At 44.5% G+C, this 254,041-nt stretch overlaps 2 protein-coding genes across 5 annotated transcripts; one reads left to right on the top strand and one right to left on the bottom strand.

Annotated features, from left to right (window-relative positions):
* Nucleotides 1-17,616: 17,616 nt before the first annotated feature.
* Nucleotides 17,617-120,294, top strand: slco5a1 (solute carrier organic anion transporter family member 5A1). 2 transcript variants are annotated; one of them, XM_084179041.1, is made up of 10 exons: nt 17,617-17,694; nt 18,184-19,908; nt 86,874-87,006; nt 87,177-87,385; nt 93,331-93,495; nt 101,098-101,296; nt 106,192-106,351; nt 113,090-113,331; nt 114,228-114,292; nt 115,877-120,294. In XM_084179041.1, exons 2-10 carry the CDS (start codon nt 18,906-18,908, stop codon nt 116,350-116,352), a joined length of 2,652 nt encoding a protein of 883 aa, XP_084035167.1. In that variant the 5' UTR covers nt 17,617-17,694; nt 18,184-18,905; the 3' UTR covers nt 116,353-120,294. The 2 variants fall into 2 exon arrangements, with proteins under 2 accessions (XP_084035167.1, XP_084035168.1); XM_084179042.1 differs by lacking the exons at nt 17,617-17,694; nt 18,184-19,908 and adding an exon at nt 86,148-86,780.
* Nucleotides 120,295-121,956: 1,662 nt separating this feature from the next.
* Nucleotides 121,957-190,966, bottom strand: sulf1 (sulfatase 1; the record flags this gene model as incomplete). Of its 3 annotated transcripts, XM_084179012.1 has the most annotated exons (19): nt 190,746-190,966; nt 164,344-164,559; nt 163,213-163,452; nt 162,018-162,169; nt 157,896-158,065; nt 154,017-154,167; nt 152,845-153,020; nt 151,745-151,873; nt 150,903-150,959; nt 148,823-148,958; nt 140,010-140,244; nt 139,029-139,275; nt 138,261-138,357; nt 137,808-137,902; nt 136,172-136,344; nt 135,550-135,692; nt 135,228-135,354; nt 131,182-131,215; nt 125,407-125,526 (listed from the first exon to the last, which is right to left on the bottom strand). In XM_084179012.1, exons 2-19 carry the CDS (start codon nt 164,519-164,521, stop codon nt 125,493-125,495), a joined length of 2,574 nt encoding a protein of 857 aa, XP_084035138.1. In that variant the 5' UTR covers nt 164,522-164,559; nt 190,746-190,966. The 3 variants fall into 3 exon arrangements, with proteins under 3 accessions (XP_084035137.1, XP_084035138.1, XP_084035139.1); XM_084179011.1 differs by lacking the exon at nt 131,182-131,215 and having other exon boundaries at nt 121,957-125,526; XM_084179013.1 differs by lacking the exons at nt 125,407-125,526; nt 131,182-131,215; nt 135,228-135,354; ... (5 more) ...; nt 140,010-140,244; nt 148,823-148,958 and having other exon boundaries at nt 150,899-150,959.
* Nucleotides 190,967-254,041: the final 63,075 nt, after the last annotated feature.

The following is a 254,041-nucleotide window of genomic DNA, read 5'->3' as shown; positions in this document are numbered from 1 at the left end:
AATCATATGACATAATGACAATAATAACTTAGGCATGTCATAATAGCCTACTAGAATTGCAACTGAAAACACAACCTCTCTTAAATAAGTGACAGTGTGGGGTCTTGGCTTGGGTCCATCCTCTGGGTAAGAAAAATAACTGCACACAAATACAAGCCTCATCCTCAGTTAGCCTACTTTTTGCCTACCTGGCCTGTACTAATCAATGGGTTACAGTGCCATGTACTGGTATTCAGGAGAAGTGCAATTTAAAAGTATTAGATGTGCCTTTTAGTTCATACCACTAGGGGGAGATATCCTCCTTTATAGTGAAAACCACCACATTTATCAATGAAGCAACCCATAAGGAGAAGGGTGAATTTACTCCTAGAGTGAATCTCATTTTTATTAATTTGATTCCTCACGTCCTATCTCCTCCCCTCCTTCTCAACCATATTGGAGGAGAAGGTCCAAAGTTTTGAGAAGAGGGCGAGGAGAGGATTAAATAAATCGAGGAAGGATGAATTGAGAGAGATCCAAGGAGTACGGTGAACATGCCCCTAGGTCAGTTTGGTATTTTCTCCCCTCATTGTAAAGATTTGGGGAGGCTAAACTGATCCTAGATCAGTGCCTGTGGGTAGCAGAGACACCTTCATGTTCTCTCATTTGCACATCATAATATAGTGTGCATTCCAAATAGCACCCTATTCTCTATGGATTCAGGACTTTTGACCAGGGCCCATAAGGTGCCATTTGGGACGCATAATAGAATATGTAGATGATATACATTTTTGGTGTATAAGCAGGACTAGACCACAGGAGGTTGGTCGCACCTTAATTGGGGAGGATGGGCTCGTGCTGATGGCTGGAGCGGAATCTGTGGAATGGTATCAAATACATCAAAAACATGGTTTGATGCCATTCCTTTTGCTCCGTTCCAGCCATTATTATGAGCCGTTCTCCCCTCAGCAGCCTCCACTGGACTAGACATAATCTGTGGGGAATTTTGTTTAATCAATAACGTCACAGTTAGTCTGTCTGTATATCTAATCAATAAGTAATACAACTGCAACTGTTTATGTTTTATAGCAATGTTTGGTTTGATTTCTGACCATATTTGTGTTGTAAATCCTGTGTGTGTACGTATATGATGTGTACATGTACAGTGAGGGAAAAAGGTATTTGATCCCCTGCTGATTTTGTATGTTTGCCCACTGACAAAGACATGATCAGTCTATAATTTTAATGGTAGGTTTATTTGAACAGTGAGAGACAGAATAACAACAACAAAATCCAGAAAAACGCATGTCAAAAATGTTATAAATTGATTTGCATTTTAATGAGGGAAATAAGTATTTGACCCCTCTGCAAAACATGACTTAGTACTTGGTGGCAAAACCCTTGTTGGCAATCACAGAGGTCAGACGTTTCTTGTAGTTGGCCACCAGGTTTGCACACATCTCAGGAGGGATTTTGTTCCACTCCTCTTTGCAGATCTTCTCCAAGTCATTAAGGTTTCGAGGCTGACGTTTGGCAACTCTAACCTTCAGCTCCCTCCACAGATTTCCTATGGGATTAAGGTCTGGAGACTGGCTAGGCCACTCCAGGACCTTAATGTGCTTCTTCTTGAGCCACTCCTTTGTTGCCTTGGCCGTGTGTTTTGGGTCATTGTCATGCTGGAATACCCATCCACGACCCATACATGCCCCGTCCATCGTCCTTTTGCAGAAAAAGTGTGTTTCCACCTCCATGTTTGACGGTGGGGATGGTGTTCTTGGGGTCATAGGCAACATTCCTCCTCCTCTAAACATGGCGAGTGGAGTTGATGCCAAAAAGCTTGATTTTGGTCTCATCTGACCACAACACTTTCACCCAGTTCTCCTCTGAATCATTCAGATGTTCATTGGCAAACTTCAGACGGCCCTGTATATGTGCTTTCTTGAGCAGGGGGACCTTGAGGGTGCTGCAGGATTTCAGTCCTTCACGGCGTAGTGTGTTGCCAATTGTTTTCTTGGTGACTATGGTCCCATCATTGACAAGATCCTCCCATGTAGTTCTGGGCTGATTCCTCACCGTTCTCATGATCATTGCATCTCCACGAGGTGAGATCTTGCATGGAGCCCCAGGCTGAGGGAGATTGACAGTACTTTTGTGTTTCTTCCATTTGCGAATAATCGCACCAACTGTTGTCACCTTCTCACCAAGCTGCTTGGAGATGGTCTTGTAGCCTATTCCAGCCTTGTGTAGGTCTACAATCTTGTCCCTGACATCCTTGGAGAGCTCTTTGGTCTTGGCCATGGTGGAGAGTTTGGAATCTGATTGATTGATTGCTTCTGTGGACAGGTGTCTTTTATACAGGTAACAAACTGAGATTAGGAGCACTCCCTTTAAGAGTGTGCTCCTAATCTCAGCTCATTACCTGTATAAAAGACACCTGGGAGCCAGAAATCTTTCTGATTGAGAGGGGGTCAAATACTTATTTCCCTCATTAAAATGCAAATCAATTTATAACATTTTTTGACATGCGTTTTTCTGGATTTTTTTGTTGTTATTCTGTCTCTCACTGTTTAAATAAACCTACCATTAAAATTATAGACTGATCATTTCTTTGTCAGTGGGAAAACGTACAAAATCAGCAGGGGATCAAATACTTTTTTCCCTCACTGTACGTGTGTTTGTGTGAGTGCGTGTGTGTGTGTTTGTTTGCGTGTGTGCGTGCGTGCGTGCGTGCGTGTGTGTATGTGTGCATGTGATTGTGAAGGTCAGCCACAGCTTTAGTCTCTGCTGGCATGGGACAGCTGCTATACAGAGTGCTTAACCAATGGCAACACCAGAGATCACAAAGATGCCAAATTCCTGGGCTGTGATTGCCAACATCTAGTGATTACAACCAAAGCCCCTGGCGGCCATCTTTAGGGGCCAGCAGAGCCCTGTTCACAATAACAGTAGAACTTATTTAAGGGAGGTTGGAGATGTGTCCCAAATGGCACCCTATTTTCTTTATAGTGCACTACTTTTTAACCAGAGCCCTATGGGAATAGTGTCCCTTCTAGCCTTGCTAGAAGGACATACCTAAGCCATCCTTATTAGTGTCATTATGTGATAAATATGTGTGGAATGTAGAATATAAAACTATTTAGTTTCAGTAATACAGAGAGGTTGGAATAGTCTGTGTAAACTGAGATAGCCTGCGGGGAACAGAATAGAGACTTAAAGCCCATCAAGGACAACAATTTCTCATTAGTAGTTTTATATACTGTAAATAGTTTTGAAGTCATGCTGTTTTATTGGATACAAAAAACTCTACAAAGCAAATATTAACAATCAAGACAAACATATAGACTATTATAGTAGAGTTAAAGGGAATAATGTATTCTCAAATGTTAGAAACCATATTAATCGTCTACACACACTCATTAGTGTTGCAACAACCTCAGACAACATTTTCCCGCGAAGCACCATTCCCATTCAAACTACAGGAGAACCCCCCCCCCCCCACAACGATCTCTAACTGTGTTTTTAATACACAATTAAATCAAACACAGACTACAATTGCTTCACGAGAACCTGGTAAAATTATGTTTTTAATGTGGTTAGCCACTGGAGGGCTCAATGAACTGTCAAAGCTACTAAGCGGTTTTGGAGCTAACAAGTGCTCTCAAATCGTATCCGGATGTCGACAGCAGATGAGAGTTATATTCATAATATTGCCAACTTAGCTAGCTAACATAGATTTGGAGAAAATATGTTATATTAACTGGCTAGCTAGCTACCATTAGCAGCGTTTTCAATGGTGGCCAGTGAGATCTAGCTAACCAGCTAGCAAACAATGGAACAAATGTATAATTTCGGATTTGAAAAATACTTCAACAGGCGTTGCCTTTTAGGAATCACAGCTACAAGTACCCCTGGTGCACGGTTAAATTATTAAGTCATTTAAACAATGTATTTTTTGAAGATTTTTTTTTCTCCGAATGCTCTCATTGGTTTTCATGCGTTTCAAACTAGAGCTTGTCCGAGGCTGGTCAGACCATACACTATGCCACTGATGTTGTCCTACATCATATTTCCAGGTACTGGCTCCTAATCTTTTGAATTGGCTTGACGATTATGTCATCAAATCTCCGAAAATGCGGTGATTTAAGATATATAGACAGTTACGTTTATTCGTGCTTTTGGATGAATTTACTTCTGCCAGATTCTTTTTATTATGTTTGTGCGCTGAAGGCCATTGTGCTACATTTTTGCCCATTGAAGACCATTCAAAACATCTGCAAAAGTAAAAAGAACTACAAGGCTACTTCCTGGAAAATGCTGCATCTCTTTCATAGCATATAGCAATGACAGTTGCTATCCAATGTAGCGCTGCAATAAGTTGGCCCAAATCCTGGGGCGTGGCTTAGCGAAGGGTCAATTGAAGATGGCTCATGCTACATAGGTCCACACCAGAAGTAGAGTTTTCTACGAAAATCACAGAAATTGGGTACGCACCAATCTTTCCCCATTGAAAGCAGTTCAACCAAGCCTGAATTCAAGCAATAAACCCAAATTATAGCTCCCGTCCAAACGTCGTGAATGATATATATATTAATGTCACAGTCACCAGTCAACTCCATTAGATCGCTACACCCGCAATAACATCTGCTAAATATGTGTATGCGACCAATAAAATGTGATTTGATACATTGGTCTTTAGAGTATTTTGTAATTGTAACAAGATAGTATCTTTGCCCATCTCTGAAGTTCAGCACATTCCACTCCTTGTACTCCATGTCAGACAAGGAGTACAAGGAGTGGAATGTAGCAGAACAGAGACTCGCAACCAGGCTAGCGCACCACTAGTATATACAAGAGAGATTCTTTTTTATTCCTCCATATTAACACAGAAATCATAATAAATAGTTTTTTTTGTCTGTAACTAGTTGCTTGACAAAGTCAAAAAATTTCAGAAGGTTACAAAAAAATGATTACATTTTTTACCCCTTGGGGTCAAAATTGTCCCCTGTTAGCGCTCTTAGGGTTAAAGGGTTTTTTATGAAAGTGGACGATATTTGGATGAAACCAGATCAAAGTATGATGACCAAAGTATGAAAATAACTGTTGCTTCTACATCGATAAAGTTTGATCATTAAGTTACTGGTCCCCTCCCCCATGTCAAACACTTGGATTCATTAAAGGGGACAGGGTGACATCACCCTACCTCTCATTTTAATAAACCAATGGTGACATAATATTCTCTTACCTAATTTAAATAAGTACCATCTTGTAACCAGAAGGCGGGTTTGCAGAGGGGCGTGGTTTATATAGTTAAATAGCTACTCTACTGGTGGCAAAATTTGACTGTAGTGTTTCAGCAAATATAATTAAAAGTTTACACTATTCATCTATGGCAAAGATACTTATATATTTCCCCTTTCATCTGTGTCTGGTGTTAGCTAGTTACTGGCTAGCTAGGTCCCATGAAGACCCATGGGGCGGCGCACAATTGGCCCAGCGTCGTCCAGGGTAGGGGAGGGATTGGCCGGCAGGGATATAGCTCAGTTGGTAGAGCATGGCGTTTGCAACGCCAGGGTTGTGGGTTCGATTCACACAGGGGGCCAGTATGAAAAATGAAAAATAATGTATGCACTCACTAACTGTAAGTCGCTCTGGATAAGAGCGTCTGCTAAATGACTAAAATGTAAATGTCTTCAGCCAGCATGTAACAAAAGAGGGGGAAGGGTCATTCAGAACTACGACGCAGTTGTCAAGTCAACACATCCGTCAGGGCTGCGGTGACCCACATCACAACAGATATGCCAAATGGGAGATGTATATATATATATTTAAAAAATTTGACATCATTGATGTAATTTCAATGTTTAAGTTGCTTTGTGTATGACCAAATTTGTTGAGATGATTTTACTGCAACACCGCTTACTGCATCCAAGTTGCTTGACAGGCATTTCAAAGAGCTGTCAGTCAAGGCGAGCTCATGAATATAAGATCGCTGCCCACTCCGCCGGTCTTTTCAAACTTCCTGGTAGTTAGCCATGAGAGAAAATGTACTTTTTCTAAAATGTTGAGCATTTCTTTCCAAAACAAATATTATGGGTGATATTTTAGTCACTCAAAATGTTATTTTGCACGGGAATAAGAATGACTGTTCGGGACCTTTAAGAGAATGAAAGAGATTTCACAAGGCGACCTTGTGCTAAATTGAATGGGTACCAATGGCAGATTAGGATGGATTTTTACATCTGTACCCCAGTGCGACCCACGACCGCAGTGAAATGTCACTGTGAGGGAGTACAAGTTCTTCCATAGGATCTTCCACAAACGTTTCCATAGACGTTTGTAATTCATAGAGTTTCCATGCAATACTTTTCTCATTGCCTTCCCAGTTAATAAAACCTAACAGGCTGTTGGGATCTTTACAGACGTTGTATTGGTATTCTGACCCTTGGTGCATATAAGATATCTAGACACTTCTCAGCTTACTCACTTCTGTCTTTAGGTTGTGATGTGCCTCTTTCACAGGTTTGAATGTGTGTCCTCTGTGGTCTCTCCCCTCCATACAGACCAGCTTACCGTCTGTCTCATAGAACAGCCTCATTGCTTCTCCGTGCTCAGGACAATAATCTTTTCTCTCGTCTGTAGTCTTTTGTGCTTTGGTATTCTCTTTTCTGCTCTTCTCCAGTTTCAACTGGTCCGCCATGTTCCTAGTCAGGCACAGTAGCCAGTCTGTTGATCTGGAAGTTTCTGTCTGTGACCGGAGCTCTACACTCAGGGCAGTGTTAGAGGAGTCCAGCATCTGGGATCTCTTGAAGGCATCTCTTGCAGAAGATGTGCTGGCAGCTGAGAGATCTCAGTACAGATGGGGCAGAAGGTGGTCTGACAGGGCAGAGGAAGACGTAGCCATGCTGACTATGTCGGGTTCACTGTTCACAGAAAGAGCGTGAGAGAGAGAAAGAGAAAGAAGTGTGTGCTTTAAATACACTGTCAACTTAATGTGACCAATCTTTGTCACATCCATTGACCTGATGGTGTGACAGGAAGGTCATCTTGCTGTCAACCAAGAGGTATTTTGTACAAGTTTAGCTATCATCAGAAAGCTTCTATTCCTGGCATCTTGCTGCCTTTAAGTTACTATAAAATGTAGTGATGGGGAAACGAAGCTTCCTTAAGCATTGATGCTTTCCAACTATTTGTGTAGAAAATAGGTTCATTACTCGAGGCTTTGATCAACACAGTGTACACTAGTGGCACCTGCTGTTTAAAATAATTAAGAGCAGCCAAATTATTATAGATGACGTTCCACACACTGTAGCGCGTGCGTAGCCTTTTTGTCTTCTACCAAAACCAATACCAAACCAATCAGGTGGTTAAGTCCCAAATGGCACCCTATTTCCTATATAGTGCATTACTTATGACCAGGGCCCATCGGGTGCACTATATAGCAGATAGGGTGCAATTTGGGATGCAAACCTAGATACACATACAACCCATAAAGACCTCCTTAGAGGAAAGCAGGAGTTAGTATATTCAGAGCAGTTTTATAGAGTACCACAAGGTTTCTGTGGAATTTACTGAGTCTAAATGTCATGCAGAGATAGAGAGAGCAACAAGGTTGTTAATGAAACAGAATAGCAAAAACAAGCAGAGAATGTTCCATGTCAATGAGTAAAAAAATATGTGACAGAGGCAAAACAAGCATGTCTGGTTTGCATTCATTAGCTAATCAGTGGGGAATGGCTCTCTCTTGAGCTCTCTTCAGTCCTTTGATGTACTGTAGTCTTATTGTGGTATCATTCTGTTCCTAACAGACCGACCTGGGGCTCTATTTTAACATACCCAACGCAGGCGGTAACGCTATAGGATCAGGAGTGTGTCACAAATATTTGTCACTATCACAATTATCGCCGCATTTGCTGGCGTTGGCGCAAAAGGGCTGGGTTTTGATGAATAAACAAGTTGTGGTTGTGTCTAGGCTTGGGCCCTCACTGGCCAATCAGAACGTGCTCCATGGCGAAATAAGTGGTTGCTTCAACCCTTTAATGACAGTCTTGACTACTTCGCGATTGCATTGGGCAGACAAAAAAAAGCCTTCAGAGGAGGGGAGGCTATGCTTGGTTTTTAATCAAATTAAACAAAATAGGATAAAACATTAGTTTTTTATGTTTCTAAGTACAAAGTATACAGGCACCAAAAGCACATTGGGCTACTCGTTCCATGCGCATACGGGCAGTGTGTGTCACGGCTAGATAGATTTCCGCTGTCAAAATGCATGCCATAACCAACTGCTTTACCTCTAAAACCAGCTTTTGGGCGGTCTTAAATATCTCCATCAGTGCTGCCTGATATTAGGACTTTGGATCATGTTTTTAAGGACACACCTCAAATATATCCACCCCGACCATCTGAGCCAGCTGATAAGACAGGTAAATTGCCGAACCTGGCGTTTGGACTGGAAAATGCCAGTGAGACAGTTTTTACAGCGCCTTGCAAAAGTATTCACCCCCCTTGGCGTGCATTACAACCAGTAATTTAAATTGATTTTTATTTGGATTTCATGTAATGGACATACACAAAATTGTCCAAAATGGTGAAGTGAAATGAAAAAAATTACTTGTTTCAAAAAATTCTAAAAAAATAATAACGGAAAAGTGGTGCTTGCATATGTTTTCACCCCCTTTGCTATGAGGCCCCTAAATAAGATCGGTGCAACCAATTACCTTCAGACGTCACATAATTAGTTAAATAAAGTCCACCTGTGTGCAATCTAAGTGTTACATGATCTCAGTATATATACACCTGTTCTGAAAGGCCCCAGAGTCTGCAACACCACTAAGCAAGGGGCACCACCAAGCAAGCGACACCATGAAGACCAAGGAGCTCTCCAAACAGGTCAGGGATGGGTTATAAAACATCCCACGGAGCACCATTAAATCCATTATAAAAAAATTGAAAGAATATGGCACTACAACAAACCTGCCAAGAGAGGACCGCCCACCAAAACTCACGGACCAGGCAAGGAGGGCATTAATCAGAGAGGCAACAAATAGACCAAAGATAACTCCCTGTAGCTCAGTTGGTAGAGCATGGTGCTTGCAATGCCAGGGTTGTGGGTTTGATTCCCACGGGGGGCCAGTATGAAAGAATAAATAAAAATGTATACACTCACTAACTGTAAGTCGCTCTGGATAAGAGCGTCTGCTAAATGACTAAAAATGTAAATGTAATAACCCTGAAGGAGCTGCAAAGCTCCACAGCGGAGATTAGAGTATCTGTCCATAGGACCACTTTAAGCCGTACACACCACAGAGCTGGGCTTTACAGAAGAGTGGCCAGAAAAAAGCCATTGCTTAAAGAAAAAAATAAGCAAACACATTTGGTGTTCGCCAGGCATGTGGGAGACTCCTTAAACATGCTCTGGTCAGATGAGACTAAAATTGAGCTATTTGGCCATCAAGGAAAACTTTATGTCTGGCGCAAACCCTAAACCTCTCATCACCCTGAGAACACCATCCCCACAGTGAAGCATGGTGGCGGCGCATCATGTTTTGGGGATGTTTTTCATCGGCAGGGACTGGGAAACTGGTCAGAATTGAAGGAATGAGGGCGCTAAATACAGGGAAATTCTTGAGGGAAACTTGTTTCAGTCTTTCAGAGGTTTGAGACTGGGATGGAGGTTCACCTTCCAGCAGGACAATGACCCTAAGCATACTGCTAAAGCAACACTTGAGTGGTTTAAGGGGAAATATTTAAATGTCTTCAAATGGCCTAGTCAAAGCCCAGACCTCAATCCAATTGAGAATCTGTGGTTGACTTAAAGATAGCTGTACACAGGCAGAACCCATCCAACTTGAAGGAGCTGGAGCAGTTTTGCCTTGAAGAATGGGCAAAAGTCCCAGTGACTAGATGTGCCAAGGTTATAGAGACATACCCCAAGAGACTTGCAGCTGTAATTGCTGCAAAGGGTGGCTCTACAAAGTATTGACTTTTGTGGTGTGAATAGTTATTTTGTCTTATTTCTTGTTTGTTTCACAATAAAAAAAGATTTATCATCTTTACAAGTGTTGTGTAAATCAAATGATACAACCCCCCCCAAAAAATCCATGTTAATTCCAGGTTGTAAGGCAACAAAATAGGAAAAATGCCAAGGGGGGTGAATACTTTCGCAAGCCACTGTACATGACGAAATTGCAAACTAACATGTGTTTGACACAAGCGCCGCCTTAATGCCAGCCGAAAATAGAGCCCCTGGCTCCAAGATATCTACTTCTTTAGATTTCAGTGAAACTAAGGTTCAACAAGAATTTCTGAATGTTTTCTTCAATAGACAATACCCAGTCAAATGTAATATCATGGCATAGAAGTACTGGGGTGAATCAGCTGTCTCTTTCTCTTTCTCACACACACATACAGGGCACATACACACATAAGTACACAGCAAATTCTCCAGCGTTAAATCAACACTGAGAATGTTACATTTAACACTGGTCCATTGTCTATAGGGGTCCAAACTTTTCAGTGTTAAATTAACACACTGCTTAGTGTAAAACCTTATTTGCCTATTTACCAGAGTGCCTTTCAAGTTAATTGTAGAGTTACCACCCATGACTGTATTTGTTAATAACAGACACGTGAGATCCTAAGTGAATATGTTATCATTAAATAAAATCCTTTAACACAATATGTATTCCATGAGGCCTTATTTTGAGAGCCTAGTTTTAGCTAGTGATGTTACGTTTGATACCGGAGCTCCTCCAAGGCATGCATTCAAATCGCTAAGCAGTGTACTTCGAAGCATGATGCCGATGCCTGTATCACTTTATCAAAAGCACGTGATCAATAACATCTGAAGCTTTGTTTCGTTGAAGAACCACCTGATTATTTTGGTATTGGTTTAGTAGAAGACAAAAAGGCTATGCTGCGCACGCGCTATGGAGTGTGGAACGTTATCTATAATAATTTGGCTGCTCTAAAATCTTTTGACCTGCAGGTGCCACTAGTGTACACTGTGTTGATCAAAGCCTTGAATAATGAACCAATTTTCGACACAACTGGCTGGAAAACCTCAATGCACGAAACTTTGTTTCCCCATCACCAGTTTTACCCTGATACAGTGGCCTGAAACACATGGTTTACAGGCCACATCAGGCATACAAGTCACATTATGCTGGTTTGCAACATAATAATAAACAAATAATTCCTATTGATTCCAGCCATAGTGGGGATATCTAACATTCAGAAGTTTTACTCACCCGCAACCTGCATTCAGAATGACTGTCGGGTTGAGAAGACAAAGATTGGAGACTACCTAAACCATCAAAACTGGAACAACCATTTCAGTAATAGGTGCAATATGTGAAAGTAGCAGATTTGATTTGTTTTGAACAATGCATGTTGAATAATGAATTAATCAATTAAAGTACATACAAAAACACATATTGAAACAAACAATTTAAAATATCAACCTGCAATAGAACATGCTGCAAAATATGATAATGATTTGTGTGGTTTTGGTTTAACACTGGTTATTAACACCAACACTGGGGTTATTTTACACCAATCAGTGTTAATTTAAAACTTACAGAGTTAGTTTAACACCTGAATGAACACAAAAAATGTTACACTAAAAAATCAACACTAGGTAACGCTGGCCAATTTGCTGTGCATACGCCGGCACATGTACGCTCACACACACATGGTTTACATGGTTTACAACACAAGTATGGCCATAGAAATCTAGCATTATTTTTCAAACTATCATTCACCTGGTAATAAATTAAAGCCAAAGTCACTAGGGCCTTACAGGAATCTAGACCATATCTGTCTGAACGGAAGGGTTTTGACATCATCAATGGATTGGGACATCCAGAGTGTATAAGCCCAGAGTCCGTAACAGTGGGTGAACTGCTGGCCTGTGTGTGTGGGATTGGTAAAACCAATGAAACTCAGAGGAGAGGACCGAGCCCTCTGTTTTTAGGTTGGCAATACTGTACATTCAGAGTACAGTATAATACCTTCTCCTACACAAAGATACGTTTTCATTTAAGTTCCACTTCATTGTCAATTGCCTGAGATTGCACCTCGATTTGTAAAATATGGCATTTGATTTCAAGACTAAAAACACTTTGTGTATCTTGCTTTTAGCTGAATGACTCAATGTTATTGTATTGGATAAGAGAACCATCTTTAAGTCATGAGATTTTTACTGAGGTCTTTAAAAAAGCATAACTTTGGCTCCTCTACTATTAGTGTGAACAGGGCTCTGTTGGCCCCTAAAGATGGCCGCCAGGGGCTTTGGTTGCAATCACTAGATGTTGCCAATCACATCCCAGGAATTTGGCATCTTTGTGATCTCTGACATTGCCATTGGTTAAGCACTCTGTATAGCAGCTGTCCCATGCCAGCAGAGACTAAAGCTGTGGCTGACCTTCACACAAGCACGCGCACACAAATGCACACATTCACACACACTCACACTAAATCATTTCTCTAATAGCAACCTTAGTCTTTCCCTAAAAACAACCTTACTTACATTTCCTAGTTCCCTCCCCTCTATCCCTATTTCTAAAGCCTTGAGGTTTCATCTCCTCTGCTCCCTCTCTGTCAGCGTGTATTGATTAGCAGGCTCTGGGCTGAGACAGAGATAGAAGACATTTGTTCAATGATAACAGAGCCTTGTCCCAAATGGCACCATATTCCCTAACGTTACTGTATATAGGGTGCCATTTGGGATGCAACCATAGGCGTTCCATGATGGTGTGTGTATGTGTTTTCCATGGAGGAGGCCTGCCTGTCTGTCGATGGGCGATGATGGTCCTTATTGATCCTCTTATTGATTTTTGGGAGCCAATCAGTGTTCAGGAAGGCCGCCTGAATGGGTCCTAGCATGTGTCCCAAAAGGCACCCTATTACCTATATAGTACACTACTTTTCACCAGAGCGCTATGGTCAAAAGTAGTGCACTATATAGGGAATATGGTGCCATTTGGGGTGCAGTCCTATTGAGGAGCTAGTCCAGTGTGTAGCCTGATTCCACCAGGCTACATTTCTGCTGGGTAGACTAGAGGACCATCTCTATCTCCAATGTTGTCATTATTTGCTTTGCATTGTGTGTAACAATTTGCATTGTCTAATTTCCATATGAGTTTAGATAGCATCCATCCATCCCCCAACCGGCAGGGCTGGTTAATCATTAGCCAACTGGGAGTGAGGGACCACAGGAAGGAGGAGAGGAGAAGGGAGGAGGAGGAGAGAGGAGACAGAGACGGCTATGCTGGTTAACCATTGGCCAACCATGACTGGGAGCGAGGGACCACAGGAAGGAGGAGAGGAGAAGGGAGGACGAGGAGAGAGGAGACAGAGACGGCTATGCTGGTTAACCATTGGCCAACCATGACTGGGAGCGAGGGACCACAGGAAGGAGGAGAGGAGAAGGGAGGAGGAGGAGAGAGGAGACAGAGACGGCTATGCTGGTTAACCATTGGCCAACCATGACTGGGAGCGAGGGACCACAGGAAGGAGGAGAGGAGAAGGGAGGAGGAGGAGAGAGGAGACAGAGACGGCTATGCTGGTTAACCATTAGCCAACCATAACTGGGAGCGAGGGACCACAGGAAGGAGGAGAGGAGAAGGGAGGAGGAGGAGAGAGGAGACAGAGACGGCTATGCTGGTTAACCATTGGCCAACCATGACTGGGAGCGAGGGACCACAGGAAGGAGGAGAGGAGAAGGGAGGAGGAGGAGAGAGGAGGAGGAGACGGCTATGCTGGTTAACCATTAGCCAACCATGACTGGGACGAGGGACCACAGGAAGGAGGAGAGGAGGAGGAGGAGAGAGGAGGAGGAGACGGCTATGCTGGTTAACCATTAGCCAACCATGACTGGGAGCGAGGGAACACAGGAAGGAGGAGAGGAGAAAGAGGGATGGAGGAGAGGGAAGAGAAGGAAAGGAGAGAGGAGGAGACAGATCACCTACACCACGATGTCCCAGGAAATCAATTAATAATATTATGGAAAGTCATCCATCCCTCCGATACAGCCATGACTGGCAAGTTCAGAGAAGCATAGAACAAGATGCTTTGACTGTGACTGTGTTGATCTAAATATGTGTAGCCACTTATTGATAAGGGGAATCTCCAGCAGATATTTTTCTTTGTCTCTGTCTGTAGCATAGCACATGTGGTCAGCGAGATTCACTGTAGTAGCATAATTTATCGCCTTATATACAGGCTAGCATACGAATGGATTAATATAGACCTATGTATTCGTTTCTAATTTAAACATATCTCTTTCTTCACGGTTTCCATCTTGCACAATTCACTCATCTAAACTGGCATCTCCACTGGCCTCTCTCTCTTCCCTACTCTCTCTCTTCCCTCCTCAACTCAACTCGCCGTGTTTGGAGGAGGAGGAATGCTGCCTATGACCCCAAGAACACATCCCCCCAGGACAACTTCCCCGCATCAAAGGGACGATGGACGGGGCCATGTACCGTCAAATCTTGGGTGAGAACCTCCTTCCCTCAGACAGGGCATTGAAAATGGGTTGTGGATGGGTATTCCAGCATGACAATGACCCAAAACATGGCCAAGGCAACAAAGGAGTGGCTCAAGAAGAGCACATTAAGGTCCTGGAGTGGCCTAGCCAGTCTCCAGACCTTAATCCCATAAAAAATCTGTGGAGGGAGCTGAAGGTTCGAGTTGCCAAACGTCAGGCTCGAAACCTTAATGACTTGGAGAAGATCTGCAAAGAGGAGTGGGACAAAGTCCCTCCTGAGATGTGTGCAATACCTGGTGGCCAACTACAAGAAACGTCTGACCTCTGTGATTGCCAACAAGGGTTTTGCCACCAAGTACTAAGTAATGTTTTGCAGAGGGGTCAAATACTTATTCCCCTCATTAAAATGCAAATCAATTTATAACATTTTTGACATGCGTTTTTCTGGATTTTTGTGTTGTTATTCTGTCTCTCACTGTTCAAATAAACCTACCATTAAAATTATAGACTGATCATGTCTTTGTCAGTGGGCAAACGTACAAAATCAGCAGGGGATCAAATACTTGATTCCCTCACTGTAGAAGTAGATGTAACATAGTGAATGTAAATCCTCCTCTCCTGTGGATGTCCATCATCCATTTCGTATGATACGTTAAGAATTGCAATTCGTACAATATGTTACGAATTTGCAATTTGTATGATATGTTACGAATTCCAATTTGTTGTGGCTAACGTTACCTATGTGGCTAGGTGGCTAACGTTAGCTAGCCTAGGGGTTAGGGTTAGGGGTTAAGGTTAGGGCTAAGGTTAGGTGTTAGAGTTAATGTTAGGAGTTAGGGTTAGGAGTTAAGGTTAGGGGAAAGGTAAGCTAACAAGCTAAGTAGTTGCAAAGTAGCTCAAAAGTAGTAGTAAGGAGTTGCAAAGTTCCTAATGAGCTGAAATGCTAAAGATTTCAGTGATGTGATTCGAACACACAACCTTCAGGTAGCTAGATGTTCTTGCCACAGGGGCACGTGCCCCCTCAGATTTGTCCTGTTAAAAAAATATATATATATTGTTGTTGTTGTTGTTTCTCTGTAATACTACTAGACACCTAGCAATTTTATGAAGTTGGCTTTAGCTAGCCCAGATAGGTTCCCAATCACCCAACCTCATAACTAGCTACCGAGAAGCCATTTCAGACTATCAATCAAGTTAGAGTAGCTAGCTTGTCTAACTACAGGTAACTGGCAAAATAATGGAAACATAAAGTGTCTTAATAGGACGTGCCAGAACAGCTTCAATGCACCTTGGCATAGATTCTACAAGTGTCTGGAACTATATTGGAGGGATGCGATACAATTCTTCCATGAGAAATTCCATAATTTGTTTTGTTGATGGTGGTGGAAAACGTTGTGTTAGGCCACGCTCCAGATTCTCCCATAAGTGTTCGATTTGGTTGAGATCTGGTGACTGATACCGCCATGGCATATGGCTTACATCGTTTTCATGCTTATCAAACCATTCAGTGACCACTTGTGCCTTCTGGATGGGGGCATTGTCATCCTATGCAGGCATAGCCATGGTAGCCAAAATAATGGCCTGCCCAGCATTTTATACATGACCCTCAGCATGATTGGATGTTAATTGCTTAATTAACTCAGGAACAATGTTTGGAAGCATCTGCTTTCAATATACTTTGTATCCCTCATTTATAATAATAATAATAATATGCCATTTAGCAGACGCTTTTATCCAAAGCGACTTACAGTCATGCGTGCATACATTTTTGTGTATGGGTGGTCCCGGGGATCTAACCCACTACCTTGGCGTTACAAGCGCCGTGCTCTACCAGCTGAGCTACAGAGGACCACCCCCCAGCCATTTACTCATGTTTCCATTATTTTGTCAGTTACCTGTATCTTAGCTGGCATTCCTGCTGGCAAGGTTGGTAGACTTTAGAAAAGCAAGCAATAACTAAGTGTACTGAATAAGACCCACATTACTTTAAATATTTTACCTAGATTTTAGCAGAGATGCAGAGAAGCATATTTAGTTTCTTTAAAAACAGAACAACCAGTCAGGAGGATACAGACAGCTCAAGAGGTATGCTTGGATATGCAGAAAAAATTAAGCATACTGATTATAGCTCTAGATTGCAGGAAAAACCTGTTTCAGGTGTTTGAAAAATGCAAAATTCTAAAATTTCCAGACTGGGGGACTTACCCCTCTCTTGACCACCCCCCAGCCATCCTCACTTACTTTGTGCCCCCTCAGATGATTGGAGTGCATGACACCCCTGCTTATAGTAGGTGTACTGTAATATGACATACATCATTTTACTGGCCACTGAGCTGCCTTTAAGATACTGTCAAATTCATGGCAACCCCTTTACAGGGTTGTTTACAGTGTACCCCTGCTCTAGGTTATTTGAAGGTGGGGGCTAATAGCTATATTAATGCTTTATTTACAGTTTATTCACATAGCTCCAAAGTGTTTACATATGTAGGCTAATTAATAAAAAAGCCAATAGGATATTGAAAATAAAACATAGGCTACTTAAATACGTTTTCCCTTATAGAGAACATATGCTAGAAAAACATCCTTGATTTACATGGAGAAAACTACAGCAGCAAACAACAAAGCCAATGCTTTCAAATTAATTCACATACATTGAGTTCACAAAAGGCATACTTTCAATTCAAATGCCATGCAGCTTCTGGATAAATGGCCGCAGTGAGTGTTTCAGTGTTTCTTTCAAGAATAGAGGCGATTGTCCAAAAAGCCAATTCTTTCCCGCAGTCAATCCCCGGTGGGGTCAACGAGGGTCCCAGCTGTCGATTGTAAAGCAGTGTTCTGAATGAGCTGAGCGGCTGACGAATCATTTTGGAACTTGGAGTGTCACTATCCACATCATCGATTACATTTATAGCGAAAAATATATACAGCATCTCTTCTGACGCTCCGTGTGTCGTTTTCACGACAGTCAGAGTAGGCTAGAGCAGACAATCACCAGAGCAGACAATCACCAGTTGTTTCTCATGTTTGGAGAGAGTGTAAGAGAAATTAAGGGAGAGCATGGCGATGGAAGGACTACAAATCCCGTTCGCTTGCGTGAAAAATAATTCGCCCCTCACAGTAGCCTATTCCCCCACACCATCCACAATCTCATTCACTGAGTGGCAGCGTCGGAGACAACAGCCTACTTCCGTCTCTCAGTCCTGCGCGAGGATCTGAGCCTCAATACGGTAAACAATGGCAGCCTACGGTCGCTTTTCTCTTTACATTGTCTGGAAGTTTGGTGTCAACATAATAATTAGGTTCAAGAACGGTTACAGTTGTCTGTTGGAATAGTTGCTTGATACATGTAGCCTATGTTTTCATTTCCAAAGTCGTGACTGTCTGAAAGGGTAACCAGTGATGTTTTTCATTGTTCTCCGAATTCATCGTTTGACAGAACGGGAGATTTGCTATGACAAGTTTTCCTTTCGACTCCAAATTATGTTGATTTGTTTTGTAAGAAATTACTGTTTGTTGTTGACCGTTATTCATCGAATATGTAGCCTATATCGTATGGCTTGTTTCTAAAATGACACAATGTTGCCAGTAGGATATAGGAAAAACGAACCACGATGGAAATGTAACACATGTAACAACCTTGTTATACATGTAGAATAGCCTATTTGTCAGGGGAATGCTTTTGTGGTAACATTGTCTCCCCTGTCATTTCTCTGTAGGATTCTGCTCAGCTGTTTGAGACAGAAACAAGATTCCCTACGAGGACTTCATGCGGTGACAACTAAACAAAGAGCTATCAAATCACCACTGACCACAACCCGAAAAACAGGACCGATAAAAAAACTATACAAAGGACCTATTATCGTCTCTAAATCCAAACATCTCAGATAGTTTACATAGTTCCCTTAGTGTTTTGCTTGCGCGTTACGTGTCAACATAATTACTTCATAGAATGTCAACATAATTACTTCATAGAAATAACGGTCGGTCTGGCTCGCTGGAATCACACAGTTGAAAGAGGTAATGTTTTTCTATCCAACCCAGATAGCGCTGTCTGTATTGGTTAGTTGTTTGTAAGATATTTTTTATTTTAGCCCAAATGAGGAGCATGCATAGTCTGTTTGTAATAAAAGTGAAGCAGCATTGCTCTGCTAAGTGCAAACAGCAATGCAGCTGAATCATGTCCATAGCTAGAGAGTCCCACCACCACCAACACATGTCTACTGTCAGGGCAGTGTACTTTCTACTGCTGTCTGCCCTGCAGTAGTAGTAGTCTCACTAATACTGTGTGCTCATGTGGCTCTAGCTAGCCACTCTTGAGACACTGGCCCCCAGGAAGAGTAGTTGCTGCCCGAGCAACAGCTAATGAGGATCCTAATAAGCTAAACTGAGATATAGTGACACTGAAGCCTTCGTTATCTTCAGCAGCCCAACAAACACAATGACATCATCGGACAACGACGAGACGGGCTCCAACCTATCAGAGTCCCTGGAGGTCCGTGAGGTCCTACAGTTCCAGAACCAGTATCAGCACATGACACATGACACAGGAAGCTGCTTCAAGTCCAAGAGCCTCCCCATCCTGAATGGGCCCTGTCTGTCAGGCTGTGATGAGCCTCTGCTGGGGGAACCACGTCTGGTCCATACCATCCAAACCTCCATGGCCACAGCAGCCACCGACCACCACAGCAGCCAGCTCCAGCCCCAAACCCCCACTGACCCTGACTCTAGCCGGGCCGAGTCCCCCTCCTCTCGGACAGACTTCGAGCTCCAGTCCCCCTCGGCCTCCAGCCTGGTGGGGCTGAGCAGCTTCATGGCCACTGGGCCAAGGGATAAGAAACTAGGCTTCTCTTTAACCCGCTTCCTCCGTATCCCCGCCAGGAAGTATGTGCGAGCCATCCTGGCTGACTCGCGCTGCTTCCTGTTCTGCATGTGCTACCTGACATTCATCCAGTCTCTGATGGTGTCGGGCTACCTGAGTAGCGTCATCACCACCATCGAGAAGCGCTACAGCCTCCGCAGCTCCGAGTCCGGCCTTCTTGTCAGCTGCTTTGACATCGGCTCTCTCTTCGTGGTCGTCTTCATCTCCTACTTTGGGGGCAGGGGTCAGAGGCCGCGTTGGCTGGCGGTAGGAGGGGTGTTCATAGCTGTAGGGGCGGCTCTGTTCTCCTTGCCACACTTCATCTCACCTCCCTACCAGATCCAGGAGCTCAACTCGTCCACGGGCCACGAGGGTCTGTGCCAGAGCGGGAACGGCAGTGGGCGGGATGCCTTGGACGTGGCGTCGTGCCCCCGAGACCAGGAGGGTAACGAACACAACCTGTACGTGGCGCTGTTTATCTGTGCCCAGATCCTGGTGGGTATGGGGTCGACGCCAATCTATACCCTGGGACCCACCTACCTGGACGACAACGTCAAGAAGGAGAATGCCTCCCTCTACCTCGGTAAGACACCTTTGATTAATCGTTATATATCTGTTATCACAATCTCATTTCTACCAAGCTGAGGTAAGAAAGGTTTTACTGGCCCCCTTTGTTGAGTATACTGGGCTACTGACTGTTTCAAGTGTTATCAAACATTTGTAGCTTGTTCATACAATCCAGTATATATATATATATATATACAGTGGGGAGAACAAGTATTTGATACACTGCCGATTTTGCAGGTTTTCCTACTTACAAAGCATGTAGAGGTCTGTAATTTTTATCATAGGTACACTTCAACTGTGAGAGATGGAATCTAAAACAAAAATCCAGAAAATCACATTGTATGATTTTTAAGTAATTCATTTGCATTTTATTGCATGACATAAGTATTTGATCACCTACCAACCAGTAAGAATTCCAGCTCTCACAGACCTGTTAGTTTTTCTTTAAGAAGCCCTCCTGTTCTCCACTCATTACCTGTATTAACTGCACCTGTTTGAACTCGTTACCTGTATAAAAGACACCTGTCCACACACTCAATAAAACAGACTCCAACCTCTCCACAATGGCCAAGACCAGAGAGCTGTGTAAGGACATCAGGGATAAAATTGTAGACCTGCACAAGGCTGGGATGGGCTACAGGACAATAGGCAAGCAGCTTGGTGAGAAGGCAACAACTGTTGATGCAATTATTAGAAAATGGAAGAAGTTCAAGATGACGGTCAATCACCCTCGGTCTGGGGCTCCATGCAAGAGCTCACCTCGTGGGGCATCAATGATCATGATGAAGGTGAGGGATCATCCCAGAACTACACGGCAGGACCTGGTCAATGACCTGAAGAGAGCAGGGACCACAGTCTCAAAGAAAACCATTAGTAACACACTACGCCGTCATGGATTAAAATCCTGCAGCGCACGCAAGGTCCCCCTGCTCAAGCCAGCGCATGTCCAGGCCCGTCTGAAGTTTGCCAATGACCATCTGGATGATCCAGAGGAGGAATGGGAGAAGGTCATGTGGTCTGATGAGACAAAAATAGAGCTTTTTGGTCTAAACTCCTCTCGCCGTGTTTGGAGGAAGAAGAAGGATGAGTACAACCCCAAGAACACCATCCCAACCGTGAAGCATGGAGATGGAAACATCATTCTTTGGGGATTCTTTTCTGAAAAGGGGACCGGACGACTGCACCGTATTGAGGGGAGGATGGATGGGGCCATGCCTCGCCTGGTTCACCAACTACTTCTCAGATAGAGTTCAGTGTGTCAAATCGGAGGGCCTGTTGTCTGGACCTATGGCAGTCTCAATGGGGGTGCCACAGGGTTCAATTCTTGGGCTGACACTTTTCTCCGTGTATATCAATGATGTCGCTCTTGCTGCTGGTGACTCTCAGATCCACCTCTACGCAGACGACACCATTTTGTATACATCTGGCCCTTCATTGGACACTGTGTTAACAAACCTCCAAACGAGCTTCAATGCCATACAACAATCCTTCAGTAGCCTTCAACTGCTCTTAAACACTAGTAAAACTAAATGCATGCTTTTCAATCGAACGCTGCTAGCACCCGCCCACCCGACTAGAATCACTACTCTCGACGGGTCTGACCTAGAGTATGTGGACAACTACAAATATCTAGGTGTCTGGTTAGACTGTAAACTCAACTTCCAGACTCACATAAAGAATCTCCAATCCAAAGTTAAATCTAGAATCGGCTTCCTATTTCGCAACAAAGCCTCCTTCACTCATGCTGCCAAACATGCCCTCGTAAAACTGACTATCCTACCGATCCTTGACTTCGGCGATGTCATTTACAAAATAGCCTCCAACACTCTACTCAGCAAATTGGATGTAGTCTATCACAGTGCCATCCGTTTTGTCTCCAAAGCCCCATACACTACCCACCACTGTGACCTGTACGCTCTTGTTGGCTGGTCCTCACTACATGTCCGTCGTCAAACCCACTGGCTCCAGGCCATCTATAAATCACTGCTAGGCAAATCCCCGCCTTATCTTAGCTCATTGGTCACCATAGAAGCACCCACCCGTAGTCTGCGCTCCAGCAGGTATATCTCACTGGTCATTCCCAAAGCCAACACCTCCTTTGGCCGCCATTCCTTCCAGTTCTCTGCTGCCAATGACTGGAACGAATTGCAAAAATCTCTGAAGCTGGAGACTCTTATCTCCCTCAATAACTTTAAGCATCAGTTGTCAGAGCACCTTACCGATCACTGCACCTGTACACAGCCCATCTGAAATTAGCCCACCCAACTACCTCATCCCTATATTGTTATCTATTTTGCTCTTTTGCACCCCAGTATCCCCAGTATCTCTATTTGCACATAATCTCTTGCACATCTAGCATTCCAGTGTTAATACTATTGTAATTATTCTGCACTATAGCCTATTTATTGCCTTACCTCCATAACTTGCTACATTTGCACACACTGTATATATATTTTCTGTTGTATTTCTGACTTTATGTTTTTTTACCCCATATGTAACTCTGTGTTGTTTTTATTGCACTACTTTGCTTTATCTTGGCCAGGTCGCAGTTGTAAATGAGAACCTGTTCTCAACTGGCTTACCTGGTTAAATAAAGGTGAAATAAAATAAAAATAAATCGCGAGATTTTGGCCAACAACCTCCTTCCCTCAGTAAGAGCATTGAAGATGGGTCGTGGCTGGGTCTTCCAGCATGACAACGACCCGAAACACACAGCCAGGGCAACTAAGGAGTGGCTCCGTAAGAAGCATCTCAAGGTCCTGGAGTGGCCTAGCCAGTCTCCAGACCTGAACCCAATAGAAAATCTTTGGAGGGAGCTGAAAGTCCGTATTGCCCAGCGACAGCCCCGAAACCTGAAGGATCTGGAGAAGGTCTGTATGGAGGAGTGGGCCAAAATCCCTGCTGCAGTGTGTGCAAACCTGGTCAAGACCTACAGGAAACGTATGATCTCTGTAATTGCAAACAAAGGTTTCTGTACCAAATATTAAGTTCTGCTTTTCTGATGTATCAAATACTTATGTCATGCAATAAAATGCAAATGAATTACTTAAAAATCATACAATGTGATTTTCTGGATTTTTGTTTTAGATTCCGTCTCTCACAGTTGAAGTGTACCTATGATAAAAATTACAGACCTCTACATGCTTTGTAAGTAGGAAAACCTGAAAAATCAGCAGTGTATCAAATACTTGTTCTCCCCACTGTATATACAGTACCAGTCAAAAGTTTGGACATACCTACTCATTCCAGGGTTTTTCTTTATTTTTTAAAATGTTTTACATTGTATAATAATAGTGAAGACATCAAAACTATGAAATAGCACATATGGAATCATGTAGCTCAGTTGTTAGAGCATGGCGCTTGCAACGCCAGGGTTGTGGGTTCGTTTCCCATGGTGGGCCAGTATGAAAATGTATGCACTCACTAACTGTAAGTCGATCTGGATAAGAGCGTCTGCTAAATAACTAAAATGTAAATGTAGTAAGTGTTAAACAAATCAAAATATATTTTATATTTGAGATTCTTCAAATAGTGACACTTTGCCTTAATGACAGCTTTGCACACTCTTAACACTATAACACCTCCTCCTCCATGCTTTACGGTGGGAAATACACATGCGGAGATCATCTGTTCACCCATATCGCGTCTCACAAAGACACAACTGTTGGAACCAAAAATCTCAAATTTGGACTCCAGACCAAAGGACAAATTCCCACCGGTCTAATGTCCATTGCTTGTGTTTCTTGGCCCAAGCAGGTCTCTTCTTTTTTTTGGTGTCTTTTAGTAGTGTTTCTTTGCAGCAATTTGACCATGATGGCGTGATTCACGCAGTCCCCTCTGAACAGTTGATGTTGAGATGTGTCTGTTACTTGAACTCTGTGAAGCATTTATTTGGGCTGCAATTTGTGAGGCTGGTAACTCTAATTAACTTATCCTCTGCAGCAGAGGTGGTTAATGGTGGTTTTTGCGACTGCACTTGAAGAAACTTTCAAAGTTCTTGAAATGTTCCATATTGACTGACCTTCATGTCTTAAAGTAATGATGGACTGTCATTTCTCTTGGCTTATTTGAGCTGTTCTTACATTTTACATTTTACATTTTAGTCATTTAGCAGACGCTCTTATCCAGAGCGACTTACAGGAGCAATTAGGGTTAAGTGCCTTGCTCAAGGGCACATTAACGTCATTTAGCAGACGCTCTTAGCCAGAGCGACTCACAAATTGGTGCGTTCACCCTATAGCCAGTGGGATAACCACTTTACAATTTGGGGGGGGGGGGGGGGGTTGGGGGTAGAAGGATTACTTTATCCTATCCCAGGTATTCCTTAAAGAGGTGGGGTTTCAAATGTCTCCGGAAGGTGGTGAGTGACTCCGCTGTCCTGGCGTCGTGAGGGAGCTTGTTCCACCATTGGGGTGCCAGAGCAGCGAACAGTTTTGACTGGGCTGAGCGGGAACTATGCTTCCGCAGAGGAAGGGGAGCCAGCAGGTTGCCATAATATGAACTTGGTCTTTTACCAAATAGGGCTATCTTCTGTATACCCCCCTACCTTGTCACAACACAACTGATTGGCTCAAACGCATTAAGAAGGAAATCAATTCCACAAATTCACTTTTGTTAATTAACACCTGTTAATTGAAATGCATTCCAGGTGACTACCTCATGAAGCTGGTTGAGGGAATGTCAAGAGTGTTCAAAGCTGTCATCATGGCAAAGGGTGGCTATTTGAAGAATCTCAAATATGAAGTATATTTTGATTTGTTTAACACTTTTTTAGTTACTACATGATTCCATATTTGTTTTTTCATAGTTTTGATGTCTTCACTATTATTCTACAATGTAGAAAATAGTAAAAATAAAGGCAAAACCCTGGAATGAGTAGGTGTGTCCAACCTTTGACTGGGCCTGATATATATAGATAGATATATAGATATATAATCTAACTGGAAAGTGGAATTTCCTCACCCATGAGGTTCATGTCATTTTCCAGTAAGTTCTCATAGTGCTCTCATACATTCTCAATAGTTCTCATCAGAGTTGGGGTCAATTCCAATTTAATTCGAAATTCTTGAATTCACACATGAAGTGGAGAATGTATGTTTACATTAACATTGACATTTGAGTCATTTAGCAGACACTCTTATCTAGAGGGACTTAGTGCATTCATCTTAAGAATGCTACGTTGGGAGAACCATATCACAGTCATAATAAGTACATTTCTCCTCAATAAAGTAGCTATCAGAAAAGTCAGAGCTAGTAAGGTGGGAAAAGAAAGTCAAGTGCAAGTGTTAGTTCACAAAAGGCTTTTTTTGGGGCGGTGGGGTGGGTCGGGCTGCAGAGGAATTATTTAAGGATGAATTAAAAAAATCGAATTTCAACAATCTTCAAGTTATGGAATTGGAATTGAATTGGAATTCAACTGTTTTAATTGGAATTGTAAAACAATGTAATATTTTGAATTGAATTAGAATTCAATATTTTTACATTTCCCAGTTAATGGAATTAATGCACTTAGTATCAACAATGGACTGGAGGATTTGTTTTAAATCATTTCAACTTGTATTTCTATATTTCCAGTATAACTAGAACAGTGACATAGTCAGCCTGAAAGCCTGAGGGAATTGAATTTGAATTGAATTTACAGGGAGAGGGAATTTAATTATAATTGAATTTGTGGAATTAACCCCAACCCTGGTTCTCATACGTTCTCCAATGCGTTCTGTTAAGTATGGAGCTAACCTTGCAGATAGCATTACTGGGTGATCTGAAAAGTCATAGTCAATCGATCAATAATATAATAATACTTTTAGCAAAAATGTTTATTTTTAATTCACAATCTGTAGAAGCAATGAGAATAGAAAGGTTCAAAACTTTTGTAAAACATCACAGTACGGTTGAAATATATAGGGCAAATAGAAATCCTATATGGATGGTGTTAAGAGATAGATGGGAGGTATTGAATAGATGGGCGGGGTTGAAAAGTAATAAAGGGGAGTATATATATAAAAAACATGGGGGATTGGAAGTGATGCAGACAATTACATTGATGGAAGATACAATCTATCTGCAATATTAAGCTGATCCATCCCCCCCCTAAAAAATTAAAATTAAAATTAAAATAATAATAATAATAAAAAATAAAGTATGGAGGTCGGGTGAGGAACAGGGACAGGAACGGACATCCCTCTCAGAGCTCTGGGGATGCACAATTAGTTGTCGCTAACTTAATTTGCCTCAATTAGCTTTGCTGATTGGGTTCCATTTTAAATGTGGCTAGACCAGCACATGTAGAGGTCATGGTGAGGGATGGTCTTCCATATCTCTTTTCCATATCTCTACTCTACTAGTCTATCCCCCTGTAGAACCCAGGTTCCTACAATGTCTCCTTATGACTAGAGCCTTTCCTCTGTAGTTCACCTCACATCTTCATGGCACTCTAACAAAGTCAGCAGCCTGTACTCTGTGTCAATTATGAGCAGACTAATGATTTGATAAATAATGTAAACACAGAGTGGTGGGTTGGACTCTTAAGGGCAGGGTCTATAGGGCAGTCTGCCCATACCCCCCAGCTGGGTAATTGGGGCAAAAGGACACCCCTCAGTCTGGGTCAACACCCGCCCCCTGCAGCTGCTTAATGTCCCAACACTGGCTTAGAGACAGAGTGTTACGTCAGTGTTTCCCTTAAATGCATATATGCTGCCACTGCATTTAAAATGCCTGAATTTAAAATTGATTAAATTGAGATTTTGTGTCACTGATCTACACACAATATCCCATAATGTTAACATTTTACATTTACATTTTAGTCATTTAGCAGACGCTCTTATCCAGAGCGACTTACAGTTAGTGAATACATATTTTTTTAATACTGGCCCCCCGTGGGAATCGAACCCACAACCCTGGCGTTGCAAACGCCATGCTCTATCAACTGAGCTACATCCCTGCCGGCCATTCCCTCCCCTACCCTGGACGACGCTGGGCCAATTGTGCGCCGTCCATGAGTCTCCCGGTCGCGGCCGGCTGCGACAGAGCCTGGATTCGAACCAGGATCTCTAGTGGCACAGTTAGCACTACAAAGCAGTGCCTTAGACCACTGCGCCACTCAGGAGGTTAAAGTGGAATTATGTTTTTAGAAATGTTTACAAATTAAAAATGAAAAGCTGAAATGTCAATAAGTATTCAACCCCTATGTTATGGCAAGCCTAAATAAGTTCAGGAGTAAAAATGTGCTTAACAAGACACATACAGTGGGGGAAAAAAGTATTTAGTCAGCCACCAATTGTGCAAGTTCTCCCACTTAAAAAGATGAGAGAGGCCTGTAATTTTCATCATAGGTACACGTCAACTATGACAGACAAATTGAGATTTCTTTTCCTGAAAATCACATTGTAGGATTTTTTATGAATTTATTTGCAAATTATGGTGGAAAATAAGTATTTGGTCACCTACAAACAAGCAAGATTTCTGGCTCTCACTGACCTGTAACTTCTTCTTTAAGAGGCTCCTCTGTCCTCCACTCGTTACCTGTATTAATGGCACCTGTTTGAACTTGTTATCAGTATAAAATACACCTGTCCACAACCTCAAACAGTCACACTCCAAACTCCACTATGGCCAAGACCAAAGAGCTGTCAAAGGACACCAGAAACAAAATTGTAGACCTGCACCAGGCTGGGAAGACTGAATCTGCAATAGGTAAGCAGCTTGGTTTGAAGAAATCAACTGTGGGAGCAATTATTAGGAAATGGAAGACATACAAGACCACTGATAATCTCCCTCGATCTGGGGCTCCACGCAAGATCTCACCCCGTGGGGTCAAAATGATCACAAGAACGGTGAGCATAAATCCCAGAACCACACAGGGGGACCTAGTGAATGACCTGCAGAGAGCTGGGACCAAAGTAACAAAGCCTACCATCAGTAACACACTACGCCGCCAGGGACTCAAATCCTGCAGTGCCAGACGTGTCCCCCTGCTTAAGCCAGTACATGTCCAGGCCCGTCTGAAGTTTGCTAGAGTGCATTTGGATGATCCAGAAGAGGATTGGGAGAATGTCATATGGTCAGATGAAACCAAAATATAACTTTTTGGTAAAAACTCAACTTGGCGTGTTTGGAGGACAAAGAATGCTGAGTTGCATCCAAAGAACACCATACCTACTGTGAAGCATGGGGGTGGAAACATCATGCTTTGGGGCTGTTTTTCTGCAAAGGGACCAGGACGACTGATCCGTGTAAAGGAAAGAATGAATGGGGCCATGTATCGTGAGATTTTGAGTGAAAACCTCAGCAAGGGCATTGAAGATTAAAGGTGGCTGGGTCTTTCAGCATGACAATGATCCCAAACACACCGCCCGGGCAACGAAGGAATGGCTTTGTAAGAAGCATTTCAAGGTCCTGGAGTGGCCTAGCCAGTCTCCAGATCTCAACCCCATAGAAAATCTTTGGAGGGAGTTGAAAGTCTGTGTTGCCCAGCGACAGCCCCAAAACATCACTGCTCTAGAGGAGATCTGTATGGAGGAATGGGCCAAAATACCAGCAACAGTGTGTGAAAACCTTGTGAAGACTTACAGAAAATGTTTGACCTGTGTCATTGCCAACAAAGGGTATATAACAAAGTATTGAGAAACATTTGTTATTGACCAAATACTTATTTTCCACCATAATTTGCAAATAAATTCATTCACTTGCACAATTGGTGGCTGACTAAATTCTTTTTTCCCCCACTGTAATAAGTTGCCTGGACTCACTCTGTGTGCAATAATAGTGTTTAACATGATTTTTGAATGACTACCTCATCTCTGTACTCCACACATACAATTTGAAACGCAGATTCAACCACAAAGACCAGGGAGGTTTTCCAATGCCTCACAAAGAAGGGCACCTATTGATAGACTGCTAAAAAAAAAAAGCAGACATTGAATATTCCTTTGAGCATGGTGGTTATTAATTACATTTTGGATGGTGTATCAATACTCCCAGTCACTACAAAGATACAGGCGTCCTTCATAACTCAGTTGCCGGAGAGGAAGGAACGCGCTCAGGGATTTCACCATAAGGCCAGTGGTGACTTTAAAACAGCTACAGAGTTTAATGGCAGTGATAGAAGGAAACTGAGGATGGATCAACAATATTGTAGTTTCTCCACAATACTAACCTAAATGACAGAGTGAAAAGTAAGCCTGTACATAATACAAATATTCCAAAACATGCAACCTGTTTGCAATAAGGCACTAAAGTAAAACTGCAAGAATTTGGCAAGGAAATTAACTTTATGTCATGAATACAAAGCGTTATGTTTGGGGCAAATCCAACGCAATACATCACTGAGTACCACTCTTCATATTTTCAAGCATGGTGGTGGCTGCATAATGTTATGGGTATGCATGTCATCGGCAAGGACTAGGGAGTTTTTTAGGATAAAAATAAACGGAATAGAGCTAAGCACGGGCTAAATTCTAGAGAAAAACCTGGTTCAGTCTGCTTTCCAACAGACACTGGGAGACAAATTCACTTTTCAGCAGGACAATAACCTAAAACACAAGGCCAAATATACACAGGAGTTGCTTACCAAGACGACATTGAATGTTCCTGAGTGGCCTAGTTGCAGTTTTGACTTAAATCGGCTTGAAAATCTATGGCAAGACATGAAAATAGGTGTCTAGCAATAATCAACAACCAATTTGACAGAGCTTGGAGAATAATATGCAAATATTGTACAATCCACGTGTGCAAGCTCTTAGAGACTTACCCAGAAAGACTCAAAGCTGTAATCACTGTCAAAGGTGATTATAACATGTATTGACTCAGGGGTGTGAATACTTATGTAAATGATATATATCTATACTTCATTTTCAAACATTTGCAAACATTTCTAAAAACATGTTTTCGCTTTGTCATTATGGGAATTGTGTGTAGATGGGTGAAAAAAACACAAATATTTGATCTGTTTTGAATTCAAGCTGTAACAACAAAATGTGACATAAGTCGAGGGGTATGAATACTTTCTGAAGGCACTGTATGCGCTACTAAGCCTGCATGCATGTGTCCTTGTTTGTGTGTATGTGTTTTTGTAAGAGAGAGAGAGAGAGACAGAGAGAGAGAGCGAGAGAGAGAGAGATGGATAGAGAGCTGAAGGTTGAGAAGAAGAAGATGGCTGACAAGGCCCCTCACATCATTACCTACCCTATGGAGCATGCTTAGTAGAGTCCACCTACACTACACACACACTGCTCTGCTGCCCGCAGGACCAATAATTGACCGTCCCTTACGCCACAAGGCTCCAGCATGGCTATTGAGCCAGGAGCCAGAGAGACACACTGCACTGTGAGAAAAATAAGCCTCTGATATTGGCTTTCTTTAACCCTGGCTTTAACAGGATGCCTGGGTGCAAACACATCACCCCTGTAAGGCTGACTAGAGGCAGCATTCATAGAGATAGTGGCCCAAATCGCACCATATTCCCTATATTGCACTACTTTTGACCAGAGCCCTATAGGAATAGGGTTCAATTTGGGATATAGCCAGAGGCACCAGTCACTAGGCTAGCGTTCTGTGACTTTGTTCAGTCCGTCGCTCAACGTTGATGATAATCTGTTTCATTTCAACAGTAGTGTTGTTGGTGATTACAGGGACTTGGGACTTGTCTGTGCATGTAAACTTACTGGGAATATGAGATGAGCAGATAAAAAAATCCCTTGGCTCTTCTAAGGTATGTGTGTGAGTGAGTGTGTGCGTCAGTGAGTGAGTGAGGGTGTGTTGACTTCTAAGATAGGTCCATTGATTTTGTTATAATATGTTAGTCACTCAGATATCAGAAGCCAAAATGTGTAGAGCTGGAAATTAGCTTTAAAACTGCTACATATTGGACTGCGGCCAACAGGAGGGCCTCTACAATTTCCAGTCGTTGACCACACCAATGACCACAGCCACATGCTCACCACCTAAGCCCCATTTTGACCCAGAAAATACCCTGATACAGTTATTTTTTCCTATTGGATTGTCTTTGTCTTTAAATTGTTTGTGTGTCTCTGTGTGTGTGTATCTTTCTTCATCTGTGAAAGTGTGTGTGCGAGCAAAGGCATTCCTCAAAAGTGGCCCCTCATACCCGTAAAGTTTTGACCTTATCACTATGGAAACGACAGAGGCATGGGGGTGACTTTTACCTCTTCTCTTCCTCTCTCTCTCCTCACACTCCCACTCTTCTGTCCCTGGATGTGTCCCAAATGGCTCTTTGTTCCCCATGGGCTCTGGTCAAAAGTAGTGCACTATAAAGGGAATAGGGTGCCATTTGGGACAGAACAAGACTCTCTTCACAGTCCCCCCTCCTCTCTCCCACTCGCCTTTTAAAACAATAAGTGTACTCGCATTTATCTACCCCTATCTATCCATCTACTGTAGTTCAGATTGCACTACTCTTCTCTTTCCAGGATTCTCTGGTTAGGAGTGTTGTTGATGATGGCTTTCGATCTGTCTCTGGGCTGGTCTCCCTTTTACCCACAAATCAATAGGTCCAAGGTCAAACGCACACAACACAGAAACCCCTCCTCCATCACTGAGAATGACGTTTAGAAACAGCAATATCGCCACTCGCCGTCATCTATCATCATCTACCTCTGATTGGGAGGACACAAAGGACCCATAGATTTAACTGTCACATACTCAAGCACACACACACACACTCCTGCAATCAATAAGGACGTTTTCCATACAGAAAGGGATGGTTCAGTCCCTCCATGCACTCCAAGCCCCACTCAGTGATACCAGAGCAGTGAAGTAGTCCTCTAAAAATCAGCTCTTAAGATGTATAAGCTAATAATAATTTTAGAGTGCTCTTCTTGACAATTGATGGCCTGATAAATCCTACCCCCGCAAACCTATGTGAACTTTCCTCTAAATGTGATGAGATAAGATAACAAACATTAGGCTGGGTTATCAGTCAAGCAAGACCTGATGAGAAGTTTGATGATATGGGCCCTAGCCTACCACGCAAAGGCACTATGGATTTATTTTCCCTGGTTGACACAGACATGCTCAGGAAAGTAATATTACAACTTAAGCATTCTACCTGCCTTCTCAATCCTATCCCCACCACCTTCTTCAAAACTGTTTTTAATTGCATATCTGAAGAAGTGCAAGCTATTGTTAATCACTCCCTATCCACAGGCACTTTCCCCACTGCACTAAAAACTGCTATGGTGAAACCCCTTCTGAAGAAAAGTAATCTAGATTCTTCAGCTTTTAGCAATTTTCAGCCAATCTCCAACCTTCCATTATTAAGCAAGATTCTGGAGAAATTGGTGTTCAAAAAGCAAAATGATTTTCTAACTGCCAACTGTAAATTCCAATCTGGTTTTCGGGCCCACCACAGCACAGAGACAGCCTTAGTTAAAGTGGTAAATTATCGTAGAGCAAACACAGATGCCAAACGGCTCTCTGTCCTTGTACTCTTGGATTTAAGTGCTACATTCAACACTGTTGACCATGATGTCCTTCTGGACAGACTGGAGAGGTGGGTTGGCCTCTCCGGTCCAGTTCCAAATTGGTTTAGGACCTATTTAACCGGTCAATAGTTTTTTGTCACCCTTGGTGAACATAACTCATAGAAAATACATATTACATGTGGCGTTCCACAAGGTTTGATTTTAGGTCCGGTACTGTTCAGTTGATATATGTTACCCCTTGGCAGCATTATCAGAAAGCACAGCATTAATTTTCACTGTTCCGCGGACAATTCACAACTTTACATTTCTGTGTCACCAGAGGATTTTAGCTCCACAAATAAATTATTAGACTGTATTAGTGATTTAAATACTTGGATGGCTCACAACTTCCTCCAGCTAAATCAAGACAAGACTGAGGTACACTACATGACCAAAAGTATGTGGACACCTGCTTATCGAACATCTCATTCCAAAATCATGGGAATTAAAATGGAGTTGGTCCCCCCTTTTCTGCTATAATAGCCTCCACTCTTTTGGGAAGGCTTTCCACTAGATGTTGGAACATTGCTGCGGGGACTTGATTCCATTCAGCGACAAAGAGTATTAGTGAGGTTGGGCACTGATGTTGGGCGATTAGGCCTGGCTCGCAGTCGCGTTCCAATTCATCCCAAAGGTGTTCGATGGGGTTGAGCTCAAGGCTATGTGCAGGCAAGTCAAGTTCTTCCACACCGATCTCGACAAACCATTTCTGTATGGACCTCGCTTTGTGCACTGGGGCATTGTCATGCTGAAATAGGAAGGGCATTCCCCAAACTGTTGCCACAAAGTTGGAAGCACAGAATCATCTAGAATGTAATTGTATGCTGTAGCGTTAAGATTTCCCTTCACTGGAACTAAGGGGCCTAGCCCGAACCATGAAAAACAGCCCCAGACCATTATTCCTCCTCCACCACCAAACTTTACAGTTGGCACTATGCATTTGGACAAGTAGCGTACTCCTGGCATCTGCCAAAACCCAGATTTGTCCGTCGGACTGACAGATGGTGAAGCATGATTCATCACTCCAGAGAATGCGTTTCCACTGCACATTCAATGTCTGAAATGTGCTGTATAAAGAAAGCTTGATTTGATTTGATTTGATTTGACGCCTGCATTGACTGCTGTCAGCTGAAAAGACTGGTTTGATTGGATTGCTGTGTGTGTTTGTGTGTGTGTGTGTGTCTATACCAACGTCTTTGCTTAGCAAGTTGGATAACAGTGCATTCTAACTTGTATAGGATCTCAGTATCTTTAGCTTTGAGCATAAACTGTACTGCTACTGTAGCAAGCAGAGCTCCAGTGTGTGTGTCCGGTGTGTGTGTGTTTGTGGGGGTCCAATGTGTATTATTGGATGTTTTCATTGTTAATGTTATAATAGATGCTCCCTCAGATTCAAGGTCGACTGATATAACCTCCACTTTACCAACAAGCCCTGTACACAACTGGTTATTTACGAGAGAGAGAGAGAGAGAGAGAGAGAGAGAGAGAGAAGGTATTCTTCAGCACAGAAAGATACAAATGGAACTGTACCACACACACACACAGACTGCTCTGCTCTCTGCTCTCCTCTGATACATTTAGAAAGAGAAGAGCTGCTCAGAGTCTTAGTCCCCTCTTGCTCTCTCTCCCTGTGTGAGTGTGAGTGCAAGCGTGTGTGTGGAGGGAGTGTGATTTGTGTGTGATGTGTGTACTTTTACAACCCCACATGTACCTTATGTGTTTGCTCATGAAGTTTGTTGTGTTCTGAGAGTAAGGACAGAAGGTTTAGCACATCTCTTCTTCTGCTGTTCCGTCACTCAGGGGATATCTGTAGTGGTCTCAGTCTATGCCCCTCTCTCTCTCTCACTATTACTCTCTCTGTCTCTCTCTGTCTCTCTCGCTCTTTCTGCTCACTTAGTCAATTTACTTAGATTGTATGTCCTGTCCTGATTAGAAACAACCAAAGGTAGTGTACACACACACACACACACACACACACACACACACACACACACTGGATCCCTGCTCTGTCCCTCTGGTCTGGTAGATCACGTTTCGAGCGCAGACAGGGCACACATTTGCCCTTCTCACAGACATATCCCTGTCGTGCTCTGTCATAGTCCTTCTCTCTCTCTGCCTCTCTCTCTCTCTCTCTCGCACCACTGGGTCCTGTTTCAGTGGGTTACTCAGCAGTAGACTATTTTTATAACCTTGCTGCCACAAGGCTACTACTGTCCATGACTCCTCTATAACTTCTCCATTGAGTAGGCTTTACTACTGACTGTTCCTACTATACTGAGTAGGCTTTACTACTGACTGTTCCTACTATACTGAGTAGGCTTTACTACTGACTGTTCCTACTATACTGAGTAGGCTTTACTACTGACTGTTCCTACTATACTGAGTAAGCTTACTACTGACTGTTCCTACTATACTGAGTAGGCTTTACTACTGACTGTTCCTACTATACTGAGTAGGCTTTACTACTGACTGTTCCTACTATACTGAGTAGGCTTTACTACTGACTGTTCCTACTATACTGAGTAGGCTTTACTACTGACTGTTCCTACTATACTGAGTAGGCTTTACTACTGACTGTTCCTACTATACTGAGTAGGCTTTACTACTGACTGTTCCTACTATACTGAGTAGGCTTTACTACTGACTGTTCCTACTATACTGAGTAGGCTTTACTACTGACTGTTCCTACTATACTGAGTAGGCTTTACTACTGACTGTTCCTACTATACTGAGTAGGCTTTACTACTGACTGTTCCTACTATACTGAGTAGGCTTTACTACTGACTGTTCCTACTATACTGAGTAGGCTTTACTACTGACTGTTCCTACTATACTGAGTAAGCTTACTACTGACTGTTCCTACTATACTGAGTAGGCTTTACTACTGACTGTTCCTACTATACTGAGTAGGCTTTACTACTGACTGTTCCTACTATACTGAGTAGGCTTTACTACTGACTTCCTACTATACTGAATAGGCTTTACTACTGACTGTTCCTACTATACTGAGTAGGCTTTACTACTGACTGTTCCTACTATACTGAGTAAGCTTACTACTGACTGTTCCTACTATACTGAGTAGGCTTTACTACTGACTGTTCCTACTATACTGAGTAGGCTTTACTACTGACTGTTCCTACTATACTGAGTAGGCTTTACTACTGACTGTTCCTACTATACTGAGTAGGCTTTACTACTGACTTCCTACTATACTGAGTAGGCTTTACTACTGACTGTTCCTACTATACTGAGTAGGCTTTACTACTGACTGTTCCTACTATACTGAGTAGGCTTTACTACTGACTGTTCCTACTATACTGAGTAAGCTTACTACTGACTGTTCCTACTATACTGAGTAGGCTTTACTACTGACTGTTCCTACTATACTGAGTAGGCTTTACTACTGACTGTTCCTACTATACTGAGTAGGCTTTACTACTGACTGTTCCTACTATACTGAGTAGGCTTTACTACTGACTGTTCCTACTATACTGAGTAGGCTTTACTACTGACTGTTCCTACTATACTGAGTAGGCTTTACTACTGACTGTTCCTACTATACTGAGTAGGCTTTACTACTGACTGTTCCTACTATACTGAGTAAGCTTACTACAGACTATCACTACTATACTGAGTAGGCTTTACTACTGACTGTTCCTACTATACTGAGTAAGCTTACTACTGACTATCACTACTATACTGAGTAAGCTTACTACTGTCACTACACGTACTACTCCCCTACTATTTACTACACACAAAAAATCTGGGTTCCTCAAGGGTTCTTTGGGACGGGTGATGGTTCTATGTGGAATCATACTGACCCAAAGTACCATTTGAGCCCTTCAATGGTTCTATGCAGTTCAAAAAATGGTTATTTCCTTTTAGTGATAATTCAAATGTAGTGGTGGCGGTTCATTCTAATATTTTGGGGCGTGGTTTGCTCACAGCTCTTTGTGCAACTGTGAGTGAGAGTGTCATTCCAATTTATCTGTTGTGTTATGCGATTATATGTTAAATATGACTATGGCCACTGAAGGTCTCTTGTGAAAGACTCAATTATGGCCTTGTGCCACCTTCATCCAGCAAATGCCAGCTCAGACCCCACCCCTTTCCCTCCCCCAACACAAAGAGACGGTCAACCACCCCACCAGACCAATCATGACTGACTGACTGGCTAACAAATTGATGTAATGAATTTTGGAATAACCAAATAAATTGACCTTGTCAATTGAGAATGGTTGATTAATCAGTAGTTCTCAGTTCTCTCCTCAGTGACCCCCAGTCGTTCCAGAGCAAGCACACCTGTTTCAACTTGTTAATAAACACAATAATAAAACCTATGGAATTTTAACAATATAGTATGGCTATTAAATCAGAATAAAAAATCCTGTATGGTTCTACAAATAACCTTTTCGGTTCTATATGTAACACTTTTTTAAGGTGCTATAAAGCCTTTTTTTATGGTTCTTTATAGAACCTTAGGAAAGGGTTCTTTATTGCACCATACAGGTTCTATTTAGAACCTTATGACCATATTTCTTTATAGAACCTTCAAAAAAAGGTTCCATATAGCACCAAAAAGGGTTCCACTATGGTTACAATAACTATTTGTTTTTAGTGTGTACTACTCTTTTCCAACTAATTAGTAAATGTACTGCTCCCATTCTAACCAATAAGGAAACGAATGACTTTCCCAAAGGATCTGTATTAAGCCAGTGTAATAGCTTCCCATTGCCAACTGATAGGCTATGTGGAACTATTGCCTATGCTGTTTACACCTATCTGAGTGCCTAAGGGGTAGTGGCTTGGGTTAGTGGCCTAGATAGTAGTGGCTAGGGGTCAAGTACGAAGTATGCATTCCAGAGCCCAGACAATGTTTTGAAAACAATACCATGGGCCAGGAGGAAATGTCAGGACAGATTTGTGTGGGAAAGTTAATTGGGCACGCAGACAAGCCTTTGTTTTTAGCTGTGTAGACAACCATGCAGACAAGCCTTTGTTTTGAGCCGTGTAGACAACTATGCAGACAAGCCTTTGTCTGAGCCGTGTTAGAGAATGAATGTGATGTTGTTTCTTGTTTGTGCTTGCTCTTTACCTGCATTTGTAATGTCACTCCTGGAATACTCTTTCATCTTTGGCTCACAACAAAAAGTAATGATCATATTCCTTGAATGTTGACAAAAAGTAATGATCAATGTTCCTGGAATGTTGACAAAAATAATGATCATGTTCCTGGATTGTTGACGAAAAGTAATAATCATGTTCATGGAGTGTTGACAGAAATGTATGATCATGTTCCTGGAATGTTGACAAAAAGTAATGATCATGTTCCTGGAATGTTGACAGAAAGTAATGATCATGTTCCTGGAATGTTGACAAAAAGTAATGATCATGTTCCTGGAGTAATACATTTTATTTTACCTTGTTGAAATAGGCTCGCCATTTCAAGTTATGGTGATCATTTTCAAAAAGATTGGTGGGCTGTGGTCAAAAGTAGTTCACTATAAAAGGAATAGGGATGCAGTCAAAATATGATTCACAACCCTTCTTTTCCAGACAGTAATCTGTAATGGGCTCCCGAGTGGCGCAGCGGTCTAAGGCACTGCATCTCAGTGCTTGAGGCGTCACTACAGACCCCCTGGTTTGATTCCAGGCTGTATCACAACCGGCTGTGATTGGGAGTCCCATAGGGCGGTGCCCAGTGTCGTCTGGGTTTGGCCGGTGTAGGCCGTCATTGTAAATAAGAATTTGTTCTTAACTGACTTGCCTAGTTAAATAAAGGTTTTAAAAAAATGGGGAACCTGTATGTTGATGCTAATATGACTTGATGGCTGAGTGCAGCATAGCAGACCTGCCTGTGCCAATCCACTTAATGAGACCTGGACCCTCCTGTAACCCCCCCGCCCCCACACACAGCACATGGTTAATTAGACTTTCTTCACTAATTACGATAATCTACACAGGGATTACATGAACATTGTTTTGGGATAATTCACCAGTTAAACATCTTCAGATTTAATTGAAGTGCCGGGTGGATAACTTAAAGGGAAATTTCACCTGTGCTCTATTTTACTATATATGTCCATTAATATGTTATTAACATGTCATATCTGTCCTAACATTTGTGAATATCCTCACTACATGCAAATACAAGCATTTTTGCATCTCACCGGTAGAAATGGGCCCGCTACATTTCTTGGTTGTAAGCAAACCACAATATCTAGAAGATTTCGAAACGGAACTGAAGTTTCAACTGATGGGGTTGCCATGTCGTTAATCGTTGAAAAATGATGCTATTCCATCGATTTTACCCTTCAAGAGGAAGGTATCCGATCAGCCAACATCAGCTCAGCAGAAAATAAGTCAAGCTGAGGTAACGTAGCTAACGTTACCTAGCTAGCAAACTACATTTGTTTATCTAAACTAAAATCTAGCTAGCTAGCTTTCATAATATCCTGGCTAGACATTCCAAAGCATATCAATATCAATGTAATTAGCCAGCTGCTATCTGGCAATGTGATTTGTAAGTTTGCAAGCTAATGTTAGCTTCTTAGGTTACGTTAGCTAGCTAGATAACTAACTACTGCAGAGGCTATAATCTGATCCCATCAACATCAAGCTCAGCACCAGGAACTAGTGTAAGTCACCTTCTAAAATAGTACTAAAATATACTAAATCTTTCCATGATGAGCAAATAAATGTACTGGAGCTAGGCATAAACATGGTCCGTGTCTTGTTGTCATAGTTGGTGTGTTTACAAGTAGGCTACAACTTCTACTGTAGTTCTCTGTATTATGGAGGCTTAGTTGATTGTTCATGCAAGGCTTGAAGTCTAAATTGGAGAAAAGGAGGTATTAGTAAGGAGGGGATGTGTGAAGGTTAGTATGGATGATCTATTGACATGAGGGGGGTGGGTGGATATATTACCTTGTTTGAGTGTGTATTGATGGGGACAAAGTAGTCAAATATTGGCTAATCACAGACTACTGTGTGTCCTACAGACTAATCCTGCTGCTGATGATGACGATGACCATCACAGCAGTTTTAGTAGTACAAAGCCTGTAGACCTATTGGATGAAAGCTTTCAGCCTGGAATAAGCTCAAGCTGAACAGAATCTGACTGTGAAACAAGCCAGGACAACCAAACGTATTTATGAAAGCACAATACCCTCTTGAGAAAACAAAATCACCAATAAACTAAACTGTCTACAAGACAAGTGCTCCTCAAACTTTTCACACCCTTGCAGTCAGTTCTTTGGCTTGGGGGAGAGGGGCTGTTAGTACACTCTTCTAGCCTATTCACTCTACTGGTCCCGTGTAGCTCAGTTGGTAGAGCATGGTGCTTGCAACGCCAGGGTTGTGGGTTTGATTCCCACGGGGGGCCAGCATGAAGAAAAAAATATGTATGCACTAACTGTACATTTCTCTGGATAAGAGTGTCTGCTAAATGTAAAAAATGTAATTGTTGGCAGTGCTTGTCTGCACAACTGTAGGTGCTTATACACAACTAGACTGTCGTCAAGCCCCCCTAAAATGTTTCTTATCTTTGCTAACAGCCCATCTCAAACCATACCAGTTTACAGATGAACATGGTTTATTGTATGGTAACACATCCTCATGATCAGTCTTCATGTTTTACACATCCTCATGATCAGTCTTCATGTCTTTCCATGAGACTTTACAGTACATACAAATATTCTGCAAGAGTTCAAAGCAGTGGGTGGTGAAGAACATTGCCACAGCGCCAAAGCCTGCTGAACCAGCTGCCATTACCTAACACAAGAAGAGGTTCACTAGCTGAAGAACATTCTGGAACCTGCCTGGAACATTAAACCAACACAACATCCATATTCAGTTAGACTGATGTTATAGTATATTATAGAATGCCTTGTATGCTCACAACTGCTTTGTGGTATAGATATTGCTAGCTGTTGTACATACTTTATGTATATAATGGTGTTTTAAATCATATTTTTTACAAGTGCACTGACAAGTGACTAAATTATTCCAGCTGCATTTGTTGGCAAGTAAACATGTTTCAATAAAACAGTAGATTAGTCTGTCAATATAGCAAATAAATAGACATGTCTTGTATTCAAGACAAAGTTTATTTGCTCTGGAGACCGAGGTAAGTTTAAACAGCAGTATGCAGGAACAGTTATGGCAATGTATGACATATATATACAGTAGAAGAAAAATATACTACTAACGCGTATAATAAATACTACAGTTCTACGAAGGGAATACTTGCATATGGTGTGTTTGAGTGGTACAGTGAGGTGTTCGAAGTCACTTTATACAAGGGGAGATTATTGTTATGGGATCTTTCACATCTCTTGAGAGTCATCAACTTCTTTGTATCCAAGTGCTATTGTCTGTTAGAGAAAGACAGAAACACTATTAGACATTCATTGTGTACTATCTGTATTCCTACTGTAGCAGCATGGTGTAGAACAGGGGTGCCCAACCAGTCGATCGCAATCTACTGATCGTTCACGGAGTGCTTGCCAGTCGATTGTGAGATTACATTTACATTTTAGTCATTTAGCAGACGCTCTTATCCAGAGCGACTTACAGTTAGTGAGTGCATACATTAATGTTTATTTTTTTTTCATACTGGCCCCACATGGGAATCGAACCCATAACCCTGGCATTGCAAACACCATGCTCTACCAACTGAGCTACATCCCTGCCGGCCATTCCCTCCCCTACCCTGGACAACTGTGCGCCGCCCCATGGGTCTCCCGGTCGCGTCCGGCTACGACAGAGCCTGGATACGAACCAGGATCTCTAGTGGCACAGCTAGCACTGTGATGCAGTGCCTTAGACCACTGCGCCACTCGGGAGGTTATGATTATGATGATTATACATCTACAAAAATTCAGCCACACAAATCAATGCCTATAATCTCTTTCTGTTTTAACGTTCGACAGTCCTCCATTCACAGCAATGTCTGAAAAGTCACGTGATTTACATAAAATATGACCAGTCCCTGCCCACTTATTGACGTATGCCTAGTTAACGTGGTCAGATGCCGAAAACAGAAAACGCCCGCCAACTCCAAGTCGAGGTCACGGTGATTGTCACGATCGTCTAGTAGCGAAGTAGACCAAGGCGCAGCGTGTGAAATAAACATGACTTTATTTAATAAAGTATCTAACAAACAAACAAACAAACAAACAAAACACGACTCGTGAAGTCCAAACGGTTACACTGACCTTAAAGGAACAAAAACCCACAACACCCACAGGAAAACATACAGATTAAATATGGCTCCCAATCAGAGATAACGAGCCGACAGCTGACACTCGTTACCTCCGATTGGGAGTCATTGACCAAACATAGAAATAAACCCAACAGAAATACAAACATAGAAAATGAACACATAGAATGCACACACCCTGGCTCAACATAATGAGTCCCAGAGCCAGGGTGTGACAGTGATACCAGGCAGGTAGCTAGCTAGCTAACTTTGTAGCCAGATTTGTTCTTAAGTTGTTCTTAAGTTGTGTGGTCGACAGCAGCAATAATGAGTGAAGGGAAGGATACAAAAAAAACAGAAAACGTATCATTTCCACAAGGAATGGGAGGAGGATTATTTTTTCATCATGTCAAACTCAAAATGTGTGTGCCTCATCTGCCATAATAGCATCACTATCCCAAAGAATGGTAACATAGAATGACATTTTAAAACCACACACAAAACCCAGGAAAGAGATTTTCCAGCAAAGACTGAATTACGAAGAAGAAAGGTACAAGAACTAGAAAATCAACTGGCAGCGCAGCAATCAATTTTCACAAGGCCTGTGACCAAAGGGAAGGCGGCAACCATAGCATCTTATCGTGTGAGTCATGTTCTTGCTAAGCATAAAAAGTCATTCAAAGATGGGGAGATGATCAAGGAAGCATTTATTGAGGCTGCAGACTCGCTGTTTGGGGATTTTAAGAATAAAACTGAGATGAAGGAAGAGTTCTGGGAGCTGCTGCTAGAGGGGAAGTATCCCAATATAAGAAGATGTGCTCTCAACTTATCAGCCCTTTTTGGATCAATCTACCTCTGTGAGTCTGCATTTTCTCACATTAAGATAATAAAGTCCAAGTACAGATCTACTATGACTGATGACCACCTTGTGGCCTGCATGAGACTTGCAACAAGCTGCTACAGCCCTGACTATGAAAAACTACTTGCCTCCACCCAATGCCAAAAGTCACACTAAGGTAGGAAATGAAATTAGTTGCACTTATTTGTGGACATTATATTTGGGTATCAAATAGGTATCATAGCGGCAGGTCCATACTCAGTGGTGTGTTGCGTTTCATACATTTTGTTGGTTGGTTTAGATTTAGAGACTGATAGGTCTCATCAGGCTGGCAAATGAAAAAGTAGATCTCACGTCAAAGAAGGTTAGGCACACCTGGTGTAGATTATGAGACAATCCTAGCTAGCTTCAACACAAAGGTATAGTAACTCCAAGACTAATATGAGTCATGAAGCCAAAGTCATTCCTTTACTCTCTGCCATCATCATACATGTTTTTATCCAGTTAGCTAACTAGCTATAATGTTAGACTACTGTACATTTTAGGTATTGCAAACATAGATAGCTAAACTTGGCTAGCTTGGCTTGTTTTGGTACTAGCAAGCCCTGTTATGGCTGAATCAATCACCAAATTTGTCACGCCCTGGCTCTGGGACTCTGTTATGTTGAGCCAGGGTGGGTTGTTTCTATGTGTTTTGTGTGCTAGGTTGTTTATCTAGTTCATTTGTTTCTATGTTGGCCGGTGTGGTTCTCAATCAGAGGCAACGTGAATCAGCTGTTGCTTGTTGTCTCTGATTGGGAACCATACTTAGGTAGCCTGTTTTGCCACAGTGTTTGTGGGATCTTGTTCCGTGTATGGTTTGTGTCTGTAAACCAAGGACTTCACGTATCGTTTTGTTCGTGTGGTTCTCTAATAATTAAAGTATGTTCACTCATCACGCTGCGCATTGGTCCGTTGTGTATGACGATCGTGACAGAAGATCCCACCATAACTGGACCAAACAGCGTGTCCAGGAGCCAACGCCAGAGAGGGCTCTAAAGGATATCAACCTCGACTGGGTCAAGCAGCGTGAGGAAGAGAGAGGCTGGACTTGGGAGCAGAGGAGCGAGAGTCTGGCGAGAGCCATGGAGGCCTGGCCCACGGGGAGGAGAGACGGCCAGAAATTTTTTAGGGGGGGGCTCACGCCGTGGACGACAGGGCAGCAGGAGGCCGGGATAGAGTGGTTCAGCGGGTTGGCAAAGGAGGCTGCCAGGTTACGGGAGTCACTGGTCACCAGGGGGAAGGAGAATGTAGAGGCACGGCGAGAGGTACTGGGGTGTGTTGCCAGTCCGGTCCGGCCCGTTCCTGATCCAAGCGTAGGGCCAGTGGTGTGTGTCCCCAGTACGGTCCGGCTTGTTCCTGTCCCTCGCACCGAGCCTGTGGTGCGCGTCGTCAGCCCGGTCCGTCCCTGCTCCCCGCACCAAGCCTGTGGTGCGCGTCGTCAGTCCGGCACAGCCCGTGCCTGTTCCACCGGTGCCTGGTCAGGTACCGGTCAGCTGCTCCACATCGGAGCCTGAGCGATCCGCTCCACCGATGTCCAGTCCAGATCCAGCCAGCAGGGCCAGACCGGACCAGGGGCGCTATGGGGGGTTTGTTGGAGGGTGGGGGTCAAGCCCGGAGCCGGAACCGCCTCCGAGGAGGAATGCCCACCCGGCCCTCCCCTGTTCGGTTTATGTTTGGCGCGGTCGCAGTCCGCGCCTTTGGGGGGGGGGTACTGTCACGCCCTGGCTCTGGGACTCTGTTATGTTGAGCCAGGGTGGGTTGTTTCTATGTGTTTTGTGTGCTAGGTTGTTTATCTAGTTCATTTGTTTCTATGTTGGCCGGTGTAGTTCTCAATCAGAGGCAACGTGAATCAGCTGTTGCTTGTTGTCTCTGATTGGGAACCATACTTAGGTAGCCTGTTTTGCCACAGTGTTTGTGGGATCTTGTTCCGTGTATGGTTTGTGTCTGTAAACCAAGGACTTCACGTATCGTTTTGTTTGTGTGGTTCTCTAATAATTGAAGTATGTTCACTCATCACGCTGCGCATTGGTCCACTTCCTCCAGCGATCGTGACAAAATTGTACTATACTGAACAACACTGCCTAGTGTAAAAGGAGATGTTATATTGCTAGCTAGCTACCGACAGCAGAACAACTTACTCATTTGTAATTTGCCCCCCTGAGTCCTGGACCAGCTGGTCTAGGCTGCCGCCACTGCTTGCTGGTCTTGCAATTCTTTTTCTCGCTGTCTTAACTCTTCAGTGTATTCGGCTCAAATAATAGGGCTATATGTTCCTAAACTCAGCCAAAAAAGAAACGTCCCTTTTTCAGGACCCTGTCTTTCAAAGATAATTCCTAAAAATCCAAATAACTTCACAGATCTTCATTGTAAAGGGTTTAAACACTGTTTCCCATCCTTGTTCAATGAACCATAAACAATTAATGAACATGCACCTGTGGAACAGTCGTTAAGACAGTAACAGCTTACAGACGGTAGGCAATTAAGGTCACAGTTATGAAAACTTAGGACACTAAACAGGCCTTTCTACTGACTCTGAAAAACACTAAAAGAAAGATGCCCAGGGTCCCTGCTCATCTGCGTGAACGTGCCTTAGGCATGCTGCAACGAGGCATGAGGACTGCAGATGTGGCCAGGGCAATAAATTGCAATGTCCGTACTACAGGGAGACAGGACGGACAGCTGATCATTCTTGCAGTGGCAGACCACGTGTAACAACACCTGCACAGGATCGGTACATCCGAACATCACACCTGCGGGACAGGTACAGGATGGCAACAACATCTGCCTGAGTTACACCAGGAACGCACAATCCCTCCATCAGTGCTCAGACTGTCCGCAATAGGCTGAGAGAGGCTGGACTGAGGGCTTGTAGGCCTGTTGTAAGGCAGCAACGTCGCCTATGGGCACAAACCCACCGTCACTGGACCAGACAGGACTGGCAAAAAGTGTTCTTCACTGGTGGAGGTGGAAGGTCCGTCATGGTCTGGGGCGGTGTGTCACAGCATCATCGGACTGAGCTTGTTGCCACTGCAGGCAAGCTCAACGCTGTGTGTTACAGGGAAGACATCCTCCTCCCTCATATGGTACCCTTCCTGCAGGCTCATCCTGACATGACCCTCCAGCATGACAATGCCACCAGCCATACTGCTTGTTCTGTGCGTGATTTCCTGCAAGACAGGAAATCAATCCCAATGAGCACGTCTGGGACCTGTTAGATCAGAGGGTGAGGGCTAGGGCCATTCCCCCCAGAAATGTCAGGGAACTTACAGGTGCCTTGGTGGAAGAGTGGGGTAACATCTCACAGCAAGTACTGGCAAATCTGGAGCAGTCCATGAGGAGGAGATACACTGCAGTACTTAATGCAGCTGTTGGCCACACCAGATACTGACTGTTACTTTTGATTTTGACCCCCCACCTTTGTTCAGGGACACATTATTCCATTTCTGTTAGTCACATGTCTGTGGAACTTGTTTAGTTTATGTCTCAGATGTTGATTCTTGTTATGTTCATACAAATATTTACACATGTTAAGTTTGCTGAAAATAAACGCAGTTGACAGGGAGAGGACGTTTCTTTTTTTGCTGAGTTTATGTAAAATAACATTAATCTACACACAATACCCCATAATGACAAAGCAAAAACAGGTTTTTATAAATTTTAGCAAATGTATAAAAAATTATAAACTGAAATATCACATTTACATAAGTATTCAGACCCTTTACTCAGTACTTTGTTAAAGCACCTTTGGCAGCAATTACAACCTTGAGGCTTCTTGAGTATGACGCTACAAGCTTGGCACACCTGCATTTGGGGAGTTTCTCACATTCTTTTCTGCAGATCCTCTTAAGCTCTGTCAGGTTGGATGGGGAGCATCGCTGCACAGCTATTTCTAGGTCTCTCCAGAGATGTTCGATCGGGTTCAAGTCCTGGCTCTGGCTGGGCCACTCAATGCCATTCAGAGACTAGTCCCAAAGCCACTCATGCGTTGTCTTGGCTGTGTGCTTAGGTTGTTGTCCTGTTGGAAGGTGAACCTTTGCCCCAGTCTGAGGTCCTGAGCGCTCTGGAGCAGGTTTTCATCAAGGATCTCTCTGTACTTTGCTCTGTTCATCTTTCCCTCGATCCTGACTAGTCTCCCAGTCCCTGCCGCTGAAAAACATCCCCACAGCATGATTCTGCCACCACCATGCTTCATTGTAGGGATGGTGCCAGGTTTCTTCCAGACGTGACGCTTGGCATTCAGGCCAAAGAGTTCAATCTTGGTTTCATTAGACCAGAGAATCTTGTTTCTCATGGTCTGAGAGTCTGGGCTGTCATGTGCCTTTTACTGAGGAGTGGCTTCCGTCTGGCCACGCTACCATAAAGGCCTGATTGGTGGAGTGCTGCAGAGAGGAGGTTCTCCCATCTCCACAGTGGAACTCTAGAGCTCTGTCAGAGTGACCATCGGGTTCTTGGTCACCTCCCTGACCAAGGCCCTCCCCCGATTGCTCAGTTTGGCTGGGCGGCCAGCTTTAGGAAGAGTCTTGGTGGTTCCAAACTTCTTCCATTTAAGAATGATGGAGGCCACTGTGTTCTTGGGGACCTTCAATGCTGTAGAAATATTTTGGTACCCTTCCCCAGATCTGTGCCTCGATACAATCCTGTCTCTGCGCTCAAGGAACAATTCCTTCCACATCATGGCTTGGTTTTTGCTCTGACATGAACTGTCAACTGTGGTACCTTAAATAGACAGGTGTGTTTCTTTCCGAATCATGTCCAATCAATTGAATTTACCACAGGTAGACTCCAATCAAGTTGTAGAAACATCTCAGGGATGATAAATGGAAACAGGATGCACCTGAGCTCAATTTCGAGTCTCATAGCAAAGGGTCTGAGTACTTATGTAAATAAGGTATTTCTGTTTTTTATTTTGAGTACATTTGTAAAAGATTCTAAAAACCTGTTTTCGCTTTGTTATTATGGGGTATTGTGTGTAGATTAAAGAGGAAAAATAATAATTTAATAAATGTTAGAATAAGGCTGTAACGTAACAAAATGTGGAAAAAGCCAAGGGGTCTGAATGCTTTCCGAATGCACTGTATAGTGTATAATTATGTCTGAAACACCATCTCATCACTCATAATTATCTAGGGAGATCCTTTAATTTATAGGAATGAATATTTTACACAATTTGACATTTTGGAGAGGTTTTTGACACCTGAAAGACGTCTGGGCCTTGTTATGGATAAAAGCACATGCAGTCAGATTGGCATAAGATATCTGCTCCATTTTCAAGGCACATGTTTACAAGATGTTGGGGAATCACTGGAGGGGAATATTGACCAGCTGAGCATCTTTGAGAAGTCACCTCAGTGTACAGCTCAACAAACAAACTAGGCCTTTTGTTATATTTCAGTCTTCTGTGATGTATATAAAGTGTAATATTGGGATGCAAATTGAAACTTCAATACATTTTAACTGTATGTCTGACATGGTACAGGTGTCTTCTTCAATTTAAGCCCATAATCATGTGTGTGAGGTGAACACTTTTGTCTCAAAGTAGATTTGTTTAAGACTACCAGGAAACGCTCTGTGTGGACCCCTGTTTAAACCCACCTTGGCAAAATGAACCAGAAAATCTATAGTTATTTCTGGTTGTTCATCAAAGTTAGCTGGCTAACTCATTGATCCTGCTTTGTAATATACCCCTCAGAGCCCATAGGTTGAAAAGTAGTACAATAGGGTGCCATTTGGGAGGCAGACATGCACATCCCCAATCTGTTTTGTGTAATTCAACTGTGATTTCTGTATGGTACAGAACACTGTCCCCTCTATCCCTATCTGACAGTTACACCAGTCTGCCAGGGAGGGACTAGCCTGGGCAGCAGGTAGCCTAGCGGTTAAAGTGTTGAGCCAGGAACCGAAAGGTCGCTGTTTTGAATACCTGAGATGAAAAATCTGTCGATGTTCCCTTTGAGCAAGGCACTTAACCCTAATTTGCTCCTGGTGTGCTGTACTACTATGGCTGACCCTGTAAAACAACACAGTTCACTGCACCTATCTGCTGTATGTGACAATACAACATATTTTTTCCTTTCTTTTTTTTTGCCTGGTCCCACATTGTCTGAGTCGGAGTTGGCAAGAAAGCGCAAACCGATCTGGGACTTGGCTAAGGAGTGAGGCCTACACTTTGTAACTAACCAACTATCTCCTCACTCTGAGAGTTAGAACAGCTAGCCAGGGAGTGAGTGAAGCCTACAGACCTCTCCTTCCACTACAGTATATAGGACTACTATATACCCAACCAGCCCTCCCTCTCTCTCTATGATGTGTACCCAACCAGCCCTCTCTCTCTCTCTTTATGATGTGTGTGTGTGTGTGTGTGTGTGTGTGTGTGTGTGTGTGTGTGTGTGTGTGTGTGTGTGTGTGTGTTATGGCATGTTATACAATGGGTGGGTCTAATCCTGGATGCTGATTGGTTAAAACAGCATTCCAGACAGTGTTTATTCCACAAGTTACCACTGGCTAAATCTATGACGTTAAAATGTGTATTTACTCTGTTCCATCTGACTGCACAATCCACTGTCTCATCAGCTCAGCCAGACAATTTATATACTAGATCTACACTGTAAAAAGCATCTAGACATTATCTCACATTTCTTTTAGACTAGCATTTGGTTTTCAACAGCAGATATTTTTGTAATAACCTTGCTGTCTGTCTCTCAGACATTTGCAACATTGTTTCAATATTGAAATTCGATCTCCAGCTGTCTTATGGTAATGAAAGTGTCGGGAGTTAGGACAAGACAGACAGACAGGCTGGTTGGTTGGCAGCTTTTATCAGCCAGTCGAAATCATGCATTTCTATGGATATATATACAAAGAAATGTCAATAGAAAAACATGAAATGCAGCTAATTTGCTGTCATTCCAGCTTCAGTTTGAAGTGATTGTGTTTGCAGTGTAGTTGGCTATATCTTCTGAACAGTGGCCTGGTGAGAGAGCAAATGTTCTATGCCAGGCAAAATCGCACATCATTAGCTCGTTGTTATGCATGTATCCCAAGAAAATAACCAAGACATCAGCTTAAACAAACACAAATGCAGCTACTTTGCTGTTATTCTGGCTGCACTGTTTGACATGACTGTGTTAGCCATAGTTGGCTAGCTAGCAAGCAAGGGATAAGAATGTTGCCAGCCATCATGGCAACGGAACATTTAGAACAAAAATACTTAACGACTGGGTCACGTCTCTGGCAACCGAACCGATAGAACGAATGACCAGCCGGCTTGAGTAGCAACCCTAGATTTGTGTCGGGACTATATCTCATGGAAGGATGAAATAGTATGAATAAATTAATCAAAATAATGTTTTTAATGAACATATGTCAATCATTATTTGAATATGTTGGTAACCCGAATATTGTTAATGCTGCATTTACCACAATTAAGCTGCCTATAGTTAAGTGAAAATGCCCTCGAAGCCGGTGTTTGGCAGATATATTGGCACGGTTTGCCGGCCCTCGACTTTGTCACCCGTGCCAATATATCCTCCAAACACCGGCTTCTCAGGCATTATCACTTAACTATAGGCATCTTTATGGTGGTAAATGCAGCATTAACAATAACAGTCCCTTTGGCTAATGATCTAGTTTGTGAGAGAGCACAGTAGAGTACAATGAATCATGTTGACTGGGGGGAAGAATAAGCTTAATTAGCTGAAATCACTCATTCGAAATGTTTCTCATTCACTCTTTCCATGCACCTCTCTCTCTCTCTCTCTCTCTTTCTTTCTTTTGGTCTTTTGTGTTTATGGTTTATGGTCGAAGCACCCTGAGAGTAGGGGGAAAACAGCTGTTGAGGAAAACTGGCAGATGGCTTGTACCGTGTGTGTGTGTGTGTGTGTGCATGCGTGCATTCGTGCGTGGCAGAGGGCTCATAACTCGAACGCGTGTGAGAGAGGGGGGTAGGTCCTCACTGTGAGGTGTGTGTGTAGGGTTAGTAAAGCTTGCATTTGCCTCCAAGCCTGCAGTGGTATTTGTGCATCAGTGCCTCTGTGGATACTGCAGAGAGACCTGTGTGTAAGACCTATTGACTGAACAGTGGCTGTGGATATACGCATACACACACACAGCCCTGTTTTAGCCTGCAGGTAAAATACAACAGGGAGAAGAGACAACATAGCTATCTGCAGATTTTCCTAAATAACAAAATATGTAGTAAGACCACATTTTGCATCATGTTTTCAGCAGCAGAGTTGTTGAACCACAGGCTGGGTCCCAAATGGCACACGATTCCCTAAGTAAAGTAAACTACTTTGGCCTCTGGTCAGTAGAGTGGCACTCAGGGCCAGATTGATGTGCCATGTCTGTCTGTCTGTCTGTCTGTGTGTGTGTGTGTGTGTGTGTGTGTGTGTGTGTGTGTGTGTGTGTGTGTGTGTGTGTGTTTTGTGTGTGTGTGTGTGAGAGAGTGGCACTAGGGGCCAGATTGCTTTGCCATGTCAGTCAAAAGTAGGTGGAGAGGCTGCAGGTGCTAGCGTGAGAATGACAAAGCACACTGATGGAGAATGTTAAGCCCCTGTGTACCAATGCCCATCACACATGCATGCACGCTGCACACACACATGCACACGCAGGCACTCACGCACGCACACACACACACACTCTTCACGGTGGAGAGGAGAATTTGATGGTTCACGGTGGTGAAGGCAGCGGATAGATCTAGGAGGATGAGAACAGAGGAGAAAGAGTAAGCTTTGGCAAAGTGGAGAGCCTCCGTGACACAGAGGAGAGCGGTCTCGGTTGAGTGACCCGTCTTGAAGCCTGACTGGTTAGGGTCAAGAAGTTCTGAGAGAGAGATAACAAGAGAGTTGGTCAGAGACCTTTCTTTTGGAAAGAAAAGAAAGAAGAACTACTGGTCTATAGTTTTTGACGTCAGAGGGGTCGAGTGTTGGTTTCTTGAGGAGGGGATTGACTCTGGCCATTTTGACGTCAGAGGGGATGTGGTCAGGGATGAGTTGATGAGGGAAGTGAGGAATGGGAGAAGGTCTCCAGAGATGTTCTGGATAAGGGAGGAGGGATGGTTGTCAGGCGGCCGGACATCACTAGTCGCAGGATTTCATCAGAAGAGAGAGGGGAGAAAGAGGTCAAAGCGTAGGGTAGTTCAATGTGAGTGGGACCAGCAGACTCAATAGGCTGAGTGAATGAGGGGCGGATGTCGTCAACCTCCTTGTCAATGTGGTTGACAAAGTCGTCCACATAGAGGGAGGAGGTGGAGGATTAAGGGGGGAGGAGAAGGTGGAAAAGAGTTTCCCAGGATATGAGGCAGATGCTTGAAATGTAGTGCTAGAAAGTGGCTTAAGGAGCGTATACAGACGAAGAGAAGGTAGAGAGGAGGGCGTGAAATATGATATGTCCTTCTCATTCACACTACGGAAACACTGAGGAAAAATCCCTGAGTCACTGTTCTGTAATGTAGAGTTGCAAAATTCCCAGGTTTTCCAGAAATCCAGACTGGACGATTCCCAGAATCAGGAGGGAATAAGCAGGGAATTCAGAATCCTCCAACCAGGATTTCCTTCTCAATGTCTTTATCGGTCTTTCCCATCAAGTCTCAACTGTCCTTCCATATAGATGCAGACATTATAATCTCTTAATCACTCAGTGTGCATCCCAAATGGCACCCTATTCCCTATGGGGTCTGGTCAAAAGAAGTGTACTATATAGGGAATGGGGTGCCATTTGGGACACAGACTCAGCTGTAATCAGTTGTGGTAGGGCGGGCTGAGATGAACTACTACTACCTCTTACTGAAGCCCTGTCTCATTTCATCCCTGCTTCCTTCCTTCCTCCCTTCCTCCTCCCTCCATCCCTCTGTTTGTAGTATGAACCTAGGCGACCCAAAGAGAGAGGGAAAGGGGGAGGAACTCCACGAGGATAGGGGGATTAGGGAATTATGGGGAGAGAAAGTATGTACCGCCGTCGGCATGGCAGCCCCTGAGAAAGAGAGAGAGACAGAAAGAGAGGGAGAGAGAGAGAGATACGGAGAGAGCGAGAGACAGATGAAGAGAGAGAGATGGGGAGAGAGAGATGGAGAGAGACGGAGTGATTTACTTATTGAGTGAGAGGGAGGGATAGAGAGAGAGCAAGGCAGTACAAAGGGATTAACACATTTCTCCAAGTCTGTGCTTTTTAATGTCATTCCAGCACTGAGCCAGTTAGGGAGTGCCGCCGTGCTTAGATCCCACATCACGTTGAGAGAGAGACAGAGAGAGAGACCTGACTGTCTGAGTCTGTGAGGAAAACGACCCTCAAGGCATGCTGGGAAGATCACAGGAGCTCCACATTCTCTTTCTCTTTCTCTTTCTCTTTCTCTTTCTCTTTCTCTCTCTCTCTTTCTCTCTCTCTCTCTTTCTCTCTCTCTCTCTCTCTGTCTCTGTCTCTGTCTATGTCTCTCTCTCTCTCTCTCTGTCTCTGTCTCTGTCTCTGTCTCTGTCTCTCTCTCTCTCTCTCTCTCTCTCTCTCTCTCTCTCTCTCTCTCTCTCTCTCTCTCTCTCTCTCTCTCTCTCTCTCTCTCTCTCTCTCTCTCTCTCTCTCTCTCTCTCTCAACCCCTCAAACTGGAGTCCCGTTGGGCTCCTGAAAACACTGGATTTAAACTCTGAGTTACGCTGCAATGGTTTCAGATGGGCTGAGGTTACCTGAAGCACAGTGAATGAATGGTCTGTCAGCTGCACCAGAGGGTGTCTAGTCAACAGAGATTATGTGTTCCAAAAGGCTCCCTAGTCGCTATATAGTGCACTACTTTTGACCAGGGCCCATTGCAAATGAGCGCGATACACAGGATTCGTACGGTCACACATTTTTTAATGGTGTTTTCCAGGCCTGGAAAAGTTTTGGAAAATGATTACATCCGAAAAGTTTTGGAAAAGTCATGGAGATTAATGTAATTTCTGTTAATGTAATTTATTTAGTTAATATTTTAACAATCAACCATTAAAAATCAACATATCAGCCAGGCTCGGAGTGACACTTTAGCGCATCTGTGTTTGCGTGCATCACCTGCAGGTGTGCGACGAGTGGGCCGTTGCTCATGGAGAGAGAGGCGGACAATGCAGCAGGTAAGCCTATAAAATATGATAGAGAATAGACTAACTAGGTAGGTAGACAATTCAAAACATATATTGTACCCTCTAGTTAACTGTTAAGCTATAAATGTTTTCGTCATGTCATCAATGTCCCCAAAAACTTTCCACCGACACTCGCGAATAAGGCCATAAAAAGTTGATTTACTTTTTTGAATGAATCATATGATTAATTTCAACAATTCTTTTTGATGAAACGAACGATTCACTTTGCCATTGTATTAGTTGGGATTCGGTGCAATCGCGTTGAATCGGTTCGATCATGTTGAATCGAATCGTGAATCAAAATAATAATTTGTGAACCGTGAACATTAATTTTGGATTATGTGGATTCAAAACTTGTTTTCTAGATACTTCCAGTTGATTTGGGCATCCAATGTATGTAGCATTGTAACTCAATAGATGCTAATCAGCCTGCAAAGTAAAAACTTCTAAGGTAGCTAAATATGACTGAAGAAAATGTGTGGGCTTGCTTCAACTGAATAAAAAGATTTCTAGCCTACCATAGCCATCTGATCTTTAATATATTGAATGAGCAAATTATTTCAAAAAGGCATAAAACATATTTGGTTGTAAGGTTGCAATGTTTTACATCAAGGGTGGTCAACCATCCTCCAGGAGAGCTAATGGGTGTGCAGGCTTTTATTCCAGTCCCCCTCTAACAAACCTCATTTTAGAAATGAGCTGCTCAACCGACCTTGATAAACTGGTTCTAACATCTTTGAGCAAGGCTGCACACCCAGTAGCTGTCTAGACTGAGGGTGGACCACATGTGTTTTATACAGTTGCCTAACAGGTATTCTACTTTGTGGGAGGTTAAGTGCCTTGCTCAACGACAGGAGATGGTACATGGAATCAGAGAGCAGCCTCCCAATGTCAATACCACACTACGCTTACTTTTTTATATGTACTGTACATAGAGATGCCGCCAATTGTTGATAATTGAAATCTGGTTGAAAGTAATGGAGAAGTCAAAATGTGTATAAACCCTGGATACAAGACGTTGCACTCACAAAAAAATATGTGTGCATGTGCAAGGATGCGCTTGACGCTGCTGCAATGTGATAGCTGCGGGACCAAAACAGCAGAGAAGTTTCGCCTTGCAGTCTTAGAAGTTATGAAAATCAGCCCGATATTGCTGTTTACTTGGTGCATTGCTGAATCTACCCTCAAAGCACAGATGTCAACAGCAGGTGTCAGAGCTATGGAATTTCCAATGGAGTCTGTTTGTGCCTGGAGATTTTTAGCCCATTCAGCTGAATAGGCTACCTCAACCCCTTTGGTGATGAATTCCAGTTGGCAGCAGAGCAGAGATTTGTGTTCCTCAGGCTGTCACGCTGTGGTCCAGATTCTCCTAGGCCAGCAGGCCAGCATCACAATCAGCACAAATAGCCGCTGGTGTGAGTGGTGGGATCCAGCACACACACATAGACACACACACATAGACACACACACATAGACACACACATAGACACACACATAGACACACACACACACACACACACATAGACACACAGGCAACATATCTTAGCAGAAAGCTGTTGTATTGAGGAGTCTTAGGGGGCTTTCACACCAAATTGGTTTGGAGCTTTTTTTTCCAAATTCTGGTGCGTTTACCCCGTTAGTTCAGTTAGTTTGCACTGCTGTGAACAATCTACCCGCACTCGGGAGCACACTAAACAACGCACCGTGGCTCGCTCAAAAAGGGTGGTCTCGGTCCGATTCAATTTGTACCGTGGTGTGGTTCGCTGCAGGTGAGAATGCAGTCCGGACCAAACACAGGAAAAGAACCAGAGTCGCACAGTATTATTGGTTGTTTGACTGCGAGCATTTGATTAAATACACGCAGTACCATAACCTGATATCGCTGAAACATTATGTGAGTATAGCAGTGCATTTATTTAGGTTATTGAATATAGCCTATTGACGTCGCAGTTTCCTCCCTGGTGTTGTTGAAAGACCAAAGCGAAAGTAATATGAAGATTGGGACACACAAGTGATGCTTCATGATAATCATAGAGGATTTAACGAGAGCATTTTTCTCCAATAAACAAATGACTTGCTTGAACACATGGTTTTGTTTAGAATTTTTTTGTCAGTTTGACATTTGGCAATGTGAAACCAACCGTACCAAATTAAAAAATATACAATGTAAGAAATAATCAAACTCTGATTCAAACTATAGCTCAAAAATATGTGTGGAAACGCCCTCAGAGGCCTTCCTTTTACCATATTTTACATTTTAGCAGACGCTCTTATCCAGAGCGACTTACAGTTAGTGAGTGCATACATTTTCATACTGGCCCCCCGTGGGAATTGAACCCACAACCCTGGCGTTGCAAGCGCCATGCTCTACCAACTGAGCTCCACGGGACTGTACCAATAACTGTTTCTGCTCCTTTAGCGTGGTCCATTAATGAGGTAGTCTGTCAGTCTGTAAACATACCAGTTGAACAAACCGCTTAGCTAGGCTATTTCTTCTGAGTAATTAGTGCTTGTATTACTGTACATATGACTGCTAACTGTGTGTCTGTGTGCTCCATTCATAAACAGTTGTAATGTTTCTCTCTTGTTTTGTTGCAGTAAATTAAGTATTCAATCTTATCTTCTCCGGCTGAATCATATATTTATTTCTCATACATACGTTTCCCTAAACATAAGAAATCTTTAACACGCTGGAATCACTTCCTTACTAGCAGTCCTGTCTCCTGTCTCCACTGAACATTCTGTACGGACTTTGTCAGCTTTTCTAAATATTTGATTTAGTGTCCCCCCCGTACTTCTCACGGACCCCCACTACGTATGCCACACGTGCACACACAAACACACGCACTAAAAGTAAGACATCAAAAATTGAAGATACGACTACTCGCTTTTTCTGTTTCCTTCAAAAATGGGATTTGTATAGGATTGGAGGCTGTTGTCACGCAATCACCAAGTCTTATGGACTACTGCTACTTTGAACAAGGCACTGACTGACCACCCCAGCTATTCAGAGGTACCCGCCTTTGGCCAAACCAAAGTGGTTTACTATGACCAGTATTACAACTTCAAAGTGGTCACATTATACATTACAGCCACAAGGTTCCAAGGAACTAGATTATAGCCAAAGTGACTTGGTGCTGTGTATAGTGGAGCTAATACCCTCACTGGTGTCATTGGCCTAGACTTACAACTTCAAAGTGGTCAGATCATATGGGGATTAGGTGTCTGGCTGTGCCTTGTGACTTTTTATGACTCTACTTTAGGAGCTTATAGGGGGGGTGACGTCAGGGGGGGAGACAGGAAGCATGTTTATATCAGTGGTTGGCTATATAGCTTTGTTGTTGTTGTTGATCATATGTCAGACTATCACAGTAGCTAGTCTGACCCTCTGAGCCTAGTATCAAACCTACTTGGTATATTATATCAAGCTCAAGGTTGTTTCCTCAGTATCTGATATCATCAGAAGCACAATGTCTGACCTCCACAGTAGCTAGTCTGACCCTCTCCAGCATGTCCATCCCTTATTACCTGTCATTTCCCATTTGGTGTGAGTCTGTCTGAGAGATACATGGTTGTTTTTGCCGTCTTGCAGATGGTTGCAGAATGCCTCAGTTACATGTATGAGAGGTGACAGTTACTCAGTGTCAGGCTGTACCATAAGGGTTTCTGATGTTCCCGAGACAGAAGTATCACATGATGCTTGGTACTACCTTGGTGCTAAGCACGCAAAATCACTGGCCTGTACAGCTTGTATTGTACATTACCACTACCCTCCCTAGAGACCCACTACTAGCTCTGTATCACACAGATCCAGGCCAGTATATAAACACACACAGTTCACCTTGTGTTACTGTACTGATCTGCTGAGACTAGAGCCACTGAGCTGTATCTGGGTGCTGCAGCCAAACCACTGTACTGGACTGAAGCCAACAGAGATGTAAAGCTCAATCTGATTCCAGACTACAGCATTTAATCAGCTCAACTGTTGCTGTGGGATTATTTAAGATACTCACCCTCTATCTCATCACAAGTGTGTGTGTATATGTATGTACAGTTGAAGTCGGAAGTTTACATACACTTAGGTTGGAGTCATTAAAACTCGTTTTTCAACATCTCCACAAATTTCTTGTTAACAAACTATAGTTTTGGCAAGTCGGTTACTATAGTTTTGGCAAGTCGGTTAGGTCGTCTACTTTGTGCATGACACGAGTAATTTTTCCAACAATTGTTTACAGACAGATTATTTCACTTACAATTCACTGTATCACAATTCCAGTGGGTCAGAAGTTTACATACAGTAAGTTGACTGTGCCTTTAAACAGCTTGGAAAATTCCAGAAAATGATGTCATGGCTTTAGAAGCTTCTGATAGGCTAATTTACATCATTTGAGTCAATTGGAGGTGTACCTGTGGATGTATTTCAAGGCCTACCTTCAAACTCAGTGCCTCTTTGCTTGACATCATGGGAAAATCAAAAGAAATCAGCCAAAACCTCAGAAAAATATGTGTAGACCTCCACATGTCTGGTTCATCCTTGGGAGCAATTTCCAAATGCCTGAAGTTACCACGTTCATCTGTATAAACAATAGTACGCAAGTATAAACACCATGGGACCACGCAGCTGTCATACTGCTCAGGAAGGAGATGCATTCTGTCTCCTAGAGATGAATGTACTTTGGTGCGAAAAGTGCAAATCAATCCCAGAACAACAGCAAAGGACCTTGTGAAGATGCTGGAGGAAACAGGTACAAAAGTATCTATATCCACAGTAAAACGAGTCCTATATCGACATAACCTGAAAGGCCGCTTAGCAAGGAAGAAGCCACTGCTCCAAAACCGCCATAAAAAAGCCTGACTACGGTTTGCAACTGCACATGGGGACAAAGATCATACTTTTTGGAGAAATGTCCTCTGGTCTGATGAAACAAAAATAGAATTGTTTGGCCATAATGACCATCGTTATGTTTGGAGGAAAAAGGGGGAGCTTGCAAGCCGAAGAACACCATCCCAACCATGAAGCACGGGGGTGGCAGCATCATGCTGTGTGGGTGCCTTGCTGCAGGAGTGACTGGTGCACTTCACAATCTAGATGGAAGGACAATTATGTGGATATATTGAAGCAACATCTCAAGACATCAGTCAGGAAGTTAAAGCTTGGTCGCAAATGGGTCTTCCAAATGGACAATGACCCCAAGCATACTGCCAAAGTTGTGGCAAAATGGCTTAAGGACAACAAAGTCAAGGTATTGGAGAGGCCATCGCAAAGCCCTGACCTCAATCCTATAGACAATTTGTGGGCAGAACTGAAAAAGTGTGTGCGAGCAAGGAGGCCTACAAACCTGACTCAGTTACACCAGCTCTGTCAGAAGGAATGGGACAAAATTCACCCAACTTATTGTAGGTAGCTTGTGGAAGGCTACCCGAAACGTTTGACCCAAGTTAAACAATTTGAAGGCAATGCTACCAAATACTAATTGAGTGTATGTAAACTTCTGACCCACTGGGAATGTGATGGAATAAATAAAAGCTGAAATAAATCATTCTCTCTACTATTATTCTGACATTTCACATTCTTAAAATAAAGTGGTGATCCTAACTGACCTAAGACAGGGAATTTTTCCTAGGATTAAATGTCAGGTATTGTGAAAAACTGAGTTTAAATGTCTTTGGCTAAGGTGTATGTAAACTTCCGACTTCAACTGTATGTATGTGTGTATGTACTAAGGCCATTATGGTACCTGTGTGTGTGTGTGTGTGTGTGTGTGTGTGTGTGTGTGTGTGTGTGTGTGTGTGTACCAAGGCCATTATGGTACCAGTGTGTATGTGTGTACTGTGTATCCAAGCGTGTGTGTTCTAGGGTAGGAGGTAGGGTATTCATGAGATGACAGAGTGTAATCACATGCATTTGTGTCCCATACTGGGAATGATTTGATGTTCCACAGCGTTCTGCACTGTAATATGTTTTGATACACTATACAGTACATAGAATCTAATTCAGTACAGTGTGTGCGTGTGTTTATTTTTATCCCATAATATAAGCTCTAACTGTCAGAGTGTCCGTATGGAATACTGGTTTTATCCAGTGTGTATTTGTGTGTGTGTGGGTTTATGCGTGCACATGTGTATTTGTGTCTGTGTATGTTTATATTTATATTCAATAAGGCTGGTTTCCTGGCTTTATCAGGCCTGACCCCCCATGCCCCTATGCCCTCTGGGTAACGCAGTAAGGTTAGGACTAGTAAGAAGACCCTGCTGTGTCAGCAGGTTGCCATGACAATGCTGTCATTCTCATCCCCCTTTCTTTCTTTTCCCTCCTCTTGTTTCTCTTTCTCTCCACGCCACAAGGCCACATGGGTGAATTGATCCCTCCCTCTCTCTCTGTCGCTCTCTCTCTCTATCTTCTGTCTCTCTATCCCTCTCCCCCGCATTGTCTCCCTAACATTTTTCTCTCTATCGCTCCCTCTCTCACGCGTTGAGTCTCTCTCTCTCTCTCTCTCTCTCTCTCTCTCTCTCTCTCTCTCTCTCTCTCTCTCTCTTTCTCTTTCTATGGAGAAAAGCTGCATAGATCATCTATCAGATCACAGCTCCTTCGATCAGTGTTTTTTTTGTTGGTCCCATTGGTTTCTGACTTTAATTTGTAAACCACAGTCGATGTTTCTACTCTATCATGAATATACAGTAAAAGAGAATACTGTCGGAAATACTGCATACATTAAACCTATGATACATGGTGTGTGAATAACACTGTAGAGACTGAAGACTCTGCGAGGTCACACAAGGTCATTGTGTGTTCCAGTGTTTGGGCCAGGTACAGGCTTGTTTGGAGAAGTACATTGTTTGTGAGGTAGCAGCCACATGATTCCAACTGAAACACTGGAGAGAGATTATAGAGTTCTGGTCATAATTCACCCTGCGCTACCTCTGCCTTGCGGGAGAGAGACTCGCAGGGAGGAGAGAAAAATTACCTGAGAATCCGGCATGGTACTCGGTACACACACTTGTACTGCTCTCACACACGCACACACAACACACACACACACACACACACACACACACACACACACACACACACACACACACACACACACACACACACACTGAATAATGCTTTGGTGTTGTTCATCAGTGTATAAAGGTGTAACGGGTGATTTAGACAATTACAGTTTTTTCTGATTGGTTAAGCACATTTTTTGTAACTATTGGCTATTTTTGCAAAACTCTACACACAAATAAGAAAACCTTTCACCCAATTATCAAAACATTGTAGTTCTCTTGCAAAAGCGAACACAGCTAGATTAACTCTTCACACCTTCTTAAAAATTGTGTTTTCGTATCAAACAGTAAACACAAGCCATCATCTACTAAGCACACAATGTGCCAACTACACACTGATGGTATGAATACAAAACACATCTGGCTTTTGCTTTCTCTGTGTACAGATGTCAATTTGAGGTCATACTTTTGTTATAGTGTCATGTAAACATACAAGGATCCAAACTTCAAGTATTGGTGTTTATTCACACTCATCAAAACCAAGACAAAGTCAGAACACAAAATAGTAATTTCACAAAAAAAAGAAAAACAATCAGCCTACATCATGTCGTCTTTCTGGGTCCGGCCACAAAATTTCGTCCACATCGCATGCGATATCCTCCAGTCCAAGGCACCGGGGAAAATATCTCCTTGAATGCCGTATCCAGGCCTGACATGATGCCTGGTCAATATCTCCACATGCCTCCTCCATTGCCTGTAAAAGGGCTACCTGTTGATGAGGATGACGGTCGTACACTTTCCAGCGCCAGGCAGAGAAGAACTCCTCGATGGGATTTACAGTTTTTTCTGATTGGTTAAGCACATTTTTTGTAACTATTGGCTATTTTTGCAAAACTCTACACACAAATAAGAAAACCTTTCACCCAATTATCAAAACATTGTAGTTCTCTTGCAAAAGCGAACACAGCTAGATTAACTCTTCACACCTTCTTAAAAATTGTGTTTTCATATCAAACAGTAAACACAAGCCATCATCTACTAAGCACACAATGTGCCAACTACACACTGATGGTATGAATACAAAACACATCTGGCTTTTGCTTTCTCTGTGTACAGATGTCAATTTGAGGTCATACTTTTGTCATAGTGTCATGTAAACATACAAGGATCCAAACTTCAAGTATTGGTGTTTATTCACACTCATCAAAACCAAGACAAAGTCAGAACACAAAATAGTAATTTCACAAAAAAAAGAAAAACAATCAGCCTACATCATGTCGTCTTTCTGGGTCCGGCCACAAAATTTCGTCCACATCGCATGCGATATCCTCCAGTCCAAGGCACCGGGGAAAATATCTCCTTGAATGCCGTATCCAGGCCTGACATGATGCCTGGTCAATATCTCCACATGCCTCCTCCATTGCCTGTAAAAGGGCTACCTGTTGATGAGGATGACGGTCGTACACTTTCCAGCGCCAGGCAGAGAAGAACTCCTCGATGGGATTTAAGAATGGAGAGTATGGAGGGAGGTTGAGTGCCATGAAGAATGGGTGGTCTGTAAACCAGTTGCGGACCAAAGCAGCCCTATGGAAACTAACATTGTCCCATATGATGACATATCGGGTATGATCTGGTCTCTGAACAGTGAGCATGTCATGTAAGGTGTCCAGGAATGCAATAATGTGTGCAGTGTTGTATGGGCCTAAGGTTGCATGATGGTGAACAACACCATTTTGGCTTATAGCTGCACACATGGTTATGTTACCACCACGTTGTCCTGGGACATTGATGATGGCACGGTGTCCAATAATGTTCCTGCCACGTCTCCTGGTTTTACTGAGGTTAAAACCGGCCTCATCTACAAAAAGTAGCTCATGTCCCATGGCATCTGCTTCTAGTTCCATCACTCTCTGGACAAGACAAAACAAATGCAACACATCAGGCCCATGCACAGCACTACAGTATGCACTTCCAAATTCAGAAACAATGACACTATAGCTTACCTGCACATAGTCATATCGCAGTTGCTTTACACGTTCTGTGTTTCTCTCGAAAGGAACTCTGTAAATTTGCTTCATTCTTATTCTGTGGCGCGCAAGTACACGACTTAGTGCAGAAATACTTACACTGTGTATATTTTGAAAGATGGTGTCATTATCAATTATGCGCTGCTGTATTTCGCGCAGTCTTATTGCATTATTGGCAATCACCATGTTCACTATATGGGTCTCTTGCTCTGGAGTGAACATTCTTCCTCTGCCCCCAACATCTGGACGTCTAGCAATTCTGTAAAGTAACAATTTCAGTATTTTTGCATGTATGGTACTGTTGTGTTTCTCATTAGAGTATGGCAGTGCTACAAAGTAGTTACCGATTCTCATTTCGAAATGTCCTAATGATGCTTGCCACAGTGTAGCGGCTCAAATTAGGCTGAACCCGTTGGCCAGCTTCCCTCAGGGTCATCCCATGGTTGATGACATGGTCCACTATTGTAGCTCTGATGTCATCAGTTATTCTATTTCTTACTCTTCTTACCCTTCCTCTTTCCCCTCCTCGTCCTCTTCTTGCTCCTCCTTGTCCTCTTCCTCTAACCCTCTCGCTTCTTCAACTCCACGTCCTCTCCCTCGGCCTCCTCGGCCTCCTCTGATTCTCACTCTTCTCCCTCTTACTGCTCCTTCCATTGTATTCCACACAGACAGCTTACCTGTGGCTTATTTATAGTGCTTAGGCTGATTGCAAAGTGAACTAATTATCTACAACAGTTTTCACATGTGCAAGTGTGCCAGACAGTTGGCAAAATAGTGTTAATGAAAGCCATACATGTGTATAATTTTGCTAGGAGTGTGTTGGAAATTTGGTAATTGAGTGTAAGCAGTGAGTTGTGTTTAAAGTTCTGCAAAAATAGTTTTGTGCAGTGAATTGTGCCTACAGTTTTGCAAAGTGTGTGTTACAAAATTGTAAACTGAGTGCAAAGCAGTGTTTGTGCTTTTAGTTTTGCGAACTCAGTGAGTGGTTTTGCTATACGTATTAATAGTTTTAGAAATTGTGCTACAAGAATCACGATTAGCGCTTAAGCATTCAGAAAAAACTGTAAATAATTATCCTACGATGTGAAATTATGGCTTTGTTCGACCTTTTAATCTCTGATAACCTGGCCAGGCATTAAAATTGCTCTGTTTTTATTTTGTAATTAAATCAATTAGTCTGACTTAATTGTTTTAAGTAATTGGGGAGCTGGCTCATTAGGTGTGAGATGCTCACTCATCATTTCTTTGTTCCTCTTCTGCCCCTTCCCTCCCTTCCTCCTCTCCTCTGCTCACTCCTTCGCTCCTTTAGAGAGGCTGTGCTGGGGAGGAGAGGAGAGGAAGAAGTTAGCGAGAAAGAGAGAGGGGAAGAGGTTAGATGGATAGGCAGAGGGAGAGAGAGTGGAAGAGGTTAGATGGATAGGCAGAGGGAGAGAGAGGGGAAGAGGTTAGATGGATAGGCAGAGGGAGAGAGTGGAAGAGGTTATATGGATAGGCAGAGGGAGAGAGGGGAAGAGGTTAGATGGATAGGCAGAGGGAGAGAGAGGGGAAGAGGTTAGATGGATAGGCAGAGGGAGAGAGAGTGGAAGAGGTTAGATGGCGAGGAAGAGGTTAGATGAAGAGAGAGGGAGAGAGAGAGTTGCAAGCTTCACCACTCAGGCGTTGACCAAACGGTCTGTAAAAGCTTCCTTTCCGTTTGTCCTGTCTGTGAAGGTTAGAGAGAGGAGAGAGATACTGAGGAGCTAGCTTTATCACTCAGTTACATCTCTCTCTCTCTCTCTCTCTCTCTCTCTCTCTCTCTCTCTCTGTATCTCTCTCTGTCTCTCTCTCTCTCTCCCTCCCTCTCTCTCTCTCTCTCTCTCTCTCTCTGTATCTCTCTCTCTCTCTCTCTCTGTATCTCTCTCTGTCTCTCTCTCCCTCTCTCTCTCTCTCTCTCTCTCTCTCTCTCTCTCTCTCTCTCTCTCTCTCTCTCTGTATCTCTCTCTCCCTCCCCCCCCTCTCTCTCTCTCTCTCTCTCTGTATCTCTCTCTCCCTCTCTCTCTCTCTCTCTCTCTCTCTCTCTTTCACCCCCCCTCTCTCTACCTACTCTCTCTCTCTCTCTCTCTCTCTCTCTCTCTCTCTCTCTCTCTCTCTCTCTCTCTCTATTCTCTCTCTCTCTACTATCTCACTCTCTCTCTGTCTCTCTCTCTCTCTGTATCTCTCTCTGTCTCTCTCTGTCTCTCTCTGTCTCTCTCTCTGTCTCTCTCTCCCTCTCTCTCTCTCTCTCTCTCTCTCTCTGTATCTCTCTCTCTCTCTCTCTCTCTCTCTCTGTCTCTCTCTCTCTCTCTCTCTCTCTCTCTCTCTCTCTCGCTCTGTCTCTCTCTCCCGCTCTCTCTCTCTCGCTCTGTCTCTCTCTCTCTCTCTCGCTCTCTCTCTCTCGCTCTGTCTCTCTCTCTCTCTCTCTCTCTCTCTCTCTCTCTCTCTCTCTCTCTCTCTCTCTCTCTATTCTCTCTCTCTCTACTATCTCACTCTCTCTGTCTCTCTCTCTCTCTCTCTCTCTGTATCTCTCTCTGTCTCTCTCTCTCTCTCTCTCTCCCTCTCTCTCTCTCGCTCTCTCCCTCTCTCGCTCTCTACTCTCTCTCTCTATTCTCTCTCTCTCTGTCTCTCTCTCTCTCCCTCTCTCTCTACTCTCTCTCTCTATTCTCTCTCTCTCTCTCTCTACTATCGCTCTCTCTCTATTCTCTCTCTACTATCTCTCTCTCTCTACTCTCTCTCTCTCTCTACTCTCTCGCTCTCTCTCTACTCTCTCTCTCTACTCTCTCTCGTGCTTTCACTTTCTCTCTCCATCTACTCTCTTTCCCGTTCTCTCTCTTTCTCTTTCTCCCTCTGTATAGTCTTCTTTCCCTTCCGTTGTCTTCTTTCCCTTTCTTTCGCTCTACTCTATCTGTCTCTCCCTCTCTATTTGTCCATCCCTCTCTCTCTTTCTCCCTTTCTGGATACAATAAATCTGTTCTTCCTCCTCCACCTCCTCTCCCTGGTATCACTGAGTTAGTCAGCAGACATGACAGTTTCATATCCATCACAAACATAGAAATTGAAAAGGTAGATTGGGGTCAACGATGTCAGCGTCAAATTGAACAACCTCCTCTTCCCCCCCCTCCTCCTCCCTTTCTCCTTCTCCACCTCCTCTTTCCCCTCCTGTCTATCGTGTGTGTATGTGCGTCGATGCGTATGTGAGGAGGGGGATTGTTTTACCTTGGCTGACGTTGAGAAGACCGACAGACGTCCGTTCTGAAAATGTAACTTCTCTGTGTGTTCACATGTTCGTTCCTTGATTCTGGTATCAATTCAGAATCATTGGCAGAATCTTTGGTACAGAAAGACCATGCCATAATAACTCATTAATAATTGATGGGATTTATATCAAGTGCTTTTTCAGATGCTCAAAGTGCATACAAAGGGGAATCTCACCTCATCCACCACCAATGTGTAGCACCCACTTGGGTATAACATGGTGAAAATAATTCAATGTTCACTTAGAGAGTGAGGGGTTAGTTGACATGGCAAAACCAATCATCATTGAGAGCCTGTAATGTATTACTGTAATTTATTACCGCCACAGTATATGCACACTATATAATTCCCTGCCCTTCACATGCTACCGGAGAAGGTCCATTGCGTAATTGAGTAAATGGAGCCTTTGGTGTTTAAGTGTGTGTGTGTGTGTGTTCCTCATCGGCATGTATCCCTCACTCCCCAGTGACGTGTGTTTGTGTGTATGTGATGCCGCGGCGGGATGTTCCATCGCCAGCATATTCTTCACCCCGACGACAACCCTGCCCACCCTTCATCGTGGAAACGTGACCCGGCAACAGCCCTGGTGGGCTGCCAAACAGCGGGGCAGTGCAGTGATGGGTGCTGGGCACGGTTTAGCGGAACACTGTCAAGCGGAACACTGTTAATATGAAGGATGGGGTTAGCATGACTTGAAGTTATACAATGCTAGGGGAGACATGATGTATGACATATCAGCTGTTGTAGGACACACACACACGGTGCGCACACGCATAATGAATGCACACACACGTTTGTTTTATTATCCTTGTGGGGATCAAACAATTGATTCCCATTCAAAATCCTATTTTCCCTTACCCTGAGAGAGAGAGAGAGAGAGAGAGAGAGAGAGAGAGAGAGAGAGAGAGAGAGAATTAATGGACAGTGTGTTGTATGAGAAGCGACAGAGAGGGTCAGCAGAGTAATGGTGTATGTGATTGAAGTCATTCATCATGAGCTCACTGCTCACCTTGACTTTACTGTTACTGGGAGATACAGTGCAGTTACATATAATGCAGTGCTTAGACTTGGTCTGGATAAACACCATATGGCGCTAATGAAAACAAGCATCAGGTGCTTTGTGCGCTTAACACTAGAACCGCTAAAGCAGTCATTGTGACTGCTCATGATTTTTCTTTGTTGTATTACTCTGCCATTTTTAAAGTCATGCCCCCCTCCGTCCTTGACTTTTCCTAAATAAGTCTATAAAACACACTGCCGTTGTTAGAATCTTAATATCACAAACAGAACTGGAGTTATAACCAGTTATAACCGGTTTTCCCCCGTTGCCCCTCCTTCTCCCGACAGTGGAATGTGCCTTAACCAAGTTGATAATTACCCTGATAATTTCCTTGAAACTGAACCTAAACTATACCGAAACTAATTTCATACATATAACAACAGATGAAATAAATGAAGTAAAGTATGTTGAGGAGAGAGGGGGAGAATGGGGGAGAATGGGTGAGTTGATGAGCGAGGGGAGGCAAATGTTGCATAATTATGTAATCACCAATTGTGAATGAAGAACAGGGCGGGCCATTCTATTGTATTGGTATATTCTTATTATAATCTCAAAATGGTATGTACCCTATATCAGTCCACCAAATCCAAGCAGTCTACTCTGCCTACTTGGAGTACACAGTGAAAGTGTGTGTAATTTACAATGGCAAGAAGACCAAGATGAATGGATGCACATGATGCGTTAGCGCTGCTACAAGTTCTGAATGAAAACGACTCAAATGGTGGGGAAGAAATTAATCATGACATCTCTGATGATTATTCTTCTGATTGTAAGCCTCAGACTGAATAACCTACACCTCCGAGGCCTAAGCGCAAAAAAGCCAGAATGGTGTGCACTGAGCAGGTGCCAGTGCCACTACCAAATAAAACAGTGAGACAGGAAAGAGGAAGGGATGCCACCGTTTAGATAGAACATGCTGGTGACAATGCTACGGGCCAATTATCAGCATAAAATGTCATCACTCATTCCACAGTACTCCATGTTCTTCTTGACTAATACCCTATGGTCCCGTGTAGCTCAGCTGGAAGAGCATGGTGTTTGCAATGCCAGGGTTGTGGGTTTGATTCCCACGGGGGGCCAGTATGAAAAAAAAAAAAAGTATGCACTCACTAACTGTAAGTTGCTCTGGATAAGAGTGTCTGCTAAATGACTAAAATGTAAATGTACCCTAATGCTCTTTATGTCTTGTGGCACATGATGTAGTTTCTAGTGCCCTACCCAAATGATAACCTATTCCCTTTTGATTAGGGCTCTGGTCAAAAGCAGTGCACTATGATGAGTAGGGCGCCTTTTAGAGATTCAGATTAAGAACGAAATGTTACTTCCGCTTTTAACCCAACAGTGAACCTTCTACACCCCCACTCCCAAAAAATTTAATAAAAGGGTGGTTGTCCCACTGGCTATCCTAAGTTGAATGCACCAATTTGTAAGTCGCTCTGCTAAATGACTTAAATGTAAATGTAAATGTAAACAAAAGTGAAATAAACAATATAAAATGAACAGTAATCATTACACTCACAAAAGTTCCAAAGCAATAGAGACATTTCAAATGTCAAATTACGGCTATATTCAGTGTTTAGGGCCAAATAGCATTCTAGTTTGCTTTGTTTTTTTGTTAATTCTTTCCAATGTGTCAAGTAATTCTCGTTTTGTTTTCTCATGATTTGGTTGGGTCTAATTGTGTTGTTGGCCTGGGGCTCTGCGGGGTCTGTTTGTGTTTGTGAACAGAGCCCCAGGACCAGCTTGCTTAGGGGACTCTTCTCCAAGTTCATCTCTCTGTAGGTGATTGCTATGTTATGGAAGGTTTGGGAATCGCTTCCTTTTAAGTGGTTGTAGAATTTAACGGGTCTTTTCTGGATTTTGATCATTAGCAGGTGTTGGCCTATTGGCTCTGCATGCATTATTTGGTGTTTTACGTTGTACACTGACAATATTTTTGCAGAATTCTCAATTTGGTGTTTGTCCTATTTTGTGAATTCTTGGTTTGTGAGCAGACCCCAGACCTCACAACCATAAAGGCAATGGGTTCTATAACTGATTCAAATATTTTTTGCCAGATCCTAATTGCTATGTTATGTTCCTTTTGATGGCATAGAAGGCCCTTCTTGCCTTGTCTCTCAGATCGTTCACAGCTTTGTGGAAGTTACCTGTGGCGCTAATGTTTAGGCCTAGGTATGTATCGTTTTTTGTGTGCTCTAGGGCAACGGTGTCGAGATTGAATTTGTATTTGTGGTCCTGCCAACTGGACCTTTTTTGGAACACCATTATTTTTATCCTACTGAGATTTACTGTCTGTGCCCAGGTCTGACAGAATCTGTGCAGAAGATCTACATTCTGTTGTAGGCCCTCCTTGGTTGGGGACAGATGCACCAGATCATCAGCAAACAGTAGACATTTGAGTTCAGATTCTAGTAGGGTGAGGCCGGGTGCTGTAGATTGTTCTAATGGCCTCGCCAATTCGTTGATAAATATGTTGAAGACGGTGGGGCTCAAGCTCCATCCCTGTCTCACCCCACGGCCCTGTGGAAAGAAATGTGTGTTTTTTTAGCCAAAGTTAACTGCACATTTGTTTGTACACATGGATTTTATAATGTTGGATGTTTTTCCCCCAACACCGCTTTCCATCAATTTGTATAGCAGACCCTCATGCCAAATTGAGTCGAAAGCTTTTTTGAAATTAAGAAAGCATGAGAAGACTTTGCCTTTATTTTGGTTTGTTTGTTTGTCTATTAGGGTGTGCAGGGTGAATACATGGTCTGTCCTACGGTCATTTGATAAAAAGACAATTTGATATTTGCTCAGTACATTGTTTTCACTGAGGAAATGTACGAGTCTGCTGTTAATGATAATGCAGAGGATTTTCCCAAGGTTGCTGTTGACGCATATCCCACAGTAGTTATTGGGGTCAAATTTGTCTCCACTTGTGTGGATTGGGGTGATCAGTCCTTGGTTCCAAATATTGAGGAAGATGCCAGAGCTGAGGATGATGTTAAAGAGTTTAGGTTTTCTACTGCCAGGGCTTCCGGTTGAGCGATGTAGAAGGAAGTCGCACGAGGTCTCTCCTCCGACAACTTTTTGTAAATAAACCTCCATTACCACACTGGCCGAAGTTGAGGCCGGGCTGTCAGGCCACAGCGACCAACTCACTACGCTGGAAACCAGGCTTGACGATGTGGCCGCCACCAACAAGTTGCTGCAGCTACAAGTGAAGATTTTATTTCACGTTCAAAACGCAAAAAAATATCTGCATGATTGGACTGCCAGAGGATTCTGAGACAGGATCTCCAATCCAGTTCACGGTGGAGCTGTTCAAGGAGGTTTTGGGCGATGAGGCTTTTCCCAATCTTCCTGAACTCGATAGAGCCCACCGCAGCCTTGCACCGAAACCTCGCCCAGGCGGCCGACCGCGTCCCATCATAGTGCGGTTCCATCGATACAAAGAAAAGGAGCTCGTCCTTCGGTGTGCAAGGGAACAAGGCGACATCACTTTCCAAGGCCACAAGATCAAGTTCTACCAGGATTTCAGTTCTAGCCTGGCGAAGAAACGGGCCACATTCAACGACATCAAGTCCACTCTGTATAAGAAGGGAATCCTCTTTGGGCTGATTTATCTTGCCCGTCTCTGTGTCACCTTCAATGGCGAGGTCAATTTTTTCGAAACTCCTGAAGAAGCTGAGTTCTTCTACCGACAGCGCATACATTGAATGCCTGGATTGGGATGATTTCTCACCTGCCTGCATTATGTGAGTAACGTTAGTCCTAGTGATCGTGTGGACACTAGGCTATATACAGTGGGGAGAACAAGTATTTGATACACTGCCGATTTTGCAGGTTTTCCTACTTACAAAGCATGTAGAGGTCTGTAATTTTTATCATAGGTACACTTCAACTGTGAGAGACGGAATCTAAAATCCAGAAAATCACATTGTATGATTTTTAAGTAATTAATTTGCATTTTATTGCATGACATAAGTATTTGATACATCAGAAAAACAGAACTTAATATTTGGTACAGAAACCTTTGTTTGCAATTACAGAGATCATACGTTTCCTGTAGGTCTTGACCAGGTTTGCACACACTGCAGCAGGGATTTTGGCCCACTCCTCCATACAGACCTTCTCCAGATCCTTCAGGTTTCGGGGCTGTCGCTGGGCAATACGGACTTTCAGCTCCCTCCAAAGATTTTCTATTGGGTTCAGGTCTGGAGACTGGCTAGGCCACTCCAGGACCTTGAGATGCTTCTTACGGAGCCACTCCTTAGTTGCCCTGGCTGTGTGTGTCGGGTCGTTGTCATGCTGGAAGACCCAGCCAAGACCCATCTTCAATGCTCTTACTGAAGAAAGGAGGTTGTTGGCCAAGATCTCGTGATACATGGCCCCATCCATCCTCCCCTCAATACGGTGCAGTCGTCCTGTCCCCTTTGCAGAAAAGCATCCCCAAAGAATGATGTTTCCACCTCCATGCTTCACGGTTGGGGTGGTGTTCTTGGGGTTGTACTCATCCTTCTTCTTCCTCCAAACACGGCGAGTGGAGTTTAGACCAAAAAGCTCAATTTTTGTCTCATCAGACCACATGACCTTCTCCCATTCCTCCTCTGGATCATCCAGATGGTCATTGGCAAACTTCAGACGGGCCTGGACATGCGCTGGCTTGAGCAGGGGGACCTTGCGTGCGCTGCAGGATTTTAATCCATGACGGCAAAGTGTGTTACTAAGGGTTTGCTTTGAGACTGTGGTCCCAGCTCTCTTCAGGTCATTGACCAGGTCCTGCCGTGTAGTTCTGGCCTGATCCCTCAACTTCCTCATGATCATTGATGCCCCATGAGGTGAGATCTTGCATGGAGCCCCAGAGGGTGATTGAACGTCACCTTGAACTTCTTCAATTTTCTAATAATTGCGCCAACAGTTGTTGCCTTCTCACCAAGCTGCTTGCCTATTGTCCTGTAGCCCATCCCAGCCTTGTGCAGGTCTACAATTTTATCCCTGATGTCCTTACACAGCTCTCTGGTCTTGGCCATTGTGAAGAGGTTGGAGTCTGTTTGATTGAGTGTGTGGACAGGTGTCTTTTATACAGGTAACGAGTTCAAACAGGTGCAGTTAATACAGGTAATGAGTGGAGAACAGGAGAGCTTCTTAAAGAAAATCTAACAGGTCTGTGAGAGCCGGAATTCTGACTGGTTGGTAGGTGATCAAATACTTATGTCATGCAATAAAATGCAAATTAATTACTTAAAAATCATACAATGTGATATTCTGGATTTTTGTTTTAGATTCCGTCTCTCACAGTTGAAGTGTACCTATGATAAAAATTACAGACCTCTACATGCTTTGTAAGTAGGAAAACCTGCAAAATCGGCAGTGTATCAAATACTTGTTCTCCCCACTGTACATCTATGGCTGTCTATCGATTAGTTTCTTGTGAAATAATCCTATGCTAAAGCTTGCTGGCTACAGTAGGTATGTTTGAGGCAGCACATAACTAGTTTGTGTTGTTGACAATGGCATACTATGCTGTCTCACTGCTCTTTGTAAACGTTCATTTGATCTTGTTTAGGATCTTAATCAAAGACATTCGCTGTTAAAAGTGCAGCATTTTGATATATTTATTTTTACTAAGGCTTTGAAGTTGCTGCTCCACTTCTGGCAATCTATAGCCCACATGGTAGTTTGGCTGTCTTTAGGTCATTTTCGATACTAATGTTACTCGCTAGTTAGACACCGATCCTGTCTACCGATATTTGTGTATATACAGTTGAAGTCGGAAGTTTACATACACTTAGGTTGGAGTCATTAAAACTTATTTTTCAACCACTCGTTTTGGCAAAAAGTCTGGTTCATCCTTGGGAGAAATTTCCAAACGCCTGAAGGTACCACATTCATCTGTACAGACAATAGTACGCAAGTATAAACACCATGGGACCACACAGCCGTCATACCACTCAGGAAGGAGACGCGTGCTGTCTGCTAGAGATGAACGTACTTTGGTGCGAAAAGTGCAAATCAATCCCAGAACAACAGCAAAGGACCTTGTGAAGACGCTGGGGGAAACAGGTACAAAAGTATCTATATCCACAGTAAAACAAGGCTTTTCTCATGTTCATCAAGCCTACTCGCGCATTGACTACTTTTTTTTTGATAGAGCCGTTCTCCCCTCAGTTAAAACTACAGCATATTCTGCTATAGTAATTTCGAAAAGCATTCCCCCCACATTCTGGATTTAATGCTACTCCGAACGCAAAAAAACTGTCGATTTGGAGATTTAACATGGCCCTATTGTCTAAAAAATAATTATGTGACTTTATTTTAACCAACATAGATGTATTCATTCAAACAAATAAAAATTACGACACCGCCCCCTCTTCTTTTTGTGTCCCCCCCCCCCCCCCTTTTCTCCCCAATTTCGTGGTATACAATTGGTAGTTACAGTCTTGTCCTGTCGCTGCAACTCCCGTACGGACTCGGGAGAGGCGAAGGTCGAGAGCCGTGCGTCCTCCGAAACACAACCCAGCCGAGCCGCACAGCTTCTTGACACAATGCCTGCTTAACCCGGAAGCCAGCCGCACCAATGTGTCGGAGGAAACACCGTACACCTGGCGACCGTCTCAGCGTGCACTGCGCCCGGCCCGCCACAGGAGTCGCTAGTGCGCGATGGGACAAGAATACCCCTGCCGGCCAAACCCTCCCCTAACCTGGACGACGCTGGGCCAATTGTGCGCCGCCCCATGGGTCTCCCGGTCGCGGCCGGCTGCGACAGAGACTCGACCCTCCCCCTCTCTTCTTTGGGAGACTTTCAAAGCTGTATTACAGGGAAAGATAATTTCTAACAATGCTCATTATGTCAAACAAAGAAAACTGAAACATCAAAAACTGGTGGACTCAACCCTGTCAATAGACCGCCAATATTCAACTTCACCATCCCCTGAATTATACCCAATATTCAAACTCAATTTAATCTGCTTTCCACTGATAAAGCAGAGTTTCTGTTGCAATGAACAAAGGGGACGTACTATGAATATGGTGACAAGGCCAGCCGCATTTTGGCACACCAACTCAAACGGCAGTCAGCATCTCATCTTATCTCTCAGGTATATGACTCTTCCCGTAATCTTACAAGTGATCCCTCTAATATTAATTCAACTTTTGTGTCATTTTATTCTAACCTCTACAAATCCAAACCCCCATCAGATAATACGGCTATGGACAACTTTTTTGATAACTTGGATATTCCATCCATTGATATGGACATGAGTAAAGTTCTGGACAACCCTCTGCATCTAGATGAGATAGCAAAGGGTCTAAAGTTAATGCAAAGTGGCAAGGCTCCAGGCCCTGATGGCTTCCCCGTCAAGTTTTATAAAAAATTCTCAGATCAACTCGCCCCATTACTATTAGATATGTTCACCGACTTGTTGTCACAGGGCTCTCTCCACCCGACACTAACTCAAGCCTCCATCTCACTTATACTCAAGAAAGATAACGATCCGGCAGAATGTGGTGGATATCCGCTGATGTTAAACTATTAGCTAAGGTTCTAGCATGCCGGTTGGAACCCTGCCTTCAGGATGTTATATCTGAGGATTAAACTGGTTTCATCAAAGGGCGACAACTGTTTCCAATGTACGCCGTCTTTTCAACATTATACTCTCTCCTTCTGTTTCTCCAGACCCCGTAATTGTTGTTTATCTTTATGCGGAGAAGTCTTTCGACCGGGTGGAGTGGGATTATTTCTTTAAGATTTTGGGAAGATTTGGTTTTGGGTCCAATTTCAACTCATGGATACGTCTGCTCCTACGGCTAGCGTACACACCAACTCTCAACATTCAAAATACTTCCCCCTCTCCAGAGGGACCTGTCAAGGGTGTCCTATGTCCCCCCTCCTTTTTGCACTTGCGATAGAACCGCTTTCCTTGGCCTTAAAATTATCATCATTCACTGGAATCCACCGAGCTGGTGAAGAACACAAAGTGTCACTGTATGCAGATGATCTACTATTATATATCACTAACACTGTGAACTCTGTTGTTAACATACTGCATATTTTAAACACATTTGGATCATTAACAGGTTACAAATTTAACATTCAGAAAAGTTAATGTTTTCCGATCAACCCTGCTGCCAAGCAAATTCCCCCTGGAGCCCTGCCTTTCCATCTGTCGCCCTCTGGTTGTTCCTATTTAGTTGTGAATATAACACATTCTCTGGCTACCCTCCATAAAACTAACTTTTCAAGTCTAGTCACACGAGTTAAAGCAGACTTACAACGCTGGGATAGTATGCCTCTCTCCTTAGCTGGCAGAATCTAATCTCTTAAAATGAACATTTTACCTAGGTTTCTATACCTTTTTCAATGTCTTCCGATCTTTCTGCTGAAATCATTTTTTACCATGTTAGATAGGCTCATGAGTCCTTTTATCTGGGCAGGCAAATCACCTAGAATACGTAGAGCAATACTTCAAAGAAGGAGACAAGTTGGAGGATTGGCACTTCCAGATTTACTGCTTTACTATTGGGCAGCCAATATTCAAAAGATGATGGTCTGGTGTAATCCTCCAAGTACCAACTGGTGCTCATTAGAAGCACACTCCTGCCAATCATCCTCCCTTTCTGCTCTTACTTGTGCACCACTGTCCTTGTGTCCTTCAAAGTATACTGGAAACCCCATTGTGCTCTCTACTTTGAAGATCTGGAGACAATTTCGTCAACTTTTTAGACTTTCTGCCCCTTCTCTTCTAAGGCCTATTTGTAACGACCACCTATTTTTACCCTCCAAACTCGACCAGGCTTTTGTTTTGTGGCGAGAGAGAGGTTTGGTATGTTTTAAATATTTACTTTTAGATGGGAAGTTTGCCAGTTTTAATGATCTCGTAGCTAAATTTAATCTGGCTCATTCTAATCTTTTCCGCTATTTTCAAGCTCGTAACTTTGTTCGCTCTCATTTTCCCACCTTTCCTCAACTACCTCCCAAGACGTTACTAGAAGAGATTTTGTCCCTGCCGTTGATACGGCAGGGTCTGATTTCTAGATTATATGACATTATGCTTTCCTCTGAATCCTCTCCAATAAACAAAATCAAGACAGACTGGGGTGGTGAACTTGAACTTGACCTTACAGATGACTGGTGGGAGGAGTTCCTTCTTAGGGTTAACTCCAGATACTCTGTGAAGTTTAATTCAGTTCAAGGTCTTGCACAGAATTCACTACATCAAAGAAAAACTTTGTAAATTCCTCCCAGACACAAATGTGATAGATGTTCAATCACTCCGGCAAACACTGCCCATGTGTTTTATTCATGTTCTAAGCTCTAAAATTCTAAATATTGACCTGCAGCCTTATTCTTTGATAGCTGGTCTCACTAAAAGTAAAGCAGACGTTGTAGCGTTTGCTTCCCTCCGGCAGATCTTGCTTAATTGGAAATCCTCCAAACCTCCCACTGTAGCCTGGTTGAAAGAGCTAATGTATTTTCTACACCTACACAAAATATAATACACTTTGAGAGGTTGTACTGATAACTTTTCCTTTTCCTTTAATTTCCTTTTTTGAACAGTTGCTTTCTATTGATCAAGAATTTTGGCCAACAGGGGATATGAGAGGGTGTGGACGCAGTGGTGACCTGCCTCCCGGGTAACAGGAGGGCTCACTAATATCGGGAGGGGTGCTCCGGAACCGAAATTCCAGAGACTCCCAGACTTTTCTCCCCGTCAGGGTTCAGTGGGCCCGCGCTGCGCGTCGGGCGCATGCACTGGTGGATTCGGGGGCCACGGGAAACATGATGGCCAAGGGTGGAGCGTTCCGTTACTCTCCCTCTCCGAGCCGGTTCCGGTCATGGGCCTGGACGGCCGGCCATTGGGGTCGGGCTTCATCACCCGGCACACTGTCCCTGTGCGTGTCCGGGTGGCAGGGGGGCTATGGCAGGATAACCCGTTTTTCATTGTGGACTCTCCGGAGTGTGCCCTCGTCCTCGGGCACCCCTGGCTGGTCGCCCACAAACCCCGGATAGACTGGTCCACGGGGTTTATTAAGAGGTGTGCCAAGGGCCTACCTCCTCACAGGCCATACGACTGCGCTATTGATCTCCTGCAAGGCGCCATGCCCACACGAGGGCGATTGTTTTCCTTGTCCCCGCGGGCGTGGGCTTCTTCTTCGTGGGGAAAAAGGACGGTGGGCAGCGGCCGTGCATTGATTACCGGGCGCTCAACAACATCACGGTTAAGAACTGCTACCCACTTCCCCTGACGATGACGGCATTCGAGTCGTTGCAGGGAGCCCGGGTCTTCACCAAGCTGGACTTACGAAATGCCTACAACCTGGTGAGGATTTGGGAGGGGGACGAGTGGAAGACAGCTTTTAACACACACAGTGGGCATTACGAGTACCAAGTCATGCCGTTCGGTCTAGCCAACGTGCCTGCAATGTTCCAGGCGTTTGTCAATGACGTGCTTCGGGATCTCCTCGACTACAGCGTCTTCGTGTATTTGGATGACATCCTAATATTTTCAAAGGACGTGAGTAAACACCAGCAGCACGTTCAGCAGGTCCTCCAAGTGCGTGTTCCAAATAGAGACAGTCTCCTTTCTGGGGTTCATCGTCACCCAGGGGGACCTACGGATGGACCCAGTCAAGGTCAGCGCGGTACTGGATTGGCTCCAGCCCTCCTCCCTCAAGCAACTACAACGATTTTTATGGTTCGCAAATTTTTCTAGCCGATTTATTCACAATTTTAGCTCCCTAGCCGCTCCCCTGTCAGCCCTCACCCAGACGAGCATGCGCTCCTTCGCCTGGACCCCGGAAGGGGGGAACGCATTCGATGCGCTTAAGCGGCTCTTTACATCGGCCCTGGTCCTAGGGCATCCTGATCCATCCCTGCCATTCATTGTGGAGGTGGATGCTTCAGACGTTGCGGTGGGAGCAATCCTGTCCCAGCAGTTCCTCACGGATGGTAAGACTCACCCCTGAGTGTTTTTCATCCGTCGGCTGTCCCCAGCGGAGCGGAATTACGACGTGGGGAACCGTGAGCTGCTAGCGGTCAAGCTCGCCCTGGGGGAGTGGAGGCATTGACTAGAGGGGGCCGCCCATCCATTCGTTGTATGGACTGACCATAATAACTTAGCCTACATTCAAGGGGCCAAGAGGGTCAACTCGCGCCAGGCCAGGTTGGCATTGTTCTTCACCAGGATCCGGTTCACGATCTCACACCGTCCGGGGTCGATGAACATCAAGCCTGACGCGCTTCTCCAGCAGTTCGTCCCCGTGGATCTGGTGGAGAGGGACGACCCCATTGTCCCCAACACCCTGATTGCTGCCACAGTTTCGTGGGGAATCGATAGGCTGGTCAGAGCAGCGCTACGGCTGGAGCCCGATCCGGGCGGAGGTCCATCGGGGAGGATGTACGTACCCAAGGCGGCGCGCTCGTGACTGCTTCAGTGGGCGCAAGCGTCTGACCTCTCCAGCCATCCGGGGGGCACCAGGACGTTGGAGTTCCTGCATAGGAGGTTCTGGTGGCCATCAGCTGAGGGGGATACGTGCGCCTTCGTGGCTGATTGCCTGGTGTGCGTGTGCACAAAGAGCTCACGTCAGCCCACGGCAGGACTGCTCCGACCCCTGCCTATCCCCAAGCGCCCCTAGTCCCACATATTGCTGGATTTCATTTCCGCCCTATCCCCATCTGATGGATACACAGTCATCCTTGTCGTTGTGGTCCGGTTTTCGAAGGCTGCCCACTTCATTCCCTGTCTCAAACTCCTGTCGGCCCGGGAGACGGCTAAGTTGGTGGTGAAGCACGTTTTCCGTCTCCACGGCCCTCCCCAAGATGTGGTGTCGGATCGGGGCCCTCAGTTCGCCTCCAGGTTCTGGAAGGCATTCGCAACCTGCCTCGGCACCTCCGTCAGCTTGTCTTCCAGCTTCCATCCCCAGTCGAACAGGCAGATGGAGCGCGTCAACCAGGATCTGGAGGGGGTGCTGAGGTGCTACGCCTCCAGCAACCCAGCTACGTGGAGTCAGGTACGGGCGGCGCTTAAGCGGGCCTCGGTCAGGTCTTAACATCATGCCAACCGCAGGCGTCGCCCGGCCCCGGTTTTTCGCCCGGGACAGAGGGTGTGGCTCTCCAAGCTGGATCTTCCCCTCCACGTGGAGTACAGGAAGCTGTCCCACCAGGCCATTCAGAGTGGTCCGGTGAGTCAACCCAGTGGCCTACCGCCTGCAACTTCCCCCCACCATGCAGGTGCATCCCACGTTCACCTGTCCCCTGGCTCCCCATCCTCGTCCTGTTCACCCGCTGCGCCTCGTTGGAGGGCAGCCGGCTTTTACTGTGGACCGGATCCTGGACTGCCGGCGGGTGGGGAGGTGTCTCCAATTTCTGGTGGACTGGGAGGGCTATGAGCTGGAGGAGCAGGCCTGGGTGCCCAGGAGGGACATTCTGGACCCAGGGCTGATAACAACATTCCGTCGCCTCCACCCGGAGGTGCCGAGGTGAACCGCAGTTTTACAGGAGGGGGTCACAGTTCCGGAGCGACCCACTAGGTGTCCTCCTCCGACAACCTTAGACACCTCCTCACTCACAGTCTGGACTAATCATGACCCTATTGGTGTCACCTGTGTCTACATGTTCACCTGTGTATTTATGCCCTCTCTTCCCTGTGTTCCCTTGCTCAGTTTTCTCTGCTAGTTTCTCGATGCCAAGCAGTACGAATCAGTGTCTGATCGCGAGACGTATGTACAGGTACTTGAGAAGTGTTCTCCCTGTTTCATTGTTGTTTCAGTCGTGGTTAGTATTTCGTATTTTTGCTGTCAGCCTGTTTTTGGAGACCAATTTGCTCCTTCTTTATTTTATTGTGACAAGTCCGTTATTTTGTATCCTGGCTTTGGGACCACCAGTAAAGATCCTTGTTTCACCATCTCTGCCTACTGCCTACTGTCTATCCTGCACCGCACCTGGGTCACACCTCACACCAACCCTTATAACGGTCCTCATGAGAGCCAGTTTCATCATAGCGCTTGATGGTTTTTGCGACTGCACTTGAAGAAACTTTCAAAGTTCTTGAAATGTTCCGTATTGACTGACCTTCATGTCTTAAAGTAATGATGGACTGTCGTTTCTCTTTGCTTATTTGAGCTGTTCTTGCCATAATATGGACTTGGTCTTTTACCAAATAGGGCTATCTTCTGCATACCCCCCTACCTTGTCACAACACAACTGATTGGCTCAAACGCATTAAGAAGGAAAGAAATTCCACAAATTAACTTTTAAGAAGGCACACCTGTTAATTGAAATGCATTCCAGGTGACTACCTCATGAAGCTGGTTGAGAGAATGCCAAAAGTGTGCAAAGCTGTCATCAAGGCAAAGGGTGGCTATTTGAAGAATCTCAAATTTGTTTAACACTTTTTTGGTTACTACTTGATTCCATATGTGTTTTTTCATAGTTTTGATGTCTTCACTATTATTCTACAATGTAGAAAATAGTAAAAATAAAGAAAAACCCTTGAATTTGTAGGTGTTCTAAAACTTTTGACCGGTAGTGTATATATGTATATATATTTAAAAAAGGTTTTCTACTGCCAAGTTACACCTTCACTATTACAGTGAAACGTTTTGTCCAGGAAGTTGTCTAAAAGGGATTGAATTTGTTGTTGCCTAATTGTTTCCACACTTCTTTCCTTCCATCTTTAGCATTTTTTTTATATTATTCAGTTCCTTTGGCTTTGATGCCTTGCTGGTGTACGTTGATCTGATGCTCCTATGCGAGGTGTTGGAACTGCGGTTGAGGGCGATGTCCTTTAGGGTCCTGATGAAGGTGGGCACCCCTGCCTTGTATAGGTGGACCTGGTCGTAAAGGCTGTTCAAGTTCAGGGTGGAGTGGTGGACCAGGTAAACATTTGGTTTTGAGGCAGAGTCATGGGAAATACTTGCGTTTACACGCTGTATGGAAGAAGGGTGGAAGTATTTTCATGGTAGCAGGGTGGAGATAACCACTTGTGTGTTGGAGAAAGTAGAAGAAGCTTTTTTAATCACTCTCTTGAGTGCTGTGGCCACACTTTCCTGCTGTGCTCTCAGGTTGTTTGTGCCTGTGTGTATTATTATGTGGCTTGGTGACCCTAGTTGGTCCTCAGACAGAAGGTCTAGGTGTTTGGACACCAGAGTGTCTCTAATGTGGTCATACATTTGGCAGGAGGTTAGGAGGTGCATTTCAGTTTCCACCTCATTTTGTGGACAGTGGGCACATATTCTTTGTTCTCTTGATAGCCAGGTCTGCCGATGGTGGCCTCTCTCAATAGCAAGGCTATGCTCTCTGAGTCTGTACATAGCTCTCTCTCTCACACACTGACAATACACTGACAGGCTGATGTACAGGTTCTCCAAGGCACTGTAGCTTATCCAACTATGTCATTAACATATTTTTATTGGTCTTCTTCTTACAGGATGAAATACACCATGAACCACAAACGCATGATAACACATGGGCACAATTACACACACACACACACACACACACACACACACACACACACAAAGACACACACACACGCACACACACACACACACACACACACACACACACAAAGACACCTGCACACACACAAAAACGTACGCACACACACACACACACAAAGACACACGCACACACGCACAGACACGTAGACACAAAGACACATAGACACACACACACACACTTGTGCATTTTCTTATATCCTTTTATGAATGGGTCTTTTAATCATCGTAGAGATAGTAAAGCTGACATATGTGTGTGTGTGTGTGTGTCTGTATTTGTGTTAATCATGGTAGATAGTAAAAGCAGACCTCTAACTGTCCCTGCCACCTCTAATAAACCCTCTTCATTGTCTCTGTCTCATGTAGTATTCTGGACCGTCACTATCTACTTGTCTACATCCGAAATGACACCATATTCCCTATATAGTGCACTACTTCGGACCAGGGCCCAAAAGGAATAGGATGGCATTTGCAATGCACCCAGTACAATGAAAAAGGAATGACTCTCCACTCTCTCTCTCTCTCTCTCTCTCTCTCTCTCTCTCTCTCTCTCTCTCTCTCTCTCTCTCTCTCTCTCTCTCTCTCTCTCTCTCTCTCTCTCTCTCTCTCTCTCTCTCTCTCTCTCTCTCTCTCTCTCTCTCTCTCTCTCTCTCTCGCTCAGTCACGCTCTTGCCATCGCTCTCTCAATTCCAATTTAAGGGCTTTATTGGCATGGGAAACATATGTTAACATTGTCAAAGCAAGTGAAGTAGATAGTAAATAAAAGTGAAATAAACAATAAATATTAACAGTAAACATTACACTCAGAAGTTCCAAAAGAATAAAGACATTTCAAATGTCATATTATGTATATATACAGTGTCTCTCTCGCGCTGTCTCTCTCTCTGTCTCTCTCTGTCTGTGTGTGGCAGGCAGATAAGAGGCTTTACAGATGGGTTCTTTGTGCTTTAAGGAAAAATTTCCCCTCTCCCTCTCTCCCCCTGGACATCTTAGAGATGTTACTTATTTTGCTATTAAATTATTAAATTAATTAAGTTAATTAATTGATAAGACGGTGGTGACGCTGCTGAAGGGCCCGCCATGGAAGAAACACGTGTTTCTGTTGTGTCTATCTGTCTGTTTGTCTGTTTGTCTGTCTGTGTGTTTGGGGTGGACAGCAGGCGCACAGTGAACAGACCGATGCTGCTGTATCTACAGGCTCTGTGGATGACGATCTCATTTAAATACACACAGCCTGGGAAAACAGATAAGCTTCTGGACACACACACACATACACACCTGGCGGGCAGTTTAGGAAATGTTCTAGGTGTAATTATAGAAGTCCTCACCCCTGACTAAGGCCCATAATTGTTTTGACTTTCCAGGCTACTCTATGTCCGTGGGTGGTTTTTCCACATGTCCAGAGAAGTGAATGTGTGTGTGTGTCTGTGTGTATCAGCCAGGTTGTAATGAGTTTTCCCGTCTCTCCTGTAAAGTAATGGTCAGTAATTGTCTGAGAGGTGATGGTCAGAATGCCCCGTGCTTAATTTGAAGTCCCTGCTGATCTAGAATCAGTTGTTATGGATGGGACTATTCCCTATTTAGTGCACTACTGCCCATAGGGCTCTTGTCAAAAGTAGTGCACTATGCAGGGAATATGGTGCCATTTGAGACAGAGACCAGTTCAGCTGGAACTGTATTGTTGTAGATGTAAGGTCAGCTGTTATAGATGGTTGTATTAATAGCCCCTGGGTTAATGAATAGCTTCCACAGGTTCCAGGTCAGCTTTCTCTCTCTCCTCCTCTCTTCCACCTCTTCTCGCCACCCCTCCACTTTTCTAGCTGTGTGATTAACAGTTGTAATAGGGGCAAGGGGAAAAACATGTGGAGACTAAATGGTTACAACTCTCATATGCAGAGTCAGGTCAACACCCCTTCATCCCATGGTATTTAAAGTGGAAAGGACAGCGTTTTAGCAACATGAAATCATATTAAAATCTGTTCATATACACCCCCAGGAAGAATATGAAAGGTTATTTTTATTATTTTTTTCTGAAAAGCGAGCACTTAGATATGGTCATTTTCAAGTTTTCATAAAGTCATAGAATGTTTGGGAATGACGTAAAGTAAGGCATTTGTGAAACTTCTAGAACAATATAGAGTGGGAAAGCGGCCGTGCGTTTGGACACTGCAGTAAATCAAATCCCCTGTAGCTCAGTTGGTAGAGCATGGCGCTTGCAACGCCAGGGTTGTGGGTTCGTTTCCTGGGGGCCAGTATGAAAATGTATGCACTCACTAACTGTAAGTCGCTCTGGATAAGAGCGTCTGCTAAATGACTAAAATGTACAAACATCTGTCTTGTCGAGGACTGGAGTCTATGCAGACCAGTGCTACAGTAAGCCTTTATGCAAATATATGCCAGTCCTCGACAAGGCAGTAGCAACAGCGCGACTTTTGATCATTAGAACTCATTCGCCAAAAGCCACAAAATACACCTGAATGGATTTCTACATCTGTAAATAGGGAGTCCTCTTACATTTGGGAACTTTACTGTGCTATTGATCAAACAACCATGAAAAGGTAGGCTCTCTCTCCCTCAGTTACAGTGAGGGAAAAAAGTATTTGTTCCCCTGCTGATTTTGTACGTTTGCCCACTGACAAAGAAATGATCAGTCTATAATTTTAATGGTAGATTTATTTGAACAGTGAGAGACAAAATAACAACAAAAAAATCCAGAAAAACGCATGTCAAAAATGTTATAAATTGATTTGCATTTTAATGAGGGAAATAAGTATTTGACCCCTCTGCAAAACATTACTTAGTACTTTGTGGCAAAACCCTTGTTGGCAATCACAGAGGTCAGACGTTTCTTGTAGTTGTCCACCAGGTTTGCACACATTTCAGGAGGGATTTTGTCCCACTCCTCTTTGCAGATCTTCTCTAAGTCATTAAGGTTTCGAGGCTGACGTTTGGCAACTCGAACGGAATACCCATCTACGACCCATTTTCAATGCCCTTACTGAGGGAAGGAGGTTCTCACCCAAGATTTGACGGTACATGGCCCCGTCCATCGTCCCTTTGATGCAGTGAAGTTGTCCTGTCCCCTTAGCAGAAAAACACCCCCAAAGCATAATGTTTCCACCTCCATGTTTGACGGTGGGGATGGTGTTCTTGGGGTCATAGGCAGCATTCCTCCTCCTCCAAACACGGCGAGTTGAGTTGATGCCAAAGAGCTCAACCACAACACTTCCACCCAGTTCTCCTCTGAATCATTCAGATGTTCATTGGCAAACTTCAGATGGGCTGGAGAAAGATGAGCTAAAATCTAACGAGAGAATATTAGATAAACGCTCTCAAACTTTTTCACCTAGTTGGTAGTCAAAATTGCACTGATAAACGATGGGGAATAGTAGCCTGCTCGTCCTGCAGCTTGCCTGCCAATGCATGCTTGTCCCAACCCACATTTTGACAACTGAGTAGGAGCTTACCTGCCTGTCCATTTGATCGATGCGAAATACATTTGATTGACAACAGAGTGTGATCGTAAATTGCCTCCAGTGTGTTAGAGTGTGATCTGAGCATAAATTCAGAGTGTTGTCAGATTGTCTGTTCATATATTCAGAGCGTTACACTCTCCGAGCGTTCAGAGCTCACACTGCACTATTGACACTGGACGCTCTGGCCGAGTAGGGTTGAGCCGAGCGTTCCTCACAACGGCAGTCAAGCACCCAAGCTAACTGGCTAAAGCTTGCTAGCTACTTCCAGACACAAATGAGAGAACACCTCACTCACATTTTACTCACCCGAGCAGAGCTGGTTAGGCTGTTTACATGTTATCTAGAGCGTTCGTGACTAACTGTGCTGCTGGCAACAATTGAATTACTTTTTCTGCCGACGTTTACTGACACCGGACATATTCAGTGTGTGTTGCGCGTTTGTAAATTCATCAGTTATTCTGCGTTTTGGCACACTCAGACGAGAGTGCTCTGAAAAGCTGCATCTCTAGCTGTAGCCACCGAAAAACGATATGAGGGAAAAAGTCAGTCACTTACCCGCTCCTTCAATGACATGACATCCTCCCAGCAGCTAGCTAGCTAGCTAATGTTAGGCTCTGTGTTTTTACCTTACTCAATAAATAGATAAATAAATAGATACGCTAGCCTATTAGCTATGTGTCATGACTGTCCACGAGAGTCCAAATAGGTCAGATCAGGTTTGCAATGAATAATTTCAATCAGACCCCATTTCACCCGCAGAGGGGGGAGGGAAGGACTAGTGGTGATTAACAGCTCACGCCCTGTTGTAAATCAAAGGAGAACATTCAGGCTGCGCCCTCATGATTAACCAAAGGAATGTTCTTTGTTTCAACATACTTTTTCCCACTGAAACTTTAACACGTTCAAAAGCGAATACTGGAATAATATTCTTAATGTAGAACGTGGGGAATGGTCAGAGGTGATCTGTTGAACAGTAAGGTCATTCTGTTTGTTATTTTGTGATGTCATAAAATGTTTTATAAAGGAAATACTGTAACTAGGAAAGTATACCCACTACATGTAGGACATTTCCATCCTATACGTTGTGCATGTAATATGAAAAATGATGAAATAATTTTTGTTAAGATAGGGATGTGATTTGAGAAGCTCTAAGAGATAATTGTTTTTCATAACTTTGCACAGTTACTAGTCACTGCCCAAAGTGAGGTCAGAGAGCATGTCAGCCTGACGGAACCGCCCCTTTCCTCCAAAGTGTATAAAGGATGGGTTACGAATTAATACATTAGACCAGAAAACTTGAAAGCGGCAGCTACACTTTTTAAATGGTTGGAACTCTGAATTGCAACACGAGGTGGAGAAGGAAAACTCACCTCCCGGACAATCACTGGTACGGCTGATTAGCTGTCCTAAGTCAAGTATTTTTGAAAGCTAATTTAAGTAGGCCCATCCTATTACTCTGCTCAAGCCATCCTGTTACGCTACGCCCATCACCCCACTGGGAATCATCGATGCGGCTGGCTAGCCTATCTTCAAAGAAGCATCTTCGAGCGAATGGAAGGAAAATCAACTCTGTAGTTCTGTTCAGGACTACACGACAAGTCATCGGAGACCGAACAACTACGAAGAAGAGAACAACTGTAGAAGACTTGTTGGAACCTTTTTGGACAATCAGAGCCTTACAAGTGTGCCACGAGAAGGCCCAACTCCCTTTCCAGGGCAGTCCTGTCCACTGAGAGAGATACATGAACGAAATGGAATTTAAATAATTAAACCGACGTTGATCAATTAGTCCAACATTTTCATTATTCGCTCAGCACTACTTAGTATACTTGGTTGTGATTGGCTATTTCTGTGGTATCTCTGGTTGTGATTGGTTGTTTCTTCCTCTGCTCCAACCTCTCCAACCTGTGTTTGTATGTGAGTTTTTCAGAGGGGTAGAGATAAAAGTAAAAGTCAAATTGTGTACAATTGGGCAATAAAGTAATCTTCTTCTTCCTCTCTCTCTTCCAGCTGTCATGTATGTGATGGGAGCCCTGGGGCCGGCAGCGGGATATCTGTTAGGAGGAGTTCTGATTGGTTTCTACGTCGACCCCACAACTGTCATCCATATTGACCAGAGTGACCCGCGCTTTGTTGGCAACTGGTAAGAGGGTGTGTGTGTGTGTCTTCGTGCATCTGTGTGTGTGTATGTGTATTGATGTGTTCTAACAGTATCTATCTATCTATCTATCTATCTATCTATCTATCTATCTATCTATCTATCTATCTATCTATCTATCTATCTATCTATCTATATCTACCTCTTGTCCCCAGGTGGAGTGGGTTCTTGCTGTGTTCTATAGCCATGCTCCTGGTCATCTTCCCCATGTTTGCTTTCCCTAAGAAGCTGCCTCCTCGCCACAAGAAGAAGAAAAAGATGACCTCATCAGCAGATGACATGTCCAGCGATGATGATTTTATGATGGAGAAGGAAAAGGGACAGAACGTCCAGACCGGCATGGGCTTCGGGAAGGACATCAAAGGTGTGTGTGTGTGTGTGTGTGTGTGTGTGTGTGTGTGTGTACAGGGCCATAGACTACCTCTTCGATGTAACAGTCCATTGGTTTTCCTTTGGGACTCTACAGTGTAAAGGAGGGTCTGTGAACCATTAGGGATATCATCAAATATGAATGTGATAATGGCTCAGTATCTGCTGTCCAATGGAAGCTCTATGATGGGTCACTAATCTGCTAGCCAATGGAAGACCAGTGATGCAGTCATCCTCAAACAGCTTCCATTGATCACCATGGAGGCACCTGAAGTAGACTTAGCCTTAGAGATCCTTAGTTAACCAACGTGTTGTAGCAAAGCTGGAGTGATGCTTATTCTACCCCTCTCCAGATAGGCTACGTCCCAAATGGCCCTATGTGCCCTGGTTGAAAGTAGTGCACCATATATGGAATAGGGTGAGATGTGGTCCTCTGTAGCTCAATTGATAGAGCATGGCTCTTGTAACGCCAGGGTAGTGGGTTCGATCCCCGGGACCACCCATACGTAAAAATGTATGCACACATGACTGTAAGTCGCTTTGGATAAAAGCGTCTGCTGAATGGCATATTATTATATTATGACTGGAGACAGCTTGCAACACGCATCTGATTATTTATTATGAATGGGATTTATTTGATTTATTTATTTTACATTCGCCATTGTAACCACAATGTCACATATAATTGAACACATACACACAACATGAGCAGATTAACTTGGTCAAAACATGTCTTTATTAAAGATGATCAGAAAGGATGTTGGTACTTATTTATTTTCATCCAAAGCCACGAATGAGTTAGTCGCTCAGCTTTATGCTGACAAATATAGCTTTATGCTGCAAAATAGCCTACAAAATAGGCCAAGCCTAAACTAATACATTAAATTGCCTAAATAAACTAGTACATTTCATAAATAAAACAAATAAATGAAATAGCTCAGGTCTTGAAAATATGAGCAACCCTTTTCCCCTCTGTATTCTCGCTGGACTCTCTTTCATTCAGTTTCTTCTTAACATCAGCAAAGAAGGACTCTGTGTTTCAGAAACTCACTTTATACAGAGGGGCTCAGTCTTTCCACACTGTGGTAAATAAAGCCAGTTTGTTATTTAGAATTATTTATTTCTGTTTTTTTGTGGGAGAGAACCCAAAAGCATAACCAAAGCATAATCAACGTTCTAACTCCCCTATTCCGTGATAGTGTGACGGAATGACGCAATTTACCACCATCTACCACAAACGTGTCACAGCATAAGCTCAACACTTTTAATTGATGAACCACTGTACAGTGGGGAAAAAAAGTATTTAGTCAGCCACCAATTGTGCAAGTTCTCCCACTTAAAAAGATGAGAGAGGCCTGTAATTTTCATCATAGGTACACGTCAACTATGACAGACAAAATGAGAGAAAAAAAATCCAGAAAATCACATTGTAGGATTTTTTATGAATTTATTTGCAAATTATGGTGGAAAATAAGTATTTGGTCAATAACAAAAGTTTCTCAATACTTTGTTATATACCCTTTGTTGGCAATGACACAGGTCAAACGTTTTCTGTAAGTCTTCACAAGGTTTTCACACACTGTTGCTGGTATTTTGGCCCATTCCTCCATGCAGATCTCCTCTAGAGCAGTGATGTTTTGGGGCTGTTGCTGGGCAACACGGACTTTCAACTCCCTCCAAAGATTTTCTATGGGGTTGAGATCTGGAGACTGGCTAGGTCACTCCAGGACCTTGAAATGCTTCTTACGAAGCCACTCCTTCGTTGCCCGGGTGGTGTGTTTGGGATCATTGTCATGCTGAAAGACCCAGCCACGTTTCATCTTCAATGCCCTTGCTGATGGAAGGAGGTTTTCACTCAAAATCTCACGATACATGGCCCCATTCATTCTTTCCTTTACACGGATCAGTCGTCCTGGTCCCTTTGCAGAAAAACAGCCCCAAAGCATGATGTTTCCACCCCCATGCTTCACAGTAGGTATGGTGTTCTTTGGATGCAACTCAGCATTCTTTGTCCTCCAAACACGACGAGTTGAGTTTTTACCAAGAAGTTCTATTTTGGTTTCATCTGACCATATGACATTCTCCCAATCCTCTTCTGGATCATCCAAATGCACTCTAGCAAACTTTAGACGGGCCTGGACATGTATTGGCTTAAGCAGGGGGACACGACTGCACTGCAGGATTTGAGTCCCTGGCGGCATAGTGTGTTACTGATGGTAGGCTTTGTTACTTTGGTCCCAGCTCTCTGCAGGTCATTCACTAGGTCCCCCCATGTGGTTCTGGGATTTTTGCTCACCGTTCTTGTGATCATTTTGACCCCACAGGGTGAGATCTTGCGTGGAGCCCCAGATCGAGGGAGATTATCAGTGGTCTTGTATGTCTTCCATTTCCTAATAATTGCTCCCACAGTTGATTTCTTCAAACCAAGCTGCTTACCTATTGCAGATTCAGTCTTCCCAGCCTGGTGCAGGTCTACAATTTGGTTTCTGGTGTCCTTTGACAGCTCTTTGGTCTTGGCCATAGTGAAGTTTGGAGTGTGACTGTTTGAGGTTGTGGACAGGTGTCTTTTATACTGATAACAAGTTCAAACAAGTGCCATTAATACAGGTAACGAGTGTAGGACAGAGGAGCCTCTTAAAGAAGAAGTTACAGGTCTGTGAGAGCCAGAAATCTTGCTTGTTTGTAGGTGACTAAATACTTTTTTTCCCCACTGTATATACATTGTCCTGATGTAAAAAAGAAACAAGAAAGTCCCCTCATTTACTCTCCAGTATTTTCCCAGGTCTTTCTCCTGTGACCCCATTTTCCTCCTGTCTCCTTCCTTGTTAATGAGTTCTCTGGCGGACCTAGTTACGTTCCTCCTCACAGCACACACTAATCTAACTTTATCACTCTGAAACTGCAGACAAGGCACGGCTTTCTGTGCTTTTTATTATGCTGTACATTACCTAAGCACCAGATGCTTGGGTTGTCTTAGCGTCGTCACTCTAGAGTGTGTGTGTTTGTGTGTGTGTGTGTGTGTGTATTTGAGTCCAGTACATGCATGTGTGTGTTTGGGTGGAAAGGATAAATTCAACACTTTGTGTTACTAAGGCAGGAGAGCACTGAAGTGGCTGTTTTTTTCAGTGGCTGTTTCGACCTTCTGAAAACTACTGTTACTCACTATGACTACGTCCCAAATGACACCATATTCCCTATGTAGTGCACTACTGTACTTGGCCCTGGTCAAAAGTAGTGCACTAAATAGGGGACCACACAATGTTTTTTCTAGTGTCTGTTGATGTTTTTAAGAATCACAATGTGGTTGAATTATTTAATAACTCTTCCATTAATTTACATTTTAGTCATTTAGCAGATGCTTTTATCCAGAGCAATTAGGGTTAAGTGCCTTGCAAAAGGACACAGACAGATTTTCCACCTAGTCGGCTCAGGGATTCGAAGCAGCAACCTTTTGGTTACTGGCCCAACGTTCTAACCGCTAGGCTACATTCACCCAAACTGTTTCACTCACTCTGCACCTGATCCATTGGCCCAAAGACACTCTGCACCTGATCCATTGGCCCAAAGACACTCTGCACCTGATCCATTGGCCCAAAGACACTCTAGGAATTGATCTCTCCACTATTTTCATTCATTTAATAGCATTTCATTTCTTAGCAATGCTGAAAAAGTGGAAAATACTGGGGGGAAAACTAGACAAATAATTGACCAACCTGGTAAGGTAAATAGGGGAGGGGGACGGCCAATGCCTTGTAAAAACTAAAAAAGTCAGTTAAGAACAAATTCTTATTTACAATGACTGCCTACACCGGCCAAACCCAGACTATACTGGGCCAATTGTGCACCACCCTATGGGACTCCCAATCACAATACAGCCTGGAATCGAACCAGGGGGTCTGTAGTGGTGCCTCAAGCACTGAGATTCAGTGCCTTAGACCGCTGCGCCACTCGGGAGCTTAGGGTTCAAACACATTGGATCATTCATGCCACAAACGTGAACCCCAACTTTCTGTTCTCCGATACACACAACCATGTGATTAGAGAGGGACGGCAAATTAAGTAAACAGTTAGCTACTGGCTTTCAATAATTAGGGTTCAAATTGTATCATCATGACATCTTGAACCTAAACATTCTGGATATGTTCTCATACACACACACATACAACCATGTGATTAATCCAATGAACGATAGAACAAAGAAAGGGTGAAATTGGGTTAGGAGGAGTTTATAGCTCTAATTATAAATCCTCTTCAGGCAGCGGTGGAGCAGGATTTGGGGTCCCTGGTTTCTAAAGGCTAATTCACATAATCTGGTTATGACTGCAGAGAGAGAGAGATATGTGGAAAAAATATTTGGAATTGTACTTTAAGTGGTGAGTAGTGTCATCAATGCCCCAACACACACTGTCTCAACACAAAAGTCTCTCTACCACACACACACCACAAAATATACAATCTCTCAGCACAACACACACTCTATACACAGAGCCCTGAGAGGATGGTGTGTGTGTGTGTTTGTGTGTGTGTGTGCGTGCGTGCGTGCGTAAAATCTCTCTGTGATAATGATGATGCTTCCTGAGGTGTGAAAGGAAACAGTTTCCTCTGTGACCAATAACAAACAGCTGCTGTCCAATCAGTGATCACTCTGAGGTGTTGCAAACAAAATGGGACACCTGGTCAGTTCTGTGACTTGTGTGTTATAGAGATATGATGTCTTCCTTGTAGAGAAACAACTCACAGTGGTCAATGTTGCATATTGTGGATCCTTGATGTAAATCCAACATTTTCTATAAAAAAGAGAGCAAAAATTGTTTCAAATTGTCCAATTGGTGGTTGTCATTTGATGTACAGTAGCTGTGTGTCTAGATAGCTGTAATGTGTTACCACTATTGGACACACAAGAACACACCATCTTTGCTTCTGGTTATTTCTCATTGGGTCATTGGTAGACAGTGTTATTTGGGGTGAGTGTCCCTTGTCCCGCCCTGCCTTGCCCGGTAACAGTGGGTTATTTATAGGGCTGTGGTGTTCATGAAATTTTGTCCGCCGGTTATTGTCATGCAAAAGACTGCCGGTCTCACGGTAATTCACCGTTAATTAACATAAACACGTTTAGCATCTCCAGACCTCCAAGCATACAAGCCGCATACAAGCCTGGTCCTCTGTAGCTCAGCTGGTAGAGCACGGCGCTTGTAACGCCAAGGTAGTGGGTTCGATCCCCGGGACCACCCATACACAAAAATGTATGCACGCATGACTGTAAGTCGCTTTGGATAAAAGCGTCTGCTAAATGGCATATTATTATTATTATTAAGCCGCTGATGTGCGCCTTTGGAACATCTACATAAAAAAAAAGTCAAATAAATTAATGTAATATACACCATCACAAGAAATCCATTATTTATTTTAGTCAAGTCTTAAAGAACCATTATGATATGAAGAAAATGAAGAAGAAGAACAGAATATGAGTTGGCCTACTGTATGTTATCTGGCTATGCTCCATGTCATAGGCTGTAGGCTTGTTCATTTAGCTGACAAGATATGCTTATAAGTCCCATTACATTATTTTATATTATTTTTATAGTAAGAAGAATATAATTGAACTTAGCGGAATATAATATAAATTATATTTTTTCCATTCTGGAGCGAGTACACATACAGTATAAAGTGGCTATGTTGAGCATAAAAGTGATCATTTGAAACAGGTCCTATACGTTAGATTGAGAGTTATTTGGCAACTTTAGTTGTGAATGTGTATAGTGTGCATGTTTACGACCATCCCAAAGCAGTAGTGCATATTGAGTTCAAATGACATTCCTCCCGTGTGTGTGTGTGTGTGTGTTTGTGTGTGTGTATCCTGTGCTGTGTATGTACGTGTACATGTGTGTGTCTACTCTATGTTTGTGTTATAGTGTACGCATGTCTCTGGTCTCTCCCCAGACCTCCCCAAGGCAGCGATAAGGATCCTGTCCAACATGACGTTCCTGTTTGTCAGTCTGTCCTACACAGCAGAATGTGCCATCGTTACAGCCTTCATCACATTCATACCCAAGTTCATAGAGTCCCAGTTTGGCATCCCTGCATCTAACGCCAGCATATACACAGGTAAGACTAACACTGTTATTTCTCTCTCTCTCTCTCTCTCTCTCTCTCTCTCTCTCTCTCTCTCTCTCTCTCTCTCTCTCTCTCTCTCTCTCTCTCTCTCTCTCTCTCTCTCTCTCTCTCTCTCTCTCTCTCTCTCTCTCTCTCTCTCTCTCTCTCTCTCTCTCTCTCTCTCTCTCTCTCTCTCTCTCTCTCTCTCTCTCTCTCTCTCTCTCTCTCTCTCTCTCAAGGTTAGAGAGAGGAGAGAGATACTGAGGAGCTAGCTTTATCACTCAGTTACACAGGAGAAGAGATAACCCTCTTTCTTTATCGCTCTCTTTCTTTCTCACTCACTCTCCCTGTCTCATTAGTCGCTCCACACACACACACACACACACACACACACACACACACACACACACACACACACACACACACACACACACGCCTGAGGGGACAGGACAGTGTAGTGATGGGTCATGGTACTGTAGTGTAGAGGGACAGTCAGAGGGCTCTGGTCAGCTCTACTGTCGTGTGTGTGTGTCAGCCCTACTGTCCTGTGTGTGTGTGTGTGTGTGTGTGTGTGTGTGTGTGTGTTTGTGTCAGCTCTACTGTCCTGCCCTCTCACTGACACGTTCTCATGCACTGACCAAGTGTCCCAAATAGCACCCTATTCCCTATGTAGTGCACTACTTTTGACCGGAGCCCATACGTTGCCATTTGGGACACAAACCCACACTCACATCACAACAACCACATTCCGTAACACATCGTTTTTACATTACTTTTACTGTAGCATTTGTAATAACGTATTGTATTTATAATGCATGTATACTTTACGTATATGTGCACCAAGGTACCATGGCAACCATATTGCTTCAAAAGCTCAACACCCATCAACACATACAGAGTTCAGAGGACTGTTATACCTTAATCAGTGAATAATCTCTTCCAATCTATAACACTAATACTCTAATCTGTATTGCGATTATTGGTACTAGCAGGTCACTGATTGACAACTCAATATTGACAGGGCAGCCTTTGACAGCCCAGGGATGGAGAGGTGTGTGAGTGAGATGCTCAGACCATATGTCAGCCCCATAGCACAAACACATTGCACGTACACGCACCCACTGTGGCGTTAGTTCATCTGCCTGTTGTCAAGAAACAAAGAGAGAGAAAGATAAGTTACTGTTTAAGATGATGATGTCAACAGAGGAAACCTTAGGAGGAGCAGACTACAGAGTGATGGAATGATGAGGGCTGACCTGACCATTCATAAAGCATCACAGAGTAGGCGTGCTGATCTAGGATCAGTTTTGTATTTAGGCTTATAATGATTAAGATCACATGTACTGGGGGGATCTGATCCTAGCTCAGCACTCCTACTCTGATACACTTTTTGAACATAATGGGTATGAACATCCTATCTTGTTTTAAGGAGAGATGAGTGAATACTGTCATAGGATTGTAGGAATGGTAGAGGTGGTAAGGGTGTGTGTGGTGGGGAGGGGAAGGGAAGGGGTGTAAATGCATGTTTGCCCGTTTGTGAGTATGTGTGCATAAAGTGGGGGGAAAAAATTATTTGATCCCCTGCTGATTTTGTACGTTTTCCCACTGACAAAGAAATGATCAGTCTATAATTTTAATGGTAGGTTTATTTGAACAGTGAGAGACGGAATAACAACAAAAAAATCCAGAAAAACGCATGTCAAAAATTGTATACATTGATTTGCATTTTAATGAGGGAAATAAGTATTTGACCCCTCTGCAAAACATTACTTAGTACTTGGTGGCAAAACCCTTGTTGGCAATCACAGAGGTCAGATGTTTCTTGTAGTTGGCCACCAGGTTTGCACACATCTCAGGAGGATTTTGTTCCACTCCTCTATGCAGATCTTCTCCAAGTCATTAAGGTTTCGAGGCTGACGTTTGGCAACTCGAACCTTCAACACCCTCCACAGATTTTCTATGGGATTAAGGTCTGGAAACTGGCTAGGCCAATCCAGGACCATAATGTGTTATAAATTGATTTGCATTTTAATGAGGGAAATAAGTATTTGACCCCCTCTCAATCAGAAAGATTTCTGGCTCCCAGGTGTCTTTTATACAGGTAACGAGCTGAGATTAGGAGCACACTCTTAAAGGGAGTGCTCCTAATCTCAGTTTGTTACCTGTATAAAAGACACCTGTCCACAGAAGCAATCAATCAATCAGATTCCAAACTCTCCACCATGGCCAAGACCAAAGAGCTCTCCAAGGATGTCAGGGACAAGATTGTAGACCTACACAAGGCTGGAATGGGCTACAATACCATCGCCAAGCAGCTTGGTGAGAAGGTGACAACAGTTGGTGCGATTATTCTCAAATGGAAGAAACACAAAAGAACTGTCAATCTCCCTTGGCCTGGGGCTCCATGCAGGATCTCACCTTGTGGAGTTGCAATGATCATGAGAACGGTGAGGAATCAGCCCAGAACTACATGGGAGGATCTTGTCAATGATCTCAAGGCAGCTGGGACCATAGTCACCAAGAAAGCAATCGGTAACACACTACGCCGTGAAGGACTGAAATCCTGCAGCGCCCGCAAGGTCCCCCTGCTCAAGAAAGCACATATACAGGGCCGTCTGAAGTTTGCCAATGAACTTCTGAATGATTCAGAGGAGAACTGCGTGAAAGTGTTGTGGTCAGATGAGGCCAAAATCGAGCTCTTTGGCATCAACTCAACTCGCCGTGTTTGAAGGAGGAGGAATGCTGCCTATGACCCCAAGAACACCATCCCCACCATCAAACATTATGCTTTGGGGGTGTTTTTCTGCTAAGGGGACAGGACAACTTCACCGCATCAAAGGGACGATGGACAGGGCCATGTACAGTCAAATCTTGGGTGAGAACCTCCTTCCCTCAGCCAGGGCACTGAAAATGGGTCGTGGATGGGTATTCCAGCATGACAATGACCCAAAACACACGGCCAAGGCACCAAAGGAGTGGCTCAAGAATAATAATAATAATATGCCATTTAGCAGATGCTTTTATCCAAAGCGACTTACAGTCATGTGTGCATACATTTTTGTGTATGGGTGGTCCCGGTGATCGAAACCACTACCTTGGCGTTACAAGCGCCGTGCTCTACCAGCTGAGCTACAGAGGACCACAAGAAGCACATTAAGGTCCTGGATTGGCCTAGCCAGTCTCCAGACCTTAATCCCATAGAAAATATGTGGAGGGTGCTGAAGGTTCGAATTGCCAAACGTCAGCCTCGAAACCTTAATGACTTGGAGAAGATCTGCATAGAGGAGTGGAACAAAATCCCTCCTGAGATGTGTGCAAACCTGGTGGCCAACTGCAAGAAACGTCTGACCTCTGTGATTGCCAACAAGGGTTTTGCCACCAAGTACTAAGTAATGTTTTGCAGAGGGGTCAAATACTTATTTCCTTCATTAAAATGCAAATCAATGTATAACATTTTTGACATGCGTTTTTCTGGATTTTTTTGTTGTTATTCTGTCTCTCACTGTTCAAATAAACCTACCATTAAAATGATAGACTGATCATGTCTTTGTCAGTTGGCAAACGTACAAAATCAGCAGGGGATCAAATACTTTTTTCCCTCACTGTAGGTGTGTGGTGTGGTGTGTGTGTGGTGTGGCGTGTGTGTGGTGTGGTTCTCTCAGGAGCTGAGAGAACTGTCACTGTTCTCTGCTCATTAGTTACAGCTACAGAAATAGAAGCATCATCACACACACATCTGTCTGGTAAAACTTCCTTCTGCTGCTGCTCTCTTCTCTCTCTCTCTTTCTCTCTCTCTTTCTCGCTCTCTTTCTTTCTCGCTCTCTTTCCTCGCTGTCTATCATTCTGTCTCCCTCTCGCTCACACTGACATTCTTTATAACCTTCTTTGTACTGTCCTCCATCTTATCTATCATTCTATCCTCTTCTCTTCACACGTTGTAGCCAGAAGCACCACTCTAGAAATGCTGTTTAAATCATGTGTTGTCCTGGTAGTAGAAGAGGCGAACTTGCAATCTAGCTGAAGAGAGTGGCCTTTTGCTCTGCATGTAACATGCTGTCAAGGTGTATGAGTGTGCATGTAGAACACACCTCTCTTCTCTGATCCTATGTTTCCAACCCCCTCCCTCCATCCCCCTCCATCCCCTGTCCCCCCTGCATCGTTACCCAGCTGAGAGGGCACGTGGCTGGGCTAGAGGACAGGCATGTGCAGCCTCTCTAGGTCCTAGCATGTAGAGGTGTTGTGTGTTTGTTTAATCTCAAAGCACATACAGTGGTTAAGCAAGCAAGATATCGCCACAGAAACACATGAAGCAAATACAGGGTCATCATAAGATACAGTCCATTAAATACAGTGTATTCAGACACTTTTACTTTTTCCACATTTTGTTACGTTACAGCCTTATTCTAAAATGGATTAAATACATATTTTTCCTCCTCAATTTACACACAATACCCCATAATGACAAAGCGAAAACAGGTTTATTTATTTTTTTGCACATAAAAAAGAAAAAGGTATTCAGACCCTTTGCTATGAGACTCGAAATTGAGCTCAGGTACATCATGTTACCATCGATCATCCTTGAGATGTTTCTACAACTTGATTGGAGTCCACCTGTGGTAAAGTCAATTGATTGGACATGATTTGGAAAGGCACACACCTGTCTACAGTGCCTTGCAAAAGTATTCATCCCCCTTGGCGCTTTTCCTATTTTGTTGCATTACAACCTGTAATTTAAATTGTTTTTTATTTGGATTTCATGTAATGGACATACACAAAATAGTCCAAATTGGTGAAGTGTATATATACACCTGTTCTGAAAGGCCCCCGAGTCTGCAACACCACTAAGCAAGGGGCACCACCAAGCAAGCGGCACCATGAAGACCAAGGAGCTCTCCAAACAGGTCAGGGACAAAGTTGAGGAGAAGTACAGATCAGGGTTGGGTTATAAAAAAATATCAGAAACTTTGAATATCCCACGGAGCACCATTAAATCCATTATTAAAAAATAGAAAGAATATGGCACCACAACAAACCTGCCAATAGAGGGCCGCCCACCAAAACTCACAGACCAGGCCAGGAGGGCATTAATCAGAGAGGCAACAAAGAGACCAAAGATAACCCTGAAGGAGCTGCAAAGCTCCACAGCGGAGATTGGAGTATCTGTCCATAGGACCACTTTAAGCCGTACACTCCACAGAGCTGGGCTTTACGGAAGCGTGGCCAGAAAAAAGCCATTGCTTAAAGAAAAAATAAGCAAACACTTTGGTGTTCGCCAAAAAGCATGTGGGAAGAAGGTACTCTGGTCAGATGAGACTAAAATTGAGCTTTTTAGCCATCAAAGCAAACGCTATGTCTGGCGCAAACCCAACCCCTCTCATCACCCCGAGAACACCATCCCCACAGTGAAGCATGGTGGTGGCAGCATCATGCTGTGGGGATGTTTTTCAGCGGCAGGGACTGGAGACTAGATGAACAGAGCAAAGTACAGAGAGATCCTTGATGAAAACCTGACAGGGGCGAAGGTTCACCTTCCAACAGGACAACAACTCTAAGCACACAGACAAGACAACGCGGGAGCGGCTTCGGGACAGGTCTCTGAATGTCCTTGAGTGGCCCAGCCAGAGCCTGGACATGAACCCGATCTAACATCTCTGGAGAGACCAGAAATAAACTGTGTAGCAACGATCCCCATCCAACCTGACAGAGATTGAGAGGATCTGCAGAGAAGAATGGGAGAAACTCCCCAAATACAGGTGTGCCAAGCTTTTATCATCATACCCAAGAAGACGAGGTTGTAATCACTGCCAAAGGTGCTTCAACAAAGTACTGAGTAAAGGGTCTGAATACTTATGTAATTGTGATATTTCAGCTTTTTATTTTTAATAACTCTGCTAAAATTTCTAAAAACCTGTTTTTGCTTTGTAATTATGGGGTATTGTGTCTATATTTATGAGGGGAAAAAACTATTTAATCCATTTTAGAATTAGGCTGTAACGTAACAAAATGTGGAAAAAGTCAAGGGGTCTGAACACTTTCCGAATGCACTGTATAATCCACATAATAATTAACTTGTCCTGTTGCTGCAGCTCAAATTATGGTCCTACATCTGTAGTTCATATAAAGATAATGTGAGTGAGAACGCGAGAGGGAGATATAGTATATACTATGTGAGTGTCCAAACATTCAAACAAACACACAGTATTCAGAACACTCTCTTCTCTGATCCTATGTTTCCAACCCCCTCCCTCAATCCCCCTTCATCCCCTGTCTCCCCTGCCTCGTTACCCAGCCAAGAGGGCCCGTGGCTGGGCTAGAGGACAGGCATGTGCAGCCTCTCTGGATCCTAGTCCTCCAGTGGAATTACACACTGACCCCTCTGCTGCCAGCAGTCAGCTTTGACTTACCCTGCCTGTCAACTAGGGTGTGGGTGTGTTTGGTGTTTGTGTGGGCTGCCCTAACCCTGCTCCAGCCTCTAACTACCACAGCCCTGCTCCAGCCTCTAACTACCACAGCCCTGCTCCAGCCTCTAACTACCACAGCCCTGCTCCAGACTCTAACTACCACAGCCCTACTCCAGACTCTAACTACCACAGCCCTGCTCCAGCCGTCCCTAATATAACTCAAAGCCCCAACCCACACTACACACTGCTATTATAAAGTATGGTAACCGTCCTCCTGCTACTTTCTATACTATTGCTCAACAGATTCTTCATCACATTTATTCATGGTTGCACATTTTGCCACAATATTGTTTTGAACGTTTGTTTTAGGACTGATGCTCAACTGAGCATTCTACTCAATGCAGTCTCAATGGGTGCTGATGAAGATTTTGTCAAAGTGATTTACTGTGGCTTGGAAACACGATGACATTTCAAAAGGAGGCAAATAATTAGTAGGACAAGCTTTTGTCATCATTGTGATGTCTCCAGATTGACTTTAGATGCAGTATAACTTTAGCTAGAGGGGAGAACATTGCATTTTTAGCTAGCTAACGTTAGCATTGCTAGCTATTTCTGACAAACTTTGCTAGCTAATGGTACCATTGCCATCTCTCTAAAGTGAACCTGACGACATCATAATGGTGGCAAAGTTGTTTTCTACAAATTATTTGTTTACTTTAGCGATGTCATCTTATTTCCAGGCCACTATAGTGTTCATTTGACAAAACAGTCATTAGCCACCGTTCAGAAAGACTTGGCATTAACCATCAATCAGGCATCAATATGCTTGGGCATCTGTAGAACGTTGATAACAATGGCAATGATGCGACCGAGTGAGGGAGGTGCAACCCATGAATACAACAATTTGTTGAACATGTTTGTTACAATATCCCTCCAATACCATGCCCTATGCCCATTTATTGTCTTGAATGCTTTTCCTGAACCATATTTGACACACAATCAAATCAAATCAAATGTTATTCGTCACATGTGTACAATACAACAGGTGTAGACCTTACCATGAAATGCTTACTTTTTTGGGGGGGGGTATTCACTCTCTCCGTCTTTCCCTCTCTCTCTGTCTCTTTCCCTCTCTCTCTTGCTCTCTCCTCCCTCTCTCTCTCTCTGCCTCACTCCCCCCCCTCTCCCTACCCCTCTCTCTCCTTCACCCCAGGTATAATCATCGTCCCCAGTGCTGGGGTGGGTATCGTCCTAGGGGGCTACATCATTAAGAAGCTGAAGTTGGGAGCCAGAGAGTCAGCCAAGCTGGCTATGATCTGTAGTGGGGTGTCTCTGCTCTGTTTCTCTACGCTCTTCATCGTGGGCTGTGAGAGCATCAACCTGGGAGGTATCAACATACCATACACGACTGGGTGAGTTAATACAATACTACTACTACTACAATACTACTAATATAATACTACAGCTACTACTATTACATCAACATAACATACACCACTGGGTAAGTTACTACAATACTATAATACTACTACTGCTACTACAATACTACTAATACAATACTACATATATTACTATTACATCAACATGCCATACACCACTGGGTAGGAGTTACTACAATACAACTACAGAGTTACTACAATACTACTACTATACTGCATATATTACTATTATATCAACATACCATAGATGCCCGGGTAAGTCATGGAGAAAAACTACAATACTACAAATATAATACTACAGATCTACATACCGTACACCACTGGGTAAGAGTTACTACTACTACAGTACTACTACTATACAACATATATTACTATAACATCAACACATACCATACACCACTGGGTAAGTTACTACAATCATACTACACCGTTACTACAATACTACTACACATATACTATTATATCAAGATACCATACACCGCCTGGTAAGAGTTACCACATTACTACTACAATACTACTACAGATATTACTATTACATCAATATACCATACACCACAGAGTAAGATACAGTATATCAGAGTAGTAATATTGTAGTATAACTATTACATCTAGTTACATCCCATACAGCACTGGGTAATAGTTTCTACAATACTACTACCATACTACTACAATACAGATATTACTGTTACATCAATATACCATACACCACAGGGTAAGAGTTACTACAATACTATTACACATATGTTACTATTACATTAACTGGATAAGTATCACTGATTTCACTGTGACTATTACTACAGTGAAATCCACAAGGTAAGAGTTGTTACTATACTCATCATCATCATTGGCGGTCACTCGGGGTCGAGTATGATTGTCCTCCTGTTGGGTCCTGCTTGTGGGTCTTCAGATGGCTGATTTTGGTGCAGTGTGGGCAGGGGTGAGTGGTGGTGGTGGATGGTGGTTGGACCTTCTTGATGGAAAGTCTCTCCTTTCGAAGTTGCCGCTTGTCCTCTGCGGCATTGCAGAGATCTTCTTTGTACCGTGCTACTCCATCTTGGACAGTTTTTCTCCATGTCGACCTGTCTTTTGTAGTGTCCTCCCAGCTGGAGATGTTTATGTTGCACTTTTTGAGATGAGTCTTTAGCTTGTCCTTGTACCGCTTCTTTTGTCCTCCAGAAGCCCACTGTCCTGAGTTTTTCTTGTGAATACAGGACCTGTTTCAGGAGGCATGAGTTGGGCAACCTGACACAATGTCCATCAGAGCTGTTGTTGTGTGGTGGTGGTGCTGCTGATGTTTGCCTCCTCAAGCACACTGGTGTTGATGCGCTTGTCTTCCCAGATAATCCTCATGATGTTGCGGAGGCATCTTTGGTGGTGTGACTCCAGGGCTTTAAGATGCCTGCTGAATGTGGTCCATGTTAATGACCCATACAGTAGGATAGGGAGCAATACTGCTTTGTAGACCAGGATTCTGGTTCTGGCCTGGATGTCACGCTGTGGTTGGTGGAGGATTTTGGTCTTTTTTATGTTAAGGGCCAGACCGAGAAACTTGTCTGCCTTTGAGGAGCTCCACAATGGAAGTGTTGGTGATTTTGCTCTTGGCCTTGAATCTGTTCAGGTTGAAGAGTTTGCTGTCTGTTCTGTGCAGGATTTGGACTCCCTGAGGCAGATTTGAGCCTGTGAGGTGGAGGATGGCAGCGATGAAGATAGAAAACAGGGTGGTTGCAATGATGCAGCCCTGTTTAACTCCAGTGTCCACCTTGAAGGGTTCCGTTTCAGAGCCACTGTTACTGAGCACTAAAGCTGACATGTTGTCAAGCATCAGTCGCAGTATTCTATTACTACTATGTTATTGGCTATAACACTTATACATGATTACTACTATGAGTCCTTACATCACTGAAAACTATGCTATTCTTAAATGGTTTACATTTGCCACTGTGAGCGAATACAGTATACAACACACGCGTTCTATTCTAACCATCATCAACACCTACTCAACAGCCGTTAGTTCTATTGGCATGTTGTTGGTGTGACTGGTTCACTAGCAACTACACACACACACACAAACAATCAATCAAATGTATTTATAAAGCCCTTTTTACATCAGCAGATGTCACAAAGTGCTATACAGAAACCCAGCCTAAAACCCCAAACAGCAAGCAATGCAGAAGCACGCAACACTATCATCTGCTGTGGAACACATAGAATTCATCCCCACATCACCTTTATTTACGTTCTGTTTTATATAGTCCCCATCAAGTTTAGATGTTAGTGTAATTATCACTCCTCATGCTTAGTCCCCATCCTGCGTCACTGGATGGCATGGAAGTCTGTGGACGCACACACACACACACACACACACACACACACACAAGGCATGCACACTTAAGCACACGCACACGCTAACAAACTAACACACACGTGTACGTACACGCTCACACACCCAAGCACCCACGCACGCACGGACGGACAAACAGACACACACACCGCTAACATGTATAGCATATGTGATCCAAAGCAACAGCTGTACAGTATACCAGTGGATGCGTCCTAAATGGCACACTATTCCCTTTATAGTGCACTATGCTATAGTGGACTACTGGGACTTGGTCAAAAGTAGTTCACTATGTAGGGAATAGGATGCCATTTGGGATGCAGCCAGTATATAATGTGTCTCTCTCCCACTCTACAGTATCCCACATACCCTCTTCTATTTTCTACCTCTGCACTGTCCTGTCTGACCTGACCAGTGTCCCAGACAGACTGCTCTGAGCATTCCTTTGTCTCAGTGAGTCAGCACTGTCCTGTCTGACCTGACCAGTGTCCCAGACAGACTGCTCTGAGCATTCCTTTGTCTCAGTGAGTCAGCACTGTCCTGTCTGACCTGACCAGTGTCCCAGACAGACTGTTCTGAGCATTCCTTTGTCTCAGAGAGTCAGTGTATAGAGCAGTTAACAGGAAGCTGTAAGCTGATGATGAAGAGGACTGGGTCTACTGACAATAGCATGAGGAATGTCAACAGTGACACAACTACTGATTCATACTAACACACGCTCTGGCCGCGTCCGAAATAGTACCCTATACCCTATATAGGGCATTGCTATTGACCAGATCCTGGGTAAAAAATGGTGCACTATACGGGCTCTGGTCAAAAGTCGTTCACTATATAGGGAATAGGCTTCCACTTGGGAAGCAGACTATGTGTCGGACCATAGTTCACCTTTGACCTCTATCGCCCAAGACTAACATTATACCAACAGTAGGGAAACATAACTACAGTACCAGGAAATTCATTCACTGCCCCCTCTCCTGCTATAATAGATTAATCTATTTCCTGTTGGCTGACTGTTTGGCTTTTTATTTTATGTTTCTGTAACATCTGGTGGCTCCATCTGGTGCAGCCAGCCAGTCACAGTGGCTTTGTCTCGAGTGGAGATGTGTAATCACCATAGTGCGACTGGGTCGCCAAGCAGGGGCAGACTGACTCCATTCTGTGCCCCCACTCCCTGCCTGTAGGCCTAGTGCTGGAATGTGACGGGGGTTTGTTATGTCAGGGTCAAACCCAACAACCCAACTCAAAACTGAACAGTTATCTCAATCTGACATGACCTGAACTGACCTAACCGGACAGATTGACCGATAGATAACTAGATGTAGGGACACTGCTCCAGGTCGTTATTGGAAAAGAGAATGTGTTCTCAATGACTAAATAAAGCCAAAAAAATGTGACTGCTTACATAATTTGGATGGAATTGCCATAATATGGTCTAGTAGTGCATAATGCCGTAATTATATAAATGGGGGGAATATCATGCTATTTGTATGTTTTGAATGTAAAAGTAGATTCCTGACTGTGTGCTTTCACAAGGTGGTGTTTGTAGCCTGTCTACGGTTTCAACATTTCCCAGGTTTTCCAGTGATCCCAGTTGGAAGATTCCCAGAATCAGGAGGAAATAAGCAGGAAATTCGTGAAAGTTGTCAGAATATTAGGGTGTTGTGTTTTAGCCTGTCCCTCGTTCCGATAGAGCTCAGTGTTGGAACTCCCAGAGTCAACTGGAGACGGGCTTCACTGCCCGACTCTGTTTAGAGGGATCAGATCATTGTTTGAGTTAGAACCTGGTTCCCACAGAACTACTGCGAATGTTTATTCAGTCTCTCTTTCTATATCTCTTTCTCTATCTCTCGCTCTGTCTCTCTCGATCTCGCTCTCTATATATACACTGAGTGTACAAAACATTAAGAACACCTTCCTAATATGGAGTTGAACCCCCTCCCCCTTTTTGCCCTCAGAACAGCATCAATTCGTCGGGGCATGGACTCTACAAGGTGTCGAAAGCATTCCACAGGGATGCTGGCCCATGTTGACTCCAGTGCTTCCTACAGTTGTAGTTCTTGACACAAACCGGTGCGCCTGGTACCTACTACCATACCCCGTTCAAATATTTTGTCTTGCCCATTCACCCTCTGAATGGCACACATACACAATCCATGTCTCAATTGTCTCAAGGCTTAAACATCCTTCTTTAACCTGTCTCCTCCCCTTCATCTACACTGATTGAAGTGGATTTAACAAGTGACATCAATAAGGGATCATAACTTTCACCTGGATTCACCTGGTCAGTCTATGTCATGGAAAGAGCAGATGTTCTTAATGTTTTGTACACTCAGTGTATATATATATATATATATATATATATATATATATATATATATATATATATATATATATCTTTCTCTCTTTCTTTTTATCTCTCTTACTATTTATTTTTTGTTCTTAAAATACTGGTGTGCAACATATCATTTCTCCAATAAAATTAAATTGAAAACTCAACTCTCTCTCTCTCGCTCTCTCTCTCTCTCTGCAGGCCCACCCTGACTATGACCCACCATAACCTGACTGGAGGCTGTAATGTGAACTGTGGCTGTAAGATCCATGAGTACGCCCCGGTGTGTGGCTCTGACGGCATCACCTACTTTAACCCCTGCTTGGCTGGGTGCAGCACGGTGAGCAACGGCAGCACTGGGGTGAGTACACACTAGACTGACCAGGCGACACGTGTGTGTGAGTGTGTGCATGTGATGAGTAGGCTTGTCAGAGACCTGAAGAATTGTGTTAGCTCCCCGAGTTCAAGGCTTTGTGTCCTTGATCCTGAAAGATTGTAGAGAGACACAACTCAACTCACATTGTTAGCGCCAGCACACAATCACAGGCCCCTTTTAAAACTGAATGACACTAAATTATGTCATTTGGGCAGTTGTTTTGAGTTAAGTGGTCTGTAGTGTTCCAGCTGTAGGGCTGGGCGATGTATCAAATTAATTTGATTAATTAGAATTCGTTTTTGCACAATATTCCAAATGCCTGTATAGCAATAATCACGTTTTTGTTTGTTTCTATTAGCATTTCAGTCCGCTTGTTGTCTTTTTGGTCTCGTCTCCTTCGCTCCTTCTGTGCTGTGTGCACCTTCCTGTTTACACACACCAAGCCCCTCCCTCTGCCACTCACAACAACAAAGTTGAGCGATCACTTCTTCCTCTCTGATAAGCGGTTTCAACTCGCTATTTGCATTTGAGGTTTGGTCCAACAGAATCGGTCATATGGACACTGAAACACATTGAGTCATTATTTAACTGTAATAGAGGAGAAGTTAACCTTTCTAACAATATGCTTTTTAGGCCAACTCCTCAAATTCCGCGCAGAGCAGACACTACTAAAACGGGAGTATCAATGAACATTGATTCTGGAAAATGAATGCTCAGTTTGTCGCGCTCGGCATTGCGGTACCATGTACCGCTAGTATTTTAGCCAAAGACTGTTTATGCTAGCTGTCTAGTCTGTGTTTTATACATGTGCAATAAGCATAAAATACAATTAAATAAGGAATTGGCAACTCATTCTCATTCTGAGTAAAGTTAGGCCGTTTGATTTCAACATCTGAGCAAAGTGGACAGGCTAGCGTGCTGTTCAAACAGTTGGAGACAGATAGAACGGTGTGTTCATAACAATTCAACTGTTTTACCTTGTTAGCTAGCAAATAGATCCAAGTTGGCTGAACTTGAAATATAAAGATTAGCTGGTTACTCATTAACAGGTGGGCATGTGCTTGAGAGAGCTGTGTTGATGTTCTATAATGCCTGCTACATGAATGTAGTCATTATTTGTTAATGTGCATTTTTCATGGTTCTTGCTAAAAATTTTTTACAAAAAGGGCATTTTCATCGATTTGAAAGCCAGATCAATGATTATTGCAAAAAAAGCAAGTTAAACTATTTGTATAAAATAATAAAGTTTATATGTTCTTATGGTTGTTAAAGTCGTATAATTAGCCGAGGTATAATTTCACAAGCCCTGAATTCATTAGAGTTATGCTGATTGTCTGAAATGCAGTGATTTGACCTTTAATAGTACAACGACGCTTATTTAGAGAAATCGCAGTATATACTCAGTGGCCAGTTTATTAGGTACATCTAAATCCCCTCCAAAACAGCCTGAATTCTTTGAGGGATGGATTTTACAAGGTGTGGTATTCAAACGTTGCAGAATTGCTATCAACGGACCTAATGTGTGCCAGAAAAAAAATCCCCACACCACTACACCACCAGCCTGTACCGTTGACAACAGGCAGGATGGGGCCATGGACTCATGTTTCTTACGCCAAATCCTGACGCTGCCATCAGCATGACGCAACCGGAACCGGGATTCGTTGGACCAGGCAATGTTTTTCCACTCCTCAATTGTCCAGTGTTGGTGATCGCGTGCCCACTGGAGCTGCTTCTTCTTGTTTTTAGCTGATAAGAGTGGAACCACAGTGTGGCCGTCTGCTGCAATAGCACATCTGTGACAAGGACCGACAAATTGTGCGTTCTGAGATGTCGTTCTGAACACCACTGATGTACTGTGCCGTTATTTGCCTGTTTGTGGCCCGCCTGTTAGCGTGCACGATTCTTGCCATTCTCCTTCGACCTTTCTCATCAACGAGCTGTTTTCGACAACAGGACTGCCGCTGACTGGATGTTTTTTTGTTTGTCACACCATTCTCGGTAAACCCTAGACACTGTTGTACGTGAAAAGCCCAGGAGGCCGGACATTTCTGAGATCCTGAAACCGGCGTGCCTGGTCCCGACGATTATACCACGCTCAAAGTCGCTTAGGTCACTCGTTTTGCCCATTCAATCGAACAGTAACTGCATGCCTCGATGCCTGTCTGCCTGCTTTATATAGCCACAGGCACCTGACTCACTGTCTGTAGGAGTGACCATTTTTGCGAACGTGGTGGTGTACCTAATAAACATGTCACTGAATGTATATTGTGAATCGCCCATAAGTTTGACGAAATCTAGATATGATTTTTAGGCCATATCGCCCAACCCTAGCTAGCTGCACAGCCGTACTGAAGCTCGACAACCGTATCTGCTCTTTAGACATTCTGGGAGACATTTGCTTGTGTCCCAAATGGCACTCTATTCACAATTTAGTGCACTAGGCCCACAAGGCTCTGGTCAAAAGTAGTGCACTATGTAGGGAATAGGGTGCCATTTAGGATGCACAATGGTGCTTCTGTGAAAGGCATGTTGGTTGCCTAGCAGCAATAGGACAGTTGTTAAGAACTGTTTCATGAATTAATCCCAATTGTCTCCAGAACATTATTCAGGATTCAAAATATACCTTATTCCCAATATCCCTGGTTGCCAAAAGAAACAAAAACATAAAATGAGTCTATACAGTATTCAGTAAAATATTGATAGTACTTTTAAGCTCTGTGAGAGTTGATTTGGGATTAAACCAAAGAAGATTATCTAGTATGTTATGCTAGCCCATTGTAAGCCATTTAGCCGCAGCCTACAATAACATTGAGTCCTCTACCCCCTCTCCCCTTCTCTGAGAGATCAACCCTGGGCAGGAAGACCCCTCCTAAAAACAATATCAGACAGGATATCACAGCAAAGCTAGAAAGGGAAATGCCTAAGGTGAGTTATAAATGGCACCCTATTCCCTATATAGTGCATTACTTTTTACCAGGGCTCATTGGGCACACAGATTCTTTAGGCAGAACACTGGCCTTAGAGAGAATGTGTGTTTGGCTGAGCACACAATATACCCACAGTGCAGAAGTCTCACCACAGAGCTACAATACAGTATAACATCCCAAGGTGCCTTTGATGCAGCCTAGGGAGCAGGGAAGGGTTTGATTACCAGTGAGAGTTGAATGTTTCTGCTGCATTAGAGGCTTTAGGAGATGGAATACAATGTCCCACTGGCAGGTTTGCGAAAAAGAGTGTGTGTGTGCAAGTTAGCTTTGTCCTTTCCTTCAAACCACATACAGTGGGGGAAAAAAGTATTTAGTCAGCCACCATTTGTGCAAGTTCTCCCACTTAAAAAGATGAGAGAGGCCTGTAATTTTCATCATAGGTACACGTCAACTATGACAGAGAAATTGAGGGAAAAAAATCCAGAAAATCACATTGTAGGATTTTTTATGAATTTATTTGCAAATTATGGTGGAAAATAAGTATTTGGTCACCTACAAACAAGCAAGATTTCTGGCTCTCACAGACTTGTAACTTCATCTTTAAGAGGCTCCTCTGTCCTCCACTCATTACCTGTATTAATGGCACCTGTTTGAACTTGTTATCAGTATAAAATACACCTGTCCACAACCTCAAACAGTCACACTCCAAACTCCACTATGGCCAAGACCAAAGAGCTGTCAAAGGACACCAGAAACAAAATTGTAGACCTGCACCAGGCTGGGAAGACTGAATCTGCAATAGGTAAGCAGCTTGGTTTGAAGAAATCAACTGTGGGAGCAATTATTAGGAAATGGAAGACATACAAGACCACTGATAATCTCCCTCGATCTGGGGCTCCACGCAAGATCTCACCCCGTGGGGTCAAAATGATCACAAGAACGGTGAGCAAAAATCCCAGAACCACACGGGGGGACCTAGTGAATGACCTGCAGAGAGCTGGAACCAAAGTAACAAAGCCTACCATCAGTAACACACTACGTCGCCAGGGACTCAAATCCTGCAGTGCCAGATGTGTCCACCTGCTTAAGCCAGTACATGTCCAGGCCCGTCTGAAGTTTGCATTTGGATGATCCAGAAGAGGATTGGGAGAATGTCATATGGTCAGATGAAACCAAAATATAACTTTTTGGTAAAAACTAAACTCGTCGTGTTTGGAGGACAAAGAATGCTGAGTTGCATCCAAAGAACACCATACCTACTGTGAAGCATGGGGGTGGAAACATCATGCTTTGGGGCTGTTTTCTGCAAAGGGACCAGGACGACTGATCTGTGTAAAGGAAAGAATGAATGGGGCCATGTATCGTGAGATTTTGAGTGAAAACCTCCTTCCATCAGCAAGGGCATTGAAGATGAAACGTGGCTGGGTCTTTTAGCATGACAATGCTCCCAAACACACAGCCCGGGCAACGAAGGAGTGGCTTCGTAAGAAGCATTTCAAGGTCCTGGAGTGGCCTAGCCAGTTTCCAGATCTCAACCCCATAGAAAATCTTTGGAGGGAGTTGAAAGTCAGTGTTGCCCAGCGACAGCCCCAAAACATCACTGCTCTAGAGGAGATCTGCATGGAGGAATGGGCCAAAATACCAGCAACAGTGTGTGAAAACCTTGTGAAGACTTACAGAAAACGTTTGACCTGTGTCATTGCCAACAAAGGGTATATAACAAAGTATTGAGAAACTTTTGTTATTGACCAAATACTTATTTTCCACCATAATTTGCAAATAAATTCATAAAAAATCATACAATGTGATTTTCTGGATTTCTTTTTCTCATTTTGTCTGTCATAGTTGACGTGTACCTATGATGAAAATTACAGGCCTCTCATCTTTTTAAGTGGGAGAACTTTTTTCCCCCACTGTAAACGGTGTATGTGTGTTTACATGAAAGAGTGTGTTTGTGTACATTTAATTAGGGGGTGCTTATACAGTCCTGGGTAACCACTTCTACATGTGAAATGGAAATATATTTTTTGCATATCCCACTCCCCCTGAGAGTGGGGTCACAGCCAGGGATCAACCATTATTGACAGCGACCCTGGAACAATTAGGGTTAATTGCCTTGCTCAAGGGCAGAATGGCTGATTAATTTGACCTTGTCGGCTCTGGGATTCGACCCAGCAACCTTTAAATTACTATCCCAACGCTCCTAACCGCCAGGCTACCTGTCGCCCCTTATACAGTATTAACCGTGTATTAACCATGTACACCGTCCATCTCTTTCACAGATAAGGAACTACACAGTGTGTGTGTGTGTGTGTGTGTGTCATTATTGTAAAATTTTGCAGTCACTTTTATTGTAAATAAGAATATAATGTTTCTCAACACTTCTACATTACGGATTATCATGAATGAATCGTGAATAATGATTAGCGAGAAAGTTACAAATGCACAAAGATCATACCCCCAAAACATGCTAACCTCTCACCATTATCAATAACAGGGAAGGTTGGCATTTTTGGGGGGTATATTCTATTCTTATTTACAATAAAAGGCAACTCCAACATGACACAATACATTATTTACCATCATTTATATTGGGCCCACATAATCCAAAACACAACCAAAACAAACAGCAAATGCATCCAACAAGTTTGTAGAGTCACAAGTTTGATGTAGTCATTAGTTATGTTTCCATTAACTTGTCCAGTGATTTTTTATCGACACATAGAAAATAAATGTGACAATTGCCTGCTACGGTGCATTTCCGATTAATTGTCTTGTGTCGATAAAAACAGCTGGACATAATAACATCACACCTAGAATGTCGAATAGAAATGAAGTGATTAAACTGTTTCCATGATCTATTTAGGCAAATTGTGCATTAATAAAGTTGTGACAGCCTGTATGCCCTGCCCACCTATCTGTTTAATTTCTCAGGTAGCCCGCAAAAGTCAGCATGGATACAATGCAAAAATGTAATATTTGCCATATTCAAACAATTCTCATATGCCTAATCATCGCTATGGTCCGTGCCATGGTGTAACTTGCACTAATGCAGGTCTAGTAAAGAACTGAAACAATTTGGTGAAATTTCAAATTGCAATCTAAAGCAATTCAATTCATTCCTGCAGGCATTCTTGAAAGTCAAGACAATCATTGTCTTGCAAAGAAACCATTTTTATAGTTGATTAGGCTACGTGGATTTTGCAAGCAGTAGGCATTTAAATGAAATGTGGAGTGGAGCTTTATAGTTACGCGATAACATAATGTGCCCTGTGTACCTTCAAAATGATTCTGCAATATAATTTATTCAAAATACACAGGTTCCATAATTTGTTGCAATGAAGAAACTTTGACAAAATAAAAATCCAGCCGTCGAACAGATACAAATGTATTCAATCTTTAGAAAATGTCTTCTACATCTGCCGTTTCCATTACAAATGTCACAATGATTGTTATTGCGACATTGCTTTTGTCTAATAAACCTGGGTCAGTGGAAATCTGCCCAGGAATATGAGACCAAATACAAAACGTTTGACTAAATGTAATACACTATAAGTGAATTTGTCCAAATACTTATAACATCTTGAAATGGGGGGACTAGATACGTAAAGTGCTTTCAATTCTAAACGGTAAAATGGGTATGTCCGAAATAATAAATAAAATGACATTCTGTACTGTCGCCTCATATGAAACATTTGATCTCATATCCAAAAATTGAGTATAGAGCCAAATTAAAACATTTAGCTTCACTGTCCAGTGTATATGTATTAACCATGTCCATCTCCTCCACCAACAGATCAGGAACTACACCGAGTGTGCGTGTGTCCAGAGCCGACAGGTCATCACCCCTCCCTCTGGTGGTCAAGGCAACCAACTGCAGCTGGTCATCGTAAAGACCTACCTGAACGAGAACGGCTTCGCGGTGTCGGGGAAGTGTGACCGCACCTGTAACACCCTCATCCCCTTCCTCATCTTCCTCTTCATCGTCACATTCATCACCGCCTGCGCTCAGCCCTCCGCAATCATAGTCACGCTCAGGTAGGAGGACTGTGGCCAAATTGTTTAACATTTTAACTCAAACTCTCTAACTCTTTGAAATGCATATTAATGCTTTATGAATGCTTTCTGAATGCTACGTATCACCACTATGTAAAGTGTTACTTAGCTTGAACCCTTTCCTTCATGAACACTGATCTAACTCCTAATGAAGGAAGTGTGACATGGGAATTAAATTCTGGTGTTGATTGTGTGAAAAGTGCAGAATTATGTGCAGTTGGCATTAATGCGTTGAGATCAAGTTTTTATCTATCAAATGGCAGATTGCAAACACTCTCTGAAATTCTTGATATTAACAGATTAAAAGAACCCAGCTCCAGTTTAAACGAGATTGCAAAATGTTAGATTTACGGGGCTTTGACTCCAATGCTTCCCATAGTTGTGTCAAGTTGGCTGGATGTCCTTTGGGTGGTGGACCATTCTTGATACACACAGGAAACTGTTGAGCGTGAAAAACCCAGCTGTGTTGCAGTTCTTGACACAAACCGGTGCGCCTGGCATCTACTACCATACCCGGTTCAAAGGCACTTAAATCTTTTGTCTTGCCCATTCACCCTCTGAATGGCAGACATACACAATCCATGTCTCAATTGTCTCAAGGCATAACAATCCCTTCTTTAACCTGTCTCCTCTCTTTCATCTACACTGATTGAAGTGGATTTAACAGGTGACATCAATAAGGGATCATAGCTTTCACCTGGATTCATATGGTCAGTCTATGTCATGGAAAGAGTAGGTGTTCTTAATGTTTTGTATACTCAGTGTATATGTTAGTGTTTTCCGTTTTATAAGGAAATGTATGCACTTTATATGTTAGTGTGTTCCTCTGTAAGCCAATCTCATTCTCCGTCCATCTGTCTCTGTCCATCACTCCTCAGGTCTGTGGATGAACAGGAGAGACCCTTCGCTCTGGGTATGCAGTTTGTCCTGCTAAGAACTCTGGGTACGTTTCTGCATAGAGATCCTATCATTCATATTATGTGATTCTATATGTAGTTCTATGAGTTACTGGGCATTTTTACAAACATAGTGAGCTTGTAGTGTTCCCACATCAGTCAACCAACCAGTGAAGGCTGGTGAGGGGAGGACGGCTCATAGTAATTTTGGTCGGGAATGGAATTAATGGTATGGTATCAAACACATGAAAAACAAGTGTTTGATATTCCATACCTTAGATTGAAAATTCCACCAGCCACCACTGAAGTCAAGTATTTGAAAAGGTATTTCATGACTGGTCTGAAACAGCCTGTAGGCTTTTAGGGTAATGCTAGAACATGCTAGAACATGCTTCTGACCAAGATTATTATAGTTGTGTTTTTATATTTGTTTTTTTATTTCTTTTCGTTTAGATTTTTATTTGAAATTCAGTTTAGTTTCAGTTAGTTTTCAGACCTGAGTTACACATTTTTATTTAGTTTGAGTTTTATAAAAACATTTCTATTTCGTTGTTATATTATTTAGTTTTAGGGACAGAAAGTACCGGATTTCTTCAATGTTAGCTAGTGATAGGTAGTGATAGTGATGCACAAGCTAGGCCTATTTGAAACATCTGAATCTGGCAGGTAAATGCTGCCAGGAGATGGCGAAGCTTGAAAACCCCACACGTTTTTCCCCAAAGTAAAAAAAATAAAAATAAAAAACTTAACATAATTCATGATGGTTTTTAATTTTATTCGTTTTGGAGTCAAAGATAATAGTTTCAGTATAGTTTTAGTTTTTCAAACGGGTTTATTAATGATTTTATTTCAGTTTACGAAAGTGTTTTCATGATTAGTTTTCATTTTAGTTTCAGTTTTCTTTTACTATAATAACCTTGCTTCTCACCTTCTCACTGCTGGTATGTGAACAGAACTCTCATACTCTCATTTGTAGCTTAATGTACAGTACAGTATAAATCACGTATAATACTGTCAGAATAAGTACCACCTGAATGGAAGATTTAAACCAGCGACTGCATTAAATCCAGGTGTTTAATCCAGGGTTGGTTTGTGTGAACTTCAGACTGCTTAGCTGGCATATTTGGCCCATGAACTATGCCTCCGGGATGAAGTTACCCCTAGTTACAGATCTAGGATCAGCTTCCCGCCGCCAATCCTAACATTAACCATTAGTGGGGGAAATACTACATTTACCCGAAATCTGTATCTAGGGCTAACTCATCTCAGCTCAGTAGTGGATACATGGTGCCACCCGGTGGTGGCATATAGTTTAGCCCATGCAGATTTAATAGGCAAGTTTCTATAGGGTGGCTTACATTAGTCTAGAATGACTAGTGGTTATTCCCAAACTGGTTTTGCACTGTAAGACCCAGCTAAAGACTTCTTCTAAACATTCAAAACAAATGTATCTGGCTGCAGTCTAGCACTTAGAAGCACACAAACCTTAAAGTGTCAAACACTAGTTTAGGCAGCACAGCTGAATGGCAGATGGCATTGTCTCTCACTCTATTCTTTCCCCAGCGGTGTACATACTTCAACACCACCTGTATGCTGTGTTATAACTGTTCCTCTCCTCTCTCTTCCTCCAGCCTATATCCCTACTCCCATCTATTTCGGGGCGGTGATCGACACCACCTGTATGCTGTGGCAGCAGGACTGTGGCGTCCACGGCTCCTGCTGGGAGTACGACGTCACTTCCTTCCGCTTCGTCTACTTCGGCCTGGCCGCCAGCCTCAAGTTCATTGGCTTTGTCTTCATCTTCCTCACCTGGTACTCCATCAAGTACAAGGAGGAGCAGGCGGAGCGCTGGCACCAGCGACTACCCCCGTTGGGCACTGTCTCTGACCTCATCTGCCACGTGGGGGGCCAGAAGAGCCACGCCCGAACCCGCTCCTGCCCGGTGTTCATCCCGCCTTGCGACCACCCTCCCGTGGCACTCCTTCTCAACCGGGGTCACAGCAGCCTCAGTTGCCCCGGCAACACTCTTAAACCAATAAACCCACCCCCTCCCTCTCTGCTGATGCCATACACAGAGGCTCCGCCCACATCTGAGAGCAGGAAGTAAACAGGCCACACCTGTTCCTCTTTAGGCCACGCCTCTATCTGTTCCTCCCCAGGGGTTGTGATACATGCCTTCCTGTTCCTGTCTCCACCTCGTTTCTAAAATATACACCAATCAGGCGGTGGGGGCGGTGACTTCCATGGCTCTGATTGACAGGCAGAGAGACCAATAGACTGACAGTGACAGACAGAGGCCGTTTGCGGTATTAAAGGGCTGGCCACAGTTATATGGGCGTGTCACAAGGGAACAGCTCGACTCCCTATTGGCCTACAGAGCTGTCTGTCTCTGGTGTGCATATCATTAGCTGCAGAGTGGCGGCTGGTGGGAGGAGCTATAGGACAGGTTCATTGTAATGGCTGAAATGGAATACATGGAATGGAGTCAAACATGTGGTTTCCATTTGATACCATTCCATTGATTCCATTCCAGCCATTACAATGAGCCCGCCCTCCTATAGCTCCTCCCACCAGCAACACAGCATGTACAGAAGTTTTTAATACACAACAGTGTTTGGGGTCAATTCGAATTGAAGGCAGTCAATTCAGGAAGCAACCTGAATCAATAATCAATTACTTCTCAAACTGAAAAGAAGCTATTTATCTAAAGTTTTTCAATTTTGGGATTTTAAATTCAAATAACTTCTTGAATTGACCCCAACCCTGATACACAAACATTTTGATTTATGAAATGTATCAACATGATCACGTGGTGCTACTTACTGTACTGTAACGGGGGCGGGGCATTAGTATATTCTAATATGATATTATTCTTCTCAGAAGTGACTTGTGGGTACTACATTACCCATGATGCCGCATCACAGCTGCAGCGTTTCTCTCAAGCACAACATACTAACTGACAAACCGGTTATATTCTATGCAAGGTCCTGTGTACTCCCATACAGACAGACATACACCTCTCAGTACTGTATTGACTTACTGTAGCCCATGTTTACCCCGCTCTGTGCTTGCGTCTCAAATAGCACCCTATTCCCTATATAGTGCACTACTTTTGACCAGGGTCCATAGGGCTCTGGTCAAATGTAGTGCTCTATATAGGGAATAGGCTGCCTTCTGGGACGCAGCCTTTTACCCATTCAATCACATTATACCACAGCTGTTACTGAGCATATCCAGCTAATATTGAATGTGGTTAGCAGCAACATTAAACAGTACCATTTAGGAGGGGATTATATCGATTTAAAACTCAGTCATACATGAGGCATTTGTCCAGTTCTGTCTGTCCTTGTGACAGTCTGTTTAAACTCTTGGTTCAGAGCAGAGAATGGACCACCCGTTTATTTGACCCTTCAGCCCCCTTTGAAACAGCAACTCAGGCTGTGTGGGCCTATCATTGGTTGCTGGCTAGCTGACTAATGCTAATAGCTACGAGGCTAACCTGTTAGCTAGCCAGCTTATATCCAATGGCCAGTTACTGGCTAATGCTAATAGCTACCAGGCTAACCAGTTAGCTAGTCTTTATCAGAAGGCCAGATACTGGCTAATGCTAATAGCTACCAGGCTAACCGGCTAGCTAGCCTATATCAAAGATCATGGATATACTGACAAGATACATGTCTCTCCACCCTAACAACCGGAGTCGTTGTCCACAAAGCGGCACGGCAGGCTGTCCAGCTCCCGCCTATCCTTTCTTTGGATTTGCGGATACATCTCATTATTGTAATCCTGAATATACAGGTCCAGCATCTGGTGACCCCCCAGGCCCCAGGTGGTCTTGACGTTCTCCATGGCCAGGATGAAGAGGATGTGGTTGTTGACGTGAACCGCCTGTATTCAATGGACAGAGATGCTATGCTACTAGCCTCATACCATGAAATGCATAGCCATCTTGAGACAACTCCTCATATGAAGTGTTTTTTCTCAAAGTTGCCGGGATGTCACGTGTCCTAGTTATATCAGTATACTCGTAACAACTTAAGCATTACAAAACTTTCATTAGATCAAATAAACCTCATGTAGCAAATAAGCTATAAAAAAAAATGTATTGACCAAATTTGACACTCTTATTGACCTCCATACAAAAACTCTGTGCTTGGTTGGTGAAACAATGAAAAAACGCTACCTGCTGGAGGGAGACAGATTTTCCGCCGAGTTGGGCCTCTCTTCCTTTTGCCTATATCCAAAGACAAGTTACTAATGAACTGTCCACCGAGTTAGGTGTGGTGGTCTGCACCATAGGTAGTTTGTGTGGAGTTAGTCTTCATTAGAACTTTAACTCTTTGCTCCATGGCAATGGGGAACACACACACAGTTTTGTATTTATAACATAAAATTAGGTAGTCTTTGCTGGAAGGGAAAACTCAGTCATAATCCTCATCTAAAATAATATGACCTAAGAGAAAACTAAAAGCTGTAATTTTAACATAAACCACCAATTTCTACAAATTTATTTTTTTTTTTTTTTTTTTTTACTTGTTTGAAAAAGTACTGTATCCATTGTATCATTTGTGAGCAATACTGTACTTTTGAATTTAATTGCCCTTTTTATGTTAAAGGGATAGTTCGGGATTTTGGCAATGAGGCCCTTTATCTACTTCTCCAGTCAGATGAACTCATGGATACCATTTTGATGAAGGAAGTTAGAGGTAGTTTCGCGAGCCAATACTAACTAGCGTTAGACTGGAAGTCTATGGGTATCTACTAGCATGAACCCAGCTCATTTACAAACAACTGACTCTACACTAGGTCCAATATTGCTTCATTTCAGTATTGTTGTATTGGCATGGCTTCACCATTGAGTTGGTCATCAGATGTACATAGAATTTATCTATTAGTCAGACATATTTCTAAATATATGTCTCTGGTATTAGTCATTTAGGCATTTAAGAAGTAGTGCAGTAAGGCATAAATCAACAGAGACCATTATATTAATAGATAAGTCACATTTAGAAAAAACTGTGTAACTGATTATTTTGATCATTCGGTTCAGGAGTGACTGAGACCCTCTGCTGGACAGAAACATGAATTGCAGCCAGGAATGGAAAAGACAGTGAACGTTGAACTTTTACCAGTAAGAAGATTGCCGGAATCATGAGGGAATAAGCATGAAATCCTCCCAGAATGTTTGGAAAACCTGGGAAAGTTACCAGAATTTTGCAACCCTACACAGACCTACTACTAATACTATCTTTGTAAAACTGGACTGCTGCTGTGAATTTACTACTTGTTTTTGTTTTCTAGGACACTTTTTAAGAACATAAACAAGTATGAACAGCAATTACAGTATTTATACCTTGTTGATGCTTTCTAAATTTTAGCATGAGGTATGCATCAAATCCATTATATATTTGCGCTTTTAAAACCGGTTTCCAAAGAACAGCTGATTTATCTGATGCGGTGGTCAAATTTTATGAATTAGGGTGGGATTCAATCCGACCGCGCTTTGTCCACAATGTACGTTTTAAAGGCAATGTTCCCGTGTTCGCGGAGACCACATTCACGGTAAAGGCTGCATATATCGGCTCAATTGGAAATTACTTTAAATGGCGCATTGTCCAAAGGCTGCGATGGGATTGAATCCCAGCCTAAACGTCTTTGTCCTCAAGTTATGTAAGAGACTGCTGTATGTCTATGATGATACTTGGCTGAAAAATGCTAAATTATGGTTTCTTATTAGTATTATCATGAATTAGTAGCTAAATGTTCCCAAACTATTATCATGTAAATATTTAAAAAGACTTAAAATCAACGTATTATAGACCTTAAACTTAGTTAGAAGTACCTATTTATGAACTATTCCTAACCATTGTAGACAACGACATAAAATTACTTAAAAATACAAAAACAAGGAAACAGTATATTTACTTCTCTGTGCCTGAATGAACTACAGTATTCCCATGCAGCCTGGCCATAAGTAGTGAACTACATAGGGAAAATGGTGCCATTTGGGACAAGACGGTATTGTTACCCAGGATGCCCTTTACCTCCATTCAGCAGTACTATAATAATAATAATAATAATAATAATAATATGCCATTTAGCAGAAGGAGGGTTACGTCTGAAATGGCACCCTATTCCCTATATAGTGCACTTTAGGGCATAGGGGTGCCATTTCAGATGTAGCCTTGGACTTCTCTCAAAACCTCTCTAAGGTAGACTGTAGATTTGCTTTCCATCTTTTTCTCTCCTTTCTCTCTCTTTCTTTTGATCAGTATTTCTTCATGACGTGTTTTCATTATTTCATGGACTAACCGTGTACTCTGACAGTGTACTCAATCCCAAATGGCACCCTATTCCCTATATAGTGCGCTACTGGAGGTCTGCAGCCCTTGATTTGTGTTCCTCAGGAGCAGAAGTCTAAACCATATTTGTGAACACTTGGGCTTCGTACTTGGTAACATTAGATAACTTTTTCTCAGTCTCAAAATGCCCATCAGCCAATTAAAATCGGCGACGTAGTTGCACGTGATAAAACGCTACGTTAACTGTTCCCATTACATAATCTGGCACATTTAGCCTTATGCTAACCTGACCAGGTGGCAGTGATTGTTTCCTGTAATAAATTCCACATCAGCCTATCAAGATCTTAGACTTTATATCCACCAACCAATGGCATTTCTTAAAATAGGTAAACTTGGCCACCAGATGGATATTTTAAACCTCTAAATTAAAGGTTTAATTTTGCACCACTTGGTCTGTCATAGTAGTAGTGTGCCAATATTGCATGATGATGCATCCTTGACTAGGTTACTAGCTACTAAAATTCAAGAGGCACATTTTTGTTTATCCATTTCACACACATTCATGTGCTTTTACGAGAATAAGATAAAGGTCTATACAACATTTAAGTTTATCGTACATCGTTAGCGTATGCCACTAAGGCGGTCGACTTCGGGGTACAGTAACCGTGGGTTTGAGGCTGCATAAAGCAAAAAACAACAACATATAAATGAAAATTAGCAGAAGCCAGTCTCACAACACTGAGCTATTCGTCCAGTTTAAAGGTTGTACTTATTTTAGTAACTTTGATTAGCAGATGGTGCGGTTTGACTTCTGTTAAGGATGCTCTCACGGAAAAGTGTCCCACTACGTCAACATTTGTAATTGACTGATGCAGAATTTGTTACCGGACATGATCACTGCCACCTGGTCAGGTTTGCATAGGGCTAAATGTGCCAGGTTATCGAATGGGAACAGCTAAAACAACATTTTATCACGTGCAACTACGTCAACGATTTTAATTGGCTGATGCGCATTTTAAGACAGAGAAACTCGAAATTTAAACTAATGGATGAAATAATGCCTTGAATACTTGATATTTGTCATTAAAAAACTGTAAAAAGGAGATTTGGGTCTGGCTTACGTTTGTTGTGATAGGTATAACATATTTTGGGGGGGTTTGTGATAAAGCACTTCCATAATGTGGTAGGTGTGCCTAGGATTATTTTTTTATTTAATCCCAGGTTTTCCAGAAATCCTGGTTGGAGGATAATGGATTTCCTGTTTATTCTCTCCTGATTCATGGAATATTCCAACTGGGATTTCGGGCAAACCTGGGCATTTTGGGAAAGTTACAGGAGTATGGTGGATGGATGGATGGATTTATGAATGTATGAAGAAATGATGGTAATTAAATAAACTGGAATGTCGCTAAAATATTTGACACGTTTATTTCTTAACAGCTTCTTGGCTTTCCTGAAACCAGAATTGTTGCAACACTTCTACACACAAAAAAAAGAAAGGAAGAAAATACTGTTTCAGTAACAATTGTTGATCTAAGAATCAATGAATGTTGGTTTTAGGTGGAAACAACATTGAACCAAAACGTAACCATAAGTAGATGATGTAAGAATGAGTGGCGATGACACAGGCCAATGACAAACATACCCAATGATATGTAATGGGATTGGTGTGGGTTAAATCCCATGATTCCTTGCTCATTGCATATAGAATATACAGTATAATCTAACAGACGGTATTATAAATGGCGTAAATATCACCTTATAGTAATGCCATATGCTATTCAAGCGATGGAGGAAAAGATTAGAGGGCTGCATCCCAAATGGCACCCTATGTAGTGTAGTGCACTACGTTTGACCAGGGCCCATATTGCTCTGGTCAAACGTAGTGCACTATAAAGGGAATAGGGTGCCATTTGGGACATACTTCGGTTTTGGCTTTGTGGCCGTTGTCTCCTTTTGAGATGTAACTTGGGGATGATTTTGTGCATCCTTGATTATCAATGCAATAGAGAATACTGGTCTATGCAATATTAGTTTTAATATCTGTAGTTTTAATTTAATTAGGTGATGATGATGGCTGAGTGTAGAACAAAACGTGAAGTTACTGTAGCTAGAAGAGTAACATAACATAGTAAACAAAGTTAAATAATTATAGCTAACAAATCATAAAATTATGTTAGCAATGTTCATTTAAAAACTTTTTTTTGTTACTATAAACTTGTCACATTCAGTGTTGCACTTGCAGTAGCAAGTATCCATGAAACCAACGTACCCTTTAAATTAATTAACTGTGTTAAAAATGAAATACCAATGATCAGTGTTAAGCTTTGAGATGCAATTGGAGTTACAGTGAATACACGTTTCCAAACCACAAACATTTAAACGAAAGGCAACGGTCAGTACAAGGGAAAACTAAATAAATGTTCAAAGTGCATTTATGGTCAAACTATAGGGATCATCTGATTCGTCAGTGGTTATATTTCTGATGGGAGTGCACTGTGATAATTGGTCTAGAGATGACTGAGGCCGGGATTCATTCCTATCCTGCTTTGTCAACTTTTTAAGGTAATGTTTCCACTTTCATGGAGATCTCATTAATGGAAAACGCTCAATTGGAAATTACCTTTACATGTCAAGCACTCTTTACACAGATCTAACGCTGATCGGATTTAATCCCGGACTGAGTATGTTAGCATTAGCCAAGGTGTTAGCATTAGCCAGCTCAATTGTAGCATACCAAGCTGTTAGCATTAGCCAACACAATTGTAGCATACCAAGGTGTTTGCATTAGCCAACTCCATTGTAGCACATCAATATGTTAGCGTTAGCCAACTCCATTGTAGCACTCAAAGGTGTTAGGTAATGCCAGAGATACTGGATATAATGACGAGATGCTTGTGTCTCCGCCCTAACAATGGGATTCGTTGTCCACAGAGCGTAACGGTGGGCTATCAAGCTCCCATCTATTCCTATCTTTGGATTGGTGGATACATCTCGGTATTTTAATACTTTTTTGAATATTCAATGAGGGGTGTTGATGTCAACAGCCTGTATTCAATGGAGTGAGATGCTATGCTAGCCTCATGAATATGCATAGACTGTCTTGAATTTCAACAGGGATAACGCTGAGAAAAAACACTATAAAAGTTGCTGAGATGTCAAGTGCATTACACTTATATCAGTAAACTCGTAACAACCTAAGCATTAAGAAACTTCTATTAGATCAAATAAGCCTCACGTATCAAAATAGCTATTCATTTTTATCTTGACTAAATTCGGCACTCATTGCCCCCACTTGCTTAATAATTAGCTTAACGTGGACAGAGTTTTGGCCTGGTAAACCCTCTCGCTTCTTCCTCTCTGGTAACACTAAACAACCACTAACCTTCAGACCAGAAAATGGTTTCACCATTCTTATAACCTGTTTTTATTGTTAAAAATATATATTTATAACAATGGTGTTATCCACTTGGACCTTTAATTAAAATCAATTCATTTAAAAATTCCCATATTTTATTAGTTTCAGATGCGTTAAGGCTTTTTCGTTTTCTAAATATATATTTAGGAAAAAACATCATAACACTGTAGTTCTTCTAATAATAAATGGAAGCACCTGTAAAAAAATAAACAATAATAATAACTTTAATACTCATGAATAATACAGCTCTAACTCAGACTGACTGGTGGTGACATCATCGTCGGCCATTTTGTCTCTCCATGTCCCCCAGTTTCTGTGTCTCTCTGTGTCTCTATGGTGACCGGCTGGGCCACCCAATGGCAGGCCAGCACTTGCGTTTGTCTATATGTGTCTCACTGGGTGTGGTTGGAGGAGGGCTGAGGGGGAGACCCACTACCCTCATAGTCCAGGGCCTGGAACTGGGCATGGGACTCGACCTGTACCTCTACCTGTAGATGTGCCTGTTGGGGCTGGGGGTCATGCACTACCACCCCAGTCCCCTGGGGGGTGCCAGTCTGAGTCTGAGGCGGGCTCCCAGTGCTGGTAGTGGTGGTGGTGGTGGTGGTGGTGGAGGCCTGTACTCTGGGCCTCAGTGTCTGTGAGGAGAGGGGGAGGTAGCCCTGGCCTTGGAATATATCCTCTTCCTCCTCCTTGTCTAGTCCCAGCTCCAGTCCCTGGATGAGACTACTCTGTTGGGTCTGGGCCTGGCCTGGGTAAGACCCCATCCCCAATCCCAGCCCCGTCTCCAGGCTGTTGTGGGTGCGGAGCAGGTCGTCGTGTCGCGTCTCCATCTCAGTCAGCCCGTTGTTCCCGTTCCCGCTGAAGACCAGCCCCTCCCCCTCACCATCTAGCCCATCCTCCTCCAGCTGATGGACCAACCACACATAACCACCGGCAACCACCTCCCCCCCTCTGACCCCTCCTTCTCCTCTCCTCCTCATCACAGACATCACTCTCGGGGGTCTGTCTAATGGATAAGTCTCATCAGGGAGGTCGTTCACAGATTCTAGTTGAACTCTAACCTCTGACCTCTGAGGCATGGGGTGTGTGGGTGTTACTGGATTAGGTGGTGGTGGGGGTCTGCTAGGGGGAGGAGGGGTAGTGCATGGGGTCTCCGGTAGTCCCTCTGTGGCCCGATTCAGGGTGACCAGGTCTGGCCAGATGTCTCGGCTGGGGGACCCCTCATCTCCGCTGCCCTCTTCCAGCCCCCAAGCCCCAGACCCGGACCCATGCTCTGCCAGGGAAGATGCCGATGCCGGGTCATCCTTTATGTCAAGCTTATGGGTTTGGTTGTCGTCGTTGTTTTGAAGTTTTGAGTATAAGACGTGTCGCAGTGCAAACATATTATCTACATCCTTCTGGAAGATGTGCCAGTCGTCCAGTCTGAGGCTGTAGTCAGTCCTGCTCTGGTACAGGCTCTGGTTTACACTACTATACAGCTCCTCCAGACCTTGCCAGTCCACCTCCTCCTCCGTCAGGTTGGGCAGCTTAACCCGCTCGTCCGTCCCAGACTGGCTGAGTGCTATGGGGGAGAGGAGTAGAGGGTCAAGGGCTGGAGCTGGGAGTGTGTGGTAGTGTATGGGAGTGTGAGTGGGAGAGTTGGTGGTAATGTTGTATGGGACTGGGAGTGTGTGGTAGTGTATGGGTGTGTGAGTGGGTGAGTTGGTTGTAATGTTGTATGGGACTGGGAGTGTGTGGTAGTGTATGGGTGTGTGAGTGGGACAGTTGGGGGTAATGTTGTATGGGACTGGGAGTGTGTGGTAGTGTATGGGAGTGTGAGTGGGAGAGTTGGGGGTAATGTTGTATGGGACTGGGAGTGTGTGGTAGTGTATGGGAGTGTGAGTGGGAGAGTTGGTGGTAATGTTGTATGGGACTGGGAGTGTGTGGTAGTGTATGGGTGTGTGAGTGGGTGAGTTGGTTGTAATGTTGTATGGGACTGGGAGTGTGTGGTAGTGTATGGGTGTGTGAGTGGGACAGTTGGGGGTAATGTTGTATGGGACTGGGAGTGTGTGGTAGTGTATGGGAGTGTGAGTGGGAGAGTTGGGGGTAATGTTGTATGGGACTGGGAGTGTGTGGTAGTGTATGGGTGTGTGAGTGGGAGAGTTGGTTGTAATGTTGTATGGGACTGGGAGTGTGTGGTAGTGTATGGGAGTGTGAGTGGGAGAGTTGGGGGTAATGTTGTATGGGACTGGGAGTGTGTGGTAGTGTATGGGAGTGTGAGAGTTGGGGGTAATGTTGTATGGGACTGGGAGTGTGTGGTAGTGTATGGGAGTGTGAGTGGGAGAGTTGGGGGTAATGTTGTATGGGACTGGGAGTGTGTGGTAGTGTATGGGTGTGTGAGTGGGAGAGTTGGTTGTAATGTTGTATGGGACTGGGAGTGTGTGGTAGTGTATGGGAGTGTGAGTGGGAGAGTTGGGGGTAATGTTGTATGGGACTGGGAGTGTGTGGTAGTGTATGGGAGTGTGAGTGGGAGAGTTGGGGGTAATGTTGTATGGGACTGGGAGTGTGTGGTAGTGTATGGGAGTGTGAGTGGGAGAGTTGGGGGTAATGTTGTATGGGACTGGGAGTGTGTGGTAGTGTATGGGAGTGTGAGTGGGAGAGTTGGGGGTAATGTTGTATGGGACTGGGAGTGTGTGGTAGTGTATGGGAGTGTGAGTGGGAGAGTTGGGGGTAATGTTGTATGGGACTGGGAGTGTGTGGTAGTGTATGGGAGTGTGAGTGGGAGAGTTGGGGGTAATGTTGTATGGGACTGGGAGTGTGTGGTAGTGTATGGGAGTGTGAGTGGGAGAGTTGGTTGTAATGTTGTATGGGACTGGGAGTGTGTGGTAGTGTATGGGAGTGTGAGTGGGAGAGTTGGTGGTAATGTTGTATGGGACTGGGAGTGTGTGGTAGTGTATGGGTGTGTGAGTGGGTGAGTTGGTTGTAATGTTGTATGGGACTGGGAGTGTGTGGTAGTGTATGGGTGTGTGAGTGGGACAGTTGGGGGTAATGTTGTATGGGACTGGGAGTGTGTGGTAGTGTATGGGAGTGTGAGTGGGAGAGTTGGGGGTAATGTTGTATGGGACTGGGAGTGTGTGGTAGTGTATGGGTGTGTGAGTGGGAGAGTTGGTTGTAATGTTGTATGGGACTGGGAGTGTGTGGTAGTGTATGGGAGTGTGAGTGGGAGAGTTGGGGGTAATGTTGTATGGGACTGGGAGTGTGTGGTAGTGTATGGGAGTGTGAGAGTTGGGGGTAATGTTGTATGGGACTGGGAGTGTGTGGTAGTGTATGGGAGTGTGAGTGGGAGAGTTGGGGGTAATGTTGTATGGGACTGGGAGTGTGTGGTAGTGTATGGGAGTGTGAGTGGGAGAGTTGGGGGTAATGTTGTATGGGACTGGGAGTGTGTGGTAGTGTATGGGTGTGTGAGTGGGAGAGTTGGTTGTAATGTTGTATGGGACTGGGAGTGTGTGGTAGTGTATGGGAGTGTGAGTGGGAGAGTTGGGGGTAATGTTGTATGGGACTGGGAGTGTGTGGTAGTGTATGGGAGTGTGAGTGGGAGAGTTGGGGGTAATGTTGTATGGGACTGGGAGTGTGTGGTAGTGTATGGGAGTGTGAGTGGGAGAGTTGGTGGTAATGTTGTATGGGACTGGGAGTGTGTGGTAGTGTATGGGTGTGTGAGTGGGTGAGTTGGTTGTAATGTTGTATGGGACTGGGAGTGTGTGGTAGTGTATGGGTGTGTGAGTGGGACAGTTGGGGGTAATGTTGTATGGGACTGGGAGTGTGTGGTAGTGTATGGGAGTGTGAGTGGGAGAGTTGGGGGTAATGTTGTATGGGACTGGGAGTGTGTGGTAGTGTATGGGTGTGTGAGTGGGAGAGTTGGTTGTAATGTTGTATGGGACTGGGAGTGTGTGGTAGTGTATGGGAGTGTGAGTGGGAGAGTTGGGGGTAATGTTGTATGGGACTGGGAGTGTGTGGTAGTGTATGGGAGTGTGAGAGTTGGGGGTAATGTTGTATGGGACTGGGAGTGTGTGGTAGTGTATGGGAGTGTGAGTGGGAGAGTTGGGGGTAATGTTGTATGGGACTGGGAGTGTGTGGTAGTGTATGGGAGTGTGAGTGGGAGAGTTGGGGGTAATGTTGTATGGGACTGGGAGTGTGTGGTAGTGTATGGGTGTGTGAGTGGGAGAGTTGGTTGTAATGTTGTATGGGACTGGGAGTGTGTGGTAGTGTATGGGAGTGTGAGTGGGAGAGTTGGGGGTAATGTTGTATGGGACTGGGAGTGTGTGGTAGTGTATGGGAGTGTGAGTGGGAGAGTTGGGGGTAATGTTGTATGGGACTGGGAGTGTGTGGTAGTGTATGGGAGTGTGAGTGGGAGAGTTGGGGGTAATGTTGTATGGGACTGGGAGTGTGTGGTAGTGTATGGGAGTGTGAGTGGGAGAGTTGGGGGTAATGTTGTATGGGACTGGGAGTGTGTGGTAGTGTATGGGAGTGTGAGTGGGAGAGTTGGGGGTAATGTTGTATGGGACTGGGAGTGTGTGGTAGTGTATGGGAGTGTGAGTGGGAGAGTTGGGGGTAATGTTGTATGGGACTGGGAGTGTGTGGTAGTGTATGGGAGTGTGAGTGGGAGAGTTGGTTGTAATGTTGTATGGGACTGGGAGTGTGTGGTAGTGTATGGGAGTGTGAGTGGGAGAGTTGGGGGTAATGTTGTATGGGACTGGGAGTGTGTGGTAGTGTATGGGAGTGTGAGTGGGATAGTTGGGGGTAATGTTGTATGGGACTGGGAGTGTGTGGTAGTGTATGGGAGTGTGAGTGGGATAGTTGGGGGTAATGTTGTATGGGACTGGGGGTGTGTGGTAGTGTATGGGAGTGTGAGTGGGAGAGTTGGGGGTAATGTTGTATGGGACTGGGAGTGTGTGGTAGTGTATGGGAGTGTGTGGTTGTGTTGTGTTTGGTCACACGTCATGCAGTCATGCCCCGCAGCAGTATCCAGTCTGCAGCCTCCTCTATGGCAGTCAGCTCCTTGGGGTTAGTGCCCCTTCCCCCACTCACACACAAACCCCCCCCCCACACACACACACACACACAGAGTTTGGCCCAGTAAACACAGCACCCAAGCTGAAGCCATAAGCAGCAGAGCAAACACAAGTCATCTTGACAGAAAATGACAATATTTCCTCAAAGATACATAAAATGTTCAGATCTGCCATTAGACTAGCTAAACTAAAAAAGAAGACTGATGATAGGCTTGTTGTTTTCTAATGAATATCCAGGTAACCTGGAAACAAGAAAATGGAATCTGGGAAGTAAAGGAGGGGAAGAAAAAGGGATGATGAACATCTGGAAAAAAGGAGTGTTGAGGAAGGAGAGAGATGAGCCTGCTGTGTGGTGTATTCCCAGAAAAGAAAAGAAAAATTTATTTGAAAAATACAGTTAGGGCCGATATACTAAGGTTGGAATCATAGTTAGGGTATATGCTTACTATCAATAAGGTTGGAGTTGATTCCATTTCAATTCAGTCAATTAAATTAAATTCCAACAATTGGAAAAGTCCTTGACTGAATTGAAATGGAACTGACCCCCCCAAACCTGATACACACCCTGTTTCATTGTTGATTGCTAGAGGGAGCGCTTTCAAACCACTCTGGCCTACATGCGTGTATGAAGTACTATAGAGCAGGGATACTCAAACCTGGACTAGTTCCATAGTTCATTTTTCCCTGGTAGTTAATTGCACTCCCCTGGTGCCCCAGGTCTAAATCAGTCCCTTAATAAAGGGCTGAAAATAAGCAGTGGAACTGGACTCGAGGTCCAGATTTAAGTCACCCTGCAATAAAGAGGGAAAATAGGGGAGGGTTTTATATATAAGTATACTATAGGCTAAGAGACTCACAGAAAGGACTGGCTTGGTCTCCTCTTTGACCACTTTCGATGCCGCTGTTGCCTGGTAAGCAGGTGCCCAGAAACAGAGGTCAATAGGTCAGAGGTCAGGAAGAGGGACAACGAAGTCCCAGCAACTCAAGTGCCCATTCTACTACTCTAATAATGCCATGAGGAAAATGGATGCCATTCTGAATGATGCCATGTTGCACAAGTACAATGACTGAGTATCATTATGGCTTACTAAGTAAGTTGATGTATTTATGTATGTGTGCGTCCCAATTGACAGACACTATATTCCCTATATAGTGCACTTCTTTTGACAAAATTCTGTCAAAAATAGTGCACTACATAGGGAATAGGGTGCTATTTTAGACACAGCCTATGTCTTTGGTCAGGTAGTGTGGAAGATGGTGATGTTATATTAGTAACATGTCCGTGATCGTGCGATGCATGAATGAAATGGATGAATGCCATGAATGAATGATTGACTCCATATGCTGTCATGCATTTTCATTCACATGCAGGTGACACACATTTATCAGGTGTGTGTGGGGGGGGTTCATTATGTGAAACTGTTTTTTTGCACTTATATACTGTAATAATACATATTAAATTGCCACACTGACCAGAAAGGTCTAATTCAGTTTGACTAAATATACATTCATTCGCAACTTGAGTGGCCAACATGGAAATGTGTGAGAGTCGGGCATACCAGTTGAGCTCTCTGAGCTTACTTGTCAAGCCAAGACCGGCCAAAAAGTGACTTTTCAGTCTGACAGATGTTCTAAATAGATACGACTGATGCATGTGGTGGTGCAAGGAGCTACAGAAACAGATCTGCACGTTGGTGTTTGACTCAAACAGCAGATAAGGTGGTGTGCTATCTGGGGGGTTCAGGTGGGTAAACATTTTTCTGTTGTTATTATGGAGAATAATGCTGTATTGTAGAAAGATGATACCCCCTCAGACTTCACGATGACAGTGGAAGAAGCTACCTTCAATTAAGAAGAAATCAAAAGATCTAATCAATCGATTATTAGTTAGCGTAGGCAGCTCCCCCGGCATGCAGTCACACACCAAGCAGCTCGACGCCTTACGGATTATTAGTGCGAATGAGTCAATGAGTTGGCCCATGCAGTTATTAGGAAGAGAAGCCTCTTTCAAAGAGAGAGGCTACATCCCAAATGACACCCTATTCCCTATGTAGTGCACTACTTTTTGACCAGGACCCATAGGGTTCTGGTCAAACGTAGTACACTACATAGGTAATAGAGTGCCATTTGGGACGTATCCAGAGAGATCATAAAAGAAGTGTGGATACCTGTGTGGTTCATAGCTGCCTCCATCTTTACCTCCTGATCAGGAAAATAAGAGCAGTTCCAATGTTAATGTCTCAAATCAAATAAGAGATGAGGGGGAATAAGAGAAAATAATGAATCATTCACATTGGAGATGCCTCTTCATGCACAGAACAGGACAGACCAGACCGCTAGGCCCCTAGAGGAGAAATGATGGTGCAATTTGAGTATGGATGGATGGAGAGAGAGAGGGGTAGAACAAGGAGGAGAGGAGGTGCATGTTGGGGGAGGGTGGAGGGGATGGATAGGGATGGAGGGAGGAAGGTATATTTATTTGGGTTCCCGTACAAAAAAAGATTGCAGTTAGAGTGCAGTATAACTGCAGTATGCTGCAAATACTGCATCCAAAATACGTTTTTTTTTTACTGCAGTAATTTTGCAGTGTAACTGTAGTTAGTGTGCAGTTCAACTGCAGTGCACTGCAGTTATTCTGCAATTACTGCGTCCAAAATACCACAGTCGACTGCAGTTACTGCACCTTTATTGCAGTTTCAAAACGGCAATCTCTTTTTGTAAGATAGATAGATAGATAGATAGATAGATAGATAGATAGATAGATAGATAGATAGATAGATAGATAGATAGATAGATAGATAGATAGATAGATAGATAGATAGATAGATAGAGATTGTATGACGGTTCCCGGCTTCCTTTGGAGGTAAAAAAGTTATTCAGTCAGTCAGGTGATGATGATGTGATGCCCATGGGTGAGTCCAAAACACAAACACATGATGTTATTAAAGTTTCCAAATCATCAGGCAGTGATATGATAACTTGTTCTTAAACTTAGTAGCACACAGCCAATATAACCCCCCCCCCCCCAGAAATATGAACTATTGTGGACTATTGTGCGTCTACTGTGCTGGTATAATGAGTTCACTGAGAGCAAGTCTAAAACCAAGAGCTCATATCATCATGGCAATGTTATTAACTGTTGCTAGTGTGATGTCATCTCTTGGGGACACTCAGCTGTAAATAGCCGTCACGGTGGTGAAAAACTAGATGTAGTCACCAGAGAAGCCAGGCTAATCTGGTGTAAAGTGACAGGCTCAATAGGCTTGTTGACAAAGCTCTCATAGTTAACACTCTGTGTGAGTCACTGAAGGCAGGGTTTCTGGCCAGAGCACACAATAGGATAGGCAACGTGGCAAAAGACTTGGGTGAAGTCCAAAATGACCTATTGACCCCGGTCAAAAGTAGTGCACTTAATAGCGAATAGGCTGCCACATGGGATGCCGATTTAGAGGGATGCTTATTTTACACCACTACCCACAGCAGAATGAGCTAAACTGAGGGACACACTAGTCGGTCTGCATCTCAAATGGCACCCTATTCCCTATGTACAGTCGTGGTCAAAAGTTTTGAGAATGACACAAATATTAATTTTCACAAAGTCTGCTGCCTCAGGTTTTATGATGGTAATTTGCATATACTCCAGAATGTTATGAAGAGTGATCAGATGAATTGCAATAAATTGCAAAGTCCCTCTTTGCCATGAAAATGAACTTAATCCCCCAAAAACATTTCTACTGCATTTCAGCCCTGCCACAAAAGGACCAGCTGACATCATGTCAGTGATTCTCTCGTTAACACAGGTGAGAGTGTTGATGAGGACAAGGCTGGAGATCACTCTGTCATGCCGATTGAATTAGAATAACAGACTGGAAGCTTTAAAAGGAGGGTGGTGCTTGAAATCATAGTTCTTCCTCTGTTAACCATGGTTACCTGCAAGGAAACACGTGCCGTCATCATTGCTTTGCACAAAAAGGGCTTCACAGGCAAGGATATTGCTGCTAGTAAGATTGCACCTAAATCAACCATTTATCGGATCATCAAGAACTTCAAGGAGAGAGGTTCAATTGTTGTGAAGAAGGCGTCAGGGCGCCCAAGAAAGTCCAGCAGGCGCCATGACCGTCTCCTAAAGTTGATTCAGCTGCGGGATCGGGGCACCACCAGTGCAGAGCTTGCTCAGGAATGGCAGCAGGCAGGTGTGAGTGCATCTGCACGCACAGTGAGGCAAAGACTTTTGGAGGATGGCCTGTTGTCAAGAAGGGCAGCGAGGAAGCCACTTCTCTCCAGGAAAAACATCAGGGACAGACTGATATTCTGCAAAAGGTACAGGGATTGGACTGCTGAGGACTGGGGTAAAGTCATTTTCTCTGATGAATCCCCTTGTTTGAGGCATCTGGAAAACACCTTGTCTGGAGAAGACAAGGTGAGCGCTACCATCAGTCCTGTGTCATGCCAACAGTAAAGCATCCTGAGACCATTCATGTGTGGGGTTGCTTCTTAGCCAAGGGAGTGGGCCCACTCACAATTTTGCCTAAGAACACAGCCATGAATAAAGAATGGTACCAACACATCCTCAGAGAGCAACTTCTCCCAACCATACAAGAACAGTTTGGTGATGAATAATGCCTTTTCCAGCATGATGGAGCACCTTGCCATAAGGCAAAAGAGATAACTAAGTGGCTCGGGGAACAAAACATCGACATTTTGGGTCCATGGCCAGGAAACTCCCCAGACCTTATTACCATTGAGAACTTGTGGTCAATCCTCAAGAGGCGGGTGGACATACAAAAACCCACAAATTCTGACAAACTCCAATCATTGATTATGCAAGAATGGGCTGCCATCAGTCAGGATGTGGCCCAGAAGTTAATTGACAGCATGCCAGGGTGGATTGCAGAGGTCTTGAAAAAGGAGGGTCAATACTGCAAATATTGACTCTTTGCATAAACTTAATGTAATTGTCCATAAAAGCCTTTGACACTTATGGAATGCTTGTAATTATACTTCAGTATACCATAGTAACATCTGACAAAAATATCTAAAAACACTGAAGCAGCAAACTTTGTGAAGACCAATACTTGTGTCATTCTCAAACTTTAGGGAATAGGGTGCCATTTGAGATACAAACTAAACCACTTCCACAGCAGAAGGAGTTGAAATGAGGGACACAATATTAGGTTATCATTACATCAGAGACCAGTTCAAAGCTCTATTTCGGGTTGTTGCCATACCATTCTGAGTGACTGGCTTGGCTTGGCTGCAGAGGGTTTCCCTGTGTGTGTCATGACTACAATACAAAACAAAGTGATTCACTTTGTAAAACCCTGGAGAAATCCAATAACCATAAACTCTGGATAACACCGGAGTTCAAATCATGCAGTGATGAAAACATTATAAATGTCCAATTTCCTGTGAAAGTATAAAAAGGTCATAGCGTGTCTCATCGTGGGTGCTGCGGACTGGACGCAAATCTCTGGGGAGTAGACATCGTTGAGGTCAGAACCAAGACAGATCAGGGAGTGTGTGTGTGTTTTCAGAGAGAAAGAAACACACACAATGGAGACATAAGAGAGACACACAGAGGACTTAATGACGACCCGTCAACCTTCCTATGTTGAAACGTTTGCGAACATTAGTGAGCAACTCACCCCCGTTTACATGCTACTAATGACATGCAGGTACCGGTCAGGACTGAAACTGGGTCAAATAGTTCTATTCATATGCCTATTATTTTGTGTTTCAGTTTAGGGTTTCAAAATTCCAGAAACTTTGTACTCGGATTTCCTGCTTATTCCGTCCTGATTCCAGGTATCTTCCATCCGGTAGCTCTGAAAAACCTGGGAAAGTTACTGGATTTTTTTTATCCTAAAGTGAAAAACATGTTTTATGTATGTACAACGTGTTTACCCTAATCAACCACTACAGTGGCTAGTCTTCAGATCCATTTCAGTCTCTGTTCTGTTGTAGTCTCCTGTTGTAGACCAGATGTAGGTAACCCGCTCAAGGGTGACGTTTCCCCTAGGTACAGATCTAGGATCAGCTTCCCCTCTCCAATCCTCACCTTAACCATTAAAGGGGCAAATGACAAACTGACCCAAAATCAGCGTCTAGGGACAACTTCGCCCTACTCTGAGGTAACCCAGTAGAAATAGCAGTAGTAATAGTAGTAGTAGTAGTAGTGTAGCTACTACTACTACTGTTGTATCTGTGTGTTTACCTGTTGTGTCCAGGCCTTTGGGTCGGGGGTTACACTGCTTGTGTCCCTGGCAGCTCCTCATCTCCATCAGCTGAGCATGGAGGGCGTTCAACACCTCTCTGTCCACCGAGTACACCGCGTTGGTCAGCTACACACACCGACGGATACAGACGCAGACACACAGACACACACACACGTTAATACATAGTTTTTGATAGATAAACATTTGGCAGAAAACACAACCTACTAATGAAAGGTGCCTGTGAGTAGTCCACTCCGTAGAAATAGAAAATGAGTAAAATAGAAGATAATAGAAGTGATTCTATGTCTATGGTCCACTCACCTGGTAGGGGTCGTTGTTGAGGTCAAAGTACTCAAGGAAGCCCGTAGCGAACTCACAGAACAGAGTGTTGTGGGTCTCGTTGATGGTTCTCACACACCAGTAGGTGTTGTTGTTGGAACTGGTGCACGCACAGAACCCTCCGACTGAAGGAGAGGAAGGACAGGGTTAACCACTAACAAACACACAGAGAGAGACACACAGACACACACAGAGAGAGAGAACCCTCTAACTGGGGGAAACAAAACTAATAGCCTGTTTCAATAGACTGATATACTTGGTCATCTGTTCTGATGATAGACACTTTATTCTACCAATGGTATTCACTGACCTGTGGCAGAGGTGGGTAAATCTGTGTGTGTGAATGTGGCTTAATTACCGTGTAGGCCACAGTGCTGAATGACTAAAATTAGAATGTATGCGAGTACAGTACACGTGTAGGTGTAGTAACCACTTAGTACTGTACACGTGTAGGTGTAGTAACTACTTATTGCAGTTACATTTAGGTGTAGTAACCACTTAGTACTGTACACGTGTAGGTGTAGTAACTACTTAGTGCAGTTACATTTAGGTGAAGTAACTACTTAGTGCAGTTACATTTAGGTGTAGTAACATAGTAACGTACGGTTCCAAAAGGGGGCAGTCTGCCAGTGGTCGTTGCTGTGAGTGAAACATGTCAGACCAGGTAGACTACAGTCATCCCCCTTCTTCTGCCTCTTTCTCTCTTTCCTCTCCTTCTTCTTCCTCCTGATCTCGTTCAACAGCTGGGTCTTCCCATCCACTTCTTGGACAACCTCCCTGCATGACGGACAGACACACCCACCAATCAGATTACAGTAACGACCCAACACCCACCCGCTCTGCCCTCGCAGTGACCTCTCCATGATGCCAGTCAGTTACCATGGTGATGGATGGAATCATCGGAGGGAACTCCCAGACTCCTCTCTGGTGGAGCCAAGAACATGACAGGTTCTAGCTCCTCTCTGACCACATTATCCATTTTCTCTGGGCCATTCTAGCCTCTACCCTTCTCCCGCTCCCCATTTTCCTAAACACACAACAGTCACTGGATAACACCGCTGCTTCGCATTGGCATTCTAATCCGTTCCCTGTGCCTCGGTGCGCATCCCAAATGGCACCCCATTCCCTATATAGTGCACAACTTTTGACGAGAACCCTATGGACCCTGATGAAAAGTTTGTGACTCAACCACCTGGTGCAAGGCAATGGCTGTGTTAGAGGGACGGGCTGTTTCCCTCCTTCCACTGAGTCACTGTTTTGTTTCCATGCTGCTGCTTGGGACGATTACTTCCAGATCCCTGCACTGAAAGGCAGGCCTGGGTTTGACTGGAGAGCATGCACAGTCCATGCAAGTACCATGCAGATGTACCACAAGACAAGATAACACACAAGACAAATGGGGCCACACTGGCAGTGAAACGTATCACACTCATGTATTAGAGATGCAGTACATCTATGAAATTCTATTGGTCAGTTGAGCACTTCTAGACTGCAGGCTCAGTTTGCATCCCAAATGGCACCCTATTCCCTCAATAGGGTAGTAGTGCACTACATTTGACCAGGGCCTATAGGGTAGTATTGCACTATATAGAGAATAGGGTGCCATTTGAGATACAACCTCAGTGTTAATGGGGTTGAGACGAACAGGGATGGGCGATGGACGATATGCGGCAAACACGGACAGACTGAATTAAAGGAGAGGACGAACTCACTTAAAGGGATGGAGCTGATCATTCTTGTTCTTCAACCTCTCTGCCTTCTCTCTGTTTCTCTCTCCTTTGCTATAGTAGCTGGTTTTAGTACAGAGGGAAGAGCAACTAAATATGGCGGTTGTTTTGTTTCCTTTCTACGAAAGCTTCAACTCAGGAGAGTCAAGATGAATAATAAAGGACTGATGACTCATAGGCTGCATTTACACAGGCAGCCCAATCTGATCTTTGGCCCAATTACTGTCAAAAGATCTGATCTGATTGGTCAAAAGACCAATAAGTGTAAAAATACCAGAATTGGGCTGCCTGTGTAAACACAGCCTACATAAGAATTGTCAGATTCACAATAAACGACTGAGAGATGGCCAAGATATGACAATGCACTATAATAGGGTTTAATCTTAGAGTCCCCTCTGTCATAGTCACTATTGTCACTTTGGGAGCATTATACCAGTGTGCAGATTTACTTTTTGTTCTACATTTAAGAATAGTACACATATTTGGGGACCCCCAATGAGGTACATTACTGACCTGTTCTTGCCACAGTCACACTCGTCGGGTCGTCTCCTCTTCAGGTGACCCCTGACCTCTCGCAGGTTCTTGATCTTGTCCTGCAGGGCTTCTATCTGTAGTGGAAGGCAACATCTACTTCAACTTGCAGGGTAGGCAAGGTGAGAGGGGGAGAGATGGAGAGGAGAGGAGAGGAGAGGAGAGGAGAGGAGAGGAGAGGAGAGGAGAGGAGAGGAGAGGAGAGGAGAGGAGAGGAGAGGAGAGGAGAGGAGAGGAGAGGAGAGATGGGGAGGAGGAGAGGAGAGATGGGGAGGAGGAGAGGAGAGATGGGGAGGGGAGAGGAGAGATGGGGAGGGGGAGAGGAGAGGGAGATATGGGGAGGGGGAGAGGAGAGGGAGAGATGGGGAGGAGGAGAGGAGAGATAGGGAGGAGGAGAGATGGGGAGGAGGAGAGGAGATGCAGACTCCAACTAACCTCCTGGTCCACGTAGCTCTTATGGTCCTTCCAGGCTCTGGACGAAGAGTAGATCTCTCTCTCACAGTGGACGGTGTCATTCATCAGGATGTAGCACCTGTGAGAGGGACGGAGAAGGAGAGAGAGGACAGAAAGGGAGAGAAAGGACAAGAAAGGAATCAATCAACTAACCAAATATATTTACATTTACGTCATTTAGCAGACGCTCTTATCCAGAGCGACTTACAAATTGGTGCATTCACCTTATTTGTCACAAAGGGCTTAACTGCTTGCCTGATGACTCATCCTGAATTCAATTTAGTTGCTCTAACGATTACTCCGTACATCAGTCTAAACCTGCTATCCTAGAAGTTGTTTGTGCTGATTCACGATTTGTGTAGGCCGGCTCTGACCCAACCCATCGGTTTCTGTGATCAATTAGAGCAGTCTGAGTGTATTCACATTCTCATCAAGTCGGGGAGGAAGCAAATCCAGACTCATGGTAGAGAAGAAACGTTAGTGGGTGTGGCGTTTGGCCGGAGCCATGTGGATGGGTAGCCAGGCAACTTAACTGCAGCCCAGGCCAAAAACTACAACCCAGGCCAAACCCCCCCCTAAAGCAAGTCAAGCAGACAAGGGCTGCGAAAAATTATTTTGGTAGGAACTACATGTATGTATTACTAGTGTGCCTTTGGTAGAGTTGGGGTATATGTTGGAGTAAATACTTGTATGTGACTGACAGAGTTGGGGTACATACTTGTATGTGACTGACAGAGTTGGGGTACATACTTGTGTGTGACTTTGACAGAGTTGGGGTACCCCACGGTGTTGGTGTCGTCCGCCAGCATCTCCTCTGACCCGTCTTCTGACTCCAGAGCCAACTCCTGGTCTTCCTGCTCATAGTGGCGCTTTCTGATGACACGTCTCTGGACCGCCGACTGGTCGTCTGCCGCAAGGTCAATGTCATAGATCTGCCCTTCGAACTCCACGGACAGAGATCTGGTGGATCTCGTGTGGACGAAACGTGGCCTGTAGCCTAATAGATAACCAAATATCACAGAGAGTTAATTAACCGACTTTTCTAATTTCTTTACCCATGTATTCAGTATGTGTAATTGTGTATGTATGTCATTAGATCTTGTCCTGTCACTTAATCTGGAAACAAATTGCCCTTTCCTGTCAATAAAGATGTTGACCTGAATTGAATGTGAAAATTCCATGACCAAAATGTTGCAATGGCTCTTTGTTCCAGTAGATGGTGCCACAACATTCCAAATGACCAGACCAGTGATCTAATGTCAGGAGATACCTCCACCAGATCAGTGATCTAATGTCAGGAGATACCTCCACCAGATCAGTGATCTAATGTCAGGAGATACCTCCACCAGATCAGTGATCTAATGTCAGGAAATACCTCCACCAGATCAGTGATCTAATGTCAGGAGCTCTATTCGTGCCTCGGTCTCTTCCCTGCATCTGTCTCTTTAGAGGCAGAGTAATCCTGAACAGTAAATCAAAGCTTAGGCTCTGGCAGACCTGGACATCATTCCCATAGCCCTCCACACACAGCCTTAAATACAGAGTGGTAAGTCCGCAGATGGATATAATTTATGTTACCATAACTGTCCATCTCTAATCTCTATGCCCCTGTAACAACAGCTACCCAGCTATCATTGAGCCAGCCCGCTCAGGAAACTATTCCCTGGACTGGACCACCCTCAGCCCCATCCACATCCTCACCCCCATTCCCCATCCCTCCACCCTACTCACCTCGTCCTCCAGAGGAAGGTGGGAACTGGCGGTGTGAGCGTCCCGGACGGTCGGACCTGGAGGGTTTGTCGAGGCTGCTGTCAGGGCCACAGTCGCAGGGGTCCCTCTGCCGGCTGTCGTAGCTGCTGCGGGACCTCAGGCTCCGGGCCCTCTTCCTGGGGCCTTCCTTCAGACCACCTCCCTTACACTTCTGGATACGCCACTTCCCTGTGATCTCCTCCACACAGTGCCACTTCTGTAGAGGTGAGACAAGGAGAGAGAGAATATGGTTATATTAGAGGTGGATGATTTGAGTTATGGGTTTTACTCCACTCCAATGTAAAGGTCTTTGAAGACATTGAACGTGTCTCAAATGGCACCCTATAAAAGTAGTGGACGATATAGGAAACAGGGTTCCATTTGGGAAACAGAGTGACTCTTTGTGCTTTGTGATCAGCGCGAGAACCGCTACTATTTCTCAATGAAATCGCAATCTTTTTCGACACAACTTTGTCAACAGATACGCTTTCTCGGAGTCCTTGCCAGAACAACACGTATGTTGACTACTGTATTCAATGGAAAAAAAGTTGGACTAAAAACAAACTGTCTCTTAGAGTCTCATATGGAAAGTGGGAAAACGGGAGCGAGACACTGATTCCTAATTGAGCACAAGGCCTTTTCCTTTCCTCTGCATTGCGTTTACAGACAGCAGAGTGCTTCTGACAGACAGACATCTCAACCAGATCACAAACAGACGCGGTGGGAAAGAAACAGAATCCAAAAACTGAAGGGAAAGAAACCAGAACCACCACATCAAATGAATTGGATCAGTCTGCTGTCCATTGGTCTTTCTCTCGGTCTCTCGCTGTCTCGCTCTTTGTCTCTCGCTGTCTCGCTCTTTGTCTCTCGCTGTCTCGCTCTTTGTCTCTCGCTGTCTCGCTCTTTGTCTCTCGCTGTCTCGCTCTTTGTCTCTCGCTGTCTCGCTCTTTGTCTCTCGCTGTCTCGCTCTTTGTCTCTCGCTGTCTCGCTCTTTGTCTCTCGCTGTCTCGCTCTTTGTCTCTCGCTCTTTGTCTCTCGCTGTCTCGCTCTTTGTCTCTTTCTGTCTCTCGCTGTCTCGCTCTTTGTCTCTTTCTGTCTCTCGCTGTCTCGCTCTTTGTCTCTTTCTGTCTCTCGCTGTCTCGCTCTTTGTCTCTTTCTGTCTCTCGCTGTCTCGCTCTTTGTCTCTTTCGGTCTCTCGCTGTCTCGCTCTTTGTCTCTCGCTCTTTGTCTCTCGCTGTCTCGCTCTTTGTCTCTTTCTGTCTCTCGCTGTCTCGCTCTTTGTCTCTTGCTGTCTCGCTCTTTGTCTCTTTCTGTCTCTCGCTGTCTCGCTCTTTGTCTCTTTCTGTGTCTGTCTGTCTGTCTGTCTGTCTGTCTGTCTGTCTGTCTGTCTTCCAAACCCCTGGCTGCGTCACCAGCATAATCTAGTTAGTGGTGCACATCCACAATGTCTCCTACCCCCAACGCCATGAATCAGTCAAGTTGAAAGGGAGGGGTCAAAAAAAGTGAAAGCTCATTCGGCTAAGTAAGTCATGTGATAATTTGGCTTAAAGTGTTTGGGGTTGCATCCCAAATGACACCCTATTCCCTATATAGTGCACTACTTTTGACCAGGGCCTACTACCTTTTGACTCTGGTCAAAAGTAGTGGACTAAATAGGGAATAGGGTGCTGTTTGGGATGCAGGTTGGAGAGGGGGGGACATATCTGCGGACCGTGGCGGTGCGTGGGAACGAGAGTTCCAAACAAAGGGCTATGGGTAGGATCGGGTTTCCTCTGTGGACCACTCGCTCAGACGCTCACTGACAGACAGCTGACTGACAGATGGCCCTGACAGCCATGTTATATCAAGAGGGAAATGGAGGGAGGAAGAGAGTAGGAAGGAGGGGAGAGGAGGGGGAGGGTGGCAGGGGAGGGGAGGAAGAGGAGGGGGGGGGGGGAGAGAGAGAGAGAGGCATGCAGTGCTTTTAGGACTTTTCAGCCACATTCCACAGTGTGGAAAACAGTGAGTGAGTGAAAAAGAGAGAGAGAGAGAGAGAGAGAGAGAGAGAGATAGAGAGAGAGAGAGAGAGAGAGAGAGAGAGTGAGTAAGAGAGTGAATGAGTGAGTGAGAGAGTGAGTGAGTGAGGGAGTGTGAGAAAGAGTGAGAGAGGAGTGAGAGAGGGAGTAAGGGAGGGAGAGAGGGAGAAGGGAGGGAGGGAGAGAGGGAGAAGGGAGGGAGTGAGAGGGAGTGAGAGAGAGAGGGAGTGAGTGAGAGAGGGAGTGTGTGAGAGAGAGGGGGTTAAAGTGGGGAAGACCCTACAAGTTGAGACTTGCTCTAGAAGTGGCAGACCCAAACTGCTACAGCTCTCTCAGACTGACACACATTATTAATTCATTTACAGATTGAGAGATAGCCTGCTGCAAATGAACTGGGTGGGAGATCAGAGCAGAGAGCCAGCAGGAAGGGAGTCTTGTATAGAATAAGAATAAGACCGAATGGAACCTTGAGTTTATGACATCTATAAATACAAATGACCTTGTCCCAAATGGCACATATTCCCCATGTAGTACACTATTTTTGACCTGGACCGGTAGGGTTCTGGTCAAAAATAGTGCACTATATAAGGAATAGGGGATAGTTTGGGACACAACCACATTACTAAACCACTCATATTCTTCTCACAGTCACAGAGTTCTATAGGCTGTCATACTGCCCTTTCACTCTGAAAACACTTACATTTACATTTTAGTCATTTAGCAGACGCTCTTATCCAGAGCGACTTACAGGAGCAATTAGGGTTAAGTGCCTTGCTCAAGGGCACATCGACAGATTTTTCACCTAGTCGGCTCGGCGATTAGAACCAGCGACCTTTCGGTTACTGGCACAACGCTCTTAACCACTAAGCTACTTACAATGTCTCATGTCCTTTAGGTAACATTTGGTGTAGTCTACTCCCCTTTAAATACATTGACCGCAAAGGCTTTGAGCTTTAGCCCTCCCCTTTAAATCATGGATTTGAACCTTGGTGGACAGGTGTCTATTGACCACAGACCAGTGTGTGTGTGTGTGTGTGTGTGTGTGTGTGTGTGTTCTAACCAGCTGTTTTAAGAGTTTAATAGACTTTCCCTCCATATTATTCCTTCTAAAGGAAGACCCCACAGAGACAGAGGGAGGCTGCTAACTAGGAGACTAGGTTAAATAATAGACAAGGGCTATAGCTAGCTAGGACTAAACCTCCACATGTATGTGTTGTAACTACACATTCGCTGGCTGAATACGTTACATACACTAAACCATCACCCCCACAATCTCGCATGCTACATAAAGACTAAAGCGGGTTTCCCCACATAAAGTGAGGGAAAAAAGTATTTGATCCCCTGCTGATTTTGTATGTTTGCCCACTGAAAGAAATGATCAGTCTATAATTTTAATGGTAGGTTTATTTGAACAGTGAGAGACAGAATAACAACTAAAAAATCCAGAAAAATGTATGTCACAAATTTAATAAATTGATTTGCATTTTAATGAGGGAAATAGGTATTTGACCCCTCTGCAAAACATGACTTAGTACTTGGTGGCAATCTCAGATGTCAGACATATCTTGTAGTTGGCCACCAGGTTTGCACACATCTCAGGAGGGATTTTACATTTACATTTTAGTCATTTAGCAGACGCTCTTATCCAGAGCGACTTACAGTTAGTGAGTGCATACATTATTATTATTATTTTTTTTTTTTATACTGGCCCCCCGTGGGAATCGAACCCACAACCCTGGCGTTGCAAACGCCATGCTCTACCAACTGAGCTACATCCCTGCTGGCCATTCCCTCCCCTACCCTGGACAACGCTGGGCCAATTGTGCGCCGCCCATGGGTCTCCCGGTCACGGCCGGCTACGACAGAGCCTGGATTCGAACCAGGATCTCTAGTGGCACAGCTAGCACTGTGATGCAGTGCCTTAGACCACTGCGCCACTCCTCTTTGCAGATCTTCTCCAAGTCATTAAGGTTTCGAGGCTGACGTTTGGCAACTCGAACCTTCAGCTCCCTCCACAGATTTTCTATGGGATTAAGGTCTGGAGACTGGCTAGGCCACTCCAGGACCTTAATGTGCTTCTTCTTGAGCCACTCCTTTGTTGCCTTGGCCGTGTGTTTTGGGTCATTGTCATGCTGGAATACCCATCCATGACCCATTTTCAATGCCCTGGCTGAGGGAAGGAGGTTCTCACCCAAGATTTGACAGTACATGGCGCCGTCCATCGTCCCTTTGATGCGGTGAAGTTGTCCTGTCCCCTTAGCAGAAAAACACCCCCAAAGCATAATATTTCCACCTCCATGTTTGACGGTGAGGATAGTGTTCTTGGGGTCATAGGCAGCAATCCTCCTTCTCCAAACACGGCGAGTTGAGTTGATGCCAAAGAGCTTGATTTTGGTCTCATCTGACCACAACACTTTCACCCAGTTCTCCTCTGAATCATTCAGATGTTCATTGGCAAACTTCAGACGGGCCTGTATATGTGCTTTCTTGAGCAGGGGGAAGTTCTGGGCTGCAGGATTTCAGTCCTTCACGGCGTAGTGTGTTATCAATTTTTTTCTTGGTGACTATGGTCCCAGCTGTCTTGAGATCATTGACAAGATCCTCCCGTGTAGTTCTGGGCTGATTCCTCACCATTCTCATGATCATTGCAACTCCACGAGGTGAGATCTTGCATGGAGCCCCAGGCCGAGGGAGATTGACAGTTATTTTGTGTTTCTTCCATTTGCGAATAATCGCACCATCTGTTGTCACCTTCTCACCAAGCTGCTTGACGATGGTCTTGTAGCCCATTCCAGCCTTGTGTAGGTCTACAATCTTGTCCCTGACATCCTTGGAGAGCTCTTTGGTCTTGGCCATGGTGGAGAGTTTGGAATCTGATTGATTGATTGCTTCTGTGGACAGGTGTCTTTTATACAGGTAACAAACTGAGATTAGGAGCACTCCCTTTAAGAGTGTGCTCCTAATCTCAGCTCATTACCTGTATAAAAGACACCTGGGAGCCAGAAATCTTTCTGATTGAGAGGGGGTCAAATACTTATTTCCCTCATTAAAATGCAAATCAATTTATAACATTTTTGACATGCATTTTTCTGGATTTTTGTTGTTGTTATTCTGTCTCTCACTGTTCAAATAAACCTAGCATTAAAATTATAGACTGATCATTTCTTTGTCAGTGGGCAAACGTACAAAATCAGCAGGGGATCAAATATATTTTTCCCCTCACGGTAACCTAACAAATTGGATTTCCTCAACTTCTTTGTTTCAGTAACAATCTTTTCCATACAGTATAATTCCTCTTCTGTGTTGTAGTCTGTCCCAGCCATAGACCCTTCAGCCAGCCATCCATAAGTCAAATAGCCATTTACTGCAATCGTCCAATAATTGGACATTTCTGTACCGTTTGAACGAGGGACTAATTTTTCCCTCGTTCCCTTTCATCCCAGGCCCATTAAAGGGCTGGCAGGGCCTGGTAGACCAGCCACACACACACACTCTCTTTAGTGGTTAGACCAGCTACTAACCACTGGTATACAGCCACAGAGTTGGCAGACCTGAACAATACAAATTGGTCCAATGTTCAGGTAGCAGCCTGCAGGGCGTTCTAATGTGAACCAGGCAGCTTGTAAGTGTGCACATATAAGACGTAATCCTTCATTACAGACAGCAACAGGGGAAACTCTGGCCACATTCAGGTGGGTGTGTGTTTCAGGGAACCTCGTTACACACTCTTTGTTGTGTGTGTGTGTGTGTGTGTGTGTGTGTGTAAGGGTTGAATAGCGGGAACCCGGTTACCGAGATTTACCGCCCAAAACCACTCCCTTTTCCCCAGATAAATACAGTGGCTTGCGAAAGTATTCACCCGCCACCCCCCGCCCCCCCCCCCCCCTTGGCATTTTTCCTATTTTGTTGACTTACAACCTGGAATTTTGGAGGGGTTGTATCATTTGAATTACACAACATGAAGATGCAAAATATGTTTTGGGGTGAAACAAACAGAAAACTTGAGTGTGCATAACTATTCACCCCCCCAAAGTCAATACTTTGTAGAGCCACCTTTTGCAGCAATTACAGCTGCAAGTCTCTTGGGGTATGTCTCTATAAGCTTGGCACATCTAGCCACTGCGATTTTTGCCCATTCTTCAAGGCAAAACTGCTCTAGCTCCTTCAAGTTGGATGGGTTCCGCTGGTGTACAGCAATCTTTAAGTCATACCACAGATTCTCAATTGGATTGAGGTCTGGGCTTTGACAAGGCCATTCCAAGACATTTAAATGTACTTAAACCACTCAAGTGTTGCTTTAGCAGTATGCTTAGGGTCATTGTCCTGCTGGAAGGTGAACCTCCGTCCCAGTTTCAAATCTCTGGAAGACTGAAACAGGTTTCACTCAAGAATTTCGCTGTATTCAGCGCCATCCATCATTCCTTCAATTCTGACCAGTTTCCCAGTCCCTGCCGATGCAAAACATCCCCACAGCATGATGCTGCCACCACCATGCTTCACTGTGGGGATGGTGTTCTCGGGGTAGTGAGAGGTGTTGGGTTTGCGCCAGACATAGCATTTTCCTTGATTGCCAAAAAGCTCAATTTTAGTCTCATCTGATCAGAGTACCTTCTTCCATATGTTTGTGGAGTCTCCCACATGACTTTTGGAGAACACCAAACGCGTTTGCTTATTTTCTTCTTTAAGCAATAGCTTTTTTCTGGCCACTCTTCCGTAAAGCCCAGCTCTGTGGAGTGTACGGCTTAAAGTGGTCCTATGGACAGATACTCCAATCTCCGCTGTGGAGCTTTGCAGCTCCTTCAGGGTTATCTTTGGTCTCTTTGTTGCCTCTATGATTAATGCCCTCCTTGCCTGGTCCGTGAGTTTTGGTGGGCGGCCCTCTCTTGGTAGGTTTGTTGTGGTGCCATATTCTTTCCATTTTTTAATAATGTGGGATGTTCAAAGTTTCAGATATTTTTTTTAATAACCCAACCCTGATCTGTACTTCTCCACAACTTTGTCCCTGACCTGTTTGGAGAACTCCTTGGTCTTCATGGTGCCGCTTGCTTGGTGGTGCCCCTTGCTTAGTGGTGTTGCAGACTCTGGGGCCTTTCAGAACAGGTGTATATACACTGATATCATGTTACAGATCATGTGACACTTAGATTGCACACAGGTGGACTTTATTTAACTAATTATGTGACTTATGAAGGTAATTGGTTGCACCAGAGCTTATTTAGGGGCTTCATAGCAAAGGGGGTGAATACATATGCACGCACCACTTTTCCGTTATTTATTTTGTAGACGACAAGAAAAAGCCATATCTCAGACTGGCCAATAAAAATAAAAGATTAAGTTGGGAAGTCTGAGATGTGGCTTTTTCTTTGCAACTCTGCCTAGAAGGTCAGCATCCCGGAGTCGCCTCTTCACTGTTGACGTTGAGACTGGTGTTTTGCGGGTACTATTTAATGAAGCTGCCAGTTGAGGACCTGTGAGGTGCCTGTTTCTCAAACTAGACACTAATGTATTTGTCCTCTTGCTCAGTTGTGCACCGGGGCCTCCCACTCCTCTTTCTATTCTGGTTAGAGCCAGTTTGCGCTGTTCTGTGAAGGGAGTAGTACACAGCGTTGTACGAGATCTTCAGTTTCTTGGCAATTTCTCGCATGGAATAGCTTTAATTTCTCAGAACAAGAATAGACTGACGAGTTTCAGAAGAAAGTTATTTGTTTCTGGCCATTTTGAGCCTCTAATTGAATCCACAATTGCTGATGCTCCAGATACTCAACTAGTCTCAAGAAGGCCAGTTTTATTGCTTCTTTAAATCAGCACAACAGTTTTCAGCTGCTGTGCTAACATAATTTCAAAAGGGTTTTCTAATGATCAATTAGCCTTTTAAAATTATAAACTTGGATTAGTAAACACAACGTGCAATTGGAACACAGGACTGATGGTTGCTGATAATGGGCCTCTGTACGCCTATGTAGATATTCCATTTAAAAAAAATCAGTGGTTTCCTGCTACAATAGCCATTTACAACATTAACAATGTCTACACTGTATTTCTGATCAATTTGATGTTATTTTAATGGACAAAAAAAATAATTGTCATTCGAAAACAAGGAAATTTCTAAGTGACCCCAAACTTTTGAACGGTAGTGTAGATAGATAGATAGATAGATAGATGTCCTAGCCTACCTCTTTCCAGGTGATAAATTCAATGCAGTATTAGCATTATATTTAGCTTATTAATGATGGGTTTTCCATAGTAAGCTTCTAATTTATAGCGTCTGTCTCTTGCGCAATACGCACGCACCTGTGCTCCGCTGGCCTTAAAAAACGCTCCTTAGCTCTTGGAGTCCCGTGCAGGAAAAGCTAGACTAGAATAGCTTGCTGGACATAGCTACATCTATGGGCTTTTATGCTTTTCTGTCCTGCGTAATGTGCAGTAGCCTTTATTATATATGTATTGGATAAAGACACAATCATTTTGGCTTTTTTGGGCTTGGGCTCATTAAATGTCTTTAATGTAGGGCTCATGAAATGTCTTTAATGTATGGCTCATCAGGCTCAGGTAGCATCAGGCTTGAATTTTCGATCAAAGCTCTAATCAAATATAGACATAGGCCTTATATGCTTTATAATGCTTTTGAATGACACTTCCAGTTTTGGCGGGAAATACCGGGTTACCCGGGAGAAAAGTGATTTATTCTCGGGATGGAAAAAATATTCAACCCTAGTGTGTGTGTGTGTGGGTTTGTGTGTGTGTTTGTGCGTGCATGCATGTGTGTGTGAATACACATACCTGCCCAGGCTGTTGGCATGGCGTCTGGAACTCTGCCTGTTGACACACCTCTTTGACCTTCTTGTACTTGGGCAGGCTGTTGGTGTGAGGGGTTGTTGGACTGCCTCCTCCGTCCTCCTTCTGCCTCAGGAGTTTACTGTAGAGGGACACGTCAGATTAGGGGACAGGTGATGGTTAAGATAGTGGTAGAAGTGAGGGTTAGAAGAGGGGCAGGCTATTGGTGTGCTGGGTGGTTGGACTGCCTCCTCCATCCTCCTCCTTCCTCAGGAGTTTACTGCAGACAGGAGGGACAGGGGGAGTTAGAAGTTGTAGTCCGTTTTTTTTTTACAAGCCGTGTGTCTGAAAATGTATGGAGAAGTAGCTTCCCATGCCAGCCCTCTACTCTCATGGTTTGCGTCCCAAATGGCACCCTATTCCCTATATAGTGCACTTCTTTTGACCATAGGGCCCTGGTCAAAAGTTATGCACTATAAGGAATAGGGTCCCATTTGAGATGCAGCCATTGACTGATGTTGCATTAGGCCTCCTGCCTTCCAGCTGCTGTTTGTGTGACGGGGTAACTAACGACAGAACACTGCTGTGCCTGAAATGAAAGACTGGTGACCTCTGACCTGTAGGGTTTTAGGCTGTTTAATCCACAGCCACATTAATCCACCATGTGTATGACGCCTGAACACTGGGGTTTATTCATCGGTTGCATCCCAAATGGCACCCTATTCCCTATATAGTGCACCACTTTACCGATAGGGCTCTGGTCAAAAGTAGTGCACTATGTAGGTAATATGGTACCATTTGGAATGCATACATACTTCATGACTGCTGAGATAAGCCTCTCCAGACCCTCCACTGTGTTACTCAACAATGGAGAGAATCTACGGAGCTATCCATCACAGTGCTACTGTATGTCTGCTTCCCAATTGGTACCCTATTCCCTATATAGTGCACTACTTTTGACCATAACCCAATAGGCCCTGGTCAAAAACAATGCACTAGATAGGAAAGATGGTGCCAATTGAGAGACACCCCCTCGCTCTGTTACTCAACAATGGAGAGAATTTACTGAGCCTTCCATCATGCTTCTACTGTGGTCTGTGTTCAACCTCAACTTACTTTTAGCCCTGTCAGTGTTAGCCTGTTCCTGTTTCAAAACTACTGAGCTATCCATCACTTTGCCATTTGTGACACAGCCACTGTCTCTCTTCCCAGCCTTAAACACTTGCAATACAGGCCCCACACAAGGAGGACAAAGGCAATGTATATGTCCCAAATGGCATCCTATTTCCTATGTAGTGAACTAATTTTGACCAGGGCTTCTGAGTCTCTGAGTCTTACTGACACACAGCACAGGGGTCTGGGTCAGGGCTTGGCTGTGATCAAGTTCTCTATTGCTGTCCCTATTGGGCTCTAGTCAAAGGTAGTGCATTATATAGGGAATAGGGTACTATTTGGGTCACAGCCTCTGTCTCCCACATTGGAAATGCAGGCCCAAAAGAGCAGGCTGACAGAAAAAGACGTCCCTTTAAAGCCCTGTGTGTCAACGCCTGCCTGTGTGAACTGTCATGATGCACCAGGCAGGCGTTCATAGCTCCTAACATAGATCAAACAATGCTCAAAATTATATTCCCAACCGTCTCCCCCACGGTCTTCCAACCCATGGTCTTCCCAACCCACTGTGGTCTGGAAGCGTCTGTCAGGCAGAAAATGTGTGTGTGTAGTAAATAAGTGGAAAGAATGGCTGGACCGCTGAGAGGACGAGCATTCACAAACCTATGGGTAACCTTATGGGCCCTGGTCAAAAGAAGTGCACTATAGGGAATAGGGTGCCATTTGGGACGAAGGATGTGTGAATGCTCGTCCACTGCCTGACACGTTTGGGATTCAATGAAATGTACAATTGTTGTCACACATTTCTGCACTAACTGCTGACATGGATCTGTGGTGTAGTGCCTTTTGCGTTCATGCGTGTCTGTTTAGGACAATGTGTGTGTGGAAAATGAATGTGTGTGTATGCATGCATGTGTCGTGTGTGTGTGTGTGTGTGTGTGGGTGGAGGGGGTAGGGATAAAGGACATCAGTTTACCCTCTCTCCACCAGGAATGTGTCCCTCCAGACTTTGGGTTTCCGATTGGGTTTGAATCTGGAAAAACAAAATGCTCTTTAGTCCATATAATTCACATGGGCCTGCCTGTGGACACATGGGCCTGCCAATGGATGCATCCCAAATGGCGCCCTATTTCCTATTTAGTGCACTACTTTTGACCAGGGTCCATAGGGTTACCCTGTAGCGCACTATATAGGGAATAGGGTGCCATTTGAGCTATGTTGGTCTTCAGTGTACAGCCAGCCAGAGCAAGTTATTACACAATATGGTTTTGTGGAGAAGCGATAAGGAAGTGAAATTTGTTCTGTATGAACATGAAACCCTGAATCACTGGCTTAGAGGATAAAATACTTTCCTTTTCCTTGCTATAATGCTAAAAACGTAAAGGGGCATCTGGCATTCAAACCAAAAAGTGGATGTATCAATCCCAGATTGTCCCTTTAAGATTCCATGAATGTGCAAAGATTGTCCAATTAGCCTCTTTTGGGGGCCAGATTTCACTCATATAAAAAAAACATACTATACGTTTCTCTTGTATAATAAGACAAACTTTGTCCTTATGGGACATCGTGGTGATATTCAGATGGCAGTCCATGTGTACCTGTTGATAAAGATATGAATAAGAAAATAGAAGAAAAAGATGTGTCCATGTGTACCTGTTGATAAAGATATGAATAAGAAAATAGAAGAAAAAGATGTGTCCATGTGTACCTGTTGATAAAGATATGAATAAGAAAATAGAAGAAAAAGATGTGTCCATGTGTACCTGTTGATAAAGATATGAATAAGAAAATAGAAGAAAAAGATGTGTCCATGTGTACCTGTTGCCAGTCTTCTCATGCTCCAGTAGCTGGAGGATGGACTTCCCGTCCATGTCCGGAGGAGTGTCCAGCCCAGCAATGTGCAGGATGGTGGGAGCCAGGTCAATGTTCAACACCAGCTGAGGGTTGCTGTGGAGGAAAAAACAACAACACCATAAACAACACCACCATAAACAACAACAACACTATAAACAACAACACCCTCAAAATTGTCAAAGACTCCAGCCACCCTAGTCATAGACTGTTCTCTCTGCTACCGCACGGCAAGCGGTACCGGAGTGCCAAGTCTAGGTCCAAAAGACTTCTCAACAGCTTCTACCCCCAAGCCATAAGACTCCTGAACAGCTAATCATGGCTACCCGGACAATTTGCACTGCCCCCCCACCCCATCCTTTTTACGCTGCTGCTACTCTGTTAAGTATTTATGCATAGTCACTTTAACTCTACCCACATGTACATATTACCTCAACTACCTCAACTAGCCGGTGCCCCCGCACATTGACTCTGCAACGGTACCCCCCTGTATATATAGCCTCCCTACTGTCACTTTATTTTACTTCTGCTCTTTTTTTTCTCAACACTTTTTTTGTTGTTGTTTTATTCTTACTTTTTTTGTTTAAAATAAATCCACTGTTGGTTAAGGGCTGTAAGTAAGCATTTCACTGTAATGTCTGCACCTGTTGTATTCGGCGCATGTGACCAATACAATTTGATTTGATTTGATTAGATAACAACAATACCAAATGTTGTGACACTTTGCTTCTTGAAAGTCCAATATATTGAAAACTTGACTGCTGCCGTGCAAAACATTTTGGGACTGTATCAACAGTGGACTAATGAAAAAAATACCACGTTTATGAGTGGAGTTTTCCTTTAATGCTGAGTGCCAAACAGAGAGGCATTGAGTCCCATTTTCAGTGTAATTTGGTATTGTTGTTGATTATGGTAATATCGTTTTTTGAGGGGATTTGTCCTTTAAGGAGATAGATTGGGGGTAAAGCCCTGCAACAGACTAGCGTCCTGTCCAGGGGGTGTACTTGTACATCAAGTGGCCTCACGCTATCCTATGGCCCATTCTGGCTTGGACAAGGCTTACTTACACTGCTCCAGGCTCGACGTTGGGCCCTCTGAGGAAGAAGGGTACTCGAATGTCAAAGTCATAGGGCATTGACTTCCCTTTTACCAGTCCGAACTGACCGATGTGATAGCCGTGGTCAGCAGTATAGATTATATAGGTGTTGTCCAGCTCTCCACTCTCCACCAACATCTCATATACCTGGGGAAAACACAGTCCTGCGTGAGCAAGGAACAGACAAAGAGACAAATCGACAGAAACTCACACTTCATAAGCTTATTACTACTGTGCAGTGCATTCGGAAAGTATTGGGAACCCTTGACTTTTTCCACATTTTGTTAGGTTACAGACTTATTTTTAAATTGATCAAATGGTTTTTCCCCCCTCAATCTACACACAAAAATTCGTTTTTAGTAATTTTTCCAAATGTATTACAAATAAGAAAACAACAATATCTCATTTACATAAGTATTCAGACCCTTTACTCAGTACTTTGTTGAAGGACCTTTGGCAGCGATTACAGTCTCGAGTCTTCTTTTACTGAGTAAAGAGGAGTGGCCTCACTCTACCATAAAGGCCTGATTGGTGGAGTGCTGCAGAAATGGTTGTCCTTCTGGAAGGTTCTCCCATCTCCGCAGAGGAACTCTGGAGCTTTGTCACCTCCCTGCAAGGCCCTTACACCCCCCCCCCCCCGATTGCTCAGTTTGGCTGGGCGGCCAGCTCTAGGAAGAGTCTTTGTGGTTCAAAACTTTTTCCATTTAAGAATAATGGAGGCCACTGTGTTCTTGGGGACCTTCAATGCTGCAGACATTTTTTGGTACCCTTCCCCAGATCTGTCTCATAGCAAAAGGTCTGAATACTTACGTAAATAAGGTATCTGTTTTTTATACATTTGCAAACATTTCTAAAAACCTGTTTTCGATTTGTCATTATGGGGTATTGTGTGTAGATTGATGAGGAAAATGTTCTATTTAATCCATTTTAGAATAAGGCTGTAACATAACAAAATGTGAAAAAAGTCAAGGGGTCTGAATACTTTCCGAATGCACTGTACATATATTTCAATAACAAAATCCTAATCATAGGTGAGAGATGAACAGCATTATGCAGACAGTTGTATCTCCCTCCCTACACATTTTTCATAAAAAGGCATTTAAATAAAAACTAGAAAACTTAACTAGAAACAGATTGTCTTACCTTCTGAACAGAGTCGTCCACTGACATGAGTGTCTGTAGTCTCTTCCTGTGTAGGAAGTTGGTGAATTCCATGTGGATGGGCCTCATGGGGCCGGTGTACTGCATGATCCAGTGTTTATCCATGTTTGGGGCGTAGTTGTAACTGGGGGTGCTACGGCGAGGAGAGGAAACACAAAATAGTTAGTTAAAGATAATATTTTTACCCATTTTGTTCTCTTTACATCAGTTTAGATGAAGAAGAGGTTGTTGGTGAAGGGGACGGCTCATAATATTGGCTGGAGTAAAGTTTGATGTGTTTGATATCATTCCGTTCCAGCCATTACTTTGAGCCCGTCCTCTCCATTTAAAAGTGCCACCAGCCACCATTGCTTGAGATGCACCCCAACTTCTCCCTATTAGGACCTAGACCTTGCAATGCAAAGGCTATGAAAGACAGAAGAAACACAGTGTGTCTGTTCAACCCTCACTAGCAGTCCAGGTGATCTAGGAGGCAAGAGAAGCAAAACATGCAGGAGTCATCAGAATACCAACTAGCCATAAAGACACCCTTTGTGTGTGTGTGTGTGCACGCGCGCATGTGTGTAACCCTTTAAGGTTTCAGCAGTAGTATGCAACAACCACCTGTCTGTCATTTCTCAGCCTTCTGCAGGTGTCTATGGCTGCATCCCAAATGGCACACTATTCCCTACATACAGTAGTACACTACTACACTATGTAGGGAATAGGGTGCCATTTTTGGGCTGCAGGTGTCTGTGGGTTCTACCATGCTGTCTGCTCTGTTTGACAAGCATCCATAACTAAGATGTTTACTGAGGGAAATTCTCTCTCCCTCTCTCCCTCTCTCCCTCTCTCCATCTCTCCATCTCTCTCCCTCCCTCCCTCCCTCCCCTCACACTGAGTCGACAGACCTCTTGGCTCAGAGGAGTCATTTGAGGGTTGGCACATGCTTAAGAAAATAATAGCCGTGTTGGATTCTGGGCCCACAAGTCAAGTTGGTTACAAGCCCTGGACTGTGAAGACAAGACGTGGGTAAACAGAGAGAGAGAGTTGTTGGTAGATGTGGAGGTGTAAAGAGATGTGTCTACTGTGGCATTAGCTGGTACAGATGTGTGTGTGTGTGTGTGTGTGTGTGTGTGTGTGTGTGTGTGTGTGTGTGTGTGTGTGTGTGTGTGTGTGTGTGTGTTGTTGCTGGTAGCTGTGAAGAGGTGTATGGATACAGGTTCAGTACACCTGTCTACTGTGGTGTTTTTGGTTTAGATGCTGACGGGGAATGTTCCGGCAACATTAGGTAGTGAAAAAGGTTCAGACAAGGATATTTCACACTACATGCCTTGCTAGTTGTTCAGTTTGTTGCTTGACCTGGTAAGTGATGATGCTAATCCTTAGTGCATGTAGCTGTGAGAAGGTTGCACAATAAAGCAGTAAAACAGCTAGACCCTGTCTGTTGTAAATCAAAAACAGGCGTCTGTAGTTTTAAAGGGAGCTGTGGAAGGGGAGTTTTGATGTTAATGTCATTAACATTCCTGGCCCAAGGTAGGTAGGTCTCCCTCTCTCTCCCTCTCCCTCTCCCCCTCCCCCTCCCGACTGGGGCTGCGTCACAAATCGCACCTTATTCCCTATTTAATGCACTACTTTTGATGAAGGCCCATAGGGGATAGTGTGCCATTTAGGACGCACCCTGGGAATGGGAACAACTGGGATGGGAATTAGGAACCTGACAAACCCTCACAGAAAACCACAAGAAGTGGTTTTATTTCTTTAAGTACATGTTAGGGTGTACGAATACACTTAGACTGGCAGTAAATGTCTAAACATATTTGGACTTCTAGCTAACTACACCTCGGTATTGTGTGGTGTCTGAGCAAGACAAAGCTGAACATTTAGCTGTAGGGTGAAAGTAACCTTAAACTAAGGGCCTTAACCCCTTGCGCTATCCCAGGCTGAGCGTATAGCCCTTTAAATTGTATGGTGAGGTTGTAGTCTAAGCTGAACACTAACCCTGAGAGCCAGAGAGGTAATCCCGGACTAATACCCTTTAGAACCCAGGCTAGATGTATTCTGTCTCCAAAATGGCACCATATTTCCTATATAGTGCACTACTTTTGACCAGGGCCGATAAGGCTGTGGTCAAAAGTAGTGCACTATATAGGGAATGGGTGTCATTTGGGAGGCAGCCAGACACTGACCCAGAGAACCTTGATGTATAAAGGTATAGTGTGACAGGTGTACAGTGTCCTATAGGCCTCTCCCTGTATAAGCTGGGCTCATTCCCCTGACCCCAACATTCCTGGTTCCCTCAGAGGTGCCCAGCCCGGACCCCAGCGGCCCTGTGCCCATAAACAAGCCTCTTTGTGGGGCTTATTAGACCTCCTAGCTGGGCGGTGAAGAACACAACAGAGGTCTGAGGAGGAGAGGAGGGCAGGAGTTACCACAACTCAATCAGAGGAGAGGAGAGGGGAACTTCCGTAGTAAGACGTTAAGCCTGCAACCTAGACCTCTACTTGGAAAAGGCTGGTTTGATGTAACTCACAATATCTGGGTAGAGGAACCATCAATGGTGCATCAATGCCCATCAAGACATGCCACCCACATCGGACCATGCCTGGCACCTGTTCCTCTTCCCACTACACTGACCCTGGTGCTCACCACGACACACGGGAACCTTGGCAATCCCCCATGACCCCCCCCCCCATGACCTCCCCCCCCCCCCACGGAGGCCTAGAGCCCTCCCCCAATATCCCTCTCTTTCCCTACTTCTACCCACTCACCCATCCGGGGGCCTGGTACCCCCAGCCACCTACCTCCTGCCTCACCTCCGACCCCCCCTCACCAGCCTGGAGGTTCACGCAAAAACACATGAATAATGTCAAAGGCCTGCCTGCTCCAGAACATACAATGCATTCCTCACATCCCTGCAGCCCTGGGGAGAAGGGGCTGATTGATATAGACAGGGTCAGGATGTCCCAGGGAATTACAAAGCAGAAAGAGAGAGAGACAGGGAGGGAGAGAGAGAGGGGGAAGGGAGAGAGGGACAGAGAAGGGAAGGGAGGGATGAAGGGAGAGCGGGAGAGAGGGTGAGGGGGAGAGGGGGTGAATGAGGGACAAAAAGAGAGAAAAAACTGCCTAAACCTGACCATGGTCTCCCACTCTGTCTTCTAGCCTCAGGACACAACTTCCAGGAGTGGAGGAGAGCAGCACAGAACTGAGGAGGGATATAGTGCAGGGAGGTTGGGAGGGAGGCTGCTGGGTTAGTGCCAATGGAGTGGCCTAGCTTAGCCCTGTTCGGAACCATAGGAATATAATCATAATTCTATCATGATTCTATTTCTATAATCGGAGGGCTACCACAGTTCTGATGCTCCTGGATGAGAGCTCCCCTACCGCAGGCTTGGCATGAGAGCTCCCTGTCCTCTCCCAGGAAGGAATGTTCCCTGACTATTCTTAGATGATAAATCACATCAGTTTCACGCTGCCAGTCAGAGGTGTTTGCCAGAGGAGCGTTTTAGCAGCCTGTCATCATCTAACGACCAGGAAAATGGTAGCATCCCAAATGGCACCCTATTCCCTATGTAATGCACTTCTTTTGACTAGGTCCAATGGGATTATGGTCAAAAGTAGTGCACTATATAGGGAATAGGGTGCCGTTTAGGACAGAGACTTGGAGTACACAGAACTGTAATAATGTTTAGAAAATATTTAGAGGATAATGGCTGCCAAATCATAAACCACAACACTTCAGACTTGGGGAAAATTCCCCACTGCAGCAATACATAGAGTACTTGCGTGTTTGGGTGTGAATCCATGTATCTGTGTGTGTATACATGTATCTCTGCACGCATGTGTGTGTCCATACATAGTGTGTGTGTGTGTGTGACTCACATGTGTTGTGATGCATTGGGGAACATCTCTGAGTACTGTGGGGCTGAGTCCTCCGGGCCATGGGGGGCAGCGTGGCTGATGACCATCATCACTGGCCGGTGAGGGTAAACCTTCTTGGACATACGGAAGAAGTTGATACTGTCGTTGGTGATAAGGTCCGTGAAATAGTCCTGCAAAGGGGAAAAACATAGTATTATCTTTAATACTCATTGTGTGGACAAAATGGTTTGTATTGTACAGGTTAGGCCACAATGGGCGGTTTCCCATACTCTAGGCTTTAGTCCTGGACTTCAGAGCATGTTTAAATGGAGATTATCCATAGAAGGTGCTTCATAGTCTAGGAATTGGCATAATCTGCTTCCGGGAAGCCAGCCCCAAAAGTTCAAAGTCTCTTATTTTCCAATGTCATGGTCCTTTAACAACAGGTCAAAGTAACATGGCTGCTGTCTTGTACATGTTGTTTAATGCCTTTTTGTTTTTACCTATCCAGGGCTGTGTCCCAAAAGGCATCCTCTTCCCTAAATAGTGTGCTACTTTTGACCAGAGCAGGGCAGATCTGCACAGAAGAGGTCATATGAAAATTCCTCTTTCATATATAGAGAAACCACTATACTGCTCTCCTAATTCCTCCTAACTCAATCCAGTAGCAATCAACTGAGTTAGCAGCTGGCTGCTCGCCCGTGTGTGTTTGCAGTGTGTGTGTGCATGTGAGCTCTGCATGTGTGCGTGTGTGTGCAAGCGGCTGCCTCATGAGTGGTTCTGTGAGCCGGGGGGACAGTATTGCCTGTGACACCGGTGTTGACACTAACACTTGATGGTGAGAGGAGGTCAGTGCTCTCAGCCGGCACTGTGTTATGACAACACTGAAGTCTCCCCCTCTCTCACTCTCTCTCCCTCCCTCTCTCCCTCCCTCTCTCCCTCCCTCTCTCACTCCCTCTCTCACTCCCTCTCTCACTCCCTCTCTCGTCCTCTCGCTCTCTCTCCCTCTCTCGTCCTCTCGCTCTCTCTCCCTCTCTCGCTCTCTCTCCCTCTCTCGCTCTCTCTCCCTCTCTCGCTCTCTCTCCCTCTCTCTCCCTCTCTCGCTCTCTCTCCCTCTCTATCGAGAGGGAACGAACGTCAGCTGTGAACAGCTATGCGCAGCAGATCACCTGCTGGGTGTCTACCAAAGGTGGTGAACCGTTGGGAAACAGCACAATGTTCTGTGGTCAGATGCGATAGGACCTGACTTTGGTTATGATGTGTCTTCTCTCTAAGGCTGTTATCTAGAGGCAGAGACCTCGTCCTCCAAGGCTTCAGCAGAGCTGAATGTGGAAGAGATATTTAGCCACTCTTGGACAGAGTGCCTATTTTCGTTCATTACTTTGACAACATTAGCAGTGGTATGTCATGCCACTGACCCATTCATCCCATATGTCTAAAGCCAGAGAAACTCTAATCCATCTACTTGGAAGTTCACATCAGAGTGTTCACCACCTTCCCATCACTTTAACTAACCTAAGTCTGCACCCTGCGTCCCAAATGACACCTTATCCCCTATATCGTGCACAATTTTTGTGTCCTATGGCCCCTGGTCAAAAGTAGTGCACTATATAGGGAATAAGGTGTCATTTGGGACTGCTGGAGGGTAACTCAGGTCAGAGTCACAGTGGTTTGGAGGAGAGTAGGTCGGTAATACCATGGTAATGCCATGTGCGTGCAATCTACCAGCCTCTCCCTCCCTTAGAGCCAGTAAGTAATTAAAGTCAGCTATAAAACCATTAATAGCTCCAAGATGAATCACGTTAAATCTGATTTATACCATTTCAGGGAAATCCGGCTAACCCTGGGTTCACTTTGACCTGGCAGGGCTCCTGGCAGGGCTGAGCAGAAGTAGTGTGCAATGGTGCCATGCTAACGTGCCACTGTGCCACAGGTTAAAGCAATGCTTAGCTAATAGTTATGGCAAAAAAACATTCCCATGAAGACTACAGCTCTCTTAACAATTTCTTTAGAAAGTTCAGCTTGAAGGGATGCTGAATGGGGCAGTCAGCCTGTCATGGAGTGAGAGGCAAGCTTGAAAAAACTTGAGAAGCGGAGGGGGGGAGTGAAATCCTTGGGCATGTGTATCACATCCTTAGTCCCAACTCAGAGCTTTAAAAATTGAGACAGTTTTTGGTAGTGAAGTCATGATTGGGCCAATGCATAGTCGAATCAACAGAATTTGACGATGCATTGGCATTGCCCTTGTATGTGAACTGTACACATAGAGAGATGTTCCCTGAACTTCTCACCCTCTATTGACCCTCTACTGCCCACTGTGACTGGTGACTCCCCAGTGAACTGTACATAGGAGGACTGCCATCACCATCACTGTCACTGTCCACAAGTCTACATAATGGGATCTGGCTAGTGTGTGTGTCTGTGTGTGTGTGTGTGTGTGTGTGTGTCTGTATGTGTGTATGCGTGCTTGCCTGTATGTGTGTGTCCACTGCCCACTGCAGTGGTTTTAATTTATAGGGTCCTCTTGGGTCTGAAACCACAACGTGCTCGTCTACTCGTCTCCCAATCTCATAAACACCTCAGCCTCAACTCGTGGGTAACTTTACACCTCCGTCTAACTCAACAAGACAAGCCATTTGACGTCTGAGTACCATGCCAAGCATTTATTTACCCATCCTTCAGACAGGCACTAAAACACCCTGGTCAACATGAACCCAAACCATGAATTCCTCATGCCCTTAGGACTACGTTAGCTGGCAGGATGTTGAAACAGAGCAGGTGTGCATCCCAAATGGCACCCAATCCCTATGTAGAGCACTACTTTTGACCAGGGTCCATAGGGCTCTATATAGGGAATAGGGTGCCATTTGAGTTGCACCCCAGCTCTGGGAAAGACTGACAGCTTTTACCAATACTCAGAGAGAGATGGGCGAGAGGGGCGCCCTCCTGATGCCATGCTGAAGCTCCAGGTGTGTGTGTGTGTGTGTGTGTGTGTGTGTGTGTGTGTGTGTGTGTGTGTGTGTGTGTGTGTGTGTGTGTGTGTGTGTGTGTTGAAGCCCCATCCCCTCCACAATCATGGAGTTACCCCTTCACTCCTAACCAGCGTCTGACACTGACATGACAAAATTATTCCCCTTCCTTTAGCCATCCAGAGACGTAGCATAGAGCAACTCCACAACACCCAGAGAGAGAGAGAGAGACAGAAAGAGAGCGAGATAGAGACAGAGAGAGAAAGAGATGGAGGGAAGCAAGAAAGATTAACAGAAGCAGACGAACTCCACAACCCCAGAAAGAGAGAGAAATATAGAGAACGATAGATAAAAACAAACAGAGAATGCGAGAGAGACAGAGAGACAAAGAGAGAGACAGAGAGAGACAGAGACAGAGAGAGAGAGAGACAGAGACAGAGAGACAGAGAGAGAGAGAGAGAGACAGAGACAGAGAGAGAGACAGAGAGAGAGACAGAGACAGAGAGAGAGAGAGAGACAGAGACAGAGAGACAGAGAGAGACAGAGAGACAGAGAGACAGAGAGACAGAGAGACAGAGAGACAGAGAGACAGAGAGACAGAGAGACAGAGAGACAGAGAGACAGAGAGAGAGACAAAGAGAGACAAAGAGAGACAAAGAGAGACAAAGAGAGACAAAGAGAGACAGAGAGAGAGACAAAGAGAGACACAAAGAGAGACAAAGAGAGAGACAAAGAGAGACAAAGAGAGACAGAGAGAGAGAGAGTGAAAAAACAAAAGCAGGGTGGTAATTTCTAAGAGTACTGTAACTTCTAACCCCCTGGAGGCAGCCAGCGCGTCTGCTTTACAATCTTTAAACGTTGTGGCACGCCACAATAAAATAAAACTGTATCTCAGAGCAAACTCCTGAGACGCCACTTCAAATTATTCATTTCAACACTTCCCCTTTAATTTACCCAGGAATCCTAGCCTGACTAGGGCAAGCCAGAGACATAAACCAATAGGAACCCTGCAATTAGTAGGGAAAAGACCTTACATTCAATTACATTCAGTCGTAAAGGAAGAACAAATAAGTAATTGAGATTAATGGGGCATCTTTAAGGGCAGACAAGGCTTGGACGCACGCACACACACACACACACACAGGGAACATCACTAGCAGGCATGCAGACATACCTTGGCATACTCTGCGCCGTGCTTCTCCTTGTAACCGTTCCGACAGACGGTGTAATTATAAAAGCGGGAATTTTTTATCAGCCCCACCCATTCCCGCCACCCAGGAGGGATGTAGCTGCCATTGTACTCGTTCAGGTACTTCCCAAAGAAAGCTGCGATGGAACAGAGGAGAGAGGGAAAAGAGAGTTACAATTAGAACAACTTTAATGTAGAAATGTGTCTTTGGCTTCACGAAAAGAGGACGGGATGACAGGAGGATTATATATTGGCTCTGATTTATTGTCTGTAAGAACCTGTAAGAAATGTCTCAAAAGCTGATGATTCACGGGCAATTTTTGGAAGCTTGATGAGCAATGTTTCTCATAACAGAGTTGGGTAGTGAACTGACTTGATAAATATCAGCAATTTTTTCCCTGTTGTGTGACCTTTCTCTGACCCTAACGCCCCACAAACACCTCAGCCCCATGAATCATGTACCTGGAACTGTTTGTTGACTTTAGTGACAATGTGTTGCGTTTGTATGCCTCTAACTCTGTCCCTCTCTGTCCCTTTCTGTCCCCCGCTGTCCCTCGATCCTGTGTCTCTCTTCTCCTAACTAAACATCCCTCTATCTCTCCCCAGTAGAAGCCTCCTGGGCGCGAGGCCAGTCTACCCAGAGAGAGCTAATTGTAGACCAACATATCAGCTCCAAAACCACAGCCCTCTTCGCTCTGCAAGCCACAGGACCCCATTGAGCTGCCCAGCCCAGAGCCTGTACGCCTCCCGACCCGCCTGCCCGCCCAGCCATCACTCAGACACTAGCTGATGAGCCCCGACAGGAGCCTGGCACCCACACCATGTTTGCATTTCTCACAGCGGACAGACAGGCAGGGAGAGAGGGAGGGAGGGGAAGATCGGAAGATCGGGAGGGAGGGAGAGAGGAAGGCTGATATAGAGGGTGGGAGGGAGGCAGATAGAGAGGGAGGGAGGGAGGCTGATAGAGAGGGAGGGAGGTAGGGAGGGAGGCAGAGAGGGGGAGGTAGGGATGGAGGAAGAGAGGGACAGAGGGAGAGAGACAGAAACAGAGGGACGGTTCCCGTAAAAATGTGTGTTTGAATAACAGGGGTGAATGTCAGCAGCCTAACCGGGCATTTGGGGAGCTGGTGACTGACTGAACTCTGGCAGGGAGTGTGTGTGCCACTCTGTACGACCTTACCTGTCCTGTATCCTGTATTGTTGAGGTAGACGGCGAAGGAGCGTGGTTCGTGCTGGGCCTGCCAGGATGGCGAAGAACAGTTCTCGTTGTTGGTGTAGGTGTTGTGGTTGTGAACGTACTTCCCAGTCAGCATGGATGAACGCGACGGACAGCACATGGGCGTGGTTACAAAGGCATTGGTGAACGAGGTACCTCCATCTTCCATTATCTTACGAGTCTTATTCATCACCTGAAGAGAACCTAGAGGGGAGGAGTAGAGAGGAGAAGGGAGAAATGAGGACAGAACGACATTAAAAGATAATACACCAAGTTAAAGAAACAGTTATTCAGAAACATTTCTATGTGTCGCTGACACCAATCATGACAGACTGCAGTCTGCTATGGACTTAACAGTGACCCATTTAAGTCCATTCCAATTGACACAGTTCAGACAGTTCTGGACTGCTTGACTTTACACTGTTCAGTTTGTAGATCTTCATTCCTGAGTTTTTAAACTGCTGCTCAGTAGTGAGAGACAGTGTGGGAGATGGATTTTTGTCAGAGAGGAGGATTGCAACATTACATTTCCCTGTGGGGAAACATTGCAGTCAAACTATGATTAGAGCTTTTCACATGCCATCCTATTCTGTCAGAGTAAGAAGTCATCATAATCCATTACACTTACACTGTACACCGCTCCGCAAGGCCAGATGGCCCCTCTGTCTGTTTTCGCTTATGTTTTCAATGTAATATTTAATGTCAAAGACAGAGAGAGCGAGGTGAGGAGGTTCTCAGTCCCAGTGCAGTAGATAGCAGGGCCAACCATACACCCTGTAGATTACAACACTGATCCACAGAGCCCCTTATAGTGGTAGTGACCAATACAAGACAACCACTATAGCTCCAGACCTGCATAGGACAGACCGAGAGATGTACACTAGGAACCAAATGGAAGGAAACAGGCAGAAAGAGTGAAGGTCCTACCTGAATTTGTCCAATAAAAATGCTTGTTCTCATTTTCTGTTACAAAACGTTTTGCTACAGTGAGCACTAATGAATACAACCCAGATTCATACAGCTAAGGCAGCTCTTACAAAATACAGCTAACAGGACCACCACCAGACCTCCAGGGGGTCAGCATGACAGTCTTACCCAGCTCCGTGTCCTGATCATCGGTCATGATGAGGATGATGTTGGGCCTAATGTTCCTGCGGTCCCTCTGGATGCGTCCCCTCAGGCCTCCCTGGGCTCTGGTGGTGCTGAAGGCTGAACAGCCCTGGTCCCAACCCAGGGACAGGAGGCCCAGCCAGGCCACACACACCAGCAGCATGGTGTAGGGAAGGAGGAAACCCACTGGAGCTTTCACTTCTGAGGAGTCGTCGGAGGAGAGCGAGAGAGACAGAGAGACACAAAGGAGAAGAGGAGTTAGGAGAGATGGAGTACTGTTGACAACATGTAATTAAAGAGACAACGAGAGAGAGAGAGAGAGAGAGAGAGAGCAAGAATGAGAGTGAACGTGAGACAGTAAGATATACTGAGTGTACAAAATATTAGGAACACTTGTGAACCCCCTCCCCCCTTCTTGCCCTCAGAACAGCCTCAATTCGTCGGGGCATGGACTCTACAAGGTGTCGAAAGCGCTCCACAGGGATGCTGGCCCATGTTGACTCCAATTCTTCCCACAGTTGTGTCAAGTTGGCTGGATGTCCTTTGGGTGATGGACCATTCTTGATATGCACGGGAAACTGTTGAGCGTGAAAAACCCAGCAGCGTTGCAGTTCTTGACACACTCAAACTGGTGCGCCTGGCAGCTACTACCATACCCCGTTCAAAGGCACTTAAATATTTTGTCTTGCCCATTCACCCTCTGAATGGCACACATACACAATCCATGTCTCAATTGTCTTAAGGCTTAAAAATCCTTCTTTAACTTGTCACCTCCCCTTCAGCTACACTGATTGAAGTGGATTTAACAAGTGACATCAATAAGGGATCATAGTTTTCACTTGGATTCACCTGGTCAGTCTATATAATGGAAAGATCCGGTGTTTCTAATGTTTTGTAAACTCAGTGTAGATAGAAAGAATAAGAGTGAGATAAATAGAGGAAAAAGTGGTTTAGTACTGTCTTTTCAAAGCATTAGTAAAACAGTCTATTCTTTTTCCAGAATACAGTCAACAACCATCCCAGATTCACCGCTAGGACATTTAAACATATTTACTTCCCAGAAGTTATGTCCATCAGCTCACAAATCCTAACCCAACTCCACTATGCCTGTTTCCCAAAGGGCACCCTATTCCCTACGTAGTGCACTCCTTTAGACCAGAGCCCTATGGGAAGCAGTAGGGAATAGGGTGCCATTTGATATGCAGACTATATATCCTTCAACAAACAGACCTGAAGACCATCCTCAGTGAGCCACTCCAAACGTTGAAAAACCTTACTATGAATGCGTCCCTAATGGCACTCTATTCCTTATATAGTGTACTACTTTTGACTAGAGCCCTATGAGCCCTGGTCAAAAGTAGAGCACTATAAAGGGAATAAGGTACCATTTGGAACACAGCCTATAACAGTTCCAGCATGTGCTGTGTGTTGAGTGAAATATTCAACCCTTAAATAAAGATCAGCCCCTGAAACCTCAACCCAGCCTGAACCTGGACAAGAACACACAGAGAAACACAAACGACAGACACTGACCAATCTTCAGGCAACAATTAGGGAACTAAGAAGAGCTCACCTGAGTTGACGTCATCAGTGTTATAATATAATCTTGTTATTAACCCTTTCTTATTCCACTAGAAGACACATCCAGTGTAGAGGCCTGAATCTGCTTCTCTCCCTGTGTTGATCAACTCTACCACACATCAACTAACTCCAACTCTCCATCTCTGCCTCTCTCTCTCTCTGCACTGGACTGGACTGTGTAGCATTCAACTTAGATCACCACAGCAGAGCCACGCTATTGGCTGCTCACGCTCCAACGCCCTCCCACAGGCCCCACCCTGAACCAATCACAGCCCTCCCTCCCACCTGTCAGTCAACAGGCACCCCAAGCCCGTCAAGCGTGACAGGGGAGGCGGGTGGGTGGGGAATAGGGTGCCATTTGTGATGTCACTGTCGATCACAGTATAACTATAAATAACCACAGTATAAATAACCACTGGCTTATTGCCTCTCCTACATTTACCACGATCAGAAAGATGCCAATGAGTCTCTGAAGCTTTGGAAAGACGTTGATTTATGGTCCACTGGGGTTGATAGAATTTTACATCTGGTATTGACTGGGTATACAGTTTTATTCCACTCTTGATAACATTGTCAAGTCTATCAAATCAAATGTTATTTGTCACATGGTTCATAAACAACAGGTGTAGACTAACAGTGAAATGCTTCCTTACAGTCCCTTTCCAACAATGCAGAGAGAAAAATAGAAAAATAATAACACGAGGAATAAATAAATTGTATTGTCTGTTAATATGACCTAATAGACTGACTTTAAACTGGAGACATAACCTACTGTTGGGTTAAGAGTAAACTGTATGTGGAATGGTGAGTAAGTTAAAGTTGAAAACCTATCCTATATTTTCCCTTAATGCTGATCATGAAGGAAAACACGGAAAGATATTGATATGCAGCCCGTCATTCAGCCATCACTCCCTCTTGGCTCCCTAGTGCTAGGTTTGGAACTGGCCTTGGGCCTGTTTCCTGAAGTAGAGAGGCACATAGAGGCAGGGACAGAGGCAGGGACACCCAGTGGGGTTTTGGCCCAGAGAGGAGGGTCTCTCCATGGGGGAGGGCCAGGCTCAGGTGTGGTAGAGCCACCATTTTGTTCCAGCTCATTAGATCAGTATGGTGCCACTCAGCAAGATGGCTGTCCAGAAGGTCTCCTGTCACTGGGAGATGGAGCTGCTATTACAATGTCATGGTCATCATGGTCCACCTTCCTTCCTCACACCCTCAATCCAAGCTGCCGTGATGGCTGTATTACTCCTGGGATTGGACTTTACAGTAGTTTACCCACTGTTTTTGTAATCAACCCATCAATGTCTACCTTCTCCACCATTCCACAGACATTGTATCTTCTTTCCTTCATAATCAGCAATAAGTGAGATAAGGGAGGTTTTCAACTTCAACAATCTGACCACTGTGTTTCATCATAGCTAGCTAGCGTCTGTCGGTCCAAAATATACATCACTCATAGATCTGTCTGTCAAAACAGATGGTCACCAAATCATGATAGCCTAAATCTCTGTTTTTGGTTCCCTCTAAACATAATTTGTGTTAACTATGCCCTATTCCCTACATAGTGGACTACTTTCGACCAGTGCCATTTGGGATGTAACCTATATCTGCATAACTGTGTTGGTCATTGGTTTTCCATCTGTAACTCTGTGTTGTTGTTGTTTTTATCGCACTGCTTTGCTTTATCTTGGCCAGGTCACAGTTGTCAATGAGAACTTGTTCTCAACTGGCTTACCTGGGGCGGCAGGTAGCTTAGTGGTTAAGAGCGTTGTGCCAGTAAACGAAAGGTCGCTGGTTCTAATTCCCGAGCCGACTAGGTGAAAAATCTGTCGATGTGCCCTTGATCAAGGCACTTAACCCTAGTTGCTCTGGATAAGAGTGTTTGCTAAATGACTAAAATGTTAAATAAAGGTGAAATAAAAAATAAAGAATCTGCTTGTCTCCCCATAGAGATGTGTGGTGATAATAAGCAGCTCTCAGTATGCGTCCCAAATGGTACCCTATTCTTTATATCGGGCACTACTTTTGACCAGGGCCCATAGTGCGCTATGTAGAGAATAAGGTGCCATTTGGGATGCAAATCTCAGATGGAGCAGTAAGAGCTTTTTTGGAGAGTATTTCGGACAGGCAGTGTCCGGGACAGCCTGCCCAGTCATCCTCACAGCCCTGTACAAACACTGGCGCTGTTTAGACAGACCCTCAGCCCTCAGGCAGGGTTGGCAGGGGACACACACACACACACACACATACACGCAGGCGAAAACACAGACGTGTACATACACAACACACACCGGATGTTAGAAACACTGGATTACACACAGCCTTGCGGAAAAAAAACACTCTACTCACACACGCACGATGAAGCCCACTTAACTCCTTACACTGTCACTGGAAGACTCTAACCAACCCAACAAGAGGCTACACTCAATACTCAAAAGGTCCTGTCTAATGTTAGCACCCAACCCACATTCACACTTCGTCCCAAATCAAATGGCACCCTATTCCCTATGTAGTGCACTACTTTTGACCAGGGCCCATAGGCTGCCCCAGAGGGCTCTGGTCAAAGAAGTGCGCTATATAAGGACTAGGGTGTCATTTGGGATGCATCATCAATTAGCCACACCAATGATCCGTAGCAATGGTCTTTTCATGTGACTTCTTGAGGAATTAAGAAGCTGAGAGGCAGATAAGGAGTGTCATTGTGTGATATGCCACGCTAACAGCCCTGAATAGCCACATTCTCCTTACAACTGGAATTACAGCGCTAATACAATGCTATAAAACTTGATCATGGGATGGGGGAGCATATTGACGCTGTGCTGTGCTGAGGCAGCTGTCTTCAAAGACTGTGTCCCAAATGGCACCCTATTCCCTATAAAAAGCACTACTTTTGACCAGGACCCATAGGGCTGTGATCAAATGTAGTGCAGAGGATAGGGTGCCGTTTGGGACAGACAGGGGAGTTCCTTCTGTCACCTTCCTCTCCCTTTAACTCAACTAAATTGAACATGATTCACTGTTAAATTTGACCTGATTTGATTCACATTTCTACTGACTTTCTACCTTCAGAGAACATAGGTCAACTTCAGGGCAAATATGTTACGCACTCAGCTATTTCTAATACTCAAGTGAAGTTCCAACAATGATGCCCACTCATCTACGAGACCCCTAAACACACACACCTTGACCTTTAACCTCTGACAACCAGATTCAAACCCCTGACAGTCATGATGTCCTGACATTCCTGTGTTACCATGAGAGATGAGACAAAGAGAGAGTGCATGGGTAGCCTTGGGGTAGACCCAGGAACAATGGAGGCTCATAGCAGAGATAATTGACTACAGTACTTTCAGAAAGTACTCACATCCCTTGACTTTTTCCACATTTTGTTGTGTTACAGCCAGAATTTAAAATGGATTAAATAGTGATTTGTTTGTCACACAATACCCCCTAACGTCAAAGTGGAATTATGTTTTTAGAAATTGTTATTATTCAACCTCTTTGTTATGGCAAGCATAAATAAGTTCAGGAGTAAAAATGTGCTTAACAAGTCACATAATAAGTTGGATGGACTCACTCTGTATGCAATAATAATGTTTAACATGATTTTTAATGACTACCTCATCTCTGTACCCCACACAATTATCTTTAAGGTCCCTCAGTTGAGCAGTGAATTTCAAAGAGATTCAACCACAAAGACATGGGAGACTTTCCAATGCCTCTCAAAGAAGGGCACCTATTAGTAGATGGGTGAAAATACAAAAAGCTGACATTGAATATCCCTTTGAGCATGGTGAAGTTATTAATTACACTTTGGATGGTGTATCAATACACCCAGTCACAACAAAGATACAGGCGTCCTTCCTAACTCAGTTGCCGGAGAGGAAGGAAACCATTCAGGGATTTCACCACGAGGCCAATAGTGACTTTTGAACAGTTCGAGTTTAATGGCTGTGATAAGAGAAAACTGAGGATGGATCAACAACATTGTAGTTACTCTACAATACTAACCAAATTGGCAGAGTGAAAATAAGGAAGACTGTACAGAAAAAAAACAAGGCACTAAAGTAATACTGCAATTAACATTTTGTCCTGAATAAAAAGTGTTATGTTTGGGGCAAATCCAATACAACACATTACTGAGTACCCCTCTCCATATCTTCATGGATAGTGGTGTTATGAGTATGCTTGTAATCGTTAAGGACAGGTGAGTTTTTCAGGATAAAAAAGAAACTGAATGGAGCTAAGCACAGGCAAAATCCTAGAGGAAAACCTGGTTCAGTCTGCTTTCCAACAGACACTGGGAGATTAATTCACCTTTCAGCAGGACAATAACCTAAAACACAAGGCCAAGGGTATTGTGTGTGTAGATGGGTGAGGGAAAAAAATATATTTAATCCATTTTTAATTCAGGCTGTACCACAACAAAATGTGCAAAAGTCAAGGGGTATGAATACTTTCTGAAGTCACAGTATGCCCCAAATGCCACCCTATTCCCTATGCAGTGCACTACTTCTGACCAGAGCCCTATGTTAATAGGGTTCCATTTGGGATACACATAATGATAACCTTCAGGATGTGTTCAAACCTGAGGGAATAGTTTACTAGAATATTGTCATGTATTATTCTGTTATCTGGCATTACAAATGCTCTGCATATGGAAGGTATTTGGCATATTTCAGAAGAGTGATAGAAAGTCTCCAAATGTAAAGGAAATATGAGAATTCTTGATCAGAAGTCAAGAATTTCTCATAACTTTTTTTCTCTCTAAGAGCAGCATTGTTTTTCTTAACCTTTACCTTCAGACCAAACTGACACATTTAAAAAGGAATGACCTCTTGAGAAAGCTTAAGTGAACCCGACCAAAGCGAACTACAGACCAAAGACCCTCAACTTAGCAAGAGGGGCAAAAACATTTATCTTCCCCCCACAAACATCCCATGGTTCTATACATCTGTAGAAAACAAGAGGTCTTTTATGCCAGACCCAGAGTCTATGTCCCAAATGGCACCCTATATTACCTATTTAGTGCACTACTTTTGACCAGGGCCCGTAGGGAATAGGGTGCCATTTGGGACTCAACCTGACTTCTACAGAGTCATACTGTTTCTGCTTCCTAATTGTTTTGGAGGATTAGCTCCACTAATGAGCCTTTAAATTACTCATTACTCCTTTACTGTACTCATCAAGGGCTCAGCTGCAGTGGTAGAATATTGGGGACGGGCCCGTCGGCCAGGAGAAGAAAAGGGCCTGGGGGCGGGGGTTCAAAGTCGACCAAAACAAAAACGGCACTATGGAGTTTCAGTCAGTCCACAGCTGCCAGATGGAGTACGAAATGTGCAATTTTCAGATTAATGGCCATCAACACTGAGTTTGCGTCCCAAATGGCACCCTGTTCCCTTACATAGTGTACTACTTTTGACCTGAGCCCTATGAGAATAGGGTGCCGTTTAGGGTGCTAATTGGGAGACACCATGATAATCTTTACTTTCATGACTAATGTCTTATTCTTTCACCCCCGATATAAAACAACCCCTCCCTTCACTACTAACCATGCATTACAAGTAAAGCATTGCAGCTGTATAGGGAGCGAGAGACAGCTATGGTCTGTGTCCTGTAGCATACATTACACACTCCAGCAGCACGCAGAATGCTAACTATGCCATCAGGCCCTACTTCCTCCTCTCTTCTGCATTGAGGGAGAGAGAGGGGGGAGAAAGAGGGAAAGAGCGAGAATCAAAAAGAGAGAGGGAGAGAGAGGGGGGGGGGTTGAGGTGCTTTGAAATGGCCATTGTCCCTAACGAGCAGGCCTTTTATGAATGAGGGACTTACCTCAGGGTCCCAGTGACATCTGGTTTAGGTTTGACCCTTAGAACCTCTCCTCCAACAGAACTGTTCCTGTTCAGCAAGACAAGAAACAAAATGGATGGAGGGTTCTAGTTCCAGAAGGTTAAGGGGTTCTGATGATCGGGACAGTTGACTTTCAGGGGAAAGATGAGGATCTTTAAGGATCAATCAGTGTCTTGTTTCATGTCCCTCTTCCTCCTCTTTCCTCCATTGTTATATTTTCTTCATTGTTCAGTAATGACTGATAAATGCACAAGACAGTGCTGCCAAACAGAAGACTGAGCCAGATGCAATCCGTCTGCCATGTCGTGCGCTAGCGGTCTTGTATGTGTGTGTGAGTGTTGTGCGTTAGCTGTGGCTGTAAGGAATGCACAGCCAATCAGAGGGCTTCCCAAAGCTCCTTAACCACAATCCACCATTGTCCCTCTGGGGCTTGTAATGGTTTCCCCCTACCTCCTGGGCTTGGGTGGACTTCACACACTTGAGCACACACTCATTCCCCCCCCCCCCTCCTTTGTAACCCATGTGTGTGTGTTGTGTGTAGCCAGCCCAGCCCAGGTGGCTGAGGTTAGTCTAAACTAGCCTCGATCAAAGCCACATAACCACTCAGGTCAGGGCACGGTCAGGGTTGCCATAGTTTCTGAGTGTACTGTAGTTCAGTGAGGGACTCCACCTATTGAGAAAGAGAGCTATGGGCTGTGTAGCAATGAAGGATAATAGAGAGAGAGAGAGAGAGAGAGAGAGAGAGAGAGAGAGAGAGAGAGAGAGAGAGAGAGAGAGAGAGAGAGAGAGAGAGAGAGAGAGAGAGAGAGAGAGAGAGAGAGAGAGAGAGAGAGAGAGAGAGAGAGAGAGTATGGATTAGGAATATGTGTGCCTGCAGAGATGACAAATAAAACATGAGAGAATGTATGAGGAATATCTTTGTGTGTAGAAGAGGGAGAAACAGGGAATCTCCTGATTTGGTTCTGACACCGCTCCCATATTTCAGCCCAGCCTTGATTACTCCTACTTGTTTTTCAGAGGGGGGAAATTATTATGGAGCCACATCAGCTTAATATTGAGGTTTGTTCCAAATGCTGCTCTAATCCTGTAGGGGAATTTGGCTGGGTGCATGCCACAGGGCCTGGTACACTGAGGAGAGTCTTTGTGAGGAGGGCCCAGGGTGCCCTGAGTAGGCCGGAGTAGAGGGGAGTAGTGGGGTAGGGCACGGTGCCCACCAATACTGGTCAAGACAGGAGCTCCCCCCCACACTGCTGTCCAGCCCATGGACTGAAGGAGTGTCCTTAGCTACCACACACACACACACAAAACTACACACACAAACCAATACACTCCAGTGACACTTCTGTCACAAAATAAGGAGGTATATGATTCAAGTCCAGTATTGACAACTGATTTCTGAAAACTATAAATCAACAGAGATTTGGATTGCAGCAACACCAACACTTCGGTTGTGTAAATAAAGGGGTGCCTTGGTTGTATGAAACCTGAATATGTACCGGTGGCCTGAGTTCAACCCCTAAACCCTACACCCTTTGCCCTGAGACCCTTAGAGAGCCCCTTTGTAGTGCCCTTACAGCCCATCCCCAGCCCCAGGCTGCCAGCCCATCATCATTAATTATGTGTCCATGTAAATATATCATTAAATTAATCCAGCTCCCACGGACATCAAAGACTGAAGCAGCCCGGCCACCAGGTGGTCCGTTGGGAACTTTGCTGGGAACGCTGAGGGGCTTTGAGAACGCTAAGAGGGAAATGATTAAAACACAAGAGGGCAGCTGTTTCGGAAAAGTCGGGAGTTGACTCTGTGTGTGTACTGTGTGTTTGTGAGGGAGAACGTGTATGTGTGTGTTTGAAAGATGCACACTTTCTCCCTCTCAACGTACTGTACATAGTATGTCTCTCAGTTACAATAACATTCCTTACTAGCCAACAAGCTAGCTAACATGCAACTAACATGTAAGCCTAACTATAGCTAACAAACTGCTTAACTAAGTAATAAATCAACCAACCAGGACCACACCACAGCCCTAACCATTCAGATGTGGGCCATCTGCAAATGAACAGTAGACATCAAGTATGTTTACATGCACAGTAATAATTCGACATTGAACTGATTATGGCAATAGGCCGAGTATAGCAATAGTCATGTAAACACCTTACTCTGCTTATCTTAAATCGGCGTAAGGTCAAAATGTAAGTAAGCATTCGCCTATTAAAACACCTGGTTTTCTGAGCAATCTTTTGAATTATTAGGACATGTAAACTGCTTAATCGGCATTCCAGCTGTGTTTTTGATCTGCGCATGTGCCATCACTGGTAGCGCAAGCCTCCCTCTTATGCATGAGTGAAGTGAGTTCGGAAAAACTGAAAGTATGCATCTTAGAAATAGTTTTCACACACAAACTTTATATGTCAGAACTCAGAATAAAAAATAACATGGTCGCTGTGGTAAAACGTTTATTTTGATTGGAGATTTTCTGCATTTATTTAAGTCCCATCAGGTAGTCTGATTTCAGATGTGTCCATGTAAACAGGATTATTGTTCTTCTTGCAAAGCATGTAAACGTTTTAAACTAACTATTATATTAATCTGACTATCCACAATGATTGTATTATTGTGTGCATTTAATCATTGTTAGCCAACTTCCAAGATACAGGCTAACCTCTAAGAGAAAAATATAAAAATATAATTATTTATGTCTCAACCAATGACAACCTAAAGGGGTCCGCAGGAGGCCTTGGTGTCTCTACTAGTCCCACACTGCTACCATCAGTCCTGTGTCATGCCAACAGTAAAGCATCCTGAGACCATTCATGTGTGGGGTTGCTTCTCAGCCAAGGGAGTGGGCTCACTCACAATTTTGCATAAGAACACAGCATGAATAAAGAATGGTACCAACACATCCTCTGAGAGCAACTTCTCCCAACCATCAAATAACAGTTTGGTGACGACTAATACCTTTTCCAGCATGATGGAGCACCTTGCCATAAGGCAAAAGTGATAACTAAGTGGCTCGGGGAACAAAACATGGACATTTGGGTCCATGGCCAGGAAACTCCCCAGACCTTAATCCCATTGAGAACTTGTGGTCGATCCTCAAGAGGCAGGTGGACAAACAAAAACCTTTTTTTTACCGAACTTTGTGAAGACCAATACTTGTGTCATTCTCAAAACTTTTGACCACGGCTGTATATAGTGCACTACCATATGGCCTCTGGTCAAAAGTAGTACACTACATAGGAAATAGGGTAACATTTGGGACAGAAACCAGGTTCTCCCATTTAAAACAGTCTATGGACTAAATCTGTCAGTCAAACGCACTCGTGATGGGTGGCTTTCTCCTCTCTGTGTGCCACAATCAAATATTTCTTGCATAAATGACTCCCCAAAACCACAAAAAAGAAGTGGAGCAAATTGTTTCAATGGGTTTCGACTGAGGTCATTGTTAAGAATAAAGACATCTACTTATTTTCCATGAAATCAGCAGCATAGTGGCACAGAGAGATAGAGAGCGAGACACAGACAGACAGACAGCGAGAGAGAGAGAGCGACAGAGAGAGAGAGAGAGAGAGAGCGACAGAGAGAGAGAGCGAGAGAGAGAGAGTGACAGAGAGAGCGAGAGAGAGAGAGAGAGAGAGAGTGACAGAGAGAGCGAGAGAGAGAGAGAGAGAGAGAGAGAGAGAGAGAGCGAGAGAGAGAGCGAGAGAGAGAGCGAGAGCGAGATTGAGAGAGACCAAAGCGAGGCAGTAGCATTTTTTTAAATAAAAGCTCTGTATTTTACCCACCCGGAATGAATGTTGCTGCACTGATCACTGACTTGAGAAGTGTGGCACAGATTCAAGTCTTAAGACTAAAATCTCTCTTTCATGAACATGAGGCCTTCTTTCTGAGAAGGAGAGAAATAAAGAGAAGCTATAAGGAACAAGTTGTTGGACTAAGGATCGGCCCTGGTGTTGAGTCATTCAGCTGTGAGTGAGAGTGAGCGTGTGTCATTCAGATGTGTCATCAGTGGGAATAGCCATGCTTGCTATTTAGAGCAGGTTATTCATTGACACAGGCGTAAGAAAATACTCTGCTGAACTAGTTAATGACCAAAACTAAGTCTGCATATCAAATAATAATGGCACCCTATTCCATATTTTAAAGGACTTTAGTGCTCTGGTCAAAAGTAGTGCACTATACAGGGAATAGGGTGCCATTTGGGACGCGAACAGTCTTTCTCAAGTGATTAATGCTCCTCCTCCAGAACAGAGCCACTTGTTCTACAGACTTGTTTAAAAGGGCAGGACAATTGTTTTGACATGGCATAGAGCAATTTGGGGCTTGTTTGTGGACTTTGTGGACTGCGTGTGTGTGTGTGTGTGTATGACAAATTGCTACACCACAGGAACCACACGAATGGAGTTCAACTTCAAGTGTAATCCAAACACCAGGATTAACACAAGAGGTTTCACAGTGCTTTGTTGGATACAACAAGTGTGCGTCCCAAATGGCACCCTATTCCCTATGGTGCCTGGTCAAAAGTAGTGCACTGCTGCTATTTGGGATGCATCCCAATTCTCTCTACAGAGTAACCAGAGCCATTTAATTAATTTATACATTTAATTAGCTCATGTGTCAATCAACAGAGTAGCAAAAACAAAACCTACATCCCAACGCTTCCTGTGCAATGTCTTATGGTACTGAAGATGAAAGCACTACAAACTAGGGTACTACAAACTAGTGTAATACAAACTAGGGTACTGCAGTTGCACCATACAACTGGGCTCATGCCATCACCTGATATAGACTAAGGAACTGCAGGCAGTATTAATTACACTATACATCTCAATGTACTCTGGATTCCATGTGTGCACAAAAAACACACACATTTATGAATGCTGAAAACGTCCTCTACTCTTTCACGCTACAGTTGTGGATTCCAGACAGACAGAGGTAGCAGCTCTATCAGCAAGCTCCCGGCTAATGTGCCTGTGTCCCGGGAACGGTAGCGTGAAACGCTACACCCCCAGAATGTGGAGCATGTGCAGGCGTATTCTCAGGAAACCCAGAGAGACAGAGACCCTGAGAACCAGGCTGCCAGACCCAGGCTGTCATAAACAATCTACAGCCATGACTGCCACGAGTAACACATGATACCTAGCGCTTGTAAAAAAATAAATCTCTGTGTTCTCGTCCCCATGGCATCTGTTCTATGCATTTCACTCCCCTCCGCTATCCATGTCTCTCATTGTCTCTCACACATGGGCCTACACATGCTTGCACTCAAACTCATCGACAGTCTGTGCATGTGTGAGTACATACTTTATGTCAGTCAGACATGCGCACACACAGTCAGTCAGTCAAACTTAGGCGTACTGAACCTGTCATTTGTACTCCTCTCCTTTCTATTGCCCTGGGCGCTATGCGTGTGGCTTTCTGAGGCGTGCGTAGCATCATTTGTAATTCAATTACCTTTATCTGTCCTGGCACACACTACAGCACCTGCCAGCCTTAACACACTGTATTTAAGCCAACCACTCCTTAAAGACAATATTCTGCCAAGTAGCGCTCTGTCGCGCAATCATTCTCACTCCTTCAGTTTATCACTCTTTAGGACATTTACAGCAGAGATATTATATCCAACTTCTTTCACCCTAAGGCCATTGTCTGTCACCACTTCTAACTTCCTCCAGCCTTTCACAAATTGATGAAAGCATTGAGAGAAACAGCACTTCACCATGTTTCTGTTCTTTCTGCATCTCAGATCTGGGCAAACATGACACAGCAATATGTTTACAGCTATTCGGCGCAATTGTAAACCACTGCTCAGGGCAACATCTACATAACAAAGAACCTATACTATAAAGACTCTAGACCCTATACCATAAAGACCCTAGACCCTATACCATAAAGACACTAGACCCTATACCATAAAGACCTTTGACCCTATACCATAAATACCCTATACCATAAAGACCCTAAAAACCCTATACCATAAAGACCCTATACCATAAAAACGTTATACCATAAAGACCCTAGACCCTATACCATAAAGACCTTTGACCCTATACCATAAATACCCTATACCATAAAGACCCTAGACCTTATACCATAAAGACCCTAGACCCTATACCATAAAGACCATAGACCCTATACCATAAAGACCCTAGACCTTATACCATAAAGACCCTAAAAACCCTATACCATAAAGACCCTATACCATAAAGACCCTATACCATAAAGACCCTAGACCCTATACCATAAAGACCCTATACCATAAAGACCCTATACCATAAAGACCCATGACCATAAAGACCCTAGCCCAAAGACCCTACAGACCCTATACAATAAAGACCCTAGACCATAAAGACCCAAGACCATAAAGACCCAAGACCATAAAGACCCTAGACCCTATACCATAAAAACCTTATACCATAAAGACCCTAGACCATATACCATGAAGACCATAAACCCTATACCATAAAGACCTTATACCATAAAGACCCTAGACCATATACCATAAAGACCATAGACCCTATACCATAAAGACCTTATACCATAAAGACCCTAGACCATATACCATAAAGACCTTATACCATAATGACCGTAGACCCTATACCATAAAGACCCTACAGACCCTATACCATAAAGACACTATTTATTTATTTTTCACCTTTATTTAACCAGGTAAGCCAAGTTCTCATTTACAACTGCGACCTGGCCAAGATAAAGCAAAGCAGTGCGATAAAAACTACAACACAGAGTTACATATGGAATAAACAAAAACAAAACGTACAGTCAATAACACAATAGAAAATCTATATACAGTGTGTGCAAATGTAGTAAGAGGTAAGGCAATAAATAGGCCATAGTGCAAAATAATTACAATTTAGTATTAACACTGGAGTGATAGATGTGCAGAAGATGACGTGCAAATAGAGATACTGGGGTGCAAATGAGCAAAATAAATAACAATGTAAATAACAATATGGGGATGAGTTAGTTGGGTGGGCTAATTACAGATGGGCTGTGTACAGGTGCAGTGATCGGTAAGCTGCTCTGACAACTGATGCTTAAAGTTAGTGAGGGAGATAAGTGTCTCCAGCTTCAGAGATTTTTGCAGTTCGTTCCAGTCATTGGCAGCAGAGAACTAGAAGGAATGACGGCCAAAGGAGGTGTTGGATTTGGGGATGACCAGTGAGATATACCTGCTGGAACGCATACTACGGGTGGGTGTTGGAAAATGTTGTAGTTCGGAATGGAGATTTCTGAATTTTTGGTGGCCTTCCTAAGCCAAGATTCAGACACTGCTAGAACATCAGGGTTGGCAGAGTGTGCTAACACAGTGAATAACTCAAACTTGGGGAGGAGACTTCTGATGTTAACATGCAAGAAACCAAGGCTTTTACGGTTACAGAAGTCAACAAATGATAGCGCCTGGGAGGTAGGAGTGATACTGGGGGCTACAGGGCCTGGGTTAACCTCTACATCAACAGAGGAACAGAGGAGGAATAGAATAAGGATACGACTAAAGGCTTTAAGAACTGGTCTTCTAATGAGTTGGGTATAGAGAAAGGGGGCAGATTTCCGGGCGTTGTAGAATAGATTCAGGGCATTATGTACAGACAATAATATGGAAGGATATGAGTACAGTGGAGGTAAACCTAAGCATTGGGTAACTATGAAAGAGATAGCATCACTGGAGGTACCGATTGAGCCGGTCTCCGTGTGTATGGGGGGTGGGACAAAGGAGCTCTCTGAGGCTGGTTGAGCTGAACTTGGGGCTCTACAGTGAAATTGTATAATAAGAACTAACCCAAACAGCAATAGGCTAGGCATATTGACATGGGAGAGAGGCATAACGCAATCACAGGTGTTATTCGAGAGGGCTAAGATAACAAATGGTAATGGCGATGAAAGTTTGGGCTGAGGCTAAACAGATAAACAGGATGGGGTACCGTGTAAAGGAACAGTCCAGCAGGCATTAGCTGTGTAGCTGAGTGATCATAAGGTCCAGTGAACAGCACTAAGTAAGTCCGGGAGCAGATCGTAGGCTGCTAAAGCACAGGCGAGCAGGAGGCACGGCTGTTGATTGCGCGTGCTAGCGGGCTGGGGCTAGCAGATGGATCTTCGTGGTCGTCGCAACGCGAAGCCTGTTGAAACCACAGACGATTACGGCAGACCAGACGTGATGGATCGGCGGGGCTCCGTGTCGACCCTAGGAGGTCCCGTCCGGTTGACAGAGAGGTAGATAGCCGGGAGATGGGCCTGGCTCGAGGCTAGCTAAAGGCTAACTGGTACGTCGGGAAGTGGATACTAGCCAACAACAGCCATTCTGTTGCAGTTAGCTAGTTGCGATGGTCCGGAGTTAAGGTCCAGTGATTCCGGAAGAAAATCCGATAATTGTCCAGGCTAGAACTGGCTGGTAGGTAGTGCAGGCCACGGACAGTGGTGAAGGCCGCTAACGGTGGCTAATAGCAAGTAGCTAATTAGCTGGCTAGTTTCAGCCGTAGGTTCTTGATAAAAATAAAGAAATAATAGAATTCGTTCCACATTGGGTGAGGCAGGTTGCAGGAAAGTATATTTAGATTAAAGAATGGAAAGTGAGATAGAGAAATATATACGAAAAAAAAAAAGGCTATTTACACGAGGACACAACACAATACACGACCGCACTACTACGCCATCTTGGAGTACTAGACCCTATACCATAAAGACCCTAGCCCAAAGACCATAAAGACCCTAGACCATAAAGACCCTAGACCAAAGACCCTAGCCCAAAGACCACAAAGACCCTAGACCATAAAGACCCTAGACCATAAAGACCCTAGACCAAAGACCCTAGCCCAAAGACCACAAAGACCCTAGACCATAAAGACCCTAGACCATAAAGACCCTAGACCATAAAGACCATAAAGACCCTAGACCATAAAGACCCTAGACCATAAAGACCCTAGACCATAAAGACCCTAGACCATAAAGACCCTAGACCATAAAGACCCTAGACCATAAAGACCCTATGCCATAAAGACCCTATGCCATAAAGACCCTATGCCATAAAGACCCTATGCCATAAAGACGCTAGACCCTATACCATCAACACTCCATACCATAAAGACCCTAGACCCTATACCATAAAGACCTTAGACCCTATACCATAAAGACCCTATACCATAAAGAAGTTACACCATAAAGACCATAGACCCTATACCATAAAGACCCTATACCATAAAGAAGTTACACCATAAAGACCCTATACCATAAAGACCCTAGACCATACTCTATACCATAAAGACCCTATACCATAAAGAAGTTACACCATAAATACCCTAGACCATAAAGACCCTATACCATAAAGGCCCTATACCATAAAGACGCTAGACCCTATACCATCAACACTCCATACCATAAAGACCATATACCATAAAGACCTTAGACCCTATACCATAAAGAAGTTACACCATAAAGACCCTAGACCCTATACCATAAATACCCTATACCCTAAAGACCCTATACCATAAAGACTCTATACCATAAAGGCCCTAGACCATAAAGACCCTATATCATAAACACCTTAGACCCTATACCATAAAGACCCTAGACCCTATAACATAAAGACCCTAGGCCTCCTGTAGCTCAGTTGGTAGAGCATGGCGCTTGCAATGCCAGGGTTGTGGGTTCGATTCCCACGGGGGGCCAGTATGAAAAATTTATGCACTCACTAACTGTAAGTCGCTCTGGATAAGAGCGTCTGCTAAATGACTAAAAATGTAAAATGTAAGCACCGGATGTATTAGGTTACGATATCCAACTTTTAAAAAATAAAATAATAATAATAATATATATATATATATATATATATATATATATATATATATATATATATATATATATATAATAAAGACCCTATACCATGAAGACCCTAGTCAACACACACACGAGGGGCACTGGCAGCGTCTGAATGTGTGTGTGCTCCGGGGCAGAGGGAAGAAAGGGAGCAGAGGAGCTGAAGCAAACGCATGCTGGCTTTTATTAGTGGAGCTGTCCAACCATCAAGAGAGGAGAGAGAGGAGAGAGAGAGAGCGCAAGAGAGAGAGAGCGCAAGAGAGAGCGAGCGAGAGCCGAGGGCTGTGTTCATCACAAATCCCTCCCTCCCTCCCTCCCCCTTCCCATCTCCCCCCTCCCTCCCTCTCATCTCCCCCCTCCATCTCCCTCCTTCCTCCCTTATTATCTCCATTCTGTATAGTCGGTGGATGAAAGGTTTGGATCCCCCAGGGGCCACCACTTCTCCCAACCCCCCAGCCTTACTACCATTGGGCCAATGGATGGATGCATTCTGACAGCCTGCTTAATGGTACGTGATACAGGCAGGACCCTTTCTCTTGACAATCAGAAACAGATTGCTGCTCCCCAGGGAGCAGATTATGGGACAACGGGGATGACAAGGCAGGGACACTGCAGGCTTCTGGGGGGTAGGAGGGGAGGACGAGGGGTTGTGGTTAGTGTGTGTGTACACGTGTGTGTGTGTACACGTTAACCATGTTTGCCCGTTTCTGCTCCCGTGCTTGCCCTTTGCTCAAAACATGTTTGTGTGTGTCCATAAGCATGTACATGTATTTTGTGTGTGTGTGTATGTAAGAACGTGAATGCGTCTTTCACTCTGTGTGTGTGTTTGTGTATGTAACCGTCTTTCAATTCAATTCAATTGTCTATTTAAGAGCTTTATTGGCATGGGAAAGTGAAATAGATCAACAAAAGTGAAATAAACAATACAAATTTACAGTAAACATTACACTCACAAAAGTTCCAAAATAATTTATTTAAATTTTTTATTTCACCTTTATTTAACCAGGTAAGCCAGTTGAGAACAAGTTCTCATTTACAACTGCGACCTGGCCAAGATAAAGCAAAGCAGTGCGATAAAAACAACAACACAGAGTTACATATTGGGTAAACAAAACATAATGTCAAAAATACAACAGAAAATATATATACAGTGTGTGCGAATGTAGTAAATTATGGAGGTAAGGCAATAAATAGGCCATAGTGCAAAATAGTTACAATTTCGTATTAACACTGAAATGATAGATGTGCAAAAGATGATGTGCAAATAGAGATACTGGGGTGCAAATTAGCCAAATTAATAACAATATGGGGATGAGGTAGTTGGATGGGCTAATTACAGATGGGCTGTGTACAGGTGCAGTGATCGGTAAGCTGCTCTGACAACTGACGCCTAAAGTTAGTGAGGGAGATAAGTGTCTCCAGCTTCAGAGATTTTTGCAGTTCGTTCCAGTCATTGGCAGCAGAGAACTGGAAGGAATGGCGGCCAAAAGGAGGTGTTTGCTTTGGGGATGACCAGTGAGATATACCTGCTGGAGCGCAGACTATGGGTGGGTGTTGCTATGGTGACCAGTGAGCTAATATAAGATGGGGATTTGCCCAGCAGTGATTTATAGATGACCTGGAGCCAGTGGGTTTGGCGACGAATATGTAGTGAGGGCCAGCCAACAAGAGCGTACAGGTCACAATGGTGGGTAGTATATGGGGCTTTGGTGACAAAACGGATGGCACTGTGATAGACTACATCCAATTTGCTGAGTAGAGTGTTGGAGGCTATTTTGTAAATGACATCGCCGAAGTCAAGGATCGGTAGGATAGTCAGTTTTACGAGGGCATGTTTGGCAGCATGAGTGGAGGAGGCTTTGTTGCGAAATAGGAAGCCGATTCTAGATCTAACTTTTGATTGGAGATGCTTAATGTGAGTCTGGAAGGTGAGTTTACAGTCTAACCAGACACCTAGGTATTTGTAGTTGTCCACATACTCTAGGTCAGACCCGCCGAGAGTAGTGATTCTAGTCGGGTGGGCGGGTGCAAGCAGCGTTCGGTTGAAGAGCATGCATTTAGTTTTACTAGTGTTTAAGAGCAGTTGGAGGCTACGGAAGGAGTGTTGTATGGCGTTGAAGCTTGTTTGGAGGTTTGTTAACACAGTGTCCAATGAAGGGCCAGATTTATACAAAATGGTGTCGTCTGCATAGAGGTGGATCCGAGCGTCACCAGTAGCAAGAGCAACATCATTGATATACACAGAGAATAGAGCCGGCCCGAGAATTGAACCCTGTGGCACCCCCATAGAGACTGCCAGAGGTCCAGACAACAGGCCCTCCGATTTGACACATTGAACTCTATCTGAGAAGTAGACATTTCAAATCTCTCGCTCTGTGTGTGTGTGTGTGTGTGTGTGTAAGCCTAAATAACAGTATAATAATAGCGAGGCCTATCCTCTGATCACAACATACTCAGCCCTGACCCTGCACTCCTAATGAGGCCTCTCTCTCCTCTCTTCATCCCCCTCCTCTTCTCCTCCCATGTTCACACCTCCCCTTTCTTCTTTCCGCCTCTCTTCTTTCCTCTCAACTTCCCCCTTTTCTCCTCCTCCCTCCCTCCCCTCTCTCTTGTGCTTGCTATAAGCCCCTGCTGCATCCACGTGCAGTAACACAGCAAAGGACTTCTCCGCTCCCACTCCCATTCACTCTCACACACTGCAACAAACCACAGGGCCCATGTGTCCATCAACTCACTCACTATGTAACTACATCTTAACTTTGTTCTGGCTGAATGCACAGCACCCTAACTTGTGAGGTTACAGTCCAGGACACGGAACTTCACAACTGCTCATCAAGATTGAGAAAAGAGAGGTGAAGACTGACACTACTTAAAACAAAACACAAACGTATTCGATGTATTGTCTTGTTCACCTTCTCATTTACCTTCCATGACACCTCTAGCTCCAGAGAGGAAGACTGCGTAAACACTTGGGGGTGTTATTGTGAGCACCCCGGAACAGACCACTGCAGAGTGTGCGTGCGTGTGAGTGCATGCATTTCTTGCTCTTAAAAACCCAAGGAAACTTTACGGCGACTGTTTAGCTCTGTAGCTTCATACTAGAACACTACCAACAACACACACACACACACACACTCTCTATCTCTGCTAGAACACTACCAACTACACACACACACACTATCTCTGCTAGAACACTACCAACTACACACACACACACACTCTCTATCTCTGCTAGAACACTACCAACTACACACACACACACACACTATCTCTGCTAGAACACTACCAACTACACACACACACTATCTCTGCTAGAACACTACCAACTACACACACACACACACTCTCTATCTCTGCTAGAACACTACCAACTACACACACACACACACACACACACTCTATCTCTGCTAGAACACTACCAACTACACACACACACACTCTCTATCTCTGCTAGAACACTACCAACTACACACACACACACACACACTCTCTATCTCTGCTAGAACACTACCAACTACACACACACACACTCTCTCTCTGCTAGAACACTACCAACTACACACACACACACACACACTCTATCTCTGCTAGAACACTACCAACTACACACACACACACACACACTATCTCTGCTAGAACACTACCAACTACACACACACACACACTCTCTCTCTGCTAGAACACTACCAACTACACACACACACTCTCTATCTCTGCTAGAACACTACCAACTACACACACACACACACACTCTCTCTGCTAGAACACTACCAACTACACACACACACACACACACACACTCTCTATCTCTGCTAGAACACTACCAACTACACACACACACACACACACACTCTATCTCTGCTAGAACACTACCAACTACACACACACACACTCTCTCTATCTCTGCTAGAACACTACCAACTACACACACACACACACACTCTCTCTGCTAGAACACTACCAACTACACACACACACTCTATCTCTGCTAGAACACTACCAACTACACACACACACACACACACACACACTCTCTATCTCTGCTAGAACACTACCAACTACACACACACACTCTATCTCTGCTAGAACACTACCAACTACACACACACACACTCTCTCTATCTCTGCTAGAACACTACCAACTACACACACACACACACACACACACTCTCTCTGCTAGAACACTACCAACTACACACACACACACACACACACACACACACACACACTCTCTATCTCTGCTAGAACACTACCAACTACACACACACACTCTCTATCTCTGCTAGAACACTACCAACTACACACACACACTCTATCTCTGCTAGAACACTACCAACTACACACACACACACTCTCTATCTCTGCTAGAACACTACCAACTACACACACACACTCTCTATCTCTGCTAGAACACTACCAACTACACACACACACTCTCTATCTCTGCTAGAACACTACCAACTACACACACACACACACACACTCTCTATCTCTGCTAGAACACTACCAACTACAAGGCAACCGACAGAGAAAGTGGCTCTCTGAAACTGATCTAAAGACAGTGATCACACAAATAATATGAGGCTGTTCGGTCCAAATGGCACACTATTCTTTATATAGGGCACTACTTTTTACCCGAGCCCTATAGGCCATGGTCAATAGTAGTGCACTATTTAGGGAATAGGGTGCCATTTGGGACTCAACCTGGTAAAGATGAGCTCACTGCCTGCTGCTTGGTAAATACTAGTCATTTAGTTTGATAGAGGATGATAGAGGAGGATAGACAATCTCTCCGGTCTCTACCATGCAATCAGCCTGCAGAGAGGAGCCGTACTGTCATTAAGACTGGATAGAGAGATAAACCAGGAGAAGAGGAGAGAGGGAGGACAGAAGGGGGGGGGGGGGGGGGGGGGGGGGGGTTCCTTCCTAAAACACACTCTGCCTGCTGAGAAGAGACCGTTATTTTGTCACTCACTGGCTCACTCGTTTACACTCTCTTTATCTCTTCCATCTCTCCTCTCTTTCCATCCCAATTTCTCCCTCTTTACCAATCTCTGCATGTAACCCATCCCCTTTCCCTCTCTCTTTAGTCTCTGTCCTCATCTCTCCTTGTTCTCATTCCATCCCTCCATCTCTCCTTCCCCATTGGTTCTCAGAGAGACATCGTGTTTGTATTTGTATTTATTAAGGATCTCCATTAGCGGTCGAGGCAGCAGCTACTCTTCCTGGGGTCCAAACAAATTAAGGCAAAACATTTAATAAAACAGTACACATAACATTATTACATCACTACATATCTAAAATACAACATTTATAATACCATCATACATACGTGTGTGTAGAGTGAGTGTTCTAGTGTGTGTGTGCGTATGCCTGTGTGTGTCCTCACAGTACGCATTGTTCCATAAGGTGTAGTTTTATCCGTTTTATAAATCTGATTTTACTGCTTGAATGAGTTACTTGATGTGGAATAAAGTTCTGGACTTGGGGACTGTGAAGAGACCCCTGGTGGCATGTCTTGTGGGGTATGCATGGGTGTCCGAGCTGTGTGCTAGTTGCTTAAACAGACAGCTCTGTGATTTCAACATGTCAATACCTCTCACAAAGACATGCAGTGATGCAGTCAATCTCTCCACTACTTTGAGACAGGAGAGATTGACATGCATGTCATTGATGTTAGCTCTCCGTGTACGTTTAAGGGCCAGATGTGCTGCTCTGTTCTGGGCCAACTGTAATTTGTAAAATGTCCCTCTTTGTGGCACTTGACCATATGACTGGGCAGTAGTCCAAGTGTGACAAAACTAGGGCCTGTAGGACTTGTTTTGTTGATAGCAATGTCAAGAAAGCAGAGCAGAGCTTTATTACGGACAGACCTCTCCGCAGCTTAGCTACCGTTGCATCAATATGTTTTGACCATAACGGTTACAGTCCAGGGTTACACCAAGCAGTTTGTTACACTAGCAGCCGTAAGACAGCTGAGAGTCTGACAACTGGCTCTACCCTGTCTTATAAAGTACAATAGTATCTAGCCAGTCAGAAATCTATGAAATGTCGTCCACTATAGTAACAGCCATTTGTTTGACATAATAGCCGTGAAAATGTGGTGCTGGTTTGAGGCTAAAGGGGCATTCTATAAACACAAAATCTCTCTTTCCGTCAAAAAAAATAAGGGGAAAAAAACGCTATACTCCTATGTTTTGGATTGGACTTCATAAATTAGAGACTTGGGAAGGTAAGATACTTTACACATGTTCCAAAGTCTGGTCGTAAACACACAGGCACACTACAGTACATGATAGATATTTTTTCCACCAGTCAGTCAACACATACAGTCATGCAGGCTTTATGCTGGCATACCACACACACTGTTTCTCTCGCATGACTAAGATTTTCTCTGTGTTATTATAAGACTCAGTCAGGGCCTATCTCGCTCGCTCATTCACTCGCTCTCACTCTCGTTCGCTATCCCTTTCCCTCCCTCACTTTCCTTTCTCTCTCTCCTTCTCTCTCTCTCCCTCTCTACTCAAGCCGAGTACGTAAACACAAACAGAGAGTCCCGAGTCAGAATGAAATGACAGCGAGCGAGGCAGATAGCTACTGGGACAATGTTTGTCTTGGCGCTGCCCCCCGGAACCCCACTGACGTTATACCTAACAGCTGCTTTTGTTGTTGCTAACACAGTAACACTAAGCTGTTTTAAGGGTCTCCCCTCCCACAGCTCTTAGGGCTGGCAATCCCTTCCACCAGTACTTTTAGAGTAATATGCACCACAAACTCAAAGAAAACTTTCATGGGAATAGTGTTGAATATGATTTAGCTATGGCAAGTGACAGCATAACAACTACTACTTCACTACAACTAACAACGTCTATAAGAGCTGGCACTGCCAACCATTAGACATTAATTAGAATCTAGACTTTAAGTATAATCTAGACTAAGTATAATCTTCACCACAAACTATGGCAAATAAAATCACAACAACGACTGTTACACTGCATTTGGTAAATAGAACAATTGAAATAGTGTACATCTAAATTGTTTTGTACCATTAGATGCCAGTCAAAATGAGCACTTTGGAGGACTTAGTGAGTGGATAAAGTACAATCTACTGTCTACTGTAGCGTCCTTCTCAATCCCACCGTAGCCTTCTCTTCCTAAAATCGACTGTAACGTCTTCTCAATAGCTCTCCTCTAGCCTTCTCTTCCTACACTATAGCACATGGCAGGAACGGACGGACATGCATGGAAATCAGAACCAGTCGTGTACATTTTACGCTAATTGTGCCTGGTGCAACCAATTGGCAGAGGCTTTGAACGGCCTCACTGCATAAACTTGCCATTTACTTAATCAAGGGCAGATGAGAGAGAATCTCCTTTTTATATACCAGTAACTATGTACATACAGAGATCTTACACACAACCCTAGTATGTACAGAGATTCTACACAGAACCCTTGTATGTACCGATAACTACATACACACATAGAACTGGTAGGTTATACATCGGTCGTGTTAAAGCTAGAGTCGCTGGTGAAGTTTCTCTTCCACCAATACGACTGAAAGAGATGCTGTATGGAAACTTTTCTTTAACTTATTCTACCAAAAGGCTTACTGTGAGTTACTGTGGGAGGATTTATGGCAGATTTTTTAATAAATATTACATCACGAGGTCAGTAAGAAAAGTGGATCAAATTTCACTGCTACTCATACAGCCAAACCATTTCACATTTACATTTTAGTCATTTAGCAGACGTGCTTATCTAGCAACCTTTTACAGCCAAAACCCCTCTACATTATATTATCATCACCCCTCTCATCAATACAACAGACTTGGTGTGAATATCCACACAGGATCATCTATATGCAATGGTGGTTGTGTTAGACCACTCTTTGATGATAACCAGGAAGTGGAGCAACGGCTGACTTAGAAAGGTAAACACAAATTCACACAAAAGCTCTCTCTCACTAAACTCTGCTACTCTTTCATCAAACAGCTGCACAATCTCAGGTCAAACACACACACAGCGCCCGAGCGAGGTATAAATACTATACATCACATTCCCACTTCATTGGCAATGACTCCCTTCTCACTTGAATGGAGTTAAATGGCTGAAGTGAGGCATACATTCAACTGCAGCTCTCTCTTCTCTCGCTCTCTCCAACAGTCCCGGATGGCACCCAATTCCCTATATTATGCAATACTTTTGACAAGGGTCCATAGGTTGAAAGTAGTGCACTATATAGGGAAATAGGGTGCCATTTGGTAGTCAGACAGGAAGACACTCCAAACAGCAACATTCATTTAGTCAGTCAGGCACTACTGTCACTGTGAGCCAAATAACCAAACTAACACACTTAGTTAGATTTATCAAAGTACTCTGTGTTGCTGATTGTGTGGGTGAGTTGTGGTAACCAAGCTGAGTTTAGTTTGTTCAGCAAGTCCACAAAATCTAACTCCAAAATAAAATGTTCACTAGCATGGGTTAAGAATCTACGGAATCAAACACAACATGTGTGGAGGAGACGAGATTTATATCAAATTCACAATACAAAATAACTCAAACTTGAACATTTTGCGTTATTTAAAAAACGTACTCGTCACAAATGGACAAGCAACCACCTCTGACAACATACTACACTGCACTCATGTGCACAGGTCTCAGAGTGCAAGTCAATCCTATCTACTTTTTTCTTTTCAGAAACTCCATATTAAACGTGAAGGAAGCCATGCAGTATTTATGAAACAACAATATTCTATTCATGGAATGTTGCGCCAACATTCTAAAATTCTAATCCTTGGGGACTGTGGAATATTGCGACAGAGGGAATTCCTGTCATTCACAGAGAAAACTCTGAAGTTCTGACACACACACAGCTCTGTGCTGAGTAGAGCGCCTGTGAAACAACTCTGTATCTCAGTGAACAGTAGCACATCTCTGCATGCTGCCATAAATCACTGCCAACAGACCGAGACAGAGAGAGGTGTTTGACTCTCTCACCTCTAAACTCTCTACTAAAGTCTACTGGGAAAACTTGAGCTCTAGCAGCAGAAAGAAACCTGGAAGCATAAAAAGACTGAAAAATAGAAATAGAAAGAGATAGAAAGTGAAAAAGAAAAAGTTTCACAGTACCTGGAAGGCAAGAGAGCAGAGTGCCGGAGTGAGAGTGTGAGAAAGAAGGATAAGGATCTCTATGTTTCACCCCGTCTCTTCTTCTCTTGTTCTCATGCAGAGTTCTGGTCTTGGTGGTAGAGTAGTGGAGAGGAGAGGTGGACCACACAGCTCAGCTCCTCTGGAAGTTGGAGAAGGAGAAGAGGAGGACAACCTCTCAGCTCTAATCCTCTCTACGATGTGATAACACTCTTTAACCCCAACCATCTGTTGAGACACGTCCCTGAGCAGAGAGGCAGAGTAGACCCACCGCCTCCTCTAGTCCAGTCCCACTCTACCCTAACCAATCACAGCTCTCTGTAGGCTAGCTACTGGGTGGCTCCTTGCAGCCAGGAGGCAGGGACAAGGACAGAGGAGGGAGAGTAGAGCTGAGAGTAGAGGGGGGACACACACACAGTATGGGAGAGACACAAGTAGAGAAAACCCCCAGCCACAGTAACCTGAGAGGGAAAGAGAGCGCAAGAGAGTGTGTGTGTGTGTGTGTGTGTGTGTGTGTTGGAGAGAGAGGGAGGGGACAGAGGGAGAGTAGATTGAGAGGGGGGGACAGAGAGTGAGAGAGAGACAGGGCAGAGAGGCAGAGAGAGAAAGAATGAAAAATGATTGCGACAGTTGACAAAAAAAGTACTGTCAACTAAACAGTTTTTCTTCACCCAACACCCTGGAATTACAAAAGATACCTGGATACACACACACTCACATACGGTGGCAGCCCCAAATTCCCCCTAAACCCCTGACCCTGTCGAGCCACCACCCTCTCCCCCTTCCCCCTCTCCTCCCCACCCCTAACAGCCCTACCCACCTCTCTCCTTCCCCATGTTCCGTTCTCTACCCCTCCCCCCTGTCCCACTCAGAGTTTGTGTTCTAGAGAATCAAACTAATAAAGCCATAAAGCTTTAGGTTCAGTTGGCTCCATGGTGAGACAGCAGTTAGCACTAAAGCACTAGCTAGCTACATCTGCAGACAGACACACACACACAGGGGCAGAGTGCAGATCAGGCCTCACACCTTAGTGTGATAAATTCTCATCACACACACACAGCTATCACCTTAAGTTAAAGAGGGCAGGGGAGAGGGTGAGAGAGAAAAGGAGAGAGAGGTGGTGGTGAGGGAGAAAGGGAGGGAGAGAGGGGAGGAGAGCTAGACAGAGAGAGCAAGAGAGAGATGGAATGAAGGAAGAAAAGAGGCATGTTGTTACAACACTGTATTTATACATAATATGACATTTGAAATGTCTTTATTATTTTGGAACTTCTGAGTGTAATGTTTACTGTTAATATTTATTGTTTATTTCACTTTTGTTTACTGTCTACTTCACTTGCTTTGGCAATGTTAACATACGTTTCCCATGCCAATAAAGCCCTTAAATGTAATTGAATTGAAAGAGAGAGGGAGAAAGAGACAGCTATCAGTGAACAATCCCTGATAATGAAGGGTTCCATTGAGTGCAAGTAGCAGGCAGTAGTGGGCTGTGATCACCTCTACACACCTATCTGCCTTTAGTAAAGACTTCCATTTAACTCCCATTACAGCTAGATTTCCTACACAATCAAATAAACAGACCTAGATTAATGTCTTTAAGATATGTCTTTAATGTACTGAATGTATTCAGTGTATTTTAGATTAAGATGAATGTCTTTCTAAGCAACCTACTCACACTTCCTTGCAATACAGTAGGTGTCAATGGGGCTCTCACACCCCCATTGTTTTTCTCATTGATCCATTAAGGGTTAACTCAGTGAGGATCTTGATCATCTTTCAGCAGGGTATCAAAGGGTTACCACCGCTGGGTTAATACACATCTAACACAGTACTAACACAAAGTGACTATAGAGGAACACATTGAGTTAGTTCATCAGTGGTGTAAAACATGTAATAAAGGTTTCTAAGTGGAGATATTTGTATTCCCTAGCAGCGTTCCATTCACACCTGTTGTTCCCTCTTAAATCAAATCAAAATGTATTGGTCGCATACACAGATTTGCAAATGTTATCGAAGGTGTTGCGAAATGCTTGTGTTTCTAGCTCCAATAGGGCAGTAACAGCTAGCAAAACAAAACAATACACACATTATCCAAAAAGTCAAAAGGAAGAAATTAAGAAATATTGGAACGAATCCAATTAACAACCCAAATAGCACTGTAGCAGTAATCAAAATGCAATCTATACGTATGTATAGCCGGAGAATTTACACAAGATATACTAAGAATGATATATATAACAGTAGATATATTAGAGTGAGCTATGTCATTAATCCAGTATATAAATAAATATGCAGAGTGTATAAACAGTGTAACTAAAACATAATGTAGAGTAGTAGAAATTTTAGAATGACCTGTCGAGAATATAAATACTCTCTTTCTCTCTCGCTGTCTCTCACCCTATGCTAAAGGACTTGGTGAACAGCATCTACACAACTCCCATATCTATTGTGTGAAATACCACAGTGTGACATCACAGCAGCAAGATTTGTGACCTGTTGCCACAAGAAAAGGGCAACCAGTGAAGAACAAACCTCATTGTAAATACAACCCATATATATGTTTATTTATTTTCCCTTTTGTACTTTAACTTTTTGCACATCGTTACAACACTGCATATACCCATATTATGACGTTTGAAATGTCTCCATTCTTTGGAACTTTTGTGAGTGTAATGTTTACTGTTAATTTTTGATTGTTTAATTCACTTTTGTTTATGATCTATTTCACTTGCTTTGGCCAATAAAGCCCTTTGAATTGAATTGAATAGAGAGATGGAGGAAGAGAGAGGAAACAGTGATATAGCCAAACAGATGGCTAAATCAGACCAACGGCACCCAATACTACTTCTCTACCTCCCTCCTTCCTTCCTTCCTTCCCTCCCTCCCTCCCTCCCTCCCTCCCAACCAACACTACTTCCCCACCTCCCTCCCAACCAACACTACTTCCCCACCTCCCTCCTACCCAACACTTCTTATCCACTTCCCTCCTTCCTTCACTCCCTCCGTCCCTCCCACTCAACACTACTTCTCCAACTCCCTCCCTCCCACCCAACACTACTTCCCCACCTCCCTCCTTCGCTACCTCCCTCCCACCCAACACTACTTCCCCACCTCCCTCCTTCGCCACCTCCCTCCCACCCAACACTACTTCCCCACCTCCCTCCTTCGCTACCTCCCTCCCACCCAACACTACTTCCCCACCTCCCTCCTTCGCTACCTCCCTCCCACCCAACACTACTTCCCCACCTCCCTCCTTCGCTACCTCCCTCCCACCCAACACTACTTCCCCACCTCCCTCCTTCCCCACCTCCCTCCCACCCAACACTACTTCCCCACCTCCCTCCTTCGCTACCTCCCTCCCACCCAACACTACTTCCCCACCTCCCTCCTTCGCTACCTCCCTCCCACCCAACACTACTTCCCCACCTCCCTCCTTCGCTACCTCCCTCCCACCCAACATTACTTCTCTGAGGGGACAGACAGATGAAACCTGTCCAACAGATGAATATGGCTTCTCTCAATCTGGCAACTTATTCTCCAATGCTAATAACACTTGATAAAGTCGATTAGGCCAGACGCCACCCCAGATTTCTATTTAGATGAGATAGAGCTTGTTTTGGTCCTGAGAAAGTAATCAAATAAAAAATAGTCTTATCCCGACTTGATTTCTACAGCAGCAGAAGAGCGCAAACTTTCTGTAAATCTCCAAACACACATAGCTATATTCAATCTGTTCCAGTCTGTTCCTCCAATCTGCCTAGGAGTATCAACTTTCCTTTCCGTTGGGCATATTCAAGCGCACCACACATGCACATCATAGGGCTCTGGTCAAAAGTAGTGCACTATATAGGGAATAGGGTGCCATTTGAAATGCAGCCCTAATGTAAAAAGAGGAGGATTATTGGATTGAAGAACACAAAGCATTATGTTCACCAGACATGTGAACCTTTCTAACTTTCTCCCGGTCCAAGTGTACTAAGGTCTAGATCAGGGGCTAACAGGGGTTTGAAAGAGAGAAAGAGGATGAAGGGTAAAGAGCACAAATTAGATTAACTAAATTCAAACTTTACCCCTTCTTCCTACCTCCCTCCATGGCTGCCTACACCCACCCCAACCTCACCCCCAACCCGTCCTCCATGGCTGCCTACACCCACCCCCAACCCCGCCCTCATGGGCGCCAATGTGAGGGAGCTGGTTGGTTTTTCTCTCTCAGGAATTGAGCACATCTGTAAACATCTGTCCAAGGGCCCATAGGGCTCTGATCAAAAGTAGTGCACTGTATAGGGAATGGGGTGCCATTTGGGATATACAGTGCATTCGGAAAGTATTCAGACCCTTTGACTTTTCCACATTTTGTCACGTTACAGCCTTATTCTAAAATTGATTAAATAGTTTATTTCCCTCATCAATCTACACAAAATACCCCATAATGACAAAGCAAAAACAGGTTTTTAGAAATGTCTGCAAATTTATAAAAAAAAACAATACTGAAATATCACATTTACATAAGTATTCAGACCCTTTACTCAGTACTTTGTTGAAGCACGTTTGGCAGCGATTACAGCCTCGAATGTTCTTGGGTGTCACGCCCTGGCTCTGGGGACACTTGTATGTTGAGCCAGGGTGTGAGTTTCCTTGTTTCTAGTTGGTGTATTTCTATGTTGACCAGAGTGGTTCTCAATCAGAGGCAACTAGTGTCAGCTGTTGCTGGTTGTCTCTGATTGGGAACCATATTTATTCAGTCTGTTTGCCACAGTGGTTTGTGGGATCTTGTTCCAGTGTGGTTTGTGTTAGTCCGTGGACGTCACGTTATCGTTTTGTTCGTGTAATCACTAATAAAAGAGTATGTTCGCCTTCAACGCTGCGCCTTGGTCCTCCTCTGTTCCCGACGATCGTGACAGAAGATCCCACCAAGACTGGACCAAGCAGCGTGTCCAGGAGCCATCGCCAGGGAGATCTCTAGCGGATCTCCTTCGCCTCCTCGACTGGGTCAAGCCGTGTGAGGAAGAGAGGGGCTTGACGTGGAAGCAGAAGGGCGAAAGGCTGGCGAAAAATATGGAGACCTGGTCCACGGGTAGGAGAGAAGCCCAGACATTTTTTAGGGGGGGGCTCACGCCGTGGACGACGGGGCAGCAGGAGACCGCGGTAGAGCGGCCCAGCGGGTTGGCAGAGGAGGCCGCCAGGTTACGGGGGCCACTGGTCAAAGAGGGGAAGGAAGGTGTAGAGGCACGGCGAGAGGTACTGGGGTGTGTTACCAGTCCGGTTCCGCCCGTTCCTGATCCCTGCGTAGGGCCAGTGGTGTGTGTCCCCAGTACGGTCCGGTCTGTTCCTGTCCCTTGCACCGAGCCTGTGGTGCGCGTCGCCAGGCCAGTCCGGTCCATTCCTGCTCTCCGCACCAAGTCAGTGGTGCGCTTCGTCAGCCCGGCCCGGCCTGTTCCTGCTCCCCGCACCAAGCCAATGGTGCGCGTCGCCAGCCCGGCCCGGCCTGTTCCTGCTCCCCGCACCAAGCCTATGGTGCGCGTCGCCAGCCCGGCCTGGCCTGTTCCTGCTCCCCGCACCAAGCCAATGGTGCGCGTCGCCAGCCCGGCCCGGCCTGTTCCTGCTCCCCGTACCAGGTCAATGGTGCGCGTCGCCAGCCCGGTCCGGCCCGCTCCTGCTCCCCGCACCAAGCCAATGGTGCGCGTCGCCAGCCCGGTCCGGCCCGGCCCGCTCCTGCTCCCCGCACCAAGCCAAGGGTGCGCGTCGCCAGCCCGGCCCGGCCTGTTCCTGCTCCCCGTACCAGGCCAATGGTGCGCGTCGCCAGCACGGTCCGGCACGCTCCTGCTCCCCGCACCAAGCCAATGATGCGCGTCGCCAGCCCGGCCCGGCCTGTTCCTGCTCCCCGCACCAAGCCAATGGTGAGCGTCGCCAGCCCGGCCCGGCCTGTTCCTGCTCCCCGCACCAAGCCTATGGTGCGCGTCGCCGGCCCAGCCCGGCCTGTTCCTGCTCCCCGCACCAAGCCAATGGTGCGCGTCGCCAGCCCGGCCCGGCCTGTTCCTGCTCCCCGCACCAAGCCTATGGTGAGCGTCGCCAGCCCGGTCCGGTCCGTTCCTGCTCCCCATACCAAGCCAGTAGTGTGCGTCGTCAGTCCGGCACAGCCCGTGCCTGTTCCACCGGTGCCTGGTCCGGCACCGGTCAGCTGCTTCACGCCGGAGCTAGAGCAATCCGCTCCACCAGTGTGCAGTTCAGCTCCGATCAGCAGGGTCGGACCGGACCAGGGGTACTTTGGGGGGTTAGAGAGGGAGTGGGGATCAGGCCCGGAGCCGGATCCGCCGCCAAGGCGGAGTGCCCACCCGGTCCCTCCCCTGTGGTATTTAGTTGGCGCGGTCGGAGTCCGCGCCTTTAGGGGGGGGTACTGTCACGCCCTGGCTCTGGGGACACTTGTATGTTGAGCCAGGGTGTGAGTTTCCTTGTTTCTATTTGGTGTATTTCTATGTTGACCAGAGTGGTTCTCAATCAGAGGCAACTAGTGTCAGCTGTTGCTGGTTGTCTCTGATTGGGAACCATATTTATTCAGTCTGTTTGCCACAGTGGTTTGTGGGATCTTGTTCCAGTGTGGTTTGTGTTAGTCCGTGGACGTCACGTTATCGTTTTGTTTTGTTCGTGTAATCACTAATAAAAGAGTATGTTCGCCTTCAACGCTGCACCTTGGTCCTCCTCTGTTCCCGACGATCGTGACATTGGGTATGACGCTACAAGCTTGGCACACCTGTATTTGGGGAGTTTCTCCCATTCTTCTCTGCAAATCCTCTCAAGCTCTGTCAGGTAGGATGGGGAGCGTCACTGCACAGCTATTTTCAGGTCTCTCCAGAGATGTTTGATCGGGTTCAAGTCCGGGCTCTGGCTGGACCACTCAAGGACATTCAGAGACTTATCCCGAAGTGGCTCGTTCGTTGTCTTGGCTGTGTGCTTAGGGTCGTTGTCCTGTTGGAAGGTGAACCATTGCCCCAGTCTGAGGTCCTGAGCGCTCTGGAGCAGGTTTTCATCAAGGATCTCTCTGTACTTTGCTCCGTCCATCTTTCCCTCGATCCTGACTAGTCTCCCAGTCCCTGCCGCTGAAAAACATCCCCACAGCATGATGCTGCCACCACCATTTTTCACCGTAGGGATGGTGCCAGGTTTCCTCCAGACGTGACGCTTGGCATTCAGGCCAAAGTGTTCAATCTTGGTTTCATCAGACCAGAGAATCTTGTTTCTCATGGTCTGAGAGTATTTGGGTGCCTTTTGGCAAACACCAAGCAGGCTGTCAAGTGCCTTTTACTGAGGAGTGCCTTCCGTCTGGCCACTCTACCATAAAGGCCTGATTGGTGGAGTGCTGCAGAGATGATTGTCCTTCTGGAAGGTTCTCCCATCTCCACAGAGGATCTCAGGAGCTCTGCGATAGTCACCATCGGGTTCTTGGTCACCTCCCTGACCAAGGCCCTTCTCCCTTGATTGCTCAGTTTGGCTGGGCGGCCAGCTCTAGGAAGAGTCTTGGTGGTTCAAAACTTCTTCCATTTAAGGATGATGGAGGCCACTGTGTTCTTGGGGACCTTCAATGCTGCAGAAATGTTTTGGTACCCTTCCCCATATCTGTGCCTCGACACAATCTTGTCTCGGAGCTCTACGGACAATTCCAATTCCACTGTCAACTGTGGGACCTTATATAGACAGGTGTGTGCCTTTCTAAATAATGTCCAATCAATTGAATTTACCACAGGTGGACTCCAATTAAGTTGCAGAAACAACTCAAGGATGATAAATGGAAACAGGATGCACCTGAGCTCAATTTCGAGTGTCATAGCAAAGGGTCTGAATACTTATGTAAATAACTATCTGTTTTTAATTTTTTTTAGACTTTTGCAATAATTTCTACAAACCTGTTTTCACTTTGTCATTGTGGGGTATTGTGTGTAGATTGATGAGGATTATTATTTTTTACATCAATTTCAGAATAAAGCTGTAATGTAACAAAATGTGGAAAAAGGGGTCTGAATACTTTCCGAATGCACTGTCTATATATCCGTACAGTGAGGGAAAAAAGTATTTGATACGTTTTCCCACTGACAAAGACATGATCAGTCTATAATTTTAATGGTAGGTTTATTTGAACAGTGAGAGACAGAATAACAACAAAAAAATCCAGAAAAACGCATGTCAAAAATGTTATGAATTGATTTGCATTTTAATGAGGGAAATAAGTATTTGACCCTTCTGCAAAACATGACTTAGTAATTGGTGGCAAAACCCTTGTTGGCAATCACAGAGGTCAGACGTTTCTTGTAGTTGGCCACCAGGTTTGCACACATCTCAGGAGGGATTTTGTCTCACTCTTCTTTGCAGATCTTCTCCAAGTCATTAAGGTTTCGAGGCTAACGTTTGGCAACTCGAACCTTCAGCTCCCTCCACAGATTTTCTATGGGATCAAGGTCTGGAGACTGGCTAGGCCACTCCAGGACCTTAATGTGCTTCTTCTTGAGCCACTCCTTTGTTGCCTTGGCCGTGTGTTTTGGGTCATTGTCATGCTGGAATACCCATCCACGACCCATTTTCAATGCCCTGGCTGAGGGAAGGAGGTTCTCACCCAAGATTTGACAGTACATGGCGCCGTCCATCGTCCCTTTGATGCGGTGAAGTTGTCCTGTCCCCTTAGCAGAAAAACACCCCCAAAGCATAATATTTCCACCTCCATGTTTGACGGTGAGGATAGTGTTCTTGGGGTCATAGGCAGCAATCCTCCTCCTCCAAACACGGCGAGTTGAGTTGATGCCAAAGAGCTTGATTTTGGTCTCATCTGACCACAACACTTTCACCCAGTTCTCCTCTGAATCATTCAGATGTTCATTGGCAAACTTCAGACGGGCCTGTATATGTGCTTTCTTGAGCAGGGGGACCTTGCGGGCGCTGCAGGATTTCAGTCCTTCACGGCGTAGTGTGTTACCAATTGTTTTCTTGGTGACTATGGTCCCAGCTGCCTTGAGATCATTGACAAGATCCTCCCGTGTAGTTCTGGGCTGATTCCTCACCATTCTCATGATCATTGCAACTCCACGAGGTGAGATCTTGCATGGAGCCCCAGGCCGAGGGAGATTGACAGTTATTTTGTGTTTCTTCCATTTGCGAATAATCGCACCATCTGTTGTCACCTTCTCACCAAGCTGCTTGGCGATGGTCTTGTAGCCCATTCCAGCCTTGTGTAGGTCTACAATCTTGTCCCTGACATCCTTGGAGAGCTCTTTGGTCTTGGCCATGGTGGAGAGTTTGGAATCTGATTGATTGATTGCTTCTGTGGACAGGTGTCTTTTATACAGGTAACAAGCTGAGATTAGGAGCACTTCCTTTAAGAGTGTGCTCCTAATCTCAGCTCGTTACCTGTATAAAAGACACCTGGGAGCCAGAAATCTTTCTGATTGAGAGGGGGTCAAATACTTATTTCCCTCATTAAAATGCAAATCAATTTATAACATTTTTGACATGCATTTTTCTGGATTTTTGTTGTTGTTATTCTGTCTCTCACTGTTCAAATAAACCTAGCATTAAAATTATAGACTGATCATTTATTTGTCAGTGGGCAAACGTACAAAATCAGCAGGGGATCAAATACTTTTTTCCCTCACTGTACATATCCTACTGCACTGACTGACATTCCCGAACAGGAATTCCAATACTTGAGAAATCAAACCTAGCTGATGGACAGATTAAACAGCAAACAAAAGTGAGGGAAAAAGGGAGGTCTATGAAATTACATCATCATATGAATGAGTGAATAGCCTGGAGGGGGTCAGTGATTCTATGGTTACCCCACCTCTTTACCCTCTCCCATCTCACTCCTGTCCCTCCCCCTACAAACGTATGAGGCCTACCATTGTGGACATTCAGCACACAATCAGGCTGCATCCCAAATTCTGGTCAAAAGTACTGCACTATGTAGGGAATAGGGTGCCATTTGGGACACAGATCCAGCCTCATATCACCACAACTTTCCCTGGTATTCTCTCCCCTTCCCAACTACCTCTGGGGGAATCCCTCCAGCTTCAACCCCACCCCGAAATCCAGCTCAACCCCCAGCCCCCACTCTTCCTCCACACACCCCAAGCCCCAAAAACACCCCCGCACCCCACTAACTCAGACCCCCAACTCCAAAACACCCCAGCCCCTGGTTATCTGTTCCAACTAGCCTCATCCCCTTCCCTCCTCACCCCTCTTTGGGGCTTGTTGCAGGTGCAGGCAATGTTGGGGGGCTACTCGGTTCACTAGCCCCATTCATTACCTCCTGAATGAGACACACATGGTGTCATAGTCCTGGTCCTAGCTCTACGTCAATGAGGAGAAGCTAAGACAGGAGAGGGAGAGAGAGGGACGGAGGGAGATAAACAGAGAAGGGGGAGGGGTTTGGAATGCAGACTTGAATGTGCAGACCTGAGTGACATTAGCCTGTAGTGTCCTACACATGGAGTACTGAATGCTAACGCCACACTAACGCCCTGCTCTAGGACTGGACGGCAGGGTGACGGTGGTATGGTGGGCTCTGCTTGGTGTCAGGTGTCGAGAACAGGACAGGATCTGCATCCCAAATGGCACCCTATTCCCTGGCCTGGTCAAAAGTATAGCACTATATAGGGAATAGAGTGCCATTTGGGAGGCACGAGGATCAAAGTGATAGCTGAACGGTGCATGCTGGGAGTGTCTGTCAGGTTGTAACACGGTGTAACACTCGCTGACACCCAGAGGATGATGGGGGCAAGCCAAGTTGGTCAGTGACGGATGTAGTAGGATAAGCCAAGGTGACATTGCTGTAGAGTTTGTGTGTGTAGGGTAATACCTAGTAATACCCTTCTAAGTCTATATTTATCATCAGTGTCCCTGGTCCCCTCGCTGGTTCCCAGGACCCCGAAGCCCCTGTGGGGTCACACACAAACACCCTTCCTCCGGTCACTCCGGAGGAAGGGTGAGAGGGAGGGACGGAGCTACCGTAGTGAATTCCTAACGTGCCCCCGGGTCCAGGGCAACAGCTGAACACTCAGCACACGCATGTAGAGAGAGCCCTGCTCACTCCACCCGCCTGCTGCTACACGCATGTTCCCCACCAACACGGACACAGACCAACTTTACACGCATGACAACACACGCATGTGTATGTGCGGCAGCATCTGTTACAGGGACCAAAGCTTCTTGTCAGTGTACAGGCCTCGGTTTCTTATATGTGAAGACAAAAACCACAACTACTGTATATAGGCTAAATCTTTATACAATATGAGGACTGTTCTCATATACCAATATCAATATCAGGACTGTTCTCATGTACCAATATCAATATGAGGACTGTTCTCATGTACCAAGATCAATATGAGGACTGTTCTCATGTACCAAGATCAATATGAGGACTGTTCTCATGTACCAAGATCAATATCAGGACTGTTCTCATGTACCAAGATCAATATGAGGACTGTTCTCATGTACCAAGATCAATATGAGGACTGTTCTCATGTACCAAGATCAATATGAGGACTGTTCTCATGTACCAAGATCAATATGAGGACTGTTCTCATGTACCAAGATCAATATCAGGACTGTTCTCATGTACAAAGATCAATATCAGGACTGTTCTCATGTACCAAGATCAATATCAGGACTGTTCTCATATACCAAGATCAGCAAACATTGCTGCTGGTCTTTCACTCACCTTGCACTTGAAAAATGTTGATATACTTATTTTTAAATATATTTGTCTATATTCAACTGGTAAAAGTTGATTGTGATGTGAATAAGGGGGCGGGGGGGGGGGGGGGGAATCCCTATTAGGGTGTGCTGCCTGGCCTTAAAAGACCAAATCAAAAACACAGTTAGGGAACCACTGATCCAGCCTGTCTGTGTCCCAAATGACACCCTATTCCCATAGGGCTCTGGTCAAAAGTACTGCACAATAGGGAATAGTGTGCCATTTGTGATGCATCCCCAGACTGTGGTTCTTGTATCCCAGAGTGCCCTGGGTATGCCCTATGGGCCCTGGTCATTACATGGCTGTCACTCATCTGGTGGGTTAGAATGTCTTTGATCTGCTTACCTCTACCCACAGAGAAGCTATCTTCACGAACACTATCTCCTGATCTCTCCATCTCTACCTGGTCCTAACTGCCACGGAACCCACCAGATAAGCAACATTACATTTGTAGCTAATATAACTAAATCTAATGAAGCTAATATAACTCAATCTCTAAAGTCACAACCCAACAACTGGTTCAGGCCCATTATTTGATAACAGTTGGCTAAGGGGCTTTGTGGTGTACTGCAAGAGGAAAAATAGTAGTTTAGTAATAGTGTAGTAGTCAATGATGTATATAAACCCTGTATTGATGATGCTATGCATTGGCCAATGAGAGGATTTGAAGCCATATTGGCACTCCCCAGTAGGAGCAGTTCTTCATAGGAATGAATGGAATTCTACAATATTTCAATTACATGTTTCAAGGACAAAATTACATGTATTTAAGTATTTTTTTATTGTAGTGGGGACAGTATTGTGTCAGGATTGTGTCGAGGCACAGATATGGGGAAGGGTACCAAAACATTTCTGCAACATTGAAGGTCCCCAAGAACACAGTGACCTTCATCATCCTTAAATGGAAGAAGTTTGGAACCACCAAGACTCTTCCTAGAGCTGGCCGCCCGGCCAAACTGAGCAATCAAGGGAGAAGGGCCTTGGTCAGGGAGGTGACCAAGAACCCGACGGTCACTCTGACAGAGCTCCAGAGTTCCTCTGTGGAGATGGGAGAACCTTCCAGAAGGACAACCATCTCTGCAGCACTCCACCAATCAGGCCTTTATGGTAGAGTGGCCAGACGGAAGCCACTCCTCAGTAAAAGGCCCGACAGCCCGCTTGGAGTTTGCCAAAAGGCACCTAAACAAGATTCTCTGGTCTGATGAAACCAAGATTGAACTCTTTGGCCTGAATGCCAAGCGCACATCTGGAGGAAACCTGGCACCATCCTTGCCGTCAAGAATGGTGGTGGCAGCATCATGCTGTGGGGATGTTTTCCAGCAGCAGGGACTGGGAGACTGGGAGCAAAGTACAGATAGATCCTTGATGAAAACCTGCTCCAGAGCGCTCAGGACCTCAGACTGTGGCGAAGGTTCACCTTCCAACAGGATAACGACCCTAAGCACATAGCCAAGACAACACAGGAGTGGCTTCAGGACAAGTCTCTGAATGTCCTTGAGTGACCCAGCTAGAGCCTGGACATGAACCCGATTTAACATCTCTGGAAAGACCTGAAAATATCTGTGCAGCGACGCTCCCCATCCAAGCTGCAGAGAAGAATGGGAGAAACTCCCCAAATACAGGTGTACGAAGCTTGAAACGTCATACCCAAGAAGACTCAAGGCTGTAATTGCTGCCAAAGGTGCTTCAACAAAGTACTGAGTAAAGGATCTGAAAACATATGTAAATGTAATTTCCGTTTTTTATTTGTAATACATTTGCAAAAATGTCTAAAAACCTGTTTTTGCTTTGTCGTTATGAGGTATTGTGTGTAGATTGATGAGAGGAAAAAAAGATTTAATCAATTTTAGAATAAGGTTGTAACATAGCAAAATGTGGAAAAAGTCAAGGGGTCTGAATACTTTCCGAATGCACTGTATTTAGAAATCATTGGTAGTAGTGGTGTACTACAAAGGGAATCGAGTCAAATTAGTGTACTACAAGGGGAGTAGAGTATTACATAATTTCTTATTACTCCCATAGGGCTCTGGTCAAAAGTAGGGAATAGGGTGCCATTTGGGACACATACACACAGAGTTCCTTGTGAAATGGAGATTGTTCTAGAAGTGTGTCCGTCATCTGCATACAGTATGTGCAAAGGAATGTCATGTTGTTCCAAGAAAAATAAACATTGTTTTTTATCATCTTGTCTATTTAAATAAGCTCTTTGGCCACTTGTCTCATTGCCGCATGTGGAAGCAGTTAGTGTGTAATGAAGTTTGATGTGCTACTCTGTACTCAGGAGAGATCCAACCAGATATGCAAATCAGCCCTAATTTAATTTTGATTGTTGTTAAACATTATGTTTTTGGTTCAATTACCTGTAATGAAATTACTTAGATTTTATCAAATAGTTTTCTCAAAGAGAATCACTTCCTATGTAGTGTGGATCAGATACAGTTAATGGGACACCATCTCCTCACATAGATACATTAAATGAATGATTAACTACCTTTAAATGTGACACCATATTAGTTGAGGTATTTCATTATATCTCACCTTTGCAATCGCTTCAATCCAATCAACATATCCAACATAATTTTCATATTTCGTTTTTGATAAACGCATTAGCCTGCGCAATGTGTGTTAGTGTATTCCACTACTCTCATGTAGGAACACTTAGTAGCCTCATGATGTTGTGTTAGATTACACCAGCTCATTTACTGTCTTGCCACAGCCCTGAAAAACTCATCCGCAACCTACCATTCAGGACACATTGGTATAAGTAAACTTTTAACTATTGACAATTTTGATTTCTCATTTTCTTTGAATATCCAGCTCAAAAAACCATGCATGGAAATAATGCTTGAAAAAAGACAATTGAAATCTTGCTGAATGCAATCTACTAAACAGAACTGTTGCAGAGTTACGTGATATGAATGAACTCTAACCACTCACTGCAACCAGTCAGTGTAGAGAAACATAGCATGCAGTCTCCGTCCCAAATTACACCCAATTCCCTATATAGTGTACTACTTTACACCATAAAAATATGGGTTTCCTATGGGCCCTGGTCAAAAGTAGTGCACTATATAGGACATGAGGGTGCCATTTGGGATGTAAAATTGAAGTCTAATGCAAAGGGGCACGTTTCAAAGTCTCAGCCTCTGGATCCTCTCTTCATGTCAATTAGGACTGAGAGAAACTCATGACTACATACTACACATAGACAAAGAGCATGAGGGTGGGTGCGTGTGTGGTGGACACGAGTGAGAGACTGAAAGAGGGAGGGAGTGTCGGTGGACTGTATGTAAGACGGGGAAAGAGCGAGACAAGGAGCAATGGTGCAAGAATGAAAGGAGAAAAAGAAAAACAGGGTATGTGACGCAGCCCACTTCCTCTGCCTGTCTGGGGGTCTTTGTCTGACCTTGTGTGTTATTGGGGAGGGTCAACTCTACATGTCACTATCATAGAGAGTGGGGGAAGAGAGAAGAGAAGCGAGAGGGGGGAGAGAGAGGAGAGAGGGAGAAGAGAGCGAAGAGAAGGAAGAGGGAGAGAATAAGCGAGAGAGAGAAAGGAGGGAGAGAGATGGTGGAAGAGAGAAAGAGAGTGACAGAGGGGTGGGCTGTCAACTCTACATGCTATGCTACTAATGGACTCAGCTAGGCCTGGTGGCCCCACGTTCCCCCTGGCTTTGTAATGGGTCTACTCCCCTCTCTCAAATCAAATCACATTTTATTTGTCACATGCTTCGTAAACAACAGGTGCAGACTAACAGTAAAATGCTTACTTACGGGTCCTTTTCCAACAATGCAGAGTTAAAGATAAAGATTAAAATAAATGACAAGGAATAATTACACAGTGAATAATGTGTAACAATAAGGAGTAGAAATAACATGAATATATACAGGGAGTACCAGTACCGAGTTCATGTCCAGAGGTACGAGGTAATTGAGGTAGCTACAGTATGTACAAGTAGATATGTATAGGAAGGGGAAAGTGACTAGGCAGCAGGATAGATAATAGACTGAGCTGTAGCAGCAGTGTATGTGGTGAGTTTGTGTGTGTGTCTGTGGCGTCAGTATGCATGTATGCGCATGTTGTGTGTGTGAACGTATGTAGTGTGTGCATGTGTGTATGTTGGTTGGGGTGTCAGTGCAAGTATGTTTGAGTGTGTGGGTAGAGTCCAGTGTGTGCATAGAGTCAGTGTAAGAGAGTTAGTGCAAAAAGGGTCAATGCAGGTAGTCTGGGTAGCCATTTGATTAGCTATTTAGCAGTCTTGTTTAGAAGTCTTATGGCTTGGGGGTAGAAGCTGTTCAGGGTCCTGTTGGTTCCAGACTTGGTGCACTGGTACTGCTTGCCGTGCGGTAGCAGAGATAACGGTCTATGTCTTGGGTGGCTGGAGTCTTAGAATTTCTTTGGGGCCTTCCTCTGACACCGCCTGGTATAGAGGTCCTGGATGGCAGGGAGCTCAGCACCAGTCATGTACTGGGCCGAGCTACAGTACCTGTCATCCAGGACATTTCCTCTCTTCCTATAATTACACAAAGCCTCAGACATGCCTTCGAACCTCCTACAACTGAAATGGAACCATAAAAATACTAAACTCAGAGACCCTAGTCTAGCTACACACCGTGTATTGGTGCACACACACACAATTTACCTCACTCAGTGTAGAAAGTGTAAAAAACTCATCTTGTCTTGTCTAAATAGGGGTGGTGAGGAAAGGAGGGATAGGGGGCTGTCATTACATAAATCTGCGTTTGTCTGGGAGGAACACCTCCCAAATAGCACCCTATTCCAGAAATAGGGCACTATGGGCCCTGGTCAAAAGTAGTGCACTATACAGTATAGGGAATAGGGCGCCATTTGAGACGTAGACTAACCCAGAAAGGGCCAGAGATAAGGGTCAGTCCATGTCTGTCTAGCTGGTGTAGGGTTGCTGTTGCACTCTGTGTCTATGAAACAAACTGACTGTCTGGGACAATAGGGGTTCAGCCATGCCAAACTAGCACCACTGTCTGCCTGGCTTTGGATCTTAAAGTAGAGGATGTGAAAACTATGGGATGTGTTTCCTCTCCTCTCCTCTTCTCTTTTCATCCATTCTCTCCTCTCCTCTCCTCTCCTCTCCTCTTCTATTCTATTTATTCTCTTCTCATCTATTCTCTTCTCTTCTCTTCTCACCTATTCTCTTCTCACCTATTCTCTTCTCATCTATTCTCTTCTCATCTATTCTCTTCTCATCTATTCTCTTCTCATCTATTCTATTCTCATCTATTCTATTCTCATCTATTGTCAAAGGCGTCAGTGAATTGCGGTGGGCGAAGTCAAACGCAGGACACAGAGTTTATCCGAAACGTACTTTACTTGAAAGTAAACTGAGCATATACAATCTCCACACAGGGAGGAAATAACCCGCACACCTACGACAGCCGATCAATCACACACAACACACAGTGTACGACAGAGGGTTAAATAGGGAAGACAATACAACATAATGGGAAACAGGTGTACATAATCAAGACATAACAAGTCTAACACAGAAACATGGATCGGTAGCAGCTAGTACTCCGGTGACGACGAACGCCGAAGCCTGCCCGAGCAAGGAGGAGGAGCAGCCTCGGCTGAATCCGTGACAGTACCCCCCCCCCCCCCCCCCTTGACGCGCGGCCCCAGCCGTGCGCCGACCCCGGCCTCAGGGACGGCCAGGAGGACGCGGAGCAGGGCGAGTCGGATGACTCTGATGGAAATCTCTCAACATGGAGGGATCTAGGATGTCCCTCCTAGGGACCCAGCACCGTTCCTCCGGACCGTACCCCTCCCACTCCACGAGATACTGCAGGCCTCCCACCCGACGCCTCGAATCCAAGATGGAACGGACTGAGTACGCCGGAGCCCCCTCGAAGTCGGGGGGTCGCCGGAGCCCCCTAGGAAGTTGTAACCTATAACAAACCTCATTCAATCTCCTCAGGACTTTAAATGGCCCCATAAACCGCCGACCCAGCTTCCGGCAGGGCAGGCGAAGGGGCAGGTTTCGGGTCGAGAGCCAGACCCGATCTCCCGGTGCATACACCGGAGCCTCACTGCGGTGGCGATCGGCGCTCGCCTTTTGTCGCCTGATAGCCCACTGCAGGTGTACATGCGCAGCGTTCCAGGTCTCTTCCGAGCGCCAAAACCACTCGTCCACCGCAGGGGCATCGTTCTGGCTCTGATGCCAAGGTGCCAGGACCGGCTGATAACCTAACACACACTGGAAAGGCGTAAGGTTAGTTGAGGAGTGGCAAAGTGAGTTTTGGGCTCTCTCTGCCCAGGGGATATATCCCGACCACTCCCCCTGCTGGTCCTGGCAATAGGACCTCAGAAACCTACCCACATCCTGGTTCACTCTCTCCACCTGCCCATTACTCTCGGGGTGAAAACCCGAGTTAAGGCTAATCGAGACCCCCAGACGTTCCATGAACGCCCTCCAGACTCTAGAGGTGAACTGGGGACCTCGATCTGACACTATATCCTCAGGTACCCCGTAGTGCCGGAAAACGTGTGTAAACAGGGTGTCAGCAGTTTGTAGGGCTGTAGGGAGACTTGGCATAGGAATGAGACGGCAGGCCTTCGAAAACCGATCCACAACGACCAAGATCGTAGTGTTCCCCCTGTGAGGGTGGAAGGTCTGTGACAAAGTCCACCGATAGATGAGAACACGGCCGTTGTGGAACGGGTAGGGGTTGTAATTTCCCTCTGGGCAGGTGTCTAGGTGCCTTACACTGGGCGCACACCGAGCAGGAGAAAACATAAACCCTCACGTCCTTGGCTAAAGTGGGCCACCAGTACTTCCCACTAAGACAGTGCACTGTCCGACCGATACCAGGATGACCAGAGGAGGGTGACGTGTGAGCCCAATAAATCAATCGATCACGAACCTCGTGCGGCACGTACATATGATCCTCCGGACACTGGGGGGGGGGGGGGGGGGGAGTAGGCTCGGTACGTAACGCCCGCTCGATGTCCGCATCAACCTCCCACACCACCGGTGCCACCAGACACGACGCCGGGAGTATGGGAGTGGGCTCAATGGACCTCTCCTCTGTGTCATATAGTCGGGACAGGGCATCTGCCTTAGCGTTCTGGGAACCTGGTCTGTATGTGAGCGTAAACACAAATCGAGTGAAAAACATAGCCTACCTTGCCTGACGAGGGTTCAACCTCCTCGCCGCCCAGATGTACTCCAGGTTACGATGGTCAGTCAAAATGAGAAAAGAGTGTTTAGCCCCCTCAAGCCAATGCCTCCACACCTTCAGGGCTTGAACCACAGCTAACAGCTCCCTGTCCCCCACATCATAATTGCGCTCCACCGGACTGAGCTTCTTAGAAAAGAAAGCACTGGGGCGGAGTTTTGGTGGCGTACCCGAGCGCTGAGACAGTACAGCACCGATCCCAGCCTCGGATGCATCCATCTCAACTTGGAATGCCAAGGAGGGATCCGGATGAGCCAGCACCGGAGCCGAAGTAAACAGGTCCTTCAGATGCCTAAAAGCCCTGTCCGCCTCAGCCGACCACTGCAGACGCACCGGCCCTCCCTTTAGCAAGGAGGTAATGGGAGCCGCTACCTGCCCAAAGCCCCGGATAAACCTCTGGTAGTAATTGGCAAAACCCAAGAACCGTTGCACCTCCTTCACCGTGGTTGGAGTCTGCCAATTACGCACGGCCGAAACGCGGTCAATCTCCATCTCCACACCTGACGCGGACAAGCGGTGTCCCAGGAAGGAGATGGATTCTTGGAACAACAGACATTTCTCTGCCTTCACATACAGGTCATGCTCCAACAGTCTACCAAGCACCCGACGAACCAGGGACACATGCTCGGCTCATGTAGCGGAGTATATTAGAATGTCATCGATATACACCACTACACCCTGTCCATGCAGGTCCCGGAAAATCTCATCCACAAACGATTGGAAGACTGAAGGAGCATTCATCAGACCGTATGGCATGACGAGGTACTCATAGTGTCTTCCACTCATCTCCCTCCCGAATACGCACCAGGTTGTACACGCTCCTGAGATCCAATTTTGTGAAGAAGCGCACCCCGTGCAGTGACTCCGTCATACTAATAATCAGAGGTAGTGGATAGCTGTATTTTATTTTGATCTGATTTAGACCACGTTAGTCAATGCACGGGCGTAAACCACCATCCTTCTTCTTCACAAAAAAGAAACTCGATGACGCAGGGGAAGTGGACGGCCGTATGTATCCCTGTCTCAGAGATTCGGTGACATATGTCTCCATAGCCGCCGTCTCCTCCTGAGACAGAGGATACACGTGACTCCGGGGAAGCGCAGCGCCTACCTGGAGGTGTATCGCACAATCCCCCTGTCGATGGGGTGGTAATTGAGTCGCCTTTTTACAGAAGGCGAGAGCCAAATCGGCATATTCAGGCGGAATGTGCATGGTGGGAACTTGGTTCGGACTTTCCACCGTCGTTGCCCCTACGGAAACACCTACACACCTCCCCAAGCACTGATTAGACCATCCCTTGAGAGCCCTCTGTTGCCATGAAATAGTGGGGTCATGAGAAGCTAACCAGGGAAGCCCCAACACCACGGGAAACGCAGGAGAATCAATCAGATACAAACTAATCATCTCCTCATGCCCCTCCTGCGTTTTCATCCTGAGAGGTGCTGTGACCTCCTTAATCAACCCTGACCCTAAAGGGCGGCTATCTAGGGCATGGATAGGGAAGGGCACATCGACTGGAACAATAGGAATCCCTAACTTAAGGGTAAACTGACGATCGATAAAGTTCCCAGCTGCGCCTGAATCTACTAGCGCCTTATGCTGGGACTGAGTAGAAAACTCGGGAAACACAACATTCATACACATATGCGCAACAGGGAGTTCTGGGTGAGCTGGGTGTCTACTCACCTGGAATGGCTCATCAGTGCGCTGCCTACTGCCTCGACTCCTAGGAGGCCCTCCCCAGCACCGACCAGCAGTGAGTCCTCTGCAGCCACAGTTGGTGCAGGGGACGACCCCTCTCCTGGTCTCCCTCATAGCAGCACCTCCGAGCTCCATAGGGGTAGGCTCAGAAGTGCTGGGGGATGGAATGGACGGCCCCGGATCCGGACGTCCGCGGGTAGCCAACAGGGTATCCAGTCGAATCGACATGTCCACCAGTTGGTCCAGGCTTAGGTTGGTGTCCCTGCAGGCCAATTCCCGACGCACGTCCTCCCTCAAGCTACATCGGTAGTGGTCGATGAGGGCCCTCTCATTCCACCCCGCGTTGGCAGCCAGAGTCCGAAAGTCCAGTGCGAATTCCTGCGCGCTCCTCTTCCCCTGTCTGAGGTGGAATAGACGCTCACCCGCCGCTTTTCCCTCTGGTGGATGATCGAATACCGCCCTAAAGCGGCGGGTGAACTCTGCATAGCTGACAGTAGCGGGGTCTATCCCCCCCCACTCTGCGTTGGCCCACTCCAGCACTTTACCGGACAGACAGGAGATGAGGGCGGACACGCTCTCGTATCCCGAGGGGGCCGGGTGGATGGTTGCCAGGTAGAGTTCTACCTGGAGCAGAAAATCCTGACACCCGGCATTTGTGCCGTCATAAGCCCTCGGGAGCGAGAGCCGAATCCCACTGGACCCCGGAGGTGAAGCGATGGGTATTGATGATGGTGGTGGTGTAATCGGAGGAGGTGTAGGCAGACCTCCTCTCTCCCATCGCTCCATTGTGTTCACCACACGTTCCATGGCGGTGCCGAGAGCCTGGATCATGGCCGCTTGTTGTTGTACGCGTTCTTCCATTGATCCGGCTGGCACCGCTGCTCCTGCTGACTCCATGGGTGGTGTGTGATTCTGTCAAAGGCGTCAGTGAATTGCGGTGGGCGAAGTCAAACGCAGGACACAGAGCTTATCCGAAACGTACTTTACTGGAAAGTAAACTGAGCATATACAATCTCCACACAGGGAGGAAATAACCCGCACACTAACGACAGCCGATCACGAATACAATCACACACAACACACAGTGTACGACAGAGGGTTAAATAGGGAAGACAATACAACATAATGGGAAACAGGTGTACATAATCAAGACATAACAAGTCTAACACAGAAACATGGATCGGTAGCAGCTAGTACTCCGGTGACGACGAACGCCGAAGCCTGCCCGAGCAAGGAGGAGGAGCAGCCTCGGCTGAATCCGTGACATCTATTCTCTTCTCATCTATTCTCTTCTAATCTATTCTCTTCTCATCTATTCTCCACTCACAAGGCTCGAGTACACAAACAAACTGGGTCAATAAGTTTACAGCCCTTTAAACTGGGAGGAAATTAGGACAAGTCTCCTTCGACGTCCAAATGTCTTGAACCTTAGAAACCCAGAGAGAGAGAGAGAGAGAGAGAGAGAGAGTAAGCGCCTTTGTTGCCGTTCCCCCATCTGCATCCCAAATGGTACCCTATTTCTTATATAGTGCACTATGTAGGGAGCATTTGGGACGCAGACCCCGTCTCCAAGGGGCTTTTGGGAGGTCTCGTCTTCGTTGAGCGACGCTCCGTGTCCGAAAGCAGGTTTTAATCCCCTCAGGCTGAGAGGTAAAAAGCAGAAACAAGGAGAAAGGGAGGAGGAAGGAGGAGGGATGTGTCCCAAATGGGACCCTAGATCCTATATAGTGCACTACAGGGCCCTGGTCAAAAGTAGTGCACTATATAGGCAACAGGGTGCCATTTTGGAAGCAGGCAAGGAGAGAGGAGGGAAGGAAGGAGGACGGATGAGAAGAGAGGAAGGGAAGGCCTATCTCCTCTACAACATCCGATATGCCTGGCTGAGTATGGTGTGGGTCCAAAATGGCACCCTATTCCCTATATAGTACACTACTTTTGACCAGAGCTCTATATAGCACTATATAGGGAACAGGGTACCTTTTGGGACACAGTCATAATCCTGTAAAGCATGCTGTCAGCAGCATGGTGAGAGATAGAATAAGGATTTGTGTGTGGGGCAGATAGAAAATGAGATCACACAGGACACACGCGCGCAGGCAACAACACCTCGGCCACACTGATCCTCAAAACAGGAACCTCACAGGGGTGCATGCTCAGCGTGCCCCTCCTGCACTCCCTGTTCACCCATGACTGCGTGGCTATGGATGTATCCAACTTAATCATCAAGTTTGCTGACGACACAACAGTGCCTGATTACCAACAATGACGAGACAGCCTACAGGGAGGAGGTGAAAGCCCTGGGGGAGTGGTGCCAGGAAAATAACTAATCTAATGAGCTGATCGTGGACTACAGGAGACAGCACGCCCCCATCCCCATCCAGAGGGCCACAGTGGAGAGTATCAAAAGCTTAAAGTTCCTCTGCGTGCACATCACTGAGGACCTGAAATGGTCCCTACACACCGACAGCGTGGTCTTCAACAGGAGGCTGAAGAAATTAGTCTTGGCCCCACAAACTTCTACAGATGCACCATCGAGAGCATTCAGTCGGGCTGTATCACCACCTGGTACGGCAACGGCACTGCCCTTAACTGCACGGCTCTCCAGAGGGTGGTGCGGTCAGCCCAACGCATCATCGGGGGCACACTGCCTGCCCTAGAAGGCGGAGACAGTACAGGTGCATCAAAGCTGGGACCAAGAGACTGATAAACAGCATCCATCTCCAGGCCATCAGACTGTTAAACAGTCATCACTAGCCGGCTAGCACCCGGTTCTCTACCCATAACCTTAGAGACATTGAACAATTGTCACTTTAATAATGTTTACATACTGTTTTACCCACTTAATATGTATATACTGTATACCAGTCATGGCTCATCCTATATAACTACTGCTGTACACACCTTTTCTATTCATATACTGTCCATACTTTCTATACACACACCATTCACATTCATATTTATTTATATTCCGGACTCTGACGTTGCTCATTCTGATACGTCTCAAATTCTTGTTATTTTTGTAACTTTTGGATTATGTGTGTATTGTTATTGTATTGCTAGATATTGCTGGATTGTTGGAGCTAGAAACATAAGCATTTCACTACACCTGCGATAATATCTGCAAAACTGTGTACGCGACCAATAAACTTTGATTTGAGGCACATACTGTACACCCACATGCACGCATATCTGCCCAATTTCGGTCAAATACTCCAGGCCCAAATGACTAGCTAAAAGAAAGTTCTTCCTCCACTGCATTTACTTCAACATGGATCTGACACACACAAGTTTAATTAAACCATATAAAAAGCCCTCCTCTCTTGGTCCTGGTAGATGAAACCCCTGATTGTGGCTGTGGTTTTTTAAAGTGGGTGTTTGTTGGGTTCCTGGGACAGACGAAGCCGAGAGACTCTGGGTGATTTGTGATTTGCCCGCGGGTGGGGAGGGAAGAAGAGAGGAGAGAGAAAGGAAGGGCTTTTAATTTGAGTCATGGGTCTTTAATTTGAATTCTTGCTTCCATTTCAACATATTTATTAGTGAAATCAAAGTGCTGTAACATATATAAATTAAATAAAATAGCCTAGTACACACAAAAACATTTCAAATGCACAGAAAAACGTGGACGGTCGGTTGCGTCGCAAATTCATAACTGCTGGATAGCAACATTATAAACTAAAGCACTGATCATTGGGAACGAGATCAGAATGACGGCTAAGGCTTGATCCATAAATTAAATAAGTAGCCTACAAAACTAAAACAATCCATATGTTCAAATCAAAAGGCCTGAATAACGCAGCCACATCCTGAGTCCCTGGTGCCGACACATTCAGAAATCCAAAGATGGTTTAATATTTAGTTTAAAAGCGCTGACGAAGGCCAAGAGAACAAGAAACACTTTCAGTGAGAAAACAGAAATCCCAAACAAAAATACTTATTTTCAAATATGTAGCCTATGATGCAATACTCATGATCATTTTAAGGAAAATAAAAACTACTTAGCCTACATTTGAACACCACCGCAGAAGCTTGTCGCATACTATTAAACTTTCTTTTTTGCATACTCAAACAGCCTACCATTTAGGACGCAAGTCTGGGTATTCGGACACTATGACTGTGATATGTGGTTGTCTTACCTAGCTACCTTAAAATGAATGCACTAACTGTAAGTCACTCTGGATAAGAGTGTCTGCTAAATGACTCAAACGTAAAATGTAGAGTAACGGGGCCTATAGGTTACGGAGTGGTTATAATTAGACTTCGTGAAGACAAAGGTAGTCAGTGTGTTATGAAGGCTGTGCCCCCCAATATATCAGTTACACTGGGGGACATCTGAACTCAAGAGACACACTGATACTCACAACGACAAGTTGCAGCAACATCAGAGGTAGTACTACACACAAACACTGAAGAAACACAAACCCACAAAGCATACACACACTCCCATCCCAGTAATACGAAGACAATAGTAATTATGAGAGTTAAATCAAACAATTAAACAGTATTCTCAGATGTATTCTGTTTTCCTGTGACAGAACAGCAATGAGTAGATTACGTTTATTATCACTTGCTCTCATATTACACATGACCCAGGTGAATATGTGAAGAGGTTGGGAGTCTCTCTCTCTCTCAGCATTCCAGCGATGCCTGTGTGTTTGGCCAGTATTGTCTCGCTGTCAACTTGGGCCAAGCGGCATGCTGAAGGTGATGGCCAGCCCTGATCTCTGCCAGCTACACACACTACTGTACCTTTTCATGCTCTAAATGTGTGTTACACACACACACACTAACCCCAACCGCTTGTAAGTTCGACAGCATCATCAGTCATCTGTCAAATTACATTCTGGATAGACAAGTCACTGGTTGCTTCCCAAATGGCACCCTATTCCCTATATAGTGCAGAACTTTTGACCAAAGCCTTATGCACTATATAGGAAATAGGGTGCCATTTAGGACAGTCACCCAGTTCTGATGTTCTGAGTGTGTGAGTGAGACAGTAAACAATGTGCATCCCTGAGAAGCATTGTAACCTCTGTGTGAATGAAGTGTGCCTTTAAAAACCAAACAACACTGTGCTGTCAATTAGACAGAGGAGGAGAATCTAAAACGACATCATAGAAATTGAACTTCTAGAACACATAAGGCTTCATATTCCATAATAAATTCAACAGCATATAGAACCTCTAGCAGATTCTGGAGCTGCAGCAATATAACTGCATGGGAACAATGTTGAACGTTTCCAGAAGGTCCGATGTGAGAGTGTCACACAGCGTCAAATGGCCCATCCTAAGGACACCTCAACTGAGCTCTAAGCCCTGGAAAGAAAACTGTGTGTGTGTACACCCGCATTCAAACAAAACTGCCTAATAATCCAATTAGGTATATAATTCCCTTCAGTACACATTGTCAACTAAATGTCCCAATGGAACCGAGTCAAAGAGAGAAAAGAGAGAGCGAGCAAGAGAGAGAGAGAGACTTTTCTGTGTACCTTTCAGCTGGTGCAGTGAATAAAATGCAAAGAGAGCTTTAGCGGGAAGGTTTTAGATCTTAGTAAACATGCCGGGGCCTCTAGCTCTGTTCCACTCTCTAACTGTCCTCTGTCCTGGTTGGCTGGGGGGAAGCTCCCTTGGTTGTGTCCCAAATGGCACTCTGTCGTATTTAGTGCACAACTTCTGACCAGGTCAAAAGTAGTGCACTAAAGGGAATAGGGTGCCATTTGGGATGTAGCTCCCTTGTCTTGTCTGGCAGGGATCTTTAGTAGAGGTCCCCTGACAACCAGCCAAACTGCTTTTATTTTCTCAGGATGGGCTTTAAGGGAGGGGAGACAAACCATGCCTCTCCTCTCCCCTCCTGTCAGAAGAACTGTCAGAAAAGAAGAGTGCCCCAGGGATGACAAAAAGAGAGAGAGAGGTAGAAGGACAGGAAAAAATAGAGAGCGAGAGAGAGCAAGAGAGTTTACCAGCCCCTCACTACCCCTAACCTGCCATCCACACACACACACTTGGAATTGCTGCACACAGAGTGAGAGAGAGAGAGGAGAGAGGGAAGAGATGAATAAAGGACAGTTCTGTAAATTCTTCTGAGATGTCTTGATGCCCGTTTCTTTCATAACACACTGACAGGGATTCTCTTCTTTCACTTCCTATCCCCCATCCTCGTATCAGTCTGCAGAAACTCTCTCTCTCTCCAGGTGATATCTGGTGGCCAATGTGGGCCAGAGATTCTGATCATACATGTTGGAACAGAGAAACAGAGAGAGGGAAAGAAAGAGAGAATGAGAGAGAGAGAGAGATGGTGTTCTCTCTCCTTCTCGCTTATTCTCTCTTTCTCTCTCTTTCTCCCCCTACCTCTCCCTAAGTGTAATGTGTCTCAAGACAGGTGAGAAACTACAGTTCAGTTGGTTTGTAAAACATGAAATGCCTTCTGCCACAACCAACCAACTACAGATAAGTGTGGTTTTATCATTACGTAGGCTTCACATTCATTTGGGCTGAAGTGAACAGAGAGAGAGAGAGAAAGAGGGGGAAGTGAAAAAAATAAAAACAAAAGAATTCCGAACATCCACACAGTGACTGCTTATCTACCTTCCTGAGGCATGGAATCTCCAGCACACTGACGAGGTATGAGGAGTGGTAAGGGAGGGGGGGGGGGGGGGGGGCATCATCATCTGGAAACATAGTTCAATGACTCCAAGAGGGCACATCCCGTTTAAATGGTCTATGGAAACAATAGCATTTTCCGTTAATCATGCCAGCACCTCAGGGTGGATCTCAATAAGCAAGAATGGCTTCCTATCCTGGTCTCCTATGCTTCATCTACACTGATCTGAAAAGACCACAGGTAAGAGCAGGATAGAGTAATGTAAGTCAGCAGATAAGAACAGAAGGTAAGAGAATGATAACGGAAGGAAGGAGGGATGGAAAACTAAAGGAATGCAGGGGAGGAGGAAGGGATAGTGCATTCCTACAAATAATTCAGGAATTCAGACCAACGCCACACCAGCGCTATCCCTTTATCCCCCCCTCTCCATCCCCCCCTCTCTCCATCCCCCCTCTATCCCCCCTCTCTCCATTCCTCTATCCCCCCTCTCTCCATCCCCCTATCCCCTCTCTCTATCCATCCTCTATCTATCCCTCCTCTCTCCCCCTCTCTCTCTCTATCCCCCCTCCCTCTCTCCCTCCCTCGCTATCCCTCTATCCCTCCCTCGCCATCCCTCTATCCCTCCCTCGCCATCCCTCTATCCCTCCCTCGCCATCCCTCTATCCCTCCCTCGCCATCCCTCTATCCCTCCCTCGCCATCCCTCTATCCCTCCCTCGCCATCCCTCTATCCCTCCCTCGCCATCCCTCTATCCCTCCCTCGCCATCCCTCTATCCCTCCTCGCTATCCCTCCTCTCTCTATCCCTCTATCCCTCCCCCCTCACTCTCCCTCCCCCCTCACTCTCCCTCCCCCCTCACTCTCCCTCCCCCCTCACTCTCCATCCCCCCTCACTCTCCATCCCCCCTCACTCTCCATCCCCCCTCACTCTCCATCCCCCCTCACTCTCCATCCCCCCTCACTCTCCATCCCCCCTCACTCTCCATCCCCCCTCACGCTATCCCTCCTCTCGCTATCCCTCTCTCTATCCCTCTATCCCCCCCTACTTATGCAACCAGAGCCCAGGTTTACACTGGGAAAACAGTGTAATCTTTTATTTCATTTTCCAGTCCTTTCATATCCTAAAATAAAGTGCCTGATACTTCCTTGTTCTTCATTTCCTGGTCCTATATGGACCCAGATGTGTGTGTGTGTGTGTACAGATGGCCGAACAATCCTCTCTACATCCGTGACGGCTCGACTGAAGACTTTCATTTCAGAGAGAGAGAGAGAGAGCGCGAGACTTTCCTGACGTATCTAACATCCAGTACAGTATATGCCCACACCCATATTGTGCTATTCTAATGAATCATTTATCTTCTACATGCCAAGATAAGCCAAAGTCTTCGTTCAGAATGCCACCTTATTCCCTATATAGTACACTACTTTAGTGAGTAGTGGTCAAAAGCTGTGCACCATAAATGGAAAAAGGTACCATTTGGGATGGAGCTAGAATGTAAAGTCTCCTGGGCAAGATATTTATCTGGTGCTCAACCAGACATAGCAGTTTGCCTACAGCAGGAGTGGTCAATGGGAAAGTCAAATGGCACCTTATTCCCTATATACGGCACTACTGTTGACCAGAGCCCTATGCACTACATAGGGTGCCATTTGGAACGCAACCCTATATTTAAAAAATACTGTACATATTTGTAATGGTGTTTAAATAGTTATTTGCTAAAGTATTTGATGTGATGTGTGTATCCCAAATGGCCAGCCTATTCCCATAGGCCGTGGTCAAAAGTAGTGGTCCATGTAGGAAATAGGGTACCATTTGTCACCAATATGTATCTGGCTAGGCTAGAATGATAATGAATCAAACAAGGCTAATTTAGAACCACAATGAATTGTTTAAATGATTACTGCATTAATTAACTTTTCCTGTTTTATGCTTTGATGGGATAAACTCCCATGGCTGAACTTTGTGTGAAGTTTCATTTTGGATTCCTGAAAAAAATAAAAAAGGAATATAACATTGTCAGCTTCCCAAATGGCACACTATTCCCTACATAGTTCACTACTTTTGACAAGGGCCCATAGGGACTACGTAGAGAATAGGGTGCCATTTGGGACGCATGCATTATATGTACTTACGCAGTGACTTATGTGTTTTGCTTGGTAGACGCGGGCCTGAAACCCAGCACTCAGACATACAATATGTTGACTGCTTTATGGACAACATTGCCACTTAACTGTAGGCAGCAACACTGTTACTGTACGAGCTGTTAATGAAAGCATTGCATCCCAAATGTGGGGGGGGGGGTTCGACTCAATATTAGGAAGGTGTTCATAATGTTTGGTATACTCAGTGTATATTATACCTGTAACCCCCCAATAAAAAATAAATAAAAATAATAATGATAATAATAATAATTGTTAAAAACAAAACTAAATATGTAATGCCCTGTAGTATTTTCCCTCTAGTTTTCCAAAGCGTACATGTAATCCGTTCTGCCAAGCACACACACGGGTGAGTCCTAGCCAGTTGACTAACTGACTCCCAATCCATGGGATCACTACAGAGCTGCATCCCAAATGATCCCATGTGGCACCTCATTACCAGTAAAGTGCACTATTCTTTAACCGGGGCCCATAGGGCTTTGGTCAAAAGTAGTGCACTAAGTAAGAAATTAGGTGCCATTTGGCATGCAACCCAACAAACAGCTCATGAAAATGGGAATAGGAATTTCAGTGCGTCGAGCATCACACACTTGAGGTAGCCTATAGTTAAGGCTAAGCTAGGCAGGGTAGGTAAGCTGGGATGATACGGTGTCCTGAAAGGGTAAAAAAGCTTTAACCCTATCCTGTCTCAAAGTGCGTGTCAGACCACCCAAGAGTTAGTATGGTGTTCCCTAACTCCTTAGTGTAGACTCAGAGGATGCCAACACTGAGTCTCAAATGGCACCCTACTCCCTATGAGCCCTGGTCAAAACTAGTGCACTCTAAAGGGAATAGGGTGGCATTTCGGACACACCCTCTCTGTCTTGTGCTCTAACATCAGACCTAGCTGGTGGTCTCTTCACAGGACTGAGTCCCATGTTTAATGCAGTCTGTCCTCTAGTTTTATCAGCCACACGGAGATCACAACCAACTTAAACAAGCCTGTCTGTACCATAGAATTAGAATTATATGTCCATGGTCTGCTCTATATTATCTCACACAGTGACTGTGTCCCAAATGGCATCATATTACCTTTGTAGTGAACTACTTTTGACCAGGGACCATAGAGAATCGGGTGCCATTTGGGACGCAGACCGTCTCTGATCAATGGTCGTTATGTTACTTGTAGTTCATCCAGAGACAAGGCTTCAGCTTCAGTTTCTGGCCACCATCTTAATCCTATGGAAATGTATGCCAGATCATGAAACACTGAGGGTCTCGCACACATCACACACAACCTCGATGAGGGTTTCGCTTTGCATTGTCACTCTAAATCAATCGCAGGCTCCACAAGTGAGTGTGTGTCTGCGTGTGCGTGTGTGTGTGTACACGTGTGTGTACACGTGTGTGGTGCCAGAGAGCTGTGTACAAGCCAAACTTGTGGAGTCAATTGTCAGGGGCATGCAAAATCTAGCAAAAGGAACATTTTGGAAAGCATGTAAATGACAGTTATCAGAGCTCAAAATATTATTTTACAGTTTTTTGCGGTTGTTAATCCTTCAACTCAATTCTAGTTCAAAGCTAGGACCCCAGAGTTTTTTCTGGTCAAGTGGTTAGTCAATTCTACCCCTGCTACAAAGTATTACTCCGTACACACCCCTATTTCTTGAGCAGAACGTCCGCCAAAGCGTCACGCCGTTGTCCGTCATGACACTTTGACCGTGGCGACATCGCACACGGCCAGAGCTGTGGGAAGTGGCCCTAACCTCTAACATTTGACCCTGGCTTTGAGGGCCCAGGGATTAGAGAGAGTGGTACTACAATTTAGCCATGCACTCTGGAGTCCAGGCAAACACCAAGGTGGTATTCCAAATGGCACCCTATTCCCTACAAAGTGCACAACTTTGGGCCCTAGTCAAAAGTTGTGCACTATATAGGGAATAGGGGTGCCATTTGTTACTCAACCACAAACCCTAACAGTTTAGTCCATCACAGCTTGGAGAAATACTGATTTACGTACCCATCTCAGTTGCTGTGTAATAAATGCATGTACTGTATATTATTACCTGCACATTGTATTTATTTCAATCACCTCTAACAATATCATGCCACAGTTGATGAGCAGAGAGACATTGATCATCTGCTGTTTCTGAATAAGAATAAAGAGGATGTAACATGAGTAACATACTCACACACACACTAAGCTTGTCATATTCTTGGCAGTCATGTCTACAAGCTCAGCACTCGACACAGAGAGAATCCCTCTGAACTCTGATGTCATCTCCACAGGGGCTGAGAGGCAATGAAGCGAAAACCAAAAAGATGAGATTGGGGTTCTGTGAATTATAGGATCTCTATGGATCTGACTAACTCCTGAACCTGGCAACCTCACTCCACAAATTGAATCTGGCAACAGAACACCACAAACATGGTTCCACAGCTCTGAATTCACAAACACAAGACCGTGGTCCTCTTCCTTTCACTGGGAGCTCTGGAGCTCATTCTCTTAACTAAATAGCTCTCCCCCGTTGGTTTTGTGTTTGTTCCCTCTAGCCTGACCGCCGTGGGGGCAATATATTAAAATGGATGAGTCTTTATCCAGCCCAGTTCAAATAGAGACAGCCTGGGTTTACACAGACCAGTCACACACACACACACATAGTGTGGAGGGTCGACCTCCTCAGAGTACCCGTCATTGTTTATCAGTGGGAAAGCTAAATAATGGTACTGGCTGTGTTTAGAGATAGTGTGCTGTTACACAGTGGATATTACCCAGTCAGTACCATCAGCACAGCAACTTATAGCGCCCCTCCCATATGGCACCCTTTTCCCTATATATTCATATTACCTTTGTAGTGCACTACTTTTGACCACGGCCCATAAGTTCTAATCAAAACTAGTGCACTATACAGGGCAAAAGTTTACATTTTGGACGCAGACATAGAAAAGTCAACTCCTGGCCAATTCTGGCGAGGGTCACCTCTGGCAGAATACCAAGGAAGGCTATTTTTCCATTCATTCTGTTGGGAGGGCAGTGAGGATACCTCTCTCTCTCCCTCCGCCTTACCTTGTGGCCTCCCTCCCTCTCCTTCTCTCCTCCTATATGGGGGAGCATCTCTTAACGCAAAAACCAGAACAAATGCAGGACAAAGACACTTTTCAAGCATCAAAGAATGGGCTAGCCCTCGCTCATCCTCCCTCTCCCCCTTTCTCTCTCCCTATCCTCTTCCCCTCCCTCCCTTTCTGTCTCTCAGTCGGAAGCTTTCAGTCTGACAGGCCGAGATGGTAGGTCTAAGACTAAAGGAGAGGTTAAATACATCTGCAAATATGCCTGCGTCTCAAATGACATATAGGGAATAGGGTGCCATTTGGAACGCATCCTATGCTTAACTCTTATAGAGATCGAAATATTCAAGAGCTCTGACACTTTGATCCAACAGAGGAATTCCAGCTAGAAGGATACTACAAAACAGAATCGGACTTTACTCTAAAACCTCATAAGTAGTGATAGGACTTCCTGACCATGTGACCTGAGCCGGGGAAAACTCAACTTGGGCCCAGAGTTTTTTCTGGTTAGGTCCTCATGTGGTCAGAAACAAAACTGAGGGCCGTACTAATAAATGCTGCTATTTTTCCGCCAATGGAGAACAAAACAGTCTCCCACGTTCTTAACGGATATCGTCAAAGGAACAAAAGGGTGGTGAGTTTTTAATAACATGACTTGATTTGATTAATCTTAAACACAAAACTCTCTGCAAACTTCTCTGCAGTGTCTTTTGGACCTCATCAGTTCTGATCTAGTCTACACTGAAGAACACACGCACGCCGGCACGCACAGAACTCAACACATACTGATCATTATTGGCAAGTTTGTTCTGGCCACTCGTTGGCTGGGAGGAGGTTATCAGATCTGTGCCTGAATCCGTCAGACATGCACACTGTGTGAAAATAATAACCCCCTGGGAGAGAGATCTAACTACAAGACAAGTGTCTTGTTCTTGGGAATAAATGGTCGTAACCAATAGGGATATGGCTGGTACTCTAACAAGTGTCAAAAGCTGATACTTGGCTTTGGGCAACGGCTCTGACAGGGCTAGATTCCTGTAATAGTATAGCATCATAATCTAAAGTATGATGCAATGGAAAAGGATTTTCACAAATCCCTCAGCTCCAATAAGCTGGTATGCAGACTGTATCTATGTGCCGAGTCAGTTCTTTAAAGCTTTTTCTTAAAGGGGAACTGCACCCGCTGATTTGGCCTTATTTTTTGGTTTGCTCCTCAAGAAATACTGGCGTCCATGACAGAAGCCCAAGCGTGCGTTGGCTTGGGGGTGTGGTTTGATGTGGGTGTTTCTTGGGTGTGTCCTTGCCAATCTGCCCACAGCCGTTTCCCCCACTCAATCACAACAAACAAACCTCCTGCAGGTTGAGTTCAATAACTACAGGCAGATGTATGGTGAGATGCCAGAGGAAGCTTTGACTAGCTCAGCAGCCTACAGAGCAATGTGAGAAGAATGCAACTGCTTAATTTATGTCGATCTTCTAAACTACGTATTTTCATAACTTTCAAATGTAGTAACAGGTCCGTGTATAATAAACAACCCTTTACATAATACCATAGGAGCAGTGTTCTGCAAATTTAACAATGTGCACCTTTCACTGTCATTCTCTAGCTAGCTAAATAAGTAGCTAGCTAGCTAACGTCAGCTATGCTAGCAATGACAGTGATAATTATCAAAATATACATAACCAGATACATAGTCAGCAGTCTATGTTCTAGCTACCTGTATACTCACTACCACTGGGGACCAACGAACTCCAACCACTTTTTACGATTGGTAGGGTACTAGGGTCTTTCGGCAGGGCATGCAACCCATAGTTGGCTGTGCATCCTGCTGGAAGCATGCATTGTTGAACCGGAGCCTGAGGCATGGTCAATCCATATAGGGGTTTTCAGTCTCAAACGGCCATAATCCTTTGAACGCGTTGGGGGCGATGAAACAACGGAGCCCTACTCAATGAAGGAAAGCGAAGTGGGCGGAGGGGTGATTTGCACGTGGCGTTTGACAAAAGGGGGCATGAATTGTTGACATAATTGTAATCCAAACCCAACCTTCATTTACTTGTTAGGGGCAGTCGCTCTTTAAACAGGTATAAAATGTCATAGTACATCTACTAACGTTAGTTTGAAAATGCATACCATGAAGTTGGCTGTGAGACCTGTGTGTGTGTCAGTTCCTCCAGGGCTATAGGGCTGCATGGTGTCAGGTAGAGCAAACAGACTAACCCCATCCCCCTCCTCTCTCTGGGTCTATTTTCCCACATCAATCTCCAGGCCCGGCTGTGTCCCTGGCAGTCAGAGGTCCAAGGGAGAGGGAGGAGATGAGAGCTCAGGTTAAGAACACTGGGGAGGAACCCATTCTCCCAGAGAACCTGGTGATAAATCACCTCTCTCCCCCTCGGCCTCGCTCTCCCATGTTTCTCTTCTTCTCTCTCCCTCTTGCTCCCCCTATCGCTCTCTCGCTCTCCCTCTCTCACTCACATGCTCTTTCTCTCTCGCTCTCCCTTCAGTTCATCTCATTCTCGCCCTCTCTCTCACACTTTGGCTCACCCGTTCTCAGTTTCCCCCTCTCTCACACATTCTCTCTCACCCTTTCTCAGTTTCCCCCTCTCTCTCCCAGCCTCTCTATCCCAGGGTTAGGGTTATCCTGGCCACACCAGGCTGCTTGATTACCAGACAACTAAAAGCTAGATAAACTACCTCCACTACCTCTCACAGTCTAGACATGGACATTCACTTCACACAATACTCACTCACAAGAACTACAGCACACACTAGACAATGACAGTCAGGTTAAACATACTGTACTGTACAGCAAACTTTCAAAACTACTTCCCACCAATATCCATGTCATCTTGTTCAACTAATTGACGCGGTTTCCAGTTAACAAGGTTTTATAAAGAGACACGACAACTAAAAGTAAATACTGCTAACTATTCAAGGATGATTTGTTGCAACCACTCAGGATTTACAGTAGTTTTACAGAGTTACGATTTGGTTTAGTCTTGACCTGTTATTCTGACGGAGATTTACAGCATATAGGATACAAGGCAAGCATCCCCCTGTAGTGTTTATAATGCTACAGGGAACACTTCAATTGACCTCACACCCTACAGCCAGGGTACTTACCATCTTACACACATGGTCCTACAGGGGGTGAATACTGTATATATGTATATATGTGATGTATATGTCCGCCTCTTAGCAAAACACGTGAGTGATGTATTTAGAGTGAGACAGTGATAAACCTGCCATCTCCTCAGACCTCCTCCCCACCCCCACCCCACTTTTCCGCTGTGGTTTGGAGGGGAGGGATTGTCAGATAAAGATGCATGGTGTCTGGGCTATGGACACACTCTTGGCCCCACACCCCCGGGGGATTCCCGCCTGTGTGTGTGTGTGTGTGTAGTCCCGCCATTCCACACTGTTGTAAAGTAGCTGATGACAGGGTCTTTGTTTTCACTGGGGCTCACTGATGATCCAGGAGATAGGCCCAACTACCCATTCAAAACAAACCACGCACAAAAGCACACACACACACAGCTTTAAAGAGAAGGACTATCAGCCACCTGATACCACAAGACACAGAAATCATCAGAAAGACAATTACCTCAATTTACGTCCCTTCAAATCACCTTCATCAAGACAGGCACCAACTAATTCTTTACGATTTATCTGTAAAAGCTAATTACTTCTCAAGAGCTATAGTATTACAAATCTTGACAAAGGAACCAACATTTATGCTCAATCTGAACATTAAACTTTAAATATTGAACAATAAACATTCAATCTGAGGCGATAAGTGACAAAATGGTATTGCAGACCTTGTTGTGCTCCTTTAGTGAATGAAAGAGAGAATGTGTTTGTGGGCCACAGTGGTCTGGTCTGGTCCCCAGTACACTACACTCCCCAGAGACATGTAGAGACAGACAGATACACACACACAATTACGGGGGACACAAAATGATGAGGATCAAATCAAAAATCGAAGTTTATTGGTCGCGTAAACAGATTTGCAGATGTTATCGAAAGTGTAGCGAAATGCTTCTGTTTCTAGCTCCAACAGGGCTGTTACAGCTAGCAATACAAAACAATACAAACATAATCCAAAAAGTAAAAAGAAAGAAATTGTGAAATATCAGAATGAGCAACGTCAGAGTCCAGAATATATACACATATATAAATAAATAAATATAAATAATGGTGTGTATAGACAGTATATGAATAGAAAAGGTGTGTACAGCAGTAGTTATATAGGATCACCCATGACTAGAATACAGTATATACATATAAAGTGGGTAAAACAGTATGTAAACATTATTAAAGTGACCAGTGTTCAATGACTATGTACTGTACATAGGGCAGCAGTCTCTAAGGTGCAGGGAAGAGTACCGGGTGGTAGCCGGCTAGAACAGTGACTATTTAACAGTCTGATGGCCTGGACATAGAAGCTGTTTATCAGTCTCTCGGTCCCAGCTTTGATGCACCTGTACTGTCTGACCGCACCACCCTCTGGAGAGCCCTGCGGTTGCGGACGGTGCAATTGCCGCACCATGCGGTGATACAGCCCGACAGGATGCTCTCAATGGTGCATCTATAGATGTTCGTAAGGGGCCAAGAGAAATTTCTTCAGATTCCGGAGGTTGAAGAGGCGCACCTTCTTCCTCACACTGTGTGTCAAAGGACCATTACAGGTCGTCAGTGATATGCACGGCGAGGAACTTGATGCTTTTCACCCTCTCCACTGTGGCCCCGTTGATGTGTATGGGGGCGTGCTCTCTCTGCTGTCTCCTGTAGTCCACCATCAGCACTTTTGTTTTGAGGGAGAGGTTATTTTCTTGGCACCACTTCACCAGGGCTCTCACCTCCTCCCTGTAGGCTGTCTCGTCGTTGTTGGTAATCAGGCCTACCACTGTTGTGTCGTCAGAAACCTTGATGATTGAGTTGTAGACGTGCGTGGCCACGCAGTCATGGGTGAACAGGAAGTAAAGTAGGGGCTGAGTACGCACCCCGTGAGGCCCCTGTGTTGAGGATCAGCGTGCCAGAGGGGTTGTTAACTACCTTCAACACTTGGGGTCGGCACGTCAGGAAATCAAGGACCCAGTTGCACAGGGAGGTTGCACAGGGAGGGGTTCAGACCCAGGGCCCTGAGCTTAGTGATGAGCTTGGAGGGCACTATGGTGTTGAAGGCTGAGCTGTAGTCCATAAACAGCATTCGTACATAGGAATTTCTCTTGCCCAGGTGGGATAGGGCAGTGTGCAGTGGAATGGCAATTGGGTCGTCCGTGGATCTGTTGGGGCGGTATGCGAATTGTAGTGGGTCTAGGGTGTTAGGTAAGGTGGAGGTGATATGATCCTTAACTAGCCTCTCAAAGCACTTCATGATGACAGAAGTGAGTGCTACATGGCAAGTAATTTAGTTCAGTTAGCTTCACTTTCTTGGGTACAGGAACAATGGTGGACATCTTGAAGCAAGTGGGGACAACAGACTGGGATAGGGAGAGATTGAATATGTCCGTAAACACTCCAGCCAGCTGGTCTGCACACACGTCTGGGCCGGCAGCCTTGTAAGGGTTAACACGCTTAAATGTCTTACTCACGTCGGCCATGGAGAACGAGAGCACCCAGTCCTCGTGAGTGGAGGGGGCCCGCGTCGAAAGGTCGATGTTGTTTTCCTCAAAGAAGGTTTGACCAATTTAAACTTCCGATTCGGATGTTTCAAATTTCTAAGTTGCTCCAAACAAATGTCTGGGTGTTTTGGACATCCTGGGTTGCACAGCTGATGTCGCAGGTGCCTCGCGGCTGGTTAAGTTTAGGTATTCATTCCGAATGGTTAACCTACATTTACATTTTAGTCATTTAGCAGACGCTCTTATCCAGAGCGACTTAAGCGCCATGCGCTACCAACTGAGCCACACGGGAACAAGGTTTGGGATAGGGTTAAAACAAAACAATAAAAATAGAGTGCCCATCACTGAGATTGAACACGCAACCCACGGAGCCAGAGCTCGCGGCTTGCGCCCCATCCGCCACCCCTGTTCACAACGCCCTAACAAAACCCAAGCATACCTGATGGTAATAGCGCTCACCGTTGCCCCTAGTGGCCGGTTTTGAAGGCATCTCCCGACATCCAGGGTACCTGGACAGACATCAGATTTGAAGTGGATCTTGAGCGACCTGGCTCAAAAACAAAATACCAGGTTGAGTCCCAAAATGGCACACTATTCCCTATATAGTGTACAACTTTTGACCAGGGATCCGGACAAAGGACTCTGTTGAAATGTAGTGTACTATATAGGGAATAGGGTGCCATTTGGGACACTGCCCCAATATTCTTCACTTAAATTATTTAGAATTTGAGAAAGAAGCATCTTTGTTCTGTCTTCAGAGGAAGGTTAAACTGTGGTGGGATCTGTGTCCTGTTTAGTGTTCTCAAGGGGTTACAGGGTGTGTGTGTGTGTGTCTGCGTCCCTGCCTGTGTGCCTTCTGTGTCAGAGTTCTCAGGGTGGGGGGAGCAGAGGGTAATGTGGTATTGATAGTTTATCACCTCCCCTCGCTGTAAGCCCTCTAACCCTAGGCTCTCCTCCCAACGAGAACCAGACCTGGAGGAGCATCAGAAACATCAGTTGTGATGGAACGGCTCTCAGCTTGTTGTTGAAACCTCCTGGAGGGGGCATCGCCATTCCTGCTACCTTGGTGGTGTGGTAGGGCAATGTGTGTTTGATGAGAGAGTGAGCGAGCAAGCAAGAGAGAGAAAGTGTGAGAGAGACAGAGAGAAGACAGGGATGTCTGAGATGTGATGAGCTTGACGGTATAAAGAAACTGGGGAGAGGGATGAGAAGAGAAGAGAAATAGATGTTCCTTGATGGAGGGTTGGGTTCACTTAGCTAAATTGACCATGGCTCATCCCTCAATAGCCATAGTTCTCAGGGGAACAAATGGAACCAATTTGTGTGCCTAGAGAGGAACCTCAGAGGCTCAGGAATCTCCTCCTGTACGTCCCAAATGGCACCCTAATCCCTATATAGTGCACTACTTTTGACCAGCGCCCTTAAGGAATAGGGCGCCATTTGGGACACATCCCTTGGCTTTTTCCACATGCTGCATTCCTTCAGGAGGAGTGGAGAGGTGAGTGCTCTAGCACAATTGGATATCTCTTCCCTCCCTTGGTTTTTAACAGCTTAGCGTATAGACCAGGGATGTCAAACATGCGGCCCGCAGGTGGTAGAATTGTATTGATTTTTATAATTTTTTAATATATTTTTCTGTGGGGGACGAACTCAATATACTTTAAAATGACTAAAACCAAATCGAAACTATGTAGAAATGATAATGGACCTACTTTCATACAGTTTGACTGCGTCCATCTCGCTAATAATCACCTATATTAAAGCTAAACAGTCAGGAAGGATAGAAAATTCCCCTAACTATGCATTTTTTTGTACATGTTGATGGTGAGGAAATATAACACATTTTCAGTGCAGCCCTTCGGACCTCGTTGAAGACCGAATGCAGCCCCTGGGGCAATTTTTTTGGACACCCCTGGTATAGACTGTAGGTTTAATGTCTGCCTTTAACTTTCTCGCATGGAAAAGTTAACTTTCATGGATCAAGAGGCTTAGAACACAAAAGGATGTTCTGATATAGTATTTGACAAAGCAGCAGCCCCCAGCCACTAAACAGATGGGATGATTTCTGTATTCACTGTATGTCAAGTAAAATGATCAAGACTTCTGTACAACTGTTGTTGCTGTATTTGACAAGGAGACAAAAAACAGAGCACCAACATTCGATTGACACAATTAACTTTAAACAAAAAGAGACTCTGAACGAAAGTCCATACGGTCACATGTTTTAAGGCCATAAAGGACAAACAAAAGCATGAAACATTCTCTCCAAAAGTCGTGTTTCCTTGTCAAGCGTTCCAGCCACCGCTGCTGTAATTACCATTTACCCTGGGCATTGGCTGAGCGGGGCAGCTTCCTTCTGAGTCCAGCCCTGTCGCTCTGATCTGTCAACCTGAAACATTACCAGGATAGACTTCAAAGAGCCAGGCACACATTCACACACAAACAGCCAGGTACACACACACACACACATACACACACACACATATATTACGAACACACACAGGAGGACACAAGGATACACACAGGGGCCAGGTTTCTTCACACACACAGGGGGCCAGAATACCTCTCTCTACCTTTATCTGCCTTCAGTTCCCATCCCAGGGCCAGGAGAGTAAAATACTTTAATATGAAAATTGGTTTAATTAAAATGATTGAAATCCTTTGAGGATGGGGGTTGGTATAAAACAACATGCTGACAAGCATTACACATCTACACCTTCTTATAAACATGGGCTGTGTCCCATATGGCACCCTATTCCCTATATAGTGCCCTACTTTTGGCCAGGGGCCATGTAGCTCTGGTCAAAAATAGTGCACTATGTAGGGAATAGGGCTTCATTTGAGACAACCATTTCGCACAATACTATTTTCCTACGTTGGACATCTTCCATAAGGGTCTATTTGAGACATCAATAAGGAACTTTGTGGACAACTGTGAATACTTCAATGAATAGATGATTCAACAACAGGTCTCCGTCTTTCCCATCAGTAGCTTGTGTGTGTGTGTTCTTCCTGTGTTTTATAGTGTCTGGTGTTAGAATCATTCAGGAGGAAGCAAAAGGGAGAGAGGAACTTGAGTTTTACATGTCCTGCAGGTGTAACCACTTAGAGAGGAGAGGAGAGAAAGTGATAAAAAAGTTATCCTGCTGAAGTTGAAATACACAACCATTCATCATCATGTCCCATTCATTTACCTTGGCCATCCTTTCATCCATCTCAAATCCAACTGCTTCATCATGAATGCTATTATTATCAAATAAATGTATTGAGAGAGAGAGAGAGAGAGAGAGAGAGAGAGAGAGAGAGAGAGAGAGAGAGAGAGAGAGAGAGAGAGAGAGAGAGAGAGAGAGAGAGAGAGAGAGAGAGAGAGAGAGAGAGAGAGAGAGAGAGAGAGAGAGAGAGAGAGAGAGAGAGAGAGAGAGAGAGAGAGAGAGAGAGAGAGAGAGAGAGAGAGAGAGAGATTAAATGAGAAAGAGAAACTGAAAGAGATAGAAAGAGAGAAAAAGAAAGAGGGAGATAGGTGAAGAGAAATAGGGCATAGTTCAGCATTTTAGCAGTAGGAAAGTAGCAGATCAAAAGGCTAATTTTAAAAAAGCCTTAAAGCTGGAATGTGAAATTGTGGGTCAGCCACCCCATTCCAGACCTGGGTTCAAAAACTATTTGAAATCCTTTCAAATACTTTAGCTGGGCTTGATAGAGCTTTATCAAGTGTGTCCTCTGCGGCCACAGTTGGTGCAGGGGACGGCCCCTCTCCTGGTCTCCCCGCCACTCCAGGAAGGCTAAAGCAAACAGCAAAAGTATTGGAAAAGTTACGAATAGTCTTTGAACCCAGGTCTGCCCCATTCACACTTCTGGTCTGGTCTGGAAAAGCTTTCCAGCTGTAACACCGACTACAACAACAAACCCAGACACCAGCTGTAACACCGACTACAATAACACACCGTTGTTGAGAAGTCAACCGATATGGGAACATGGAAATTACTAGCCGTTTTACAGTGTAAGTCAGAGATGGGAGAGAAAGAGGGGGGAGGGAGGGAGGGCGATAGGGAGGGAGGGAGGGAGAGAGAGAGATATAGAATTAAAGAGGAGTGGAGAGAGCTTGAACAGAGTATCAGCTATATTGGCGAGAGCAAACATATGCTCTCCTCCTCCCTGTTTCTAACCACTCTTCTAGGGGTGGGTGGAGGAGTTCGGTGTAACCCTATCCAACCAAACAGCTCCTTATCTGGCTGGGGATCAAACCTTCAGGAGCATGCTGTAATTTCTTCCCCCAGCTCTGACAAGAGTGTGAGTGTGTGTGTGTGTGTGTGTGTGTGTGTGTGTGTGTGTGTGTGTGTGTGTGTGTGTGTGTGTGTGTGTGTGTGTGTGTGTGTGTTAGTTTCTTCCCCCAGCTTTGACAACTTACACGGCCGTCTGTTTGGTGTGGACAGACCTGACTCTGGAAAGTCATGTAACTCCTAAACTTGGTGGAATGAATGCTCGCCACTAGTTCCGTTGGGAAGGGAAAGCTGTGAGTGTGGTGGCTGGTGGTTGGGTTGGAGGGGAGAGTAATAGGGTGTTTACTTCACATAGGTAGAAATCCTTGGGTAACCTGAACATAGGAACCCTATGGGCCCTGGTCCAAAATAGTGCACTATATAGCGATTAGGGTGCCAGTTGGGACATCAAAGAGAAAAAGAGAAACGAGGCAAAATCATCTATGGGATAAGGGTGAAAGTTCACTACAGCAGCATATTGAAGAATGACTGAGACTAATGTCCCAAATGGCACCTTATTCCCTATAGGTCCCTTGGACTAAACACCTCCCTCTGCAACTGGATCCTGGACTTCCTGATGGGCCGCCCCCAGGTGGTAAGGGTAGACAACAACACATCTGCCAAGCTGATCCTCAACACTGGGGCCCCTCAGGGGTGCGTGCTTAGTCCCCTCCTGTACTCCCTGTTCACCCACGACTGCGTGGCCAAGCACGACTCCAACACCATCATTAAGTTTGCTGACGACACAACAGTGGTAGGCCTGATCACCAACAACGATGAGACATCCTATAGGGAGGAGGTCAGAGACCTGGCAGTATGGTTCCAGGACAACCTCTCCCTCAATGTGAGCAAGACAAAGGAGATGATCGTAGACTACAGGAAAAGGAGGGCCGAACAGGCGTGGCAGTAGTGGAGCGGGTCGAGAGTTTCAAGTTCCTTGATGTCCACATTACCAATGAACTATCATGGTCCAAACACACCAAGACAGTCGTGAAGAGGACACGACAACACCTTTTCCCCCTCAGGAGACTGAAAAAATTTGGCACGGGTCCCCAGATCCTCAAAAAGTTTCCTGCCATCCAGGACCTACCGTACATCCTACCCGATGGACCTCCCTCCGTAGCGCTGCTCTGACCAGCCTATCAATTCCCCACAAAACTGGGGCAGTACCCTGATGTTGGGGACAATGGGGTCATCCCTCATGGCCAGCGTCTCCAGACATGGCACCCGGCAGGAGATTGATAGTGCAGTCATAAGGCCTGTGAGGAGGTAGGCCCTTGGCACGCCTCTTACTAAACCCCTCCCCCAGATCCCAATAATCCTGGGGTAGAGGTGAGGACTGGTAGGTGGTCTGGTACGTACTGCTTAACATCAAGGAACTAGCAGAGAAAACTGAGCAAGGGAACACAGGGAAGTGAGGGCATAAATACACAGCTGAATCAGATAGCCACAGGTGACACCAATAGGCAGATAATTAGTGCCGACTGTGAGTAAGGAGGTGCCTAAGGTTGTCGGAGGATGACACATAGTGGGTCGCTCCGGAACTGTGACCCACTCCTGTAACACCTGCCCAGTCATGTGAAATCCATAGATTAGGGCCTAATTTATTTATTTCATTTGACTGATTTCCTTATATGAACTCAGTAAAATCGTTGAAATTGTTGCATGTTGCGTTTATATTTTTGTTCAGTATACATTATCTACAGCAGACGTTTACATTGAAGCCATCTATTTGAACATCTCCAAATGTATTGGATGTACTCAGCTAACTTTATGATAAACTTTCTGTGAGTGTGAAGGAGACATTTACATTAAAGCTATATATCTGGCCATCTCTAGATGGACCACTAAAAAAATTACCGAGAAGTGGGTCCTTTAACGAATGATATTAGGTAACCACTGCATTACCTGTTAGCCACAGCAGCCAGCCAGTGTGTAATCTAGTGAAAGCCACCAGCTGCAGTGTGTTTCCATGTCTGTGTCCTTAATGGCACCATATTCCCTATATAGTGCACTACTTTGACCAGGGCCCATAGGGCTCTAGTCAAAGTAGTACACTACATGGGAATAGAGTGCCATTTTGGGACGTAGACCTTGTCACAGAATACTACAAAGAGATATCCCCAGGAGGTTAGAATGCCCGTCTACAAACCAGATGCCCGTCTACAAACCCATTTCCATGCTTTTCCATAGTTCTAAGGGAAGGGAACACTGCTGCTACCTCGCTCTATCAAATTTTATTTGTCGCATGCTTCGTAAACAACAGGTGTAGACTAACAGTGAAATGCTTACTTACGGGCCCTTCCCAATAATACAGAAAGAAAGAAAATAGAAAAGTAAAACACGTAATAATAAAAGTAATAATAAATAGTCGATCTGCAGGGGTACAAGGTAATTGAGGTAGATATGTACATATTACTAGGATTAAAGTGACATAATAAACAGTAGCAGCAGCTTACATGATGAGACAAAAGTGAGTGAAAAAGGGTCAATACAGATAGTTAAATAGTTAACCAAACAGCTACCCGGACTAACTATTTAGTGGTCTTATGGCTTGGGGGTAGAAGCTGTTCAGGGTCCTGTTGGTTCCAGACTTGGTGCATTGGTACCGCTTGACGTGAGGTAGCAGAGAGAACAGTCTACGACTTGGGTGGCTCGAGTCTGACAATTTCTAGGGCCTTCCTCTGACACCGCCTGGTACAGAGGTCCTGGATGGCAGGGAGCTTGACCCCAGTGATGTACTGCGCTGTACCCACTTCCCTCTGTAGCACCTGGTTGTCGGATGCAAAGCAGTTGCCATACCCAGTGGTGATGCAGCCAGTAAAGATGCTCTCGTTGGTGCAGCTGTATCACTTTTTTAGGATCTGAGGGCCCATGCCAATGCTTTTCAGCCTCCTGAGGGGGAAGAGGCATTGTCGTGCCCTCTTCACGACTGTGTTGGTGAGTGTGGACCATGATAGGTCCTTAGTGATGTGGACACCAAGGAACTTGAAGCTCTCGACCCGCTCCACTACAGCCCTGTCAATGTGAATGGTGGCGTGCTCGGCCCTCCGTTTCCTGTAGTCCATGATCCTTTGTCTTGCTGACATTTAGGGAGAGGTCGTTGTTCTGGCATCACACTACCAGGTCTCTGACCTCCTCCCTATAGGCTGTCTCATAGTCGTCAGTGATCAGGCCTACCACCGTTGTGTCGTCGGCAAACTTAATGATGGTGTTGGAGTCGTGCTTGGCCACGCAGTCGTGGGTGAACAGGAAGTACAGGAGGGGACTAAGCACTCACCCCTGAGGGGCCCCTTTGTTGAGGGGCTTGGAGGGCACTATGGTGTTGAACGCTGAGCTGTAGTCAATGAACAGCATTCTCACATAGGTGTTCCTTTTGTCCAGGTGGGAAAGGGCAGTGTGGAGTGCAATAGAGATTGCGTCATATGTGGATCTGTCGGGGCAGTATGTGAATTGGAGTGGGTCCAGGGTGTCTGGGAGGATGGTGTGGATGTGAGCCATGACCAGCCTTTCAAAGCATTTCATGGCTACATATGTGAGTTCTACGGGGCAATAGTAATTTAGAACGGTTACCTTGGCGTTTTTGGGCACAGGAACTATGGTGGTCTACTTTAAACATGTAGGTATACAGACTGGGTCAGAGAAAGGTTGAAAATGTCAGTGAAGACACATGCCAGCTGGTCAGTGCATGCTCTGAGTACGCATCCTGGAAATCCATCTGGCCCTGCGGCCTGTGTCCAACCAAGGTGCATGAATAGAGGCGCAAACTGAAGTGAAGACAAAATTCAGCACCTCTGGGAAGACAGTAGAAGTTAATACAAGTGCTTCTTTATGGTTAAAAGTAGAACCTGTTCTAAACTTCTCCACATTTCTTTCCACAGGTCGACACCGTGTATTCTGGAATGGATGGCTCAAAAAGCAATAGGGATATATATTATATTACTAGATTCAGACGCCTCCAACAATAATACAACTACTCAAGATAATAATCAAAGACAAATGAATAGGTGACTGCAAATCAAGCATTTGGAGCAAGTATCTAAATATATCAGACTATGTTAAAAAATAGCATTATATATTGTTCATTTTTTACTGCAATGATAGGATTTACTTCTCCATTTTGGATCTTCACCGACTCGTTTCCTGTACACAGTTTCCCGAATCATAATTCATATAGAGGAAGCTGACGTCTGGTTTGGCCATTTTCATTATCGAATGAACTTCAAGACAAACTCTCTTCGAGTATTACTCACTACATTATCTACAGCAGACATTTACATTGAACCCATCTATCTGAACATCTCCAAATGTATTGGACGTACTCACCGAACTTTATGGTAAACTTGTGTGAGTATGGGCGGTAGATAGCGCAGCGGCTAAGGAGTTGGACCTGTAGCCGTAAGGCCGCCTGTTCGAATCCTGGGCTGGAAAAAAGGGGGGAACTTGATCTGGCAACTGGAGGGCTGCTGGGTTCATATCCTAACAACAATCCCCTACCGTTGCACCCTTGAGCAAAGCCATTAACCCCACAACATGCTCTCCATTCCGGGGCGCTGCACTGCAGCTTGACCCTGTGCTCCGCTCAACAGTGTGTCTGTATGGTATGTGGGCGGGTAGAGAAATGAAGTGAGCAGAAGACACATTTCCGTTGTTCATTGTGACTATGGAAAATAAAGTTGTATTGTATGAAGGAGACATTTACATTAGAGCTATTTATCTGGCCATCTCTGAATGTATCTTTCAGGTGTGTGTGCACGCAAGTGTAGGTGTGTACAGTGCCTTGCAAAAGTATTCATCCTCTTTGCCGTTTTTCCTATTTTGTTGCATTACAACCTGTAATTTCAATGGATTTTTATGTAATGGACATTCACAAAATAGTCCAAATTGGTGAAGTGAAATGAAAAAAATAACTTGCTCCAAAAAATTATACAAAATAAATAACGGAAAAGTGGTGCGTGCATATGTATTCACCCCCTTTGCTATGAAGCCCCTAAATAAGATCTGGTGCAACCAATTACCTTCAGAAGTCACATAATTAGTTAAATAAAGTCCACCTGTGTGCAATCTAAGTGTCACATGATCTGTCACATGATCTCAGTATATAAACACCTGTTCTGAAAGTTCCCAGAGTCTGCAACACCACTAAGCTGGTAGAGCACGGCGCTTGTAACGCAAAGGTAGTGGGTTCAATCCCCGGGACCACCCATACACAAAAATGTATGCACGCATGACTGTAAGTCGCTTTGGATAAAAGCGTCTGCTAAATGGCATATTATTATTATTATTATTATTATTATTATTATTATTAAGCAAGGGGCACCACCAAGCAAGCGGCACCATGAAGACCAAGGAGCTCTCCAAATAGGTCAGGGACAAAGTTGCGGAGAAGTACAGATCAGGGTTGGGTTATAAAAAAAATATCCAAAACTTTTAACATCCCACGGAGCACCATTAAGTCCATTATTAAAAAATGGAAAGAATATGGCACCACAACTAACCTGCCAAGAGAGGGCCGCCCACCAAAACTCATGGACCAGGCAAGGATGGCATTAATCAGAGAGGCAACAAAGAGACCAAAGATAACCCTGAAGGAGCTGCAAAGCTCCACAGCGGAGATTGGAGTATCTGTCCATAGGACCACTTTAAGCCGTACACTCCACAGAGCTGGGCTTTACGGAAGAGTGGCCAGAAAAAAGACATTGCTTAAAGAAAAAAATAAGCAAACACCTTTGGTGTTCGCCAAAGGCCATGTGGGAGACTCCCCAAACATATGGAAGAAGGTACTCTGGTCAGATGAAACTAAAATTGAGCTTTTTGGCTATCAAGGAAAATGCTATGTCTGGCGCAAACCCAACACCTCTCATCACCCGAGAACACCATCCCCACAGTGAAGCATGGTGGTGGCAGCATCATGCTGTGGGGATGTTTTTCCATCGGCAGGGACTGGGAAACTGGTCAGAATTGAAGGAATGATGGCTGGCGCTAAATACAGGGAAATTCTTGAGGGAAACCTGTTTCAGTCTTCCAGAGATTTGAGACTGGGACGGAGGTTCACCTTCCAGCAGGACAATGACCCTAAGCATACTGCTAAAGCAACACATGAGTGGTTTAAGGGGTAACATTTAAATGTCTTGGAATGGTCTAGTCATAGCCCAGACCTCAATCCAATTGAGAATCTGTGGTATGACATAAAGATTGCTGTACACCAGCGGAACCCATCCAACTTGAAGGAGCTGGAGCAGTTTTGTCTTGAAGAATGGGCAAAAATCCCAGTGGCTAGATGTGCCAAGCTTATAGAGACATACCCCAAGAGACATGCAGCTGTAATTGCTGCAAAAGGTGGCTCTACAAAGTATTGACTTTGGGGGGGGGTGAATAGTTATGCATGCTCAAGTTCTGTTTTTTTTGCATCTTCAAAGTGGTAGGCATGTTGTGTAAATCAAATGATACAAACCCCCAAAAATGCCAAGGTGGGTGAATACTTTCACAAGCCACTGTGTGTGTGTTACCTGACTCTACTGACTGTGACCTGTAGATGACCGAACCATCTGGGAGCTGCAACCTGAGGACATGTTGGAAGAGGAGCAGCAGGGGCTGAGACAGGACACACACACACACTGAACCACTAAAAAAATGTCACAGAGAAGTGGGTCCTTTAACAAATGATAGTAGGTAACCACTGCATTACCTGTTAGCCGCAGCTATGGTGTGTTTCCTTGTCTTCATCCTAAATGGCACCCTATTCCCTACATTGTGCACTACTTTGAGCAGGATCCATTGGCCTCTAGTTAAAAGTAGTGCCCCACATAGGGAATAGGGTGCCAACGCAGTCCTTGTCACAGATTACTACAAAGAGATAAAGAGATGCAAAGAAATGCCTGCCTACAAACAGGCATTTCCATGCTTTTCCACAGTCCTAAGGGAAGGGAACACTGCTGCTCTCCAACCAAGATACATGAATTGAGGAGAAACTGAAGTGAAGACTAAATTCAGCACCTCTCGGAAGACAGTAGAAGTTGATACAAGTGCTTCTTTATGGTTAAAAGTAGAACCTGTTCTAAACTTCTCCACAGTTCTTTCCACAGGTCTACACAGTGTATTCTGGAATGGATATATATTATATTTCTAGATTCAGAGGCCTCCAACCATACTATAGAACTTCTCATAAATAATACAACTACTCAAGATAATAATCAAAGACAAATTAATAGGTGACAGCAAATCAAGCATTTGGAGCAAGTACCTAAACATATCAGACTATGTTGAAAAATAGCATTATATACATTTTTCATTTTTTTACTGCAATGATAGGATTTACTTCTCCATACTTCACTGACTCGTTTCCTGTACAGTTTCCCAAATCATAATTCATACAGGAGGAAGCTGAAACAGAAAGTTGTAGATTATAAATCGTACAATAAATAAGGTAACTCTAGCCCTCCGTGTTTAAAATCCCAGAAGAGGAGAGGCACCACCTCATCCGTCCACGTTACAGATGTTAGCTACAGTCCGGACGAAAGGGGTCACTACAAGTGCAGGAAAATGTCTGCGTCCCAAATGGCACCGTATTTTTGCACTACTTTTAAACAGTGCTCAAAAGTAGTGCACTAGATGGGGAATAGGGTGCCATTTGTGACGCAGCCAGGCCAATGTTTAACGTTTTCAAAGATTTGTATACTGATCCCCATTTGAAATGGAATCAGCTTCAGAGCAGAACATGTCTGTAATAAAGAGAGAGCCTGAGAGGCATGAACTACTGAACACTGGGAATACGTCCCAAATGGCATCCTATTCCTTACATCGCGTGTCAAACTCATTCCACGGAGGGCCAAGTGTCTGCGGGTTTTCGCTCCACCCTTCACTAATTAGTAAAGAACTCCCCTCACCTGGTCGTCTAGGTCTTAATTGAAAGGATAAACCAAAAACCAGCAGACACTAGGTCCTCCATGGAATGAGTTTGTCACCCCTGCCCTACATAGTGCACTACTTTGACCAGAACCCAATGGGGCCTGGTAAAAAGTAGTGCACTATATAGGGTACCATTTGGGACACAGCCTGGGCCTGTGTGATTGACAGCTCCGGCTCCAGATGTAAGAGAGTACAGTAGGCCTGATTTCACTGTGCCCATTTCCTGACGCTTTGATCAATAAGATGGCCTGCATCTGCTTGAGATTTCGCTGGGACACACACTGACTACGCCCCAAATGTCACACTTTCCCTATTTAGTGCACTACTTTTGACCAGGGTGCATAGGGCTCTGTTCAAAAGTAGTGCACTATATCAGGAATAGGGTGCCATTTGGGACACAAGCATACTCTATGTACCCTTAAACAGCCGAGGGGAATCAAACCCCTGACTAGCTTGGATTATTTAACATAGAATATTTAGACAGTTGATGATCTATATTTTGTTGAACTGTTACAAGTTCACGTTAACACTCACAACCTCCTTACAGCTCTCTCAGCTCTACCGCTCTCTGTGGGTTCTATGGGGCGTTACTATGGCTGTGTCTTAAATGGCATCCTATTCCCTATATAGTGCACTACTTTTGGCCAGAGCCCTATCGGCCCTGGTCAAAAGTAGTGCACTACAAAGGGAATAGCGTGCAAGTTGGGACAAACACTATGACTCTCTTCTCTCGTAAAGCTCTTCAGAAGCCTGGAGGTTCCAGTCCCAATCCCAGAATGTGGCGAAGGAACTTCTGAACGTTCCATACATCTTAATTCTCAAAGGATCCTCAGGAGCTCTTGTGGTGGCAGTCCTAATCAGCGTGTTGTTCCGCCGCTCGGAACGTTAGAGAACCAGAGCCAGAGGGACTTCTAGAACCCAGAGAGATCCGAGGCCTGGTTTCCATCTCTGACAAAACAACAATATCTCCCGGTCCCCATGCCATCTCTCAGAGGCTAAGTTCCATGGGCCCTGATCAAAAGTACTAAACTATGTCGGGAACATGGTGCCATTTGGGATACAGAGAGATCCTCCTCTTTCTGTATCTCCTCAGATCACAGATTACATATACTGATAGATCAATCTGAAGTAATGCTTGTCAGTTTAAAGTTAGAGCTTTGTATATTGCTCGAAAAAATAAAAAGTACAGTGAGTACACGTCAAGGCCAATAAGTGATCGGCGAATGATCATATAGAAAAAAATATGAGAAGAATACCTCTGACATCGAAAGCATAGGAACAATTACATTGAGCGGACACAACAGGCCTTTTAACCACACTGAACGCATTATCAGAGCTGACTTTAAAAGCACAACCATCCTTTCCCGTTTATATAATCACATAGCATCTGTCAAAGACCACTTCGTCATTTCTCTTCTCCATTGGTTAAATTTGCCTCCCATCATCCCGCGAGAGAGAGAGAGAGCGTGCAAGAGAGAAAGAGTCTCCCTGTACTCCTTCCCTCTCCCCTGGTTCTGTAGTTGTCATGTATGGAATCAGGGGGGCCTCACTAGCTGTGTGTGTCAGAGCTCTGGCCACCCATCCACACAGAGCCCATAAGGCAGACAAATGGTCCTTCACAGTAATGGATTTATACACCATTCGTCTCCAGACAGTCAGGCTGCAACCCTACGGGCCCTGGTCATAATATGTGCATTGTATAGGGAATAGGGAGCATTTAGGATGCAGAAGAGTGTGTTTTAATCATCTCTCAGGCTCTGCGTACAGCAGTGGTGGCACTTTAAATCGGAGGACAGGCTAATTGTAAAGACTGGAATGGAATGAATGTAATCAAACATATGGAAACCATGTGTTTGATATCGTTTCATTCCAGACATTGCTATGAGCAGTCTTCCCCTCACCAGCCTCCTGTGGTGTAACTGTACTTAGACGGAGCACTCAGTCGCTTTCCACTCAGCTCACTATTCCACGCTCTCAAAACTATGCTGACCCCAAACAATTATTAGCAGAGAGAGAGAGAGAGAGACAGAGAGAGAGAGAGACAGAGCGAGAGAGACAGAGACAGAGAGAGAGAGAGAGAGAGAGAGAGAGAGAGAGAGAGAGAGAGAGACAGAGCGAGAGACAGAGCGAGAGAGCGAGAGAGCGCGAGAGAGCGCGAGAGAGCGAGCGAGAGAGCGCGAGAGAGAGAGAGAGCTCACCAATAATTAACCAAATGCACAAACACCAAATTGAGGCAGAATTCTGCGAAAATATCCTCTGTGTACAACGTAAAACACCAAATAATGCATGCAGGGCAGAATTCGGCAGACACCAGCTAATTATCAAAATCCAGAAAAGAGCCGTTAAATTCTACAACCACCTAAAAGGAAGGGATTCCCAAACCTTCCATAACAAAGCCATCACATACAGAGAGATTAACCTGGAGAAAAGTCCACTAAGCAAGTTGGTGCTGGGGCTCTGTTCACAAACACAAACAGACCCCAGGACAGCAACACAATTAGACCCAACCAAATCATGAGAAAGCAAAAATAATTATTTCCAATGTGTCAAGTAATTAACAAAAAAAACACAGCAAACTAGAATGCTATTTGGTCCTAAACAGAGAGTACACAGTGGCAGAATACCTGACCACTGTGACTGACCCAGAATTAAGGAAATGTACAGACTCAGTAAGCATTGCTATTGAGAGGCGCCGCCGTAGGCAGACCTTGTTCTCAAGAGAAGACAGACTATGTGCACACTGCCCACAAAATGAGGTGGAAACTGAGCTGCACTTCCTAACCTCCTGCCAAATGTATGACCATATTAGAGACACATATTTCCCTTAGATTACACAGACCCACAAAGAATTCAAAAACAAATCCAATTTTGATAAACTCCCATATCTATTGGGTGAAATACCAGTGTGCCATCACAGCAGCAAGATTTGTGACCTGTTGCCACAAGAAAAAGTCAACCAGTGAAGAACAAACCCCATTGTAAATACAACCCATATTTATGTTCATTTATTTTCCCTTTTGTACTTTAACTATTTGCACATTGTTACAACACTGTATATAGCCATAATATGACATTTGAAATGTCTTTATTCCTTTGGAACTTTTGTTAGTGTAATGTTTACTGTACATTTTGTATTGTTTATTTCACTTTTGTTTATGATCTATTTCACTTGCTTTGGCAATGTAAACATGTTTCCCATGCCAAAAAAGCCCTTTGAATAGAGAGCAAGAGCATCAGCATACCATCACCATCTGCCTCTGGTGTGTCCTCCAGGTCATCAATCAAGGCCTCTATCGTCAAGGAGATGCTGTAGCAGATATTACCATCCCAGACCGCATCAATAGAGCAGACAGAGAGCCACATTGTTTTACACACCATGACATCATCGTGTGTTCGCAATTATAGCCTACAGCTAACTCTACGCTGTGAGAACTCATTTGGCCTGTGTCCCAAACGGCACGCTATTTCCTGCATTGTGTACTACTTTTGACCAGAGTATGGGCCCTGGTCAAAATATAGTATATGACACCCTATTCCTTACATGGTCCACTACTTTTGACCAGAGCTCTATGGGCTTTGGTCAAAAGTAGTGCACTATATAGAGAATAGGATGCATTTGGGATGCAGCCTTGGAATACCATCATGGGAATATAGGAATTCACTAGCCGATTCAGAAATCATTTGTAAAGATTAGCAGGGAAATGTTATTGAGCTTATGTTCACTCATCATCCCTAGACAATACATACAGTACTTCAGGAAGGCTGAATGGAATTTTTCTGAGATGGATTTTGATGCAGCATGGGTAAGCAGCTCTGGTGACAATACAAGGCCAAGAAAATAAACATGACATTGGGAATTGGATGCTTAGCCAACATAAACAAATATAAACAGTGTGACGCGAACTGGCAAAATTATTTCAAAACTACTCGACTACCCCAGGAATCAAACAGGCTTGGACCACAACCTCTGAGTGTGGGATCTTGGTTAGGTAGTAACTGGAACTAACACAGTGGGCGCCAGAAATAAGCCATCTTCACTGGTCCATACTAGAGAACACCAAAACACCAATTCCCAGAATCTTTGCCCTACATGAACTAGCCAAGCAAATTATTTCAAAACTACTCCACTAATCCAAGTATCAAACACACTTGGACCACAACATGTCTGAGTGTGGGAGCCTGGTTAGGTACAGACTTGAACTAAGATAACACCATAAGACCATTTCCCCAAAGCTGTGCCCACCCGGCCGTCACTCCTGCCCACCACATGCCATGCCAACCTAACCCAGAACCAACCTACTAACCAGAATCCTCGGCTCTGAGACTTGGAATGCGTCCCAAATGGCACCCTATTCCCTTTATAATGCACTAATTATCTGGTCAAAAGTAATGTACTACAGGTAACTGCCAAAATAAAGTAAACACTTGAGTAAATGAGGGTTCTGGCAGCTCTTATGGTGTGGAGTGCCTTTTCCTGGCATGGTATAGGTCCACCCAACCCCTTAAAGGGCAAGGTAAATGCAAATAAATACAAAGCCATTCTGATTGATCACCTTCAACCTATGGCGAATAATATATATGCTGACAAATGCCCCATCCACAGGGCACGAGTGGTCACTGAATGGTTTGATGAGTATGAAAACGATGTAAACCATGTGCCATGGCCATTTCAGTCACCAGATCTCAACCCAATTGAACATTTATGGGAGATTCTGGAGCGGCGCCTGAGACAGTATTTTATTCCACCATCACCAAAACACCAAATGATGGAATTTCTGGTGGCAGAATGGTGTCCCATCCCTCCAATAGAGTTCCAGACACTAAGTTCCAGGCACATAGAATATATGCTATTGCGCATTGAAGCTGTTCTGGCCGCTCGCTGTGGCCCAACGCCTACTTAAGACACTTTACACTGTTTATTAGGTACACCACCCCGTTCAGGAAAATGGTTCACTCCTACAGACAGTGAGCCACGTGGCCGTAGCTTGCAATATAAAGCAGGCAGACAGGCATCAAGGCATTCAGTTACTGTTCGATTGAATGTTACAATGGGCAAAACAAGTGACCTAAGCGCCTTTGAGCGTGGTATGATCGTTGGTGCCAGGCGCACCAGTTCCAGTATCTCAGAAACGTCCGCCCTCCTGGGCTTTTCAAGCACGACAGTGTTTAGGGTTTACTGAGAATGGTGTGACAAACAAAAAAACATCCAGTCAGCGGCAGTCCTGTGGGCGAAAACAGCTTGTTAATGACAGGTCGAAGGAGAATGGCAAGAATCGTGCAAGCTAACAGGTGGGCCACAAACAGGCAAATAACAGCACAGTACAACAGTGGTGTGCATAACGGCATCTCCGAACGCACAAGTTGTCGGTTCTTGTCATGGATGGGCTATTGCAGCAAATTACCACACTGAGTTCCACTCCTATCAGCTAAAAACAAGATGCTGCACCATTGGGCACGATCACCAACACTGGACAATTGAGGACTGGAAAAACATTGCCTGGTCTGACGAATCCCAGTTCCTGTTGAGTCATGCTGATGGCAGAGTCAGGATTTGGTGTAAGCAGCATGAGTCAATGGCCCCGTCATGCCTGGTGTCAACGGTACAGGCTGGTGGCGTAATGGGGTGGGTAATGTTTTCCTGCCACACGTTAGGTCCCTTGATACCAATTGAGCAGTGTTTCCATGCCCCAAAGAATTCAGAGTGTTTTGGAGGCAAAGGGGTGTCCGACCCAGTACTAGATGGGTGTACCAAATAAACTGAGTATATGTTGGTGTTTCCTTTATTTTGGCAGTTACCTGTATATAGGGAATAGGGTGCAATTTGGGACTCACTCTTGTGGATGGGGCTCTGTGACAAATAAATGTTTCTTGCAATAAACTTGCCATTGATAAAGCATATATTTTGACACCCTCGCAGCAAAGCATGAAACAGAAAATTAGGAGGGGGTGGATGTTTCTGTAATGGTAAATCTAGTTGTTTTTGATTCACAAGAAGGAAAACATCCCAGCATGACAAGTTCCTTCTCTCTGTCAAAGAGATTCATGTTCAACGACAAATAAATTCATGAATATGGAAGTTTTATTACCAGGGCATGTAATTGCTCAAATACACAGAAAATGTACTCCATATTCCAAGGTTTAAAAGTAAATCTGGATCTGGTTTTAGAGTGGGGAGTCCCATTCGGACCACCAGCGTACTTACACCACACCAAAATATGATCTGGCTCATATTGATGCACAAAAGACTGGAGTGTCAACAACATCGGTTACATATAACACAGAGGCTGCATCTCAAATAGTGCACTACTTTTGACCGGAGCCCAATGTACCCTATCCCAAAAGTAGTGCACTATATAGGGAATAGGGTGCCATTTGGGACGCACACACAGTCCATCTGCCACTTTGAACATTGGCCTTCAGAACAAATTAGGCTTGGCCACCCAAGCAACCGAAACATAAGCTTTAGTCGTCGAAGCCATCTGAGGGTTAAATGGACATTTCAGACAGGGAAGTTGTAGTGTGCTGAAACATGGTATGATTTGGAGTTTGTGGAGTTCCCATGGGTTTTGTTTCACATTGTTTGTACTCAGGGTGCTGTTCAGTTGTAATACGTTCTTCAGTTCCAGTTTGGTCTGGTCAGGGCTGGGATGTGTTAGGACAAGCTGGTCTACATGCTTTACTTGGTTCTTTGGTCAACTCTTATATTGTACTGAAACTGTTTTGTAAAAGGCCTAGCTAGGGTTGCAACATTTTTGTAACTTTGCTCAAATTCCAAGGTTTCCAGAAATACTGGTTGGAAGATTCCTGGGAACGGGAGGGAATAAGCAGGAAATCCGGAATCTTCCAACAAGGATTTCTGGAAATTTTTGAAAAGTTTGCAAGTCTGTGCTAGGCTGAGCTCCTAGATGCTTAGTTGGCTGGTCAGGTTTAACTGTTCAGCCTTTTGTCTGGCTTTGAACAGATCTCTCCTGTACTATCTGTGCTGCTCTATCCTGGATTGGGCTATCAGGTCGTCTAGTGATTTATGACACTTGGACGGCTAGGAGGAACCACAGTCCTGCTTCAGCCAGAGGAAAGCCATGGGCCTCACCAGACCAGAGAGTCTTAATGTCAAAAACACTGCTCTCCCTCTACCCTCCCTCACTCACTCACTCCATCCATCTCTCCCTCTACCTTCCATCCCTCGCTCCCTCTACCCTCCTTCTCTCACTCCCTCCCTTCATCCGATCCTTCGCAGAAACCATCCATGTTTGGATGTGTCTGAGTGTGTGAGTGATGGAGGCTAAAGAAAGCTAGCATTGTTCAGAAACACAAAAACGTCTCTACATGATTTACTATCAGGTTGTTAGTCATTAATTGTCCATCACTGTTTTTCAATGCCAACTAAGAGTTATAGACCCCCTTTGCCAACGGACAATTTTACAGAATTGCAGGATTCGAAGGTGGAATTCATCCAGAAATAGTACTCCTATTCACAAGAAAATCCATACCGAAACATGTGCTGTGTAACTCCTAACTCTAATGATAGTGGACTGGCTATATCTGTCTACTGAGCAGTTTTCAAATACTTCATTTACTAAATGACTGTCATGACAGTGAAAAATATTTCATGTCAATGGCTGTCAAAGTGCACTTTTGACCAGAGTTCTATGGGCCCTGCAGATAAGTAGTGCACTACAAATGGAAAACGGGACCATTTCAGACACACCCAATGTCCTTCAATTCCTTTGTAAACAATCCAACCTGATACAGCGTTTGAGTCCTGTTGGCTGGCTAGTAAACCTCTACTGTTCCAGTGTCCATACTGGTCTCCGTCCCAAATGGCACCCTATTCCCTATATAGTACACTACTTTTGAGCAGGGCCCATAGGGCTCTGGTCAAAAGTAGTGCACTATATAGGGAATAGAGTGCCATTTTGGACACAACCCCGGCCTGTGTATCTGAGTGGCTGGCACCATGCTGCTTTACGAGTGGCTACATGCTGATGCCTTGTTCTCTTCTCTTTATTCCCGCTTCCAAACGGCTCCCAACACTTTTACTTAGGCTCTCCCGCCAAGCCTTTAAAAGAGGGGGCAAGGGTTGGTACTAATCCCAGGGGAGAGAGACCATTTTTGGCACATTCATCCTCTCAGGTGGGGAGACACTTCCAGAGATCAAAGCTGCTTCCCAAATGGCACTATATTCTCTATATAATATACCCTATGCACTACTTTTGACCAGGACCCGTCAAAAGTAATCCACTATATTGGAAATAGGGTATCATTTGGGAGGCAACTCCGGAGAATCAATATATGGCAATAAGACTTATCACTAGGTTCAACAGCTGTTGTTGGTCTTCTTGATGCATAGAATTGAAGTGGTTTTGCTGAAATATCTGGTTTGATTTGAGTTCGGTAGTTTCACGGCTATGTTTGGTTTCAAGTCAGTAGGAAAGTAGGATGTCTGCGTCCCCAATGGCACCCTATTCCCTTTATAGTGCACTACTTTTGACCAGGGCCTATAGTGACATTTAGGACTCAGAATAGGAAGCGATGCTTAAAGACGGACATCAATGGAAACCACCTGTTCTTAGCGTTATGAAACGAGACCACTAGAGGAGAACTAAGTGATGGGCCAGGGATCAGACGGCTGCTTTACAGTCAGGTGTAAATGCAAGACACCACTGGCCAGCTAGGACATCTGAAAATATCATTCACCCCTCTCTCTGTCTCTCTCACTCCCTTTCTCTCCCTCCCCCATCTCTCCTCCACCGTCAGAAGGAGAATTTATGGCATCTTTGACAAAATGCTCCCTGTTTAATAAGTTCTGAGAGGAACATCTGGAAGAAACAGCTTGTTCGTCAACCAGACGCACGCACGCACGCAAGCACATGCACACACACACACAGATCGTCAACGGCTGAAGACAAACTGGTCTGGCTAACTTACAGTAAGTTAATGCAACCGTGTGTCTATGTTGCACTAACTGTAAGTTGCTCTGGATAGAGTGTCTGTTAAAGGACCAAAATGTTTTTTAAAATCAAAAATGTGTTGGATTCACAAATAAATGTGCTTACCTAAACCAGATTCTTGGCAAATCCCATTTTCTCACAATAATTATCATCAATTACCCCTAAGGTAGCCTTGTCTTGCCAATGTCATTGCAGAGTGAATATGAGAATACAATGTCTGGCTATGGGAGGCTGCCTCAAAGATAAACATATAATTTTGGTCACTTAGCTCAGTGAACTGTTTTCTTTAGACTAGTGTCCAAGTATAGGCCCAATCTACCATTACCAATAGAGAATATGAATAAGAAAAGAGAGCTAGTCAAGTAAGACGTTAACGGGGCAATCTGGGATTCAAACAAAGTGCCCACCCAGGCAATGTTTTGGTAAAAAGCTAAGGGACGGGGCTGAAGAAATGTAACCCCTCTGAAATTCATAGATGGAGCTATGGATGCAATGACTGACCATCCATGAGATCAAAATGATAGGATTAACCCTGCTTTGAAGCGATACAGTGTTTGTTACAAATCCCAGATTGCCTCTTTAAAGAGAGCCAGAGACTTGGAGGACATTTCTATATAGTGTGATGCTGGCTTCTCCTCTGATGTACATTTTGTATGAGAGTGTGTGTGTGTGTGTGTGTGTGTGTGTGTGTGTGTGTGTGTGTGTGTGTGTGTGTGTGTGTGTGTGTGTGTGCTCGCGTTCCATATGTACTTGACATTGTGTATAAATATGCCTTATGTTCAAAGATAGATGAACATTCCATCTCCTCTCTGAAGCAGATGGGGGTGTCAGCCACAACACACACACGATCGCTTACACACACGCACATACAAGCTTACTTAACATTCCCCCATCACAATGCTATAAACCTTTGGAATCCATCTTGGGAAAGTATTGAATGGAACATCTTTGGAAGATTTACAGTATAAGCTTTTGATCAAATAACGAACTTTGATCATCCAATAACGATGACTTCAAACACCAACAATTGCTGTCATATCAGATCATCAATAGTTCAACAAAGAATTCACAGAAACAAGCCAAGAGGCAACAAAAAAGGTCAGGGCTCATTTTTCCAAAAGGTAATATTGTTTTTATTATGCTGTAAAGAAGAAAGAAAAGCTCAGTTGGCAGGATAGGTGACCTCTGTAGGATGGTCTACACATGGGATCACAACACACACAGTCCGTTCCCATTCACAACTGGCCAACACCAAACACAACGGACATTGTAAAAGTGAGGATAACAAGAGGCGATGTCCCCATACTGTCCCTCTTCAGGCAGGGTCATTCCATTTGATTTCAGATCACTGTTTGACAGCACCCCTTTGATTTGAACAAAACTTTTCAAACACATTTGTAGAAGTGGTCAGAAACTTTGTGCACCTGAATGCCAGGAGATAGAGGTGCTCAAAGTTGACCCATTTTGCATACCCTACCATGAGACATCCATGTCTTCTTCACTGGAAAAGGTAAACGTTGAGTTTGATATCATTTAATAGCTTACAAACAAGGTTGTAAATCTATTTTATTATTTTGTTAAACGTGTTGACAGACTTTTTTCCCCAGATTCGCATGCGTTGTTCCTTAGAACCCATTTCACATCATCCAAGGTGTTTGTGTTGTACCCGGCATTGGTTGAGACCGAACATACTCTTGAATACAATAATTTTCAAGAAATTATGAAATAGTTCTACAACCTGGTTTGACATTTAATTTTTTTGTATTTTACCCCTTTTTTCTCACCAATTTCAATCTTGTCTCATCGCTGCAACTTCCCAACACGCTCGGGAGGCAAAGGTCGAGTCATGCGTCCTCCGAAACATGACCCGCCAAACTGCGCTTCTTAACACCCGCCCGCTTAACCCAGCCAGCCGCACCAATGTGTCAGAAGAAACACTGTTCAACTGACGACCGAGGTCAGCCTGCTAGCGCCCGGCCTGCCACAAGGAGTCGCTAGAGCGCGATGAGCCAAGTAAAGCCCCCCCGGCCAAACCCGCTGGGACAATTTTGCGCCGCCCAATGGGACTCCCGATCACGGCCAGTTGTGATACAGCCCGGGATCGAACCCAGGACTGTAGTGACGCCTCTAGCACTGCGATGCAGTGCCTTAGACCGCTGCGCCATTCGGGAGGCCTGGTTTGACAACTTTAAAATTATATCAAACTCAACTATATAACTTTTTGAGTGATGTTGACATGGATGTCTCATGGTAGGGTGGGGTATGCAAAATGGGTCAACTTTGAGCACCTCTATCTCCTAAATGTTTTGGCAAGCAGGTCCAAAAAGTCCCTTTCTGACTACTTCTACCATGGGCTTGTATAGAAAGTTTCATTCAAATCAAAATGGGTGCAGTCAAAAAGTGATTGAATTCAAATGGAACGACCCGGCTGTATTAAGTGGAACAGAACAGTGGCACATCTTTGGAGCTTTTTTTACACAGACTGGACTTTGATCAAATAACAAAAAATATCAATTTGAAACTTTGCCTATACCTTTCCTTGATATAATATCTATAACAAGGTTTCCCAAAGTCGGTCCTGGTCCCCTCCCCCCTGGGTGCACATTTTGGTTTTTGCCCTAGCACTACACAGCTGATTCAAATAATCAAAGCTTGATGATGAGTTGATTATTTGAATCAGCTGTGTAGTGCTTGGGTAAAAACCACAATGTGCACCCAAGGGGGGACCCAGGACCGACTTTGGGAAACCCTGATTTACAACACAGGCCATATGGAACAAGCCAAGAGGCATCAAAAATTTATACATCTAAACTTTTGAAATTGTACTAAGCAATAAAATACTAAGGAAAAGTCATTCAAGAGAATAGGTGACCTAGGGTGCGTCCCTATGGGCCCTGGTCAAAAGTAGTGCACTATAAAGGGAATTGGGTGCCTAGTGTACATATGGTTGAAACAAAACAAAACAATAGACTAAGTGACGATAACTAGAGATTACGTCATCACCAAACGGCCCTCAATTACCTTCAACTGCACTCTCTGTGTGTGTGTGTGTGTGTGTGTGTGTGTCCAGAGGGTCCCTATTACAAGATATCAAACAAACAGCAAACATTGGGATGCTTCCCAAATGGCACCATATTCCCTAAAGAGAGCACTACTTTTGATTATGGCCCATAGGGCACTATGTAGGGAATAGGGTGCCATTTGGGATGGCGATGGGTAGTAAGTCATCAGGTAGATCCTGTATGTATTTATTTTGACCCTATCAGTGCTAGAGAACCATGATCATTTGACAAAATAAATAGAAAGTAGGGCTGGAAATTGAACAAACCTGTTAGTCCGCTTGCTTCCCCCCACGTGCACACACACACACACACTATCTTCCTGACGCAGACTCAAATACACCATCATGCATAATTGGTGTGTAAGAGAGAACAGTCTAAAGTGTTTATTTTTCTAGCCTTGGGACACAAAGAGAATGCTAGTTAAACAGGCGGCTCAGGCCGGGCATAGAGGCCCAGATTTACACAGAGGGAGGGAGGGAGGGAGGGAGGTGGTTGCAGGGGGGGAAAGAGAACCGTCACTGCTGAGGATGGACTGTCGAAACACCAGTGCTGATGATATCACCAGAGCGCTCTTACTTGACCTGATAAACAGATTGAACAGGGAAATAGTCATGGCTGTCAATACACACACGTCACTGTGTTTTAACAGCTGTATAATCACAATATGAACAACTATTACATCTGTATAATAGGGGGTAAAATATTATTTTAAATGGTAGCATTACATTATGCTTCTGCTGTTACTGTGTTGATGAATTGGGAGCTGGACCACAGGTGTTGAAATAACAGCCAACACTGGACCAAAATATAAATGCAACATGCAACCAATCAATGAAATTATATTTATAAAGCCCATTTACATCAGCAGATGTCACAAAGTGCTATACAGTGTGCTATACAAAGTGCTATACAGAAACCCAGCCTGAAACCCCAAACAGCAAGCAATGCAGATGTAGAAGCACAGTGGCTAGGAAAATATCCCTAGAAAGGAGGAAACCTAGGAAGAAACCTAGAGAGGAACCAGGCT

This window comes from Coregonus lavaretus, assembly GCF_964263955.1.
Source record: "Coregonus lavaretus genome assembly, chromosome: 2".
Lineage (NCBI taxonomy): Eukaryota > Metazoa > Chordata > Actinopteri > Salmoniformes > Salmonidae > Coregonus > Coregonus lavaretus.
Note: the sequence above shows the minus strand (reverse complement) of the source record. Positions and strands in the feature narration are given on the sequence as shown.

Coding starts and splice junctions, on each gene's coding strand:
- slco5a1 (XM_084179041.1), top strand. CDS start 18,906: ATGACATCATCGGACAACGACGAGACGGGCTCCAACCTATCAGAGTCC. Junction 19,909..86,873: donor GAATGCCTCCCTCTACCTCG/GTAAGACACCTT, acceptor TCTCTCTTCCAG/CTGTCATGTATGTGATGGGA. Junction 113,332..114,227: donor GCAATCATAGTCACGCTCAG/GTAGGAGGACTG, acceptor ATCACTCCTCAG/GTCTGTGGATGAACAGGAGA.